This window comes from Phaethon aethereus, assembly GCF_964289735.1.
Source record: "Phaethon aethereus genome assembly, chromosome: 1".
Classification (NCBI taxonomy): Eukaryota; Metazoa; Chordata; class Aves; order Phaethontiformes; family Phaethontidae; genus Phaethon; species Phaethon aethereus.
The window spans coordinates 145973550-146201153 of NC_138575.1; the positions used below are offsets into that span (position 1 = coordinate 145973550).

Here is a 227604-nt window from a genome sequence, read left to right on the forward strand (position 1 = left end):
CAATCACTTTGTTAATCTTGCAACAGCTCAAATCTTAACTACTTCTTCACACAAATTACTACTGCTAGCTCTTCTTTCTAAGTTTGTATGTCCACACAGACATGGCCAGTCCCATTTCTGCTTGGGCTGGGATGCCATACTTCCACGTAAGGTTGATAGAGATGTCTACATTTGCTGACCAGTTCTGCAGCACAGTCACGGTGAATCTAACTTCCCTCCGAAGAGATTTGGTTCACTCTGCATACAGCGCAGATGTGATTTGCATGTGTAGAGCTGACAAGTATAGCTGCAAAGTCAAAGCAACAGCAAGCCCAGGAAGTTTTACACCTCAGGAAATCAGTACTTTAATTCTAACCCTAAGACTTAGTAGAAGAGGAGGAATTAATGCGTCCTTATAAATATCAGAAACAAATTATTGTCTTCGCAAGCAAGAACAGAAAGGGCCATGAAATGTGCAGTTTCTGGAATAAATATTCCTCTCACATTTCAGCGTTGGGACATGCCAGAGCTGCCCCACTCCAGCAGCCAGGGCCACTACTAAGTTATAAGCAGGAGAGAGGCAGAAAATGTAGGAGTTAAACAAAGCCAGCAGTGGTTTTAGTTGTGTTTGGTGTAGTTCTGCAAAGGTTTTTTAATCAAGTCCACAGCTGATTCTAACGCAGAGAATATTTCATCCATCATGGAGGACTACTAGTTTGCTGCTCTGATTTCAGAGATGTAGTGAGGGGATGAGACTCTCCTATCCACAGAAGCTATAACATTTACAGTACATCGAAGAACCACTCATTTATGAACTGCCTGTGGATCATCTAGCAACTCTCAGTGCACAACAGTACAATGACAGACAACACAGGGAACACATACTGAATTTGAAGGTTATCAGACAGGGAGAGATGGAGAAAGAACCTTCTGAAAAAAACTGCGGGACATAAGCAAGTCCTGATTAGCCACAAAGTTTGCTTATTTTTAAGATGTAACTGAGAAGTATCACAAATGCTGACAAGATACAGGCTCTCTGGTCTCAAACACAAGGAAACGCATCTTTGTCTCTTTGCTCAAAAGTCCTTTTCTCCCAAAAGCAGCACATACAGCACGTTCAGAAGATGTTACAGCTTCATTGTAACAGGTAAGCTCTCTAAATATTCAGAAACACTAAAAGTTAATTATAGCTGTTAAAAGTAAACATGGCGGATTGTTCCAACTTTGCCTACTGGGCCACCAGCCGTCAAGAGTTCAGTAAACAGTCTTTTCTCCTAGAAGTAATCTAAATATATGCCAAAATATTTAAATGCTAGAATTCACAATTTTCCTGTCTAAAAACCGATCATCTTAACTGTGAACAGGATGATGTCACTAAGCTAAAAAGGACCTCAACAGGTCACTTACTTCAACCCTTTGCATGAACGGTATCGTTCACTGCTGCTCCTCACTAGACGTAACTCAGCCAAGCTTGTCCCAGGAATAGTTATGAAGTAAACTTCACAGACACCGCAGCCATGCTCTGATGCTGTTAGGAACTCTCATCATCCATCTAGACCTTCACTTTGACCACCAAAGCCTGTTATGTTTGTCCACTCTGGATTGGAAAAGATACACCTCCCTTCATCTTTACACCCACATCTTAACACTACTCTGCCAGTTAGGTGCTTGGCACTTCCTGCTATGCCACCCTCTGGGTCCTTTCCCAATAGACCCTTTTTTTTTTTAATGAAATGCAACTCCCAAAGCTGCATGCAGTATTTAGCTGAGTTATTACTACTCCCACAATACAGTGGGCAACTATATTTCTTTTCATACAATCCAAAATGGGTCGTTTCCTTAGCCCTTCCCGAGCAGTCACCTACTGTTGACTCTTCAACTTCTCTATTAGTGTAACATCTAAATTATTTTCTACAGAACTATTGTTCTCTAAACTGTACTTGTATAGCAAATTATTCCTGCAGGGGTGTAATAACTTTCATTTACTTTTATAAAAAGCATGTCTTTTTTTCAGAAACATTTTCTAAAAATATTCATCTGAGTTTACACACTGGTGACCCTTCCTTCCTCAGTGGCATTGATTATTTCTTTGCCCTTTCAGCCAGATCACGGATATTAAACAGCATAACATTCAGACATGACTCACACGGAAGGATTTTTAAACAAAGATCTGTTTTGACAAGACATTACTAACAGTTACTCTAGGTACTTTCAGCATCTTTTGAGCTGTTCTATGGTATTTTATTTTCAATTCTGCTTATTCACAAGAGTTCCCTAAGAAGTTTTATGTTTCTAACATTGAAAAAGAGCACCTACTTAATACCCTCCTAGCCATAAAGCTTTTCATGGCAGAAAAAGGGGTTGAATCAACAAGTTGCTTTTAACAAATACACATTGACTATTATGTGTTCCCTCCTTCCATTCCATAGGCATAGAACTGTAGGAAAAAGAAACACTCCCTAGCAACAAAAATGCAAGTGTTCAGTAACAAGCCTTTTGAAGGCTCATTACACATACCAATTTTGTTCAAAGATCCAGAGGCATTCACTTCTTAAATATTTCTGTGTTAGGTTTCTAAAACATAAGTTAAAAATAATATTAATAGAATCATAGAATAGTTTGGGTTGGAAGGGTCCTTTAAAGATCATCTAGCCTACCCTACCTGCAATAAGCAGGGACATCTTTAACTAGATCAGGTTGCTCAGAGCCAGTATTAATTGGCATTTTAAGAATTCAGCTAAAAAAATTATGTCCATCGTTTCAAGTTAATCTCATTTTCATCCATAGCACACAAGCCTGTATATTGCCTTACCCATGCTTTAAAAAGGGAGAAGATTTTTGTTTTAAAAACAGTTGAATAACAAAGTAGCGTGTTTTAAAATTCGATCTTCCTTTGGTAGTCTCACCTGAAATGTTGCAGTTAATTTCATCCCTTTGTGTTTCACTTCACTTATCAAAGAAACTAACCTGTGATCTAAGCTATTCTTTAGAAGGTAGCATGCTAAAGTTGAACTGGAATGCTAACCTAGTCCTTTCAGTTTTGTGCTGTAACTTAAATGCTAAGGCACTTTTATTAGAAAAAGTAATATAAAGTTTTAATTATTGGATTTGCTATGGTGCGTGTTTAGAGGATGGTTATAAACAGAACTCAGGTGGTGGGGAGAATGAACACAGAAACGTTCTCAGTAAGATTACTAAAAATCCCTAAGATATAGCTAACTCTCTAATCCAAGTCTTTTTTCCTCAGTTATGTTCTGTCCACTCATGAACATATCTATTAAACACAGGGAGAGAGAGAACACTGAAAGGAGAGATATAACACACCATCAAGACAAAAGAGCTGCTGGTTCAAACTTAGACACATGCACCTTTAAAAGGCCAAGATGCACACATATGGTACCCAAAGATTGTGTATACATTATTTAGGAAAGAGTACCTCCAATTTTGCACTGTAAGTCTGCCCCAATACACATATAGTTTTCCAGCTTTGTCAAAGTTAAATGAGTATGCAAACTTATGCACACAATTATTTACACATTATATAGGCAAGGTAAAAAAAATTGTTTATGAAGATGTCATATATATGCACATACATAATATAGAGGTACAAATACTCAGAAAGCAAAACATACGTTAACAGTTCTAAAGTTGCCTGTTTTCAAAGTTTTAGTTAAACTGTGGGGAAACTTATCCTTTATATCAGATTTCCATTAATAAAGCAAAACCAACAAGCATTGCATTTTAAGAAACTGGGAGAAAACAAGAAAAATGCCACACTAAAAATGTTCGTACATCATATTCTTTGTATTTGCTATTTCTAGTTATTCTCTTCTATAAAAAGAATGACCCTCTATTAAAGCATTTTCACATAAAACTAAGAAGTACCTTCACTAAAACAGAGTGCTATTCATTAACTAAACACAAACTACACACGGTGCTTTATAGCTGATACCATCAACTATATTTCCTAGAAGTCTATCAAAACAGACTCAAGATAAGAGTAGATGACTTCATCTTTGCTGTACCTAGTACACTGGCTCCATTCTCAGTAGGATGAGTCACCAGCACAGGCTCACTTAAGTTCTACCTTTAGTATTTAAGATGGGCAGTTTCAAATCTAAGATAACCCAGCAAGTTAAAGTCGACTCTAGGTATTAGTCACTGTTTTTCCTTTGACATGACTGAAAATCTGTTATAACCTGCTTTCTATTTGCCGGGATTTTATCCTGAGAATTAATAACTTTAACAAAAGCAGAACTGGTCTGACACTGAACTCTAAACACAATAATATGGATGAAAACTTAGGCAATTAATTTCCTGCCAATTAACTTGTTACCTTTCAGGGGAAAAAAACCCAACTATATACAATGAGGCACATCAAAAGAATTCAGAAAGAGGCATAATGATTTACATTGATTATGTATTAGTTAGATACAAAATAAAGTTATTGCTGGAAAATTGAGAAAATTGACTGGTAGAAAAAGATCAGAAAAAAGTATCAGGGACTAAACAGTCAGACTCAGTCTATACCTTCACAGTATGAGAATGAACACAAAGCATCATTCTGAACTACAACGCAAAGTTAATTTTTTTTTTTTTTTTCCCACCTCAACCTAAAGCACTGCCAGTGCTCTAAAGTTCTGCCGACGCTGATCTGGAACCAAGCTGCGCAACCCTCAAGCTCAGCTAAACTCGATCCTGAACCAAACCGAAGACAAACTGGTTTAGCTCCCTGATTAACAACACACACACACACTCCACGAAGTACAACAGCTCCGGAGCTCTGACAGAACTAGCATACTGTAACTCGCCCATTCTGCCCAACTAGGGAGCCTAAAAAAACACCCAGATTTATGTTTATCATCTTGGTCCCCCGAGCCCAAACCACGGCAAGCTTCCCTCTAAGGAGAAACCAACACGGCGAAGGTCTCTCTGGGCTCCCGCGGCGGGGTTCACCGTCCGGAGCCCCAACAGCCGCGCAACCACCGCCACCCGTCCCGAGGCGACGCGGTCCGCCCGGCCTGCTCGTTCCTCACCCGCGGCGCCGAAGGCGCAGGACCTTGCGGGGCTCAGGGGCAGGGAGCGCGGCGGGGAGGCAGGCCCCCCAGGCGGCAACAGAAAGGCAGGCAGGCGGCGGCCGGAACGGCCGCTGTCGGGCGGCGGCGGGGCCCTCGCTCCGGCCGGGCGGGCCGCGGCCACACGTGGGGGAGGGGACGCGCCTAGCGCCCGCAGGCCCCGCCCTGCCCCCTCGCGCAACGTCCCGAGCACCCCCAACCGCCGCTTCCCCTCTTCACCCCGCCCTCCGAGGGGCCGGCCGGGTCCGCCCCCGCCCCTCAGCCTGCCCGCGACCGACCGGGCCCCCTTCTTCCGGCGGCCCCTGCCCTCCTCCTCCCGCTTACCTGCGGTCCCCGCCCCTCACATCCCCCACAAGAGCGGCCCCGCAGCCGCCGCCGCGCGCGGACAAAGAGGAGAGAGGGGAGGGGGAGGCCGAAGCGGGCGGTGGGAGGAGCGGGTGCCCGCGCGCTCCACCGCCATGAGGGGAGAGCAGAGAGGAAGAAACCGACGGCGGGCAACGACGGCGGGAGGCGAGAGCAGGCGGAGTCCCAGGCCCAGCCCCCCTCCCCGCTGATTCCGGCAGCGCCCGCCGGAAGGGGCGCGGCCCGCCTCGCATCACGTGCCATTCCCATAGCCCCTCCTTCTCCCCAGGGGCGCGCGAGCGCCACCGCTGCCGTTATGGACGGCGCCCCCCAGCGGCCCGCCCGGGGCCTCGCCGCCCCTCCGGTCACAGGTGAGCGTCCGGACGGCGGCAGCCCTGGGCAAGGCGGCCCGGGACGGCGGGAAGAGTCGTCGTGGGAACGACTCTGCCTTACCCAGCGTCAGCTTCGGCTTTTAAAATACCCTGTAACGGCTGGCGGAGGGTGTCTGCAGCGACCCGTTTCCCTGCAGCCCTGATTTGTTCATTCCTGCCTCTTAACACCCGCCACTCCCGACAAAATCCCTGTTGCCCAGTTTTTGCGTTCCTCACAGGACAGACATACTTAAACTTACAAACCACATGCACCGAGGGAAAGAGACATCTCGCAGGATTGGGTCTGGATAACCAACACCGCCAAAATACACGTGGTAGCTCCACATGGAAGATGCGGCTCTGCCTTTGTGAACAGGACAGGACTGTTGTGTCACAGCCCTTGGTGACAACGGTTTCTTCTTCCTTCTCCTTCCTTCCATGGGATTCGTGTTGACATGACCGTTGTCGGCACAAGCAGCTGCTTCTTTTTCACTAGACTTGGGAACAAAACTGGAGAAGCCAAGAGAACCCCTCACAGGACACCCGTAACACAGCCGCTCCTCATCACGTTACCTGCTGTGTGCTTTCTCATTAAAAACGGTCCCTCGCTCCATCACAAAACCAACATTTCTAGGCCACTCAAAGCAAATAGATAAATTTTAGACCAATTTTATTACCTGAGGGAACATTCCATTCCCCAATTTAAAACTAGTCTAGTATTCACGACATGAACTTTGCACTTGTGAAGTAGTTTTTTATACATATACACATATAACAATATATATTTTTAATATGTAAAAACCACTAAGCAATATGCAGTTATTACCTGTGTGATTACACAGTAGGAGGCTGGCATGTCTGTGCTTTACAAGATACCAAAAGTGTGAAGTCTTTGAAAAAGTTCAACAGCTGGTAAAAAGGGTTCCTCAAATAGATTATAAAAAAATTAACAACTGTACCACCTAAAACAGTACAGTATAAACAGGAGCATCTAAGCATCGATATCTAAGACGGATCAAAGTTTAAAGGAGTTAAAGAAATTAATGTGCCTGTGATCATGCCAAATACTGGAAACACACGCATACGTATTCCTGAGTTGAACGGTAACGACGTCTGAAGAAAGTGAGTTTAGTCTTCTCCTTCCACTCTCCTCTCTTCAAAACCACCTGTCAACCAACCTAAAACAAAAATGAGGGGAATAAACACCTGAAAATATTAACTGGACTCCTTTACAGACTCCTTGTGGGACTTCAGCCATTATCTATTAATCCTCCTCTTCGTGTTTCTTCAGCTGCTAGTTCCTCTGAACATGGTAGCATCTCTTCACACAAAATAGGAATAGTTTTTAAGTGCTCTCAATTCGGCACAAATCATTAAATCTTCACTTCCCAGCCAGGGGTGGTGCTCAGTAACAAAAAATACTCAAATCATCTCTAAATCATTTACAACAGCAAAGGATCTTTCAGGCATGTTTGATGAGTCTTTAAATTTCACGAGAGAGGTCAACCAGTGTAGCTACTTTTGTAAGGCTATGGACAAGATTTTTTCAGGGCGCAGTACCTACTACGTGTATAAACATCCCGTAAGGCATAAAAAGGACAAAAGAGCAATAATGCCACCCATACAACCTTGGGAAACACTACCGACTTAGCAGGTAGTCGAGCTTTGTGTGGCACGCCGACTGGCTCTTGCGCAGGAATTTCCAGCTGCGTACACGCAGCAAACGGACGGCGAGAACAGCCACCATGCGCCGGCCGCCCAGAGCGGCTCTCTGGTGCATTCCCCGTGCAGAATGGCGCCAGTGGGCAGAGACCTAAAGCATCCATCCCACCAGCGTGGTGAATCCAGGGAGGTCTGTACGTGGCAGCAAATTGATTAGGGAATTGGGCAGCTGTAACAGGTCTCTGATGGCCATGTCCCTGCTGCATTTAACGAAGACAGCTGAGCAGAACAAAGAAGCCACATCTGCGAGTCTACTCGTACAGCAGTTGCACTGTCCCATACAGGGACTTCAAGGACTCTGCTTAAGACTTAAGCTCTTGAAACAAACCTCAGAAAAATCAGTGGGATTTTTTTTTTTTTTTTCCTTTTGGCACTGTCAGATTTTGGTCTTTTTAACACTCTTCCCATATGAACTGTGTGGGTGAGATAAATACGCTCAGGATTGGTTATGTCCCAGACTTTCAGTGATAATGGTGGCATAAATGGCATGCTTGCTTTTACCACAATGCCGCCTTAGAGGCCTAACTCCAGAGATACACAAGAAACGGGTAGAGTTGAATTTTCCTGATGAAAATGTGTTTGCAAAACACATACTCCTTATCCTATTTACTTAAAAATCAGAGATGCTGCATGTAGAAAGGAAAGCCTCTCTAGTTTTCTGGTCTATCTTTGTACGTTGCATTAATATCATCAACACCTTTAAAAATAAAATTGCAATGACATACCCAGTAAAGAATCCATGCCAATCTTTTCCACTGCATACAACATTTTATATTGGAGAGGAGCTAATTTCCTTGTTTAAAAATAACTTTTAATTTTGACCAGCAATAATACTCATGCTTAGCCTAAAACACAGGCACAAAGATGGAAACAGTTCTTCATTGTAAATCCCACCATTTAAAAACAAAACAAAACAAAACAACTCCATGCCTGAAAGTCATGTATTTGCCAGTACCTGACATGAGGAGCTAGGAATTTCAGATGAAGGATTACATGGGCAGCCACTGTGATTTTCCAAGTGATTCCTTCTGCAGGAAGCTCTTATGATGGCAAGTTAGACTGATGACACAGACTTCCTTACAGCTGTTGCCACTCGATGCACACCCAACTGTGGAGTAGTAGATCTTGAAATAAAAGCTCTAGCAAGTAGCCAATGTACAGGAATGCACGAACAGAGCATGTGATAGCTCTTAAGACACAGTTTGAAGTGACTCAGGCCCCAGCAAACATTTCTGCCAGAGAAGCATTCATTTTACCTGTGAGCAAATGTCAGTGCAATGAAGACATTAAGACTACAGCTTGCTGGTAGACACCGCTATACAACAACTGCACCCTTCGTGTGGCAACTCATCTGTACACATGAAAGAATCTACCACCCTCAGTAAAAGCATGGCTGCTGTTTTATTAAAGGGTAATGGAAATAGTTTGAGCTTAGGAAGTGAGATTAGGCTGTACAGCAGCTAGATGTGTCAGAAACTGATTTTTTCCCCCGCTGTGTGATAGAGGAGTCACAAAACAAGCATTGAGCTAGAAATAAATCATTTATTTTAAAACAATACAGGTTAATAAATAGATTAGTTATCAGAAAACTTCATAAATAGCCTTTTTTAATTTACACAAGGCAAATACAACATGCCTATAACTATTTCTTAAAAAGCAAAGAATAAGCTTGACTTGTAAGCCATTAACAAATCTATATATACATCATTTGGAAGCTAATAAAATAAACCATTTTTATGTAATCTGTAGTAACTATATTGCAATAGCATTGAAGCAACCAAACCTGACACTGTATGTTTGTTGCCATCCACCTTTTCCCCATATGCCATTAGAACGATTTTTTACATTCCAGTGGGAAAAAAAAAAAGTAAGAAAAAAAAGAGAGAATGTTCCACAGTTGAAAAAGGATTTAACTTTAAAAAAATCCCTTTTGTGTAATATTTTCCACTCTGTAGAGCAACTGTCAGGGGATGGGGGGCACAACAACAACAAAAAAACATTAAAAACCCCCTTATTTGCAGCTTTTAAAAAAGATTTCTTAATCCATAACATTTCAACACTGCTGTCTGAAACACTTGGGCACTAGCAATAATAACAATGGACATCATTGGTGCCTAACATGGTACACACTAAAATTCTGCATCACTTAAGCCCATATTCAGTAGCACCAAAGAATTATTACAAAGACTAATCTCTGTAAAGAAAAGATAACAGATAATAGATAAACATTTGATAACATTTAACAGCAAAATGTCAGCAGTTACACCATCTCAAGACAACTGATCTTGTAGAATCCTTGATGTTTTATATTCATGAAGCAGGAAGGCGAGAGGAGTATAACGTGCAAACAACAGCCCATTTTAAGCACCCCATATTAAATAACCTCAAATCTTTCTTCAAATACAAACTTTCTATTTTTAAATAAAAAGGAAAGCTAAACCTCAAGATTCTAGTATTTCAACAAATAAAATCCAGCGTTTTCATTTTTCAGCGCTAGTTACTTCAGAAAAATACATATGTTCAATACAAACCGAGATTATTAATAGGAAGCTTCACTTGTCAAACTGTGATACGACAGGTTCTTATTAATGGTAGTTGCAGCTCACTAATAAATAAACTCTATTTACACATACAGAGTCCTGGAAAGTCAATACAGCAGATAACTTGTTTAAATACTTTTCTTTTTTACATAAGCGTTTAAGGTGTAACAAACTTTTTTTTGGTTTTATCAAAAGGGTTTCTATTCTACTGAACATTTGAGGGATTTTTGTGTTTGACACCTAATAAAGATCGTGACTGACACATGTAAATCCTCCATACACTGAAGGGATAATGATCATAGAGCTATCTTCAAGTGAGTACCAAGTAAATACGTTTGACAAGTACAATAGAAGCCAGAGAGAGTGAAACGCCTTTCATATGGATTTGAATTTTATTCAAATACATCCCAACACTGTAATGAGTCCACTTTTTGTATGCATAGCCTCTCCTACTTCTACTTTGGAATCAGAACTGAAGCCAGCTGGCTCATAGCTATCGACAGACGTAATGCAAAGAGAACATGAAAAGGGCAGACCCGTGAGGGACACCAAAGCTCAGGAGACAACTATGCACATTTGCTCCCTGAGATGATGGAACTCAGATATCTGTCTTATTCCAAGTGCTTACTTGTCGGAAGGGGTGAAAAACAAAAAGAGGGAATGACTAAAATTCAACTTCAACAGTGACTCCTTTTAAATCCAAAAAGCAACGTGACTAAAAAAGGTAGGACACCTAGAATGAGGAGGGCTCGTTGGGATGGAGGGGGAAGAATCATATCAACAGTGACAACAGAAAATGCTAATGCATTTCTAAAGTTCGAACTGAACCAGATCCAGGTACAGCAAAACTCAAAAGAACACTGCTATATACCGAACAAAGTAGCAGAAACAAAGGTTTCCATCATTTAGCATTCATAGTGTAAAAGGCTGCAGATATAAATGATGTGCAAGGCCACGAGAATTTCTTTCACCTTATGTGCTGGCTTTTAACATCTCTGTTTTAAACAGCAAGGTTAACTAGACATCTCTAGAGAGCTCATCACAGATGAGGAGTAGCTGGGGAGAAGAGAAGAAACCTATGCAGACGTTGACCAGCTGTAAGGACAGTCGGAGGACCACAGAACACGGCTGCTACTTTATTCTTACTCTGCATAGTGAGTCCTTATCAAGTAAATTTGTGTGTGTGGTACAGAAAATGGGAAGGTTTAGACAGGGCAGTCAAGTTATTTTGGATCTACTATTTACTAATAATTTGCGTACACACCTAACATACTAGGATAGGCACTTTCTAAATAAACAGGAATGAATTTTAAAACAAAACAAGACGAATAATACAGCCAAAGGAAGACTAAGGTGAGACCACAGTCATTTCCATCCTAACCTAAAGACTTTCACTGAAGTCTTCAGAGATTAAAGGGTAGTACAAAACCAACATGCAACTCATGAACTCTGCACCCAAATTTTGAAAAGACAACTTGACCGCTTCAGAAAACAGCTAACATTGTTTTTAAAAGTAGGTCACTACAGCTGTCACAACCTATGTACAATTCAGGTTTTGATCAGAAAACATAACTGTCTGCTGACAACCAAGACCCTATCTTCCAATCAATAATGGACAGACATTAGTTTTAACCAGCTTGCATAGTCCAATTCCCCTTGTCTACAATTTTCAAACTTTCTAGAAACCATACACAATATTTGAAAATCCATGAAGATGGCCTTTTCTCTGCTAGCACTATTTTATTTCTTCAAGATACCCAGTTTCCATGCTGGCTTATAACAACATGCATTTTTGCCAACTCAAGTCTCACCACCCCCCCAGTCTGGAGTTATAAAACAATCTTCCAAGTAACATAGTGGGGCTCTTACTCCCTCAGAATAGTCTCTTCAGAATACTAAATCTTTAGGATTCACTGTTCACAATTATTGCTGCCATCAGAAGGGCTTATAACATTCCTTTTAAATGAAAATGGAGACTGATTTTTAAGGTAATATTAATTCAGGTCAACAAAAAATGTCACAGAAGTGGACAGTATTACTCCCCATTAATCAATGTCCACATTCCTGTCAGCCAGCCACAAATCAAGATTTCTTGATAAAGTGTCATGAGCTTTTTCAAATGCTGTCTCGTAATGATGATGGGGTTTTTTGTTTGTTTCAAGACACCTTCTGAACTAGAGGTGTTGAGTTGCACTGTACCCTTCCATTTTTGTACTTAAATGGAAACCAACATTCATTACTTCTCAGGCTTTCCTTACATGTCTTTTGACTCATGATGTTTTAACTACAAAATATAAGTACAACATGAAAACTAACTATTCCTGTCTTTGACATATCAATATTCTCTAAATGGTTTAAACTGAACAGTTCAGAATCATTCCAATCATAGCTTAAGCTATTTGTACTACTTGTCAAAGTATTATTGCTGAACTGTTCACACAGATCCGTAAATTACTGAATCTGAACGTATATCCCTGTTGGTTAACTGAAAATCTGAATAGCTATGCTTTTTCAGTCTTTAACTTCCTTTCCCCATGTTACAAGAGGATCAGACCATCTTTTTTTGAGCTACGAGAAATGTCATGCTCTTCTCTCTCAAATTTCTTTTTTTTGTGGTCCCTGCTTATTAGCTACTTCACAAAATGGTTTCCTAATAAAGGAATGAAGTCACTCAACTAAAATAAAGGTATGCTGGACTGCTTTAAACACTCCTCCCATAGATTACCTCTTCCCATTAGGACTGTGTTTTTTTCAGAAGCTGTGAAGGCATCTAAGAGTTTCAGTTCAGGTTTGCAAATTCTTCCAAAAATGTGTGGCTCCTTCTGGATGTTTACGTGTTTAGAATTTTAATAAAGTCCAATATTGTAGACAGTGAAATTGAATTATTAAACTGATACAGGCCATCTGAAACAAATACATTCACATTTATGCAGTATTTTTGGATTACAAAGGCACTGAAATAGTTCTGAGCTGCTTACAAATAAGCCACCATATAGGCAATGAGTTTGTGCATCATTTCTACATCCTTCACAGTCTTTCCGTCTGCTCCCAATTAAAAACTCTCAGATGAATGCGGTATGTCTTAATGCACGTAAGTTACAAAGAAAAATGCATACCTGGACACTACCATCAGCTGATAAGTAATTAGTGAAAGAGTTTTAAAGGTCCACTGCTCTGTATAAAGAATTCAATTTAAAACTCCCCAGTGTCTTCACCGCATGGCAGACCAAGTTGCCAAGACAGTCACTAAAAAAGACAAATCTGCAGTCCATGGTTCAGCCAACATTCATCTCAGAATTCACAGCCTTGACGGTGAGCACATTGCTATATTGAGATTAACAAATTGTTCCACCCACTTCCCACCCTCCCCATATTTTAAGGTATACATCACTCATGAAAGGTGTCAGATTGAGTGCATTAGAAACTGATGTTCACTGCCCATAGAAATGGTACCTCACTCAGAAGCCACAACACAAGATTTCACACACCGGTCTGTCAGAATATCCCCAGATCTTTTCTGATGGATTACCTTTCACAGTAAGAAAATACATCGGTCTCTATGCTGACTCAATCAGTAGTTGCAATTAAGATCATTTATTGTGTTGACTGGGGTACATGGACAACTGTTCCTTCGAAACTGGATGGAGGCCTCCAACTTATTCACACAGGCCACCACATCAATAGAAGGTAACTACCAACCTGAATCATATTTGAATCAGTGACCTAGAAATGAAAGGCTCTGCATCCTTCCCTGAGCCATCCAGTTTCCCCTCAAAAAATACTTTAATCTGTCTTCATGTTAGGTTTATTTAAATCCCCGATATTGAAGTTGAATTCCTTGAAGACTTGTATAAGAACAATTCCAATAGATACCGTGGTAAATCCACAAGCCATTCCCAAGAAATCTACCACTCCTACATTACTCCATTCCCTGAAAAGGATGGCTGAAGCCAGCAGGACTAGGGTGGTAAACACAACGTAGTAGATGGCACCAAACACAGAGGAGTCAAAACATTCCAGTGCCTTATTGATGTATCTGAACTGAATGATAATGCTACATCCTAATACTGCCAGAAGTACCAGACAGAGGTACAAAGCCCTTTGACTCGAGGGGTTATTGTGAAAGATATCTTGAGCCGCCAGCCCAATGCCTTTTGTGCTGGGAACAGTGAAACTGCCCAACAGAGAGCAAATACTGATGTAAACCATAATATTAGTAGGTCCATGAGCTGGAGCTATCCAGAAGATAAGCAGGAGAAGCATTAGCAGCACTATGCAGAGATAACCCACGAAAACTGGAAAACAAAAAGAAAACAAGATTATAGCGAGGTGAGAACTCTTGGTCTTCTAAAGATTTTAGCAGGCAAATCATGTCATACCAGCGAACTTCAGATATACACCAGGATTAAGATTTGCTATTGAATACAGACCCAAATCACTGAGCTTTTAGAAATGTTGTGGGCATCTGCAACTGATGATGCTGTCATGTTCTTTGGGTAAAACAAATGATTATGTAGTAAAATACACACTGTTGCCCATTTGCCAGTCCATGAACTGCATTTAAGATGTCTTTTTTTTTTTTTTCATTCTCTCTTCTATCAGGATTATACTCCTTAGAGCCCCCTATGACAGACAGCAGTGATAACACCTCATTCACAACCAGTTAAAAAAGCATGGTGCGTGGATCCAGCAAAAAGTTAGATCCCATTAAGGTGAGCAGGGAGAGTTGGAGGAAGTGGGAGGCCTTATCATTTACATTATAGCATCAGCGCACGCAGATTAGACTAAAATTGTAAAGCATGAAATGTTTTTCGCCAAAGAAATATATTTCCAATTCATCTTGGTCAGATTGAAATGGTAAATTTAGACGAGGGTATTTGTTTTCTTTTCTTTGTTTGCAAATTTTTGGATAGCTGATGTTATTAGGTTTGAGTTCCTCTCACCTAAAGCAATTAAAGGAAATAACAATAGTTGGCAGTTTAGCTCTTATGCAAGAAAAATAAAAGCAGGTCTGGCACATATTAGCACTAGTATGTGTCCTCCAGGAGGACAAAAGCTAGTGGGGCTTTACATTCTCTGTGAGAAAAAAACAGGCATTTCAGCATATGTCTCAACAGCATATTTCTACACACCTTTCTTGTACAAAGAAATCTGCTTCGTAGATAAATGGTATCTAGTATAAACTTTTAATAAAAAAGCAAATGCAGAAATGCAGAATTACAGAAAAAAAGACAATCAATATTTTTTGTTTTGTATAAAACAACTTAAATTGACATCCTAGAATTATACCTTTCATCTCTAAGTAGCAAGATACACTTTATCATAATTTTAGAAAATTACAAGTTCAGATGGACATTGTTCTGAGCTTGCTGTGCAGAATAATGTTTTCAAAAGTATCCACATTTTCCTTTCTGCACACATGCATCAATAAATCTGAGGCGTTCCAAGTACAGCAAGGCATAGTCTTCCTGCACAAAAGCTGTACTGGTTTGCCTGTCAAACCATGGTTTCTTCAGAAGTCAATTCTCCTACCTGGTGGAAGTGGTAAGCCTCTTCCTCCTGCATGCTCTTGATCAATCTCACAAAATCATTACGAGTTAATAAAAGAAGTACCTGGATTTGTAAGCTTCTCTTCAAGCTCAGCCTGAGTCGTTACACTCTCGGACTTTGGGGAATGGATGATGAGAACGACAGACCCAGCGCAGCTCAGCAAACATCCCAGCTTGCCAAGAATGTTCAGTTTTTCTTTCAGCAAGTAAGAAGCTAAAATGGACCTTTCACAAAGAGGAGGAAAATTAAAAGTTTGAATACATCCTGTTAATAATGCTCTAACAGTGATATGCTACATGAATTCCCATCTTAAAGAAATAGTATCAAATGTTGGTGGATTCTCAAAATGCGTTTCTGATTTATCTCAGGAAATACTCATTCAGTCTCAGTCTTACTCTATCCTTGGTATCTCATCTTAGGAAAAAACAACAACAAACACTTACCCCAAAAGGCAGCACTATATCACCGCCTCCTAAAAAAACCAAAACGCAGACCCCCAAACCAGGCACCTGGCACCCCTGAGGCAGATATCTACCTGTTAACAATTTGGTGAGCTGTCACTAAGCCCCATTTTATAGGTGCTACGCAGTCGTGAGATAAAAGTGACCTTTGCTTACGAAGATCACAGGGCTCAGCTCAGACATATAGCTGACCAAAATACGCAATACTGTATGGCGTAGATAAAATAATACGTGGTAAGCAAAGCACCAGGAGTGTGCCTCAGAGAGTATAAAACTAAGGACAGCCATGAAGCCTGTACAAAGCAATCTACACTCTGAAGTAGATGACCAGTGCAGCCAGATACACAATTCAGCAGCTAACAGTAGGCAACGGAAAAATCTCGAGGCAATGTACAGCTTTGTTTTTAAATAATTGTACTTTTTCACTGCAGTAGTTTCACAACTGTAGCCTAGCTATTCACAGAACATTCAGTTGCATATTAAACTCCTTTTAGGAGCACTCACTGCCGCCTTTGTTCCTGCCCCTCACATGAACATAACATTCAAGAAGGTGGGGGCATGCATATGCAAGTGACTCCCTCGCTTCAGGAAACGGGGCCAAATCCAATTAAATTAAAATCATCACCAGTAAACACATGTGGGCTGCGGATAGCAGGGGGGAGAAAGAATGTGAGACAAAAAGAAAGAAAGATCTACATAGTAAGGGAACTGTGAACAACAGAATAGAGAGAAGAGTCCAGAATAACCACAGTGAAGGCAAAAAAAGAAAAAAAAATGTTTATCTCTTCCAGATCATAATGACAGTTAAAGCAGAAGATACACAGGAACCCGTTCTTTACCATTGCCTTCCCCCACCCCGCCACTTTGCTAGGAAAAAGAGAAATTCGTGACATTATAACACATCATTAACAGTCACAAGTCTCACGTCTTCTCAGTGGACCTCCAGTGATCACTGAGTCTATCTGACATTTTATTAAGTAGTAACAATACTCAGATAAGAACAAGAAAAGCAAACTCTTACCCAAATGGAACGCCAAGAGCTCCCAAGGGTGTCACTAGCACAGTTGGGACTGCAGTGTAGGCCAAAAAATTCCCTATTTGACCCAGAGCCACTGTCAAGAGAAGCAGAAATAAGTCTTTAAAGCCCTTTGTAAAAAGAAAGAATTAAAACTTACCCAATACTGTTTGGGAAAGACTGACCTAACTGGAAAACAGATGTTACAGATTTGCTTAGCTCTGTTAATTTTGCACTTAAGCAAAATGGCTGGAATTTTTCTATATTGTTAAATTATTTTTTAATATAGGATTTACATTTGCCACACAAGAAGATCCAAGAGGGCACAGTAAATAATCTCACTTACAACTTCTCTTAGTTGCATATAAATTCTAATTCAATAAGTTGAATTAGAAACACTCACGGATTACACTCAAATATCTCAATATTACACTCAAATATTTATATGTGGAGGGCTAAAAGTATATAAACCCCATGACTTCAGCTTTAGAATGTGCATACATATAACACGAATGCACTTGGTTATAGTTCCTAACAGCAGTGTTACTTTGGGGGAGGGAAAATAAGGACAGTACTGAAGAAGGGAATCTAATAATGAAATACTAAGCACACACATAAAGGCTCTTCAATATACAGTAGATCACATCAAATTTCACAACATGGTATAACATCAAAAGTAATTCCTGACCACTGTAAAAAGAACAGATCCCTGACAAGTCACAATAACAGCCTCACAATCTTTTTTCTTTCCCCCAATAAAAAAAAATTCCAAGATGTACCACACTATTGCACATCACAGCTGTGATAAACAGTTCATGTGTTCCAAGTTTTCAGTTGAAAAAGAAAAGCTGGATGGTTTTGCAAGTGCTGGCAAGTTTATAATAGGTCAACATGATGCTTGCATAGTTACAGGGTCTGTGGTAACTGGCAAGAACCTTGAGATTGAACACAAATTACAAATAGCTCAAATTTCCAGCTGATTTTAAGAGCCATTATCAGCATATAAAAACATTTCAAGATGCCAAGCGGTCTTTATGCTCAGGCTGGCATTGCCCTCCACTATCAAATATCATTACCATCATCCCATTCTTTACACATGCAAAGCACTGTGCAAACATTAATCAATTTACCAAATTAGTTCACATTATCAGTAAAGCTGAAGACCTGCGTAACCTACAGGAAACACGAAGGAGACAAACAAACTTAAAAAACCGCAGAGTGTGGCAAAATTATACTAATTCAATTCACTGAGGCTTTCTCTACGTGCAGGAGTGAGCCAGAGAACTTAACGAGCAGCATTTCTAGAGCACAAGAATCAGTGATGGTCTCCCTGCCCCTGGGAACAGCATAACTCAGCTATGAGCCTCAGCCTTGTTTTTCAGCAGACATATGTGGCAACTTTTGCATTATCTTCAAGGCATCCGAAGGCACTGGGGCAGATCTTGCTTGGAGGACAGGACACAGCTAGCATGCTCTGTTTCTGCAGATTACATAAACTTCCAAGTGACTCTGACAAAAGTTTGCTTTTTTTTTTGGAGGTCAGGTGCCTTAACTTTCTGTTGGAAGAACCCTAACAGATGGCACCAACACCGATCCATAAATTAGGTCCCTGAAGCTTCAGTCAAACTGCACATATTGGGCAACTGAACTTAGAAGTTTTCAGTATCACCATGGAGTAATAATAACAGTCTCTTACCACCACGAATGACAGACTGGGACTAATTAAAGACCAATTAAAAAAGGAATCTCAGTCATTATCACCATCTACCTGATGTTGAAGACCTTTGCTGCCAACCTATCCAGTCCCCTCTGGATAGAAATTCCTCTCCAGATAGATCAATGCTCTAAGTCGAGATGTGGCTTCAGTTTTTGAAGGCACACCAAGCTTTAAACTTGCTAAAGGAGTACCAATATCCCCAAAATTATTGCAACACAAAACTTGATGATCCATTAGCAAGAAGACCAGGAATAGATGTGTACAGAAAAAGATGCCTGCTCTATGTATGTCAGGGATTTTGTTTCAGACTAACTTCAGCCTGATCCCATGGACTGAAAGTATGTTTGCAGCTAGTGTGTGTTAGGCATGTTCCTAGAGTGCATCTTGCAGGCTAGTTTCATCTTCAAGTCCAGTTCAGGAGCTCCAGCACTGATCCATAATGTGAAAGCAAGCCCAATCCGTGGAGACAAACAGGAGATTCACTTCACAAGTCAATTCCCCATCTGCAATAAAACACTAACACAGATGTATCCACTATAAAAACCAGCCACATCTATGCAGCTATCAAAACCTGTACTGAAACTAATTAATTAGCCAATTAATTAGTTTAATGCTCATTGAAATACCTGTACACATGCTGCAATCACTTTCGACTTTAAAAAAAAAATCCCTTAGCAGAATCTGTAGCCCTTCCTTTGAAGTCTTCAGTAATCCAGTGGATCCCAAGGCCCCCAAATGGTTAGGCAGTGTTATGCTGAGTCAGCATGCCAACACAGAAATGCTTTTTCACCATCTGAACAAATATTGTGAAAACAAGTTGATAGAGTTTATGTGGGTTTTGTTAGTCATCCAAACTCCAAGTTCCCTGCTTGAGAAAGTGATGTCAGCTGTTATAATTTTGCCCAGATAACTGGGGATATTGCTAATTCCCCAAATATCACCTTCCTCTGCATCCCACGGGTGCCCACCTGGCCCTTGCTATTGCTGTTTGTGACTCTGTTGTAATTCTGAATCTATAATATCCTTAAGCAATTATTCCCTTGGTTCCCTTCTAAACTTACTAAGGCTTTGTTTTGAAATACCTGCACCTAACTGCTGGACAAGAGCCAACTGATACCATTCCCTTCAGCTATTTTGCCTTCATTCAACTCAGTCAGCTCTTTTAAGCATGAAATCGTTTTCTCTGATTCACCAAGATAAAATAAGAGAGGTTTTATTACAGGAGATTAACTCCTTCTGCTCGGACATTCAAGACGGGAGCCTCATGAGCGATAAACAACAGTATTTAATGTACAGATTTATTGCTACTTAGGCAGTAGTGATCCTGGCAGAGGAAGAAGCTGGCAAAGAACTACTTAAACTCAGGTTAAATTAGCTGAGGACCTTCCTCTGAAGCTCTGTTGGCTTCACTCCTTGCTGTGAACTTTGTCCTTCAAGGGATCTCTCAGTTTCCATTCCTTCTGCATAGCTTGAAGACAACAAAACCAGAGACCTACCTTGTTGCCATGAAACAAGGGGCACAACTGGACTTAGATACTTCTCAGAAACAGCATGACAACATTTCCAAATAATTCACAAAAGGCTCGGTTAGAGTCTAAAAGTGGGGTTTGATTTTAAGCTCATGGGTAGAACTAGGGCTGAACTGCAAGAGGAGAAAGCTGGCTGCTCCCCATGCTCTGGATTCACATCAGAGAGTGAACTTAGCATGAGCAGAATTTATAAAGATACTAAGAGTAAAATTACATTGATCTCGTATCAGCAACACACAAAGCTTCACATCAAAACTGAAACTGTATCTGTCAAACTAGAAATCAAAAAAGGATTATTTTCTTTTTAATTGAGCCTGGCTAAGTGCTTTCTGATCAAAAAAATAACACATGCTCAATGGGCCCTTTTGTGCAGAGCGACAATTTCTTATTCAGCTTTGACTTTTATTAGAAACTGTGCAGACCAGTGCAATTCAGAGACACAAAACAGGCAGGAATCCAGAGTCAGAGCAGTGCGTGGCTAACAACGGCTGGAAGTACCAAACAGTTCAGAAATCTGGAAACATGTCTGACTTGGGATTGTCCCAGCTCTTTGCCTTCTCAAACATGGTCAGACACAGTAGCCAGAGTTTACTGGCCAGAGAGTTTAAAAGAGAGAGAAAAACAGAGAGTTTACTAAGGGTGGGATATTTCTGAGGGGTGGGAATTTTGTGACAAGTGAGCGTGAGATTCAAGATGAGAACACAGATTTCCTGACATCTCGTTTCACCATCTAACCACAACTTCTCCCTCCAAAAAACCCCAAACCTTTTAAGATACTTACTTGCAATAGTGCCAGACCACCATACTATATCTGTTAAGTACGAAGTACCTGGAAGAGGAAGTATAGGAAGATGTGTTAGAAAAATATGAAATTGCAATATTGGAACTATGAAAGAGAGTATTTTCAACAGTCTCAGCTATTAAGGACCTTCATCTTAACCCTGTTCTTCAAGGCAACTGAGTGAGAGGAAAAAAAAAAAAGAGGGTGCTCAGATTTGGCCCAAGTGTCCAAGTCAGACCTTCTTGAGGCAACGTATTAGTCAGAAGTTCTGATTTCCAGTTTGAAGTACCGATGTGACGCTAACACAATATTACGTAGAAGAGCGTCCAAAATGTCACCAAATGCTTCCAAGGGTGACATTTAAACGTACAGATCAGAACCACTACCAGGAGAATGGGAAACCTATGGAAACAAAACATAATTTGGATCAATTAGTTTGCTAAAACAACCTCAACAAAATTGAATCAGAGAAATTGTAGCAGAGAAATTGTTTTGGTACGCAGTTTTGGCAGTACCACAGCGTGGACCGATCCTCCTGCCTTTAAGCATCGGAAAATGCTGCGACTGAAGCCTCTGAATTCCTGACATACTGCCATGTTTCAAAGAGAGGAGTAAAAACTCTGGATTGTCCCTTAGTGCCTCCCAAGCTCAAGGATGATTATTTTCACTGTCAGATTACAGACTCTTGCCTCGAGATGCACCAGGGGAGCCTGTGCACCACACCTTGTAAGTTCTGCTTCTGTAGAACATCAAGGCTAATGACCGCTTACTAAACTAAAGCCTGGCTTCCACTGAGCATGACCTTGGCATCACGTTATGTTCTTACATTCTGCTCCTCTTTCTAGCAATTCAGCTCTGCATTTATTTAGGAAGATGCTCTCGCAAGAGCTGCTGGAGCAATAGGCGATATTGTATCTACTCTGAAATCCCAAGTGAAAGAAAAACACAGTAATCTATAACTCTGGAGATGTATAAAATATTAAGCGCTTGGAAATCACACTATATAGTTGAAATGAGATGGAAAATGACTAATGAAGATGGCCAGCTTTAGAGTGGGTGTAACAATTTTTTAGACTTTTGTTATTGCATATAAAATAAAAAGACTGTTGGGGGCACAAATTATAGAAAATATTGACTCACGTAAGATAACTTTGCAAAATATTTGTCACCCGCTGCTGTTTCCAACTAAGTAAGGACTACTAATTGCATTGATACGATACTACTGATTCAATAGAGAAGATAAGAAAGACTTGAAGTGCCTCCTTGTTAATTATACAACACCTACTGAAGCCAGTGGAAAAAAGACGTCATCTGACACGGACAATGTTGGGCTCACAGCTCCGACTGCTAGATGCAAGGCAGAACCGCACTGCTTCACAACATTAAATAGAGAGAAACTCAGGGTATTGGCCTGGATGTCTCCACACTGTGCATGACAATAGGAAATACAACGAATCACTCCACAAGATACACAAATAAACATCAGTAACATCTTCAAAACGGGATGTTTTACAGCTGCCAGGGCTGAGAAGGCAGGTAGATAACCATCACCCACTTAACCCAGCGCTCCACTGAAAGCTCTTCAGGAGTAATTAGACCCAAGTACGCTGCAAAATGGAAACTTCTCCAACTGCCTTGGGATGGAAAGTCATTCCTTTCTCTCATGTTTTCTCATTGTTTCCCTTACAAAGAGATATTTGTATTTATGATGCAAACGTAATCTCTCTGTAGACAATAAAAATGGATTACAGCCATCTTGGAGGGAAAGTTGAGACCATGCTCACAAAACAGTGGTTTGTCTGATGCCCTTAACTGTAAGGTTGTTGCAGAAAAGGCAAAATAAACTTGTTCCATCAGGCTGACAGCTGGTAGTGACATAGTTGCAAGTGTGCTCTGCTCCACTGCATTCACCCGGAACTCGCCAGATGCAGCAGGCACTGGAAATGCACCACTGCTCTAACACTAACCATCTCAGATACACGTATGTGTATATACACACACACAAATGCAGAGAAAATACCTAGCGTGTCCTGGTTACTAAAAAGGATTTTTCATAAGAAAGAGTACCCAGAACCTCTGGACACATGCTCATAGACACACAGACACCACCACCTACAAAACAAATGGCTATTGGCCACAGAAATACAATTAAAAGTCCTCACGCAACCTGTTTTACAACTTTCCCCTCACATAAAAGCATGATATTGGGAACAAATAAATATATTACATTTTCCTCTATTTAAAGCATCAAAGCTGCAACTGGCAAATGCTATTCAGAGGCTGCATGCTTTGGGGAGCTCCAATTTCAGAAAAAAACGCAGGCGGCCTTCACGCTCTGTGAATTCACAGCTTTGTTTTGGCTAAACTGTCAGGATCGCACCGCCAGTGCCGGAACACGTTCCTCTCGGAAAACAATAACGAGGTACAGGATTTTGGGGGGGGGGGGGATGGAGAAGAAGACATGATTTCGCGTTGCCTCTCCTCTCCACCGAAGGAAATCGCCACGTGACTGGTGGAACTTGCGGCGCGCGCCCCTGGCCGAGCGAGAACAGACAAGCGACATGACGTGCTGGTGCTGTTCGCGGCAGGGAAACCCTCCGGGACACAGAAATGGGCAGCGGAGGTGGCAGCACGGCAAGAGGCAGCCACGCCAGCCGGCGCGGGCGCGCCCCCAGAGCTGCGCTGCAGCGCGGCCGCGGGCGGGCGCGCAGGCCGCCAGCGGGACGCCGTTGCCGATGACTACGCTGATTACAGCCCCCGCCGCGTTGCTCTCCACCTGCCGCCTACGTCGCTAACGCGTTACACCCCTTTCGCCGCGCTCCCCTCATCAGCCTCTGATGTCCAACGCTCGGAAGGTGACCAACTAAGGCCGGCGACCCCGCTCCAGGGGACCCCGCCGCCCTCCCCGGGCAGAGGGTCTGGCCGAGACCCGGGGGTGCCTGTCCGCCGCGCCCCCACGGGACGGGCCGAGCCCCGCGGCAGCCCTCCCCCGCCCCCCCACGCAGCGCGGTGCGGCCGCGGCCTTTCCGCGGGGAAGGGAGGGGAAGGGAGCGGGCCCAGGGACGGCCGGGCTGCTCGCGGGTCAGGGGCGATGCTCCGGAGAGCTGGGAGGTTACGGGGGGGGACGCGGTGGCGCGGAAGGGAGAGGGAGGCTGCGAAGCCCCAGGGGGGCCGCTCCCGCCCGCCGCCAGCGCAGCGCCGGGGCCCCTACCTCGCCCGCGGGCCCGCACGATCCCCTTCTTCTGCAGGACGAAGGTGGAGCCGTTCACCAGGCTGGAGACCACGGCCACGCTCAAGCCCAGCGACACGGCGGCGGGGCCGGGGCTCTGCGCTGCCCCTTCGCCCGCTGCCGCACCCACCGCCATCCGCATCGCCCCGCCGACAGCTGCTGGCACGGCGGCTGCCCGGGCCCAGCGCACCCGGCCGCGGCTCTGCGCCGGGACCCACCCTGCGCCGCGCTGCGCCCTGCGCTGCGCGACCCGCCCCACCAGGGGCGGCTCCGGGCGGGCACCGGCGGCAGCCGCGGCCTCTGGCGCCTGTCCCGCGCGGGGATGGCAGCAGGATGACGTCATAACCATGGCATCTCCCCCCCTTCCGCTCTGACGTCAGAGCTTTGGGCCGCCTTTCTCCGCGCTGGCATCACGGGGGGCGAGGCGGCACCGAGTCGGGGGTTGTCGTGCCGGCCCCAGTGGCGCTGCTGGCGGCTTGCAGCATTTTGGGGAGCGGGTGTGTGTGAGGGTCCCCGGCGTGGGAAATAGGGAGCAGAAGCTGCGGTCCCCGCCGGAGGGAGCTGTGAGCGGCCGCGGGCAGCAGGGCGCAGGAGAACGTGCACGGGTTGCGGGAGGGGAGGGGGATGCGGGAGGGTGTGCAGGGGGATGCGGGAGGAAAGGGGCTGCGGCAGGACAGGGGCAGGCGAGAAGGTGTGCAGGAGGACAGACGGAGCCCCGCAGGGGCAGGTTTTCTGGTCTGGGAGCAGCGCAGCTTTCCGGCGCTCTCGCTTTCCCTTGAGGTTTTAAGGATTTATCTGGGCTCCCCGGTCCGGCCGAGGGCACGCTGCCTTGCGGCGGCGGGGCAGGAACGAGACAAAGGCCAGGCGGGGGCTCGAGGCCGCCGTTGCAGCCCGTACCCGTGACCCGGAGCTGCGGCTCGATCCACCCCGCCACCGACTGGGTCAATGTGCCGGGCGGAGCCGGAGAACCGGCAAGCGAGCGTGTGGCTACAGGCTGGGAAAGCTCGGCCACTGCCACGGGTCGTGCAGATGGCCTGAAAACTGTGGGATCCGTAATCACTCCGGTTTCGTCCAGCAGTAAATCCCAGAATCTGCATTTATTTCCAGGAAAAAGTTCACTCTCTTCCAACGGCACGGGGCAGGGCCAGCTGCTCAAAATCACGAGCCTCCCAGCCTCTCTCACCTCTCTGTCGGCAACTTCCAGGTTCTGGGAGGGCAGAACCTAAGTCATCCCGCCGGCATGCAGAAGTGCTGGGGGTCCCAGCTCTGGTAGCAATACCCCTGGGCCGCTGGGGACATTGAAAATGGTGAAGTTTGAACTTAGTTTCTCAAAGCGTGAAGTGCTGAGCTGAAAGCAATCATGTTCCTAGCTGGGCAGAAATATTTTGTAGCATGTATTTAATTGCAGTTCTTACTGCAGGTATGTGTTGAAATAAATCAGTCCATAAACAGATTACTGTGGCAATAGCCGTGGAAGGAAATGGGATACGGTGTCTTGGCTTGGTGCAAATGAAAGTGGACATTTTCGTCATTCATAACTATTTGGCATACTTCTTAGCATAAATTTTAGCATTCCCAGGAAATAGGAGTTTAGAGAAGAAGCAAACTCCTGAAAATGTTTCTCTTGTGAGCCTATTTCTCAGTTTGCCTACATTGCTTGAGGCAGCTGTCCTAGGAAGGCACAGGAAGGCTGCAATATGGTTTTGTTTAGGTTTAACGGCAAGAAGATGGAATACTTATTGCAGTGTTGCTCATATTTTCACCTAGGTTGCTTCATCAGCTCATTGTATAGACATTTAATGCCATGGAAGAGAGGATTCATCCTTGTGAGACTCACAAGGACCTGCAAAATGAGAACACAGGAGGTAGAAGAACAGTTAACCACAACAACCCTTGGAAACAAAGATAGAGGTGAAGACAAATACAGGCTAGTTATAAATATCCGTTTCTGAGCTATATACAGCCTAGTAACATGTACAGTGAAATTTATTACAGGATATAATTTATGCTTGCACAGTGGAAAAGTGATATATATTTAACAGTCTTTCCATCTAATTATCGGGCAAGTTTCTAAGCAAAGCTCAAACCTGACCAATTTTTATACTCAAAATCTCTCTCTGGTGTGGTTGGACCAAGACAGAAACAGGTACCAGAGATGTCAAGAAAACAGTTTATTTCTCTCTAGCCATGTCATTTTAATCTCCTAATTTGTACAATTTACCTATGCCTTTCTAAAGTACATCTCTGGGTAGGTAATTCTAAATACACTTAATCTGCCTTATTCAGTTAGTTACTATTACACTTGCCATATAGTAGTTGTAGGGCTTATGTCTATGATTAGTCACAGACTAAAATAATAAACACAGTGCTGATAAATACTAACTTTGCAAATACCTTGAAAAACAGAGCTAGACTTCACTAATGCCTGACAAGATCACTTGATGCAAAAAAATCTGCATTATCTAGTTTACAGACATTTTGGACCAAAACATAAAGGTACCTCAAAGATAACAGCCGTTACCATTACTTGAACGGAAATTAGATGAACTTCTTTAAACCGTTACATATAACCAGTACGTAAACTCCTGAGGTCCATCTAGTCTTCTGAGACTGAGTTTCGTTGTGATAGCATCATTCCTCCAGCCAAGGTTGTGTCATCATGTTTGTGGTACTGCAAAACAACACGCTTTGGGTTAGTTTGGTTTGTACATTGCAACATGGCAGTAATTGCTGATGTCACAGTGGTCTGATGTCTCATGAACACACAACCTGCATAGGGGGAACCTCAGATTTATGTGTCATTTCCTCCAACAAACTCTGCTCCTCTCCATCAGTCTTATCCAACTCCAATCTAAGCACTCGTAGTACTTCTAGTTCCACACTTGTTGGAACTTGTTGCTTAATTTAAGCAATATGTGAGAGCTGGTATAAAAACTGTACAGGTTGCTTTATAGAAGTCACTAACTATTCTAGTAGAGTATGGGTGTTCAGGATCAGTCAAAAGGTATGAGCAATATTTAACAGGCTTGTGTAGGGCTCCTACCCAGAGGAAGGGATGAGTGATTGAGCTAAGTCTCTTGGAAGTGAGTGAGCAAAGTTAGTTGGCAGAGGTTCCACCTTTTTTTTTACAGGGATGAGGGACCTTTTCTGGTTAGGATGTGTTTTTCCCTTATCTGAAGGGGAAGAAAAATGCTTGTGCCTGATCTAAAGGAGTGTATTGTTTCCTCTGTAATGGCTTGGATTCCTATGTTTGTTTTATGTATGTAAAATAAAAATTATTTTTTCTTTTAAATTAAAGCAGTTGTTGGAATGTTTTATCTAGGCTAGCGGAAAACCAGATCATTATCTGACACAGAATGACAACACAGTAGCTGTGCCCAGAAGATAATCTGAAGCTCCTTATAAAGTAGCTGGGAGAGCAGGGTGGAAGTTTACCAACAGCTGTATCAGACCCTGAGGCAAGAGCAGTAATTCTGCTTGGCAGAAGCACTATAGAGATCCATTTTGCCAGCAATTGAAGCAGTAGGAACTGAGACTGCAAAGAAAGCAGCACAAAGACAGTGGCAATCCTTGCTATTTTTTCCAGCTCTTGAGAACCAAAGACGACAGTAAGGGCAGTTATGTAGAATCATCATAGAATCATAGAACAGTTCGGGTTGGAAGGTACCATTTAAGGTTGTCTAGTCCAACCCCCCTGCAATGACCAGGCACATCTTCAACTAGATCAGGTTGCTCAGAGCCCCATCCAACCTGAGCTTATGAAGACTTGTGTGATGGTCCACTGAACTTGGGCCTGAAGATGACCTAAAAATTCTTTCTAAAGAGTCTTGAGCAGTTGCCTGGAGTATAAACTCTGGTGTAAGTGGTATGAGTGGGTCCTGCTTTGGAAAGGAAGTGACTTGAATCTTGGTTGTCCAGCTGGATTATATGGGAGGTCACACAAGGTTCTGTGGTCTCTCTGTCCTATGGGTTACAAGAAGGCGGCGAGCCTTTGGGGTATAGCAGCTCTCTTCCAGGGCAGAACAACACGCTGCAAATCAGCACAATCCAGTGCAGTCTGAAATGGAAATGTGGGGGCAGGCTAGGTTTCCTTTGTTAAAGTGTCCAAGGTTCATGCACTGGAGCTTGTTATCGATGTGCAATTTTAAAGTCTGGACTGAATGAGCATTAGAGGCTTCCTGTCACTTTTGCCCATGGAAGACAAATTCTCTGCTAAATGACAGTGGCCACATGTAATTCTGCAGTTTGGGAGAACTTCAGCATCCCTCCTGAAGAGATGGTGCAAGACTGAGGTTAGGTTATTGACACGTGGCAGGTGTACTGCAGGCAGATCATACCATTTCAGCTCTCCTGCGAGGAAACAGATCTCTTCAGAGAGAATCCGTCCTTTGTGCAGCAGGCAGAAGCTAGACAGCTAGTTCTGATGCATGTTCATGATCATGATCATGCTGTGGAGAACTCACGTTAATTAATACGGTGTCTACTCACATGTGCTGTGCAGAAATCCCTTCTAGATCCCCAGTGACGAGGGGACACAAGAAAAGGCACAGATTTTCCAGTCAATCTTGTAACAGGTGATATAGTCCACCCACATTAGTTGCAAACTGAGCAGGGCATACTCTTCTATGCTCATTTCCAGGACCTGAATACACCATCGTCCTGGTTTTGCTGGGATAGAATCATAAAATCAGTTTTCTGTTCAGGAAAGCTGCATTTCTAAGAAGAGTGCAGCACCTGTCACTGTGAGAACAAAGTTGATAAGACACTGTTTTAGATCATGGCCAGCCACGGTATGTGGGTTTCGTAGTGATCAAGGCCTCCAGCAGCCCTGAGACAGCCAGGTGCTGAAGCTGGGAGGAATGGAGGCCAAGGCAGCTGACCCAGGCTGGCCAGCAGAAGTATTCCGTACCATAAAACGTCACGCTCAGCATAAACTGGGGAGCCTGCTGGGACCGCCTCGCTCTGTCTCAATGGCTGTCATCCCCGGAGGGTCTCGCCCATCGCTCTGCTCTCCTTGCGCTGGAGCTGTGCTGCTCGCAGGGTTCGCCGACCAGCGTTCGCTGCTGGGAGCGCAGAGCTCGTGACCACTATCTGGGCTGAGTATAGCTCTGTGTGCTTTATATTGCCTTAGTACTAATATTAGTTTTATGATTTTATTAAATCTGTTTCTATTTCAACCCACGAATTTCCTTGCTTTCCCCGATCACTCTTTCTTTGCTGGGAGGGGGTTTTTGGGTGATAGAGCAATTTCTAGCATTTAGCCCAGAGGCGGGTAAACCAAGATGACCATCTTAATGTGATGAATAGATGTTATATGTATACTCAGTTCTTTGTCTTCATATGTTAGAAGGGTGGTGAAAGCTTAGCACACGCTAGTATTTTAGCATGAGCCTTTACAACAAGTCCTCCAATGAAGATCTGGTCATCACAATCATCTTTAAAAAAAGCAGGCTCCATCTCAAACCTATGCACAAAGAATTTTCCTGTCTTTCCCATACCTTGGCTGTTAATTAGCCACATTAATCTTCTGCTTGAGCTACAGGGAGTTTTGGACCATGTTTCAGACTTATAGATGTTGTTGGCATGTTATTGTAAGCTTTGACACGGTGACCTACATCACTTCATAAACTGCATACCAAACTGGCATGTAGTAATCACTGAAGCAGCTATGGTGGTAGTCTCTTCTCATTAATCTGGTCAGCTGCTGAATTCAGTGAGTGGAGACCAAGTTTTAGGGCACACCTTGGAAACTTGGACAATTCAAATTCTCTCAAATGAAGAACATTGGAGGTGCTCTTCTTACTCATCAAATAAACTCTCTCATTAGATTTGCTGGGTAGTTCCAACTGTATATATGGATTTTCTACTACATTGTTCCTCAGAAAGTCATTGTTTCTAGCAGACGCCTCAGGGAATATAGCAGTCAGCTGCCTGCTCAGAGATCAATCTTTGTAAGGTTGAGTGCATCCTGCACAACTCAGTGCAAACCTGAGTTTCATTGTAAAGTTTATTTTTATATGGGTGCTTTTGAATTGGGTTTCAAGACAATATTGTCAGAAGACTGTAAATGCATTGCAATGTATCTGAACTGGAATTTTTTGTCATCAAACTAAACAATAGGGTACCGATTTCATCATGAGAATGGCCCATATTTAACTACTTTCCTCTTGAAGCTTCACTTTCAACAGACCATGCATTTGCAAACTGTAAGCCATTGAGCTCCTGGGACCCAGTTATTCAATTCCAGGTGTTTACAATATGCCACCATCCTAGTGATAGGTTTTATCTACTAAATCTGTGCCTTCTCAGCATCTCCAGTTTCACTCACCATTGCCCCGGATGGCCCAAAGCAGCAGCCTATCTGCACTGGGATAAGAGTACTGAGAAGCTGGAGTTCCCAGCTAATCGGCTTAGGTTCCTAGCAGGAGAAATGGCAATGGGCTGATGCAAGGGTGATGGGCTGATGTAAACTGTTTCTAGGGAAAGTCTACCAGACAGTCCATGGAGAAGGAGGCTTTCCATGAAGTTCCTCTGCTCCAAATCAGAGCAGCTGCAGAGCCAGCTACTTTAGTATTTAATATTTAAAACAGAGCTGGTTTGATAGTTATAATGAATGGCAGCTGTGGTAGTTACTTATCTAAGCCAGAAGAAAACCAGCTAGCATGAGGTTAGTCTCACCGTGTTCAGCAGATGTCCAGTGTTATCACACGATCATCACACATTGCTGATCTGAACCTTTTAATAAGACAAGGCTACATTTATATTAAGCGTAACCTTAAGATCTTAGGCAATGTCAGAAAGGCATTGTCACCTTGTAGGGAAATTCATTCATCTTCTATAAATCCTGGCAATGTCTAGACTGAAAAGTAATTTTTCACAGCAGTCAAGGTGCCTATTATATGATAGGTCAACACTATTGCCCTGTTGCATGTCATGGGTCCTAACATAAAGTGGGTTTTAGTGATGACTAAAATGCTCGGGTTGAATTTGGTCTGAGTTCACGCAAAGCAGCTGACAGGTATGCTAACTAACTTAGGTGAAATTGAAAGTCATGTTTCTGGTCCTTAGCAGATGAGGTACCAGGGATGTGGGAGAATTATTAGACTGAATTACTGAGTTTCTTCCTATTTCAGCTATTTCACTTGTGCACTTGGGGTCTTTCTGACAAACATCTGTTTTAAAGATTTCTTTGATAGTGTTTGCTCCTCAAATAATTACTCCAAAGAGGTCAGTCTCTTACAGTTCTACTTCTTATCCCGGATATATGAAGACTGTGATTACTGGTACCCTGACAATAACAGACTTGTGCACAAAAGGTATTAGGGGTTGCTAAACCATCAGAGAGAGATCCGAGAACAGGAATCCCTGTGCTTAGCTGTCACTAACTTTGAAGTGCCTAAAAACATTTACTGGCTATATGAGACGTCGAGCACATACTGTAGGTAGTGTCAACCTTCAGGGCAAGTCTTCCTGTGTACAGACTGCAGAGGGATAAAGTGGTCTTTAATGTACATCGTACTATCTCTAGCTTTAATGATAAAAAGTATTTTAATGCTGATTTTAATGATAACCACTGTTGAAATGAGATCTTATTGTTGAGAGTCATGGACGACTAACAAATAATAGCATAGTGTCTCAGGTCTAATGTTCTAATCTTAAACTCAATGAAACAATGAGGTTCCTTTGTAAAATAAATATGACTTAAAAAAAAGAAACGGAACAAAACCACACTTTTTAAGAGGAACCAGTGAACAAGAGAGTATTTTTAAATCTTTTGTCTCAGGCCATCTTTCCTTCAAATGAGGCTGACTGCATAATAGCACTGTGAAAGGCAGATAAGATAATTGCTACTTCAGCAGTAAAACTGCAGAACGTCTGAAGCTCCTTCCTCTCTGTGATTTAGCCAGTAGCTAGAACAGAATAATTCTTTAGCTTAATGTTTCTTTTGGACTCTGTTTGGCTGACATCAGTTTTGCCAACCCCCAAAATTAATATTTGGGAGACTTCCCTCTTTTGGCCCTTAAATAAATAATTGTTTTGTCTGTTTGTTTGTTCTGGTTTGGTTTTTTTCTCCCCTCTTTTTTAACAACTTTTACCCCACTCTGAGCTCAGGGACAATGATAGGTGCAGCAACACCTGCCAGGTTACAGCAGGGAAGGCTTTCAACCACTGTTGTCAGAGTTCCCTCTCCTCAAAAAGCAAAATGCCAGCTGGATTTTGAGATGGGCATTACTCAGGATGCACAGGGAGAAGGAAATATGCCAGCTGCAGTATCACGTAGGAAAACAGAGGTCATAGCTCAGGAACCAGAAGTATACTTCACTAATACTGCACTGCACCCAGGACTACTGCCTGGCTTTAGGAGGAAGACACGTTTTGGGTAGAGGCTGGTTCTTTCTGCAGGTTTCAATACCCATGCCAATTCTTCCTGCTCTGGGAATGGCTGAAGAGCACCGTGCGTATAAGCTAACCTGCACAAGACATGGGGGGCCACCAAGCATTAGCCCATTCTTCTTTCTGCCTTTGTGATGAGAGTGTGGCCAAGCAGTTGCTGATAATCACAGAATCACTAGGTTGGAAAGGACCTTTAAGATCATCAAGTCCAACCATTAATCCAGAACCACCATGTCCCCTAAACCATGTCCTGAAGCGCCACATCCACATGTTTTTTGAACACTTCCAGGGATGGCGACTCCACCACCTCCCTGGGCAGCCTGTGCCAATGCCTGACCACCCTCTCAGTGAAGAAATTTTTCCTAATATCCAATCTAAACCTCCCCTGGCGCAACTTGAGGCCATTTCCTCTTGTCCTATCACTAGTTACTTGGGAGAAGAGACCAACACCCTCGTCGCCACAACCCCCTTTCAGGTAGTTGTAGAGAGCGATAAGGTCTCCTCTCAGCCTCCTCTTCTCCAGACTAAACAACCCCAGTTCCCTCAGCCGCTCCTCATAAGACTTGTGCTCCAGACCCCTCACCAGCTTCGTTGCCCTTCTCTGGACACGCTCCAGCACCTCAACATCCTTCTTGTAGTGAGGGGCCCAAAACTGAACACAGGATTCGAGGTGCGGCCTCACCAGTGCTGAGTACAGGGGCACAATCACTTCCCTACTCCTGCTGGCCACACTATTCCTGATACAGGCCAGGACGCTGTTGGCCTTCTTGGCCACCTGGGCACACTGCTGGCTCATATTCAGCTGGCTGTCAACCAGCACCCCCAGGTCCCTTTCCACCGGGCTGCTCTCCAGCCACTCCTCCCCAAGCCTGTAGCATTGCATGGGGTTGTTGTGGCCAAAGTGCAGGACCCTGCACTTGGCCTTATTAAACCTCATACAGTTGGCCTCTGCCCATTGATCCAGCCTGTCCAGATCCCTCTGCAGAGCCCTCCTACCCTCCAGCAGATCAACACTCCCACTCAGCTTGGTGTCATCTGCAAACTTCCTGAGGGAGCACTCAATTCCCTCATCCAGATCATCAATAAAGATATTGAACAAGACCGGCCCCAGAACCGAGCCCTGGGGAACACCACTCGTGACCGGCGGCCAGCTGGATTTAACGCCGTTCACCACAACTCTCTGGGCTCGACCATCCAGCCAGTTCCTCACCCAGCGAAGAGAAAACCCGTCTAAGCCACGAGCCGCCAGTTTCTCCAGGAGAATGCTGTGGGAGACGCTGTCAAAGGCTTTACTAAAGTCCAGGTAGACAACGTCCACAGCCTTTCCCTCATCCACTAGGCGGGTCACCTGGTCATAGAAGGAGATCAGGTTGGTCAAGCAGGACCTGCCTTTCATGAACCCATGCTGGCTGGGCCTGATCCTTTGGCTGTCCTGCAGATGCCCTGTGAGCACTCTCAAGACCAACCGCTCCATAATCTTCCCTGGAACAGAGGTCAGGCTGACAGGCCTGTAGTTCCCAGGATCCTCCTTCCGGCCTTTCTTGTAGACGGGCGTCACATTGGCAAGCCTCCAGTCTTCTGGGACCTCCCCTATATAGTGGGATGCAAAAGTGCTCTTCCCTGTAGAGCCTGGGCACCTGTACTGTAAAACACAAACTCCTGTCAGATGATCTAAATAATGAGAAAAACAGCAGTAGCAGCATCAGAGCCATGGCTTGCCTTGCTGCTAGAAGATAGGCTAAAGCCATGCATTAGCTTGAGGAAATGACCACCATACCGAGATGCTGAGACAAAGTGGATGGAAATTTTTTTCTTATCGAATAAGAAAACAGCCTGCTATTTGCAAAATTGCAAATAAATGCAAACACTTCCTTATCTGAACTGTAAAATGAATGTATTACAATTAGCCTCTGAGACTCAGTACTGAGCTCTTCTCAATATTTGAAATTAAGCACATGGATCCACTAACACCAGTGTGCTGAGTAGGAAGTGTCACGCCTAAGTGCCACCCAAGTGTTTGGTCTGTGACCCTTCTTTTCCACCGGTTCACTAGTGTTTGGGCATCTTTACCCATGCACAGAGGATTGCAAGCAGGAATATATAGGTTTTTGAATACACAGTGATTATTCATTGGTGAAAGCACACAGAAGATAGCTAGGTCTAACATGTCTAGCATGCAAGACTCAGCACCCCAGTGCAGAGCAACATGTTCTTGTTGGCCACACAGTTGTCAGTCACACGGAAAAACACCAGTCTTTGCTGCTCCTTGGAGCAGGCTAATCCTCTGTCTTGCTGACTTGCTGTCTTCTAACTGCCTTCTGTTTTTTTTCCTGTTTCCTAACTTTCACATTAGTGGTTTTCTCGAGGCTTGAGTTAATAACTAGTATGAGTCAACAATTTCTTCTTTCTTGTGTGTGTATGTGCTTTTCTTATCTTGCCTGGCTGTCTTACTGCCTGACAACAATTTTCTTCAGTAAAGCCATACGTCTTAATTAATTAATGGAACCCTGGGCTATGTGCTACTGTTTATGAACTTTGGAGAGGACATGGTATTTCAGCCATATTCTCAAACTGGTAATGGCTGGTGCACTAGGGACCTGGGGAATACATCTCCTAGGGAGGGAAGGTGGCTTGTCCCTGGTGAGCTGCTGAGAGATGAGTAGGGGAGGGAGGAAAGCAAGACAATGGCCTGGGAACAGAGCCAGGAGGTGAAGAAGTGCTTAAAATGTTCCTTCTGGGTGAGGAGACAGGCAGCACCAAGAAGCATAGCTGAGGCAATCTGTGGATTTGAGAGCTGTTGGGAGAAGCCTTCTTCCCCTATTGCCTCTGTTCCTGGTGTCCCTGCTGAGGGGCACTGGTTCGGCTCTGTGACTTGCAGCAGTCACAGACTTCTCCTGCTTCCTTTCTCAGCCTGGCCATCAGGAGCTCCTTCTCGGCCCCCTCCTCCTTCTGCTCTCTCCTTGCCATGTTCCCTACTGCACTCCAGCCAGCACTCCCCCTGCACCCATCCAAAAGCAACCCTTACGTGGGAAGAGCACCCAAAATCCAGAATGCAGTTCTGGTGAGGGGGATATAGAAAAGCAATCTGAGAACCGCTGGCTCGTTGCATCTTCTCCCACGCTGTTGAGGAGGAAGTGGCACTTCTCTTATCCCAAAATGGCATGACAGCATTTGAATGCCCAAATGACACTGCGTGCATGTATGACAAGGGTTTCTCCTTTGTCATAGGAAATATCTCTGTAGGGGCTGAGTCGTGCTAGTACCCGGCTGGCTCCTGCGGGAAGAGCTAGGGAACCTGTGGGGACAGATGCTCATCCTGAAGAAATTGCAGGTAGCATTCATTTCTCTTCTCTGGCCCTTCTAGGCAGTTGTCCAGCCTCTCAGCCCTGCCTAGCAGTCACGGAGGTGTAAATATTTCAGTGCATTGCTGTTGGTAAGTTCCCAATGTCCCTTGGGGTGGTGCTCAGAGGTGCTTCCTCAGTCAGAGGGAGCCTTAGGTCTATCTCCTGTCATCACACGACGAGCACTACCGTCTGTATCATTCATACAAAACCTACCAGCTGGGAAAACTGTTGTTTTGGCTGCTGATTTTTGCTTGTTATTTGAGTGTTGACAGAGTCCCTCTCCTTCTCTGGAGTTCCCTCTCTGCTCGTTTTTCAGTGGTGGTTTTTTTTCCCTTGGATTTTTTTTTTTTTTTCAGACTTTAAACTCTTCTCCTGTTCTACTCTGCTAAGTATTTTCTGGTTGCTTACCTATGTTCCAATGACTAATGTTTTTAAAGGGGTGAAACTTTGTGCTTTCTATCTCCTTTCTAGTCAGACACTTATATATTACTGCAATAGGTCTCCTACACTGAAATGAAGTGCAGGAGAAACAGGAAATTAAGATAGTTTCTTGAACTTTTATGCAACAGTAATCATTAACTTTGACCCCTACCTATATGCTAGAATTAAATGAACAAAGTCCTTGCTGTGAAGCTATTTTTCTTCAGTGTAAGAAATACTTGCAAACTGAACTTAACTGTAGCACATGTATTTTTATAGCTGGTTAGTTTGACAGTCTAGCCAGTTTAAATAACCCATGTAGATTAAACACAAAGTATGTTTAAAATGTTTAAAATGTTCAGACAAGAAATGCCCAAATTCACCTTTCCCATGCAATTTTAATATGGCTCTCTAGTGAAAGTATATGCTGATACAACAATATTGTATCATAAAGCTGCAAATCACTGTACCTGTACAAGATGAGTAGAAGTCAGGAAGGAGGCTACTATGAGGCAGAGGTCCTCCTCTTCTTGGAGAAGTTGAAAGATGTCACATGACTTAGAGGTTCAGGTGGAAGGGACTGACATTTTCTTCAACAACTGAATATCATGTGGGACAGCTGGATTCTATTGCTGTCAGGGCCACGAGGGCCCCTGTAAGTATGACTTGCCCTGACCAGCCTCAGCTGGGACCCTCACCCACATTCTGTTCATGGATGCAGGAGCTCCGCTGAAGCTTGGGCCCAGCTGTAAGCTATGTCGTAGCAGTGTGTGCTCCCGGCCAGGCTGCTGACACACCTGAGCTGTTGTTTGCAGCTCCAAGGCTCACCTCAGGCCTGACTTGTCACCTTGCCTTTGCCTGTCACCACCCTGCCCTACTTGGCCAGCTCAGAAATTGTGCCCTGTTGTTGAAGGCACTGCCTGCACTGTGGTCACCCTCAGCTCCTGACTTGCCTTCCCTTCTAGAGTAGCTCTGCTCTTGCTGCTCCCTGGCTCAGGTCTTCCAGGTCCTGGAGCTGAGTACCATGGAGCCTGTCCGCCAGGCTGTGCCAGGGTCTGTCCCCAAAAGCTTACCCACTGGCTCCCATGCCGCACACAGGGGCTTGCCCCCAAGGTTCTCCCTGCTGTTCCCGGCTGACCACCAAAGCCTGCAGGAAGCTGCGGTCAGCGTGCGGAGGCAGACAGCAGCCCATCAGGCTTCTTTCACATTGCCTGCTCCCAGAGCAACCTCTGTCCCCCAGCTCCTTGAACTGCTCCACTGGAATTGGGCAAGGTGTAGTGGTCCTGACCAGCAGACCATTGTACACTGAGGAGTTAATGATCCACATAACAGTCAACCTGAACAGGCCCAGGTCTGTGATTTGCTGCACATACAGGTTGGCCTTCAGGCTTGTGCCATGCTGCACGTACCCCTTGGCTGCAGGACGACCTTGGCCAGCTCGCTGCAACAGCTCCCACTCGCTACCGGTAATTACACCACCTCTGTGTCCTCACCCTTATCTAACAGTGCAGGAAGAACTTGTCATGGGAGCATCCTTTCTGTTTGATGGGAGAAACGATGAATAGAGTTGTTTTCTTGCAAGAAAATCCCATAACAACTTGAATGATCAACATGGTGTAACCTTTTCCACGGACAAGGTCTGCACAGTGTGCATGGATCAGAGGCCTGTTTGATGCTGCGTGACTTGGGCTTCCCAGCATCTGAAGGGACATAAGATTATCTATACTATGCTTTCTTTCTCTATAGTGTTAGATTTAATGAATAGGATTTTATATGACAGTTTACAGAGTCTGAGTGACTTTCTTATTGGTATCATCATGGACTGGCATCTCCTGGTGAAAAATGTAAGAGTACAGGAATTTATTAGTCAGATGCAGGTTATCTTCAACCCCTCCTCAGGGAGCACTCAACAGATAGCAGCTGCTCAGCAGTGGCAATTGGTGTGCCAGAGAGGAGCCCACCTGGACCCTTGGAGGAGCCCTGCCATGTCCTCCCTTACTACCCCCAGAGGAGGAGCCCCCAGAGGTAGGTGTCATCCAACCTCACTCCCCATCCCAGAGCCCGGATGCAGATAGAAAGAAGGGGTGAGAAGGGCCACTCTGCTGGTAGAAACACTACCACCCCATTGCCGATACAACTGCCCCATTGACACGACGACAGGAAAGGAGGTGCCCTTTGGGAACATCTATGCCTTGTCACTCTCTGACTTAGTGGAGTAGCCCAAAGACAATGGCATATGCGTTCACCCATCCTTCTGCCTCCATTGCTGAGGCCCCTGTGCTTTTCTTGTCAAGAAGAAGGATGGGGTCTCCATCCCTGTGTAGATTGCTAGTCTACAGTATTAGGCTAATTAAATAGCTGTGAAAGTCAACTGATTTGTGAATAGTTTTAAGGGTATCAGCCTTTAAGGGTTTGAGGAGAAAACATAATATTTTATTTAATTTCTGGTTTGAGCTGACTAAAGAGGCAAATCCCCTCATACAAGCATTTTCTTTCATTAAAGGTTCATCTTATTTGCAAGATGCTGCCTCAGTATGTGTTTTTCAGCTTCTGAGCACACTATGAAGTGACAAGGAGATGGGCATAAGCTGCAGTGTCAGAGCGGGAAGGAAGGAGAGGCTTATGGCTCGCTAAGATTTGATGGAGCATAAACATGGAAGATTAAAGGGCAGTGAAAAAGATGATGGCTAGCTTGTCAACGGTAAGGAAAGGAAAGTACTGTGAGCAGGAAAAAGGCGATTAGACTGGCAACTGCAAAAGAAGTGAGACTCAAAACCAGAGAGAAAATATGTAAGTCAGCATATGGTGATGAGAGGGGGTGAGTCTCAGATTAAAAATTGTGCGCCACACAGGTAGTGGCATTTGGCCTCAAGAGAAAACGTGTCACAGGGAACAGGCTTACCTCTGTCACAGGGTGGAAGAAATTAGGTTTGGGGTTTTTTATTTAAGTTTTTGCCAGGTAAAAAGTTATCACAACAAAATGTCACCCAATCACCACACACAAACAGAACTTCATGGTACTGAGCAACTTCATTTTTAAAGGTCATGACAGTGATTCTCATATCCTGCATTTCAGTTAACTAATAGACAGTGTCTCCTTTATTACCTTTTCTTAAAAATAAGGGAGGCAAGCATGTGCTTTAGAATATGCCCGTTTAGATTTATATGTCTAAAATGGATTGAGGAGCTAAACAGATATGAAATGACAGCATAGAAAATTCTAGTACATGCACTTTCAAAGTAAATCATCGCTTCAGCAAGATGAAAACATTTACTAGCTTGAGATTTAGTTGTTTCTGGATGCTGATCTGTGCCTATGATTTCAAGACATCTAAACTTACCTTCAGCTTAGGTGGGTGCTACTACTAACAGCTCTTTAAGTATTATATACTATTTAAGTAGCTGTTTGAACTGGGATGACTCTCCCTTTCCCCATTTCTCTGCTATATGCTTCTCTAACAGGGTTGATGTGTTTGGGAAGAGTAGAGTAAAACAATGTTGTTATCATAAATCTATCCCCTTTGAAAGAGAGAGATTAGAGTTTTTATCTGACATTTCCACCATGAAAAACTGATTAGTGAAATAGCAGAGTAAATTTTGTGTAATGCTTTTTTATCTTTTCAGCATCCCTTATTTTTGTTGCTCACTGTGCACGTTCCTCCCACAATGTGGAGCTCTCTCGCCAGGGAAATGGGGGGATGGACTGGTAAATCCTAAACTTGCACTGAAAAGCAGCACTTTGCTAAATTCTTGGGCAGTAGGCCATCATTTTGAAGGGAAGGATAGTTATTACGGAGGATAGCATCAGTGCTGTATTTAACACCTTGTTGTAATGCTTTAAATGATTTTCTCTTCACTTAGTGAAGGGAATCTCATGTTTAAGATAAGCAATCAGCTGAAAAACATCAGGTGAATACTTCCAGCTCTCTAGTTGCAGCCCTTTGTTCCCAGGGACCCCTTCCCTCCCTTGCCCAGTGCTGAACTGAATTTTTATAAACTATGGCTCACTCAAGCAGCTCAAAGACATAGGCAGCTATTGCGAAATATGCAGAAAATAGGTTCTTAAATGCGTATCTGAAAGCAACACTTTATGTTTCTTTCCTAGAGATAACTCATTTAAAATCCTTCGGCGCTAAGGCAAGAGCTGACCACAAGCCCTGACAAATCTCACTTGTAAGCCATTTCAGAATAGCTTGCTTAGGCCAGCGGCCATCTCTGCACTACATGGTTTACTGTACCTGCATAGACTGATTACACCAGCGTGTACGTTTCCTCCCCTCCTTTATGGCAAAGGAGGGTAAAGGTGTCTGAACGATTTTGGCCTTCAGACAAGTCTTGATATATTTTAATCTTGTGCTACGTGACTACGAAAATGGAGAATGCCGGTTATGAGTATGAAGTAGTATCCCTGTGACAGGATTATTTTTAACTCAGCTATGCTTCAACGTGGGAATATTGCACATTGTCTACCTATGAAAAAGTTGTGTCCGTGGGCAGCAGGTAGAAAAGCTGCCTATTTACCTCCTCCCCAGACTCTGAGCTTCAGTCATGCTGGACCTTGCTTCAGGGAGGCAGGAGGGGCCATGGCTCCTGAGGAAGGACCAGCAGAACGGGCTGGCTGGCAAAGTGGGGAGGAAAGGAGTCAGCAAGAGGGGAGCAAGTATGAGGAAGGGAGACAAACTCTGGCTGAAACAGGGAGCCTCTCTCTGCAGAAGGCAGGCCCACAACCATGCTTCAGAGATCATGTAAAAGAGAGTTTTCATATACTATTCTATGGGTATCCCTGAGGTTGGTTAGCACAAAAAATGACTGTGAAGAGCTCTTAGACTTCAGAGAAATGGGAGAGGAGGGCACTGTTCAAAGGCCATGTTTTCAAGCCTTTTTAATACGGCCCACCCAGCAGATCTGAGGCTCCTTATTCACCGTTGTCTTGCTCCACTACAACACACAAGATTCACACAGAAGCCCTTTGGCATATTTATTTCAGGAGAAAGGGAGGAAGGAGGGAAATCCAGTGTTGCCGTTGCCTGACTCATGGTCCTCTGAGCCATGGAGAAGAGTTTGGCCTCCAGATGGAGTGTGCATGGTCCTACAGCCATGACACTCAGCATTCCTAACCCCAATATATATATGCAACCTGCCATTCATATAATTTAAACTCTCCATACCGAAACACAACACTACTTGTACCTGCCTTTTTATTTCAAGGGGTGCCAGTTATATGAAGATCGTGGTGCCTACAGCTCATTATTTACATTGCATGCACACTAAGGCTAGCATAAGTTAGTTATTTTATGTTCAACTACCTTATTAGTGCTTACATCAATAAGGTTTATTCAAAGGATTTCTCATTCACTGGAATTTGTAATTGGTGAAATTATACTATTGCAAACATTGTTGAAGTTCAGATAGGACATAAACCCTTAGATGTATCTGTGAGAAGGGAAAGGTCTGGAGGAGAACAAAGAACCTACTTGTTCCTCTACTAAAAGCTTCAGGGCTTTGCAGTGGCTGCTGCCTCCTGGGGCTTCTGCTGTGTTTCAAGGAGTGGCTGGGTAAGCTGTCACTCTTAACTAGTACTTCTGTGAGTAATCTTAATGAAAACAGAGAGGAGTGTTCCTAAATCTACCACTCACCGTGTGTAAGTGCTCACTAATGTGCAAGATGCTTATGGTCTAGTCTGTGCTAAAAAAATAATCAGCTATGCAATCTTATCCTAAAACCTAAGGGGGAAAGGATCTGGACAGGCTGGACCAATGGGCCAAGGTCAATTGTATGAGGTTTAACAAGGCCAAGTGTCAGGTCCTGCACTTGGATCACAACAACCCCACGCAACACTACAGGCTTGGGGAGGAGTGGCTGGAGAGCTGTCTGGCAGAAAAGGACCTGGGGGTGCTGGTTGACAGCCGGCTGAACATGAGCCGGCAGTGTGCCCAGGTGGCCAAGAAGGCCAAGAGCATCCTGGCCTGTATCAGAAATAGTGCGGCCAGCAGGAGTAGGGAAGTGATTGTGCTCGGCACTGGTGAGGCCGCACCTTGAATCCTGTGTTCAATTTTGGGCCCCTCACTACAAGAAGGATGCTGAGGTGCTGGAGCATGTCCAGAGAAGGGCAACGAAGCTGGTGAGGGGTCTGGAGCACAAGTCTTATGAGGAACTGCTGAGGGAACTGGGGTTGTTCAGTCTGGAGAAGAGGAGGCTGAGGGGAGACCTTATCGCTCTCTACAGTTACCTGAAAGGGGGTTGTGGTGAGGTGGGTGTTGGTCTCTTCTCCCAAGTAACTAGAGACAGAACGAGAGGAAATGGCCTCAAGTTGTGACAGGGGAGGTTTAGACTGAATATTAGGAAAAATTTCTTTACTGAGAGGGTGGTCAAGCATTGGAACAGGTTGCCCAGGGAGGTGGTGGAATCACCATCACTGGAGGTGTTCAAAAAACATGTATACGTGGCACTTCACGACATGGTTTAGTGGGCATGGTGGTGTTGGGGTGACAGTTGGACTTGATGATCTTAGAGGTCCTTTCCAACCTTAATGATTCTATGATTCTAAAAGATTTAAGGAAAGGAAGCATCAAATAGGAATTTCTACTTGTCAGATTCCCTTCAGGCCCTTCCCTGGAGCCCAGAGCACAGGCAGCAGGAAGGAGACTGGAGACTAAAGGCAGGTGGGCTTAGATGACAATTAATCATCTCCTTGCTGCTCAAGAATTCTTTGCTGCCAGTAAATGTGGAAGCTGAATTCTTTTCTGGACCACTTGCCTAACTGAGGAGCAGGATTTGCAGGAGACTTGCTTTTAGTAAACAAGCGGATGCTGCTGAGGAAAACTGACAGGCATTTGAGTCGCTGAGTCTATCTATAGGAAGTTAAAGACAGCACAGCACGGGGGATAGCACTACGTGGGGGAGCTGCGCTGCCTAGAAGGGCAGCCGCTTACGGCCCTTGCTTCTTCTTACTGGAAGGTAGTAGTCAGCACACATCTCTAATATCCCTGGTTTCCTCAGGATCCCCAGGAACAATAAAGCTTGAGGATAATCTCTGTTAACACAGGCTGGAGTCCTTCCCCTGTTCCTCAGAAATAGTCTTTTCCCCCCAAAATCCAGTTCCTGTGAAATTATTATATGAGTAGGTGACTTGGAAATGAGACCTAGATGGCCCTGAGGCATGAAGTGAAAAAGCAGAAATGCTTGTTCCACTTGTATAATTCCTTTTTTCTTCTATTTTTTTTCCCTTGAATTCCAAGTACAAACAGAAGTTGGGTTTTTTTTCCCCCCGCTAGAATAGTTATCTTGTTTTTTGGACCGGAAAAGGAGCTGGTTGTCTCTGAGAGCATGGAGATAAAAATTAACTCATACAACAATTTTAGTAAGAGTAATGCTGACAAGAGGCACTGAATCATTTGTTTTCCTGCTCACAGTGGTATCCTACATATAAATCGATAATTGTATTTCTTGGCTCAATCTCTAGTGTGATGAAGTAGGAGCAGTATCTGCTGCTGCTGAAAATGGGCTGCATTACAGCAACAACTGTAAAGTCAAGGAATGTGAACTGTGAACGAGAGGTGCCCGGAGCAGCAGCCGGGCTGGGATTAATGCCGGCCACGCGCTGCACTCGGCTCTGCCCCTTCAGACAAGGCTAGGCTAAAGACTGGTAGCCTCCTCAAGTCAGAGAACGAGGTGCCTTCCATTTCTGAGACCCCTTCTGGGAAAAAAGGTTGGCCAGTCACCTCCAGAGTGGTTTTGGGGCAGTCGTTTGCCACTGTTAAAGACATGTTATATTGCCAGTCAGCCAGAGCAGCAGCAGGCAAGGTCTCGAGCTTTTTTGGCTTTCATACCAAAAGTGGATCCAGCCATCTCCCAATTCAAAGGCTCACGATAATTTTGACAGCAATTAAGAATACTTGATCCACTATAAAATATGATTTTAGGCTGAGGCTAATAAACATTAGGACAATGTTCAATGTGAATTTTGCAATTATAAACAGCTGTTCTTTTTTTTTATTAACTCTTAAATGCTGTTGCAGGAATAGCTGCAGTTACAAGACCAGGAAAACATGAACAATAGCTAGATTTAAACCCAGAGCACTAAGCTCTTGAAACAGTCCCAAACGAATACATATTTCTAAAAAGTATGATAGAGGAATAAAAGCAGGAGGACAAGATGGGATATGACTTGAATTAATTTCCTTAGAGAGACAGCTGATACTGGCATTGGTCCAGAAACGTAGTCTAAAGAGGCTAAAGGAAATATTAAGAAATAAATCAGTCTGAAGTGTAAACATGTGGGAGTTTTGATAAAGTGGAAGGGATTCTGGAAGGATAATGAGAAGGGGGAATAGGCTGAGATTCTGACATTATGAAGAAAAATTTAAACCTATTTCTCATTGTGATTAAGAGTACAAATCTAAGTCATATTGGGCAACAGGTATGGACAACCATATTAGCCCTCTCTCTGTCCAGCAAGTAAGGTACTTGCCTGCTATGCCATGGATGAGGGGCTAGTGCAGCATCAATTCCATCTTCTCTGGCATGAAGAAGAAAGAACTCTTATGAGTTACCCCCAGATCTTCTCACCATACTACACAAGCCTTTTATCCTTGTGTAGTAAGATCATAATGTACGTAAGAAAGGGGGCACATTCTTTGGCAGTCTTCTACCCATAGCTTTTGAAGACTCTGTGCCCAAGCCCTGTAGTGTCAGCCTGTCGGTGGTGCAGACACAAGGCGCGTAACGATTATCTGAAGTCATTGTCTTGCAGACTTCGTACGTTCGGCACTTTGTGTCTGAAGACTTAAACTCCAGTCCTTCAACTATGTAGGACCTATCTGAGCAGTTCCAGCCAATGGCAGTGTGTGTTCCATCATGCTGTATGCCCTCTCCAGTGCTCCTCTGGCCTCATGGTATCACTAAAATCCCTGTTCTTCTCTTTCAGGAGCCAAAGGATGTGGAATTAAGCTGTCTCCATGATCACCTTTCCATGGACACTTTGTAATCAGCAGGTCTAAGTAACTTCCCACAGAGATATCTGAGATGATTTCTGCATTGCTTATGCTAATACATCTGGGAATACTGTGGAAATGAAAGAAAAATGGTGTGTTAATGGCGGTCCAGCCTTAGGACATCTCACCTACCCTTTTTGGATAATTAGGTTTGTTGGATTGACATTGATCCTAGGCAAAATAACAGAATAAAAACTGATATAGCATTACACTATAAAAGAGTAGGAATGGATCAATGTAAGGAGATTTGGAAAGCTTCCTTGTTAAGAAAAACAGATCTTCATCTTTGCTGAGATGACAAATTTGATAAAAGTAATTGTCTATGTTTAATAGATGTAGCTTTCTTAAGACATTAGGCTTTGTTTTGACAGGAAATTAGTTTTGTACAGCATTAGGCAAGTACATATCAGATGAAATAGTTGGGGGGTAACAGCAATACCAAGATCACAAAGAGACATTAATATAGCTGTCACTGTGGAATCACTGCATAGACATGCTCCGGTGAGGCTCTGCACTATTCCCAGTGTGCAGAAAATTAAACTCACAGATGACACAGGGACAGGAAGAATTCCCCACTCTCATCATTCAGAGAAACCTGCACTGTCACGTAATCTGAGTTTTGTCAAATTCAGCCAAAAAACAAGGAAGACAAATTATCACTTGCAGAAGTGGGGTGGGAGCTGAGGAAGAAGGAGAAGGGGAAGTGTATCCTCAAAAGCAGTTTGCTGTGAATAGGACTAGACACATTAGTGAGCAAGGACCTGAACGTGCAATCTTGATATGCCAGAGCAAAGAGGACTTATAGAAGTAGGTAACGTGACACAGAATAGGATCCCTGTATGATGTACTGTATATAGCATACTGAAGTAGGATGTGTAGCTCTGCTCATAATGTTTTAAAAGCATGTTGAAAAACTAGTGATGCAGAAAAAGCTTGTAAATTATTTGAGAGATAAAAGAAAATGTCTGAGAGTGAACAACTTCAAGGACTTGGTTTAGATCTCAACAGGCAATCAAAGAGTGATTTGATCAAAACATATAAACCCTTTCTTCAGGGTGAGGGGGTGTTGATCTTCAGAGGGAAAAGTAGCAAGACTGAGTAATTACTAGTTAGAAAAGGGTGTATTTCTCTGATTTCGTTTTGCAGTGGTGATGACCTGCTAGAGCAAACTCCCAAGGGAAGCAACAGAAGATCTGATCAGGGAGCACCAACCATAAGCTGCCCAGTAAAGGAGAGGGAGCCAGGTATGACAGAAGGGCAGGCAGGACCAGTGACTTCACTGACAAGAGGTGCAGTCCCATAGTAGGCTGTGTGTAACCAGGTTCATTGAACAGTCCAGATCACTGGACAAGTCCATAGTGGTCAGTCAAGACAGCAAATCAGGGTCTGGATCATTGGGGTACATGCCAGACATGGTGGAGCTGCTGTGTAGTTTAGGCGGAGACCAAGAGCAAGAGTATCACCTTAAAAGCACCTCTTGAGAGAAGAGGAGTGACCTACCACCAAGGCTGGATATTCTGATTCAAGGCCGGACAGCTGCACTACAGATCAGCCTGGACCCCAAGCAGCCAAACCCCCAGAAGCTGGAGGAGGATATACTTGATCCGCTGATAGACTTTTTCCTCTTGATGGCTTCATATTGAGGCTGGGTATGTATTTTTATGCATCCATAAGTATCCAAAAGCATAACAATTTTACAGCCTATGCTGTACTGAAAAATGGACTGTACGATGTAAGGATTCTGAAATTAAGGTCTACAACTGTATGCATGAGCAAATTGTAGCAGTTATGCTCATTTAAGATCTGGAAGGTAATAATGCAACACTATGGGAGTTGATCAGAAAACATTTAATGAAGAAGAACCCTTGTTCACCTGCAAGTGGGCAGTACAGTAATTACAGCCACAGTTTCCTTTTCTTGGTCCTTAACTGCATCAAAGTGTTTTAATTCCCATCCTGCTAGAATCTGCACTGTTAGGCTTTTCTTCTTCTAAGGCCAGTAGTTCATTGCCATCTCTTGGTTTGTGTTATTCCTTCCTGCTCCACCATTTTCAGTTGCTTTGTTCTCATGGACTATAGCACCCGAGTCGTTCGATCCCACCTCCCAGTGTTCTGGCTGCCTCATGGCTGCCCTGAAATGCTGGCAAGTGTGTCCCCTCTGCCTCTGCTGCAGAGAAGCCCAGAGGCCCCCAGAGCCTCTCCCACTGTGCGAATGAAGGCTCATCCCCCCAGAGCGTGTGTCTTCCATGCTGCTCTCAGGCAGCTTTTGTTCAGCCCGCTGGCCGTCCTCCAGGCTGTTGGGTCTTTGCTCTTGACAGGCTCAGCTGCATCATGCGACACACTCTCTGAGCCAGGGCTTGGGCGTCTCTTTAAATTATATAAACAGGCCTTGGACAGAGAGGCAAAAGTGGCTGTATTTGAGTTCCAGGAAACTTATGGCTGTGAAACTTATGGTTGTGACCCTTTCTAACAAAAATACAGTAAGGTGAGCATTTCAGCTGCTCTTTCTGCATGGAGAGGCAGATGACCTCTTGTACGAGACAGACATTGAATCAACCACTTAAATGGGGTGCTAGTCACCTACCTCTTACCTTACCTGAAGCTAAGGAATGCCTTTGTGATTATAGTGGAAAAATCCTATTTCAGCGTGGTGGGAGGTCTCTCAGGTATCATAGAAAAGAACAGGTCTTTTGCAATGTATATTTTAGTGCATTTTTTTTTAACTGTTATGGTGTAATTCCACCTCTAAATATAAGGGTAGAGTACTGGAAATAAGAATCTAATTATCTGTAAGGCACACAGCCAGTGCTGCAGCTCTTAAAATCTTTCTTCTGTCCAATAATGGTACGGTGGGTAAAAAGCACCCTCTCCTGTCCTTGATCTCCACAATGTCCTGAGTATGGTGAAGTAGGTGAGTTCCAAAATATGCAAAGCTGTTAACCCTAATTGTTGCACAGTTTCAAATGCAACGGTTGCACAAATCTCTGGCTCTTCTCCCAGGCATCGATCCTTTACTCCAACAAGCCTATTCTAGAACAGGAGAGGGGTTTTTCAAGTTCATTGAGATCATCTGAGATTTTTCTTGTAACATTTTTACACACTAGGATAAGAGGGTTTGCGTAAAACTTTTAGCAGTCCAGATGTGATCTCAGCTTCAGCCATCTGGTTGCTGCAACTCAGAAATTTTTAATTGATTTTTGTCAAAGTACTCTGGAGGTCACTCATCTGCTTATGCAGTATACTGTAAATCCTGGTGAATATTTTTAGCAATCTAAGTAATTTATGAGTGGTTCTGTTCAAAATGTACAACAATAAAATTGTTCCAGACTTAACCGTGACACAGCAGTACCTGCAGGACAGAAAATATTTGCAAAGTTTGAATGATATGACTTGTGAAGGCAATGTCTACAACATTTCATCCAAGCGGACAGTCATCAAACAGATGGCTAGTAACCTGCTTTTCCTTCAGAAGTTTTGGCCTGTGCTGCTTAGTTCCAATATTTAATTTTCCTTTAGTGCCCTTCTAATGATCACTGTACTGAGGCTGCTCTTCTGTTCTTTTCTTAACCTTGTTGATGCTCTTTGGTAATTCTTTGTTTTTTTAATGTATTTCAAAATAGACGTTTACATTAATGTTCATAACACAAATAGGAGAAGTCGTGAATATACATTTAGTTCAAAATTGCACCAAATTAAAAAAAAAAATAAGGCTGATATATTCTTATTGAAGTCCACAACAAATTGCTATATGTTATAGTGATGAAAATAGTAAAGCTTGTGTGGTCTGTATGTCTTGAGTGAATAACAGAAAATCAGGACTGCTCAAGAGTAGTAATCTTTAACTTAGAGGATGAATTCTCTTAAGTACTTAAGATGGCTCTGCAAGATGCTTTTATTATAAATGGCACTGGTCAGTGAAAAAATGGATCGTTTGTTACTTTATTTACCAGTTGGGTTGTTAATGGAGATTAACTGTACACCACTTGTCATTTCTTTTCATGTCCAGGATGGGCATTTCAAGGAAATACATGGGATGCTGCTGAGAGCTAAATTTGAATGTAATATTTGCATAACAGGCAAAACTGTCTTACAGTACAAAATCATATTTACTCTGTATCACCAGCACAGTTCTGGAACAAGACTCTGAAAAGCTAAACCGTGGAGCTGGATTAATTCATGCAAAGTAATTTTCACTGGCAGAGTTACTTGTTTTGTACTTTTCCCGTTATTATTATTCTTTATTTTGTTGTAGTAATATTTTAGACATACTAAAATTAGTGAGGCGTTAATTCTTATTGCAGTTACATGATGGACATTTAATGCTTTAAGGGTCAAACTCTAACTTAATTTAGCCCAGTAGCAGCCCTTTCCAGCTAAAGTAATCTAACAAGACTGTCATGTAGATTTAATATCAGGCACTATATGCCAGTGAAGTAAGGCAAAGCATCACTTAGAGTCTATCCAAATTGTCTGTCTTTGTGATCACTGTAATCTAAAATACAATCAATGTTGTATTTGTATTACTAGACTTATTACTAGACTAAATTCTGTATTACTAGACCAAAATGTAGTCTAGTAATACAGAAGCAGCTGTAGAAGAACTGGGACTGAAATTATTTCCTTTTTGTATTAGAGCAGTGAAATATTAAAGCTGTAACGATGCCCTCATTGCTACTAAAATGCCACTTCACCAGAGTCAGCAAGTCAGCAAGCCTTTGTTATATGCAGAGGAATCAGTGATGTGTTAGCTACTGAAATGATAGCTGTTTGTCTAAACGCAAGTCTGCAGAACTTTTACCCATATGTAGTGATGATCACTCAAAGTATCATCTGTGAAAGCCACTTATGACACTTAGGTTAGTTAGTTGGAGGTCTGTCTGTCGCTGGTCTTATAAAAAGCTAAGGTGTTTCCTAATTTTGGCTCCACTGGCCTCTGTCAGGGAAGCCAACTTACAGCTAAGACAGTGTGCGACTCTTCCACAGACCAGCAAGAAGATGCTAAAATCAGACATAAAATATGTTTCTACAAAATGTTGACGATAATTAAAACTTACACTGATTTCTGACCATGTGAAAAATCTGCCAGAATACCTACAGCCACATATGTGCAGCATCTCCTACCTTACTATACTTACAGGTAGGGGATTGACATAGCGGAGAGGGTATTACCTTGGCATTGTCTTTCATGCTCCGGACAATCTGTACAGAGACGGCCTGAAAAATTAAGGCATGAGTTTGTTGATGTGCAGCAACATTTGCATAGGCAGGCCTTTCTAGCTCTTCCCTTTTGTTTCCGATTCAATTTGCCTTCACCCTATGATAGTCAAGCTTTATCTCATCTTCTCTGCTCTGTGGAGTGTTGCTTCTTAGTGACATCACTACATTAAATAGCGGAGGATCTCCTTGAACTCTGTAAAAGGACCTAAAAGAGCTTTTTTGACTGTTGTCTGAGTAAGTCCCGTATCTGGTACCCAGAAATAAAGATAGAAGTGAATTACTATTAATTAACCAGTTAGTGAATAATGAAAATGGACATCAGACACTTCCGTTTGCAGCCTCCTTTTGCATCCAAAGAGCGAATGAAGCAAGAAAGCAGGAAGCCTCCAGAGAGCACTCTGCTCTAATGCCCCAATCCAGCACGGTTTCACACCAGGGTTAAAGGTCAGAATGTGCTAACGTAACTTGTAAAACTGAGGTTTCTGGAGCTTCTCCTCAGTGCTGGAGAATCACCATTAGAGAAGAATCTCATAGTAGAACAGTCTTCATTAAAAAGTACCACTTAGTGAAACTCATCCTGGCTGAAGATCTGAAAAAGCAGATGATCTGTGGCTATAGGCTTAAAGGATGGGCTTTTCCCCCAGCAGGTTCCCAAGTGGATTGAGTAACTGTTTTGTCATCTTATATTTGGAATTACTTTTTTCTAACTTGGTTTTTACGTACATGTGAAATACTTTATCCTAGCTTGCTATTTTATTATTAAACAATGAAAACTTAATATGACAAGAAGCATGGCTTTTGTATTGCTATTTTTACTGGGCTGGCTTAGGTTAATAAAATTTGTTTAAAATTCGGTAGTATAATTCTCTCTGCTGGAAAACTATTCTGATACTTCAGGGAAGTTGTAGTGATAATTTTGAACTAGCGTTTTCTGAACAGAGAATTCTACTGTCAAAACAACACATAAAATGCGAACCAAATCCAGTTTGTACTTTAGTGGGGGTAAGCCAGCTTTGACATAACATAACAAGACTAACATAACTGGAGTTAGTGGAGTTAACTTATGAGAATTTATTTTAGAAATGAGGTTGGAGTCCTGTGGCCTTCGTTCTTTTTTATATATATAAAAGTATTGCATATTTTTCTTAAAGATCACTGGAAGACCAAGACAAGATTTTACTCTCAGCACCATCAGTGTAAGTCCATTCTTTCAGCCTTACTGTCTTGCTGCAGAATTCACTTCACTTTCTTTACTGTGTAGGGAGTGGAGAGGTGCCTGTATTTACAAGTGCAATGCCTCCATCCTGCTTTAGGGTTCAATGAGTTGCATTTGAGGTGCCTGTCCCTTCTCACCTCACTGGCACTAGAAGTAATCCAAAGGACTAGCTTAGAATAGATAATACTAGCGAAAATGAATCCTACCTATATTTTACAGCAGTGTAAGTGGGAAGATAATTGAGGGTCACTGATTATAACAAAACCAGTATGTTTCTAGAGGATTTTTTCTGATATTTTTCTATTTATATGTATAATCCTGGTGACACCCCTCCAATTACATTTGCTTTAAACCACTGTAAATCAGTTACATCTGATTTACTCTACATCAAACTTTGTGTCTGCAGTTGTATTTCCTGTGTAAGAAGTAAATACAACTTCAGATTTCAAATGGGATTGAAGATGTACCCTCAGCACAGGAAAGACATGGACCTGTTGGATCGGGTCCAGAGGAGGGCCACAAAAATGATCAGAGGGATGGAACATCTCTCCTGTGAGGACAGGCTGAGAGAGCTGGGGTTGTTCAGCCTGGAGACGAGAAGGCTCTGTGGAGACCTTCTTGCAGCCTTCCAGTACTTAAAGGGGGCTTCTAAGAAAGATGGGGACAGACTTTTTAGCAGGGACTGTTGCAACAGGGCAAGGGGTAATGGTTTTAAATTAAAAGAGAGTAGATTTAGACTAGGAAGAATTTTTTTGCAATGAGGGTGGTGAAGCACTGGTACAGGTTGCCCAGAGAGGTGGTAGATGCCCCATCCCTGGCAACATTCAAGGTCAGGCGAGACCGGGCTCTGAGTCACCTGATCTAGTTGAAGATATCCCTGTTCATTGCAGGGGGGTTGGACTAGATGACCTTTAAAGGTCCTTCCAACCCAAAGATTCTATGTTTTTATGATTCTATGTCTGTCCTCAACAGGAGGGAAGCTTTTATGATTTGAGTAACTCATAAAAATAATGGGATCTTTTTACCTATGAAATATTGTTCATTAATAACATATTGATAAACAACTTCATTAATGTCAGCCTCAGAACTAGTTCATTATAAATGTGACAGGCTGTGAAACTAGATTTACCTTTTGGTTCTGCTTTCAAATGTAGTATATTACCTTCAAACCAGCTCAGATTTTCTCAGGTTCTCTTGAGGCTATGTTAATATATAATAGTATCAAAGAGAAAAGAGAATAAACAAGCAACTGAAAGGAATTTCAAATGCCATCAGTTATTGAGAGGGTTGATGGTGAGAGCAACAAAGGCTAAAAACTTTTAAAAACATTGCTGTCTCAAATGTATTATGTTGAAAGTTAGAGTCCATTTGGGACAGAAGTAGGATGCGGAATCAGACTCTCCAGGTGGTGGTGGAGGAAGACATGCATTTAACATTTTGAAATGCGTGTGTATACAGAGCCAAAAGTGCACGCAATTACTAGAGGCCATTGTGTGTGTGGTGGGGATCCTGTAGAAGAAGGATCCTGAACTTCTTTGTGATAAAGCTGGAGCCTTACCACCACAGCATAGACATTTCGGCTTTCTATCATAGTGGAGCAGTCAGTCAACCTTATAGCAAAGGTTTCATACATGTTTGTTAAACTCTTATATACTGTCTGTAGATGAAGCACTAATTTTAAATCGGTATGCAAGAAAAGATTCATGGCAGCTTATTTCCCAATGTTGCCATTTTCCAGGGTCTAATTTTCTTCAAAGGATTACGAGTGAAGCAAGATGAAAAAGACATTCAAGGCCTAATTTTTCAAAAATACTGACAATTGATATGTTGAAATGACATGGCATAGAGACAAATCTCTGGTCTGGTTGAAAGGTAACACAAAACTAAGGCTCTGAAGCAAGCATTAAAAGATGGGTCCAACTGCTATACAGTATTTAGTAGCGTTAATATGCTTGTACTGGAAGCAGAAAAGATAACAGGTGCAAATGCTGTTGGTTGCAAGAGTTTATTGTGCTTGCAGTGAACATACTGCAAAATCAACACAAGACTAGCGTCGGAACAAGCTGAAGCACACATTGTCTTGGTAGAATGTTTTCCTTTCTGTTTGAATTAATTACTTCATCTTAGATCACTAACACTGTTGGCATCCCCTCCCCAAACTTTAAGTGTGCAATATACATTAGCATGTCTGAAATACCACGAGATTCACCCTTGATAGTAAGTGTGGTGGGGACTGGCAAAACAGAAGGGACGCAAAAAACTCCCTTTGTAAATGGGCATGCTAGAGAAACACAGCAGAGATTCTCCACAACTGTTTTTACACACCTGTGGAAAGGGAGCTATTGACAGTTGCCCGATTCATAAGCCGAGTAGACTGACGATGTTTTGATCTGGTATTCATTTTACATATTAAGGACAGACCTAACAATTGGTCTTGATGCCCTTCCCTCCTCCCCCACCCTGGGCAATATCCCGGGGCTTGTGCTTTGACCAACCTGTCCTTGACCTTTCTATTCTGCTGCTAATGCCTCTCCCAACATCCCGCAGCAAGGACAAAACATGGCATAAGCCCAACTTGTTCTAACCTTTTTTTTTAGACCAAGCTTTTTTTCCTTATGAAGGATTTTTATATGAAAGGATACCATATGGCTCCAGGTTAACAAATCCTTTATAGAAATACTGCTTCCTTTCCTGCTTAAATGAGTAAAGATCCTTATCAGCATTCATAAAGTGTTTCCCTATATATTGAGCAATGTATAAAAGCTAAAGTGTTTTTGGCCGCCTTCCAGACATTAGGAGAAACTCAATACTTGGTAGCTTCTAAATGGGAAGAATTAAAATTAGCATCATGCTTCCTTCTTATATATTAGGAGATTTTTCTCATGCTCTGATTATTGGCTAAAGGGTACTGTTCCCATCTCTGTCTAGCAAAGTTTCCTCCTACTGCATCCACCTACCCTAACCAAAAGGCATAACAGTTTTTTTATTTCAGAGTTCTAATGGATTTAATGCTTTTCTCATTTTGCCAAATAATTTCCGTTTTGTTTCTAAGTCGTCTGCAAAGAGCTATGCTTTGCATAATAATTTAGGGAAAAAATGCAACATTCTTGTTTATGTGCTTAAACTCAAAATCTGAAATGTTCTTGCTGCTCAAAGTGCCTACTGAATACCCCTCCATCATGTTAAGTGAAGCATGTTGCAGCACGCACTGATGGGTTAATTTGTAAATGCTAACTAGGCAACAAGCCTCCTGTCAGACAGAATATATTTGAATACTGATAATCTATTTGCACGGTATTATGATAATACAGAATCATTCTACCCTCAATATATAGGTTAGTATAATAGTGAGGATATATTTCAATTTCCAGTGTAATACCATGCTGATTTTTACTACCCTTCGCCTTGCCTTGACGTTTGGGAGGATTTTTAAATTATATCTTGATCATTTCACAAATCTAATATTTGTAGGTGAACAGTTTTATGAATGTAGCTTAGTACTGTAATATATCTTTAGATGGCATTATTAGCAAATCTTATACAGAATATTCCTGTAATTGAAAAGGCCTTTTAAATGCAAACATTTCCTGCTTGGCTTTAAGTTAATAATTGTATTTAATTTGAAAATGATAAAGAGCTTTGGAGATTGCTATTTTGTAGTATATGGAATATATATATTTTCCATCTGAATTTCTGATATATCCCTTACTGTATACCAAATACTTTTCGTTTCAACAAGTTTGTAATGGATATGTGCATATTTATGTAGTGTTTATTTCCAAAGTCTCCCAAGGATTTGTCTAGTGAGCATACTCAAGCTGGCATTTTCAAAGCTATTTTGCAAGTCAGAGAACAACATCCATCTCAAGTATTTTATGAAGCTATTATTTTGAATTGATAATGTAAAGAAATAACAGAAACAGATAATAAAAAATGCTTCTACAAATATATTAACAACAAAAGGAGAGGCAAGGAGAATCTCCATCCCTTACTGGATATGGCGGAGAACATTGTCTCCAAGGATGAGGACAAAGTTGAGGTACTTAATGCCTTCTTTGCCTCAGTCTTTAATAGCCAGCCCAGGTATCCACAGGGTATTCAGCCCCCTGAGATGGAAGATGGGGATGGAGAGCACAATAACCCGCCCATAATCCAGGAGGGAGCAGTTAAGGACCTGTTAAGCCACCTGGACACCCACAAGTCTATGGGGCCTGATGGGATCCACCCGAGAGTACTGAGAGAGCTGGTGGAGGAGCTTTCCAAGCCACTCTCCATCATTTATCAGCAGTCCTGGTTAACAGGGGAGGTCCCAGAAGCCTGGAGGCTTACCAATGTGACGCCCATCTACAAGAAAGGCCGGAAGGAGGATCCTGGGAACTACAGGCCTGTCAGCCTGACTTCCGTACCAGGGAAGATCATGGAGTGGTTCGTCTTGAGAGTGCTCACAGGGCATGTGCAGGACAACCAAGGGATCAGGCCCAGCCAGCACGGGTTCATGAAAGGCAGGTCCTGCTTGACCAACCTGATTTCCTTCTAGGACCAGGTGACCCGCCTAGTGGATGAGGGAAAGACTCTGGACATTGTCTACCTGGACTTTAGTAAAGCCTTTGACAGCGTCTCCCACAGCATTCTCCTGGAGAAACTGGTGGCTCGTGGCTTGGACGGGTTTACTCTTCGCTGGGTGAGGAACTGGCTGGATGGCTGAGCCTAGAGAGTTGTGGTGAATGGTGTTAAATCCGGCTGGCGGCCGGTCATAAGCGGTGTTCCCCAGGGCTCGGTTCTGGGGCCGGTCTTGTTCAGTATCTTTATTGATGATCTGGATGAGGGAATTGAGTGCTCCCTCAGGAAGTTTGCAGATGACACCAAGCTGAGTGGGAGTGTTGATCTGCTGGAGGGTAGGAGGGCTCTGCAGAGGGATCTGGACAGGCTGGATCGATGGGCAGAGGTCAACTGTATGAGGTTTAATAAGGCCAAGTGCAGGGTCCTGCACTTTGGCCACAACAACCCCATGCAATGCTACAGGCTTGGGGAGGAGTGGCTGGAGAGCTGCCCGGTAGAAAAGGACCTGGGGGTGCTGGTTGACAGCCGGCTGAACATGAGCCGGCAGTGTGCCCAGGTGGCCAAGAAGGCCAACAGCGTCCTGGCCTGTATCAGAAATAGTGTGGCCAGCAGGAGTAGGGAAGTGATTGTGCCCCTGTACTCCGCACTGGTGAGGCCGCACCTCGAATCCTGTGTTCAGTTTTGGGCTCCTCACTACAAGAAGGATGTTGAGGTGCTGGAGCGTGTCCAAAGAAAGGCAACAAAGCTGGTGAGGAGTCTGGAGCATAAGTCTTATGGGGAGCGGCTGAAGGAACTCGGTTGTTTAGTCTGGAGAAGAGGAGGCTGAGGGGAGACCTTATTGCTCTCTACAACTACCTGAAAGGGGGTTGTGGCGACGAGAGTGTTAGTCTCTTCTCCCAAGTAACCAGCAATAGGATGAGAGGAAATGGCCTCAAGTTACGCCGGGGAGGTTTAGATTGGATATTAGGAAAAATTTCTTCACTGAGAGGGTGGTCAAGCATTGGAACAGGCTGCCCAGGGAGGTGGTGGAGTCGCCATCTCTGGAAGTGTTCAAAAAATGTGTGGATGTGGCGCTTCAGGACATGGTTTAGGGGGCATGGTGGTGCTGGATTAATGGTTGGACTTGATGATCTTGAAGGTCCTTTCCAACCTAGTGATTCTGTGATTCTCTATGAAACAGCCACAGAGAATTCATTATTGTTCTTGAGTTCAGAGATGTAGGATGAAATCAGATCAGACTGGTTTGGGCTGTAAAGCAAGAGACTCCCTGGATAGAAACACGGGGGCTGGCCTGAGGGAAGCAAAACAGCCTTTCTTCTCTATAGTAGAAGACATAACCTGGAAAGCAAGCTCTTGGGATTGTGTTTTTCTGGGAGACTACAAACTAGTGTGGCTGGCATTGGACGAGTAAAATAAAGGATATACAAGGCTGCATTATGAGCTTAATGAAGTTGATGAAAACTTTACTGCTTGCTTTAACAAGGACAGGATTCACCCTAATTTTAAAAATAATTAACTATGCAAAATGTAATTAACAATGGATTCTAATTAGCTTCCTGTGGAAATTGTGCCTTTATTGTGACAGTTTTTAGTTGCTCCATCTTTCGTTCTTTTTTCAGTTCTCTGTACTCTGAATTGCTTTTCCAACACCACCTCTGCAATTGAGCTGTGTCAGCTGTACAATATACTGTGATTCACACAAGAGTGTTTTCGCAAAGAAAAGTTGTCACAGGAGAAGAACTTGTTGAAAATCTGGGTGTAAGCAATATTCGTCATTTAAAATCAGAGTGAAAAAAGGCAGGGAGGGGGTAACCTAATTCTTTTTAATGGAGGAGCAATGGAATTTCCAAACTAAAACAGGTATGTATCACTGCCCAGTAAAGATGGGAGTGAAATCATCTTGGAAGTGTGGAAGAATGTGAAGGATATGGGTTGGAACAGAGATATATTAGAGAGAAAGATGAGAAGTAGCAGGGCTGTTACCACTGAAGGCGAGGAAGGAGCAGAAAGCTATGCATGGAGACAGAAAATCTTGTTTCATTGTCCTGAGGAGGCATGAGGAAAGAGTTAGAATATTGATTGCAAGAGTCTTGTGTTTTTGAACATGGAAGCTGCTTCCTTTGTTTGGTTGTTCTTCCCCTTAAGTAAATAATATTTATTCAGTAATAAAAATGGCTCATAGAAAGTGGCATTGTGACTATTTAGAAATACTAGTGTCTGGGGGAAGGAGGAGAACCTTCTTATGTCCTTACTCTGTCTTGTTTTCCCACTGTAGAAGGCACTGGTGTGGCATAGTAATATGTATCAACCAATTTGAACTGACAGCACTCTTTGCAAATAATATAATAAAGCAATAATGGGCCTCATCATGAACTTTTAATTGTATAAAACTGAAATTTTGGCCAACAGTTCAGTTCAGAGAGTATTAAAATAAGAAAGGTGAACTGTAGAAGTTTTTCACTTTCTTTAGGAAAGCCTTCATCCCTGAGAAGCAAGCCAGGAAATTCTTTGAGACTTGTTTTAAGCCCAGAGTGGGCTAGATTTTGCATTTTGTGGATAATAATACACAGAGACTTCCAAACTCAGTGGGAGAGCTCAACACAAGTGGCTCTTGAAAAAAATTGCAAACAAAAAAGACATTGTCATGCAGTGAACTGTTAAGCACTGCTCTTACAGAGATGGTTTTGTGTCTCATTCACATGCATAACAATTATTGATATTCACTAATGAGAGAAAAAAAATGACATGCATTCCACAGCTGTTATAACTAGAATGGATCCCCTAGAGCTCACACATTTAAAATAATTATTAACTAGTAAAGATTTGATGCTTATACTTAGAAAGCCTGCAGGTAGGACTAGATGAAATTTTTATATAAGCATATATTTCCTCATTTGTGGTCCTTTTTGATTAAAAAACCCATCATTCTCCTCATTTGTTCATTGGCTCTCAGAATTTCGGATTTAGTTACTTGAGAATGCAATTGCCTGAATTTTTGAGATTGATCTTGTCAATACTTACAATCTCATTCTCACAAGTGAAATAAAAAGAAATACGGTGGTGCCCAGATTGTCCAAAGATACTTCTCTTTTTTCAGCCCATTCTGCTTTGGACAGTGTAATTTTATTCCATTAGTTTCTGTTCTTCCCTGTCGCCTTTGGCCTGCCTGACAGTGCTAAAAATTAGCACTGCATGGAGGTGAGGGGAGGGCACCATTCATGCTATCAACCCTATGTTCTTCAGCCTGTCATGGTTTACTTGTATGCCATGCGCACCACCATCCTTCTTTCCTCTACATCCTGCACCTCTACAGCCCCTCTTCTCTTGTAGAAGCTGGTATGGCTCCTTTGCCACATTTACAACAAAAAAGAGGTTTCCTGGCCAGAGCTAGACATTTTTAGGCCACTCTGTATTGTTTGCAGGTGCTCCGTGAAGGGGACCAGGGAACGCGACCCCTTGGTTTTAGTATGCCTTTCATTCTGATATATTTAATTTCTGCTTTAATCTAGAGTAATAGTGATTTGACCATATGCCTACAAGTGGATACACGTAAATGATTGACTGTGTCTGCAGAAACTAGATTTTTCCATGTCCAGTCATTTCTCTGGAGGAAGCAAGAAAGATGTGTGAGGGTTTTGGCAGACTTGCAGTGAAAGCAGAGAGCTGAAGTTACTTCCACCTCAGTAGCGGTCTGCCCTGCAGCTCTTGAGGATGTCAAAGTGTCTATGGCAAGACCATCAGATCCACTTAATGATCTTCTTGGGTGTAAAGTAGGTTAATTTAGCAAGCTGGAGCACAAAGAATGATGGCTGGAGAACTGAATGCAAGATCATATAACCCTGCTTTAAGATGGGAATATGCATCAGAAGAGCATACAGCTTGGATCATTATCATGTCAACTGTTTGGCTTTAACTTGCCTTCTGAAGACTGTCAGACCCATACATCACCTTTATTACCTTGGTCAGTCTGAAGTGAAACAACATAACATTGTTATTTAAATAACATCAGGGTAACAGTTATTGATGGACTTAATACTGCAAATACTGCGTATAGAGACAAACTCCAGGTTCCAGAGTATTTGAATTTTCTGATTATTTGTAAAAATAAAATTTTTTAAATAACATTATCAAAGTACTTATTCATGTTGTTCTACCAGACATACTTTTCTCTCTGGAAAATGTGGTGGGTACATATTTTTATAAATGAGAGTGCCATTTGATATTGCACCATGCTATTATAGCACATTTCAAATGCAAACAAACAATATTCATCAGAAGTGAAATCTAAATCTGGAAATACAAAATAGTCCATAAATTCTTCAGAAGTATCTCTAGCTTTGAATTTTCATGGTTACTGCACCCAAATATGTTTTGATTTTTGTTGACGTGAGTGCAAATCTGCTAATTGGGCCAGTGATTCAAGTCTAACAAGTTAGCTAGTTATGCACTCTTCAAATCATTCACGTCAAGAGTTGCCAGCAAAAGGCTATTGCCATTTGTTATTTAATAGAAGTAAGAAAACTCCCTGAAATAAATACAGATTGTCTAAAGGTACAATCAGGCACAATCAGAGGGCACTGCGGTTTCAACCAAGTTTTAATAATTCCTTCTGGTTTGGGCTCCATACATTGCAAAGTGTTTTTTATTCCTACTCAGAATACGACAATATGACTATTTTCATGGAAGCATGGAATCATGGAATGGTTTGGGCTGGAAGCGACTTTTAAAGATCATCTAGTTCAACCCCCTTACCATGGGCAGGGACATCTTTCACTAGATGAGGTTGCTCAAAGCCCTGTCCAACCTGACCTTGCACACTTTCAGGCATGGAGCATCCACAACTTCTCTAGGAAACCTGTTCAAGTGTTATTTTCTTGTATTTACAGTCTACTAGGTAAGAAGAGACTAAAATATTTCCCATCCTGGTGTGCTAGCTCTTGCTCAGCCATGGACTAGTCAGAATAGACACAACATCATATGCATGACAAAACTTCCATTCCCGTCCCTTTACACTATAAGCTTTTGACATGTAGGCATTTGGGCAGATTTTTCAAGAGAAGTTACTTTTGTTTTTGAAGGTTTGTGTTTTAAAGTTTCAGGGAGTAACTTGAGGAAATTGGGTATTTCTACCTTTTTATATAAATTTACAGGCACTTCCAAAGCTTTTTACAGTATTTTATTTGTATCTTGATCCAAGAGAGGTCTGTGGTAAGTGGTTAGGTCATGGTTGCACTTGTTACTTTTAAAGTGAATCCTGGAGAATCAAATTCACTGTGTTTTATTACAATATTTCTTAAATAATAACAACTAAATGTTGTGTACCTTTGCCTAAATGCCAGCAAATGATCTCAGTTTCATAAGAATTTCATTGACTTTGAGTCTGTGGCTTCTTGTTCGCCAAAGCCAATCATGGTCCCATCCTGCGAGCCTTGCTCCTACCTTCCTGCTCTTTAGCTGCTGGGGACCTGTAGTCTATTGTGAGAAACTCGAGTTTTGGTTAATTTAAATTTCATACAACTGATATATTTCATCATCCTCAACAAACTTATGCCGAAGCATGATTATTTGCTTCAGCGCAGTTTCACACTTGGGCAAATGGCTGGCTACATTGGCCTCCAGACTGCCCTCATTGCCTGCCATTAGCAAGTTCCTGATTTCATCCCCAGCATCCTTCATAGAATCATCACAGAATCATAGAATCTTTGGGTTGGAAGCGACCTTTAAAGGTCATCTAGTCCAACCCCCTTGAAAGGAGCAGAGCGCCATCCAGCCTGACCTTGAATGTTGCCAGGGATGGGGGATCTACCAGCTCTCTAGGAAACCTGTGCCAGTGTTTCACCACCCTTGCTGTGTGAAAAATTGCTTCTTTGTATCTAGTCTAAATCTACCCTCTTTTAGTTTAAAACCATTACCCCTTGGCCTATCACTACAGGCCCTGCTAAAAATCCATACCCATCTCTCTTAGAAGCCCCCCTTGAAGTACTGGAATGCTGCAATAAAGTTTCCCCCTTTCCCCCTTCAGCCTTCTCTTCTCCAGGCTGAACAACCCCAACTCTCTCAGCCTGTCCTCATAAGAGACGTGTTCCATCCCTCTGATCATTTTGGTTGCCCTCCTCTGGACCTGCTCTAACAGGTCCATGCCTTTCCTGTTGCTGAGGGCTCCAGAGCTGGATGCAGGACTCCAGGTGGATCTCACCAGAGCGGAGTAGGGGGGCAGAATGTCCTCCCTTGACCTGCTGGCCATGCTTCTTTTGATAAATCCCAGGATACAGTTGGCCTTCTAGGCTGTGAGCGCACATTGCCGGCTCATGTCCAGTGTTTCTTCCACCAGTACTACCAAATCGATCTTGTCAGGGCTGCTCTTGATCCCTTCATCTCCCAGCCTGTACTGATACCGGGGGTTGCCCTGATCCAGGTGCAGGACCCTGCACTTGACCTTGTTGAACCTCATGACATCCACATGGGCCCATTCCTCGAGCTTATCCAGGTCCCTCTGGATGGCATCCTGTCCCTCTGGCATTGTCAACCACACCACTCATCTTGGTGTCATCTGCAAACTTGCTGAGGGTGCACTCGATCCCACTGCCCATATCACTGATGAAGATATTAAGCAGTACTGGTCCTAATACGGACCCCTGAAGGACACCAGTCATCACCGACCTCCACCTGGACGTTGAGCTGTTGACCACTACCCTCTGGAAACTCCTTGTCTACCCAACAGTCCACCCATCAAATACATATCTCTCCAATTTAGAGATAATGATGTTGTGGGGGACTGTGTCACAGGCCTTACAGAAGCCCAAAGAGATGACATCAGTAGCTCTTCCCATGTCCACTGATGTGGTCACCCAATCATAAAGGCCACTAGGTTGGTCAGGTGAGCTCATCCTTCTTCCCTTGTGCCTAGTGGCATTATTTTCCCGTTGCTAACGTTGACTCCTTCAGGCTGTTTCTGCCATTTCATTTGCCTCTGAACTACTCATTATTGACCTTTCTGCTCTGAAATAATTTTAAAAACTTCTTTTAGAAATGAACTTAACAGTGTTTGCTGATAATCCCTAAAGTGACTTTAAAAAAAACCCAAACCCTCTTTTTTTAAAACTCTACATCCTACCTAAAAAGATACTTTTCTTTTTGCTATTCCCGTCTTGACGCCAGGCGCCCCTCCCTGCCCGCGCCCCTCCTCTCCCCTCCCCTCCCCTCCGCGCCCCGTTCAGGGACAGGATGTCCCGCCTCCCTCTCCTCTCCTGATTGGCCGAGACCTTTGCTGGCGTACTGGGGAGGCTGAGCCGCGAATTGGCCGAGTTTCCCTTGCCTCCAGTACCGAGGGAGGGAGGGACCGGCGAGCGGCACTGCCGGCGGGGGGGGGGGGTGGGGCGGGCAGGCGAGGGAAGGAGGGGCGAGGATTACCCGGGGCCGAGCGGGCGGCGGTAGAGCGAGGCGAGGCAGGGGGCGAGGAGCCGCCGCCGTCGTCGTCGCGGCCGGCCGGTGAGTGCGAGGGAGCCTGGCGCGCCCCCCGACGCCTCCATCTGGCTCGGCTGGGTGGGGGAGGGACGACAGAGGGCGGGAGTACCCTCCCGCCCCCTCCCCGTGGTGCTGGCCGCTGGAGGTGGGATGGGGGGGCGCGAGCGCGCTCGGCCTTGGCCTGGCGGTAGGGGGAAAAGGGCCTCCCCTCCTCAGCCGCGCGGGAAGGGCGGGGCGGTGCAGCGCAGCCCCCCGTGCCGTGTGCAGCGACCCCTGCCCGGGCGGGGCCTGCGCGCGCCTCTCCCGCCCGGGCCTCGGCAGCCGCCTGAGGCGCTGGCCGCCTCCGGCCCACCGCCCTCTTCCCCGGGCTCGCCGCGGTGGGTTAAAGCCGCGGCTGGTGACCCTAACGGGCAGTGACGGCGGGCCGTGAGGGCGGGGGGCATGCTCCTGTGAGAGGGGGTCGTGCGGCGGGGGCGTGCCCCCAGGCTTCGACCGCCGCCGGAGGCGGCGGGGAGGAGGGGGTGCGGGTGACCCTGATAATCGCTTTATGTTGGCTTGCGGCTTGCGTAATCTGCGATCAATTATTTATTTCATGCACCATTTATGGGTCTGAGGGGCAGCGTTAGGCCTCTGATGTAGCTCAGTGCAGCAGAAGGAAGGCTTCCTTCCACGAACGTTACAGGGAAGTGGGATGTTTTGGGGGTTCAGATAGCGTTCTTAACGTGTGTTTCTCTCCCTGTGCAATTTCAGGGGATGTGAACGACTGAGGTCCTCGTTCATGATAAATTTTTAAAGATCAAGTGGAAGTCATCCGAGGCTGAACAAAAATAACCTTGTGTGGTTTACTTCGTGTGCTAGATTTTTATTTTTCTCATTCTGTGGCAGGTTGGGCTGCTCAGCCAGCCCGGAGAGAAGGCTGGAGAAGAAAACATGTCTTCTGAATCTTTTTGTCTGGCTGCTCAAGCTAGGTTTGACTCCAAATGGTTGAAGACAGATTTACAGGTAAGGAGTTAGATAGTTGTATTGCATCGTGACCTTTCAGGTGTGGATCAAGGATGCTTTTAGACTAAATAGCTCACAAATGGAAGACTGCAGCATTTCTCTTGAGATAGGTGTATAGGTTTTTTGAGTATGCTGATTTAAAACTGATCTTCAAGAAACACTTTGTTAGATCTGTATTGTCAGTCCAGTCCTTTCTTTGCTTAGAAACAAGCTGGACTACATATGTATGTTATCTTTGCAGAGTGTCAAAGCACATAGCTGAATCTGTGGTATTACTGCTAGAACTATAAATTCCTCATTTATGCTGCTGTTAAACTTTTTGCCCGCAGATGAACTAGCAGGTCTAATGCATGAGAGAACTGAAGCGAAAGGTGATAGTGATCTAATTTATATTTTGAAGAATTCAGAGTAGCTTTTACTGTAGTTGTTTGTATAACTGGTGTAGACTTCCTTTAAATTTTGCCCTTTTTGAAGGGAGCTGATTTTTTTGTCAAAGACATGTTGTTGAAATAGAGCTGGTCTTTGTTGAAATGTGCTGGTGTTTGGTGAAAGTTTTCTTTTGTCTTAGAAGATGATCTGTTTATTTATCAAAGTTGCATGATACAGGGATGAGGATTCTATCAGGTTTGAAAATTAAGTGGAAAATATAAAGAAATAGAGTGGTTTGGGTCAGTTGAGAAGGGTAACTAGAGTAACTCCTTGTCTTGTCAGTCTTCTTCCTTCCCTCAAACATTGCATATACATACCTTCCTTTGAATAACCTTTCCAAGTTCATGCTCAAAACTCTGAAATTCTTGTTGGGATGGGCCAGCCAGTGTTACTCCTTTGTTACAGAATAATAATAATAATAATAATTGCATCCTGAGTGACTTTACCCAAAATTGCATGCTGATGGTCTGGATGGTTGAGTTCATCTGTTCTTGTGGAGGTTAGACAAGGGTTTTTCCCCAAGCAGTTGTGATTCAGAAGTAGCCTTTCTCCGACATTTTACATCAAACAAACTAAATCATAATCAGAAGTGACAGATATAGCCTTAGAGGTTACTTTATTTAGTAGGTCTTGTATGTAAATGCTATAAAATGTCAGGGCTTGCTGTTGATTTGGCTAGATTAGTTCTGTTTTCATTTTTTATTCTTACCGAAGTAAAAGATTTCAAAGTTAGATGTTTTGGCTCATGTGGAAACAAACATAGTAGAAAACAATTTGAAGATAAGCATTTTAAGAAATACAGAAATATTTTTGTGTTCCCTGGAAGCTGGCTTCTAGATTACAAAATATGTTTCTTCAATGATTGTAGAATAGAGGAAAATTTTAGCTGAAAAAGTGTCAATCTTTGTTCGTAACAGCTGCTAACTATGCCTTGCCTATTTTTCTTCTGTATTATATGGGGTGAAAAATGTGACTGTTCGTGTGATTTGTCAGATTTTTCCTCTTATTTATAGTGCCTTTTTTCTACATCCCTTTTTTTGTTCATGTAAACTTCTGACAGAAGTGTTTTAGTTGCCATCTGAACTTCAAGCATTCTTTTCAGTTGAGTGTGTATAAATGCAATGAAATATTGAGACTGTTAATGTGTTGTAATAATTCCTTTTAATAATAAAAATCTTAATTTGTAACAAATTTCTATGAATAAGCTCTCTTATAAATAAGAGTTCTTTATGAGTAATGACAAGTTAGACTCTAATTGCTAGGGTACTCCCTTTGTTTTCTTCCAGTCATGCTGTAGTCAAAATAATGAGATTAATGAAATAAGAGAACAGTAATCATTTGTGATCTGCTGGACACAAACATCACTTCTCTGGAATCTGACGACTAGCCAGGCCTCCTGGATATGATATGATTTTCTTATTAGGTTAACTGTTCTTGGTATTACACAGGTCCTCATTACACAACTCTATCTGGATGTAGTTTAAAAAATGTGCATTTGAATCTTGAATTGCTCCTTTTTAATGCATTAAATGGCAGATGTCTTCTGTCAATTAAAGGGGGTTTGGACTCTGGGGAATTTTTATGTTGCGTGATTGACTATTTTAGCTACTGATTGACTAGCATGACCTAGCTGTGTGTGAAATTTCTTATAGGTATAAGTCCTCTCACTTTTGAGTTCTATGTGTACCGAATACATTGATTCCCTGTTGTGTATGTTTTTACCTGCTAACTATAGAAGGGCCTTACTGGTGTTCAAGAGACTTGTCAACAGGAATTGAAAAGATGGGTGTAGTACCTAGGAGAAGTTTGAAGAAAGACACACTAATGTATGTGAATTAATCAAGCTGACTACAAATTACTGTTTGGAATTAGACCCTGAAGCTCTTAACTTTGCAGCTAGATGTACAGCAGTCCAAGAGTGGCTAGGTGAAAGACCTTGGAGAAACAGAATTATACCAGGGAATTCTTGCCTTAGGAGACATACAGAGACTGATTAGTCTTTAAAACTAACTGTTTCTGTTTTTTAAATGAAGTTCTTTGCTGCTGCAAAATTTGGGGAGTACAGGTAGAATTCAAGTGAAGTGTTTTAATTTGGTGGGCTATTAGTCTCCAAAGTTTGACTTGTGATGGTTTTGTGCCCCCCCTTTTTTTTTTTCTTCCAACTGTTGCCAGAGAGTTTGCTGTTTAGACTTGATGGCTGTGGCAGTTATTGTGGATTAAGCCAGTGGAATATCTCTGACAGTTGTCGGATTCTTTTTTGCTTTAGCTCAAGATGGTGTTGCATTAATAATATAATACACAATATTATACTACTGTGTGCATTAATAAGTCTGTAATATAGTGTTATTAATATAATAGGAAAAGAATGACATGTGGATTTTAGCATGGATTGTGTTTAATCACCTGCATGTGTCACTGTACCAGCTGGCATCCAGGCCAAACTTACATGTTCTTACTCAGTTTTGGGATGTTACTGTTAAGAGACAAAGCCAGGGTGATGTTGTATATTATTACTGCTCTTTTAAGGGTATCAAAGACACAAGCCCTTTTGTAATAGCAGTGAGCCTCTACCCTGCAGGATTAACTGAAGTGGTGTGAAATGTTAATGAGATTATATCTTAAGAATATATTTTTTTTTCTTATGTTAATTTATCTGAAACTAAGTAATGTTATTATAGGAAGCCAGAATGCTCCACAAGACCCAAGTGCACCCCATAACTATTCCATGTCTTTTTACTAACTTTGTAATTAATTGACCTATTATTGTATGATTTCCAGCTTTTCCAGCTGCTAGTATAATTTTGAACTGATTAGAAACATTAGTTTTATCAAAAATCTAAATTTCCTGGTGAAGCAAAATGAGGTATTCTATGTTATCTGAAAAAACACAAACTGTTATAGCAGCTGAAAAATTAGGATAGTTCAGCTCAACATGAGGTAAACCCAGTTTAGTTCTGTTTTCATTTTTTAGTCTTACTGAAATAAAAGATTCAAAGTTTCAGTATCAGTAGTAAAATACGTAATAGGTTCTCATATTACCTAGATCAATAATATGTGTATAACGTAATTGTTAATAAAATAATCCTATGAAGTTATAAAGCGGGTGGATTTTAGTACAGGCCACGTTTTCATGTGTTGTGTTTAATGCAGTTGCTAGAAAGGTTAGTGTATCACTTAAATTTCCAATTTATTTTTGTAGATTTGAATTAATACATTTAAAAGCACCTACCTATTTATGCCTATTAATAGTAGAAACCATCACACTTACAGAAAAATCTGTGTGTAATGGGAGATTGTGTTTTAATGGCCGTTTCTAAGGAAGACTTTTTTTAAAAAAAGGAAAGCATAAAAAATAGAAACATGGAAGGGAAGATTAAAATTGTTTACTTAAACCTAGATACCCAGTTTGCTGAATCAAGCTGTGCTTAAAATAATTCCAATTAAATAGATGTACTGTACTACTAATTTAGAACCTTATGCAGAGAACTTTAGTGATGGCTGAATAATGAGAAACTAGAATTGCTGTCAGCTAATGGGATGCATATGTCTGTTCGAATGGTGTTTATTAGTCTGCTTATTCTGGATCCTGCGGAGAACTATTGTGCTTAATAGCAAGGGTTAGAGGTGAAAAACTTTCATTTTCCTGCAGTGTGGAAAGAAACTTTAGGCAACAGTCAAGGTACAAGAGCTGTCTACAAGAGGAATAGGATGCATTTTCATCAGTTTTCATTGAGTTCATGATTGGCAGGCTATTCCTGTATTCTTCTTTTGCCACAGAGACAAGAGTGAGCTTTTAAAAATGAAACAGCTGTCTGTAAAAGTAGCATTTATCTGAAATCATTTTACCTTCCTTTCAAAGTTAAATTTGGCATTTTGTTTTTTATGAAAATCCCACTCTTTGAGCATGTAGATCAATGTCTTTGCTTATAAGAAGATGACGTAAATAAATAATGTCTTGACTATTCAAAGCAAGAAGTTCGTGAAAGTTGATTTCCTCTTAATTTTCTTCTTAGTTTTGGTCTTCTGATCAAAAAATGAAGGGCTTCTGTGGAAGTTCTTATAGCAAACTGCAAATGAGAGCTGCTGTATTTTTAAAGGAAGTGACGTTTGCAATAGGGATTTTCTTAGCTAAAAAATGAAGTAATACTGTTCCTCCAAAACAAGTGATTTCCAGAGGGAGGGGTGAGAACCGTATGTGAAGTGGACGGTTAGAGAAATTAAATTTAATGTTTATGCAAATATTTGGGCTCAAACAGATCTACTGTTCTGCACGTGGAGAAAGTATAGAGAATTTATCTTCTAAGCTTGAGAACTGCATCGTTTTTCTTTGCATATGACCATTAACTGTTAATAAACTTTTGCCACTAATAGTAGACTTATTATGGGGACATTTCTAGTTTAACCCTAAATCTGTTGAAGTAATGTGGGGCTGCTGAACTTTCTGTCTTTGCTATCAGAGCTTTAGAGCAGTGTGTTTAGACCTAATGATGTTTCACTGTGTTTTGCAAAGGTGTGATAAGCAGCTGTGGTTTCAGGGCAGACTTCAGCAGGGAAGGAAGGAAGGAAGCTAGGACAAATACTGAAGGAAGATGACAATGAAAAAGGAAACACAAATAGAATGGGTTCAAAAAGTGAAAACAATGGAGAGACTTGGGAAAGGACTTACTGTTCTGTGATTTTCTTCACCATTACTGGGATGATTTTTTTTTTTTTAATCTGTTTCTAAAGAGAAATGTTTTTTGATGTAGTCTTTAAAATACAGACAATGGCTAATGCAAAAGTAAATGCATGGAAGAACAGATTCTTTCCCCTCCCTCCCTGCTGGCAATTCTGAGGTGAAGATTATTTAAGTAGCTTGTATTTTAAATCCATATTCACATTTGTGATTGTGAAGTCACTTCCTTGACTTTCCAGTGCATATATATAATCACAAATCCTAGCTGAATCAATCCTTGTCCTTTTGTGTAATTTTCTTTTCCTTGCTTCAGTTTTTTTGAGTTATGGAGGTTTCTATGCTTTCTGCAGGAAAGTTTATGAAACCACATGATGAACATGATCTGCTGTACCACATGGAGTACCACTTTGTCTGACTTAAACAGTTGACTTGAATAATCAGCAGCTGATCTTGTTCTAAAAATAACTTAACTAAAAGCTAAATTTTAGTGATGCTTTGAGAATTCTCAGAAGCTTATCCATTTATGGTTGCAAGATTTAATTTTCTTGAAATCTAAGTGAATGTTAATGCCAATGCCTTATTCTCTAGAGTTGATGGGGATCGATGAGAGTTTCTCTGTCAGACCTGTTTGAAGATGGCAGCAGCATATGCCAACAACCAAACTAGATACTGCTTTGACTTATTTAAATGTGGTACCAGACAGAGTAAATTACAGTTTAACTGCAGAAATAAGGTAGCAAAAGATTAGAGTGGGGGCTGCCCAGTTTACTGTACAGTAGAAGTTCACTTTGAAGACTGTTCAGGCCCTTCTTTTTTGGCTTGGGATAAGTGAGCAGAACTGAGTCTTGGGTATATGTGGGAAGTATGAATTTGGCGAGATACGTGCCTTACAAGTGCAGAGATCAAGACATGGTCTGGGGATGAGAATGTGTGGCTTGGGGTTTGTGAAGGTGAGGTGCATAGGAGATGAGGATATGCGGCTGTGGTCTTATCCGAGAGAGGTCAGGAGATGTCATGGGAATAACAGTGAAGATTTTGGGCGTGGGGAATGGCACTTGATTTCGTGGAATGAGTAGGAGGATTAAGAACGTGGGCCAAGGTTGTAAGGCAGTGGATAGTGGTGATGGAGCATGGAGCTGCTGTTGTCTCAGTCTTGGGAAGGGAGTTTGTAGGTGATGGGGCAAGCAGGGACTTGGGGTCCTTGTGGGGTTTCTACAGAGTGTACATCTGTGGAGCTGTTGCCAATTGCAAAAGTTCAGTAAAAACTTAATTACTGTTAATTTCTTAATTTACTGAGTTTATCAAGTTCATCCCTTTAAACATTTACAAATGAAGTTACTATATTATCAGAGGGAAAGATACCCATATAAATCAAGTAATCTAGTGAGAAAGTGTTAGAGTTAACAAAACACAAGTAGGTGCTCTCGTACTTGCAACCCCACTATGTCAGAAACAATGAAGGCACCAGATGGGTTTTTCTTCTCTTGCACTGCACCACTGCTTGCCTTGTGAACTTTCTTTAAATAATGGAGTGGAAGAAGAGACATATTTTTGAAGAAGAGTAAAGTTTCTCTGAAAATAGAAGCCAAAGTGAGATGTTTTCCAAATTTGTGCTGAATAAAGTTCTAGTTCTGTTTCAGTACTTGGATGTGTTAATAGACTCCTTGCGAATGACTGAATGCAAGAAGTATTGGTGGGAACAAAAGAAGAAAGGAATATGTACTTGCGCTGGCTAAGATAGTCTTAAAACACTGTAGAAAGAAAGAAAAGCAGGATTGTGTAGTCAAAGCAGATATTTGACTTTTCTACCATACAGTTGACTTACTGTTATTTTCAGCTGCTAGTTTCACAGAATCACAAATGGTTGGGGTTGGAAGGGACCTCTGGAGGTCATCTGGTATAACGCCTCTGCTCAAGCAGGGCCACTTAGAGCCAGTTGCCCAGGACGATATCTGAATGGCTTTTGAGTATCTCCAAGGATGGAGATTCCACAACCTTCCTGGGCAGCCTGTGCTAGTGCTCGGTCACCCTCACAGTGAAAAATTGTTTCCTGATGGTCAGAGGGAGCCATTGCCTCTGGTCCTAACACTGAGAGCAGAGTGGTCCATCTTCTTTATACCTTCCCTTCAGATGTTTGTAAACATTGATGAGTTCCACGCCAAGCCTTCTCTTCTCCAGGCTAAACAGTCCCAGCTCTCTCAGCCTTTCCTCATAGGAGAGGTGTTCCCATCCCTTAATCATCAACTTGGCCCTCTGTTGGACTCTCTCCAGCATGTCCATGTCTCTCTTGTACTGGGGAGCTCAGCACTGGACCGAGTACTCCAGCTGTGGCCTCACCAGTGCTGAGTACAGGGGAAGGATCATCTCCCTTGACCTGCTGGCAAGACTCCTCATGCAGCCCAGGATACCATTCGCTTTCTTTGTGACAAGGGCTCATTGGTGGCCCATGCTCAACTTGGTGCCCATTGGGACCCCCATGTTCTTTTCTACAAAGCTGCTTTCCAGCTGGATGGCCCCGAGCATGTGCTGCTGCCTGGGGTTGTTCCTCCCCAGGTTCAGGACTTCTTACTTCTCTTTGTTGAACTTTATGAGGTTCCTGTTGGCCCATTTCTCCATCCTGTTGAGGTCCCTCTGCATGGCAGCATGACCCCCTGGCATATTAGCTACTCCTCCCTGTTTCTGTTGGTTAAGTGAAATACTTCTCTTAAGGGAGTTGTGAAGCTTCTCTTACGGTTATAGAATTTTGGGATCATGAAAACAAAATTGCTTGAATAATTTATCACTTAAACTCAGACTTTTCTTTAATTTTTGGCTATCATAGTGGCAATTCACTGTTTATACGTCTGCTGACCGTCGAGTTGATTAATAGTGAACTTGTTACAGTTGGAAGTGAGTTGCCTGCCATTATGACAGATGAATTGGTTGTAAATACTGTTTCTTAATTGTCCTTTCAGTTGGTCGCTTTGATTATTGATACAAAAAAGTCCACTGTTCATTTACTTTCAAACATGTCTCATTTCCCCCCTGCCCTAACACATGCAACACTGGCAAAATGTTAACTTCAGCCTGAATAAAAGCAAAATTGTTTATCTGAAGGCTGCTTACGGTGTAAGCTTCCACATGAGATACTTGGAGAAGGAGGGGGAACTCTCTCTGACCTGTAATCTTGGTGACTGCTGTATCTTTATGCAACATACCAAGAAAATTACTTTGATAAGAGTTTGAACACCAAACCCAAGGTTGAAGAAATTTTGTTTACCTTTTCAGTTTTTAGTTGCTTGAAAGACTTAAGTGAATTCTGTGCTGTGTGAAAGGATTAGAGGTTAAAATGGAGAAAACAGTTCTTGACTCTACTTTACAGCAATGCTTACAAAAATAGTAAGTTTTCTGAAATAAAACAATGCTGCATTACAAAGAACCTTGAACTCAAAGCCTGTAGGCCTTTAGATTGTAAGCTTAAGGGCTGTGAGAATCATTTTCCATACCAAGGTGATCTGAGAATGTAAAATAAAATGTATGAAAAGAGAGTTTGTCAGACAAAAATCATAAATTTGTGAAAACCATCTGGAGGGTTGCCTTACTATTTTTCAAGCTTGTATTTTAGGATACATTATCATTCAACATGTGAATGTTAAAAAAAAAAATGTTCTATCATGTACGAGCCCAAAATAGTGAAACAGTTGTGTTTTCACTATTTTTTTTCTTGCAAAAATAGCTAAAATTCCTTAAGTGCTCCATTAAAGTATATGACCACATCTGTTGAAGGAGAAATTACTTATTTTTGAAACATTTATAGACTGAGAACCATGGAAGAAATTCAGTTAATGGTGAATAGTTGATTTTTTTTTTCCTCTGTTGTTGAAATGCAACTTTACTTCAGATTATTCCGATTTTTAAAAAATTAAGCCAAATGTAAAGCTTTTAGCAAAACACAGAATCTTTGCAAAAGCTCTACGTGCTGTCTAGCTCTGAAGAACAAGGACTGTACCTTTCAGTAAAATGTGGTCATAGTGTAATTGTGGTGCTGCACAACTGATAAATCACAGGTAAGTTTAATAATGTCTAGCTCACACTGAGTGATTCTTTTCTCTCTTATCCCCCTGAGATCAGGAAATAGCAAACACGTACAATGTGTTGGCCTATATTTTATACTGAAAGAAAAATGATTGAAATCATTAATATGGTTTGGAGTGGATTTCTGATGCAATATGAAATCAAGAAACTACTATGGTAATTTAGTGTGTTACAGTGGTATCAAAACATGCAGCTTAACTTTAATTCTTCAGGTTAACTGAGATTAGCTAGATCAGAAAATTACTTCCTTGCTGGTGCCTGTGACTTTTAAAAACTGTAATCTTTAATCATTAAAATATCTTTAGGAAATAGGTCAAAATAAAGTATAAGCAGACTTCTGTGTATAACAGGAAATATTTTACAGCAGTTGTGTAAGTAACATCTTTGTATTACTCAGTTAAAACGCTTTGGATTTGAATACTAGTTACACAACACAAAGATGCTTCTAAATAAGCCTTCAGTGGGTTTTTTTTAGAAATCTCCACTGCACCACTTCAGTATGCTAAAGGTACTCTGTTTTTCGATTTCATTTACTCCCCTCCTCCCTTATGCTATATGGTTGCAAATTATAGCCTGATTATTATGGAATTTGCTTGGATGTTGACACCTGTTTTGCAGCATTTTATAAAGCAGAGAACAACATCAGTAGAAGACAAGTTATGGTCATGAGGATTCTTCAAGGGAGATGCAAAGTGATAAATCATTAGGAGACTGGTGTTATAGCTGGTGTTTTCATGAGCACTTTTAGCTAGCACAGCTCTGCTGTTTGTTCCATCATGAGTATTTGTCCTGTTGCGCACATAGTGTATTGGGAAATGACCTGGGCTGTGGCTTTTCCCCCAGGCGCAGCTGGTTTTAGTCCCGATCGGTTCCATAATCTGGTTCAGCAGATGATCGCGCACGTACATTATCCTGCACACGAGAGGAGGCATTGCAGCAGCTGGGAGGAAGAGGGAGAGTGGATTTGCTGCTTTGCGCAGCAGGACCAGTTTGAACTGGATAAATACATTTATGAATCTGTGCCTTGATGTCATGTGTTCTGACTGAATGCCCAGCACTTCAGTTGTTGGTTTGGAGAGGGGACTGTAGTGGCTTCCTTCATGCTTCCCTGTTTCGTGACTTTATGCAGCTTGATTTTGTTTGGATAGCTTTTCCTGAAGGGAGGAAGGATACCCCACCCCATGACCTGCTGATTATTGCATGATGTTATCTTGAATGTGTGGATAGTTCCGAGGTGACAAAATTCATGCTTTTGATCAGAATTTTTCACTGGAAGAAAATTAATCTTGCTGTATTTGAGCCTATTTAAAAGTTACTGTCTTGAGCGTTTAGTCTGAATAATAGCATCGCAAAAGAATCAGAGATCCTGAAGATATTTACGTACCCGGCTCCCCCCCCACCCCGTTTTCTTTCTTCTGGGACAAAATATAAAACCTGATGTATTTTAAATATTAGCTTGAGTTGGCTTGAGAGAAAATTGTTGTGTGTAACTGTATATAATGTATTTGTTTTAACAGCTTGCTTTTACACGAGATGGACTGTGTGGCTTGTGGAATGAAATGGTAAAAGATGGGGAGATTGTATATCCTGGAACAGAGTTAATACAAAGTGGTGAACTACCTCCAAGAAAAGGTATGGATTTTTAAATTATTTTTTTTCTTCATTAGGGTTTTTTTTTTTTTCACCTTGATGATGAAAATGGAATTCAGATTTCATGCTGTCAGAAAACTTTGGTTTATCATCACCTGTCTATACAATATTCAGGTGTTCAAGTTTTGAATTAAATATAGTTGAAACTGATTTCTTTAGAGTGTACAGAAAGGTAGCATCTTAAACATTCAAATGAAGGCTTAAACCTGTTCCAGGCTTTTGAAATTAAACTTCATAACTAGGCAAGTTATTATGAGAAAGACTTGGTAGTGTCTTTTTGTTTGGTATGCTTGGTGTGTTTACAGCTGAAGCCTTTGTTTAAAGGAAGTGAACTGAGGAATGAGGTAAAGCTGATACTGCTATTTCTAATTTTGTTTACAGTCTTCATAAAGTGACTAAAAGGTCAGCTAAAAAACTGCAAACTGCCCGCAACCTGACTGAGAATGTAGCTTTTTTTTTTTTTTTTTTTTTGGTCTTCTAGTGTACTTGAGAGCAGTTCAAACGCTGCTAATTGTACAAATGGCAGAGTAATGCATCTATTTAAAGGCATTTTGGTGGAGGTGGATTTTGTTTTGTAATGGGTTGTGCCAAAATGGAGTGATTCTGTGCTTGCCTTTTTTTCTTCTGCTGATTGTGGTGTTCTTTTGACTCCTTATTGAACAGAAAACTACCCTGGTCAAAAAAGGAAAAGATTTATTTTCCTAATCTGTCTGAAATGGGCTCACCCGAGTAGTCAGATAAGTTTTGTTAGTAATTTTTGTGACCCCACAAATAGATGAGGCTCTGTCTAAGAGAAAGGTGGGAATACTGCCTTTGGTAGCAGTGAGCTATTATTTCAGCTTATGTTATTTCCTGAACTGTGCTGTTGGATAAACATGAAGAACTGTTGGATAGACAGTAATGCTTAATTCCTTGTGGACAGATTTTTTTGGTACCTATGGTTTGTCTTCTAAAAAAGGAGGGGGGCAGGGAAGGAAAAAAAGTCTTTTTGACTAGAGGAAAGTATTTCTACAGGAAAGAAGCTAAAATAATTTGTTTGAGAGGAGAGTGAATTGTATAGTATTTTTATCAAGAGTATAAGTTTCCTAGGTTGTGGGTGGCTGTGTGTTGTAGTAAGGAGTAGAATTATGTTCTGAACTGTTTCAGGGCTAGAAACATTTTTGTCTTTATTCTGATGCTAGCCCTGTTGAATATTATTGTTGACATTGGACGAAAATGCAGCTGATCTTATCAGAAGGGCTACTACAGTAGCCACTCATGAAATGAGCGGAGGTAGTGTAATATCTTTTTTTCTGGTGGTGTAACCCCAGCTGGCAACTAAGCATCACACAACCGCTCGCTCGCTCCCTCCCAGTGGGATGGGGGAGAGAATCAGAAGTGTAAAAAGTGAGAAAACTCATGGGTTGAGATAAAGACAGTTTAATAAGTAAAGAAAAAGCCACGCACACCAGCAGAGCAAAACATGGAATTCATTCACCACTTCCCATTGTCAGGCAGGTGTTCAGCCATCTCCAGGGAAGCAGGGCTCCATCATGCGTAATGGTTACTCGGGGAGACAGACTCCATCACTCCAAATGTACCCCTCTTCATTCTTCCCCAAGCTTTATATGCTGAGCATGATGTCATATGGTATGGAATATTCCTTCGGTCAGTTGAGGTCAGCTGTCCCGGCTGTGTCCCCTCCCAACTAAGAAGTGCATCCCCAGCCTCCTTGCTGGTGGAGTGGTGTGAGAAGCAGCAAAGGCCTTGACTTCGTGTAAGCACTGCTCAGCAAGAATGAAAACTTCTCTATATTATCAGCACTGTTTTTAGCACAAATCCAAAACATAACGTCACAATAGCTACTTGGAGGAAAATTAACTCTATTCCACCCAAAACCAGCACATTCTCCAGCCCTTATTCCATACCATTTATGTCATGCTTAGGTACTACACTATCCAATACATCCTCATTAACCACCACCCCCTTCCCTTTGATATAATACACAGGTATCATGCCTTTAGTCTGTGGACCACACCTGTAAAATGTCTTTAAACTGTCCACAAATGTCAACTGAGTTCATTTAGTCCATGACTTTGGGCTCCATCTGTTATAGTGGTCACTCAGGACAGGAGAGGTGGTGTGTTGCGTCGAGTTACTGAGCACCAAAGCCAGCTCACGTCACGTCACTGCTGCACTTGCACTGCTTCTTGTAAGGCTTGTTCTCCGTTGGTTCAGGTGGTTCCTGCTATAGTAATTCCTATATCATGCAAACCAAATCATGAGTTACAGCAATTTAAAGGTATTTCCATTACAGTCTCCACCCGTGGTCCCTTTGGGCCAGGTTATAGTGTTTAACATTGCAATGAACTCCTCCCCTTGCCCCTGCTCCAGCTTGGACTTACCCACAGACTGCAGTCCCTTAAGGCTGTACCTGGTCCAAGTGGAGCCTTATCTATGAACCACAGTCTCTTCAGGGGCATACCTGCTGTGCCTGGCATGGACTTATCCACAACCATAGTTGCTTTGAGGTGCACCTGTTCCAGTGTGGCCTTCTCCATGGGCCACAGTGCCTTCAGAGATATACCTGCCCCATTGTGGCCTTACCCACAGCCCCAGTCCCTCAGACATAAACCTGCTCCAACATGGCCTTTGCCATGGCTGCAGTCCCTTCAGGGGTGTACCTGTTCTGTTGTGGACTTATCTATGGCCACATGTTTTGAGGTGCTGCAGCATGACCTTGTGCACAGCCGCTGCTGCTTCAGAGTGTACCTGCTGCAGCATGGACTTATGCACAGCCACAGATGCTTTGAATAATACCTTCTCCAGCATGGACTCATACTTTGTGCCATGATCCCTTCAAAGGTATACCTGCTGTGGCATGGATATAACCATGGCCACAAATGCTTTGAGATGTGCCTGTGCTGGCGTGGACTTATTCACAGCCACAGACGCTTTGGGATGTCCTGCTCCTGCATGGACTCATCCACAGATCACAGTCCCTTCGACTCGAGTTCACACTGGAGTTCCAGCCTGTCCAGTACAGCAGCACAGAAACAGCAGCAATGCCCTGGCCATCTGCCAGCCCAGGCGCGTGGCCATTGCTCTTATCAAATTGTTCCCAGGCACAGCAGAGTAAGAAGATAAGCAGTACAGCTGCATGGCAGCAGTGAAAGCAAAAAGCAGCCACTGATGAGCACTGCACTCTAATATACAGTAAGGAAAGCAAGCCCCATGCATGCAAGCACAGGAGCCAGCCAATTAATAGCTAAACAGCAAGAACAGCTATAAACTCAATCTAGCACATACCAATCAAACTTGTTGTTATTGTGAACCTTTGGAGCCCCACGTTGGGTGCCAAAAAAGACTGTCGTGGTTTAACCCCAGCCGGCAACTGAGCACCACACAGCCGCTTTCTCCCTCCCTCCCAGTGGGATGGGGGAGAGAACCAGAAGTGTAAAAAGTGAGAAAACTCATGGGTTGAGATAAAGACAGTTTAATAAGTAAAGAAAAAGCCACGCATGCCAGCAGAGCAAAACATGGAATTCATTCACCTCTTCCCATTGTCAGGCAGGTGTTCAGCCATCTCCAGGGAAGCAGGGCTCCATCATTCCTAATGGTTACTCGGGAAGACAGACTCCATCACTCCAAACGTACTCCCCTTCATTCTTCCCCAAGCTTTATATGCTGAGCATGACATATGGTATGGAGTATCCCTTTGGCCAGTTGTGGGTCAGCTGCCTCAGCTGTGTCCCTTCTCAACTAAGTGCATCCCCAGCCTCCTTGCTGGTGGGGTGGTGTGAGAAGCAGAAAAGGCCTTGACTCTGCGTAAGTGCTGCTCAACAATAAGGAAGACATGTTTGTATTATCAGCACTGTTTTCAGCACAAATCCAAAACATAGCCCCATACTAGCTATTATGAGGAAGATTAACTCTATTGCAGCCAAAACCAGCACAGGTTGGCTAGTTTCATGCATATTGTTAAAAGACATCATAAACTTGATGCAGTGGAGGGTTATCCCCTAAATGAGTCGTATGAAATGCTTTGCCACTCACTAACAGCTCATGATAGAGATGTTGTGACAATCATAGTGTTAACATTTCAACATACTGTCATGTAACAAAAAGGTAACAAGCAGCTATAATAATAAAGACCATATATTCAAGTAAATACCTGCTTTATAAATGAAACTGATGCAGTTCCCTCTTTTTGTGCCTGATACTTAAACAGCGTTTTTAGAATTTTACCTGTGCTGGTCTTTGACAGAAAACTATTATTCTAATGTCTTTATACCTAAGTAGCCACAGAGGATTGGGTTTTTTGTTGGTTTAGGGTGCAGTAGTGCTTTCAGTTATTCTGAGGAAAATTATAGAAAGATGTCATCATATAATTGGTTTTTGTTTTCAGGGGAATCATTGAAATATCAACTAGGAAAATGCAAGCTGTCAGTTCTGATCCAAAATGTAGACAGCAGTATAAAGTAAAAAAACCCATAAGTGCTAAGCAAATCAATCATCCATGACTTAACACATTCATCCACACTTGGGACACCTATTCTGAATAATGGTGTAAGGTGGCTTTTATTTCTTTTTTAGATGTTGGGTGTATGTATGTGCACCTGACTTGGAAGGATCAAAAAGGTATAAAATGCTAAAGGCTGTAGCATACTATTACTCAAAAATAAAGAAATAGTGACAGTTTACTGTAGAAATAAGGCATTTATTTAACCATAAAATGTCAGTTGTCCAACCTGTGATGAGGCTGTGATGAGGCTTTTGAAAGCTTTCTTATCTATATGTGGTGGGTTTTTTTGTGTTTGTTTGTTTGGTTTTTTTTTTTTTTTTTAAAAACAAGACTGCCACTTCTTGTTTCCGGTACTGTGTTGTGATGGGTTGACCTTAGCCAGCTGCCCACCCAGCTGTTTGCTCACTCCCCCTCCTCAATGAGACAGAGAGAGAAAATAAAATGGAAAAGCTCGTGGGTTGAGCTAGGGAGATCACTTGCCAATTACTGTCATGGGCAAAACAGATGTGACTTGGGGAAAATTAGTTTAATTTATTGCCAATTAAGATAGAGTTGGATCATGAATAACAAAGATAAAAACATCTTCCCCTCTCCCTTCCTTCACAGGCTGAACTTTACTCCTTTTTTCCCCGATTTCTTTAGCTGCCTCCCCAGCAGCACAGGGGGATGGAGAATGGGGGTTGTGGTCAGTCCATAACAGTTCGTCTCTGCCGTTCCTTCCTCCTTACACCCCTGCTCCAGCATGGGATCCCTCCCATGGGCTGCAGTCCTTCATGAACTGCTCCAGCATGGTCCTCTCCATGGGCTGCAGAATACCTGCCCCACTGCGGTCCTATCTTCCCACTTCAGGGAAATATCTGCTTCACCATGGTCTATTCTGTGGGCTGCAGGGAAGGATCTGCTCTGGCACAGGGAGCATCTCCTCCCCTTCATTCTATGACCTTGGTGTTAATACGATGTTCCTCACTTCCCCCCTGCTCACCCGTCTGTCTGTCATCTTTGCCCTTTCTTACACATGCTCCCTGAGGTGCTACCATCTCAGCTGAGGGGCTCAGCTGTGCCCTGTGGTGGGTTTGTTGGGACTTCTGTGTCTGACATGGTGCAGCCGTGGCCTCTCTTCACAGAGGCCACGTGATAGGTGCACTCCCCAGCCCTTACCAAAACCTGGCCATCTACACCCAGTACGGGCATATGGTAGGGTAGGTATAAATAATGAACAGATGTACAGATCCATTCTGAAGTAAGTCTCTCAGTGTTTTACCTCCTTTTGCCAAATTCTTTGAGTAGAGGCTTGTTCAACATATGACAGAAAGAATAGAGTTCTTATAATATTTTGCATTGGATGTCCCATGATTTTGAGACTTCCGAAATACCTTGATTTGGCATGGTCTTTAGTTTTGCTTTTATCAATAACGGGATCAAAATAGTGGCAAGGTGTTTTTGACTAAAAGTTGAAATAGTCTTCACAGTTTCCACAGAATGTGCTCCTTCATCTGTACTCTCTGCTCTGCAGTTTGTTCTGAACCGCAGGCCTGTGAAAAGATCATGTATGAGATGACTCGGAATCCCTTATATCTCTGATTTTGTTTTTGCATCCTTAAAAGTAGCACTGTCTCTACATACACCAGTTTGCTGACACATTGTGATTTTCTTAAAAATTTAAATAATTAGTTAGACTTAAATAGCACAAGTATTCTGCCATTTTGTTGCACTGCAGGGGCGAAGTGTAGGTATTATACAGCACAGGTTGTATCTGCTACTTTTCACAACTGGAGTGTCTATCTTCTACATAGGTACTGCTAACACACCTATTTCTTGAAAAGCTACAGTACTTCAGAAATTTGAATATAGCTGTTTCAGGCTCTTAACTCTTAGAATTAATGTATGAATTCTTTCAGTGAAGTTAGCCTTCATAAATGTCATTGTGCTGGCCTGCAGGATTGATAAAATATAATGATATTGCTTACTAAACTTGAGCTTTGAGAAGAAAAAGTTTATCACGGCTTTTTTTGGTCAGTGTTGATTAGATTGTCTATTTGATTCCATTAGGCAGTAGTGAGTCTTGGAACCAGAAAAATTGATGGTCAGTTTGCACATCTGAACTTGCAGCTCAAATTGAATTTCATGAAATTAAAAGCTAGAGTATTTCAGTCTGTTTTCGTTGGTAGTTACATTTTTTTGCATAAATGATCTACAAATGTAGTCAAAGAGGTGAGGTAAAAGTACATTACCAGGAGTGAGATTTATATAAGACCCCATGCTTTTACATTAAAAGCAATATATTTCACAGAATCACAGAATCAGGATATTAGGAAAAATTTCTTCACTGAGAGGGTGGTCAAGCATTGGAACAGGCTGCCCAGGGAGGTGGTGGAGTCGTCATCTCTGGAAGTGTTCAAAAAACGTGTGGATGTGGCACTTCAGGACATGGTTTGGGGGGCATGGTGGCGCTGGATTAATGGTTGGACTTGATGATCTTGAAGGTCCTTTCCAACCTAAACAATTCAATGACTCTGTTGTAACTCTTTTTTTCTTCACTAGTGCTGTAGCTCTCTGTTGATGTTGACTGGCCTGCTCAGCAGAGGTGCTTCATTCTTTCATGGGGTATCAGCAGTGGCAATAGACTGGAAGAACATGCTTTTCATAGCGAAAAGCATTCTTGTTCTCTCTAGGAAGAATATGCAAATAGTGTATTTTTTTCCCCTCTTAGCAAGAATACTTGGTTAGGAATAACCTCTTTGTTTTTTCATCATGGCACTTTCAGAAAGATGTGTTTGATAAATGCATTCAGTAGAATGTATTTGCATGTTTCCAAGTATCACCTGAGGACAGAGCGGTGACAGTAGTGATGTCTAAATACAGGTGCACTTGCAGCGTGGTATGTACTTAAAAGATAATCAGGCTGCCTTCATGAAATTTGCATGAGATTAATATTTTATATACTGGAGGCTATGTATTGAAAATTAAAAAAAAAGTATTAAATAACATTATTCTTACTAAAATTTTAAGTTAGAGAACCATTACTGTAAATTTTTAAGACCTATCGGTCAACTATGCAGGTCTCTTGTGGGTTGTTTTTTTAAATTTTTGATTCCTCAAACTTCTGTATAGGTGGGAATTTCTGTTTCAATGAGCTGTTTTAAGTTCCAGGGCAAAAATATTAAATTGTCAGCTTCATGTCTCTGCGCTGCCTTTGGTAAACACTGTGGGCATCCTCGTCTGTTCAGCATGTGGGCATTGGTTATGGTGGCTACCATTTAGACCACGTATGTATCAAACTGTAGTAGCGAGCAGGTATATTGGTTGGCTTCTGCTTTGAGCCTTCTTTCTTGTGTACGAAAGAACTTGTGCAAAGTGCCTCTCCACTCTCTCTTTTCTGCCTCCCCCTGCCCCATCTGTATTGGCAGTACCCAACAACTGAAGTGTTCAGTACTCAGCTGTGGATTATTGTACTCTCTTTTCAGGATGGAAGGAAGTTTGTAGTCACCCCATTGGACAATTTGACTTCATAAGTGTAAAATGCTTTATTGCACGTTCAACAGATAATTTAAAGAATGAATTTTAAAGAATAGTGTACGAGGGAAGAAAAGAAGCTTTGTGTCTTATTAGGGTTAGGAGATGGGAATCTTCTGTCATCTAGACTTCTACACCTGGAAGGCTGTGTAAGCAAGGTTTGGAAGTGGTTAGGCATGCATCCTTCCTTCACAAATAACTATCAATTGAAGTTTATATATATGTGTGTATATATACACACACACACATACATACATACGTGTGTGTGTATATATATATATATAAAAAAGAAAAGCTCTTTGACAGAAAAACAAATTATTATTTTGTGTTGCAGTTGAAGTACTTCCTAGATCTGGGACTACCAAATACTATTTCAGAGTGCGTGTTGTAAAATACAGCCCTTGCCTAAAGCACAGTGCGTAACTTTTTGCATTGCGAATGGCAGTATCTGTTGGGAAACTGTTGCAGGCATTTTCTTTCTACTGAGGGATTCCTGATTATGTAAGTTCAGCGGTAATTAGGAGCAGCACAAGATCGTACTTTAACTGGTGCCAGAGGCAACTATGCAGTGTCAGTTATTTTCTTCATTGAGTATGAAATGTAGGTTCCACCTTTCGAGGCTTCCTTTTTATCCTCTGTTTATACTGGATTAGACTATTGCTGTGTAAGATAGCGTGCACATGGTGAGCTACTGTGCTTTGGTTTGGGAGCTAACTTGTAATGGAGGATGGTTACTGTAGTTGCTCAGTTTTGACTGGCAAAGCATACCTACCTCAGCTTGGAGGCTTAGGGTTGTAAACTGAAACATAGTTAAGAGAAAGTTCTTTCAAGGAGATGTTATGCACTGGTTTTCCTTGACCACAGTATTTGCTTCAGTTTGAGAAAAATAAAGTTAAAACAGGTTGTTGCACTGCAGCATGTTTTTTGCATGCATTGTTTTGGACTTATGACTCAGTATTTTGGTCTGTGCTGGCTTTGCTCAAGATTTCTTCCATCCTGCCCTGCTTTCTGAAAAATCTTTGGGGTTCCCTCTTTAAAAAATCCCTTTCTTTAAGCATAACTGACCTTCCACAGTTATGATGTCTGTGTTGCTGCTTTCAGTTTAGATTGATACCAAATTTGTCGCTTATGGAACAAGTGGTTTTTTGCAAGTATGGTGAAGAGTCTTTTGTGGACCAATTTGACATGGGCTTTTAATATGGTTTTTAGCTCAGCTCCTTCCCACTTCTCTCATTGCTCCTCTTTTCTGTTTATAGAGGCAATGGTAAAAAAATCCTCCTTCTGGATTTGCATGTCAAGGTTGTTTTTATACAGTACAAAGCTTAAGCTCCAGCCTGGATTGGGACCTTCTCTGTTTGCAGTGAGGAGCTGGGCAAAATGGCTAAGATAGTAGCCCTTTGTTGTCATCCTTTGCCAGGGATCTGTTCAAAAGCATAACAAGTTCTCTTATAGCTGCCTGCGAAATGTAGTGTCTTGGCACAACACCCTTCTACCCACTAATTGAAATCCCAGACCCTGTGGAGTGTGTCTGTAGGTGTGTGGGTGAGCAGAGAAATAGTAGGACTATGGTGTTACTTTGGGAATATTCTGAACTACAGGGGCTAAACAGGGTCCTTAGTTACTGGTTTAACTGTATAATGGAATCTGTGCCTTTAATATTTTTTCCTTGTGCCTTGGAATAAAAACAGCTAGGTTCAGGTACATTTTGGATGTGTGTTACCATGTTGATGATAGCTGGACTGTTGGCTGTTCCTTGGTGTTTGAGAGAAACAGTTATACTTTAAATGGTTTCCACTTGCAAGTGGCATATCCAAATGTCTTTTTTCTGTTCTCAGGCGACCTTTGCTATCCCTTCCTTAGCCTACAATCTCAGCTGCAGCATGCATGCTGAGTTATGTCTCCTTTTTTTCCTGTTCTCCTTCAGTCTTCATCTGCCACCTCCTGAGCACTAGTGTGTGTTACAGGTTGGTTTTAATTTAAAACTTGTGTAATTAATGCACCTTAAAAAGGCTTATTTTGGGAGGTCTACAGCCTAACAGATTTTTAAGAGGCTATCACAGATCCAGTTACAAGCAGATTAGACATTCACTTTTTTTAAGGCTACGTGGAAAGAATAGTTGAATGTGTTTTTTTGTACATTGTGATAGGTGTATTTTGGATGTTCTGAGGTAATGAAAGCCTTTGATCTCCAAGTGGTGTCATGGTGAGTCTGAGGCAGGCTGCAGTCAGATGTGCTGTGTCTGGCTGCAACTGTAAACCTCTTGTTTATTATCGTCTTCTGAAATATATACTGGTACAAATGTATGTGTTTTGGATGTGGGTGTGAGATAGGAAAAAAGACAAAATTCTCATGCTTGTCTGGCTGCTTGTGGATGGGACGTTTTGGGGGAAGTCTCTCAGACTAGAGGCAGATAGGAATGGAGGAGCAGTCATTTTAAAGAGCCTGGTGAAAATGGCTGGAACTAAAACTCTTCATAGGTAAGTTGCAAATGCTGGACTTGAGAAATTTTGGGGGATATTTTTAGAAAAGAAGGTCAAGTTGAGGAAAGCAGTTGCCTACTGCTTGCCGACTACTCGACAAGTTGCAAGGCAATCTTGTGCATTGAACTGAGTGGAGGTATGGATATGGAAATCCATATCCCCAATAGGAATAAGGAGAGACTTCCAGATGTCCAGTTCTACTGTGTTTAGAAAATTGTGACTTTCATGCAGCCTTTGATTAGGGAGATAAATGACTATATGTCTGTGTTCTGTCTTTATGAAAGTAATCTCAAAAGGATTGCAAATGCTGTTTTGTTGCTTGGGCAGAAAGTAGTGGTATTATTGTCATTACTTGCTGGTAATTACTAAGATGCTAGATACATTACCGATGTTGAAATACTGCTGCATAGAATTAGTGTAAATGCCAATATATAGCTCTCCTTGATTTTGAAATTAAGGCAATTGCTATCTTTCTTTTTCTGTGTTGGTAATGGAATATGAAAACAAGTAAATACTACACAAATCCAGATAGTTGGGAGCCAAATCTGAATTAAAGTGCATCTTTTGTGATACTGTGTGTTGCAAATCCTTTGCAAGTCTTACATGATGGCATTGATATTAAATGTTCATCCTACTTAGGAGGTTACAGCAGTGATTTCTGGATTCTAAGGTCACTCTCTTATGAAATGTAACATGAGACCTAACACCTGTGACAGTTAATATGGAGCAATACTATATCCCCCCACCCTGTAATCTTAATGATAAACAATATTGCTGCAAACTTGTGGGCTAGGCATTTCACCTTTACATTTCTAATCTAGAACTGAATTCAAGGGGGAAGTAGCTTAACTGGTCTTTTTTTTTTTCCCCCCCTTTTTTTCTTTAGATGATAGCACTGAATGCCAAACTGCATCGAAGAAAGAAGAGCAAAATGACAAAGAAAAGAAAGATGAAGAAGAGACTCCACTGCCCATTTACAGGGCCAAATCGATTGTTGAGAGTTGGGTGTGGGGCAAACAACCAGGTATTACAGCTGTTTTGGTCATTCTCACTGAAGCATTACGTATTCTATATTGATCACTACTTTTGTAGCATCGGGAACTAATTGGATCCAGTGTACTTGCTGACAGATGGATCTGTTAGGTTAGTGCAATAAATTGGATAAGTGCTTAACTGTGATTTTTAAACATTTACTATAATTACTTTCAGATTTAATTAGATTCATGACTTGAAGAGTCAATTTGCACCTTTCATGCTGCTTGAAGGAATGATAAACTGACTTGGAACAAATGCGGTTATACAGTGAAATGTTACGCTGTCTTCAGAATATTTCTTTTCAGTTGCAGACACTAAAAAGAAATTGCTTAGTTTCTGAAGCCTGAATTTTTCTGCAGGCAATAAAGGCTTAATAGGTGATTTTTCATTGTGATTTCATGGTCTGGTAGATAAGTTTAGTGAATCATGGGAGGAAGGTTGAAATGGTTAGTTCAATTAACTGTCTGTCCTGACCTTTGCTGATGGTAATCTCATCTATGATGGCAATGGAAAAATGGCTTGTGTGTTCACATCTTCATGGATGGCTCTATAAAATACTCATTTTAATATTGAAGCCAGTTGAAGTTCATGGCTGTTTATTACTGCAGAGCAGCAATTCATTGTCTAAAATTGTCCATGTTTAAAAATAGATCAGAAGAAGCTTCACTTCAGTGGTTTGTTTTACATTTCTGGTGCATGACATTGCCTGATTCAGATGTTGGCATATACAAACTTTGGAGACATCTGTTGTGCCCCTCTTCTTTCTCCTCACCCAGAAGCACTTGAAGATCCCTGGGAAAAGTATTGTTTCTTTAGTGCCAGAATCTGCATCTGTGTAGCCCCGTTTGCTGGGGAAGCTATTTGTTTCTGTTGATCTGCAGGTCAGCTGCCAGTCTGCTGTCCTCTGCTCTGTGTCAGTCAGCTTGTTCCCTTTTCTTAAGGTCAGGAGGACAGATGGAGTTGCTGTCACTCTAGTAGTGGGACAGAATTTTGCAGTGTAGGAGGAATGAAAAGAATTGCCACTACAGTGCAAGGGGGAGTGAGAATTGCATGTGTTGAAGAGATGTAAGCTGAAGGTCACATTAATTTTGTTTTATATTTTTATTTAGTGCTTGTTGCTGAAGAGTGAAATAAAAGTATTTTACAAAATGGTGATCTAAATGCCAAATATCTTCCCAAATTTCTGACCAAGGTGTTTGGGACAAGACTTGGCCTTTAAGCTTACTCTCCAATTATTTCTTAAAAACTGAAAAAACAGTTCAGAAAAAAAGGGTTGTATATGTGTTTGGAATTTTCAGAAAGAAATAACTTACTCCCTTTTATTTACTTTTAGTGCTTATATAGAGTATGGTTTGTTCGTGCACATAAAGATACTTATTGTAGACGTAACTTATGAGGAATTTATCTAATACATTTGTATTCCTTGGTGTCTGTTACCACTTGTGCTTGAAATTTTTATCACGTAGCTGTGGCATACAAATCCTTGAACAATACTACAGACACACTTGCAGTTTATTTATAGAACTGTTACAGGTGGCTTTTGTTCATGATTGTAGGTAACTTTTTGTTTTGTATTTATCAGAAATATAGCTAACAGCTGCCTTTTGAGTCATCCTAGTTTTTGTGGCTTGGTAATTAGTTTTGAAAAAATACAGAGAATTAAGTCAATTTTGATACTTAAGTATCTGTACTATAAGTGATACTATGTGTTTCATAAAATGAGGAAAACTTTTAAGCTTTTCTTCTGTCATCCTTCATAAAAAGAAAATGAACCCTAGAGCATTTGCCTGTCAAATGCATGAAGGAATTACTTCTTAAGTATATTGTTGCTGATCGAGTAAGGGTTAAAGATTTACTATGTTTTCATTTATGTTTTATATTCCCTTACAAGTAAGGTATAATTTGGAGATGTGAGCTTAGTGTTCTTTTTGTAAATGAACTGAAGAGGAATTTAAAATTTGTGTTTCAGGTCAATACCCTGAACTATTTCTACTGAGTTTTGATGATTTATAGCCTTACATTATGAAAATAGTATATAGATATTAGACAGTGTATATTTTTGTTTTAGAAGTTCAGTAATACAATCTTATTATGCCAAGAAGTGTGGAGGATCATGCTGTTGAACCTCAACAGGCTAATCCAGGTTAGTGGGCCTCGTGACATCCTTCCCTCATGAGGGCTGAGAGATTCAAAAAAACCTGTTCATAAATCATGTTGAAAAGTAGTACTTCTTGTCCCCCCCTGCTCCCTCCTTTTTTTGTCATCCTGGCACAAGTTCAGAGAAACAAAATGCTTTCCCTAATTCTTGTTTATGCTGAGATCATAACTCTGCCAGAACAGGGCAAAGAGGTCATAGCTTTTTTTTTTTTTTTTTTTGAGTGGTGTTATTATGCCAAGTACTGTAGCAATGCATAAGATAGTAATGAATACATGGGTAAGTCATTATTTGACTTTATGGTTTTTTTCTTCTCTCTTGTATCTTAGTGTTCATCCATTTCATATTCAGCTCTTAACTGATGTCAGTGTTGAACTATTCAGGCCTAATTTTTGACAAGCGCTCCTTTAAAACATCTCCCCCTATACTATTCCTACCAGGTTGTGAGTTCCTTAACTAGTTCTTCTGATTTTTCCTTAAAATCTTGTTTTACTACTTTCATCAGTTTTCTTTTCTGAAAATATTTGTTTTATAGTGTTTTATATGATTGGAAGAGAAGTCCAGGTCTGGATATGGGACGAAAAAGAGGAAACCCTTTGAAGTGTTTTTTCAAAACCTACAGGAAACGGAGCAGCACTTCATTTTCTTGGGCTTCTTTTTCTTAGTCACGATATGCTTAAGCTTGGCTATATTGAGTGAAACTAAAGGACAGTCTAGTCCGATGTCCTCCTGACTGCAACAGTGTAAATAGCAGTAGCCAAGTGAATAATTAGGTCTGATGTTTATGATACATTATTTTTAGTCTATAGACTTTGAGCCGGAGGTGGTGGTATAGGAGAATATGAATGTGTTTGGATTACCCCCCTGCCTTTTATTTTCCTGGAGCATGTGTGTGCATGGCATAACTTAACAGGCCTTAATATTTTTTTTCATTGATTTGTCTAGTCCCTTTTGAATATTCTGAACTTTTATCATCCACAGCTATATGTAGCAAGCAGCTTTGTAATTCAACTGTTTATCACATGAATATTATCTTTTCCTAGTCCTTGACTTGATTTTGGCATTTGGTGACTTTACCTAATGCCCTGTTGCTCTTATACTGGAAGAGGCAGTGAGTGGTTGTTCCTTACTTGTCTTCCCCAGTACTGGTGGGGTGGGTTTTTGTGTTTTAAGAAGCCTGTCATAATCACCCCCAGTTGTATCTTTCCCTCATTGGAGATCTTAATTCTTGCAACTTCTTTGCATACAGAAGCTATTCCAAACACTTAGTTCTACCTGCTGTTGTTTTTTTTTATCCTGTATTTTTATGCCAGGGCAGGTTGGAACTGCATATACTACTTCAGCTATGAGTATCTCATGGGTTTCACGAAGTGGCATAATGATGTCTGGTTTTTGTTCTATCTGTCTTGATACCCTGTTTTTCCAGCTGCTGTTGTACAGTGGGCCAGTTTCTTCTTGGATGTATCCTGCTGTAGTGCCAAGATGTCATTCCTGAGTGGAAGGTTGTTTGGAGCCCCTTTAAGAGGGAAAACTGGGATTTTGTTTCCCTTCCTCATCAATGTACATCTACTGTTTTATTGCTCACTTAATTGCCTGCATATTTTTGCAGTTGGCTGTCATCTTTACTAATGTAGTACCAACAGACTTAATGACCTAAATATTTGTCTCCATTTCCACACAATTTATGCATGTATGGAACAGCAGAGGAATTTACACAGGTTTCTGCAGGACTTGCAGTTGTTGTCGTTCCTGAGCGTATAGTGGCTATTTATTCATATTCCTTGATGCATATGTGTATCAGTGTTAAGGGTTCTAACCCTTAACATTAAATGTATATCACTCTTGGTTGTTTAGAAATGTCTTCAATACACTATGTCTTTGTAGGTATAAAATCTTGAGAGACTTAAGTATTTTTGACTTGTATCCAGAAGTGCAGTTTTCCCTTAAGATGAATCCCGTTTTTGGGTGGTTTTTTTTGGTTTTGTGATTGGGTTTTTTTTTTTTTTTTTTTTTTTTAGTTGTGGGGTTTTTTTGGAGTGTGTTTTGTTTTGGGGAAAAAGCACTGGCTAAATCTTTCTCAAAGCTTAAAATTGTACAGCCATCTCACTTTGACTGTGGGTATAGTTGAGTATTTATTTAATTCCCCTTGAGGTCAGGTAATTTTTATTTCTTGAAAAACATAGAAACAGCTCAACTGGTGCAACAACTATGTGCATAAAAACTTAACTTTAAAGACTGTTAAATAGATTATGATTCAAATTCACTGTAATCTGGTCTCATTTCATGTGTTTAAGGTACCAAATATTGCATATTTGCAGATAAAGTTACTTTAAATTCACCTTCATTGCTGTCTGACTAGAAAATGCTACTTGGAATTTTCAGTAGGAATGCTACTGTACTGTTTCCCTCATAGGACAAAAAAGTAAATGAGAAATGAGGAAATAATCTTAATCCAAACATCCTTAAATGAATAAGCAATGTACAGTTGAAGTGGGAATATGGTTTTCTTGTGTAGTCAGGTCGGGTTTATATTAGCAGTGAATTAAGCTATTATGCTGGTAAATCAGTGTCATGACATAGTACTTCCGGAGTTTCCTCATGTATGAGTGAGAGCTTGTTTACAGACAGTGCTGCATCTTGTTTTTCCAATATTGTTAGTATAGCAATTAGATTGCAATAAGTGCTTTAGAGGCAATACCTAAGGGGGCAGGTTAAAATTACCCATGTGAATTCATTAAGATACTGTCACTACCAACAGCAGTCAAATCCTCTCTCACAAAGCAAACAGAAAGAAACATACAGAACTTTAATCCTGTGAGGGCTATTAGTAACATGATTAAATCTAAATTTGTACTGTGTACAAAACCAATTAAAAGCAGTTATGGCATTGAAAAATATTTTTAACCTCCTTTATAGTAACATTTTCTACTTTATAAAATGTCCTGATCAATACTTCTAAGTTTAGATTAAGAAATGCTGATAAAAGTATGGTTCAGTCAAAGGATGAAATTTGACCTCCTCTGTTTTACACTTCTGAGAACTCCTTTATCCCTGTTTTTTCTTTTACTTTCTTACCACTTCAAACAGATTTTAAATTGACTCCTACCCTGCCCCCCCCTTCACTTGAAAGCTGTTGTCCAGCTCCAGGTATCTGTTTGGTTGCTGTTTATGCTCTTAAGGGAGGTGTATGTATATTTTTACACACACATGGCTCAGTTCTTGCTGTTTTGTTCTGTGCATGAATATTTGAGCATCATTTTAAACAAGTTGTGCTCACAGTGTAAAACTTTGAAAATTAAGCACCCAGACACATAATGAGATGCATTTGCAATGTGCATGCAACTATTCATTATTTTTCCTGCTGAATACTAATAAGGTGAGGTCTGCTGATTGTCATCTTTTGAATAGGGGAGCGGACAGAAGGAAGCTGAATGCCCTTTAGGAATTAAATTCTTTGTTGGTATAAAATAATTTTGAGAGCATATTTAGCTTTGTTTCTGAAGGAAATTATGTGTATGTGATTGCATTTTTGCTTTTCCCTCTACCTTTTGAATCTACTCATTCTGTGGTGATGGCTTGCAGGGCCATTAGATCTCTATTAAGCCAAGTCAACTGCATCCTCTATCTGTTCTTTGTCTAGTGGAAATACGATGTAGTGGAATGGGAAAGAGGAGACAAAATATAAAAATCTCTAGGAAATTAGAGCACATTAGTTCTGCTGCTGATAGGAATGTGTGCTCATTATAACAGTGGATTCTTGCCAAATTCTGTTTGAAACGTGTTTTGAGTTTTCAAGTCTGAAATCTCTACACACCGAAACATCTATGTTTGCCTTTACTAAAGCTTGCGACTCAACCAGAGTCCTTGAAACTTTTCAGTTTGATACCGGCATTTTTTAGGTCCTTAATTTACTGGTTAGAAGCCTGTGGTGTTCCCTACAAGAGCTAATGGAATAAATGTTAAAGAACCATTTAGTATGTTAATTTTTTTCTTGAGGTGCTAAAACAGGAGCAAACATGCCTTTGGACAGGCTACCTGTCTTAGGCTCATGCCGGGTTAGTGTTCTGGCTGTGGCTAAGATGGTCTAAGAAGGTACTGTCTTCAGCTGCTTCTTTTGCTCCCCAGTTTTGCTGGCATACCTAAATAACATGTCACTTCTTAACCCTGTTCTGTCAAATGATCTGGGTTAAACATTACAGGTATTTTTCCTTCTAATGCAGAGAACTTCTGGCAGGAGGAATTAAGAAGTGAAGACACGCAGTTATGTTAGTTGCTGAGGGGAGGGATGTGATAATTTTTAACAGGATGGTAAAACCCTTACCTGTCTCTACGGCAGCCAGAAACATATCTGACTGTACTTGTCAATTAACAAGTATTCTGATAATGTAACCTTCTCAGATGAAATTTGAATCATTACTATTAATAAGCTATTCTCTCATTAGTCTATTTAGTTCATTGGTAATGTGTTGTTCAGACTTGAGGGTTTATTGAAATCAGTTTCACTGGGTTGATTCCCAGATATATTTAAATCTTTCTAAAGATGAACTGAATCTCTGTAAAGATAAATTTATTTATGGAATAAGAGGAGATTTAAAGTGAGGAAGTGTATAGATATCTCCCTTAAAAATAATGTTACTTTTAATAAAACAAGACAGTCCTTGGATCAATTTTGAGATGTCTGAGTTATATTACTACTATAACCTGTTCCGGCCTTTACTACACTTTGCATATAAACTTTCTTTTGCATTCTTGAAATACTACAGAAGTATGTATAAAACATTTAAATGTGGAATTATCTAATTTTGGTAGAAAGCCTTCCTAAAATTGTAGCCATTTGACATTATGAAGGCAAGGTGAGAAAGGGGAAAGAAAAGAATTCTATTACAACTAAATTCAGTAAACACAGGTTTATACCTCGTGCAGGTTATTCTTATGTGGTTTGAATTTTGGTGAAGCTAAATCATATTTTCCATTAGAAAAAAATACTTTTGCATGCAATGTTTGAGTATTTTAAAATAGTGTATTGTAACTGGACAGTTATTCATATTACTACTTTCTCAATATAAAGTCTTTGTGATTTTTAGGGCTAATCACTTGAAAATTGAATTCTTTTAGGGCCTTTTTCTTTATAAAAAGTGAAGACAGAATTTCAGTTGATTCCTTTTCTAGCCTTTGTATTGTCTTAATTTGACTTTGTTTTGTTGACTTCATTGACAGGAAAGTAAAATAACTTGCTTTTAAAATCCCTTACTTTAGAAAGTGCTGTTGTAAGGTTTCGTTTCGTGAAATACTGCATAGTCCATGGAACTACTGACTGGTTTTGTAGTAAAACAGAATTGAACCTTTGAGGTATTTAAAACCTACAGTAATGTTACTTTTTTTTTGTCAAATGAGCCAGTGATCCTGTCAGATCACTGAGTAGGATATTGAGTATCTTACAGGTTATCCTCAGTATGTATTGCTGAACTATTGGAGATATGCAAGAAATGAAACAAAGGAGAACCATTAGGAATTAATTTTGTAGGTGCTGCTATGAAACTTTCTTTTTCTGCAGACAGAATATCGTGTGTGTATACAATGGCCAGCTTTAAAACTGGTACCACTTGGCGTGCATACATTGTATATGCTTCCGTAGGATTCTATTTTCTATGCATTCGGAGTGGTTCGTGTCACCCGTTGAATCAAAACATCTGGGATGCTGATAACAGCCTCTCTCCTCCTCAAACATAAATGTTAATTAGAAGTGCCTTATTTTTTCTTCATTGACTATTTCTTTAGTTTTCTAGAGATACATGAGACTATAATGTGGGGAATGAATCTGCAGAATGAAATCAGTTGTCAAAAAGAACAACGTTAAGAAAAGCCTCTTTGTGAAGCAGAGAATATGGTCATTTCTTACTTCATCGTTGTATCCTGGTGGTATTTAGAGGTTTATAGGGCTTTAACGTTCAGGAAGGGAAGAAAAAAAACAACCTGATTTTTATCTCTTCTGATGATTTGTTTAGAGGGATCATGAAACTGGCATGTCAGTATTGACCGTGTTCTGTTATGATACTCTGAAATGCAGAAGCCATGTGCTACAATATGTGTTTTTGTATTTTTTCTTACAAAATAAAGGTTAAGGCACACTAAGATAACAGCCTCAGAACATGCAGATTATATTTTGTAGAAGTTTTAGCTTTGGTGTTCTGAGTAATGCTAACACTTCACAACTGAGATTTTTCCCTGCAACATTGTGGTATGTAATGAAACAAACTTTTAGTTGGCTCAGTCTGGAGGTATACTGGAGCTTCAGACTGGGTACTGATATGGTCATCTATTAAACCTTCAGAGTAAACTTCTATATGGCCATAATGTTAAAGGACATCATAAAAGCCAAACCAAACAAATCAAACATGCCTTTGGCAGGCATCTTTTATTTATGTGTTACTTTACATTGTGATCGCAAGTACCTGTGTATATGTAACTTGTTGATATTTGGCTGTGCTATAGAGTTCTTTGGAGAATTTTGTAGGGCTGATATTAAGGACTGTGGCTTTTTTATCATATTTCTTGTTGTTTGTGTCAGAGTATGAATGTATATAATAGCTGCTGTTGCTTTTGTCCTGATTTTTTTTTTTAAGGTCTGGACTGCAATAAACACTTTTTAGTCTATTCTTACTTGTTGAAAAAATAAGTTGTTCCTCATAGTCAGGTGGAAAGATGTTAAATTGCCTCAGGGAGAGGAATCTAACACATTATGAAATGGTGAAATGTGGGTAGCAATGTTGAAAACAGGCTGGGTTGGTGGCTGACAACAAGCTGTGACGGTGCAGTGGGATCTGGTGGCAGAGAGGGCAACTTGAATTCTCTGCAGAGTGGGGACAAAATTTTGAAAATACTTCATGTAGTTACAGTTGCAAAAAAATGTTATGGCTCATCAGATACAATTTTAAACTCTAGAGACTACCTGTCTAAATTTCTATAGGTTGGAGGCAGCTGTTGCAAAAATGTGTTGGGGTTTGTGTGCTGCTTTTTTTTTTTTAAGGTTGTGTCCATCTTCTCACAGACACTGTTACACATATGCAGACATTTTTTTTTTTTTTTTTTTTTTTTTTTTTACCCCTTAGTCAGGTGTCAGTTAAAACAAAAGTACTTCTGTGTAGCAGCCAGGCAACAAATGTGGTTGGCTTAGGGACAAGTACAGTAATTCAGTGCAAAGCAGAGTGGGGTGGCCCAGTGATCAGACTGTTAATAAAGGGACAAAAAAGAACCCTTCTAATGAACGTCCTTTGTTGATGTTTGTGCTAGGAATTAAAGATACAGAGAATGTAAAAATACACAATTTCCAAATTTTTATTTTAAAGCATTGTGGTGTTTTGGTGGTGTGTGGGGTTTTTTTTTTTGTTGTTGTTTTTTTGTTGATGCTGTACTTGTTACCATCTGTTATTAGATTACTAGGACTTTGGGCTGTTGACTGCTTTTTCTGCTTAGTGAGGAATTAATTCTCTATTGTTGGTACATAAGTCAGATCTTTTATTTGCTAACAGTACTTCCAAGCATCTTAAATTTCTGACTTTTTTTTGTTGTTTCAGAGCTTAGTAGCTCTTGGCGGTGATCCTAGAGTTTCTGAGAGTAGTTTTACAACTTCTGAGAATCTTAAGATAATATATATCAGTGCAAAATGAAAGCATATCCTTGTGGGGAGTTAGAAGGTTGTTCCGTGCACTTACAAGAAGTCTGACTCTGAGGTCTGATGATAAGAATTTGCTGTCTTAACTTTTTTTTTTGAAATGCATTAATATTTCCTATGATGTTTTAATTTCAGACAAGAAATACGAAGGTACAAATGTATTCACACAAAACCAGTTTTGATGGTAACCTTTGTCTAAACACTTGTTAAGTATGACTGTGATAATGTAATATCGTGGATTAGAAATGTGCATGTTAAATACGGAAACATGGAGTTTCACTGGGTTTTGAGGTTCGGACTTCTGGTCAGTTCGTAGTTTTCAATTTGTCTTGTTTTTTCTCGATACTGCATGTAACAAATATGAACACCCATAAAATGATACCTTTCTCTGATTCTTAGACGTGAATGAATTGAAGGAGTGCCTTCATGTACTAGTGAAGGAGCAGCAAACTCTGGCCACACAAACTGCTACAACAGCTCTTTCAGCTATGAGGCTAAAGCAGAGGCTAGTTATCTTGGAACGGTATTTCATTGCATTGAACAGAACAGTTCTTCAGGAGAATGTCAAAGTTAAGTGGAAAAGCAATAGTAGTCCTCTGCCTGCTGTGGATAAGAAAAGGTAATGACACATGCATGAACAAGTTAATACATTAGGGAAGTCATAGAAAGGTTACTGTGTGTGAGTTACTACTATGTGTGACTGTTAATTAATGTGTTATTAACCTTTCAAGTGTGAGAGCTTAATGTGATTTCTTCCTCTTAGTGAAACATTTAGCAATAAAGAAACTCTTTATTTCTTAAATGGCTTTACGTGGTCTTATCTGTCATGCAGTTTTCCTCCTTGGTTGATGCTTGCTTATAGTGTCTCTGTTCATACTGGTGGGTTTTTATTGTAATATATTGTATAGATATTATTCTTTGAGCTATAAGTATACTCTTATTGAGGTATTCCTTTTGTTCTACTTAGCTAGAAAATATGGAGAAGCCTATTTCAGAAATGATGCTGATGGAGATTACATGGTTCTAATAACATTAATATATTTTTTGTCAATACTTGCTCAGTTAAGGCATATAACAAATATAAAAATACAAAAGCATAAAAGTTGAACATAGTTCTTAGCTTGGTGAGAAATGCTGTAATTGTACATTTTATATGAAACTGTTTCTAGAGAACTAATGGAATAAGAAATAGTCTGATTACTTTCCATGTCTAGATAGTTTATTGACCTAAAAATAGAAAAATCTATCAAATGAGGCATTAAAGAAGCTATTCAGTAGCTGAACAAGGTTGCTGTCTGACAGAACAAGCAATTTAACCAGGGAAATTTTTATGTTATATTGTCTCTAGCTTCAAAAATGAAAGGAGGCAGTAAGTAGATATCATGACTAGTTATTACAGGATTGGAGTTCTGACAATATTTTTCTCTGAATAGACTGTTACCTTGTTTTTTTTTTTTTTTAGTTCTGATTAAAAAGAGCACTGGTATATTTAAGTTATCAGACTGCTAAAAATGCCAGTTTAAATTTTTTCTCTCTTGAAATCAAGTTCTAAGCAGTTTATTTTCTTCTGATGTGAGATTAAAAAGAAAACAGAATTGTTGGTGCTTTCTGAGACAGAGCAGTAGGGAATCTCCTGTCCTTAAGTATGAAGGAAAGCTTACTTAAATTAATGCGATTGTTTGCATAAAAAGGTAAGTTAACACAAATGTGAGTTCAGTGGGTGTTAACAAAAGTTCAGGCTCTCTTCCTTACATACAGCAATACAGAAAATGCAAAAAGAGATTTGTAACATTGACACTTGAATGGAAAAATAAGAAATGACAAAACTGATGGAATTAATTATCAGTAATTGAAAATTCATTAAAAAAATAGCCTATAAACATAGTGTGTGCAGCCCAAATTAACTAAAAGTATAAACTTCCTGAGTAAATAATGAGTGCCTGAAGCTATCTTCCATCTGTGTATTTTGAATAGACCATCATAATTTCACTCTGAGAAACTATAAGGCACCATTCTGATGGCAGTCATTTATGCCAGTCTAGTTTTTTTTTCTCTGTGAAGCTTTTTGATGTTGAAGGTTGAATTGGTTGTTCTTTGAAGCAGCTGAAGTTGAATTTTAGTTGTTTACATTTTGATGTTGATCACCTTCATTCTCAAGAGTCAATTACAATTCTTTACACATAAAAATTGTGTAATTATGTATGCATGCATATAGCTAAATGATAAAATTGTCAAATATACAAATTGTACAAATAATTACTAATATCAATATAGTATTATTATATAAATTATATGAAGACAATGCATATATAATTTTATTTAGCCCAAGACCTGTAGGCAAAGGTGTAGAAGGACTTGCACGAGTTGGATCCCGAGCAGCACTTTCATTTGCATTTGCGTTCCTTCGTAGAGCCTGGAGGTCAGGTAGGTCTACTCTGTATCATAGTGCATATATTTTTCATTAGAAGACAGATGATTCATTAAAGCACGTGTGTGTATTAAATATTTGCATGAACGATAAATTTATATGTTAGATTTGCATAATTATGTTTTATGTGGTATTATGCCCAACAATACTATTGCTGTTTGAAGCCATCCAAGCCAGCACCAATGCTGTGTTGTGCTGGGATGCTTTTGTGCTTAGGAAGGCAAATTGGGATTTCATTAAGAGAATGTGTTTTTTAATGCCAAGTTTCAGAAAAGTTAGATTTTTTCTTCAGGCAGAGTCGATAGACTATATTACTATGTGATAGTAGCAGCTTAGAAAAGGAGTTTGGAGCAGTAGTGCGAAACTTGTGTTTAGTTTGTGTACTTGTCAGCGGTTGTCAAATTGCAGAGGTTGGCAGAATTGTCATCTGTGCCACCTTAACCTACCTGTTTGTCTCAGTCTGTGCTGTTTATTCAGGCGGCGTTTGATTTGCTTTTTCCAGCTAGCCCTAGTTCTTCTTATTTCCTCAGCAGATGCATAGAGGGGATGAGCTGGTTTAAGATTTGTCACCTTTCTGAATGTATTTTTTGTGAAGCAGATAGTTCTTCAGAACTCTTGCAGTCAAAATGTTTGTGTAAAAATTGAGAACTTTGTACATTTTATTAAGTAACAGGTACGCTTGAGGTTAAAAAAAAAAAAACAAAACCAAAAAACAGAATCCACAAAACATTGTATACAAGAATTTGTATAACTTCTGTTAAGATGGGAATGTAACTAGTATTGCTCTGTTCCTTAGGTGAAGATGCAGACCTGTGCAGTGAATTGTTACAGGAATCACTTGATGCACTACGAGCTCTGCCAGAGGCATCACTTTTTGATGAAGGGACTGTATCTTCTGTATGGCTGGAAGTGGTGGAAAGAGCTACTAAATTCCTAAGGTCTGTTGTGACTGGGTAAGTTTCTGGTTTTTGAGCATTGCTGAAGTAGCTGTTAAATGGCAAACCTGAGTCTCTTAGCAGCTGATAGTATAAACAATAGTTTATGGGAAATTAAAAAGATTCCTTTCCTTTTCTAATGTTGTTATACAAGCAAGCAAAAGATACATGAACTGTTGAAATGATGCTTTTAAAATATGATTTAATTCCTTTAACTGTTTAAGAAAAATTGGGATTTGAGTATTCTGAGTCATGGAATGTAGACTTAACTGAAAAATTGTGTTTCACTAATGTAAACTATATCCACATAAAGAGTGCTTTGGTAATACGATATATGTGTACACTTAATTGTGCCTTTCTAGTATAGTAAAATAATGCAGACTTCTGTGCATTAGGAGGGCAAATCGACTCATGTTGGACTTAGAGCACTCCCCTGCTTTTCCATGTTATTTAAGGAGGCTTAAAGTTACTCTTTTACAATAGTTACCAGAAGTTGTCTTTTGAGTACTGGAACTACATCCTTATGGTGAATATCCTACAGAATATTTGAATTTCACCTGTGGAAAATGTTTTTCATGTTCTTAGCCTATTTAATAGAGCTATAGAATAGATAATGAAGGTTGGGGCAATTTGAAAGCCTAGCTGCCACTCTAAAAATTGATCTTGCGTGGAATGTGTCAGCTTTTCTTCTCAGTTGCTTTCATGATTGATTTTATATTTTTCTGTAAGTTTAGTGGTTGGTGTGTTGTATATGTTTTTGGCAAGCCAGTATTGTTTCTAATTACTACTTAGTTAACGTATATATATATATCTTTTAGAGATGTGCATGGAGCTCCCAGTACCAAAGGGCCAGGAAACATTCCATTGCAAGACCAGCACTTGGCACTTGCTATATTGCTAGAACTGGCAGTGCAAAGGGGTACACTAAGGTGAGAAGCATGCGCACTCTTATTTTTTTTTAACCATCGCTGCCTGTTGGAATGGCCTGAGCCATGCCTGTCTTGAGTGTTCATGGGTTTGGGCTTAATATAATAATAGTGGTCCAAAGCATATGAACCTTTTCTGTAATGCAGTGGTGATCAAACTCTTAAGTTAGCTAGATTGCAAAATCCACCTTTGGTATTTTGGTAATCTGTTTAAAATCGAAAGCCCTGACATCTGATATTGCTCAGCTTCAAAATGTAGAGAGTGAATTGTATGGATAATGTAAAATAATGTTTTTAGGAATGCTTATTAATAGAAGATGTCAACTTCCTCTTTTAGCCAAATGTTGTCTGCAGTTATGTTGTTGCTTCAACTTTGGGATAATGGAACAAGGGAAACAGATAATGAGCGATCTGCACAGGGAACAAGCGCACCCCTTCTACCTTTGTTACAAAGGTTTCAGAGTATAATATGTAATAAAGATGTGCCCAATACTGATGAAGAGGTTCAGGTACTTACCCTTTGATTATTTGAAAGGGGCATTATGTTGGTATCAAATTTCATTTGGCTGGCTAAAATAATTATAAAATTATCCAAACAAAATTTAAATTTACTTTGTTAGTAGTGTTTTTCATGTAAGATGTATATATACCACTGTTGTTTGGTTTCATGTGTAACTGCACAGTTAATTCGGTTTCTCTTAAACTTGTACAGATACTCGGCATGTCTAGGATGTATTGTGTATCTGTATGTGTAGTGGCACAGAAATACCTTGACTATTATTCTGAGTGCTCTTTTTTCTTTTCTAGCTCCTGACTTACCCTCTGAGTCCAAATGAAAGTTTTCTAAGGTATCTGACTTTACCACAGGACAATGAGCTAGCAATTGATCTGAGACAAACAGCTGTAGTGATCATGGCCCATTTAGACCGTTTGGCCACTCCATGTATGCCTCCACAGTGTAGCTCTCCTACATCTCATAAGGTATCTATTTGCAATGTCCACGTAAGATGTTTTTCCTAAAAGTGTAACTGATTTTCAATTTGGAAGGAAAACAACTCCTAAGATTCTTCAGATTTCTTTTTTCTTTTTCACAAGGTAGCCTTGAGTTGCCTAGATTTGTCTTACTTTGGTATCTTCTGTTACATCAGTGTTCTTTCCATCAGCCTTGGAGTACAATTGTGTGGTTTGTGAACCATTCTTTCTTATCACAACACTATGGCTAATTCTGCCATATTTTGAGCTGTTCCCTATGTTTATCGGAGTAAATGCTCAAAACCAAACTTTATAACTGGTGGGGGGTGGGGAGTGGGTGTCTGATGTATTAAAAAAACAAAACAAAAAGTTAAATTTCCCAACTTGAAAAATCTCTGAAAATGTACTGTAGATATTTATAGCTTATTTAGTAGTAGACTAAACTGAATGTGATACATGTAAGTTTATTTCTGATAACTTCTAAAAGGTATGCTTTATTGACTACTGGCAGTAATGACTCACAGATTTGAGCATATAAAGGTTTAAGAAATAATCTGCTATCTGCATTTTATTAAGTTTTGTATTTCAAAATTAGTACTTACAGAATTTCTTATTTTCTAGGGCTCTCTGCAAGAGGTCATTGCTTGGGGTTTAATAGGTTGGAAATATTATGCTAATGTGAGTGGTCCAATTCAGTGTGAAGGACTTGCCAGTCTTGGTGTTGTGCAGGTTGCCTGTGCAGAGAAACGTTTTCTAATATTATCTAGGAATGGACGAGTTTATACACAAGCGTACAACAGCGATACTCTGGTGAGAGTTCTTTACATGCTTTAAGTATAGTGATTTTGATATCTTGTATTGATTTGATTAAGTACATCTGGTTTCTGTAATTTCTGTCAGGCTGGAGGTTATGAACACAATGATAATTGCTTTCATTGGTATGCTGGCCTTGTCGAAACTGGCAGATGCAAAATGGATTTTATTTCAGTGGTGTAACACTGTGCCCAAACTGTGTAGTTTCTCAATCAAAACTATACTGTAACAGAAACATCTGTCACTAAGATTGCCTATAAGATTAAGATAAACACCATTTCCATATATACTGAAGCCCTCATAAGGATGGGAACAAAATAACTTTATAGCATTGTTTTTGTCAGACTCGAATAGTAGATTTGACTCTTTTTTTCTTTATACCTTCACTTCATTAATTTGAGTGTACAGTTTTGATAAAGCCTTAGGAAAACTGTACCTAGTTATTCTGTGTATAGGCAAGTGATGGAAAATATAAGCAGTATTTGTAAGTGTATTGCTTTTGTTTGTTTCACAGGGACCACAGCTGGTGCAGAGTCTAGCTTCCAGAAATATTGTGAAGATAGCAGCACATTCAGATGGGCATCACTATCTTGCTTTATCAGCAAATGGTGAAGTTTTCTCTTGGGGTTGTGGAGATGGTGGAAGACTAGGCCATGGTGATACAGTGTATGTAATAAAAATAATCATAACATTGATTTGCTGGTGTTCTGAATTCATAGCAAAAACTTTCTAGGTGTGTATACAGGACATTCAGTGTTAGTCTGTGTTATCAAACAGAAATTGCGTTCTCCCTGAATGTTTTCTCTGCCTGTAATATTCCCAGTTCTGTATTAATGCTACTTTCTGAAATAGTTGTAGATAGAGGGTGTAGTAGTGGTTGTACTGCTACTGGTGCTAGTATTCTACTGTTACTAGGCCTTTTATTCATGGTTTTGTGAATCCACAACACATTTTCTCTAGGAGCATTGACTCAGGTGTCAGAGTGGGGTCATCATTTCCTTTGCAGTCATGTTGCATATATAACTTTTTTCCACTTTGTTAAACAATAGTATTATTGTCCTGCTTTTGTGTAGGAGCAATCTTATGCAGGGATATTCTGTAGGGGGGTGTACATCATTATATTTTAGAGGTTTTAAATATCTTCCCCCAGTGCTGAATTCCCTATAAAGCAAAGGAATTATTACACAAGGGTTAGCAGTGTCATGAAGTTAATTGTTCAGATATAGAAATTAAAGATAAACAGGGCACAGGTCAGCAGGAAAGCACCTGAAGAGCACCACAAAGGAATTCCAGCCACTTCAGACTATAAATCAGCTTCATCAGGGGCTCAACTTAAATGCCTCTGTACAAACGCCTGTAGCATGGGGAATAAACGATGTGTTAGAGACCTGCACATGCTTCCATGATCTTATTGGAGACATGGTGGGATGGCTTCTATGACTACAGCATTGGAATGGAAGGATACAGGCTCTTTAGGAATGACAGGCAGGGAGACAAGGAGGGGGTGTCACCCTCTATGTCAATGACCAGCTGGATTACATGGAGCTCTGCCTGGGGATGGATGAGGAGCTGACTGAGATATTATGGGTCAGGATTAAAGGGAGGGCAGGGACAGGTGACATTATAGTGGGAGTCTGCTACAGACCCCCTGACCAGGAAGACTGAGCAGATGAGGCCCTCTATAGACAGACAGGAGCAGCCTCACACTCACAAGCCCTGGTCCTTATGAGGGACTTCAGCCACCCTGATACCTGCTGGAGGGGCAACACAGCAGGGCATAAGCAATCCAGGAAGTTCCTGGAGTATGTTGATGATAACTTCCTTCTCAAGTGATAGAGGAGCCAACAATGAGAGGTGTGGTGCTGGACCTTGTTCTCACCAGCAAGGAGGGGCTGGTGGGGAATGGGAAGCTCAAGGGCAGCCATGGCTGCAGTGACCATGAAATGGTGACGTTCAAGACCCTTAGGGCAGTGAGAAGGCTGCACAGCAAGCTCACTACCCTGAACTTCAGGAAAGCACACTTTGGCCTCTTCAGGGACCTGCTTCGTAGAGTATCATGGGATAAAGCCCTAGAGGGAAGAAGGGCCCTAGAAAGCTGGTTAATATTCCAGGATCACCTCCTCCAAGCTCAGGAGTGATGCATCCCAACAAAGAGGAAGTCAGGCAAAAACACCAGGAGACCTTCATGGATGGGCAAGGAGCTCCTGGACAAACTCAGACATAAAAAGGAAGCTTACAGAGGGTGGAGGCAAGGGCAGGTAACCTGGGAGGAATACAGAGAAATTGTCCAAGCTGCCAGGGATCAGGTTAGGAAAGCTAAAGCCCTGATAGAATTAAATCTGGCCAGGGACATCAAGGACAACAAGGAAAGCTTGTATTGGTACATCAATGATAAAAGGAAGACTAGGGAAAATGTGGGCCCTCTCCAGAAGGAAATGGGAGACATGGTTACCCGGGATATGTAGAAGGTTGAGGTACTCAACAGCTTTTTTGCGTCAGTCTTCACTGGCAAGTGCTCAAGCCACACTGCCCAAGTTACAGAAGGCAAAGGTATGGACTGGGAGAGTGAAGAACTGTAGGAGAACATCAGGTTCGAGATCATCTAAGTAACCTGAAGGTGCACAAGTAAGTCTGTGGGTCCTGATGAGATGCATCTGTGGGTCCTGAGGGAACTAGTGGAGAAAGTTGCAAACCACTATTCATCATATTTGAGAAGTCGTTGCAGTCTGGTGAAATTGCCATTGACTGGAAAAGGGGAAACATAACCCCTGCTTTTAAAAACGGGAAGGAGGAAGACCTGGGGAACCACAGGCCAGTCACTCTCACCTGTGTGCCTGGCAAGGTCATGGAGAAGATCTTCCTGGAAACTGTGCTAAGGCATATGGAAAATAAGGAGGTGACTGGTGACAAGCCAGCATGACTTCACTAAGGGCAAATTGTGCCTGACAGATTTGGTGGCCACCTACGATGAAGTTACAGCATTGGTGGATAAGGGAAGAGCAACTGACATCATCTGCCTGGACTTGTGCAAAGCATTTGATGCTGTCCCGCACGACAACCTTGTCTCTAAATTGGAGAGACATGGATTTGACAGATGGACCACTTGGTGGGTAATGAATTGGCTGGATGGTCACACTCAAAAGAGTTGTGGTCAGTGGCTCTGTCCAAGTGGAGACTCATGATGAATGGTGTTCCTCAGGAGTTGGTATTGGGACTGGCGCTGTTTAACATCTTTGTCGGCGATGTGGACAGTGGGATTGAGTGCACCTTCAGCAAGTTTGTGGATGACACGAAGCTGTGTTGTGCGGTCAGCGTGCTGGAGAGAAGGGATGCCATCCAGAAGGAACTTGGCAGGCTTGAGAGGTGGGCCCATGTGAACCTCATGAGGTTCAGCAAGGCTCAAGTGCAAGTTCCTGCACATGGGTTGGGGCAATCTCAAGCACAAATATAGGCTGGGTGGAGAATGGATTGAGAGCAGCCCTGAGGAGGTGGACTTGGGGGTGTTGGTTGGTGAGAAGCTCAACATGAGCCAGCAATGTGTGCTTGCAGCCCAGAAAGCCAACCGTATCCTGGGCTGCATCAAATGTGACCAGCAGGTTGAGGGAGGTGATTCTGGCTCTCTGCTCTGATGAGACCCCACCTGGAGTACTGTGCTCAGCTCTGGGGCCCCTAACGTAAGACCTGTTGTAGAGAGTCCAGAGGAGGACCACAAAGATGATTGGGGGCTGAAGCACCTGTCCTTTGAAGACAGGCTGAGAGTGTTGGGGTTGTTCAGCCTAGAGAAGGCTCCAGGGACACCTTAGAGCAGCCTGTCAGTTCCTGAAGGGAGCCTACAAGAAAGCTGAAGAGGGACTTTTTACAAGGACATGTAGTGATAGGACAAAGATTAATGGCTTTAAACTGAAAGATGGTAGATTTAGATGAGATAAAAGGAAGAAATTCTTCCCTATGAGGATGGTGAGGCAGTGGAACAGTTGCCCAGAGAAGTTGTGGATGCCCCATGTCTGGAAGTGTTCAGGCTGGATGGAGCTTTGAGCAACCTGGTCTAGTGGAAGGTGTCCCTGCCCATGGTAAGGTGTTAGAACTAGATGATCTTTAAGGTCCCTTCCAACCCAAACCATTCTATGATTGTATGATTTTTTTTTTTTTTATAGTAGACAAATATTTTTAAAAACACTGCATTAATTTAATTGGAAATAGAAATCAAAGGCATTACTTCAGCGGTTTATATGTTGTTGAACAATCTGAACTTAATTTTTGGCTTGTAGCTCTATTTATGTCTTGATACTTCAGTCTAGTAATAAGGTTTGCAGGTAGAATTGCAGCAGTTGTTTTCCAACAAATACGTCACACCTTTTATTATCTACTCATCAGATCATCTTTTGTGAAATATGCCACCTTCTCTTTAAATAGCCCTCTGGAGGAACCAAAGATGATATCTGCTTTATCTGGAAAGCAAGCTGGGAAGCATGTTGTTCATATTGCCTGTGGAAGCACCTATAGTGCAGCCATTACTGCTGAAGGAGAGCTTTATACATGGGGACGAGGAAACTATGGCAGGCTTGGTCATGGTATGTTACTTGATATCTTAAAGTAAATAGTTTGTGAAAGAATTGTTTAGTGCTTATCTCAGATGATCTTTTGTCCAACTTGCCTAAAGCTGATTTGAGAAACATATATAATTTCACATGAAATAATAATGGGAGGAATTGTCTGAAAACCACTAAATTTCTATGAGTTGTGTGAAAATAAGCAGTTGAATTGAGAAGAAAAATTTGCATTGTTCTCTGTTCCCTTCCTTGTGAAGCAAAGGCTATTTCATGAGTTCAATCCATATTAGATACCTAAGAAACCATATGGGAGCTTAGTCATGATGTTCAAATCTGAAAACAAAACCAAACCAACACCTACCACCCCCGCACAACAAAACACCCAAAAGCAGTCAAAAATAAACCAAACAAAAGAACCTACCGGGCCTTCTTGGTTTTGCTTCTCACAGAGCTACTTTGTTTTTAAGGTTCTAGTGAAGATCAGACCATCCCAATGCTGGTCACAGGGCTGAAAGGACTCAAAGTTATTGATGTGTCCTGTGGGAGTGGAGATGCTCAGACTCTTGCAGTTACTGAAAATGGTTAGTAGCAAAATATAACTTAACACTTTAAAACAGCTTACCTTTTCTTCCTTACATTCTGAAGATATTTATACTGCAGACATTATGCTTTATTCTGGTGAATTCTATAAGAATTTGAAGCTGAAATTCCTTTTGGGGCATATGTGCATTTATACATTTTGCATATAATGTATGCAGATATATTTCCATACATAAATATGTAATATGTTCATTATGAAAATGCAAATATATATTTCAGTTTATGCTATATATACTTTAAATACTCATGTAAATATGTAATATACACACTGAATATTACATATATTTACATATGCATCTAAATTTTGTGCATTATTATATAAGTGCAAGTAACTCATGTTGTCACAACAGCCAAAATTTTGAGTAGGAGAGTTGTCGTCGTTACCTCTGGGAGGTGCCAAAGAGAGGCTGTATCGGAATCCTGCTTCCCAGCATCCCTGAGCAAGGTGCCTAGGCTGAGACAGATTCAAAACCTGAATTTCACTGTGTGAAGTTAAGCCCCAAAGTCATCCCTTAAAAAGCACATAGCTCTTGGAAGCTAGTTGTTCTTTTAAGATACTGCTGGTTATGGTGATGTGCAGTATTGAAAAGCTGAAAGGTTTGCTCATGCAGGAAATGGAAACCCAGCTTTCAATTTTTCTTGTGTTCCTCTTCGTCTTCTTGCATGCTTCCATTACTTATCAGAGTACCTGAGGGACTAGCTTATGCAAGTAGGGAACATAACCACATCAGAGTGTAAAACAAGACTTCCTTTTTGGATGTGCATGGGTTTACCATTCTTGAAACATAATTTTATTTCATGCAGAATGACTTGACTTAGATTCAAGGCTTAGATTTAGTAATATATTTCAAAAGAACATGAAAGGCAATAGGACTTTTAATTTCATTTTGTGGAATGGTTAAATGACAGGAACTGAAAATTAAGAAAACTGATTTTGCAGACAGTTTGGCCATTTGATGTAAAAAAAGATTTTGCAAGTTTTTACAAATAACACCTTACAATAAAATAAGGCAGTTTTTAACTAAAGATCGTACTACAGGCTTGATTTGTAGTAGATCCTATACTTCATAGGTTTTTAAGAAGGACTTTCTGTATACTGATGAATTTTCAGTGCATGTTATCTATTACATTTTTTATATTTAGTTTTATCAATGTGAAAACTTCTCGTAACTTTTTTTTTCTTACTATCATGAACTATTAGAAATTAATTCACAACTGCTGTTCTTAGATTACAATTTGAAAATTGTGCTTATTATAGAATCTCAGATTTTTAAGAACCTGCTTGTCAAAACAGATAACTTCATTACATGAAAAAGCAATACAATATTTTTTGATTTCTTTCCCTTGATTTAAAGGTCAGGTGTGGTCTTGGGGTGACGGAGATTATGGAAAACTGGGAAGGGGAGGCAGTGATGGTTGCAAGACTCCTAAATTGATAGAAAAACTTCAAGATCTGGACATTGTGAAAGTACACTGCGGAAGTCAGTTTTCTATTGCTTTAACCAAAGATGGCCAGGTCTACACCTGGGGAAAAGGTGACAATCAGAGACTTGGGCATGGAACGGAAGAGCATGTTCGATATCCCAAACTGCTGGAAGGCTTGAAAGGTAATTGTCAGAGCTGGAAACACTCTGAAGTTATTTTTGCTATTGTTGGAATGTTTTACCAGACACTAATGATCTCAGCGTTAAGCATGATGGTACCATGTACTCTGTCACGTTTTATGCTGGTTGCATTGAAAAAGGGAATAGTGCAAATTTCCCATCACTTCTGCATTTATACCTTAGAATTCTAGCAGAGTTAGAGCCACTATGACTATTTTAAATGCTGCTTGTCTTGTGTTCTCTTTATTCTTACCGCTTTTCTTTTATTAGGTTCACAGAAATGCTTATTTAAAACATGTATTTTTGCATTTTCGTGCAAGTATATACATATAATATTATAAGCTTAAACTAAGGCATGCGAGTGGAATAAATGAAAATCACAGGCAACAAGTAATGTTGCTAACGTTGTGTTCATGCCAGGACTTTTGACTAGTTGGTAACAGAGTGAAGATTATTTCTTCCATTTGTGAGAAACCTGAGGTTCTGTAGGGGAGGATGAGGAAGAAACCTCTTTTATTACTCTGTCTTTCCTAAAATTGTTGTTCGTATAATGATGAATGATTTAATTGAAAGTAACTTCTGAACTAATGACAACAATATAACTTTACAGTCTGTTCATAGATGGGGAGATCTTTTATAAACCTTTCCTGAAAAAGTATCTAAGTAGAAGGGATATAAAACAGAGAATTTTTTTTAAACTTGCAAACTTTTGTACTTAAGCTGTCTCTTAAGAATCTTTAAATATTTGCTAGGTTTTTCTTTTTCTGTACTCTTCCAATCCACTACTAAGGATTGGAAAGGTGAGACTCTTGACATCCATAATGTGTTCATAGTTAAGTATGGTTGTAACTAGCACAGTTTGCCTTCACTGATACTTTTCTGTTAATGATTGTAATCTTTAAGTTATATTTTCAATATTTGACTTCTCTATCAGGAAAAAAAGTGATCGATGTGGCAGCTGGATCTACCCATTGTTTAGCACTGACTGAAGACAGTGAAGTGCATAGCTGGGGAAGTAATGATCAGTGTCAACATTTTGATACTTTGCGGATCACCAAGCCAGAGCCTGCAGCTCTCCCAGGGTTAGACACAAAGCATATTGTTGGAATTGCTTGTGGACCTGCTCAGGTAAGTTTTATTTTGGAATTGTTAATTGTGGTTTGTCTTTGTCTGTCACTGAGACTAGTTCTGTACACTAATCCCAGTCCCTCTTTCTGTGTTTGCATGACTTTTCTTATTCTTATTTCTTATTCTGAATAAATGAAGGCTTGGAAGAAATAAATCCTGTGCTGTTCCTCTGCCAAAAGGGAGTGGATAACTAGGTTTGCTTCTCTTGGGTAGTCTGAGAAGTAGCTATTTACCTGTTTTGGTTTTTTGTCTGGTAGAGCAATTGAAGAGTTGTCAAGCAGAATGTTTCCTGCAGCAAAGGTAGTGAGGTAACTGGACTGGTATAACAGCACTTTGGAAAATGTGATAAGAGTTCTTTTCTGGGATTAGTAGGGTTTTATGTATGTTTACAAGAGTGTAAGTGGAGGGTTCTCTTCAACAGATGTGCTGATATTATTTCTGCATCTGCTATTACTGTTTGAAGGCAGATGTTAGCTTTACATCTCTAATCAGTGTCATCTTATATTTGGGAAATAACTGTTGAACTTTGTTTCCATTTATAGAGTTTTGCTTGGTCATCATGTTCAGAATGGTCAATAGGCTTGCGGGTGCCTTTTGTGGTGGATGTTTGCCCCATGACGTTTGAGCAGCTAGATCTTTTACTAAGACAAGTGACAGAGGGAATGGATGGCTCCTCTGACTGGCCCCCTCCTCAGGAAAAGGAGTGTATGGCTGTGGCAACATTAAATCTTCTAAGGCTTCAGGTACCTTTAATTTCTCTCACATTGAGCAGTTATTGAACTAAATGTTTCAGTAAATTGCTTGGATGAAAGTAGCAGACTTACTGTGCTTTAAAATGTTTTTATTGATTTAAAAAGTTAAATAAGTACAAAATAACTTCCTACTGTTTCAAATTTGGCAGCTAGTGATTGTTTTTCTTCTCAACGGCTTTTGGACTCATTAAAAATGAACTATAAAAATAAAATGTAAATGGCTTAAGCCTTGTATACTCACTGAATAAGCATATACACTCAGGGATTTTGAGCATTTCTAAGAACTTTAAATATCATTTTTAAGAGTGAATATCCTCTCTAGAAGGTATCTTGACAGTGACTGAGGATGTGCTGCTTTTCCTAGCATACTGTAGCAAAGTAGAAACAGTTTAAGTTATTCTTTAAGTTATTATAGTTCAGAGTATTAGGGGATATAGTTAAATATGGTTCATCATCTTTGAGTATTAGTTTAAATTCAGTATGTTTTTGGGCAAGCCAGTGTTTCCCTTTAACGTTGCAAATTTACAGATGAAAATTTCTATCTTGGTCAGTAAACTTACTCAATTGCTCCAGGATTTACTTTTTTTTTTTCCAAGTTCACATGTCTACTTAATTAAAATTTGCCTCTTTTTTTTTTTTTCTCTCTTTCTTTTTTCCAGCTTCATGCTGCCATTAGTCATCAGGTGGATCCAGAATGCCTTGGCTTAGGTTTAGGCAGTATACTGCTCAACAGCCTGAAACAAACAGTGGTAACATTAGCAAGCAATGCTGGTGTTCTTAATACTGTGCAATCAGCCGCTCAAGCAGTGCTGCAGAGTGGATGGTCTGTGCTACTGCCAACAGCAGAAGAGCGGGCTAGGGCTCTCTCGGCACTCTTACCCAGTGCAGGTTGGTCCTGAGATTTAAACCTATTTGGTTTGTGCTTGCATTTCTAGTCCATTAATAGCTGCTTCCATTCTTAGTTTCAGGAAATGAAATGAATGTAAGTCCAGGCCGTAGATTTATGATTGACCTCTTGGTGGGCAGCTTGATGGCTGATGGAGGCTTAGAGTCTGCACTAAATGCTGCTATTACTGCAGAAATTCAGGTATGTTTCAGCAGCTTTGCAGTTCTGTATAAGCAGAATAAGATGATGTATCAAGTATTTTCTGAAGTTTGTGGTTTGATGTTATCCTCCTTTGACCTGAAATTTGAGCCAGTGTTTGTATGGAAGCATGAAGCATATTCTCCTTTTTAGTAGTGTTTCTTTTTGTTGCCTAGAGTGATGATTTCAACATTGGTAACAAACCTTTTCATAAAGCTCTGTAATAGGAGCATAATTTTACAAAGTGCTTTGTACCTTTCTGTGGGATTCTTGAGTTCTTCACTTCCTTGATTTCACCCATATTTCTCCAGCTGAAATTTCAGCCTTCTTACTTATGAATTCAGAATGAATGAATTCTTTGCAGCATCCCAAATTTCCATAGGTTCCATTTCAGACTGGTTCTAATGTTTAACAGATGCTGACTATTTATATAAAAAGATGAACAAAACATTCTGTATATACTGCCATCTCTATTAACCTCTCAGAGCTGGGACATCCTCTGCACAGAGTGCTTTAAATTGCCATATCTATGTATGGCTGTGAAAACAAAAATGTGCTTTTCCCTTGCTTCTTTATCTGTTTAATTCTTTCTAGTATACTTTTGTGGTTTCTCTGCACTGTTGGTAAATGGGGAGGTTTATGATGCAGAGGAAATGCATGTATTAAGTTTTGCTTTAATGCAAAGTCTAGCATTAGGATTTTCTGTTGTATTTAAAGACATGCAGGACTTCTTGATTCTTAACCAAGTCTCCTAGGGCACATTTACATTATAGCATAGGTTGGAGAAGTCTGAGTCAACTTCAGATATATGCTGAAAGTGATCTAGGTGGTAGCATGCAGCACTGCGCAGGTTAATTTACATTGTCTAAAGCCTGGATGAATTTGTCTCCAAAGACTTCTGTATGACTATAGCTCAGTAGCAAATCTAACCTAGGTTCTTCTGCAGTGGACTGGCTTTGTTACTTTTATAAATGCAGAGTAAACATGCCTTCAGTTGTGAATTGTGCAGCAGCTACTGGCATGTTTAAATGTATAAAGAACAGAAATCAATGAACTTGGTTTGGTGGAAATTGAATTTGGAGTTTGTCTACTCCTGTTTGCTTTCACACACCCCCCCGACCCCCCTTTTTTTTTTTTCTTGTAGTTCTTTACAAAAAAGTGTGCCCATGTGGTTGTTACAGAATATATGATACACATTTGTCTGGTAGGAATTGTTTCATTTCTGGCATAGGTAAAAGTAACTTGATCTTGTCATCATGAATACTTGTTAGTAAAATGTTTCATAATCACAGTGGCAGTTTATGAGTTTTCTTTAACTTGACTTACTTTTTTAGGATATTGAAGCAAAAAAAGAAGCACAGAAAGAAAAAGAAATTGATGAACAAGAAGCAAATGCATCAACACTTCATAGGAGTAGGACTCCATTGGACAAAGACCTTATTAATACTGGAATCTATGAATCTGCAGGAAAACAAAGTTTACCATTAGTTCAGTTAATTCAGCAGTTATTAAGGTAATTGCTTGGAACTTGTCCTTTATTTTGTACAGAAGATCTGTTTAGATGTTTTATGAACTGCTTAACTAAAAAATGACTAATTTTGGTTAGCAAATACGTAGTGTCCTGCTAGCATTTTAGCTCCTCAGAATTTAAAATAATGAACATTCTCCTAGCTTGTCTGTGGTTTTGCTATTTTATGTTTGCTAAGGAGCAGAGTTCTACACTTAATTACCTGATTTAGAAAGACTTACTGCCTTGCTATTATGGATTTTGATACTTCTTCCTGTACTCTGAAAGTCTGTGCAAGAAATATAGGACAAACATTCAAAAGCCTGTCCTTACGAAGTATGAGAATCAGCACAAATTTATTTAGAACTGAGTGTTTTGCCCTGTTTAGTTAGAACTCAATATTTTGCCTTAAGGAGGCTGTAGCTGGGGCTATAAGAGGGGCAGAAACATGAATTTTAAATTCTTGACACTCAGAAAGAATTGTGAATGCATGACCAGTAGGGTGCTGAGAACAAAGCTTCTTTCTGTCAGCTACAAAGTACTTAATATGTAGCAGGAAGTAATTATGAGATTACTAAGAAATTTATTATGCTTTTTCACTTAAGTGTGATGGTAACCATGTAATTTAATCGGTACTGAGACTCTTTTGAACCACACAGTATCATGACTTTTATTGCAACCTTTCAGTGAAAATTGTCAGATTATGTTTTCTGTAGCAAGTGATGACAAGAAATACAAAATTGATGTATTTTATGAATCCTGTTAAACAAAATGCCTCCACAAAAACTGTTGACTTTTTGGGTACAATGGTGCAAAGAAGGGAACATCCTACAAAGAAACCTTGCACAGGTTTCGTATATATTTGTGTGATATTCTAGCAAAATCTTAATCTTTGTTTCTGTGGACTGTCCTCACTATGAGGTCCCTTTAAGTACAATACTTTTATACCAATTAGGAACATCGCTTCACAGACGATAGCCAAACTAAAAGATGTTGCTCGTCGCATTTCTTCCTGCATGGACCATGAACATTATAGCAAAGAAAGATCTGCTTCTCTGGATCTGTTGCTCCGTTTTCAGCGTCTACTTGTTAGTAAACTTTACCCAGGAGATTGTGTTGGGCAGATTCCTAATACATACAGTAAGTTATTGTAAAAAAAAAAAAAAAAAAAAAAAAAAGCCCCACCCTCCCCAAGCATTTCTGTAATAGCTCTTTTACAAGATAGCAGTTTCTTATTTTAATTTATCTTCTTGTCTTATTCACCAGCCTAGCTGCTGAGTCTGTCTGAAGAGTGTTTAAAAGTAGTTTCTTTAAACTGTTTTCTGTAAAGGAAAGAAAGTTTTAAAAAGATGTGGTTTCTTAATTCAGTACTAATACTGAGTAGCTACATTTCAGAAGAGTCTGAGAGTTTTTGAAATCTGTTTCTTAAATATGACTGTGTGATGGTTTTCTGTGTTCTTCCTCCTTATTATACAGGTCCTGACCTCTTAGGCGTTGGCTCTTTACTGAAGAAATACACTGCTCTTCTGTGCACGCACATTGGTGATATACTTCCTGTGGCAACCAGCATTGCTTCTACTGGTCATAGGCATTTTGCAGAAGTATCTCATGTCGTAGATGGAGATTTAACAGGTAGGTTTTTCTTTGCAGTCCTCCTTTCCTTCTCTTCCACGAAATTACAAAGTTATATTGTAGATGTTCTTGAAAGTTCTAAATGAGTAAAAAAGAGTCAATTTAACCTTTTGATTGGTGGGAGCGAAAGAGGGCAAATTTGATGGGGAGGGCAAGAGCTTTGTACTAAAGCAGTAATAGAAGGCAGAATGTATTGCTTGGTGATTTGCTTCTGTGATGCTATAAATGTAGGCCTTGAATTCAATCTGAATATCTTTTATGTTTTCTGTGTTTTAGGCATTCTTCTTCCAGAACTGGTGGTTTCTGTAGTGCTACTGCTCAGTAAAAATGCTGGATTAATGCAGGAAGCTGGTGCTATCCCTCTGTTGGCTGGCTTGCTTGAACATCTAGACAGATTTAACCATTTAGCCCCTGGAAAGGAAAGGGATGACAATGAAGATTTAGCATGGCCAGGAATAATGGGTATGTACTACTAGCATCTGGACTACTTATTTATGTTTTCAAAAAGTAGTTATATAAAAATGGTGACTGTTGATGAACCACTCTCAGGAGGGGAATTCCACTTTACAGTACAAATTTTTATTAACCAATTCATATGGCAGTCATATGGCAGTATTTATTTCTGTCAATAAATTCTTAAGTTCTGTTAGGATTAAGCAGAGAACAAATGCAGCTGTTTAAAGAAGTAGTTCACATCATTCTGCATCTTGAGTGTGCAAAGTTGCAGTAAAAACATGAGTAGTACATCTACACATTTTGTTACTACATTCTATCTGTAATGTGAAGGGAGACTCATATGAAAGCTTTGAAATAAGAAAGTTTTCTTTTCCCAGGGCACTTTATAATATGAGCTGTGTCTGGGATGAAAAGAGAAGCAGAAAATGTGCATTTCTAACTACGAGCATTTTACTGGTGGAGGGAGGAATGAAACATGGTTGGCATAACCCAAGAGAGCTAAAGGTCACGCTGCTAGACAGTAGTGTGTTGGGGAGAGCAAAAACTACGTGAAAATTCAGTTACTGGTCTAATAGAGCTAACTGAGATGGAGGCACATGTGTGTGAACATTACTCTGATGTTTCTTGCCTGGATGAAATGACCTTTGGTTTGAAATGGTTTACTGATATGTAGATTGGAAGAGCTGTAACATGTATGTAACCTTCCTTCTTTTATTTAAAAAAAAGTCAAGATTTAGACTGAAGTTAAGTATACAGCCAATGCCTTGTAGGCAAGCATGTGACAAACTGAAGTAATTTGGAGGGAGAACTGACTAGAGCAGAACTGACTAGAGCAGTGGTTTGCCAGAACATCGATTGTTCTGCTCCATCTCCAAACAAAAGAGCCATATAGATGGGCAATGCTAGGTCTTTGACAGTGTGACATTGGAGATTAGTGCATAAAAGGATACAGCATACAGACAATTTAATTGCATAATACGGAACATCTTGATAGCTGTTTTGACTTTTGAGCATGTAACAAGACAAGCAGCCTTTGAATAGAAGTGAGGAATTTGGTTAGGCACCTATTAAAAGAATGTTCAGAAATTACTTTCTGTTTTTATGTTGGTAAGTTCTCTGTTCTGTTTTATACCTGTAGGTTCATTTTTTACTGGCCAGAGTTGCAGAAATAATGAGGAGGTGACACTTATACGTAAAGCTGATCTAGAGAACCACAACAAAGATGGAGGATTTTGGACAGTTATTGATGGGAAAGTGTATGATATAAAGGACTTCCAAACCCAGTCTTTAACTGGCAATAGCATACTTGGTGAGAATCAACATCTGAACTAAAGACACAGATTACTTCTGTTTCAAAACTAGATGGCATAAACATGTTTTTAGATATTCTGCTGACTACCTCATTCTTTCATTAGCTCAGTTTGCAGGTGAGGACCCAGTTGTTGCTTTGGAAGCTGCTTTGCAATTTGAGGACACGCGGGAATCAATGCATGCCTTCTGTGTTGGCCAGTATATGGAGGTAAAATGTTACATATTAACGTATGCGCACTTTCTAAAGTAAAGTATTGCTTTGCTTTCAAAATTCTTGTTGAAGCTCAGTTCTAGCTTTCAACTCCTATTTCTTTTGATTAGCCTGACCAGGAAGTGATTACAACACCAGATCTCAGTACTTTGTCATCACCTCTAATAGACACAGAAAGGAACTTGGGTCTTCTCCTTGGACTGCATGCTTCCTACCTGGCAATGAGCACACCACTTTCTCCTCTGGAAGTTGAATGTGCCAGTAAGCAGAACTTCATTTTGAGCCTAAATAAGTGATAAATACAAGAAAAAGATACAGGCCAAATAAATTAACTGGAAATCTAGCACGTCTTTAGTTTTGCTGTCTTCTTCAGAAGGTCTTTATTCTTAACATTAATTATCACACTCATCAAGGTCCAATAATTTATCAAGATTTAAATGGGGATTAGATAATTTTGAACAGTTAAATATCTAGAATTTTATAATATGCAAGATAAAAAGAATATTGGAAGAGAAAGGAGACTCTGTGTAGCACAGTTGTCTCACTAATTTGTGCTCAACTAAGAGTGCCTGAAACATCTGTTGTTGGATTCTGTCTTGTTGGGTATCTTAATTTGGTGAATAGAGGCTATAATTCAATATTAATCACAGCAAAATAGCTAACGCCCTATTATCTCTAGACAACTGATAGCTGCCCTGTTACTTAATTTTTTCTTATTTTGTTTTCTTATTCTTTTTTTTTCCTGTGAAAAACTTTCAACAAATGGAGGACCTGCTAAGCCTTGTTTGAAACTGTGTATAAATCTTATTTGAGGGAATTGTTGAGGCTTGATAGCTTAATCTTTCATCAGAATATACATTTGTGTGTTTTTTCTTTTAGAATGGTTGAAGTCATCTATCTTTTCTGGAGGCTTGCAAACTAGTCAGATTCATTATAGTTATAATGAGGAAAAAGATGAAGACCATTGCAGTTCACCTGGTAACACTACGCCAAATAAATCAAAGCTATATACACATCGATTAACTCTGAGTGACCATTCACAACCTTTTCTCCAAGCTATTGCAGATAATAATATTCAGGATCACACTGTGAAGGTAAGCCCTCAGTAGTTCTGTTCACAAAAAAATGTTGCTGAAGGGTGACAGTGGTGGCCGAAACAGTTTTATTGGTGAAAATTCTCCGAAAGTTATAACAAAACAATTGAAAACACTACTTCAGAATGACTTTTTCTGAAAGGAGTGGTAATGGATAAAATTTGTGTATTTCACTTGTTATCATAACTACAGTTTTTTCTTTTGAATTTTTGAGTGTGAGAACTAAAAAGTTTAAATGTTTCTTACAAAAAAAATCAGTAATGCATTACTTTCCATGTCAACTTTTAATAGTATTGGCAGACGCTGCTCACCTCCAGTTGAACTAAGATGGAGTTTTCTTTGTCAAAGTGCAAATGTATTTTGTGTGTTAGGTGCATGTATGCTTTTGCCTTAAAGTCTCTTTGTGCCTTGGGGTTCAGGTTTCACCTAGTTGGAATTGTGGGTATTACGAAAACCCCTAAGATTTACATTGATCACTGTCTTCTGTAATACCTTTAGTTTTTCTAACCCTTTGAGTTCAGGTCCTTTATGAAAAAACCCCAAATTAAGTCCTTGCGAGGATAGGGTAGCAATAATGAGTCGGGAGAAGACAATTGAAAATACTGTTAGGTGACCTAGCTATCTCAGGATAGATAAAAACAGTAGTAGCTTTGATCCTTGAGCCATGTTGCTCTTCATACAAGAAGAGTGATACAGGGTATTCTTTGTAGTACTGGGTTGCAATTGCTATGTATTAAATAGTGCATACTGCATGGTATATCTCGCTCCTGAATGTTAGTTCAGATTGTGGAGGTTATTCAGTGCTACTTAAATGCTAGCTGCAGTATTTTAGGTCCTTTCATTGTATTTGAAACCAAAGTTAAATAGAGGCTGTTGTGTGTTTTTATAGGACTTCTTGTGTCAAATAGAGAGATACTGTAAACAGTGTCACTTAACAACACCAATCACATTCCCTCCTGAGCATCCTGTGGAAGAAGTAGGACGTTTGTTATTATGTTGTCTTCTGAAGCATGAAGATTTGGGTAGGTAGGCTTGTGGTATAGCTGTCCCAGAATACATTTGGGACTAGTTTAAAATCTGCTGTGGATGATTTTGGAAATGCATATTCAGAGATTGTCTTTTCCCATTAAGGTCATGTAGCACTGTCTCTTGTTCATCCCGGTACCCTTGGGGTTGACCAGGTAAAGCACAAAACCTTACCAAAATCAGTAGTGGATGTGTGTCGTGTTGTCTACCAAGCAAAATGCTCACTGATTAAGGTAAGCCTTTTACCTGCTGAAGTTTAGATTATTTTTCATTTGAAGTGTTTTATTAAAAGGTTATAGATTGTTCATTTTATTGTATATTAAACAGTAACCTGTCTTTCAATGCCTTTTCTAGACCCATCAAGAACAAGGACGTTCTTACAAGGAAGTTTGTGCTCCTGTCATTGAACGTTTGAGATTTTTATTCAATGAGCTACGTCCTGCAGTTTGCAATGATCTCTCTATAATGTCTAAATTTAAACTTCTCAGCTCCTTGCCCCGATGGCGGAGGGTAGCTCAGAAAATAATTAGAGAAAAAAGGAAAAAAAGAGGTAAGACAACTTTAACGTGTTTTCTTTGAAACAATGAAAATCATCTCATTCCAAATTTTGTTGCTCTGTATTTGAGACTCTTGTGAGCTAAAGCATCAAAGCCATTTGCTCTCTGTGGCATTTGCACGACTTTCTCTAAATCTGTGGTTACATGTCAATTCCTACAGCAAAAACAGGCAGGCAAGAGAGTCAAGTTTAGATAAGGCATGCTTCTTGTGTTCCAGCATATTAAAAATGATCCATCAATATCAGTCCATTTGAATTGGTTTTAGTAAAGGTTAACTAGAAGTTGCACTTACTAAAAATCATGTATTATTAAAGCAGTGCAGTCAAAGAACTGTTTAACTGGAAATAAATTAATGTGGTGAACAAACACCGAAGTGCTTTTGAAGTTGGTCTCTAAAGATAAAAGCATATTGCAGATATTACCAGAGCTAATTTGATAATAGTTGGACATACTGTTCACCAAGAGTACATTTCAATTTTGTTACAGGCAGAACTTAAGCATTCTGTATGCTTAGGTTATCATGCAAACCTGAAAATGTGACACTGTAAAATGTTATCAGATTACCTGAAAGAATAATTTTTTTTTTTCTAGTGCCAAAAAAATCTGAATCTGCTGATGTGGAAGAATCCAAAATTGGAAACGAAGAGAGTGATTTAGAAGAATCCTGTGTGGTACCTCACAGTCCTGTACCTATAGATAAAAGGCCCATACCAATCAAATCACCTAAGGTGGGATACTAGATTTTGAATCAACCTTGTGAATAAAAACAACAGGAAGAAATACTGGCTAAAGCATGATTGCTATAACTTGACATTTAATATTCCAGTAACAGTGTTTGGGATATGTAATTAAGGATGGCACATCATTTTAGTGAAACCTGGAAAAATAAGCTTGTGTAGTGCATATGTAGAATATGTAAAGATACATACTTCAATTTTTAGATTATTGATAATCTTAGAAGTGTTCAGATAAAGCTTCATTTCAATATAAAAGGTTGTGATGGCTTACTCCCTCCTGTTTTTGAATATTAATGCATTTGAAATTTCATGTAGCAAGATAATGAGTTACAAATAATACTAAGCTTTTTCCTGGCTTTGAAGAAGTTTCCTTTTTGTGTTTTTTTTCCCTCCTGGTATTTTAATTTTGGACCTGGTTTTACATGAAATAACTTATATTTTCAGTAATTTAAAATTTGTTTTAACATGCTACTTTCCTGTTTTGCAGGATAAGTGGCAGCCACTTTTGAGTACAGTTACAGGTGTCCACAAATACAAATGGCTGAAGCAAAATGTCCAAGGCTTGTATCCACAGTCTGCCCTCCTTAACACCATTGTTGAATTTGCACTTAAAGAAGAGCCAGTGGATGTAGAAAAAATGAGAAAGTGTTTATTAAAACAGGTAAAAGGGATAAAAATGAAAATGAGCTTGCATGTATTAGCAGTTTACATAAGTATGACTTTTTTTTTGTTTCCCCTTCCCTCTTTTGCAGTTGGAAAGAGCAGAAGTTCGTCTGGAAGGAATAGATACTATTCTGAAATTGTCAGCAAAAAATTTTTTGCTCCCATCTGTGCAGTATGCTATGTTTTGTGGATGGCAGAGGCTTATTCCAGAAGGAGCCAATATAGGGTAAAACTTTTTGTTGTTGTTGCTTTCACAATTCCTCAGTAAGAAAAAAATACTTATTTTTGTTGTTGTTTTTCTATGAAGGGAACCTCTTACTGACTGCTTGAAGGATGTTGATCTGATCCCACCGTTTAACAGAATGCTGCTAGAAGTAACTTTTGGAAAGTTGTATGCATGGGCTATTCAGAATGTCCGGAACATCCTGCTGGATGCTAATGCAAAATTTAAAGAACTAGGTGAATCTCATTTTGTTGCTGTTGGTTTAGGCGCAAACTGTTTTAAATGAATATTATTGTATTTTTTTAAAGTTCCTAGTAAGTGGGATCCTAAAACTACTTCCCTTGGTTTGTGCTGAGAAATACCTTGACTTTCTGTCCATCCATGTGTTGTTCTACTCCCTGCTGTTTCCTCTTAGCTCACTTTTCAGTGTTTAAGAGAATGTTGCTGGTATCCTAGCAAAGGTCATTGATTACTCATTGGTAACATTTTACCATTAAAATGTAAATTATAAAAAGTTTCTTTGAACTTCAGCTTGTAAGTTCTTAAAGCCAAGCAGGGAATAAAAAAAAAATTTTAAACCATCAATCAAATTTGTAACCTACTTTATTGTAGCTCCCAAATGTCAACTGACTTTGTTATTTATATTACTTTTGACTTAGGTGTGCAGCCTGTTCCTCTACAAACAATTACTAATGAGAATCCAGCAGGACCAAGTCTTGGGACTATTCCACAAGCACGTTTTCTGTTGGTCATGCTCAACATGTTGACGCTGCAACATGGTGCTAATACCTTGAGCCTCCTCCTTAATTCTGGCATGCTAGCATTGACACAAACAATGCTGCGGCTGATAGGTATCAGATCTTTTGGTTTCTTGTTTGGCAGAAAGCACGTTTTAGAAAACTCCTGTATGTTTTACCTGTTGGTGTACCCAAACTACAGAATGACTTTGCTGCTTGAAGATAGTACTTAATGCTATTCACCTTTACTCCTGATAGAAAAACCACATCTGCAAGCACAACTGAGAAGGAAGTTAGTTTGACTGTAGCCTTCATTCAGTCATGATTTTTCTCCTAAGCCTTTGCTGGAATTTAGGGGTGATAGTGTAGTTTTGGTGGAAACATTACAAATAAAAAAAAAGTTTAAAATTTAAAATGGAAACATTAAAAACTGCATACTCCCTGCACATTCAGTTTCATTTGTTCTACCTATTAAAACTGTTCCCAGTCTGCATATTTAAGCTGGAAGCTTCCTTCGTTCTGTTACAAGAGGTTGTGTCATCTTTTTTGCCATGATTCAAGTTATCCTGCTTTTTCTTTCCTGGTTTTCTTAGATAATAGCAAATATTTGGGCTTATAACTTGTACTTAACTGGAGTGCTCATAAGAAGTTTTTCAGAGAAGTTTCTGTTAGAACCAATTAGTCACTGGACTTGTCATTATGAAGTCCCTATTATTTGCCACTTACTTTTGTTCCAAATTAAGTATTTAAAGCCTTGTGCATTTTAAACCATTATATCCTAGTTTCCTAAAAGCTCATCTGACTTCATCACCTGTTAAGTCAGCTTTTCTATTTATTGTTGCTTTTACATTACAAAACTTAAGTGCCTTAAACTTTAGGTGTGACAAAAGTATGTATAAAAACTTTTAGCTGGTTTTAATTTTTTTAATGTTTTTTCCTCTTTAGGACCTAGTTCTGACAATACTGAGGAAGATATGATTGCCTCTTCTCGAGGAGCTTCTGCCACAGTCCTAGAAGAGTCAAGAAAGGAAACTACACCTGTTCAGCTCCCTGTTTCGGGACCAGAGCTGGCAGCCATGATGAAAATTGGTACCAGAGTGGTGAGAGGGGTAGACTGGAAATGGGGTGATCAGGTACAACTTCTTTCATACAGATTTGTGTGTGTTAAAATCTAAAGTCTCTATTCAGTGGACTGTGTGTGAATTTTATGTTCAAACTTTAAAGGTCATCATACATTTCAAAGACCTGGAGAATTAACATAAAATATATTAATTATTTGTTTAACTTCATTTTTGGAGATGAAAAATCTTCTTTAGTGAGTGTCGTGATTCATGATTTAACAGGAAATTGGCTCATTTGTTTGCTACAACATTATGAACTTCCAATTAGGTGTGTATGGCACATAGTAAAATAGATGTAAACATGAGTGTTGCTGTAGTTTACTGGGGTAGTTTCTTTTGAAGATTGTGAAATGCTTTCCCACTCTGTGCTGGATTTTGAAACATTATTAAAGGTTAGCAGCAAATAAGAGCAATAGCATTATTATTTTATGAAATTTGGGTATGAATTAGTGTTGTTGATTGTGTAACTTGAGCCTCTCTCTCCTGTCAGGATGGACCTCCTCCAGGTTTGGGTCGTGTGATTGGAGAGTTGGGAGAAGATGGCTGGATTAGAGTGCAATGGGACACTGGAAGTACAAATTCTTACAGAATGGGGAAGGAGGGAAAATATGATCTCAAACTAGCTGAGCCACCACCAGCAACTCAGCCAACAACAGAGGATTCAGACACTGAGGATGATTCTGGTAAAAAAGCAATTTTCATATAAAAGTGGAGTCATGGTTTTAGTGAATTCTGAAATTGATACCCTAAATAGAAAAAAAAATTATTTCACAGGAGAAAATGCTTCATCAAAGAAGATTAATAGGTGCACATTTCTGACCAGAATCTTTCTTAAGATAGCTGTACTATGAGAAAGGAGGATAGGAAGGATGGTATCACATTTGTTGCATACTCATGGGCCAAAGAAAACAGTATTAACCAACCAAAATAGTTTCAGTTACAGATACCAGGAGGTATACATTTTGATGTATCTTAATGCCTTTCTAAAGTGTGTTTTTTACATGGCTTAATTATACATCTAGTCATGCTGCTTCCCTATTGGCACTGCATTTGGAATTTCTTTTTAAGTGGCGTACTGCTAGAGAATAACTTGAAAATATCTACACAAAATATCTGGTTTATATGTTACTCATGCAGTTGGAAATAAGAAGTCCTCTTCATGTCAAATCATCATAGAGAAAATATTTACAACAAATTTCTCGTATCTTGTTCGTTTCAGAACTCTCTGTGAAACAGATTAACTAAATATTAGTGTATTCCTTTGCCTTTTGTGTCTCCCTTCAGAAGGAGAACAAGTTGAAAGGAATCTCCACCCTACTTCCATGATGCTGACAAGTACTGTGAACCTGTTGCAGACACTGTGTCTCTCTGCTGGTGTCCATGCTGAAGTCATGCAAAGCGATGCTACTAGGACTTTGTGTGGTCTACTCCGTATGCTTGTGGAGAGTGGAACAATAGATAAATCAGGTATATTATATAGAAACAGTCTGATTCATCTATGTGGTTCTGTTTTGTGCTTTGTTGTCTTATAACTTTGAAAATCTTTTGTTACTAGTTTTTAATCCTTTAAGGCCAAAGGCTAGAAAATGCATTTTTAGAGCTTTTAAAATCTTAATTCTTAGCAAAAGAAGTGATCTTGAGCATTCTTAGAACATAAGCAGTAAAAGTAGGAGAAATGCATGAGATGTGGAGCATCAGGATGTGTGTGATTAGCTTAGACAATTAATTTCTTAGCAGTCTCTTTCTGTTTGGGGAGAACAGTATGACTGGGTATGGCATATTCATTTTCATGGCGGCTTTGTAATTTCAGAAGTAGTGCTATTAACTACTTTGAAATGAGGAAACAATATAAGGATGAGAATTGTTTTAAAGGCATATTTAATAAAATTAGTTACAGGCTCTAAAATTGAAGTTGATAGTTCATATAAAGACAATGGAGTAGCTCAATGTTATGATTTGTCCAAAAAAACCTTATGTGGTATATAGAGAATTACATAGCTGGCAGAAAAGTCAACTGTTATATGTATATATCTTTTTGTTTTTAGCTTCCTTGCCAAATAAATTAGTTTATAAAGAACAGCATAGGAGTTGGTGCACGTTGGGATTCATTCGAAGTATAGCACTCATGCCTCAGATGTGCAGCACCCTTAGTACATCTCAGTGGATAACTTTGCTAATGAAAATTGTTGAGGGGCATGAATCTTTCACTGCTGCTTCACTACAGAGACAGGTAATGTGTGTATTTCCAAATTATTTTGATAGGCAATGAATTTAGTAGCCTTCAGTTGTCTTTAAAAAAAAAAAAAAAAGGAAAAAGTGTATTAAAAAAAAGAAGAAAAAGTGTATTTTAAAAAACAGATGGGAAATGTCCTTAAATAAATTTTTAATTAATTGGAAAAAAGATACCGTGTTTTGTTGTATTTAGGATTCGTTGTTTTAAAATATACATCTGTAAGGTTTTAATCCTTCAGGGCACTACAGACTTCCATGTTCTCCTGAAAGCCTGAAGGTTTTCTACAGATGAGAGGTCAAAACGGTGTTCCAAAAATGTATTCCAGAAACTCCCATATAATGTTTCTTAGAAGTGGAATAAAGAAAAGAATAACAGAAAGATGGTTAGGAAAAATCAGCAATTTCATTTTAAAGTCACCAAATTGTGTATTACCTACTGTCCCTCTTTCCATAGTAAACTGTTATTATTGTTTTAATTACAGTTTCTCTTAAGAACCTGCATCTTATTTTGGTATTGTATTTCCCTTGTCCCCTTTCCCCTTTTCTTTTTTTCTTTTAATCTTCTTTTTCTTTTCTTTTTTCTTTTTTCTTTTTTTTTTTCCCCTATTTCTTTTTCTTAGCATCTTGTAGTGTCTTTTTCATGAGATTGAAAAGCAACCTTCTTATGGAATAACTCTTCCAACTTTTAAGGCACGGGGATCAAAAGATCTTCTTAATCTTTCCCTTGATAAGGCATCAGCATTTTTAACTAAAGCCTTTTATCATAAAGGCTTGTGAATGTTTGTGTGATCTTCCAGCAAATTCTTGCCAGTATTTTTAATATGATGAGACTTCTGTCATCATCCAGGACTTAGTGCATTAGAGTCATCTGTGCCGTTCAGGGAATACTGAAAGAAATGAGCATTCCTCATGTACCAGTGTCTAACTTAGTAACAAGAAAAAGATGAGATCTTTAAGTTTTAGAGAGACGTGTATTGATAGAGGTTTACAAGAAGAAAGATCTCTTCTCTGTTACTGGTCACTTGTGTTGTATTTGTCTTCTGGGTAGAAGATGAGGTAACTCAAAACCTGAAATACTTCTCTTGAGAATGTGCAACCCTATCTGCTCTTTGATACTGCAGCGCAGTGCCTTCGCGTGTTCCTTGTCAGTCCTGCACTGTCTAGGTTTAGAGATGCCAGCCTGTTCCTTTTGTACTGTTTTGGAGGCCCTAGTTTCACAGTAACTACTTTTGGGTGTCACTGTGGTTGCTTTTTGCTTTCTTGTATCATTCAGCTTTATATCTCATGATTTTTAGTTATTACAGCTTCATTGTGGAACTCTTGGAAAGTTTCATTCTGAAATATATCTTTAAGTTCCGAATCTGGAATCTGAACAAACCTCCTCATTCTGTATGCCTGTTTTTCCTGTGTGTTTTAGTCATTTACATTGTTTCCCTGTGTGTGTTTGTCTCATGTCCCAAGTATTAAAGAGGTTGGATTCACTATTATAATGTGCCAATAAAATTGTTACTGACTCTGAACTGCCACAACTTCTAAAATATTCCTTAGCAAACTTAACAGAAGATCAGTAGCTCTATAATTTCCACAGCTGGAAAGAAATCAGAAATCAGCATTATCGAAAGAACTGCAAAGGAAGACTAACTTTTAAAATGTCTGTCTTCTGTACGTAGTATGTTTGAGCACTTCTGTAATATTTTGTGACTTAGCATGGAATAACACCAATTTTGTTCTCTTTTTAGATCCTTGCTGTACATTTATTGAAAGCAGTACTTCCATCCTGGGATAAAAATGAAAGGTCAAGAGACATGAAATTTCTTGTGGAAAAACTGTTTGGATTTTTAGGCAGCCTGCTTAGTACTTGTTCTTCAGATATCCCGCTACTCAGAGGTAGAGGAATTTTCCCGCAGTGGCTTATTTTTAAGTATGGAAAATGTGTGTGTTAAATTGATAGCTGTTGTGCAATTGCTTTGTCTTTCTAGAATCTACTCTGAGGAGGAGAAAGGCCAGGCCCCAAGCATCTCTAACTGCCACTCACAGTAGTACTTTAGCAGAAGAGATAGTGGCACTGCTGAGGACGCTCCATTCGCTCAGCCAGTGGAATGGACTCATAAACAAGTACATCAACTCTCAGCTAACCTCCATCACCCACATCTTTGCAGGAAAACAGTCAGAAGGGGTAGTTTCCACGTTTTAAAATAAGCTCATTTTTATAGCAATATTTATTTTGAAATTATAAATACAAAATGCTTGAAACAATATTAAGCTTAATTTTGAAACCATTTTTATATTTATATATGTATTTATGTGTTATAATTTTTAATTTGAAATACGTGTGATTAACTCTGTATTTTAAAGCAGATAGAAGTATATGTTTTCTCCCTACAGTTACTTTTATTGTTCTTTGTTAGGCTCTGTTGGATGACTACTTTCCTGACACTGAGAATCCAGAGGTGGGAGGCCTAATGGCAGTGTTAGCGGTGATTGGTGGCATCGACAGTCGCTTAAGACTGGGTGGACAAGTACTTCATGATGAGTTTGGAGAGGGCACAGTGACACGCATCACCCCAAAAGGGAAAATCACTGTACAGTTCTATGACATGCGAACATGTAGAGTGTGCCCTCTGAATCAACTAAAACCAGTAAGTTCATTTTCATTGAGGCTTTAATACAGGGAAGGCTATGATTAAAAACTGATGTGGTGCAAAGAAAATGTTGGTTCTTCATTGTGTAAATACACTGACATTCAACACATACAGTTGCTTTGAATGCAAATCTAAGGTGGTACTCATGTGAAGATCCATAGGGCATTTAATGCCTGTCTTCATTTGTTGAGGAGGTGAAGGAGAAGGGTTTTGAACAGAAGTCCTTTGACTTGAGGCAAAATCCGAAGTCATGACAATGTGATTTACAGCTCTTACATGAGGGAAGCTTATTTATTTGTATTTAACTTGATTTGCTAACTAATGTAGAAACTCTTGGTGTTTTAGTTTGAATCTTAATCTCAAGTTGGTTAACACAGCTTTAGTGAAAACAAAGTGGTTGGTCTGCTTCAGGGACTGCAGTTCTTATTTGCTGTGACTCTGTTTTGCTTTTTCACCAAGTAGGCTTGCAGTTGTGTGGTACAAATATAGGCTTAGGAGCTATGTAGGGAATAGAAATCCTTTCCAGTTGTTCCTGGTCCATAGCAATAAGATGAATGCTACTTTTTCTCTTCTTCAGTTAATAACCATTGAAACTTTTGAATTATTTTGTAAAATCTTGGAAAATGCTTATCTGTGTTTTTTGTTTTGCCTGGTTCTTCCCCCACTGTCTAGCTTCCGGTTGTGGCTTTTAATGTGAACAACTTGCCTTTCACTGAACCTATGCTATCCATTTGGGCTCAACTAGTAAACTTGGCTGGAAGTAAAATAGAAAAACAAAGAATGAAGTCTCCCAGTCAGGGTATTTCAGGTACAGTTTTTTTGTTGCTGTGTTTTGTTTTTTTAAATAGCTGGATGTACTCTGAGAAAAATACTGGTAACAGCAAATGTACCTAAAAAAAATGGTTTTCTGGAACCTTACTTTTTAGTCAACGTTGAATAGTATGTACTTATGAGACAAGTTTAGCTAGGAAGTTAATTGCTCTGCACTGTGAGTGGAATACTGTTTTTACTTTGGTGGGAAAATGTAAATAAGGTTTGGGTCTGGACTTTTTGTATTGAGTTGTTTGACATTGGATGTGTATAACAGCTGCACTTACTGTGCTATGTATCAGCTGTATGATTGTCCAGGGTATGAAAAGTAGGAAGCCAGTGTTTTTAATACCATCGGTCATAGAATGTGTGCAGATGTTTTATCCAGGTGCTGTTCAAACTATCTCATATCATCAGTTTTTCACAAGCTTTCACACAGTGAGTTAAGATGTAAACTGGTTTTTGGACTGAGGTTGTATGCATGATAGCCTTTGTTCTCTTAATACAAGAGATTCCTAGTGCTAACGGCTTCTTAATATTTCTGATAGGTCAAGTGGATTTGGATCTACTGCGATGCCAGCAGTTAAAGCTGTACATACTGAAAGCAGGCCGAGCTCTGCTTTCTCACCAGGATACACTAAGGCAGATCTTATCTCAGCCAGCTGTTCAGGAGTGTGCATTAAATCCTGCAGGTATTCTGAAATGCAACCCGAGTGTGCTGCTGTTTGTTTAGATGGTAGAACATGTGACTATAACTCTTGCCAGTGGCAGTTGGAGGCTAGAAATTAGGTTTGCCCTCTAAAGACTAAAAATTAAAAATTAAAATTCAGGACTGTTTTAACCTTATATATTAAAAGCATTTTGACTTTTTAACTTAGGTTTTGAAGACTAAGTGGATCAAGTGTTTGAAGCTTGAAATATTGGAGTTAGCTAAATTTGTAAGTCTTCTATAGTTAGTAAGCTTTGTAAGTAATTTTAAAAAACTTGTGGGTTTTTTGCAGTGGTGTCTTTTTCTGCTTCAGAGCTTAAAGTATGAGTTCTGAACTGGCTGTTCCTTTTATTTCAAATGTTACACAGTTTCCAGTGAAACAAGTTCCAGGATGCAGTGTCTTAAGCATAATCTTAAAATTTAAGGAACTGTAGTTTTAATAATTGGAATTCGTTCTTTGTATACATTCATTCTATGTATAAAAATAAGGAAGATGGCTCTGTCAGCTTTCAAGATAGCTATTGATGCCCTTATAGTTTCTATTAATTCTTTGTGCATTTGTATGTCTTTAAATGTACTTATATGTTTGGGTTATTTGTGTATTTCTGGGGGTTTTTGTCAGTTGCCAAATTTTAAGTCAACAGAATCATCAGGAATGGAACATAGTTTTACTTCTATCATCAGTTTTTAAAGGGGAAAAAACCCCACCCAACTTTTTTTTTTTATTTAAATCAGAACAGCATAAGTACATGAGGACTACTAATTGTTTTGTTATTGTTTCAAATACAAGAATTTCGTTTTGTTGGAGTTAAATGAAGACTGAGAACACTTTCCTGAGATAGCCACAGTAAAGATCTAGGAAACATGAATGTTTATGTCAACAAGAATACAAAATCAAATATAAAAGTTGCAGAATCAAGAGGCAGTTGATTCAAAAAAGGTATACTCTTTTGAAGGGATAATGAATACCTATAGGGAGCTCTTCCCAAGAGGTCTATGACAGGGGGTAACTCAATCCAGAAAGTATGCACCATAGTTCTGGGGATCAGTGAGATTGTTGGTTGTCTATATAAAGTGGTTTATCCTGGAAGGACCTCTGTTTAAAAATCTTACTGTAGCAAGGTGAACTCAAGATACTTGTGCAAATTCACTTTCCACTGAGCAGTTTGTAGTAAAACTATTTTAGTAAAATAGTAAATTTTAGTAAAACTATTGCTTTTTTTGTATGGAGGTTGTAGCACACATGATTAGTCTTAAACACATGATTCCATTAGAGAAGAAATACGGGAGAAACAACTATGTTTTATGAACCAGTAGGCCTCAGAATAAGTCTCCTGATTGAATTATATTACATGGTTTTGGTTAAAATAATGTTTTTGTTTCAAGAGGATGGAGCAGTTGCCTCTCCCGACATAGGAGATATGTCTCCTGAAGGACCTCAGCCTCCCATGATTCTTTTACAGCAACTTTTGACAGCTGCTACGCAACCATCACCTGTGAAAGCAATATTTGACAAACAAGAGCTTGAGGTAGAGTGTGTGTTTTCTGTTAATAAGTAACCTAAGAAATAAGTCTGTCTAATTCACATTCCAGCTGAAACTTGTTAAGCTGTAGGTTTGAAAAAAAAAAAAGTGACACTTAACCCTTTTTGGCAGATAACCTTTAATTTCAGGCACACGCACAACAAAATTGTACTAAATATGCTTGTTTTACTCGGACTGATGCATATGTTCTCTTTTAGGCTGCTGCTTTGGCAGTATGCCAGTATCTGGCTGTAGAGTCTACACATCCTTCAACTCCAGTGTTTGAAGACTGCAGCTCTAGTGAAGCTACAACGCCCATCACAGTGCAACATATCCGACCCACAAAAGCAAAGAAACGCAAGCAATCTCCAATTCCACCCCTCCCCATTGTAGTTCAGCTTATGGAAATGGGATTTCCTAGGAAAAACATAGAATTTGCACTAAAATCTCTGTCTGGAACCTCTGGCAGTGCTTCTGGATTACCAGGTATTTCATTTAGTTAAATTAATGATGTGAGAAAGAAAAGGAAAGTTGCAAGCAGATTAAAATGCTACTTAACAAGGGAGCAATTGTTACTTCTCTGTTTGGATGCTGTCTTAAGAACGTCAGAGAATCCCTTGGAGACAGACTGAGTTTGTTTTCTGTATTAGGAGTGGAAGCTTTGGTTGGCTGGTTATTGGATCACCCAGATGTTCAAATTACGGATCTCTCTGATGCTGACACTATCTCTGATGAATATTCAGATGAGGAGATAGCAGAGGAGGTGGAAGAAGCTGAAGCTGCTTGCCCTGTGGTAAAGTATCAACTTACTAAAACCTCAGTCATGCTTAGCTGGCTCCAAATTTTGTAATTCTTTCCTTTTAGGAACTTGGTTAGAGTACAAGGACATTCTGCTGTCCCAAGCTTTCAAGACTGTAACAAGGACCACGTTTGCCATAGTTGGTCTCAGTTTCATCTAAAATAGTCAGTGCTATAGTGGACTCCTTTTTTTTTTTTTTTTTTTTTTAATTTTTTTTTTCCTCTCCCTCCCTTCTTTGGGTCTGAAAAACAGAAGTATGTTAGCAACAAGCAATGACTGAGGAATTAGTGTATAAATGGCAAAAAAATGTTAGTGAAATAACTTGTCTTTTTCTTTATAAAAACTATTTTAACTTACTGGTGATAAAATGACCTTTACAATGCTTATTGAGTGTGATGGCTTTATTGTGAATTTATATTAGGCTTCTGTTGACTTTCAGGAACTGTTTCAGTAAAGGTTTGACAATAAAATGAAATGGGTTCCATATTTCTATTTATTTTTTAAGGAGTTATGTTGAGTTTTCTGGCAAATGTGGGATTTTGTAATTGAAAGAAATGCGTTATATTTTGAAGGCAATTAGCTTGACATTGAATTCTGATAGCTTTATCAGTATTGCAGTGAGAAACTGTGCTATATATTGCCTTGAATGAGAAAAAAAAAATTTAATGCTCAAAACAGAAGGAAGTTTTCTAGAAATTCTCGTTACAGCTGGAATGCAATAGTTCTCTTAAAGTTAATCAAATCTTGAAAGGAATAATTTCTGATAACTACAATCTTACCTTTTTAGTCAGCTTGTTTTTCTAAGGGAATACTTTAAATCCCACTGTATTTAAAAAAATTAGTAGTGTACTTCAGGTAGAAGATTACCATTCACCACTCTCTTGTTTTTTTCCTCTCCAAACAAATAGCCTAAAAAGTGGAATGTGAATGTGTATCTGCAAGGCTAAGTAGATTACTCACAAATACTCTTTGTTCTAATTTTCTTTGGCAAGCAGATTTCATAAAAGCAACTTGCAGCTTGCTTCACACATTTTGAAAATTTGCAGCTACAGTCCTTGGCAAGTCATTTTGGAAACTAAACTTTAAAGTAAAGTAGATCATAAATATTAGCCCTACAGCACCTTGAAGATTTTTCCCATTTTGGCATGCAACTTGGATATTATATGTGTTTGTTTTTGTTGGGTTACCTTCAGTCTCTGCTAACAATTGTATTTATCTGAATAGAAAACAAATTTTGTAACTGTTACATGTTTATTTTGGATTTTCTTTTCCAGTCAAGTGGTGCTGTTGTAACAGAGAGCCAGACCTATAAGAAACGAGCTGATTTCTTAAGTAATGACGACTATGCTGTATATGTGAGGGAGAATATTCAGGTAAGCATGATGATGAAAAGCTATATTGAAACTACTTTCCTTCTGGCACAAAAGTCTGTGCATAGCCATGGCATTTTATTGTCCTTTTTCCCTAGGTGGGGATGATGGTTAGGTGCTGCAGAACCTATGAGGAGGTTTGTGAAGGAGACGTAGGCAAAGTTATTAAACTGGATCGAGATGGATTGCATGACCTGAACGTACAGTGTGATTGGCAGCAGAAGGGTGGTACTTACTGGGTGAGATATATCCATGTTGAGCTTTTAGGTAAGTTCACTGCTAAGTGCTTTTTAATAAAAAACTGAATGATACACTAAGGGAGATCTATTTTTAGGGGGGAGAAACCCACTCACCATGCATTTATTCTTGCAACTCCTAGGTTTCCCACCCCAGAGTTCTGCCTCTCATATCAAGATAGGTGACAAAGTGCGTGTGAAAAGCTCTGTTACCACACCCAAATACAAATGGGGATCTGTTACGCACCGAAGTGTGGGAGTTGTCAAAGGTAATGTACATTCAAAATGGGGCATAGGGAGATAATAAAACTGGAAACCACACAGGCTTTCTACAGTCTTTAAGGAAAGAATCTTCTAGAGACACTTGCAAATCACCCTGTTTTATGGAATATTGCATGATGATAAGAGAGTATAGAATACTGGATGACTGTGACAAATTAATTTATAGACACGTACTCTGTGGCAGCCCAATTTAAGTGTGTTCATCTGCTTTTTCAGCAACTCCACTCACATATAGCGAGGGTCTTTTAAGAATATGTGCAGCTTCCTGTTGTAGTTCTGATTTATACTTTGCATGAACTGCAAATGTTTTTCCTTTAAGAAGTCAATATAACTTGAAGACTTCATATAGAAGGGAGGAGAAAGTGGGATGCATTAGTGTGAAGCTGTAAGGGATGTTATAGCAGTAATCTGTGGGGCATGGATTCTTTGAAGAGGTACAGATTTTGGTCATACTATATTTGTGCTTAGAAGTGCTCTCTTCCTTTGGGAATTGTTCTAAAAAAAATAATTCAGGAATTTAAGTAGAATAATACATAACTTTTAAAAATCTTTAGAACTTCCTTTTCCTCTACACCAGGTCAATACATAGTTCCATTAAAATAAAAGATCACTTCTAAAAGTTAACTTTTATTACATGTTTTGGCTTTGATGTTGCACTGGACATGTTCTGCTCCATTTTATAGAGATTTGCAACACCTGTTTCTGCATGTTTTTGTCACAGCTTTTAGTGCCAATGGAAAAGATGTCATTGTAGACTTTCCTCAGCAGTCTCATTGGACTGGCTTATTGTCAGAAATGGAACTGGTCCCCAGCATTCATCCTGGAGTCACGTAAGTGATGATTTACTTTTTTCTTAATGTGTATGGGTTATCCTTTAGCTTTACTGTCTTGATTCCGCTATGTTGACTTGTGTTACAATTAACTTGTACCATGAAAACTGCTAGAAAGATATTTACTCGTCCTTCTTTTGTGAAATCAGGTGTGATGGCTGTCAGATGTTTCCTATCAATGGGCCAAGATTCAAATGCAGAAACTGTGATGATTTTGACTTCTGTGAAACCTGTTTTAAAACTAGGAAGCATAACACCCGACATACTTTTGGCAGAATAAATGAACCAGGTAAGTTTCAGAATCTAAGTGTTTCTTAGATAAATTTAAAGTGCCGTGAATCTGTTTTTAAAAAACAGGTCTTAAATTTCAGCTCCTTAACATAATGAAATTAGTGTTTGGATTCACCCTCTAGACAACAAAATGTTTTTAGCAGATCATAGCACTGCTACAACTGCATGTGGTGGACTACACAAAAACATCAACCCTTAAGCTTTTTTCGTAGTGTTAAAAAAGTTTAAAAAATATGTCTGTTTTATAGTAACTCTCTATGTCAGACCTGAGTTTTTCAGCTACACCGAGAGTGAAACTTACAATTCTTTAATCCTCCTGCCTTTTGCTGTCAGCCAAAACATAGGTGAATGGAATCCTCATGACAGCAGGTGCAGCTTGAAATACCTAAGATACCTTCTTAGAGCTCAGTTGCTTTTCATCAATTATGCCTATTAATGTGTGATGGCTGTTGCCTCCATGATGTGGAGACTCCAGGGAGGTGTAGTAGGAAAGGGAAGCCTTTTGAAAGACTCAGATTTTTTTGTTTCTAGGGCAAGAACAGATGCAAAACTTCTGGGTTTTGCATTATTATGCAAAACTTACCTGACACTAGCTTTTATTTCTTTTCTCTCCACCTGTCTAAAAATCAATCTGATACCTAGTATTTGCAAGGTGATGCTGGCTTCTGGACTAAACCTCTTCATATTTACATGTAACCAGTCTAATTGATTTGGGAAATGAATAAAACGAATTCCCTGCTAGAAATCATGAACATGCATTGTGTGTGTATGATGGTTTGTCTAAAGGGCAAGAAAGACTTTCCATTAAGAAATTAGTTAATATGGTTGTACAGCTGGTATGGTATGAATCTGTAATCCTTCCTGTTGCCCTGGGTGGCGTAGAGGAGTTACAATATTCTTTTAGTCAGGTTTTCCAGAAGCTACAAACCTCAGTGAAGGGAAGTAGAAGTGAGTTTCTGCAGAGAGGGAAAACAGCAACTAGCTAACCCACCTCATTCTTGAACAAGATTTGGAACTTTTGAGTGTTGTAACTTAGCTATGTCTATTCTCTTGCAAGTGATTTCTGTTGAGGGTTGGTTGCATATTTTTCATATGCTGTGGTGGTGTACAAAATTCATGTGGTGTGGGCCTGTATTTTGAAGTATATATCGTCATAAATTCTGATTTGTATTTCAAAAGGAAGGACCCTTTCAAGTGGCTATTTAGATAAGAATGTTAGTGTTTTAAGGATTTTGTCAGTTTAAATAATGCATGCCCCTGTAACGTTTCATCATTTGATTTTTAGGAATTACTCTTAGTGTCTTACGTTACTGAAGAGAGTAATTTTTTCTTAATTTTTTTTTATGCTATTTTTTACTAAATTATGCTTGATTTCTTAGTACAAATCAGTCATTAGTGTAAGAATAGAAAGTGTGACTATCCCAAATGACAGGTATGAAAACTTGTAGTCAGGTAAAGTGCTTGAAACTCCTTTGAAAAAAAAAAAAAAATGATCTTGAGCTATGCCCTTTAAGTGTGAGTAGTATTACCATACCTATGGGACATACTTCTGTATTCTACTTTTAGACTACATACCTGAAATCTTTGACTTGTTATATTTCCTTTCACCTTGCTTATGGGTTTAATAAAAGCAATTTTCTTTGAGAAGTACATGCTTAACATTTCATTTAACCGTGCAGGTCAGTCTCCGGTGTTTTGTGGGCGTTCTGGAAAGCAGCTAAAGAGACGGCATAGTAGCCAGCGGGGAATGTTACTGGATGATTGGTCAAGAATAGTTAAGAATTTGAATGTCTCATCCTCTGTGAATCAGGCTTCACGTCTTATTGATGGTAGTGAGCAGTGCTGGCAGTCTTCTGGCTCACAAGGAAAGGTAACTTCAAGCCGTAACTGGTTTGTTCTGGCATGCTTTCTCCTTAAGAGGATAAGTATTTACCTTAGAGAAATATATTTGTTTGTTATCTTCATGTAAGATAGAACAGTAGTAAAAACAGACTTCTGAAGTACAAAACTATGTTTCCTCATAGTAAATGTGCCTATTTTTTTAAAGCTTTGCTTTCTAATTATTTCATGTGAATTATAAGGAACTTATGGGATTTTTGAAATACAGGGTAATTATTATATTCTGTAGTTGGTTATATGGTTATAATTGCCTTTTTAGTATAATAACTGATGACAAGTGTTCCTAACAGTCACATTGATTATATTTTAAGTGAGTTTGTTGCAATATGGAAAGCACTTATGTTCTTACTAGCTAAAACTGCCTCTATGCGCTCCCTCACTTGCATACAATCATAGAATATCTCAAGTTGGAAGGGACCCATAAGAATCATCAAGTCCAACTCCCTGCTTTTTTCAAGACTACCTAAAACTAAACCATGTGACTAAGAGCATTGTCCAGATGCTCCTTGAACTCTGACAGGCTTGATGCTGTGACCACTTCCCTGTGGAGCCTGTTCCAGTGACTGACTACCCTTTCAGTGGATAACCTTTTCCTAATGTCCAATCTGAACTTCTCCTGATGAGGCTTCATTCCATTTCCTTGTGTCCTGTCACCAAAGAGAGGAGGTCATCACCTCCCCCTCTGCTGCCTCCCTTGAGGTACACAGTGATGAGGTCACCCCTCAGCCATCTCTTCTCTAAGCTAAGCAAACCAAGTGACCTCATAAGTCTTGCACTTGAGACCTTTCACCATCTTGGTTGCCCTCCTCTGGACACACTACTAGTTTGTTGTCCTTCTTCTATTGAGGCACCCAAAACTGTGCATGCTACTCAAGGCTGCACCAGTGTGGTGTAGAGTGGGATGATCACATCCCTTGACCAGCTAGCTAGGCTATGCTTGATGCACCCCAGGGCATGGTTGGCCCTTTTGGCTGCCAGGGCACACTGTTGACTCATATTCAACTTGCTATCAACCCACACCCCCAGATCTCTTTCCATGAGGCTGCTCTCCAGACTCTCATGCTCCAATTTGTATGTATAAGCGGGATTACCCTGTCCCAGGTGGAGAATTTGTCACTTGGCTCTCTAGCCTATCCAGATCTCGCTGTAAGGCCTCTCTACCCTCGAGGGAGTTCACAGTTCCTGCTAGTTTAGTGTCATTGGCAAACTTGCTTAACGTATACTGGACTCCTGCGTCCAGATCATTTATAAAAAGCATTATTCCTTAGTTTATGGTTTACCACTTTTATTGGCCTGCAGCACTGCTCTGTGTCCAGCCTAGGCACCAGGATTTGTGTCTAGGCTTCTGTCCAGTGTGTTTTGATGCTCTGTTCATGGCCCTGCTCAGAATATACCCAAATACACTTCCTTTGGGTTGTCTACAGACTGTAACCAGAGTTTTACATTATGTCCTATTTCTTGACCTCCAATGGTATTGTGCTTTCTCAGTCTTCTCAATGGCGTTGCTCTTAGGTGAAAGAAATCATTTGCTGCAACTGTTTCTCTTGTATTTGGATGTTGGACAGGCGAGAAGTTCACAAGGTCGTTTCCTTTGGCCAGTTCCCATGCATTGTAGCTGTTGTGTACCATTCGTTTTTCATGCTTTACGAACTTACCATTCGTTTTTCATGCTTTCTTCAAAAACAGCACACGTTTATTCTTCTTAACCATACGGTGGTCTGAACAATACTATCTGAAAATGAAATTCTGTGTGTTTTCCCCTAGCACTGGATTCGCTTGGAGATTTTTCCAGATGTTCTTGTTCATAGACTAAAGATGATAGTGGACCCTGCAGACAGCAGCTACATGCCTTCTTTAGTTGTAGTTTCAGGTATGTGTTCTCATCTCTGAGATGTCTTGAAAAATATTTTTTTTGGTACGTTCACCAGTAGGTATTTATGTGGTTTCAGTTAACATAGTCATCTATTTCGCATGCATAGTGCCTGTTTTTAAGATAAGGTGTTTGTTTCACAATGTTTTTCTTTCCATGTTTTGTTTTCTAGGGGGGAATTCCTTAAATAACCTTATAGAGCTAAAGACAATCAATATAAATCCTACAGATACCACAGTGCCTCTTCTCAGTGATTGTACAGAAGTAAGTGAAGTTTGTGAGCAACTACTCTTGTATGCAACAGAAAAATATTTTGCTGTAAGAGATGGATGAAAAGCACTGTTGTGATTATTAAAGCCTGATTTTTTACTTTTTCTTTAAATTAGCACTATTTCTGGGAGTTTTGTAAAGTTAATTATCCTGATAAGTTTTACCATAATCACAGTGTAGCTCTGTAATAGCCTTAGTAGTAAAGATATTTTAGCTTTCTGGATGTGAATCAATATAACTATGAACCAAGAAGACACCCCAATAAAATTAAATCTGGGGATAATTTTGGTGGGTGATAAAGCTTATTTTGGATAGTAATTTTGATCTTTTTCAGGAACAGCAAGGAGGCATGCATAATGACTTTTTAGAAGATTGGAAGTGAAATAATTATCAAATTAGTGAGGCCATATATTTATCTTAAAGTATGAATTATGTAGGGCTGAAAAGCCAAATATTTAAAATTACAGATTCATTTTGTTAAGGTGACAAAGTCAAGCAAAAGTTCTAATTCTTTCCTATGTTTTATGAAGTTATATATGACCCAAAAGATGGCAATTTAGTTTTTTCTTCTTAGTACCACAGATATATTGAGATTGCAATCAAGCAGTGCAGAAGCTCTGGGATTGATTGCAAAATACATGGCCTCAGCATACTGGGACGTATACGTGCAGAGGATGAAGATTTGGCTGCAGTCCCTTTCCTTGCTTCTGATAATGAGGAAGAGGATGATGATAAAGCTAACACCGGCAGGTAGGTAACTGCAGGGGTGGGGGGGAAATGATAAAGAACGTTAGTGTCTGTATATTCCAGATGGGAGATTATTGTAAGAAGAGCAGCTTAATTAGCTTGAATGGTAGTAAAGAGAAATCAGTATCCTAGTTTGTCAGAATTGTAAGCAGGTCATTTATTGATAAATAACATCTATAATATTATCACATGGGTAAGATGGTAGCATTTTGTACAACTCTTCTGCTTCTGCAATGTACTTGGAGTTGAAAACCTAGCTAAAAAAACTATGTGTTTATATCTGGTATGTGTGGCATGTGTATATTTACTACTGCTCAGCAAAACATTCTGGATTTTTGTTTTTGTTTTATTATAGCCACCACTTAACTGTGGTGGTGTAGTTTGAGTACTGAAACTACTCCAAACTCTAAAATCAGTAAGCACAATAAAAATGTGCCTATGCTATAGCATGCAGGTTGCTAAACTGACTTTTCATTGTTTTTTCCTCAATATGTTCAGTCTTGTTAGAAAGAAGGCAGCTGGGCTCGAATCGGCAGCTACAATAAGAACCAAAGTTTTTGTTTGGGGACTGAATGACAAAGACCAATTGGGAGGGCTAAAAGGCTCCAAGGTATGTTTGTTGTTTTCATACTTTAGTACAAAACAGACGCAACTAAAAATAAAATGTATGCGTCTTCACACAACTCAAAATTAATTCAGATTTAATCAGGATATTAAAGTTTATTATCCAAAGCTACAAAGAGTAGGTTTTAATGGCTTTTTACTGTTAAGACATATAGATGTCTGCTGGGTGGAAATTTGGAGAAAACTTGCATTTTGGTTGTTAATCATTTGGTCACTTAATCATTTGTTTTAGATGATAGTGAACTAATTGTTCTAAAAATCTATAGCACATTATGCATTCAAACTCAAAAGGAACAGAATATGTATGAACTGAAGATATTTCTGTGTATTACTTGTACCTGGATCTGGTGCAGTAATCAGAAAAAAAAGTTGAATTCTAATCTTTTGATTGGTGTAACTTGATTACAATTCAGTGTAATTCAAGAGGAATTTCGGCCCTGGGTGCAACCATTTATACATAATTTTTAATGCAATGCAAGATGGGAGATACATGGCGAATGCTGAATCAATTTAAAATAACATTAATCTGAAAAGTATTTAAGAATAGTTAAGAGAGCATTTCTTTAATTTAGGTTGTAAATAAAACATATGCTATTGTATCAGTAGAGTGCCTTTCAAGAAACAAAAAGTTAACCGTTACTGTATTTTCCATCCTGTATTTTATTGATGCATAAAACCCTCAAGGCTTCAGTGCAGAAGTGTGGATTTCAGTTCATTCTTGCTCCAAAACTGTTGAAGGCAGAATTATGGCTCTGACTGAAGTGATTCCCTCCCACCTAGAAAAGGGGAGAACAGTTAAATGGAAGAACAAAGGGGATAAAAAAAATAAAATCAGATACCTCTATAAATATGAACTAATTCTGTAAAGATAAACTTTTTTGAGTGGAAAAAACACGCTAACGTGAACTTACACGCTTTATCTTTGAGGTCTTAACAGGTATTAATATTATTAAATGCATAAATTGATTAATTAGGATAATAATTTAAAAACTAAGGCTTTTCACATGTCCTTCAAATTTTTTCCCATACACTGTAACAAAGACATCTGCTAGAAACTTTATCTCTGTAGCTGCATAAAAATAAATAACTAATTACTCAACTTTTATTATATAAGGGATATATCCAGATTTGAATGTATGTTGATTTAAAACACTTGAAAAGGGATTGCTGATGTCTATTTTTCTTTTTTTTTTTTTTAACATATATATATACAGCTTGAACAAAAGACTTCTTTATAGTTATGGAGAAAATAGGTTTCCAGGTTGCTTCCCCGCACCGAGTTGATCTCTGATCTAGATTGCTAAAGCATTGTTCTGCTGAAAAACTCAGTTGTGGTTTTGTATTCCTATATGCTGATTTAAAGTGTGTTGGTTAACACTTTAGCTAGATTTATTTTGCTGTTGTGCCTTTCTTCAAAACTGAGTTCAGTTTTCTCGAGAAAACTTCACTGAAATTAAAATCCTTGTTTATATCACATTTCATTTTTTCTCAGGTTTTGTATTTATCATGGTTTCAGTATTAAATGCTTTTTCTTGGTTTGTCTTTGGCCTGGTGTATATTAACTGGTATGTGTGAAGTGTCTGAATAATACAAGGACTTTCATATATTATAAAAAAAAAAAAAAGTACCTGTTAGATTAACTGGTTTATCACTTAAGAATAGCTCTTCTTTTTAAAGTATAAAACTTTTAAGTGTATTGTAATGGTCTTTATTTCCTGTCTGTTCTAGATAAAGGTCCCTTCTTTTTCTGAAACCCTATCTGCCTTGAATGTTGTACAAGTAGCTGGAGGATCCAAAAGCCTTTTTGCAGGTAGTATAAGTTTAAAATAAATAATTTATTTAAGGGCAGAAACAGATTTCCAGTTGTGAAACATTAATGGTGTTTCAAACTTTCTTCTTCATTTTAGTGACTGTAGAGGGTAAAGTATATGCCTGTGGAGAAGCCACAAATGGAAGGCTGGGTTTAGGAATATCTAGTGGAACTGTGCCTATTCCTCGCCAGATTACAGCTCTCAGTAACTATGTGGTAAAGAAGGTGGCTGTTCACTCAGGTACTGACTATTGCTATTCTTATATACGTAAAAGTAACATATTAAGCCTGAAAATAGTTGCTTTGCAATTTTCCTGGGTGCTATGATGCCTCAGCATACCTGATATTTTTAAAAATAAATACAGGTAGTTAAATTCTGTCTGTTGCATAAAGTATTAGATTAAATCTAATGGTTCTGTTCTTAACATCTGTGAATTTAAACCATACGCAGTTTCTTACTTGCTGAAAGTTAAATTTGGTAACTTCTGAATAGTTTTTCAGTCTAATCCAAAGAAAGTGTTTTCATTTTTGAATATTGCTAAAGGTTAGGCATGGTTTTTCTTTTTTTCTTGCAGCATTGAAAATAGCAAATTGAGTGACTACTACTTTTTTTTTTAATGTGCCATGAAACATATTCTCATAAAAGTTTTTTGTTTTAAATCATATAAGAGAAGAAAATTAGTAATGTGTATTGTGTTGAAAGGCTTGCACAATTACATTGTAGAAGTACAACAGTGTCAAATTTCTGAGATTTTTGCTGGACCTGCTGCCTGCTTGAGAGCTTGAAAATTTAAATTTATGTTTACACTTTCAGGTGGCCGGCATGCTATGGCCTTAACTGTCGACGGAAAGGTATTTTCTTGGGGTGAAGGAGATGATGGAAAACTTGGTCACTTCAGTCGAATGTAAGGATATCAAATTTGTCTGTATTTTAGTAAGGGAACGCTTGTATTGCATGTTATAAGACAGCTGACCACCACTATCGACAGTGACAGGATTTTTAATACAATGGGAGTAAAAAATTGTGTTGTGAAAGGATTTTTTTTTTTTTTTTTTGTATCACTGTATTTCAGTTTATGGTGCAGCATTTGTAGCAGTCTTCAGTCATTTAAAAAGGAGCCATTCAACTAGTGCAATACTTCAAAATGTAGTTAGTGGATAAAGTCTTTATTAGTATTTTTGAATGTCACTGATGAAATGGTACACTTTTGGACATAGAATTTTTCGTTACTTTTTCTAAAGTAAGGTTTACAGAGGTGCCTTGAGGTATAAAACAATAGCAGTTTTACATACCTGAGCTGTAACAGTTCATAATGTAAGCCTGACAGAATATTTTGTAGTCCTTTTCTTTAGACTTCTGTTTACAAACTTGTTAGCCAGAAATAAATTTCTTACACTTTTCAGTAACACATAGTTTAATCCTCCACAGGACAACTTTGAAGAAAATTTGAATTGTCTCAGGATTTTTCTTTGTACGCACCACAGAACAATGTTTTGAAAGGAAAAAAAAAACCCCACACATAACCCATGGGGAAATCTTTGTCATTCTGGTATATTTTGAAGACTTGCTCAGAATACATAAAAAAATTAGTGCCCAACACAGATGGTTATTATATGACAACAAATAAATGTGTCAGATCAATGAAAAGGGAAGTCCAGATTAGAGCAGTACTCTTGTTTATTGTTCAACTGCCTCATGTTTTTTGTTATTTTATTAAAAGTGATATTGGAACTCTTGGACATTTAATGGGAGAAAATTTTCCGGAGGCCATGCATAACTTTATAAAACCTTGACTGTGCATCAGAGCCACTCTTAATATTAGAAAACCTCAAGCTGAAACTCTTCCCTGAATTTAGAGAATATTGTAATCATATGAGTAGTGAAAGTTTCCACTGCTCTCACAGAAGCGTACCAGTAAATTCCAGTTCTAATTTCTCTCTTGTAAAAAGCAGAGTTGGAAGGGGAGTGTCATCTCTTAATCTTACTGTTTGGCTCTGTGTCCACAGAGTGGAGAAATAATTACTTCCAACAAAACATTCAACTTTGGGCAATGACAGGATATCAGTTTTTACTTTGTATTATACACTTTTTAATTGATTCATCACTTTGGTATTTTGGCTTTGTCACCTAAGTTTTGCAGCATATACATAAAATATTTCTTTAAACAAAGTTTGAAGTACATTAAAATAGTGTAACCTTTAGATTTATGGTGCTACTAAAGAGTACATCTTGGAATCATAATGTTGCATCTTATTTTATCTTTAGGCTACAGTTAGTTATTACACAAAATTTTTTGGATTATGAAGGTTGGTGTATATTGTGAAACCCTTTCATAATTAATGCAATGAATTCTTTACTCATTTTCTCTAGGAACTGTGATAAACCCAGGTTGATAGAAGCGTTGAAAACTAAACGCATCCGTGATATTGCTTGTGGTAGTTCCCACAGTGCTGCCATTACCTCTAGTGGTGAACTGTATACATGGGGTCTTGGAGAATATGGAAGGCTAGGACATGGAGATAATACCACACAGCTGAAGCCTAAGATGGTAAAATAAACATTTCTTGTCTCTGCTGAAATACGAAAGTGTTTGTTAAATAATGATAAAATAAAGCTAAAGTAAAGCTAAAAACCATGAAAGCAGTATGAAGACATGATTTTGGAGTAATCTAAATTAGGTTTTGGTATACATACCTCTAATAACAGGCAAGGTATTTCAGAAAGACTGGAAAGATCCAGTCTCTCTTTTTCTTGTGAAGTGATATGGAATGCCTAGTGCTGTTTTGAACGTTGATGTCTTGCATTTCCTTTGATACATAGCTGGAAGGTACTATTGTCATGTAGGAAGGTTGGATCCTGAGTGAGCAAGGCTTGGTAATCCTGTGCCTAAATGGCATGCTCAGACTGGGCACAATGAACACAATCAGTCACAAGAGCTTGAAAATGCCTGTAAGTTTTTAAACATTATTTCTTTGAAATGTCTTGTTTAACTTTTTTTGTTTTGTAGGTTAAAGTGCTCCTTGGCCACAGAGTCATTCAGGTTGCTTGTGGAAGCAGAGATGCTCAGACTCTTGCTTTGACAGACGAAGGTAGGAATGTCTTGCTCCAGAAGCTTTCTAGTGTCTGGGAATACTGTGATCATTGTTTGACCTGCAGTTTGGTGTTTGTTAGGTTTGGTGTTTTCGTGGGGCGATGGTGATTTTGGAAAACTGGGACGAGGAGGAAGTGAAGGATGCAACATTCCTCAGAACATTGAAAGACTGAATGGCCAAGGCGTTTGTCAGATTGAGTGTGGTGCACAGTTCTCATTGGCACTGACCAAGTCAGGAGTGGTATGGACATGGTATGTTACATTTGCCAGAAAGTATTAACAAAGCAATTGCTATTTGACTTTCTTAACTCCATCTGTGCCTTTATCTGTGTGCTTTGTCTTTAAATTGGCAGCTTTTTGAGACAAGCTGTGATCTCTTCAATTACTTTAATGCTGTGTCTTGTAGCATGTACTCTGTTAGGATGCCTGGGTCTTACTGAATTAGTGAAAGAAGGGGAAGTTCATTCCCTGTCTTGGGGGCAATGGAGCGTATAAAGAAATGACCTTGGAGTGGAGTGGGGAAAAAGAGAGCTTGAGAATCGTAGTTTGGAGTATGTAGGCTACAGTTAAAGCAGAGACTGAGAGAGTAAGGATGTAGTAGAGTAAGGATGTAACCTAAAGTTCAGAGGAGATGGGAAGCACTTCCTTGGAAATACAGAGTGTCTGCAGAGCTCGTTGCTACTCAGAAGGCCACTGAGTTGTCAGTAATGATGCCTGGAAGCAAGAACTGATAGGAGATGATCACTGAGAGTCATTCAGAAACCTTTTTTATTTTTCTTCTATTTGTCTGCTTGCTTCTGCTTTGTTTTGAACACAAACCTGGCTTTTTGAGTTCATAATCCTTCCTCTAAAATTTGAGAGCTTACTGCATGGCAGACCAGCTTCAGAGCTCTAACCAGATCAAGGTCTTACCCCATCCTTTTGTAATGAAACTATGACCTGATACTTCGATGTGTATCAAAACTAAGACTTAAAATGGTCATTTTTTGTTGTATTACTTGTCAGCAATTGAGGAATAATACGAAGAGAAATCCACGAAACTTCCATTTTTGTAAGTTACTTCTATTCTTAAAAGGGAGAAAAACGTTTAGCAGACATGTCATTTCTCAGAATGGCCACTGGACACTATTTCTCTCGCTTTCCCCCCTCTTTTAAATTCTTTTTTTGTAGTGACAAAAGGAGTAAGAGAAAAAGGGAATCTGGCAGTCTTTAAGAACTCTTTGCAAAGTCCTTGTTCATTCCTTCCTTCCCCCAGTTTATCTTAATACTGTTACATCTAGTCATAAAATGTACAGCTATTTCATGACATTACAGGTCTACAAGGAGATTTTTTGGGTCTGTTTCTTCTGTGCATGTCTGCATTTTGGGATGTCTGAGTTGCTTCTGAACATATATTCTTATCATCTTGAGTTTGTACTGGTTTGAGGGAAAAATCACAACTATCGTGTTATAACTTAAGGTAGGCAACAGCAGTATATATCTTATTAACCTCCAGCGTAACATAACCTTTCCTGAGAAAAATTGGTGTTGGTGGTGGTGAGCAGCAGAACTGAGTGAATGGTTACTAAAAACACAGTGGAAGAAATCTCAGGTCGTTTTTCTTCTTTACTGACATTCTTAGAGGCATTTTAAGGTGTTTACCTTACACAAAAGTAATGTATATTTTTAGTGCAGTTTGTGTATAACAATTTTAGAAGAATTTAAATTATGGAGGCTTGAGAACTTATACTGAGGCTTGCAACAGTGTGAAAAAACTCAATTCTGAAAACATGTTAGTTCCTGTATATTTTTTCATGTGAGTAGACTTGTTAAAGGGTCTGTTATTGTTAGGTTTATCCTCAGTAGTATAAAACTGTCCAAGTCTATCAAAACACATCAATTTTCTAAGTATTTATAATTGCAATGTTTCTGCAACAGAGGAAATTCAATGTAATCACAGTTGTACTACATAAAAAAAAAAGTCATAACGATGCCTGTTCTATACTGAGGTGAAAAATTATGGAGTCATAGAACTGCATGTCGTGGTTTAGCCTCAGCCGGCAGCTAAGCACCACAGAGCTGCTCACTCACTCCCCCTCCCGCAGTGGGACGGGGGAGAGAATTAGAAAAAAAACCTCGTGGGTTGAGATAAACACAGTTTAATAGGACAGAAAGAGAGAAGGAAACAACAATGATAATACCAACAAAGGAATGTACAAGAACAAGTGATGCCCAATACAGCAATTGCTCACCACACAGTGATCGACAGCCCGTCCTCGAGCAGCGATTTCCACCCCCCGGCCAACTCCAGTTTATGTACTGGGCATGATGTCATATGGTAGGGAATATCCCTTTGGCCAGCCTGGGTCAGCCGTCCCGGCTATGTCCCCTCCCAGCTCCCCATGCACCCCCAGCCTTCTTGCTAGCAGGCCAGCTACAGCAACAACCCAAAACATCAGCACATTATCAACAATTTCTCATCGCAAATCCAAAACACAGTCTCACACTAGCTTCTGTGAAGAAAACCAGCTCTATCCTGGCTGAAACCAGGACACTGCAGTAATCCTCATTTTTAGGACTTTGTAATTCAGATTTGAAGATTTTGGTAGTTGCTGCTTGTGTTTAATCCCAATGATAAATGAAATATTTTGATTTGGGAAGTTGCATTGAGAGGGGAATGTGTAAACGATACAATTGTTTTGAATTCTACGCTTGCTATCTGTTGCAGGGGTAAGGGTGACTACTTCAGGCTTGGCCATGGCACAGATGTACATGTCCGAAAGCCACAAGTTGTGGAAGGGCTGAGAGGTAAAAAGATCGTGCACGTGGCTGTAGGTGCACTCCATTGCCTAGCTGTTACTGACACTGGACAGGTACGTTGTGCATCACCCTCCTTTCAGCTTTTTCCTTGATCCAGAAAGGAATCTATACTGTCAAGGAAGAATAGTGTAATAGCATCTGTGTGGATTAAATGGAATAAAAATTTCTAATGATATTTATTTGCTTATTTAAGTCCTGAATAAATATAAGCATGATGGTAATTTAAAGTATATTAGCTTTCATATTATTATTGGAGGTTAAATGTTGTTGTCACTGTAGCTTTTATAATATTCTCCTAGTTTATATATTATCTCATGATCAGTTTCCTGCTTCTCACTCTTGAAATGCAGAAGTAGTCATAGTATTCTGGACAGATTTTTCTGCTGTGATCCAGCATTATCATTATCATAGTGTTGATGCAGATCCACAGTGTAATTACTGTGTGTAACTAATTCTTCTAACTTGCTGTTCACATTGAATAATTTATGAATCAGTTGATGATTTATGAGTTGACAATAATTTATGAATCATCTGATAAAGTGCTGCTTTGATTTTTTTTTTTTTCCCCTTTTGATGTATGATAGTGCCTGCATTATTTAACGGGGAAAAAAAAAAGTCACGGCAATAGGTTCTCTAAAGTGTCCTAGATTAATAATACAAATTACTAAGATTCCTTTGTAGGATTTTTTAAGAAAATAATTAAATGGGGCAACCAGTGAAGCAAAGTAATATGTGGAAACGTTTACTGGCAGGTTTACGCTTGGGGTGACAATGACCATGGGCAACAAGGCAATGGAACTACTACAGTCAATAGAAAGCCGACTCTCGTCCAGGGCTTGGAAGGCCAGAAAATCACTCGGGTTGCTTGTGGGTCTTCCCACAGTGTAGCGTGGACAACAGTGGATGTAGCTACACCATCTGTTCATGAACCAGTACTTTTCCAGACAGCGAGGGACCCTTTAGGTGCTTCTTATCTTGGTTGGTATTTATTACCTTACATTGTTGTTTTGATGTTTTTTTAATGCCTTTGGAGAGCTAGTTGTGTGTGTGGTTTAATAGGTGATAGAAGAGTGCAAAAAGAAAACTGTCTTTTAAAAAAACACCACAAAACAGCAAAAAAACTACACACCTCTAAAAAAAATCCCCAATGCAACTTCTTCCTGACAGTGGAAGTTGTAAAGGACCTGTTTAGAAGTAGCATTAGTTTGAACTTTCGTTGTTCTTCAGGAAATTAAAATGCAACATGCTTCATCAACTGCCCCACAGACTTTGTCTTTAATATGGATAGAGCTTTATGGAGGTAATGGTAGATGGATGCTACTGTAATATTGGTCGTCTTACATGTTACCTCTTGCTATAATTCTTGATGCTACTGTTACCTTTTGTTTCTAAGGTAGGTGACTTAAGAATTAGGGAGGCAAAACAGCAATGTCTTGTGCTGAATATAAAAGCAACAAACATTTTGCTGATTAAACTTTTTCATGAACAAGGCAGTGTATTAAAAAAAGAGCAAGAACTACATATATATAATATTTGATTACTATTTTTAATGATACCTAATAAATATTCTTGGTATTTGAGAAATTTTTGTGTTAAGTAAAACTTGTTTTAGTTACTGGTCACTGAAATATTTATATCTGTATTACCTTAATCTTCATGAGTAAGTAACAAGGTGGAACACTACTTTATGAAAGCCCTTGCTGCAAAGCCTCAGTATTGACTTTGATGTTGCAACCATAGGCACTGCAGCTTAACAATCTACTGCAGAATTAGTTTTACAGTCATCTTTCTGACTTAACAAGAAAATAAATTAGATAAATCAGTTCCAGTTACGTATTACACCATTAAAAAATGCTTGCTCTTTTTTTCCCCCCCCCCCCTCACTACAGGTGTTCCTTCAGATGCAGATTCTTCTGCTGCCAGTAACAAAATTAGTGGTGCAAACAGTTCCAAGCCGAATCGCCCTTCCCTTGCTAAGATTCTCCTGTCGCTTGATGGGAACGTTGCCAAACAGCAGGCGCTATCTCATATACTGATGTCATTACAGATCATGTATGCCAGGTAGGCATGCAAACATTCTTGTCTTTTGCAGAGCAAAAGGTGACCTTGATCACTATCTGTTAGGGTCTCTTGAGTCAGGTATAAAGTTTGGACTCCTCAGGATAGGCCTAAACCTCATTTAAATTTTCTTTTGATGTTGATGTTAGCTTTGTGCTGTTATGTTTTCTTGACAGAAGCTCCCAGTGCCTGGGAAAAAAATGTTTATTTAGGAATGCTCAAGTAAATAATGTAAAAAGAGTGTAAGTAAATCTTGATATATGATACGGAGGAAGTAGCAGGAGGCAAGGTGGAAAGAACAATAAAACTTTACAGTGCTGCTCTTGTTGTTGGTAGAGAACAGAGTATTTGTGCTAAAATTTATTAAGAGGAACTCACGTAAAATAGTGGCTTTAAAGGAGAATGGAGATAAACTACTCTCTAAATTCCAGAGCTTGGAAACTTTTCCTTATTTTATTAAGACAAGGTAATACAATTTTTTCCAAGTTCAACAAGGGGCTATAATTAGGTTTATGTTAATCTATCGTAAATGATTTCAGGGATGCAGTTGTTGGAGCATTGATGCCTGCAAGTATGATTGCACCAGTAGAATGTCCTTCTTCATCGCCAGCCCCACCATCAGATGCTACTTCTACAGGAAGCCCTGCAAGTGGAGATGAATGCATGCTTGTAGGAGATCCAGAAGAGAGGCTGAGCCCAAACCCATGGCAGGACAGGAGAGGGGAGGTAAAGTGTCAAGAAAATTTCTTCCATCAGTGTTTAACAATAAAGCTGAAAAATATTGTCCTGTTTTGTTTGATAACAACAGAGATTAAACAGTACTTTCATGCTCTAATCTAAGTGGGTACTCTGCGTATGTGAGATTTGGAAAAACTAAAATTTTAGTGTGAAGTCAGTTTTGAACTTTCAGAATGCAGTGTATCATTTAAATGCAATTGTATAATTTCTACCAGTATTTTAGAGTTAAGATGAAAATATTAACTGTTTGACCAGATAATAAATTCATTTTACAGGAGTGATCTTTAAAAAAAGATAAAAAAGAAGTCAAGACTAAGGGAGTATTGGACAATTATTTAATGAAATGTAATTGTAAAGTTATATCAACTAATGTAGACGGGGGGCCTGAATGCGGTTCTACTGTTGACTCCCAGCTGCTAACAGAAGCAGAAAAAAGAAGAGGCTTGCTACTGAAGAGAACTTTTCCTTTTACAAACAATTATTATTGAGGCTTGTCTTCTATATTGTAGACTTTCCTGCACGCACTGATGTTTTACTGTATGTTTTTGTAGCAGCTGGCATTGACGGGGGTGTTGGCTGGTTTGCCATGTTAGGGACATAAAATAGAAGCTAGAAGTACAGGGAATGAATCTGTTGGTTTGAATTTATGGCTGTTTTTAAATTGCTGCTGTCTTTGAACATAAGCCCTTCTAATAAATAAGTAGACTTTTAAAGGTTGTACAGTATCTTTTTGCAGCTTTTGTTAACTATTATTTGTTTTGGTTAGGTTGTTTCTTCAGAAGATGCTGTGACACCATCTGCTGTAACTCCCTCAGCTGCTGCTGCCTCTTCCCGTCCTTTCATTCCAGTTACAGATGACCCTGGAGCTGCCAGTATCATTGCAGAAACCATGACAAAAACTAAAGAAGTAATGTTGTCAATACCTTCCTTAAAACTTAAGTCCTTATTATGCTTTTATCAAGCTGTTTTGCTTTTTTTGTGCTTTTAAAGTTATTCTATAAATGTCTGCATGTCTTAAATCTATCCAAAGACAGAGTGTGTCCGTCCGTCCCATTCCCCACTGCCCCCCAAGTTAAAGGACGTTAGGTTTAGGAAAGCTTTTTCAGTTGAGAAATGGGTTTAACAGTAGGTTAATTTTGGGGCTTTATAATCCCAGATTTACGAATTGTATTCTAAACTATCTTTAAACTCTTTCAGACAAGTTAACTTGTTCAGATTCAGTGAGATACTTCTTTCATCTTCACTGTCTAAATATTTCTGCAATTTGTTTTGTAGGATGTAGAAAGTCAAAGTAAAGTATCTGGCCCAGAACCACAGTACTTGGATGAGTTTACTAGTCTCTTGGTACCAGATGACACGCGTGTCATGGTTGACCTGCTGAAGCTTGCTGTGTCCAACCGAGCAGGTGAAAAGGGAAGAGATGTTCTTTCAGCTGTGCTCTCTGGTATGGGCACAGCTTACCCACAGGTCAGGTTTTGTTTCTGTTGCATTTTAACTATGTCCTTTTTATTAGTAGCTTACTAAAATATTTCTTTTATTTGAAGTGCAGTTCAACATACTGAAAAACTTGGAAAAAAACATGAAAAATTCGAGTTGAACTTAAATGCATATGAACTGTAATGATTTTTAATAGAAATATTACATGAATATGTGCATGTGCTACAAATGTCAGTAATAGACTCTTTCCTCGATTTGTCATGCTGCAATTAGACACTAAAATAGAAGCTTAATGAACTGTATTTATGTATTGGACAAGTGGCTGTGGTTATTGGAAGGAAGCTGAATTAATCAAGCCCTATTTCCTGGATCTATGGAATGCTAGTTTAAAAAATTCCATGTTGGTTTTGTTTTGCATCTGAGTTCCCAAATTGATGCAGTCATTATTGCTATCTAAAAATGCTGTTAATATATTAACAATATAGTAATTTCTTTTAATTTTTAAGATTTACATTTGGTGCCTTGAAGTTTCTAACTAATCACAAAGTATCCCTGGGTGTGGGGTTTTTTGGGACAACCAACCAACAGAATTAATAGGTGCTGTAATATTGGATACCAACAGCTATATGAAAGAATGCTACAAGTCATAAATTATAGAATATCTGTTTACAGTAATAAACTGAAACTTGTTTGATGTTTCTTGTAGCTTTAGCCTTCAAATATTTTTTTTCCTAATGAGTTATAATGCATTTCTTTTATGCATTTATAACAATGCATAAGATGCTTATATGATATAGTTAATTTATGGCTTTGCACTGCTTAAAGACTGATTTGAAACATCAGAAGTAATTATACAAAGCTGATTTTTGTATTCTTTTATTCAACTTGGCTTCACTAACGAAAAAGGTGAATAATGACTTTCCTAAGGAGCATCCATTGAATTGAGAGAAATTTTATTTATTTATTAAAGGTGTAAATGACAAGAGAGCTTCAATTTTAAACAACAAAAATGTATGGTCTCTCTGTCCAAGTAAAGTAGGGTTGTGGGAGAGCCTGACAGACACTATTCATCTAGAGGCAATTGAGTGGTGTTTCTCAAACTGTTACTTATTTTTGCTTGTAGCATTAATAGTGAGTAGCTTTTTGTATGTGTTTATGGGTGTTTTTTGTGCTTTGGTGTTTTTTGTTTGTTGTTTTGTTTTTTTAACCTTGAGAGTCAATTTTTATTTGAAACTGCTCTTTAAAAATGAGTACTATTGGAATTTTCTCTCCAAACAGTGTTTTGCAATATTACATTCTGGTTAAATATTTAAAATAGAATAGAATGGACTATTTCAGTTGGAAGGGACCTACGATGATCATCTAGTCCAACTGCCTGACCAATTCAGGGCTGAGCAAGTTAAAGCATATTACTGAGGGCATGGTCCAAATGCCTCTTAAACACTGACAGGCTTGGGGCATTGACCACCTCTCAGGGAAGCCTGTTGCAGGGTTTGACCACCTTCCTGGTAAAGAAATGCTTCCTAATGTCAAGTGTAAACTTCCCCCAATGCAGCTTTGAGCCATTCCCATGCATCCAGTCACTGGATAGCAGGGAGAAGAGATCGGCACCTCCCTCTCCACTCCCTCTCCTCAGGAAACTGTGGAGAGCAATGAGGTTGCCCCTCAGCCTCCTTTTCTCCAAACTAGCCAAGCCCGAAGTCCTTAGCCACTCCTCATAGGACATTCCTTCCAGCCCTTTCACCAGCTTTGTTGTCTTTTTCTGGATGCACTCAAGGACCTTCACATCCTTCTTAAACTGTGGGGCCCAGAACTGTGCACAGTTCTCAAGGTGAGGCCACACCGACACTGGCTACAGGGGGAGATTTACACCTTTCATTAATCTCTTGGCCTGTGCTTTACAGTTTAGATTTTACAGTTGTTTTTTTCTGTAAGGGAAAACATTTGTGTTGTCATTTACTTACGGGAAACTTGTGTTTGACTTTTATTTTTAGTTTTTCTAGCTTTAACAAACCAAATTATTTATTTGTTTTAAATTTGGGAAAAATGGTGGTTGGCTTAGATTTCTTGGACTAATCAAACTTTTCATAAAGTGTTTATTTTTTCTTTTCTTAGGTTGCTGATATGTTGTTGGAGCTGTGTGTTACTGAACTAGAAGATGTGGCAACTGATTCACAAAGTGGTCGCCTCTCTTCACAGCCAGTTGTGGTAGAAAGCAGTCATCCATATACTGATGATACATCTTCTAGCGGCACAGTGAAAATACCAGGTATAGAATTTTCAGAGTTATGATACTAAAATTCAGTTAAGTTCAAGCCTGCATGCATGAAATTTTTCCGTAGCTTGCAAAAATGTGTATTGAACTTCTAAAGCCATGTTATGTGTCCTGTTGCTATAATAAAGTATTTCCTAAAGCACTTACATACTGCATGAACGTCTCGATCCTGTGAAATGCGCATTTTGGGTTCACTGGCTGTGATTACAGCTGTGTATCATTGCTGTTCTCTGTTCAGTTATGAAGCTGAGAAGGACTGAATCTTTTTCAGGGTCAGTAATTGAACACCTGTCTTCTAGTCTTGAGCATTAGGGAAATACTTTTTTGTTTTAATGCTGTCTTTTCATTTAGTGCTTCCTTCACTCTGTTATCGAGTACATATCAAAAGGTACAGGCAACAAAGAGCTATTTGCCTTAACTGTAAATAGACATTTTTTGTCTGTTGCAGCTTTACTTTGGAATGTTCTGAATATAGTCCTCTGTCTGCTAGCCTCAACTCACATGAGCTTGCAATGATGTAAGCCATTCAAAAAGAAGAAATTACAGACAAATAATATCATTAAACCAAAGAAAGTTATTTTTATTAATGAACACTGTGGCTTCCAAACAGCTGTGTTTGACTTTGTGTGGATTTCTAAAATACTGCATTTGTTCATGGTATTGATTGCTCCGTAGAAATGTGTGAACTCTGTGTTGCTGTTTAGGTGCTGAGGGACTGAGGGTAGAATTTGATCGCCAGTGTTCTACAGAGCGGCGTCATGATCCACTCACCATAATGGATGGTGTCAACAGAATTGTTTCCGTCCGATCAGGTTATGAGAACTAGTGCTTTTCAAAAATGTCTTGTGTGGTTTACTATTAAAAGTTTAATGAAATGTACCACTGTCTGTGACTGACTTACTGTGAGGGATGTGCCAGTAAAAAAAGAGGAAAAACTATGTCAATTTATACTCTGTTTTAAACTGAAAAAAGATACAGGATCTAAACAGACTCATAAGAGTGATCTTGCATCTTTGAATATAGAGAATCTCTCAGAAGGTCATGTTGTCATAGAGTGTAAAAAAATCAGTGTTTATCACCCCAGCCAACATGTCTGAATTTCTGTATAATCAAAGTATGTTTTAACAAATTGGAACACAATTGGAAAAGGATACTTTTTTCTTAACTTTTTTTCCTTTTTCAAGTAATATTTACAGAAGTTTGAACTTTCATACAGTCAAGACAAATGCTCTTCTGTTGTCTAATGCCCACAATAATACCTAGGCTCTCTTTCTGTTTTGTGTGCTGGCCTATGTACATGACACTAAATTAAATCTTCACATCTTATATCCTATTATCTCTGATTTAATTTTTAAGCACTACTAATTTGCAGTAGACTCCAAAGGAATAATTTTAATCTCATCAAATTTTGCATTTAACCTACCCATACATTACATCATGTGCAAGAGTCTCTGTAGTTACTGCCTGTTCTTAACGTTTTTGAGCAGTCTGATGTGGGCTTTTATTGCTGACCCATTTTTCCCCAAACTGTTTCAGATGTGCATGTGTTTCATTATTGCGAAGTTTCTGATTGAATTCCTGGTTGGAAAAAGCCATAAAGCTTAATTTAATATATATGTTGTTACATGTTTTGTAATATGAAAATATAATTTGAAAATAGGACAATGGATTTTAGTAAGACCTCATAATTGTCTTTTGAATGTGGTATTAAAAGTACTGAGGGTATCTGTGAGCAGTGCTAACTGAACTGTTTAAGACTTAAGTTTCATTAATGTAACATCTTCATAGTTATGTTCATGTGCTTCACATAGCTTTTTTTCATTTTCTTGAATGTGTTTATATTATGTTTATAATGTATAACTGTGGAGGGAGGTTGCAAGATGAGTGGCTTGCATTTTGTTTCAGACCATATAGATGAGTATGTTCATGTTGCCTACTGTAACAGGTCGTGAGTGGTCAGATTGGTCTAGTGAATTGCGCATTCCAGGGGATGAACTAAAGTGGAAATTCATCAGTGATGGCTCTGTGAATGGGTGGGGATGGCGATTCACTGTTTACCCTATCATGCCAGCTGCAGGTAAGGTATCATATATGATGTTTACAGAAGGGCAAGAGAGTAGATCTACTTGTCTTTTTTTTACAGTTGCATTTACTGCATGATACTTACATGCCAAAGTTCAATAGTTCATTTACATTCACACTAAGACAACATTTTTATTCGTACTTAGGAAGCATTTTCAACAAAGTCCTCTGAGATGCGCTTGTACATAGGGAAGAAGTAAAAATATTTTGTAATCACTCTAGTTTGCCTCTTCATTAATGAAGAGAGGATACTTTTGAGGCACAGTTCAGCTGAAATTTTTTTTAATGCATCTGTTTTGGAATTAGGTGAATTACGTCATGCAGGTGCCTTTCTTCCAATCCCTTCAAAAGGAAGTGGAATGGACCAACTCAGATGTAGATGGGTGCTCTAGTCTGCTGTGTTTGGTCAGCTAAATCCTGCTCTTATTTCAATCTGAGGACAAATCTTCCCCACCTTTTTTTGCTTTTTGTTTCTTGCAGGCCCTAAAGACCTTCTGTCAGATCGCTGTATTCTTTCATGCCCCTCAATGGATTTGGTTACATGTTTGTTGGATTTTCGCTTAAATTTTGCTTCGAACAGGAGTATAGTTCCTCGCTTGGCAGCTTCACTTGCAGCTTGTGCTCAGCTGAGTGCCTTAGGTAGGTGTAGTCTTAAAATTAAGTCTATTTGTTTGAAGTTAAAATGATCGTTTTAAGCGATTATGTTCTTTGTGTGCTTGTGTTTCCTTAGCTGCTGGCCACAGAATGTGGGCCTTGCAGAGACTACGGAAACTGCTTACAACAGAGTTTGGCCAGTCTATTAACATCAACCGGATTCTAGGGGATAATGATGGAGAAACACGGGCTTTGGTAAGAAGGCAGTGATGCTCTCCTCTTCACATTTTTCACATTAAGATGTATATGAAGCATTAAAATGCTAGCCCTGGTGTACAACATTTTTGTTGTTAATGGCAAAATAGGAAGTGTGCAAATGACTAGCCTTGCACAGGTCTGCAAGTCTGTAAAGGTACTCCATTTTAGAAAAAAATGGCTAATTCCAATACTCTATAGATACGGGTTTGGAATTGCCAAAAAGAGATAGAAATATTTTGTATTAGGAAATGGATGGAAATCATACTTCAACATAGCTACCTGTAGTTTGGGAAGTTATTAATATTTTGTCATGGTCATCTAAATAATGTATTTTTTGTAATACATAAAGTATACATACAGACTAACTTTCTAGTTCTGTGGTTTCTCTAGAGTTTCACAGGGAGTGCTTTAGCTGCTTTGGTTAAAGGTCTTCCAGAAGCTTTGCAGCGACAGTTTGACTATGAAGACCCCATTGTGAGAGGTGGCAAACAATTGCTCCACAGCCCTTTCTTTAAGGTAATGGGGTACAATCAGTAAAGAATTCATTAGTATAGTTCTGGATTTTTTTGTGAGATGTGGTAAGCTCAGCTAGTCCTATATCAGAAACATTTTCTGACAAAATCGTAGTGCTACTTCTAAAAGGAGAATCAAATATGCAAATAAAGAATGAGGAGTACATAGCTAGGCAGAGGTACGTAGGTCAGAAAAACATCTTGGAAGTACAGTAGACTACACTTTTTGCTAAGTGATTTCTGGGTTGTCCTAATTGGAGTGTTGTATGTTTTTATTTATTTATTTAAATACTCCAAAAGTTTTGTTTACATCTAGTTGGAACAAATAAGAATGTCTTAAAAGGAAGGCTATTCAGTTTTGGAGCCTGTACGCTATTCAGTTTTGGAGCCTGTACTTCAAAGTGAAAAAAGCCTCAAACTGCAGAAGTCTAGAGAAGAGCAACAAGAATAAAAGGCTGAAAAAACCTCCCATGTAGTAAAAGTTAAAATAAGAGGACTTACTTAATCTTAAGGAAAAGAAATTCTTGAAATACGGAAAAGTTTATACAGGGAAGAAGTGATCCATTGTTCACAGTCTTCATCAGTAACATTCATTTGAAATTGAATCCGATTGAAATTGAATTTGAATTTAATTGAAATTCAATTTAATTGAATCAAATTGAAAATTGATTTAATTGTAGGAGGGTGGCTTAGTTTAGAAATTGAAGGTAAAAAGTTTAGCACATAGTATTTGATATAGGAAAGTTAGTTAATCTAGGAGTGTTTTTCACGGGGAGGTTGTGAAAATCTCTGGTTTGGAATAGGGAATTAGATACATAACCATGTGAGAGAGTGTGGGTACAGTTGATGCTGCCCCATCAGTGAGGGTAATGAAGATGGCTCTTAATGTCCCTTGCACTTTATATGTCTTTGAGACTGTGTTGAGGCCCTACTGGTCTATGAGCTGTTCAGCTACATCAAATGCATAAAACTTTTTATTACACATTTTTGATACATCTCTAAAATGTTTTTTGATTGTCTGCAGGTGCTTGTGGCTCTTGCTTGTGATCTGGAGTTGGACACTCTCCCTTGCTGTGCAGAGACACACAAATGGGCCTGGTTCCGGAGATACTGTATGGCATCCAGAGTTGCTGTGGCTCTTGATAAAAGGACACCATTACCTCGTCTTTTCCTTGATGAGGTAATGCAGGAATATTTTAAATGGTTCATGGAACATTTGAAAGTGTTTCAATTGAAAAGATCTACTGAGTTTGACATATTTTATGCCAGCTGTGGTAGGAGTAACTGATAGTTTGAATAATATTGTTTAATCCAAAATATTTTACAGGTGGCAAAGAAAATCCGAGAATTAATGGCAGACAATGAAAATATGGATGTTCTTCATGAATGCCATGATGTCTTTAAGAGAGAACAGGATGAGCAGCTTGTCCAGTGGATGAATAGGTTATTTCTTTCAACTGTCATTGGTTTGGTCTTGTGATGCTTCATTCTTGCATAATGATAAACTGCATTTTTTTTGTGACTTTTTAAAAGCTCTTTTAAAATTTTTTTTTCATTTTCTGCAGACGACCTGATGATTGGACACTTTCAGCTGGAGGCAGTGGAACTATTTATGGTTGGGGTCATAATCACAGAGGACAACTTGGTGGGATTGAAGGGGCAAAAGTCAAAGTCCCAACTCCATGTGAAGCTCTTGCTACCCTTAGACCAGTGCAGTTAATTGGTGGTGAACAGACTCTGTTTGCAGTGACTGCTGATGGGAAAGTAAGGACACAACAAATGTTTGTTTGTTAAGCTTCCTTGAAATGTTTCATCCTCATTCAGAATGGGTTTGGTTGAAGAAAGAATAGTGTGCACAGCACAGATTTATTATTGTTGTTGTTATTATTATTAGTTTTATTTTATTTTTTTAAAGAAACTGAACTATACCAACTCTACCAGTGCAGTCTAGGAATTCAGTTTATTATAACATTAAATGCACAAAATGAGACATGTATTTTAGTTCTCAATTCAAAACTGTTATCACAGTTTGGAAGACAAAGCTGAATACAAGTAACATGCTCAGAGAGTCCCATAAAACAGGACAGACAGTAAAATGTGATGGTGGTTATGTCTCTCTGACAGGGGAGAGGTGTAATTGGAATCTGAGATTGTTCACAGTTGGCTAAATGCCTGTAAGTTAGGCATTGCAGGATCTAATTGCAGATGCTTAAATCCTGAGTGAAAAGGAGCATCATGCAGAGGTTTAGTGTAAGGTGTAGGAGAAAAAAATACGTTAATGAATTTGAAAAAGTCTTTATTTTGATACAGATGGCAGCTTTGTGTTAAGGATGTGATGGAGAATTTTAGCTAGAGCTTTTTGTAACAGTTACATCCATCTAGTGAGATACTGATTCTTCAGCAGTCAGTATCATCCTTGTTAATAATTCACAGAAGGATAAAGAACAGATTAATGACATTGCTTGACATCATTCTGTTCAGGCAAGTTACATTCAGATAGACAAAAAGAGAGTGAAAAGCAGTATTTAAAACTATGTATGGGACAGAAAGGGAGGAAGCAACTGTGTTTAGGTGTGTATATTCCACAGAAGAAAGAAAACTGGAATAGTGCTGCTTGAAAGAGACTTACAGGTGATAGATGATTTTGTAATGTCATCACACAAACCTATGGTTTCTTGATACTTTTACAAAATCAGACTTAGTATTTAAAATTAAATCCGTGAGGTTGGTGACAGTTCATATTGACTTGAAAGTAGCTGTGTTTTCACAATTTTTTTCTGAAATATTTCAAAATGCTTCTTATTTTCTAGAAGAGGTTATAGAGGCATATAAGAAGCTGGTTTTTTGGGCTTTCCTTTAACTGCATTCCAGTACACATTCATTAACAATTCTTTTCTACGACTCGAATGTTTTTGAAGAGGCAAACAAAAGTAAATTTTATTCTTCACTTTAAAGCTGTATGCCACTGGATATGGAGCAGGTGGTAGGCTTGGAATTGGAGGAACAGAGTCGGTTTCTACTCCAACTTTACTGGAATCCATTCAACATGTTTTTATAAAAAAAGTTGCAGTGAACTCGGGAGGAAAGCACTGTTTGGCATTGTCTTCTGAGGGAGAAGTTTATTCTTGGGGTGAAGCAGAAGATGGTAAACTTGGTCATGGAAACCGAAGGTAAGTAACACTTTGAAATATTTTTAAAAACTATTAATGGATACTTAGTATAGTTGCTATGATTTGAACTATTGTGTATGAGTACTGACTATATGTAGAAGTCAGTGTTAAGTAGTGATGTGGAAATGTACATTTTTAAATTGGAGAAACAAAATAATTTTCAGATAAACAGTTACTTTGATTTCTGTAATCAAATACTGTGTTCTAACACATCTGTGGATGCTGAAGTCCAGTGGCTTTTCTCTGGGATCTGTCTTGCAGGTATATGGAACTTCAAGGAACTTTAGGGAGCAAAACTGTCATTCTGCTTCTGATCTCCACATGCGTTGTTGCGTACATTAAAGAAGGAGTTCTGTTGTGTTTACCCTGATTTTCCAGGGTAAATGCTTAGCTTTGACTAGATTTTAATGAAAGTGGTTTTGTAGTTTCAGCTTACCTGCAATGCTCTAGTATAACATGAAGTAAAATACTTCTAGCATTTATAGGCCTCTGAAAATATTTATAAATTACTAATTAAACATAAATCTTTAGGATATAGAACTGGAGAAAAAGCAAATAGTTATTTTAGGTGTCCTCATGCTCATGTTAAAAACCTCTCTCCATACATTGGTGAACGTGAATGGTCAATTCTAAAAGTTTTGTCAAGACAAATATTTTAATTCCAGCCCTTGTGATCGTCCTCGTGTAATTGAATCTCTGAGAGGTATAGAAGTGGTTGACATTGCTGCTGGGGGAGCACACAGCGCATGTATTACAGCTGCAGGAGACCTTTTTACATGGGGAAAGGGAAGATACGGACGCCTTGGGCATGGAGATAGCGAAGACCAACTAAAACCGAAGCTGGTAAGAAACCTTTGGAGTTTACAGTCTTAGTCCAGTTCTTACCTTCTGCTTTGTAACTTTTTGCATTTCTGCATATAAAGAATAAAAGGGCAAAGTGGTGGCATTTATTTGTAAGAATTGAACAGTTGCTTTAGTAAACAGGAATTGCTCAGAAGAATAAAGTGAAGTAAAGCTGCAGAACTTTGCTAAAGGTCACTAAACAGCTTATAAGGAATTTGTTTTAGAGAAGACTTAAAGAAAACCCCAGATCAAACACCCCACCCCCCAGTAAGTAAATTCCACCCCTTCACAGGAGTAGTTCGCACTGAAAGTAACAAGTGAGCTCCTTGTCTACTGGGTCCCCTCATTGTTTACTTCCTGGAAAATATACCAGTGATTACAGTGATAGCCACTTAGTCACTTGCTAACTGCTTTTTTTTCCCTGACTTTAATTATTAGATTCTTAATTCTCATGATTGAATACTGAGATGTTACTGAAGTATATACTAAGTTAATAAGAATTTAACCTAAGTAATTATGAAGTATATAATTGCTATTTGGTGAAGAAATTTGAGTAAAGCAATGAATGAAATGGCATCAATAATGAAGATGGCGGCTGCTTCTCTTTGATTCTTAAGTGGTAAATCTGAGAACTTGTACAGTATTGAATGTGGAAAGAATGAGTATACTGCTTATCTGACGAGTTGTAATTCAGACTGTTGTACTCTTGTGAACTAGACTTTAAGAGCTTTAAGTTGGAATAGTTGTAGTAAGATGACTGCCCTGCCTTTGAAATGAGAGTTAATTTTGCTACCTGTGTCCTCTTGCTGAAAATACAGCAAAGAATAAGATTACATTATTTGAATCAAACTAAATGTTAGTGTGTCATTTTTATTCATAGCTCTGTGCATATATTTCTTTTCATGCAAGCATTAACTTTTTTCAGTGCTTTAATTTGTGGGACAAGGTATCATACATTCTTAGTCCACTTTGGAACCTTACCAGATGTTCTCATTCCCCTGCTCCCCAAAAAGCAAGGTCTACCCACTCTTTCCTATACATCTTTATACACCTTTCCCCCATCCATGTTCTTGGTTAGTATAAAAAGAAATAATCTGTAGATGACTTGAACTATGTGAGGTTCCGTGCTGCTTTGGATGATAGATTCTGCTACCTATAATCTATTTCAAGTAGGGATGAGGATGGGGAGGATGTGATACATGTGGTTCACAATCCTTGTACTTTGTGAGTCCAAATCCCATACTTCATCACTAGATGGCAGCATTTCAAAAGATGTTGATTAAATTCAGACATGATGCAAGTGCTAGAAAATGGTAAACTAGTAAAAGAGTATTTGAAAATAAGACTTTTTTTTTTTTCTTACTGTATACAATACTCACTCAGAGAGCGTGCAATTGTTTAAAGAGAATGTAGTCTTTGATAACTTCGCATGTTTTGTATTAATTGTTTTCCCTGACTGTTCAGGTCAAAAAAATTTTAACTAGTTCATGAATTAAAAAAAAAAAACCAAAAACAAAACAGTATTTAAAATACACAGTTTTCATTTTGCTGGTTTGAAAAGAGAAAAGCCCTTTGACTTGCCTTTATTTGCTTGTTCCTGTGGTGTTTCAGACTTGTAGTTCCAGTGAAGCACCTCTCCAAGTTGTGTTTGTCATCTTTTCTGCAAATAAATGAAAACGATTGAGTCTTTTATTGTGAACAAAAACGAGCGATTTCTTTACAGGTGGAAGCTCTCCAGGGCTACCGTGTGATTGACATAGCCTGTGGCAGCGGAGATGCACAGACATTGTGCCTGACTGATGATGATACAGTCTGGTCCTGGGGTGATGGAGATTATGGAAAACTTGGGAGAGGAGGCAGTGATGGCTGTAAAGTACCAATGAAGGTATTTGAATACAATTTTTTCATTGTTTTAGAAACCATAAGGTTGACAGAGAATGCTGAAGACAGATTTGTCAATATGTGCAAACTTCTACTTAATATTTTGATTGTTGTAAGAACAAACTTTGTGGGCTACAATGACAAGTCTAAATTTTGTGCTGATTGTTAAAGTTGCACTTGGAAGTTTTTTCCGTGGAGAACATTGCTGGGTCCAGCAATATTTCTCGTTTTAATTTTGATTCCTGTCAAAACATTAGATTTTGCCAATAAATCTTCATATTTCCTTGTGTTAATAAATTTCCATAATACTGCTGAAGTCATAACTTTATTCCAGAAAGGGCTATCAATTGATTAAAAAGTAATCTTACTTTATATTAAACCTTTCATGTGAATGCATGGTTGACTTGGAATCTCTTCATCTGTTACAAATGAAATCCATGTAGCCATCTAATTTGAATTACAGCACTTGTCATGAAGATGAACATTGTTTGTGTTTGAGAAATGTGAGTGTCACTATGTATACCTGTGCACAGTGGATTTTAGGAATCACACTTTATCCCCTGGATACAGCTGTCCCAATTCTTTTTCCAAATGGACAAAGTCTACCAGCCTATCCCAAATAACATTTTTTATTGCATGATGTAACGCAATATGAAAACAGCTAGTTTATGTTTCATCTATCATCACTCCCATAGAATTGATGGTAAAGTGGCATAAAGACCTACACAGAATAAATATGAAGAGTGTACTGGAGGTTTAAATATTTTTTTCCTGTATTGGCAGAATCACATCTGTGTTGTACGAGAACTAGGTATGATTAATGTTGAGTATTTGGAGGCAAAGCCTTACCATTTCTACTAAGGAGCAATTGCTGAGTAACTATTGGCAAAACACTAGAGATGGTCTTCAACAGTTTGCCAAATCTGAGCTTTTTAATGTTTAAGTAGTAAATGGTAGAAAGATGAAAGGAGTAGAATTCTGTTAAATTATCTACATACACATTTTGCTTGTAAATGTAGACACTTATACACTTGCACATTATATATTGCTTAAGACAGTGCAGTTTGTGAAACTATAGCCTCCTTAATTAACTTCCATTTCATTTTATATTATTTTGCTAGATTGATTCCCTCACAGGCCTTGGAGTGGTTAAAGTAGAATGTGGATCACAATTTTCTGTGGCTCTTACGAAATCTGGAGCAGTATATACGTGGTAAGTATTTTGTATTAGTTGTTTTGACATTGTTAGATGTAACCTTGTATGCAACAGGTATTAGTGTTATACTGCCTTCACTGTTTTGATTTTCTTCCTCATCAAAAACTTTTTTGAGGTGCTCTGTCTTGATTAGTAATAAAGTCTGCCACTTTGAGGAACATTTCATAGTGCTATTTCAATGAAAATTCAAAGTATGTTGTCTTGGAGACCTAAGCACAGAGTTGTCATTCCAGGCATTGACAACTGCAAGATGCAGAAGTTCCAGGGGGGTCAGTAGAAGTATGAGCCTGAAGTGTCCTGCAGGGTGGAAGATGACAGCATAAATAACATTCTCATATCTTATCAAAATTGTGTATAGCTTGTGGTGGCTGTAGAAGTCTGAGAATTTGATTTTAGTTCATTGTTTGAATCTTTCTATGCTATTCTAAATTTTGTAGTTTAAACTACTAGACTAAAGTGTTTAAAAAGACTAAACAAAATACATTCCCAACATTCTTCTGCCCTCTTGGTTGCATGGCATGAGAGGTATCCTTAAACGGTACAAAGTTCCAGTCTTTGAGGTCAGTAAACGTACTGGTTTTGCAGAGAATGCTTCTAATATTTGATCCATTTAAGAGGAGAAAAAAAACAAACAACCCCCTGCAAAAGTGGTAAAAGGTCTTACACAAAACAGGAACAGCATAATGGAGGTTTAAGAATTTTTACTGTATCAGCAGAATGACATCCATGTCATACAAGCTAGGGATGATTAATATTGAATATTTGGACAATATTTTGGTATTGAACCATTCATAAATATGTGTACAGGCCAAATATCAGATACCGTCTGTTGTTCTGTTTACCCCACAATTAAAACACTATTTTGAAATGTTACCTTCTCTGTGTAGGGGCAAAGGAGATTATCATCGGTTAGGCCATGGATCTGATGACCATGTTAGAAGACCACGACAAGTGCAGGGACTGCAAGGAAAGAAAGTCATTGCAATTGCTACTGGGTCTTTGCACTGTGTTTGCTGCACTGAAGATGGTATAAAAATCAAATAATTTACTTAGTACTGAATTTGAAAAAATGAAACTTTATTTTTTTAGTCAGCTTTTGGAGGCTTGCTAAAAATTGTGGTCCTCTGTGTGCATGGACATATTTTGTGTTTGCAGATGTTGCATATTTCTTGAGCACAAAGCATGTCATTGATTTAAAATGATCATATAAAACCAACTGAAGGTTTTAAATTAATAAAAAATACAGAGTTTAAGTTTCATAAATGCTGATGGTCAAAGCAAAATCTAGAGCTCTAAAAGTAATTAGATTGGTCAAGCAGTAGAATGAATGGATTTGGCTTGTTTTTTTCTACAGGGTCTTCTGAGACTGCTGAGGTGTTTAACTTGCTAAAGGAAGCACTGCACAAACAATACTGCTTCTTACAGAACAGGTTGAAATACTGAATATTATTTGTAGCAGACTCATTCCCACATTTAATTAACAAGTCTGCACAATAACTGAATGTTATTGTTATAGTCTATTCTAATGTCCTATGTAGTAATACAGCCTATTATATGATGTTTTCTTCTCATACAAAACGTTAAGCCTTTTCTAATTTTTTTAATAACAGCTTTTTTTGCTATGAAACTATCAAATGCAGGCTGTTCCTGGTGTATCTTTTATTCTTCTGCTCCACCATTTCCTCCTGTTCTGGAACATAACTTATAACTTATACAAACTGTGAGGAAATAAATGCATCTTATACTAGCTGCTCTACATAGACTATGGGCCTAACTGTGTCATTCAGGGTTTATCTACTATAGACAGTGGATTTCAGGATGGCCATCAGTCTTAGAAATCTTGATTACAGTCCAAGAACTCATTCAGTTAAATGACTTATAAATGCTAATTAAAAAAAAAGGCAAAAAGCTTCTATCTTAGCTTTAGAACAATTAATTCTTTTTATCGGTTTAGGGGAAGTGTATACGTGGGGAGATAATGATGAAGGGCAGCTTGGAGATGGAACAACTAATGCCATCCAAAGACCACGCTTGGTTGCAGCACTTCAGGGTAAAAAGATCAACAGAGTAGCCTGTGGCTCAGCACATACTTTAGCTTGGTCAACCAGTAAGCCTGCTAATGCTGGCAAGCTCCCTACACAGGTAATATTTTTGGCTTTCTGCATTCAGATTTTAAACATACTTGGTATCCTTGTTGCTGGTCTTTCAGTAGACATATTTCCTTTCTAAATCCCTGCATAACCTCAGTGTGCTTTGATTTGGCTTTGAGTTTGAGCCAGTTACTTTGTTTTAGTTCCGTATTTCTAAAAAAGGATTCCAGTTTCCCAAGGTGAGAAAGACTCTTCATCCACTTGTTAATCCAATGCAGAATACTAACCGAGTTTGCAAATTGGCAGGAATTTTAATTCTGTATTCCAGCTATGAATATCTTCCAAGGGTTTTCTTCATTGCTTGCTTCATGTTGAGAAGATTGTTTTTTGAATATTTAATCTTTAAGCTCTAATGTCTGGGTGTAGTGATGACAGGATGTAAAATGTATCTCTTTATGGATAAAGAGAACTGTAAAATATGGAATAGTAAGAGTAACCAAACTGTCATGTTTCTAATACTTGTTTCAGTTTAGATGGATGCTATTAGTATGTTTTATAAACAACTGAAGTCTGTGTATTAAGTTTTGACAGTGTGAATAAGCAAATATCTGAATTTCTAATACAAATATATCTACAAATCTTATGAACTGTTGTTCTGTAATAATTCTAAATTACATTCAGATATTATTGTCTTACCATAGGTTCCTATGGAGTACAATCACCTGCAGGAAATTCCCATCATTTCATTGAGAAACAGGCTTCTGCTGTTGCATCACATTTCTGAACTCTTCTGTCCTTGCATTCCAATGTTTGATCTTGAAGGAAGGCTTGATGAAACTGGCCAAGGACCCTCAGTTGGGTTTGACACATTACGGGGAATACTGATATCACAGGGAAAGGTATTTATCAGAATGGTTTTAAGGGAGTTATTTGTAACTTTAAGTGAAATGTACTGTTTAAACTCTTTCTGAAGAAACTATAGCTATATATCTCAATTTGTTCTGTAACTTGTGCATCAAATATTTGCATTCTGATTATGCAGCGTTCTTTGTGAATGTGTTCTTATTTTTTTTCAGTTCATCATAGTGCTGTTGTGTGTTGATCTTAAAAATAACTTTACACTGTAAATCTTCAGTTTGTGGTATAGTCAAGTTCTTCTAGAGTATTCAGTAGATGCTATCCTTGAAAAAAATGTAAGATAGGTATGAAATGGTCATTGTCTGCTTTTTGTATTACAGTTGTCATGATCAGGTGATATACTAGTTGATCCAAAGCTCTATGCTGGTACAAACTTCTTTTAGACTGGGCTAAAAGTGAGGACAATATCTAGGAGTTCAATCTCAAATTGGTAAAGAAAGTGTATTTTTATAGCTGTAAGTGAAGTCAGTCATGAGAAAATCTAGATAATTATAATGCTTGAGGGCTACAACAGTTACTCAAAACTGCAGATACGGAAAACCTTTAAAAAAATGAGTTGCCATCAGTATGATCATCAATTTTGGATCTAAATTTTCCAACAAAAAATTATAACCTTATATAAACAGCCAAAATCTGCTGGGAGAGATATATTAGAAGAGAGAAGCAATTAAGTTTTCCTCTGTAATGCTGTTCTATGTCCTTAAATAAGATGCGTAGACTGTAACTAGACTCCTTAGCATGTATTGTCTCAAGGTCTCTTTCTCTAGACTCCAATAAAATTGTGTAGTAGACCAATCCAGCAGAATACATGCTTCACAGACAAAGAGAAGACCACACATGTTTCGTCAAAACCTAAACTGGAAAAAAGGAAAAGGAAATCCTAGCTATTCTGTTCATGACACTTTTATATGCCAGTGCTCTTAATAGGGAGTCTTCAGGCTTATGATGTTAAGTATAGGAATGGGTTTGCAGGAGGCACGTTCAACATAATTTACTTTAAGAGTCTGCATAAAAGTTACAGAAAGGCTTCAGATATAAGATAAAACATGATATCAGGCATATTTTATGTTAAAAGCATTGAACAGTGACACCAGAAGCTGCAATTCCATATTCATATTTAGGTATTCAAGTCAGGCATACCTTCAGAGATTCTAAAGTCTTAATAATCTTCTTAAAGCTTGCTTGAAGCTGACAGTGTAACATTTGATCCAAATATTTAGTGAGAGGACCTCACATACTTGAATTCACATGAAAAGTATATTTTTTAATTTTTATTTGTTGTTTATTCCCATCCCTGGAAACATTCTTTTCTATTCTATTTATTACCTTCCATAGCAAGGTGATGTCATCTTTGGCTTTTTTGGATTGTTTTTCTCTGACACTAATTATTCTCTATATATGTATATTAATCTGGTATAAACTGTTTTATACCTGCACTCAGCAGCATGTTGGTTGCTCAGTAATAACTGAATCTGGGTGAAGTACAACCTTTCAAGCCATGGTTTTGAGTGATAAGGGAGAGACTTTATTCTTTACTTTTTCAGTATCCTAGCTGTTCCGGGCTTGAATTGTGTTGCACAAATAACATGATCCTTAACTAGCATCTCACAGCTTTATCTTCCGTTGCTTTTACTTAATTTTAGTATTTCAAAAGTATTTCATGCTTTTTTCCATTTCTTCTTAAGAAACACTCAAAGGTATTATGCCTTTTCTGGTGTTTTGTAATGTAGTCAGTATTGCTGAAGGATAGTATTGCAGGATCAGTTTCTCTCTTCTGCTGAAGAGTCTTTTATTTCCTCAGTAAAACTAAGTATGTGTTCATCTAAGTATGTGTGAAATATGTGCAGCTTTCTTATTTGATTGCAGTTTTGCCACTATTTTAATTTTTTATATTTTCCTTTTTTAGGAGGCAGCTTTCAGAAAAGTTGTGCAAGCAACTATGGTGAGAGATCGTCAGCATGGGCCAGTTGTAGAGCTCAACAGAATACAGGTAACTTAAGCTGAAGTTTTGATTTTAGTATCTGTATGTTTAGCCCACAGTGCTATACGTTTGTCAAGTCCCTTTATGTTTCAGCTGTTTGGTATATGAGTACTGAAGAATTGAATTTTTATCAGAGAATCAAACAATGAAGAAGTGAATGTAGCAAGGGCTGTTCATTTTCCTTTCAGTATGTTTTCATCCACACTGTAGTTGTTTGGGGGGAGGGGGACACTTGTTGCAATATTAAGCGAATGATTTATACTCTAATGAGCAAAGTATGTCCTGCTTGACAAAGAACCATTTTTTCAAAACTCGCTATGTTAGATAATTTAAGAGAATAGTGATTCTGATGCCTGTCTTACCTTTGCAAATGATCTAATGAATTATTCAGCTGTTGCTATTGTAACAGAGAACAGGAAGGGGAAAAAAAAAGCACCCTTGAATATAATTAAAAATCAGCCTGATAAACTCTTGTACTTTGCTGGTCATCACATGTGGTCATATTGATTGCAGAACTGTTTGATACAAAAGGGCTTTATGCCCTATCATTGACGTTAGAAAATGTAATGTAGTGCCTTAGGCCAGATATGTCTCTCTTTCCATAGATATTTCTGTAACATAGAATAGTAAAACACTGTTTTCATTTAAATGGACTGAAGCCTGGTCTTACAGAATCCTCATGCATTTCTTTCCTTTAGTGGTGGTTTTCTTTTTTTTGTATATTGTCAGAAGTAAGAAAACCTACTCTTTGTAAGGCTAGAATGGAGAAATTGTGAAAGTTTTGACTGACTAATTTTCTCTTAGTGAACAGAAGTACATCCTGTTGTGGCTGGACCCTGTTTCTGCTTCTTTGCCGTTTTCTATGGGCACTTAAACTAAAACACCACCTTTTAATCACATAATTTTATTATTTGGGAAGTTGAAGCTGAAGAGAGTGTCACAGATTGTCTCATGATTTTTTGTGTGTGTGTTTGAATTCAGAAAGTCCAATAAAGCAGTGCAAGTATTTAACTTTAAGCAGGAAACTAGTGAGTAGGTGTTAGGCTCATTTCCTAGTGTCTTCTTTCTACTGTTGAGTTCATTAAGACAGGCTTTCTCTTGTGTTCCAGTTCGTTACTTGAATCTGTGTCTCAGTTTTATGCTAAAGAAATACCAGGCTGGCACTTAAGTGAGTTTTATGCTTTGAGGTGTAGCATGAGGGCAAGTTTGAATGCACAGAGACAGTTTGGGACACTGTTGGAGGACTCTGAAGGGCAGAAGAAACCAAACTTGATGCAGTTTTACCCATACTATTTTTGGGGAATGGCTATTAAGTAAAATGTTCCAAAACAGCACCTGGGCCTTGGTCTGGAAAGGTGCAATAGAAGTAGTTGAAGATTGAGCCAGAAAGTGAACTAACAGTTACATGTCTAGATGGGGCTTCAGTGCTCAGGATTACTTACTGACCTTCTTACTAGCAGATCAGATTTTTCTAGTATTTAAGTACTGGTGTAGCTTATCTGGTGTCAAAAGGACAGTGTGTTATGACCTACAGGCAGTCACATTCATAATGCTGTTAAATCATATCTTGCCTTTGGATGAAAGAGATTATCACAGCAGTTGAAAGCAATTTCCCCGTTTTAAAAGGGAAACAAATTTCAGTTACTAAGGAGAAGTGTCTACTTTCAGGAATATAATATTGCAAAGGATCTCCTGGTTCAATGTTTTCTACTGTCATGGGAGGAATGTCACACAGATATATTAAATCCCACCTCAAGAATAGTTTCTTCCTCCTCACTAGCGCTCTTTATTAAATGCTGGTTATAGAAATCTCACTAGCATGATGATTAAAAATGCTCTGATCTTAAAGTAGGCACAGCATATCAATGAATGAATTCTTTGTTGTTTTGTGAGTGTTACACTTCAGTTTAAAAACATTCCTCCTTCCTGGTTATTGTCTTCTCCCTTATCAAATGTGCTCTTAAAGAACACTCATTTCATGACAGCCTTCATTTTCCTACACTGATCAGGCTAAGCTCTTTTTTGTCTGCTTGTGTAGAATAGTCTTTCTCTACTACTCATCTTTTTATACTGTATTTTTTCTGTAGCATTTCAGTTTAAGCATAGATAACTGAAACCTCGGGGTACAGGTGAGACTGTGTCTGTGCTCTTGTAATTATCACACTGATACTTCTCTACCTCTTCTGGAGATTGATTACATGACATGCTTGAATTGTGTTTGTTTTATTCATAGATCTGTCTTCTATGTAAACAGAACATATTTCTGCTTCTTAGCTGATTCCAACTAATAAGCTGTCATCTTTTTGTAAACTTTATTAGTCTCTGAGTGTATGGCTTTATGTGCTACATTTCTGCCAAGTTCTGGTGGGTTGGAAAGAGTCCTACAGGATGGCCAGTATTTCAGTGGGTGCTGAGGCTGCTTGAGACAAATAGAAAGTTTTCTTCTTCAGATTCAGAGATAGAATTTAAATTTTGGTCTTCATCACTTCAAAATGCTTTAACCAGATTACAGATTGACTTGAGTGCCTCTCACCCTTTGTTGCAACAGTTCTGTCACAATAAGCAATGATTCACTGAGGCATGCTCTTGAACTTGATTCTTCCACACTTCACTGTATGCTGCATTTCTCTTTGGTCCAAGAAAAGTTGGTTTTCCAAAAGCTGGTATCTTCTGATGGCAGACTGTTTTATGAAAATCCTTCTTGGTCTCTAATCAACAATAGTATTTTTTTTTTTTTTTTTTTTGCTAAAAAGTTATCTCATCAGCCAGAAGGCTAGAACTGCATTTTAAAAACTTGAGATGCATCATGTGTGTTCAATAAGTCATGTATTCAGTGAGGGTTATATCTGACCCTATTCAACCTATTCAATAACATAGATTTCACAGGATACTTATGTATCTAAAGGGTATGATTTGGAAACATGAGCAAGATGCTGTGCTCCAGACCTCTACAATAAAAACTTAAACACCTGTAGTGGATTGTGGCCTAAACATATTTGTATGAATTTTTCTCATTTTTCAGTGAAGTGTTTTACTCTTTGCTAATAATCTAATAAATTTTAATGTGAGCATCTGTCTTTGTCAGCAAGCAATATATTATGGTGCTGGCAGCATTATCAATAATCCTTCATGGCATTCTTACATTGCTTTGTTAAAAGTCAAATTGTAACTATTCCTGCATCTGAATGATCAGATTAAATGAAAATTTTGTGTTGCTATTAAACAAATACTAAACTAAACATATAATAGCAAATATGCATGCCACCCTATTCAATTCAGGCAGGATTGCTGCCTTTTTATTGTCACTTGAGTAATTTGTATTTTAGGTCTGAGGTTTGAAAAAACAGTGAATTAACTACTGGTTTCATAGACCTTCTGCTTATACTTTCCTCTTTTTAAGAGAAGACCTGGTGTTTTCTCAACTTAAAACTTTGTGGGCATCCATATTTTTAAATTAAAACCAGCTTGTATTGATACAGAACATCTTATACATGAGGAGGACTTGGGTGTGTCAGCCTTTCAATAAAACCTAACAGAAATCTGGTGGATGTTTTATCCAGGGCATCAGAAATATGCAGCATCAGAACTGGATTTTGAGATGCACTGTAGCTTGGAGTGGGACCAAATACAGATTAGTGGGGGTGAATCTGGGTTATTTTTGAATGAACAATCTCATGGATATTAGTGAACTATGTGCACTGTAGGAGTCCCTTTGCTGTCAGGGCAGGTTGAGAATATAAATTGCAGAACACCAAGGGGGAAAAAAACATCTTGGGTTTCTCCAGCCTTCTGTTTACTTTCCATTTCTTTCCTCTCTATACTGGTGAAATGCTTTTTGTATTCTTATCCACTTCGTGTGCATCTCTTGCAGCAATATACACGGGATTTTCCTTGCATGTCATTATTATGGATCTTCATCAAACCTTAAAATACACTTTTTCTGTAGGTGCCTAAGAAACACATTACTCTGTGTGCCTGTATATACACATACATATTTTGGTAGTGCTTACTCAATTTTTAGAGGATCCTAGTAAGTATCATAGATGCATATTTAAATATTATCATTAATGAATATAAGAAGAACGTATTCTGTTTTCTGACCAACAACACAGCCTCTGATCTGTCTTACATATGAAAAACTTACTCAAATTTGAAAATTGAATATATGAGTAGAGATAGGATGCATTAACTAAGTGGATTGCAACCCAGAAAAACTGAATTTACCACGGCATTGGCTGCTTCTTTGGAAATAGAGGAAGAAAACTTTATCAACAAATTTTATCATTGATAGCCCTCTGTCTTTCCCTTTTCCTTTAAAGACGAACAGATACAATGCTGAGTAAAGACAGATGAACAATGAATTGTTTGAAATTAAAGATAAGTAAGGTGTTGGTGTTTGGGGGAACATAAAATTCCTCATCTAGGGACAAAAGCCCACAGAGTTGTCAACTGAACTGGTAAGAATCATTCTGTCTAGGTGCAATGAGCACACCTACTGTTTTTGCAGGTTTCCAGCTCTAACAGTAAAATTACTAAGGGCTAATCAACCTCCAAATTTTTAGTTTTAATTAAAAAATAATCATCATTATTGTGGTCAGCTGTGTTCGAACTGAGACTGTCTCAAGTAGTTATAACTATGTCAGGTCATAGAAATTACCTAGAACAATCATTCAGCGTTGTGAGGTCAGTTCAGGACATGTAGGGGAAGCATCTAGATGGGAAGCATCTAGATGGGAAGCATCTAGATAACCAGAAACATGTTTTTCATGTGTGTGTAAATCAGCATTAGCTGAAAAATTTAACAGAGGCACTGGAATTTGCAGTGCTTGTAAATGGTGATAATTGTAGCAATCACTGACAGTTAAACTGCTATGTCACAGAGATAGGACCTATTGCAGAAGGTGCAGTGCAGCCTATCATGGAACCAGTAACTCTTTCTTCTTAATGTTTAGGTATGTCCTATTTTTATATTAGAAACTAGCTGACCAAGTATGGGCTGGATGAACAGACAGTGAGGTGGGTTGAAAACTGGCTGAATGGCTGGGTCCAGAGGGTGGTGATCAGTGGCATGAAGGCTAGTTGAAAGCTGTTAAATAGCGGTGTACCCTAGGGATCAACATCTTCATTAGTGATCTAGATGATGGGGCAGAGTGTACCCATGCAAGTTTGCTGATGATACAAAACTGAGAGGAGTGGCTGATACACCAGAGAGTCATGCTGCCATCCAGAGGGACCTCAACAGGATGGAGAAATGGGCTGACAGGAACCTCATAAAGTTCAACAAGGAGAAGTGCAAAATCTTCCACCTGGGGAGGAACAACCTCAAGCAGCAGTACATGCTCGGGGCCATCCAGCTGGAAAGCAGCTTTGTAGAAAAGAACATGGGGGTCCCAGTGGGCACCAAGTTGAGCATGGGCCACCAATGAGCCCTTGTCACAAAGAAAGCGAATGGTATCCTGGGCTGCATGAGGAGTGTTGCCAGCAGGTCGAGGGAGGTGATCCTACCCCTCTACTCAGCCCTGGTGAGGCCATACCTGGAACACTGGATCCAGTGCTGGGCTCCCCAGTACAAGAGACATGGACATGCTGGAGAGAGTCCAACAGAGGGCCAAGTTGATGATTAAGGGATGGGAACATCTCTCCTATGAGGAAAGGCTGAGAGAGCTGGGACTGTTCAGCCTGGAGAAGAGAAGGCTCTGGGGGTATCTCATATAGTGTATATTTTTGCATACCTGAAGGGAGGGTGCAAAGAAGAGGGAGCCAGGCTCTTTTCAGTGGTGCTCAGTGACAGGACCAGAAGCAATGGGCACAAACTGAAACACAGGACGTTCCCTCTGACCATCAGGAAACAATTTTTCACTGTGAGGGTGACCAAGCACTAGCGCAGGTTGCCCAGGCAGGCTGTGGAGTCTCCATTCTTAGAGATATTTGAAAGCTGTCTGGACAATTTCCTGGGCAGCTGGCTCTAGGTGGCCCTGCTTGATCAGGGGAGTTGGACCAGATAAGCTCCAGAGATCCCTTCTGACCTGAACCGTCATGCGATTCTGAAGTAGTTCTAGGCTCCTAATAGCCTGAGATTTTAAGTGCTTTCATCCTCCTGGAGAGGATTGGGATATGTAATAGGAGTCTGTGATACCTATATCTAGGGATGGATATTAGATGGTACTGAAAAATATTGTAATGCTGTAATTTGAAATTTGGTTGTTCTTCTGTATATGTCACAGACACAGAAGATACACTGTGGACCTCTGCAAATGTTTCGCTGAGCACATTAGTATTGTATAAACATTAATCTTACGGTCTGATCTGTGCAGCGACTCCAGCTGAAATGTGTTCTTACAGTGACTTCTATAATGTGCTTACTCAATAGGTAAAACGTTCTAGGAGTAAAGGAGGACTGGCTGGGCCTGATGGTACAAAGTCAGTGTTTGGACAGATGTGTGCTAAAATGAGTTCCTTCAGCCCTGATAGCCTTCTGCTTCCTCATCGTGTTTGGAAAGTCAAGTTTGTTGGTAAGAGGATTCTCAATGCCCCCACCTATTTTGCACTTAACTTTACAGTTTTCTTCAGATTTAATTTTTTGGAGGACCTGAAGGATGGAAGGGATGTAGGAAAACGTGTGTAGGCAGAGGAAGGTGCTTAAAATGTTAGGAAGTAAAAAAGCCTTTTAAAGTGATTTCATAAAAAATCTCAAGATTAGTGGAAATATGTCTGTAATTCTCCTCAAATTCCGAGGGCAAGTCTTCTGCTTACAACAAACATTTGCAAAACCTAAACCTGTTCTTCAGTTGTCTGAATTGGTAATAGTCTTGGCTAGCTGGTTTTACTGGTAGAGTTGTCTTTACAATTCACATATCACTTTGAGCTTTTTGAGGAAAAATATTTTAGATTGAAGAGCCATTCTGTCTACTTGGTATAAGAGAGATAAAATATATCTACTTTAAAATGTTACTTAGGAATCATGTTGCTTTGCTTTCTTTTTCTACCTCTATTCTACTTTATAACACAAAAATGTTAGTTACACTCTGGCAAAATAGTATTTTTGACACTGCCATATGTTGTATAATGTTCTAAATAATAGAATTTACAATGAACTGGAAATACCCCAATATAAAGCAAAACAGAAAAGGTTTTCATATGAACAGATATGACAATGTAGCTTTTAGTAAACTTTTGTTTACTCAGTCATCCCTGTGGAAGGAAACACAGTTTATTTCAATACTTCATTTATTTTTGAAGGAACATTTAATTTTGAGACTTTTTTTCTTCTCCAAGGTGAATCTGTGGATGATTGCGGTGGAGGTTATAGTGAATCAATAGCAGAAATGTGCGAGGAGCTTCAGAATGGGCTGACCCCGCTGTTAATTGTGACACCAAATGGAAGAGATGAATCTGGAGCAAACAGAGATTGTTTCCTATTAAATCCTGCTGCCAAGTCACTTTTGCATATGAACATGTTTCGTTTTCTTGGTAATTTCTTAGCAACATTGTGATGTTGTACTTGCATTACATGATCAGAATATTGGGAATCTAAAAAAAAAAAAAAAAAATTAAAAAGACTGTGTTTCAACTTACAGGTGTACTTCTGGGCATTGCTATCCGGACTGGCAGCCCTCTGAGCCTCAACCTAGCTGAGCCAGTGTGGAAACAGCTTGCAGGAATGAACCTAACAATTGCTGATCTCAGTGAGGTAAGTATGAAGTTCTTAAGTCAGATATAATGTACAGAAGACAAGCAGACTCTAGCATAAATTTTTCTTCAGTGATTGGCTTCCTGGATTTCTATATACTTGTATTTGACTGGCCTTTCACATTTCGAGTCAGTATATAAGGATGACTTGTACTTACTGTTAAAACTGTAAATTTAAGTAATTCAGAAGTAGTTAAATAAGCTATTAGAATTCTAGAGCATTCTGAAATCTTCTCATGGGTTTGACTAGACAAATGTTTGTGGTTGAACTCCTACTTTCCAGTAGACCTTTCTGTAGCTGTTACTGTCTGTTGTGCCAAGATGCAATAACGGATTGGGTGCACATGCCTACACTGTTTTGAAGTAAAAGAAAATGAGTTCAAACTACTACTAAAAATAGTTTGTGCCCACATGCTGAACATCACAAACTTTCAATTTCTGTTTACTGAGCTCAGTAAATGTGAAGTAAGAGTTAGGTCTTCATTGTGAAGAAGAGTTCCTTCTCAAATACTGTCATGTAGAAATGTACTTACTGTAACAGCATTGAGTCATTTACTTGTCAGTAAGGGGATTCCTTTTGTACCAAAACCAGCATTGGACTTTGTAGAAATTATTACGGTTTTAAGCTTTAAATCCATTTTGTTGTATAATAGAGTTTCTTGGCAAATGTTCCCCGAAAGGATTGAAACCTAGAACACATGCACCCTCCCACATCCCAGCATAATGAAATTTTATGTAAAATACTAAGCCATTTTATGCCTTCGAAATTAAGTTGGGTGGGTTGTGGTCAGACATTTGACAATGCTTTTGGTAGATGACACATGATGCACTGCTTTTGGTATGCAAGAGATGCTGTTGTATAGTGCTAGTAAACTGACTTTAACTTGGGCTTGTTATTTTCAAAAGGTTGATAAAGATTTTATTCCTGGGCTTATGTACATTCGAGACAACGAAGCTACTTCAGAAGAGTTTGAAGCTATGAGCCTTCCATTCACTGTGCCTAATGCAAGTGGTCAAGATATTCAGCTGAGTTCCAAGTACACCCATATTACACTGGATAATAGAGCTGAATATGTGAGGCTGGCAATAAACTACAGGTTTGTTGAATAAGTCATTCAAATTATTGACATGAATAAGCATTTTTTTAAATATGTAAAAGCTTTTAAACAGTATACTACTTTAACCTCTTGTGTACAAGTATTTTAATTTTTTCATGTGATTACAGTGTTGATTTTCTGATTTATTTTAATCTATCCAAGGAGAAAAGGCTAAACTTAATTTTTAGGAAACAAAATAAACTAGCAGGTATGGCTTTAGATTTGAATAGCTTTCCCGATAGAGCAGTTTTGGCAGCCAGTTTTACAGGTAGAGAAATGCCCCATCCATCTAGTTCTTCCTGTGCAATGAAGTAATAGGCTTGATAATTAAGTTCTTGTAAAGAGAACTTAGATTTAGTACTACTGCTCCTGCAGTTTTTCATATCAGAGCAGTCCCACCTGAATTCTTACTCTGTTCTTATCTAAGTTGGAATACACAAACCAAAATGTTCATTACTTGGACACCATAAAATAAGTCTGACACCTATGTGCAGACAAGTAAATGCACTCACAGGTGCCAAAAGCTGAACATTGCCCTGAAAACAGTAGAAAATAATTGCTCAGTATTTGAGAAGATAGGCCTTTGGTTACTTAAATACCTGGATAGCTAATCTAGACAAGTAAATCTAGGAAGCAACCATAGGCATCTTGTTACATGAGGCAGTGGGCCTCGTGCCTATTGAAATATGGAAATTTAGATAATTTGGATGAGAAACTGATTCATAGTTGTTTTAGTCTGTCCATCATAGTTAACTGTTTTAGAGAGTGCTTGAGCAAGACTGTATCATCACTACATACTTGCTTAATAGTTTGTAGTTATAGTGTCTTCCAACAACTACTGAATTATAGTCTTTGTTTCTCTTTTCTTTTTCCTATAAATGGTTATGAACCAATAATTATAGGTTCATAACTTATTTTTGACGGTAGAGAGAAATTCCATTTGGAATGGATAAATGATATGTCTATATAAAATGTTATATTCCTTTGAAGAAATAGTTTTGTTCTCTTGCCGATTCTGGCTATCCTCGAAGGACGCGAGCAGTTCTAAAGCATTTTACGGTTAAATGGCCTTTGGAAGAAACATTTAAATGTTTAGATTAAGTATCAAGTTTTTTAATTATATGAAGCCTTTGAGAGAAAAACTAGCACCTGAATAGAATCCATGTGAAAAAGTGGATGCAGAAGACCAAGTTTGTCTTGACATCTTTATTTATTTTGGTGATGTCAAGCCTGAGGACAGGACTTGTCTATGAAGTGAATTTCTGCTCTGGATAGTTCTGTAAAACATCTCAGAAATTACTTGACAGAGGAGAAGAAAAGAGCAAAACACAACTCATGGGTGGCAGCAGAAGCAGCAAAATGTTAGACTTACCTGTGTCTGTCTTGAAATACAACTCCTGTCCCCTCAGACATCATGTTTTAGTTCAGACCCATTTTTCTCTTACCATAATGTCTGTCTACTGTTGGGAATGTTTGAGGGCAGGGTTTCAAAGCACAGTGCTCTTTTCCCAAGAGTATGTTGTTTCCAAATGGCGTATTGGTTTGTTCTTGCCAGGCACAGCATATGAATAATCCTGGAAATAAAAAGATCCTAAATGTTGGGAGATAGCTCTCCATACTGAGCTTGCTGTGCAATATGAATTGGTGTAGAAACTGTTATAAGTCAAGTATCTTGTGTGATAAATATTTATTAATGTGCCTTGGTACCTACCTGGAGACTTGAGGAGAATGGTTAAAGTTTCCTTGATATTACAGTAATTGCTAGAAATAATTGCTAGAAATGGCATTCACAGAAACTGTGAAAATGTGTCTCTGCAGACTTCATGAGTTTGATGAACAAGTTGCAGCAGTTCGTGAGGGGATGGCTCGTGTTGTTCCAGTTCCTCTGCTTTCACTCTTTACAGGATATGAACTGGAAACTATGGTATCAATTTTTGCTTTGCTACCTCTGTCATACTAACTTGGAGTGAGATTCTTCACTTACTTTTTACTAATCCAAAATGCACATTAAATACTATTTACAGTGATTGCTCTGTAATTGCAAACATTTTGTCCAAGGAAAGACTAGAAAGTGTTTAATTGCCCTCTTGGTGTTAGTAAGGTTATTTTGATACAGCTGAGCAGTGTTGTTAATGAATCATTTCTGGAAAAAACAAACAAACAAAAAAACCCCCCACAAAACAGGGACCTAGGATGTCACTTGGAGATATTAATCCCAAGAAAAATGTTTAATTCTTTATGTGATTCAGGAATATGAAAGAAGGTTCATTGTTGTCCCCTGATGGGAAGATGCATATTTAGCATTATTGTAATGGACTATGCACATAGCACTTCAAATATTTGAGTGTTCATTTTTGTCAGTGTAAAAGCTGATTAAATATTTTAAAGAATGGAGGGAACATATCACCTGTAATTTATTTGATCAGACTTTTGTAGCCTATCACTGTATTTTATTTTTCAGGTATGTGGGAGCCCAGATATTCCACTTCACCTTCTGAAATCTGTAGCAACTTACAAAGGCATTGAACCAACTGCTTCCTTGATACAGTGGTTCTGGGAAGTGATGGAGTCCTTCTCCAATACAGAGCGATCTCTCTTCCTGCGTTTTGTGTGGGGCAGAACAAGGCTGCCCAGGACTATTGCAGACTTTAGAGGGAGGGACTTTGTTATTCAGGTAAAGTGTATGGGATAGGGTGTGGGGTTTTTATTTTAAAAAGGTGGTAGTGGAGAAGTAGTAGCATGACATAACAAGAGAACAGGCTGATTTAATTAAATTGTTTATGCAACATTACCTTGTAGGTGCAACAAGAGACCTCTAATGTACAGAAATACTTTTCTCTCTTGACTTGGGCAAGTGGATATTAGTTTCATTTCCCAGCCATTTGCTTCTCTGGATTTTGATAGTTCTGCACTGTCAGTCATCAACTGTTTTTGCTGGCATTTATTTAGAATTTCATTCAGCTTACTTAATCATTTCATCTAAATTAAAAACCGTCAATCTTCAAATCATATTTTGTTTTTTGCTGAAGTATTATAATCTTTTTTAGATTGTTCCCAACCACATATTCATAATCAAAGCAGCTCATATATGCCTGGTTTTATTTATTTACTTAATGTAGGGAAAATGGATTTGGTCTTTTCATTGTTCTTTCAAGAAACTTCGGCATCGGCATCACAAATCTAACATGCTGTTTAAAAAAACTCTCAAGTATTATTTTGGTATTTATTTGTGATTCAGACAGTGAGTCAGAAATGTTATGGTTTTTGTTTTCAACAGGTATTGGATAAATACAATCCTCCAGACCACTTCCTTCCTGAGTCCTACACTTGCTTCTTTCTCCTGAAGCTGCCCAGGTATTCCTGTAAGCAAGTACTAGAGGAAAAACTGAAGTACGCCATTCACTTCTGCAAGTCTATAGACACGGATGATTATGCCCGGATAGCGCTGACAGGAGAGCCAGCAGCTGATGACAGTAGTGATGATTCTGATAATGAAGATGCAGATTCCTTTGCTTCAGATTCTACGCAGGACTACTTAACAGGACATTAAAAAAAATAATAGAAGGGATAGTTGTCACAAGCACTGAGGCAAAATGCCACAATGACAATGAAGCCAAGGACAGTTCTAGGTCTCAGAATATAGTGTGTAGTCAGAGGGATGGTTATCTTCTGAACATGGGGAAAGCATGTTTGCTACTCACAGTAGGAATTAAGGGTTACAGCTTAAACCATCAGCTTAGAATAAATGGCACAGTATATGGGCATTTAACATTTATTTTAAGAGCTGAAAGTGGCCCCCCATAATGCTGCACTACATTTAGAACCTTTGTGTTTACTGAAGTGTTGTAAATGTTTATATAAATATGGTAGTGCAGCATCCAAAAGGCAGTGAAACCTTTAAATTGTGGGTGCAATAGTTTTTTTCATATTAAGTGTGGTGTTCTGTGCATCTTCTTGATTGTATATTGGAAATACTGTGCAACAACTGAATAGTATTATAAATATTTCAATTAACTTTACTAGAAGTTTGTTAAAACTTTTTGAACATTGAATTAACATTATTCCTTGAAATTATTCTATAGAAAATAAAAATGGCCAATAGTTTCACCTCCACCCCTGGTTTGTATATTTTAGCTTATGCATTATTTATCTCAAATTTGATACCTTTCTGTGAACAGCATCATAATTCTTATCATGGAAAGTGTACTGTATATAATTTGTGCCATGTAAATGCAAAAGTTATAATTTCCCTCCAAATAAAAGTTCTGCCAACAGAAAAAAATAGTGTGTGTTTTTAATGGTAACACAGCTGCTACATGGGATGAATGTTGCAATGGCTCTACTAAGAGATGTTTCTGCAATTTACAGCTGTTGACCAAATGTTGCTGGTGCTGCTCCACCAGTAGTAGGTGCATTGCCATAGACAGAACATGAGCTATAGTAAACTCGGAGCAAGTCTACCCAACACGCTAGTGGTAGCGATTAGGTACACTTTGTTTATGCAGTTGTTCCTAATGCTACTGTTGTCAGTAATGGTAAATTTGTTCTTGGACACCTAGGGAAAAAAATTACTTTTGAGGAAGCGTTAAGGGACAGATGTCTTCAAGTACCTGAATGTGAGTGAGAAGAATATGATGACAGTTGTATAACAGTGAGAAAATTAAATTATTTTACAAGGCTTGATCATGAAACATTGTGCATCCAGTGTAGCCTGTTGGAATAACTCATTGAAGTAAAGTGGCATCGGGGCAGGCATTATGTGTTTACTACACAGTGTATGCACTAGTTTTTCAAAGTAGGAAAATATGATTTTGCTGTGCCAAAGCACTAATATTTTACTTTAAAACGCACCAGAAGGTGATGTGATACCATTTCTTCACTAGTTATTAGAATAGGTATATGCAATATTTAACATTTTACAATTCAGAGGTGATTAATTTGTTTTAGTGTGTACATTTGGCTTCTATTCCAACTTCTGTAAATTTAAATACTGTGGTCGTGAAGTAAGTTTTCCCGAGACACACTTGATATCTCAAAGTGATGAAACTGTATTTTTGTTGTTAAGATATCAGAGTTTTGTAATTCATTGGCTTTAGAGGCCTCTATTTAGTGCTGAGGATCTCTTGCAAGAAATGCTTCTGTCCTGATCCTCAGTCTTGCTGGAGATTCCAAAAGTCAGGCCTGTGCCCTGTCCTCCAGATTTTCTGTCTGCTGATGAGAAATGCGGAGTCTTTTCTGAGTCTTAAAAAAAGATGCAAAACCCAGGAACCTTAAGCAACCTCTTTTGTATTTGTTGACAAATTGAATTTCTCCTGAGGTAAACGGTGGAGAATCTAGTATAGAAGTGCTCATGTGGTCGTCTGCTGCCTTTCGCCATGGTAACACCGGAGCCATGTAGGCATCCAACTTGATCAAAGAGATTCTGTAGTTGGCTTTTCAGGAGATAGGATAGATGAGTCATGCCCAAATGCCACAAGTCCAAGGACTGAGACTGAGTTCTGTTGCTATTCTTAAATTTCAAATCCCGTTTCAGGAGCGTATGAACTACTATAACATGAAGCAGTTTTATAATTGGCTTAAGAAAGAAAAAGAATGTCAGAGATTTTCTACCAAGAAAAGCAAAAAGGAGGTATCCTTTACGTAAGGAAGCAGCTTACGTTGTTAATTAGTGAACTGCATAAAAGAAGTGTTTTAAGCCTTCCTTCTTTGCTTTCCCATCCTAATGGAAGCGTCTCAGATGCCCTTTTACAGTATGAAATGCTTGTCACCTATGGCCTGACTTACAGTGTTTCTGAGTAGCCAGTTGTCGTTCTTGGAAAACCATTGTTTCAAGTGGTCCAAAAATGGGGTTTGCTCTTAATTGGCTTTTAGATGCAAATTCCTGGTCTGAGAAGTAAAAGGACCCAGCCTTGCAAATGAGGAATTGCTAGTGCTAGTGCTCCTTTCCCTTCATATGTTACTTCCCTGTAAAACCTAAGGTAATTTTTTTTTTTATTATAAAGCTTTGCTATTAGGAAATTGCAGAAGACTGCAAAAAAAAAAAAAAAAAAAAAATCCCTTCCTGTGTTCAAAATTGTTCTCTGTTGCCTGGGTAAATTCCTGATACTTCTAAAACCACCTAACGGCTGCTAAACAGCCTGTGAATGAGGAGAGAAGGTCACTGAGGGTCATCAGGGAGTTTAGGGAATATGTACCATTTATAATCATGTTTTTTGTTCCTTAACATTATGTTAGCCAAAAAAGTCTTCAGACCAGCATATATAGGTACTTGTCTCCCCTGCAAGCATCATACACTGTCAGCAGTGTATGTGCAAAACTAAGCCATGTAGCACTCTTCTAGAAAAAAGGGAAGCAGTGGCTTCCAAAGATCTCATTGATTAAAATATTTTCACTTTTTTAGTTTAAAGATGTCCAGATGTGTATTTTCCTGTAGATGTTGCCTTTGAAGGTTAATCTCCCAATGAATCTTACAGTTAAATAATACAGTGTTAACTAAAACATGCCAGCATTGTTCTTTTACTCAGCTGGGATCCAAGGGTGTGAGATTGGTGGAAAAGTTATTCTGTTGTGGAGTCATGTCCTCAGTGAAAACTGCAGCAGAGCAACGCAACTGTGAATGTGACACACAAGCTATTTGCGAATCGATGCTCCTAATACTTGGGAAAGGTTCTGCTGATTCACACGTTCGTCTCAAATGTGAATGTTGATGCTCTATCTGCAAGGCACCGTTCTTCAGCTATGCATTTAGTCATCTGATGGCCAACGAGTAACATTGTGCAAAGGTCTCACAGAAACACAGAGTAGAATTGTCTCAGCTGTTTCCTGACTGTGGTCATCCTTGATCAGCTCTCACCAGTGAGTTTGGGTGTGGTGCACTAGCATCATGACCTGAAAAAGGCTTCGGCAGAAGCGTTTTGAGAAGTTTGTTTGGAGGATGTGGAGTCATGCACATGATACAATACAAAACCCTCTAGTATCCTCTAGTGTGATCTGAAGATCTCTTTTTCGTAAATGAGTCAGCACTAAGTGAAAAGAAATTACATTCTCATTGGGCACTTGCATAGGCTCACTGCTGATGATAAGCCTTAATATGGATGGGGTACAGCACTTGTAGAAAATACAAGTCCAAGATGGGACTACACCTTATTTCACTGTGACAACTTTATCAGCGTGTGTGGGCAAATAGTGCCAATGTGGTTCTGTTTCGGGGGTCAGCTGAGCTTTGTTACCCTGTTTGAAAGCAACTCACAGGAAAAGAAAATAAAGTGCAAAATCAAAATGCACAAAAATAGGACACTTGTAGCCATAGGAGGCTGCTCTTCCTTCTCGCTTATTAGGAAAAGTTTGACCTGTGGCCAAGATGTGACAGTCATGTTTCTTCCCAAACCAGCGTGCCCTTTTAAATGTCCAAAATGGGAGAAATTAAAGGAATGTCCAAGTAGATGAAGCTGTGATCTGTTTTCCTAGAAAACAGACTTTTGAATTAATCCTTTTGCGTAAAGTATTTCACCACTATTTTGAAGAAAATATGCTCTTTAGCTTCAGAAATTGATCTGTTTTGAGCAAGTTCTTTCCATAATTTCAAAGTGCAATTTTCCCAATGTTTGTTCTGATATACTTTGACATTTGTGGAACGGACATGAGATTTGTCATCCACAAATTGTGAAACCATTCTAATGGATCTGCTTTATTATGGCTTTTGATACTCTCTCTTCCTTTGTTACATTCTTTTATAAGTAAACTAAGAAGACTTCTTAAATGAGGTGGAAGTAAAGTTGCATGTAAAGTTTTAAGGTCCCTCCTAAACCAGAAAAAAATTTTTGACTGACACTCCTGCATGTGTCCTTCCTGGTCCTGCTGCTTCTTGTTTTTCATCAGTTCCATCACATCGACTTAGAAGCACCCCTAAAAATAAACTAGAGAACAGGGTCCATGTTCAAAGTGAAGCTGGTAGGAGGAGGCTGTCTGCCCTGAGCAATGCAAAGGTCCATGGATTATGAAATGCTGTGTGTAGGAGGAAGAAATCAAGTGCAGGAAATACTTGTGTATGGGGGCCAGGTGGGATTTGGGCTGGCCTGAGTGAGTTGCTTTTCCTCCATGCTCCTGCAGAGAATGGGGGATTCCTGGAGGAGAACTGGCTGGGCAAAACTGGGAAGGAAACTGGGAGGAGTGGCTGGAGAGCTGCCTGGCAGAAATGGCCCCAGGGGTGCTGGCTGATACTGAAGTGCTGGAGTGTGTCCAGAGAAGGGCAGTGAAGCTGGTGAAGGGTCTAGAGACCAAGTCTTCTGAGGAACAGCTGAGGGAACTGGGGTTGTTCCGCCTGAGAAAAGGAGGCTGAGGGGAGATCTTGCTGCTCTCTACAACTACCGGAAAGGGGGTTGTAGCAAGACGGGTGTCAGTCTCTTCTCCCAAGTAACAAGTCATAGGACAAGGGGAAACAGCCTCAATTTGAGCCAGGGGAGGTTTAAATTGGTTATTAGGAAAAATGTCTTCACCAAAAGCATCATTAAGCATTGGAAAAGGCTGCCCAGGGAAGTGGTTGAGTCACCATCCCTGGAGGTATTTAAAAGACGTGTAGATGTGGTTCTTAGGGACATGGTTTAGTGGTGGACTTGACAGTGCTAGGTTAATGGTTGGTCTTGATGATCTTAAAGGTCTTTTCCAACCTAAATGATTCTATGATTCTATAATTTCTTGAGTAGGCACTGCTAGCAGAGAAAGGGAGTGAGGACTGCAGACCAAACAATTTAGCAATGACGAGCAGTTACAAAAGAAGCAAGTATCCTTCCAGGGGAGTTGCACTGGCATTCAGAGGCAGAAAGTCCATTTTAACTTGATAATGAATAAAACCTTGGCTGGAGTAGTCCTGAGTATTCCCTAAGACACAAGCATCCTCCCTGGAGAAATTACAAAGGGAACCACATCTCTGGCAGTGTTAGAAAACAGAGATGAAGGAGAGGTTGAAAAGAGTGAGAATGTCTGATGCAGAAAAGCTGGATAAAAACACAACGGTAAATCTTTCAGTATGTAAAACACTGGGATAAAAAATGAAATGACCAGTTGTCCACAGTTATCCAAAGCAGATTGGGAAAAATAGAATCCTTACAGTAGAGATACTTGACACCCCACCTCTCCTACTTCCTAACTTTAGACACAGTTAACCACCAGAATGGCTGGTCTAGGCAGATCATGAATTTTGTCAATAAGAGTTTTTAAAACCTTGTTAGACATCTTTTGGTGATGATCTGACAATACTTATCTACCCTCAGCCATGCAGCTGCCCAAACCTATTTCTCGAGTTCTCTCAGCTTATTTTTTATTCCTGCAATGCTCTACTCATTATTAGTGTCTCTAAAGATGAATTTCTAGTAGGTAGAATAGACTCCACAATGTTACCCCGTCCATCATGTTCTAACCAAGGTGCCTTGAGACATCCAAACTTACTGTAGACAAGACCCTTGAAATATTTTATCAGCTACTAAGAGTGAAGACACTGAAGATTTTCAGCTGCCTGTTTTTCTAGTGTGGATCTGCACTGCCTCAACAGGATCTTTTCTTTTTTAATAACGGCCTCCTCAACCCGATGCCAACTCCTCTGCTCTCCCTGACCCCAAGCAGGGCTTGCTGATCAGTTAGGATGAAGACAGGCTGCCATTCTGAGCTGCAAGAGTCCTCTAGCACCTTCCTGCAGCTCCAGCCAGAGCCATGCGTCTGCTGGCGAATGCCACCGCTCTGGCTGAGCATGCTGTCGTGGGACGAGCGGTCTCCTCCGCCCCAGGTGAGCCTAGCTCGCACAGCACCCCACGCAGGGCTGCTTCTGGTTCGTGGCCTTACGGCGTGGCTGCTCACAGCTACGTTAAACTGAGCACGGGCAACAGAGGGTCAGCACCCGCCTCAGTCTAATACAGCTGTGTGGACGTGCCTGTCAGCCTGGGGGGAGAAACCAAATGGCGGAGCCATGAAGCAGCACGTGACAGCCCTCCAGGCAGTTCTGGAACCAACGGTTGAGTCAAGCCGTTGCGCCGGCATTTTGTTTTTTCAAGGACCACATCTGCACTAAAAGGCGAGTGAAAGCCACAGAGGGGTGTCCCCTCGGCCTGCCCCCGGCCCTGGCTGGGCTGTGGTGCCGCTCTCTCGGCGCGGGCGAGACCCCTACGCTGGACTGATAAAGCGGCTCCTTCCTCAGCCCTGCCCGAAAGCTGCGGGCGGCTGTTTTTCAATGGGATTGTTTCTTTTCTCTGGTTTATTAGGTGGCTCCACAACTCGTTGCCCTGGCCCAGTAAGGTGGGGATGGGAGAGCAAGCACTGCTAAGCCAGCCCTGCTCTTGAGTCCTTGTCATGCATCTTCAGCAGTCCCCTGAGACTGCAGGTGCCTGCCAAAATGCCTGGTCTCCTCCCGAGTGCAAAGGCTGTGTGCCGGCCATGGCCGTTTCTTTTACAGGAGCCCCGCTGAGCTGTGAGCACGCTGCTTGTCGGCGAAGCGCACCCTCACCGACAGCCGCCGCTTCGGTCACTGGAGAATGGGATGCATCGAGGCTGGAGGCCGGCTGGCCGGGGGGAAGCGGCGGGAGCACGCGGCTGCGTGCAGGGCATGGTGAGGGGGCAAGGCTGCCTCCGTCCTCCCCAGCAGACAGATCCTCCCGGTGCCCCCGGAGAGGCAGGGAGGCCATGGACAAGGGAGGCCATCAGGTAAAGAGGGTGGTGCTGGGGGAGCCCCTGCAACACAGGGGTGCTTGGGTGCCTCCAGCATTTTGGAACTGCCTCGTTTTGCTGTTTCCGATATTTTTTTTTTTTTTTCCTCCTTAGTACTTCTGGCTTGTGGAAGCCTTTCATCTTGATCCCGTTTGCAGACTCAGTGTTTGCATCCTAGCTGGCTCCTTTGCTGGGATAATCCAGCACTGTTGGGTCAGGGGGCTGGAAGTCCATCTTCAAGGCTTTTACTGTCAGATCAAAAATGCCACAGCTCCATGGCATGGATAACTAAAAGTTGTGTAGACTCATTTTACCAATTCAAACTTGCTGAAATGATTACAGTGGTGGGTAAAGTAAATGTTATCAAGTTCAGTGTAAGGTTAGTTATCATCTGTCCTGGAGCCAGTATGAAGCTGACCCAAATTTTGTATTGTGGGCCTTGTCTTCTTCAGTGGGAATGCCATCCTGTGGCCAGGTAATTTGTCTTTCTAGTTCGTTATCCACAAATCCAAATAGTTTGTTGTGAAAATGGCAACTGTTTTCAATGGTAGTAGTCTATTTAACCTTTTCTGGGCACTATCAGAAGACAAATATTGTGCATTATATGTGTCAGGGGAGGAGAGCCCCTGGGATTAAGAAACGTGTTTGCTATAAAGTTCTTCATAAAAACAGGCAAGTATGACTCCAGGTGACAATTGTCTTGGCTCCAGGTGAAATCACTTTTGGCTTAAGCCCTGGGTTTGCCCCTCAGTTTTGGTTCAACAAATAAAACTGCCTGCATGCTGCAGGATGTCAATACCATTTTGATGTTTGCTTCCAAGATGGTCTTGCTAGGTCCTAGGCATTTTGCAGTGGTATAAGATACCCATGTGTAGGCATGACCAGGGGAGGAGAAGCCTGTGGGAGATTTTCAAGCTTCCTCTGTGGTTAAGGCACAGGACCAGGAGTCAGGAGATTGAAGTTCCTGCGTTGTACAGAAAAGCTATTTCAACACATAGACTGCATTGATAAAAGTGATCTTGTAGGAGTGCTACACACATTTCTTTGATGGGGCCAAGGCCGTGCACTGCAGAGAATTGGCTCCTTCCACCCAGAAAAGGCTGCTGTCCTGAAAAGGAAGCAAGGACAAACGGTACCGATGCACACCGGTCCGGTAACATGTACATCGCTACCCCCATGAAAGCAGCCTCAAAGTGTTGAGCGCTGAGTGGGAAGAGGAAAGAGAAGGCAAAAGGTGACCGTGCTTACTTGTGTGTCACAAGAGTTGGGAAGGATGTGGTCAGCATAAACACAGTCAAGAAATGCAAGTAGGATTGCCCTTAAATATTTATAAACAAATTAATGTTGATCTGGATATTGTTTTCCAAAGATGTGGGAGTTAGAGAATGTGGAGATGATTAATGGAAAACAGTTTGAGCAAATATTTGTTTATGGTAGCTGGCCACAGAAACGGCTCATGTGCTCAGAGTATGCTTTTGGGATATTCATTTATGCAAGGCTTTGAGGGGAGAGGTGGGGAGACAAAATCCCTAGGCAGAACTTCCTTACAGGCTGTTTAATTTGAAAGATAGCTGTACAAGCTGTTTTCCTCCATTTGAGAATGATACAAACTGTCTCATCACCTTCTCATCTCTTACAGAGTGGTGACAATTGCTGCTGAGGCCTAACGGGACATGGTAAAACAACTGCTCTGTGGCACCTCTGGCAGATTCAGGTTATTTTGTAGTCTCAAAACTACTCTGAGACAGCAGTGTTTGCAGGAGTAGTCAGTGCCCCCTCTACCCTTCAGAGCCTAGATCCAGCTTTCCTGCTGCTTTTAGGGAAGTGCTGAATTGCAGCTACTGAGCACTCCTTTACTGATGCAGCTGGTCTTGGAGTCATTTCATGAGTTTTCAGTAACTTGTCTGTTGCCTGAAGAAGACAGTAGCTCCTAATAATATCATAACCATGCTACTCCTGTGGTGGGAGAGGTTGCAAGGTATCTGCTCTTGTTTAAATATCAACTAGGCTGAAAAGCCACCTTGGGGATGACAGACTGCTCTAAGTGGCTATACTATGTGAGGGTGGGTTTTTGGCATGACAGAGGTCTTTCGTCTGTTGAGTTATGAATTGTCCCCTGAGACAACTCCCTCGGGTTGCCCAAGTTGAGCAGTACTCAGCACCCTGTATGATGAGATCCACCCTTCAAAGATGAGCATTTATATGTAACTCAGAAATGCAAGGTCGGCCGTGGTCCCTGGAGGATGCCACTGGTGATGGTCCGGAGCTAGTTTCCTTTCAGTATGGCTTTTGGTCTGATGAAGTTACATTGTGGAATAGAGTTTTTACTAAATCCTTAATCACTCATCATAAACGTGCAGTTTTCACTTATAGGATACAGGAAGAAAAACTGTCAGGAAGAAAAACTGTGAAGTGAGATGAAAGTGTCTTGTGAAATACACGTCTCTTCCATTCAAATCTGATGTGGAGATGAGGGCTTATGGTAAAATGAACTTATAGGCGAGCTTACAGGAGTCAGCTATGCTTTAAAGAGTCTGGAAAGAAAATTCTTTTCACCAGTTTGGCAAACATTGAGTTAAACCCTGCAGAGGTGGAGATGTTTCTGCTCAACCAGACGAACACCATGGATTCTGTGAAGTGGGGCTGGGACATAGTAGGTAATGTGTTATGGTGTTGTAATTTTCCTAGCAGAATTGTATAAAAAGTATGTGTGTATTATTAATTCTCATTATTAGCTATTATTAGCTATACACATTTATGGTAACAAAATAGGAGAGGAATATGTAACTCTGATGGGAAGAAAAAACCTTGTGAACTGCTGTTAAGCTTTACTGAGAAATCATAGCAGTCAAATACCTGCTTTTATGAAAATTCAGAAAACTTCCCAGTTTAAGCAAACTAGTTTCACATCTGCTAGAGATATATTCTCCACTCTGCCTGACACACAGAAATAATGGCTCCATAACCCTATCTAAGCCTGCAATTTCCTTCTGCATGGACACCAGCATAACTATCCTGGAGTAATTATTTTTCTCACTCCACTCCAGACCAGTGCAGGGTGGGGAAGTGGAGAGTGGGCATATGTGGTTACTCTGGAATAGATGGGGAGGCTAGCATAGGTGCAGAGAGATGCAGAATTTGGAGCCACTCAGTATTTGTTTCTTTATGTAGATGAGAGATTCGCACAGATAAAGATTTATCTTTGTATTGCCTCAGCTGAGTTATGATTAACCCTAAGGATATGGGATGACTTTTGAACATGAAGCTGCTCTTGTGCAATGAATACTGTCTCATGCTTGTTTTGACGTAGGTGCTCATGCATAAAAGGGTGTTTGCTCTTGTAATTGCATCTTCTTATACAGAGGGTCATGCAATGGTCCTAGTAGCCCTCTGTGTGTCACCTGGATGCTGCTCTCCTGTCCTTGGGCCCCTGAAGATGTCCAGCAGCTCCCTGGCCTGCAAAGATGGGCAACGTTTGGCGTGCGGGGCGGCTGTGATGGCCAGGGGCTAGAGCCAGGAGCAGGAGCAGTGTTGGGCAGGCAGTGAATGCCACCTTTCAGGGCCCAGAGCTGAAAGGGTACCATTGTTATCTGCATCCCTCCCTGACTGCATCCCATGACCTGCTGTGTGGAGCCTTTCACAGTGGACCCAGGCACAGACAACAGGGCTGGGATGCGCACCCGTCTCCTTGCCAGCAGTATGCTGTGAGCAAGGATCAAAAGTTCATGGGTGCTCTCCTCTTCCTTACGCCCCCGCCCCCCCCCCCCCCGCCCCGCTGGTGAGGCACGCTGGGTGCTGGGCTGACCAGTGTGACGAAAACCGTAGCTTGATATGAAACGCTCAGAGACCTCCAATAGTAGAGTCCATACAGAGTGTGGGGTAGGTTTGTTTAATGTCGCTGGGGTCTGAATGACAGGACCACCATGTCTTAGCCTCACCCTGAAAGAAAAAGATCACGGGGTTGGCTGCTAGAGATGCATTCCCTCTGGTTTTCCTTGCTGCAGCCCTGGCTGGAGTGACTGCTTGTTCCTGCGTGCTCCAGAAGGTGAATCCTTCACTTAAGTTTGCTGGTTAATTGAGTTTGTTTTCTTCAGCTCTGGCATATATCACAACAGGCTTCTTGGATGGTGTCGCGGTATAACCCCAGCCGGCAACTAAGCACCACACAGCCACTCGCTCACTCCCTCACGGTGCGATGGGGGGAAGAGAATTGGAAGGGTAAAGGGAGAAAACTCGTGGTTTGAGATAAAGACAGTTTAACAGGAAAAGCAAAAGACGCACACACAAGCAAAGCAAAACAAGGAATTCCTTCACCACTCCCCATGGGCAGGCAGGTGTTCAGCCATCTCCAGGGAAACAGGGCTCCATCACACGTAACGGTTACTTGGGAAGACAGACGGCATCATTCTGAATGTCCCCCCCCTTCCTTCTTCTTCCCCAAGCTTTATATGCTGAGCATGATGTCATATGGTGTGGAGTATCCCTTTGGTCAGTTGGGGTCAGCTGTCCCAGCTGTGTCCCCTCCCAACTTCTTGTGCACCCCCAGCCTCCTCGCTGGTGGGGTTGGTGTGAGAAGCAGCAAAGGCCTTGACTTCGTGTAAGCACTGCTCAGCAATAATGAAAACATCTCTATATTATCAGCACTGTTTTCAGCACAAGTACAAAACATAATGTCATACTAGCTACTCAGAGGAAAATTAACTCTATTCCAGCCAAAATCAGGACAGATGGTCAATTCAAGGTGGTAAATCAACATCCAACTATTAACTTGCCACTGAGCGGGCGGCGTTGCTGGAAAACTGTACTGTTCCTGTTCAGTAGCAGCAGAGGAAGCCAGCCAGTTGTCACACTCACTACCACTGGATGGTTTGCAGGTATAAACCGTAGACTAGATTTCCTCCTCTCACCGCCATGTCTTTCACCTTTCTACTTTCCCTTCTGAAAAAAGTTACGCTGTTCAGGTTGGTGTTGAGCAAATGGACTTTGCTGCCCCTGTGTTTTCACCAGTTCTCGCTTCCATTCTCACCATCCTTCTCCCTTCCAGATTTCATCTATATTGCAGACAGGCCCTCACAGGGGTAGGAAACAAGAGTAAGAGCCAGGAGCATACAAGAAAAATGATAACTAGAGGAGAAAGGAACAGATGAGGCAGATGAGGAAGGAGCCCAGGCACAGCTGGACTCGGGCTTGTCTGATCCTGGCATGCATTTGCTCAGGGCAGCTCCAGGGAACACGGGGAAACAGCAGTGCAGCTACAGCGGGGTGCATGTGAACACCTCCCTTAGGGGGACCAAATCGTTCCTGGTTACAAAGATCCCTTGCAAAGGCATTTCCCTCTTCCTGCTCATTATGCAGGACATGTAGGAATCCCCCTCCAGGGAACCACTAAACTGTGTCACCTTCATCCCTTCTAAATCTAGGTGTCTAAGGCAGAAGTGTCCACATGTGAACTTGGTGTCTGTTCTCCCCATTTTGGGCACAGAGACTTCATCCATACAGTCGATACAGCCTGGAGAGCTTTTAATCTCATCCTGCAGTAGACACTTAGCTGTGGTTGGGGGTCCCTTTCTTAGACTGCTGACTGCCTTGGCCCTGCATCTCCAGGAAATACAAGTGGGAGTACAGACCTCTGTTTTTTGTGTAGACACCAAAATTTTGCCATCATGAACCCCTCCCTGCTTTAGGCTGGGATGATTTGTCCGTTAGAGGTGTCTGTATCTTTATTTATTTAGGCTAGACACCTAGGTCTCACACAGGACGGCAACGCAGCAGGAGGGTATGAGACGGTGGGTGGAGGAGTCGCCCCTTCCATGGGTGGAGGCCACCACCAGTGGGATTCCCCACTGTCCCCCTACGCCCTCAGCCCCCAGGGTCAATCAGGCAGCACTCTCCCGCCTGGAAAATCAATCAGGAATGCAAAAGCCCCTCCCTGTTGGTCTGAGCTACGCAAGTGTCACACAACGGCCAGCCTGTTTGCAGGCATGTTATTCCCTACTGAAACAAGTGTTTATCCACTGCTACAGCAGGGACTTGTTTAGCGTACATGGGCTAAATTAATTTTTAATAAAATTTGCTAATTTATTAAATAAATAAATAAATAATATCTATTTATTTATTTACCTATCTTAACGTGAAAAACAGAAGCACATGGTGATTCGCCTCATGAAAACATTTATAGGAGGTGCTGGAAACCAAGATTTTGCTCTGAAAAAAACAGATAATGAAACTAAAACCAAACCTGGTCTGCCACCTAGCCCTGGTCAGTATTAGTTTGTGGAAGCTGAGAAGTTTCAAAACTCAGTATTAGAAAAAAGATCAGTTTGAGTCCAGACCCCAGTTAGCTTCACTGTACAGACTGAGGGACGTGAAATCCTAAGTCAAACTGAGCAACATCACAGCTTTCTCTCTGTAGTTTTTTCTAGATGTGATTTCATGATTTAATTGCTTATGTTTTTACCCCCATTGCAGATTCTTCTGCAAGCACAAGGTGTGCTCTTCCATGTAGTTCATCAGCAGCACGACGAATGCATTGTTTTCAGAGACTTGAGGTATATGCTAAGCATCACTTTCTCTAGTACAATTATATAAATTATCTTGCTGCTTTTTCCTTAATTTACTAATACAATTAAGGAAGCAAAATAATCGTGTGACCTTCAGTGTCCTGTGCACTTCTGATCGCCTGAGCCTCCTCCAGCCTTTCAGTCTTCATTTGGATCTCTTTGTGGACACCTCCTCGGTCTCTGCTTTCCAACATTAATTTGTAAGCCTGTCTGACCCAGCTGTCCACTGGTTGCATTCTCCCCTTAACCTCTTCCCCTCAGCCACCCTTTGATTGTCTTGCTAGGAGTAGACTTTTTATACAACTGACTGGACTTGACTTATTGATTCATCCCTTTTAGACTTCTGCCTGCTTTATACTCCAGCCTCTGCATTGACACCTGCATCTCTATAACCCATAAAGCCATTCACATACTTGGTGTTTCTGTTGTGCCACAGCTTTGGTCAAGACCTGTCTGGATGCTGGCCCTACATCTCATGGTCTGCACAGCTCTGGGAGGTGGTTTTGCCTGGTTTTGCATGCTTTTGCTAAGTTCCTATTGCCCTTGATTTACAGATCTAGGAAAATAATAATAAGCCCTAGATGTATTTCCTTCTTGTTTCTCATCATGCTCAGACATCAGCCTTAGTTTCTCAGGACCCAACTCAGCCTACTGAAGTGTATCTGATGTCTTCTGAACTATGGAGTCCTTCAGGCCTGCTCAGCTGCTCTTTGCAGAGTATCTGCAGCTGACCTACTTCTAAAACCTCTTTCTACCATAAGGTGCACTTAAGGTGCTCCCCATTTTTTTTTTGTCCCATGTATCCTGAGTGCCTTGAGTTCATCTTTATCTGTTTTCCCTAAGGATGCCTTAGCTCCTATTTTTGATGCTGGGCAACTTTCTGCTGCTGCTGCAGAATGGTGAGAATCACTTCAGTTAATCTCTTCAGTACACTTGTCTGGGTAGTCTTGACTCTTCCAGGCTTTTTAATAACCTGGGAGGGAAATGCTGCAGCTCCTTCCAACCTGGTGGTGTACACAGTTTCAGAAAGTCTGAAAGAGCACAGAGAGTCCATGGCATCAGCAGGAACTTGTAGTTTCTGTGTGCACAGTGGCCTCCAAATTGTCATGCATTTATATGCAGATTTTAGGTTAGTTGTATATTTACCAGGCAATGCCCTCACTTCTATGGCTAGGTCTCCAGTTAAAGGTTTATAGGAAACAGATTAAAAAGCATGACTTTATTTCCCATTTCACTAGAGTGCGTGAAGTTGCTTATTTAACAAATAAACTTCACAGGAAACATTTCTTCTGACTTCTTGGGTTTTCTGCTTGGCCTTCCACTGTTAATATGGCTCAGTGATGTACCACAAATCTTAATGGAAATATAGGTTAAATGAGGTGATGGGTGTTTGGTGAACTCTTATGGCAAACACGATCGTCTGCATCCCTTTGATGTATCCCTCTTGAAATACTACAATTACTATGCAGATCAGCGATGTCTTACTCGCTCCTTGATATCAACTTGATACCAACTGTATCATCTTTTTCTCTGTTTTTACAGCATCTCCTGGTTTGGGGTCCTCAGCCATGGCTGAAGCATCTAAGCAATAGAAACACAAATAAATTATTATAAAGTCAGAGGTGAATAATTTATCTTAATAAAGGGATTCCTTTTTGTATCAGAATAATCTTGGAAAGGAGAACTGGATTCACTTTTCTGCATAAAATCAGATGGGAAGACATCTGTATGTTTATAATGTATCTGTAAATTAATATTTTCATTGAAATTACATTTTCTGTGATTAAAAAGGCCTGTCTCATGCTGGCAGGTCTGTTGCCACACTAGAGCAGTCAGGGTAGCTGTCCTGTGATACCGGGATAGGTATAAATAGGTTTGCATTCACAAAACGTGACCAGGCACTTCCTGAGTTACGGGGGTGTAAATAACTTCCTAGAGCCTAAACTATTGTCACCTTGGTGTTTGTAGACAATCAGATTAAACTAGAACCCATTTTACAATAGAAGAGCAGCCATTACATGTGCTCTACAGCCTAGGAGTGAAAAAAAAAGCTTTGAAGAACACACTACACACTTTTGGACAATTAAGTGCCTCCAGCAGCAGCACAAATGGAACACTTTAATAGCAGCTGCACAATGGTCCACTTTATTGCATTCCCTCACCGGACTCGTGTAGTGAGTGCCTCTCCCCAGCAGTGAGAGACGAGACAGTCCGTGAATGCACATCCGTGATGCACATCAAATGAGAACATTGGAGTTAGATAACTATTGATGACCTTATGGATAATTCTGCGGGAGCTGGAAGTGTGCGTCTCTGCCTTGAGCCTCAGAAGGTCAAAAATTGTTACTCATCTTTCAAGAGCAATTGCTTCTTTAGGAAGGCTCAGCTAGCAGAAACTATCATTACTACTTAATAACATGCAGTTCTTCCAGGCAAAATGTCAATAGCATCATTCTCTTTGTGAAGAATGAGTTTTGTATTATTTTCCTTTGTGTTATTCTGCTTGTAGCTATGATATTAAAGTAGCATCTGTTTCTCCAGTTGGCATATACTGGATGGGGAATGTAGATTATATTATCTTTTATCAGTTTTTGTCTGACACAGGCAAAAAGAGTTTGGCTGGTGTGATGCTTAATTATCATTACATTGAGTACTGCAGTGTAATTCATAAATCTTTGAAATTCCAGTACAAAGAAAGAGAACGAGTGTTTGTCAGGATAATCTTTTTAGTACTTGCTGATGGCAGAAAAAGTGAATTTTTCCGGCCAGTTTTTCATAGCGAGAGCTGTTAAATCAGCTCTTTTATAACTTCTGTGGCAGTTTAACAATGGTACTTTTACTCTGTTCTCCTCCAGCTTCCTGCCCAAACTCAGGGCAACGCGTGAAGTCTCTGCTCAGTGAAGCTAGCCATGGTCTGTGTAGTCTTTCTCTCTTTGCCACTTGTTACAACCATCTCAGGCTTCTGAAGGGCTGTGTTTGGGCAGGGAGTAACGGGTGCTGGGAGTAAGTCAAGTGCTAGTTCCTCACTGAGATCACATGATGGCAAATCTGGGAATTCCTGCTTCATTTATGAGTGTGCACAGGATGCAATGTCACTCTCTCCTCATCCAGAGATGCTTACTACAAAGAACTGAGCTGAATTCCACAGCGACAAAGTCATTTACCCAAATAAACTCTCTATTCAGAAAACACCAGGCATCTTGCAGCTCCCTCAGCTGAACCAAGTCTTTAACATCTGTGCACCTTCTTTTTTTTTTTTTTTTTTTCATTTTGGAGGTTTTTATTTTCGAACAAAAGAACCGCTTCAAGAATTCTTCAAAAAAGCAGGTAAAATGCAATCTTTCTACCAGAAACGTTTTCTAGAATAGTTTAATGTAGTTCTGTTATTTTGAGAGGATTTTTTATATGTGCAATCAAATACTACATGTGAAAAATTAGTCAAATTTTGCAAGTAGTGCAGTGTGTCTAGACAGCATTTATATGTACTTGAGCATTCAGCATTTTAAAACATCAGTGAGACACATCAGGTATATGCTATAATATTGAATGGTTCTTTTAGTTACATTTTCTTTTATCTTTACATTGTCTCAAACATTAACTTTCCCCAGAATATTAAATAGTTATAGGATTGTTTTAACTTACTTTAGACTGTAGATTCTTTAGGGACTCAAACTTATTGTCATTTTTTTATGTATATTTTTTGCCCCTCCTGTTCTATTTATGTGTAAGGGAAGTAGTTCAGGCTTACTTTTTTGGGCTACATGGTCTGCAAAACATGAATCTTCATGCTTAAAAAGTATATTTCGGTCTACGTGTTGAGATAACATATTGATGCTGCAGAGCGAATACATCTCTCAAGTAAAATGGTTTAATAAAAAATGAGTGAAGCAGGTATATACTCCCCCTACTTTTCTGAAGCATTCCTTTCCTTGGATTTTACTCATGTTGGCTGTGTTTGTAACAAACTGTTGTGATTTTTCCAGTCATCTTGCTGGAGCAGTCTGCCAGCAAGAGCGCGGTCTGCAGACCAACAATGGGCTGGTCTGTTCTGCTCAGCACTGCTTTTGCTGCAGGAGGAAGAGGGTGAAACTGTCCCACTTCCCGAGAGCCTGAGATTTTACAAACTAGCTGTGAATGTTTGGTTTTCAATGAAACTTAAAGCAAGAGGTCAGGGGATTAGCTACTTAAATTTAGCTCCATGATTTTTATGGGGAATATTAGTAAGCTTTTTTCTTTTGAGAATAAAATCTATGACTCATATAAACAGATGTTGAAGAGCTGCAGCTTTCAAGAGATATGGTTCAGCTGGTGTGTAAGAACCTTTCTGTATTTCTTAATGCAGTCATAGATGGAAAACAGGCACTTATTTGCTACCTGAACTCTCACAAAAGAAGTTGGTCTCCTCACATGCTACCATCAGAGTTCCTGGTAGCTTCATGAGGGCAGCTCCTGAATTGTTGCCGAAATCTTAGCTTTCGATGCAGGCTTTGGTCTACCGGTGGGAGACTAATTTGGACCTCATCAGTTGTCTCTTGAAGCACCCATATGCTTTCTTCTGAGTTAAGCAGGTCACCACGAGTTAGTCTTAAACATCACTGGAACAAAGAAGGGAAACCATGTGTGACAGAATTGTGGAAATTTAGGGCTGGTGAGTTAATGAGAAGAATTGTCTGGGTTATGGGCTTTTCCTACAGCTAAATCTAGGAGGAGAAGTTGTTCCTCATTGCAGGCCTTTGGGGATGCTGTTTGAGTAGGAAGAGAAGAAAAAATTTAGTCTTGTGGCCATGTGAAACTGCTGTCGAGGGACAAAAGGGGATGAGAATAGTGTAAGTCTAAGGGATTTGCCTATGATTTTCTTTTCAGAAGGTGTGTTAAATAAAGCTATAGCCTACTAGGAGAACTGAGAAATTTAAACTTTTGCCCTCTTTTTCATTGGTAGAGAAGTAAAGTACAAAAGTGATAAAAGGTATCATGTAAGAAGAGCCTTGTTGGTCCAAGATAATGCAACACATTTCTATAATGTTTCCCAATAACAATAGCTGCAGAAATACTGAGAAAAAAACCCACAATCTAATGATTTTTTTTTTTCTTTCTGTGACTGAATGCTTTTGCCAGATCACATTTTCCCCTGAGGATTAACTTTGAACTGCCAATTAAAAGTTATTGCTAAATCCTGTTACAGCAGAAAGCCTTCAGGTTCTTACTGTTAAGCTTTGGCCATTGTCTCTCTCAGAATAAACTGCGGGGCTTTTGGTAAATTACTTTTGTAGAACAGCCACATAGCCAATATATTTTTTAGGGGAAGAGTAACGACTGTATTCAGTTCATGTTATTTCATTCAATTAAAAAACAAAGGGAAAAAATCAGAAATAGAGACAAGAGCAAATATTAGCACATTGTGTTAATAGTGGAATAAAGTTTGCCTATCCATACAGTAATGACTCAGTTTCTTCTTCAAGAGCTTTACAAAACCCCGTCAGCCTGTCCTACTTACAAAAGAAAGTAACTGGAATCTGGATGACCTTTCCTACCATTTTGGGGGAAAGGAGCTAGAACACTGCAATAATGCTACCATTTTCCGACAGGCAGATGCTGTGTGTGACACTGCTCTGAGCAGGGACAAATGGAGCATTATCTCAGAAACCGCTGGGTGCTAATGGTTGGCAGATGTTTGCTTTTTTAACGTGGTCACTGTAGGATCATCATCCACTCTAAAATCTGTGCGTCCAGCTAGGAACAGATCAAACAGGAGAGAGCAATGAACCCACTGATGTTTTAATTTCCCTGAGAGAAGAAAGAAAACATTCCGCGTTCATTAGAAGAGCTACATAGTGCTGCCAAAACCATCCATTCACTCTAAGATGTGTGGAACATAAACACTGTATTCAGCCATAAATCAACATTCAGGCTTTCATGTTCCTCGCATTTCAGTGCTTTAGCCCTGATCCTAGACCTGTGATCTTCTTGAAAATATTGAAATTCTTGATCTCTGCAGGAATGTAACTGCACCCAACATTCTGCTATCAAAAAGAGCAGAAAAAGGGGTGTCTTTTTAGAGGAAAAATGGTAGCCTAGAATTAAAGAAAAGTTGCATTTCTGTTCAGCAAATGAATGGGTGAACCTGCTCCTATGCAGCATACAGCATCTTCTGGTTGATTGATGACTTTTTCTTGCGTGCATTACCTTGGTTTGAAGCCATCTTCATGACACCTGTTGAGAGAAGACTTAGGCTGGCAGAAATCCTTCTGCAGCATTCAATGGGTTTAGGTACCGGGTCTGCGGTATTTCAGGTTCCTATAAAAAAAGAGTGAAACAAGTACCGAAGAGGGGACTTTGATAATTGGTAGCATCAGCCACAGTGGGGATTTCTGGGGCTCTGGACTTCTCTCCCAGTGTTGCAGAGCCTGAGTAAGTGCAACACATAGAGCTTCAGTAAGTGCAAAAGGTACCTGCCGCAGGGGCTGTTGAAGTCTCATAAAAGACTCTCATGAGCTCTGTGGCACAGGACCAGGGTACGGAGGCATCTGTCCTCCACAGGTTTTTTAGTCTGCTTGCAATTCACCAGCCTCCCCCCGCCATCAACAGCAGATACCTGTATCTTCTTCCATGGTCGTATGTCACTTCGGAGACTTGCAGTGTCAGCTGGCTCAACACTGTAGAGATCTCATTTGACGCTCATTGCCTTTTACTGATTTGCATAAACACATGACTTCTTTTACTCTCTTGGGAGGGCTAATTATTGTTGCATTTATTTGATCTATGAAACTACCAGCACACCCTGCGGATGCTATGCTTGAGGTCTCCTCTAACCATTTCTCTTCTCTAACATAAGCTGCTTGTAGCAGAGAACTTCACCTCTTTTACATGTGTCATTACAATTATTAGTTTAATTTAACGTGGAAAATCAATCTGCTACATTTCTGTTCTAATTAAATAAAGCATCTTGGCATGATGAGCCTTATAGCTTGTAATTTCAAAACCGACAACAGCATTGATTATTCTTTTTCAATAGACAGGGCTATGATCTCTCTGATTGTTCCACACAAAGGGACAGCAGGGCTTTTTTGTTTGTTTCGCTGGGTATTTCTTCTTGCACTAGTTCCCAGCTATTGAATTCTGGTCAGCCCCAGCAAAACTTCTTTCTGCTAATATTGCTGTAGTATCGCGGCTTGCAGCTCAGCCACCAGCGGTTTGGATGTGGGGAACGAGGTAGTGCCCCCCCCTGCAGCTACTGCCACAGCTTGGCTGCAGTTCTCAGCCGCCTCCCAGAGATTGCCTGCACGGAGCTCTTCTCCAGCAGGATTGGAGTTGGTGCCATCACTTTTCCCTGGCTGAAGAAATGACCCCTGAGAAATGTTTAGTCAAACATAATGGAGAGAGACTTGGTCGTGCTGGGGTGCCCTGGGGCTGCCCCAAAGCCAGAGGCTTGCTCTGGTCTCAGGCCTTGCATTGGACTGTGTAGCATTTTCCTTCCCGTTCTTCACGGGACCATTTGTTAAAACCTCATTTTTTTACCTGTCATCAGAGCAGGAGGACTTGAAGCATACGTCTTCACACCCAGTCCAGCAGCAGAAAGCCGATGTGGTTACATGGCTTCGTTTGGATTTGTGGATTCGTGGGCAGCGGCTGCCCAGGAGGCTCAGGGCGCAGCCGGGGCGCGGCCCGTGCTCTGCCAGCGAGCGTCAGCGCGGGCAGGCGCCTCTCCCGGCACTTGCCGGGGTGGGAGCCGCTTCAGCGGGGATGCCAGGAAGTTTGCTGGAAGGGAATCTGTTTGAAACTAAATCAAAGCAGAAATGCAAGTGTGACATTTGGCACCGGTCCCCGTTCCTTGAACACCCACAAAGGGCATTTATGGGTGATTTTCCCTCTGGAAGAGGTTCTCTCTCAGAGAAGTAACGAAACACAGCACTTACTTTGTAATCGCTTGTCCTAGAAATAAATTTTTGTTATGGTTTTTTAGATTTATAAGTTTGTAATTTGTTTTTTGAGCAGAACAGCTGGATTGATTAAAATGCTTTGTGAAAACTCTACTTAAGTCATAACACAAGAGCCACAAATATTTAAGATTTTTTCAGTTTTCTTGGGAACTGGGCAGTGTTCAAGGTGAAAAATGCCAAAAGATACATTAAGTACAAATTGGAGAGATGTTGCAACTGTTCAGGATCTAGCACTACAAGCTACTCTCAAACTACTACTGCTCTTAAACTACAGCCTCTCCTATGTCAGATATTAATCATAACCTATAGGTGTACGCACAGTTGAGACAATATGTCTTCATCTGTAGAGACATCATCCAATAACTGTATGATTATGAAGGAGGCATTTCAGTGTTTGCACATCTATCCCTAGTGATTGATCTTTACAAACAGTGTCTTTTAATTTTGGTCATTGTGGCTCTTTGCAAGGACACTTAATTTCAGCTCCTAGTAGAATTCATGCTATAGAAGATGCTGCAAATTTCACAACACTGTGGAGATCTCATGATAGATGGGCAATTTAGAAGTTTGCTTTAATCAAGGTAACCAGAGTTCTGTAGGCAGAAATATTTGTCAAAGCGGTATCATTTATCATCAGTAATGTTCATACCATAAAGCACTTTTGAATATTTGCCATTTGTATTTAGGAATGCAAGAAGATTTATGGTTAAGGGGTCTGTTTAAAGCAAGAATAGTTTCTGTTTGGTAGCTCTGGCAATATGTTTTCTTTTATCTTTTCAAGGACACAATGCACCTTCATAAATCTCTGTTAATTATCTTCTAATTTCCTGATTAGGTAATTAAACTTTCTTGTTCTGTCTCATCAGTAGCAGGGAGAATTTTACCTGGCAATTGTGAAGGCCAGTGGGCTAATTACAAGGTCTTGAATACAAATATCACTGAAAAAATTGGGAAAAACCCACAAAGTAAGGCTTGGGATATATGTGGATGAGTCAGCTGTGAGCCTCAGAGCTAAAGCTCCTGAAAATTGGTGAGGGAGGGAGGGGCAGAGGCACTTCAGCAGCACTTCTGTAGAAAATGAGGCAGCTGAACACACTCACTCACTAATAGGCACAAGAAAACTTACCAGGGAGCCTTAAATACCCTCAAACATGGCTCAAGCTTCAGTTAAAGACCTGACTTTTTCAACAACAAACTCAATCTCTTACAATCCATTGAAAGCAAGGGCGCCTTAGTGTTTTGCGCTGGTGTTTTATACTTGCTTTTGTAACTGTTAATACATTTTTTCAAAACGGACAGTCTTGTGCTTGTGTGCCCTTGCTTGATTTACTTTAAAATTCCATAGTGCACTGAATGGGACTAATTTAATTTATAAACTGGTGTTTCACCCTGCAGATACAATTTCCCGTAGAAATTATTTTTCCTGGTGCATTACACTAAGAAGCTCAGAAGCACAGGAGAAAGAGTGCTTAGCTATACCAGTAGTGGACAATTATCTTTCATCTGCGCTGGAGCTCAATGAACGTGCTACTCATGGGTGACCCTTCAGCTCAAGGCTCCAGTAGAGCAGGGAATCAGGGCGGGTTGGTGTAGGGGTACAGGGAAATGTAGGGTCTATTCACAAATCCCTGCCTCCTCCCACAGCGGATTTTGCATCCAACTGCTCCTCAGACCATCTGTGTCTAACCAGGAATGCCTCATCACCGTCTGAGGAATTTTACATAATGGTCAGGCCGGTCAGCTGAGGGACGAGCATCAGCCAAAAGCTCTCGCTGCTGTCATGTGCGCCAGGGTCTGGCCCTCGCCTGGTACGGTTTGTTACAGGCATCACCAATTTGTTTTAAGTAAACATCCTTCTAGGCAGACTGAGGCCCAGCCGATGGTGTAGTTTCAGGTGGTGGCTTGTGGGGATGGAGTGGAGGATAAACTTTCAGAAGTGCCTTGGTGAAATAAGTTCCTAGATTAGCTTTGAAAACTGACCTTATGGATTGATAGGAGACACCCAATTCTGCCTATACTCTTCCAGACAGGTAATTAGGCTTCTGTTCCTCAGACACTATGACACTTCAAAACATTTACCATTGGTGTTTAGGTGAAACAAAGAATTTGGGAATAAAAGGCAGATGAAGACCTCCCGAAGGAAGCTTAGTGGATGCGCTGATGAGCTTGGCCACAGGAGACACAAACTCCATGCCTGTGTCTCCCAGGAGCCATAACCTACCAGCAACTGGGAGCCCATTCCCTTCTTACATTGGGTTCACCTACTCAGGGGGTGCCTGGCCCAAATGCTGGGCTGCTTTGGGTACCCCAACTGATATTGGGGTCTATTATCTGCCTGATCTAGCTTTGAAGCCAGGCCTGATTTGAGCAAGAGCTGGACTAGGTGATCTTCAGAGATCCCTCCCAACCTGGACTGTTCTTGATTCTGTATCCTCCTTTCCAATGGGTCTTCAGGTTGCTTCAAATCTTCCAGGAAAGAAAGAAACTTCAAGCTACATCTTACCCACAGGAAATCAATGCCCTGACTACAAGCTGCCAAGTCTCCTTTTCCCCAACCCAAGAGATATGCAGAAACTGGTATAGTTGACCAGTTTGAGAAACTGATACAGCTCCAACAGCTTGTACTAGTAGATACCAGCAGCAGAATACCCAAAGTCAGGTCAAATGCTGGGCTGGTGGGACATTCAGATGCAAATCTAGTTTTGGACCAGAGATGTCAACCCAGCTCCTCTGTATTCCCAATGAGCCCTTGGTCTTTTTGATGCCTTAGGGTCCCTCTTTCAGTCTGGTTTTGACCAGAATGTCTGCAATTGTCCAGGAAAAACCTTCTTCTAATAAAATATCACTTACAATGTCGTGTCTCGGACCAGGAGATCTTTGCAACAGGAATTTGTGAATACTTGACATTTTCATGGGTTCAAAAGGTGGCTGGACATGTTCATGCCATGGAAGTCCAAGAAGGGCTGTGGAGAACAAAGCTACCTGCTCAGGAGCTGCATATCACTGGAGACTGGGGAAGGCAGGACATGGGACTCAGGGTGAGGGAAGGTACCTTTGAGCTACACTGGGATGGCCAGCCTGTAACCAACGGCCCTGGGTGTCTATGAACAGATTTGCTGAGCTGTGCCTTAACCTTAACCTTAACCTTGCTGCATTTCAGCAGCAGCACTGTGGTTCTTCCTCCACAGATTGCATCCTAACACGATCACGTATCCTAATGACAGTCTTACAACCTAATGTACATGTTTTGCAGAAGAAATGTTTTTGCAAACACTTCTTCTATATCCCTGACTTCAACTGAGGACAGGAATGAAAGGGAAGTTGCTTGTGTCATTGTCTATTTACTGCTTTGTTAGGTTGCAGACTCTTCATTGCATACGTAAGTTTAGGCAGCAGCTAGTGCATCGTGCTTGTGCCTGACTCTGAGCAATTTTCCTAGCTGAGTAAAACTGAAGAACAGGAAACGAAAGGAGTTTAAATCAAGTAAATGTGAATTTAGACAGAAAGAAGCATCTTCATTGAAAAGCAGATACAACAGTCACACACACATAACGACTTACAATTAGAACCTTTATTTGCTTTAAGAATTTAAGGGCTGTTTCTTCATGTTTGTATCCCCAGTGACCTCTGATGAGCTTTTCATAGAGAGAGACTGTCAGGCTGTGAGGGAACACTCCTTCCCTCCTGAGCATTGTACAATGCTGTAACATTTTTCTCCTGAAGGGGGAAGTTGAGTAATTTCCATGAACACTATAGTCTTTGATATCAATGAATAATCTAATCGAGTTCTTTTAGGCACCGTGTGGTAAGGAATTTTTCTTCTTCATGACAATTTTATCTGGATCTGCCCAAGTGGAGAGGATGCCTTTCCTCAGTCCATCCTTGAAGACAATTGTTCAGGTGTTCTTAACAAATGGTGGTTATAGCTGTAAGTTTGTCTTTGTAGTCTTTCTCTTCGGGATGTGGGTGCTAGTTTTTGCGCACATTTTTCTTTCCTCCATTTTATGAGACAACCCATAGGTGCTGGTTCCAGTCTTACTGGGAGCATTTTAAAGTGGATCAGAAATGCATGCCTGAACTCAATCTCCCCTCCTGTGCTTTGGTTCGTGTGGTGGAGCAGTCTCAGAGTGCACAAACTGGATTTCTTTTGGCTGAAATTAAACAAAGAGATGTGCTCTCACCGCTGATGGGGATTCAGTCCACAGGACCAAACTAAGGCTAGTCCAAACTAAAACTTTCTGAGATGTGTATCTTGTGGACTTTAGGTCCTTAGCATCAATCCTTCACCCTACGGATGTATTCCTGTTACTAACTACTTACTAACACACATGTAGCCACAGACAGCTCAGGGAGTATTTTTGTCCTCTTTTATTACTATTTGGTGCAATAGAGTCAGTGCAGGGTAATATATGAGATATTGTAATGTGCTTCTGTTCTTCTCCTGGTGTTTTTCCAGCCCTGGTGTTTTCCAGACCAGGACAAACGTGCTTCTCTCTTTATTAGGTCAGTTCTCTAATATTTCTCTTTGGCCATGTTGACAGCGACTTTTGCTTCCCTTTTATATTGTGATGCACTCAAATGCAGTTGATGTTTGAATGCCTGATAGAAAAGCAAAGTCTCTGAACCTCCTCACCAGGCAAACTATGCTTTGCAGGAGCACTGGATGCTTTAGCTATAGGCCAGAAAATCTCTTTCTCAATAATCTAAGTGGTAACTGGTCTTCAAAAAAAATGGAGTAACTTTACATACAGTCACACCTAACTTGGTCTGGGGTTGAGCAGGGACCTGATGTATCAGGAGACAATCCTCATACAATCCTTTTTTCTGTTTTCAAGGAATTTCTCAGCAGGTAAGTGCTAATTTATGCAGTGCATCACTTGATCACTTGTCTTTGGCTGGCATGGGACATCTTTGGTGTTGTATACACAGACTCTAGCACCCATACATGACAAATATATGAAAGTTATAACTTCAGAGTGTGTATCTTTACAAAGACTGCATGGTCATAATGTCCCCAGAATACCACTTTCTGCTAATGTTTTCTGTGCATCAAGTTTTCATTACACAGCCCTTTTCTTGTCTTGGACCATACAGGTTGTTCAAGCGCTAAAGCCCAATGTGTTTGGGTAAAAGTCTGTAAGGAAATCATCTTAGGAGGCATGTCCAAGATCCTGATGAAACTCCTTGCAGGTATGGAAGATTTTATGACTGAGGATGTCAGCAGTGACTCTGTTTTGTACATTCCCTCTCACTCCCCTCATAGCACTTTTTTGCATCTCTTTGTTATCTTACTGTTTATGGCAGTTTATGGCATTACTGTGGCAAATTTCAGCAGTGAGCTTAAGTCCCAACTTTGTCACAACATACATGCTTCAGCTTCACTAACTTAAATGCTCCAAATTAAATAACAGTAAACCAGTTCATTTGCATGCAGGTAAGGAACCGCAATGAAACTAAGTCATTACAGCCTGGCTGAAACTATGAAGCTGCAGACAGCTTCATTTTGGTTTCAGAAGGGTGTATTTTTATGTTTTGCCAGAGATATAAAGAAGGAAATATTTGCCACTGACTTTAATAAGGACAAATTTCTTCTAATGTCATGGGAACCAAGGTTTCATCCAAAGCGTTTTCCTGAAGCAGCTTTATGAATGATAAATTCACATTATGAATACCCAAGGATACGAATACCCAAGAAGTTATTGGAGGAAGAGCTACCGTGAGACACTGAACGTGTCCAGTGTTTTGCAGTAGGCGCCTCTGCGGTCGCCCATCCCCAGGTCTGACATGGGGGTCCCAGTGGGGATGGTCAGAGGGGCAACGCTGGTGCACCGTGACTGCTCTCCCAGGTTTGCAGTGACAGCGTGCTTGTATGTTCCCATCTGAAGACTGTCATCCCACAGCTTGTGATTTCCCCCTTGCTAGCTTCAGGTGCTAGCTGGCAAATGAATTATTTTATGGTGTGTATCACATAGTAAAGTGAGAAAGCAGCCTGCTCTGAATCAGCCTGCTTGTATTCTGAGCGTGAAAGGGAAGCAAAGCCACTCTATGTTCATTTTCCAGAATCCCTTCTTGTGCCATGCAGGGAATTAAAACACCAACGCGGGTCAGTGACATGCTCTGCCAGGCTGCTGGACAGACCCTGCTCGCGCGCGCGGGCACCCAGGGGCGGGAGCGCGCCCGGACGAGGGAGGCTGCCTTCCCGGCACTGCAGCTGCCCAAGGCCAGTGCCTGTGGGTCCCGCTGGCCCCACTGAGCTCCCCTGGGGTGCAAGGACCAGTTTTAGCAGCTTCCCAAGGAGGAGAAGCAGGGGCGGAGGTATTTCAGGTTTGAGCAAGAGCTGGGTTGGCGAGAGGAGCACATAACAAAGCCTCTTTCAAGTACAGCCTATTGGAAGGAATTTTGGCAGGTTCAGCAGCTTGGGAATGGGAAGGCACCAGCACTCTCCTCTGCAGGGTGGATGAGGAGTCATGAGGAGCGAAGATCTGGAGATATCCCATTGGCTACAGGGGCTCCAAGGGAAAGAGCAAAGTCACTCCTTCTCCTCCCTCAGATGGTTGGTTTAAGAGTCTTCTGCTCTTACTGCTGGAAAATCCAATTAAAATGGACACCAAAAAAGTGTCTGGCTAAACTTGGTATCTTCATTGCAAAAGCATAATGAGCTCTTTGCATTTTGTGTGTCTCTCAGCTAATGAGTTCTCCCCTTTTATACAGAAGCTCTGAAGTCAGATTTTTATTATCTTTTTTAGTATTGTTAAGAAAGGAAAAAAAGATAGTCTGAATACAGTACTTCTCAGACATCCTGCCCATGTCAAGGGCTGCCAAAACATGAGGAGTGTGATTACAGCTTCCTATTTCATTGCTGAAGTGGCTCTATAAATAACAGTGTTCAATGAAAATTGCTGGCAGAAGCATTGCTTTTTAAGCATGAAAATGTACAAAATAATCTCCATAACTAGATGCTATTTTTCGCCTAAGACTCCTAAAGGTTTTATGGATCCAAAAGGAACAGATTACTGTAAAGATTTTGGACACAATTTTTTCTACTGTGATAACCATTTCTGTTGTCCTTCGTTGTTATCAAAGATCTGCAAAGCCAAGGTCTAAAAACCAAATTCCAGTTGATAATGACACAGATTTATTTCCTGAGCTGGAAAATTAACCCCAAATGATTTTGAGATCATGGACTGAAAGGAAATGTGTACAGCCAGACTTTCATAGCACTTGGGGCTCAATGAGGACTCTTGACTCCAACTCTCACATTTTTATCACACATTTGCACATTTCAGACAGTTTTCCAAGTGCTGGACTGAGTGCTGTGCCTTGTCTAAGCAGATATCCTAATGATAACTCTAGTCGAGAAGACATTGCCAGGCTGCTGTCCTCCGTAGTTTGTTTCAGTAGTTAATCAATGTGACGACTTAAAAAAAAAGTCATAAAAATTGTGCTGTATTTTCTGTTTGAATTTATCCAGCTTCAGCTTCCAGCCATCAGTTTCTGTCATGCCTTGTTCACTGCTCAAGAGCCTTTTAGTACCAGATATTTTCTCTCTGTGAAGGTGGCCAAGTAACTGTGCTCCATCTTTTTTTTTTTTTTTTAAATGGGACACACTGAATACCTTTGGTCTTTCTTGCAGTAAGGCATTTCTCCAGCCCTTGAATTATTTTCATTGTTGCTTTTTTTTCTGCACTGCCTCCCTTCTTCCAAATTCCTTTCCAAAACGGGAGCCCCAGCACTGTATCCAGCACTTGGTGGGTAACACCTCAATTCCTGCACACTATTTGGACTTACGCCTTCAAGGATTAAATTTGTCCTTTTTTTGCTACATGGTGCAGGAGATTGTAGGCTTTCTTTGTCTATTAAGTGCTAGAGCATTTTTCAGGGCCGTTGCTCCTTGCTATGTAGCTTCATTTTCTGTAAATAGACTGCATTCCTTGTTCCTAGACCTATTATTTGCATAGGTCTGTATGCAGACATGCTTGCTTTGAATGGGTCCAGATGACTTTTAAAAAGAGTTTATAATCATAAAAAGTTCAAAAGGCAATGCTGTCCATTAAGCAAAGGGTACCTCATTAATTCTGAGGACATATAACCCCAAGGTGAAGGTGTCTGTGTTTTCAAAGGGACACTTCTCACACCAGTTCCAGGCAATGCAATACTTGGGCTAAGCAGCTCTTACTGTTTTTCCTTACATGTTGAAAGGAACAAACTAACTTATGCATTCTTTTACAAATGCTTTAGATATGTTTATTCACAGATTATAGACACCTTTTCTCCTCTTCATGTGAATTTGGTTTCTTTAGCAACTTATTCTCTGCTCTAGAAATCAACCCAGAGGTCCAACTTTTTGGCTTTAACGAAACAGAGGAGAAACAGTATTTTTTTTGGCAAACAGATTATTCTGCATCTACCCACAGACTGCTTTAAAGTCCCATAAATCAGAAAAAATGCTTGACATACTGAATGTAACACATTTCATGAACACTTTCAAAAAAGTTGAATGGAATAAACGTAACTCTTTTTGGACTTCACTAAGCGATAAATTAGTTGAGCTACAACTCTGAGCACCAGAGAGACTTGATTTACTTTCAAATAACTGACATTTAGCTTTAAAATGCAGACTACGTGGATGTCAGAGAGAGTTAATAATTCAGAATTTTTTGTTGCTCTGTTACTATTTCTGCTCTGAGGTAACTTTTGTGAACTTTGATAAATGAAAAGATGACTATTTTATCTAACAATTATCTATAATCTAGCAATTATCTTGTATGAAGCAAAAGCAACAAATGTCTGCAGTTTGATGTGAAATTCATATATATCTTTGAATAATATGTCTCCTGAAGTATGATCCATGATTAAATTAAAGACTAGTCATTGTCTTCCACTTGCTTATGACTGCTAGGGTGAGATTTCCAAATTGTATCGGGGTAAAGAAAATTCTGTTCCAGTGAAATTGCTGAGAAGTTTAGATAGATCAAATTATATCTTTGAAGATAATAGTCCTTATTCCCACCAACCCTGGCATTCATTTACACTGCTTTGGCTGTGAAAAGAGGATCTAGAGTAAGTGCAAATGCATCTTGCTCTGGCTTTACGGTAGGGAGAAGAGTCCTTACTGTGAGTGTCAGGCCCAACAGTTTTATCTCTTTTTCTCCTTCTTATTTGTACCTGTGTCCCACAGTGGGAATGGGGTGTCATCTTCCGAATATAAGGATAAGGACCAAGAGCAGAGTGGAGCCAATTGTCACACAACAAGGTGATAGTTTCTTCCAGCCCTCTATTGAGCTCTGTGACCTGTAAATCATATTTTTCAGGGGCTATTTTTCAATAGGGATTTTTAAAGGGATAGTATGATGATGGAGGGCTAGAGTTAGAGATGAAACAAACTCATCTGAACTTTTCTAAAGCTCAGAGCTGGCTGTGCCCGTGGGTCTGCCCTGACACGAGGTCATCGTGATGCACACGCGTGCTCAGGGCAATGCCCTTGCTCTCCATGCGGGCTGCCGCATGAGGCCGGGGAAGGCAGCCCGTTGTTGCCCGGCCAGTGTGCTGCCCTGCACGACAGCCAGAGTTGCTGTGGGACATCTCCACTTCCACCTGAGCTGTTAAAGGCTAAAATACTTTGAATGAGAATAAAGAAAGAAAGGGAAAAGTGGGTGCACATCTACCTCCCCTCCTCTGTTTAACTCTCAAAACGTTGCATTGCTCTGTTGGTCAACGGTGAGTTTTTGATTGTATAAGGCTGTCATGTCACGTTGGACTTAGCATTTGAAAAGCCAAAAATACTCGAGGGACTGGAGGATCATGTGGCTATTCTTCCAGCCAAGTTTCCCTCAGATCTTTAAGCAGCTGCTTCAGAAATGCATTCTTGCCGCAGACCTTCTGGAGACTTAGAGGGATTCACAGAAGGGCTCGCTAATGATTCTTCTGTGCAGTGAACTTTCTGCCCAGGAACGCACTGTCTTCCGCGCATGCCAGCGAACGTAATCACTCATCAGGGGCGGTTTGTTTAAGATAATCTCAACAGAGAGGTCACCCTTGGTCCTACTTTCAGGGAAACATACTCAGGTGTACTCTCAGGCATAGTCCAAACATTTTGATGAGCAATGGCAGTTACTTTTACTATTATAAGACGCTTACTCAAAATCTGAAAATAATGTACAACTTTGCTGAATGAAACCTACTGGACAAATGTTATTTAGCAGACAACACACACCTTAGCCCTGAGACAAGCCTAAACACATAGTAAAGAAGGGAACAGAAAATCCTGTCTCTTGTCTCCAGTCTTATGGCAGCTGCTAGGCTGGGCTTCACCCTCTCCTCTTAAATGCTTAAAGCAACCCCTGGTTGCTGGAACATTTAAATTGCTCGATCACTTTGAAGATTTTCTTGCTCTTCCTTTTTATTGTGCTAGGAAAGCTCTGTTTCTGTGCTATATTTAAAATATCTTCTTCCTGGGGACACTTAAATAAAATCATCATGACATTCCCACCAGCATGAAAAGAATGTCTGCCATGGGTGAGGGAGGAGGAAACACTGTGGTCTCCAGGCAGAAAAATTTCCAGAAAAATGGAAGTGCATCAGTTGCAACAGTCCTATTCATAGACCTCCTCTTCCGATATGGATCAGGGTTGGTCTGGTGTCCTTCCCTTCCTGGTTTTCCTCTGCCCGTGTCCATGGGGCCGACTTGCCAGTACGATGGTTGCAGTCTCTTTGTGTGATTTTGTCCTTCTGGCCCTGAGGTTGTGTAGTTCAGCCTTCCCCTTGGAGTCACGGATTTGGGCAACTTATATTTGTAACCAAATATATCTCACAAGCTAAGCATTTCAAGCCTGTTTTACATCTTTGAAGGGCTTGGTCCAAAGCCGAGTGAAGTCAGTGGAAGGGCTCTTGCTAGCCTCGGTGCATTTTGGATAAAGCCCTGAGACGAGGCTCACATTCCATACATTTTAGCTTGGATTTGGATTTTCATAAGCTTTAACACTCCAGAAAGCTGCCAGCTTCACAAATCTACATCCCATAGTGTGTGCTTTCAGCCTCTTAGTTTTTTAAGAATGCTTTAAAGCTGCAAGAGAAGTTAATGAATTTGTCAGGACTATAACATGAACCAGTAGCATCAACAGCACAGAAACACCAGTTTTCATTGAAGATGCTGTGTTTCCTTCTAGTGCATGATTGTTTGCATCTAAGAAATGTGAATATATGTAAAAGCAGGTTCATTTGCAACATGAGACAGGTAAAAAGCTGTGTGTAGCAGTAAGGCACTAATGGAGTGCTCAAATCCAGAAAACAAAGTTCTAAGTATGTCTGTTTTCATTTTCAGCCCTGCTTACTCAGTATAGGCTCCGTCAATTTTTGATTCATAGCAGAGCAGGTCATTAGAATAGCACTGAAATTTCTAATCCAAACTGAGACTTATTAGCTCAATCAGGTCTGACCCTGTCCTAGCTAAAATCAAAGCAAAACTTTGATAGGAACAGAACCAAATCCCTTCAGCTGGCTGGAAAGAAGAATAAGTACTAACAATGCCTGAAAACAGTACAGCTACGCCCATTTACAGGGTCATTGTCTGGCTCCTGGAATGCTCTGCTCTTTGCCATGGCTGTCTCAGAAAAGTACTATTTTTGCATTCATTGCTTTGTAAAACAGGAAATAGTTTTGTCCTGTGGTGATGATTAATTTCCGAATATAGCCATGCAACTATTTAATACAGGAAGGAAACATTTTTTAAATAAAATAAAATAATTTTTTAAAAGTAAACAAATCTCCACCTCTTTTGAGCATCGAATATGGAAATGGATCTACACAAAATACTTAACTAGCTCCCTTAATGTCCCCTCTTTGGTTTAATTATCTTGGAAGTATTATGGCCAATGTCAACAAATCATACGGCAGTTATTTTTACCTACAGTGAAGTAAAAATCCCAGCCATACTAGCAGGCTATGAAAAATTTACGTTCATTTTGAAAAGTATAATCATATGTAGTATACTGCTTTGTCAGTTGGAATATTTGCTGCACCAAAGGGCACTTCAGAAACCAAACTCCAGTCCGATAATACTAAAAAAGACCAGCTAAAAACTGCTAATTCTGTCTCACTGCTACCTCCATTTGCACTTGGGTCCTGTAGGAAAAAGACCTTATTCTGCTTTGCTGCATGTTTGGAATAAAGGAGAAACCAGCAATACTGTGAACTCTGCTCTTCTGCACCTGTTGGCATTATCTTTTTTCATGGTACAGCTGCCAAGGCATATGGAGGTTCTAATTCCTTTGTGCAAAGAGCCTCCTTATCATCATCTTTTCTGTGAAGTAAATTTAGGCTAACAACAGACAGGAGAAATGCGACTTGAACGCTTATTGTGTATCAGTATTCTAGCTGCTGCAGCAATTTCAAGCACCTGCAGTTTATCAAGTTAGACATAAGAACGACTGACACTGTGGAAATAACAATCATCTAGACATGTCATTCGGGGGGCAATAACACATTTTTTCCTGCACTTTGTTTTAGGGAGCCTGGTGTTCAGCTTGAAAGTCTGTAGAATAATGTGTTAAGAACTTGTAACATTTATTAGTAGAGTATGGCCATGAAAATAGACACCCCCCACCCCCAATATTGGTGTTCCTTTTCCACTTGGCAACCTGCATTTTCTTTTTTTCTGAAGCAGAGCTGAAACTAGCCAGGCTTACTTTAATGCTTTCAAAATATATTGTCAATTAATCAACCTTTTCCTACTGTCTTGCTCATTACTGAAAAGAGATATAAAGACCTTTATTTGCACCGAATAACAGAATAGAGCACTGCTATATACTTAGCCTGACATGTCTGAAGGATAAAGAACCCAAAGTAAAAATAACAATACCACCAGTCTGTAAAAATCAATAAAAAGCCATCAGAAGACATTTAAGATTTCAGAATACTCTTTCCTAACAGCCATTCCTGCCTGGGTTGCTGTCACCCTGTGCTGCCTTTGCTTGCAGCAGCTGGGGAGACCCAAGGCAGGGCTGGGCGTTTCTTGCCTGTCTCTACCTTGAGACCTTAGCAGTTACCCACAGGAGCTCTTCAACGTGATCTGAGAAGACGAAATCTCAGTGCTCTCCCATAACCGTGGAATGATGGGTTACGAAAGTACAATAGAGAAGTACCAAGCTCTCAACGGTCCTCTAGCAAGACTGTAGTGCTGGAGTTTCACCCATCAGTGTGAATGATTTAATGTCCTTGCACAGAGGTGCAGTGAAAGGCCTTGGGTGTTTTGGCAAGCTATTTACCTTTCTTGAGACATGGTATTTGCTGTTGATCTCAGTTTTAAAAGAATGCAGAAACATGAACTTTATGGCATAAAAAGCAACTCTTATAGCCTAAGGAGAGGAGAAAACCCTCTCTGGGTTGACACTTGGGTCATGACAGGACGGAGGCTGTTTTTTCTTTCAAAGCTGCCTGGTTTCTCAGCGTCTCTGAATCAGAGCAAGCTGCATGTGCCAAATGGTTTCCAGCTACATTTTGCAAGTCTTTCCTAGGGTCTCTGTTTTTTTCCCCAAAGTAAGACCTAAATCCAAAAAAGTCTATTTCAAAGTTGCACCATTTTCCTTCTGATACAGCCTGCTTCTAACACAGCCTCCTGTATCTCTGGGCTCATTAACACAGATTGTATTTAGCTGCTTAGTATTTCGCTGCTATGCTCTCCCATTCGTCTAAGATGTGGGCACCATTTTGGTTCCAGTGAGGGTGCCTCACTGGCCCTGTGCACAGATGACGCAATTATCATGCTTGAGTGCTGTTGGCCGAGGAAGTGGCTTGTTGTGTTAATACTGACGTTCACCCTCCTTCCCCCTCTACTTGCTCAGCTTACCAGCAAGAAATCTACCTCAGCGTATGCACTGGTTCAGTGGTGTAACAGCATTAAGTGCGTCTTCAATTGGCCAAGCCCCAGAGCTGGTTCTAGTAACTGTACGGCATTACTTGGTGCTAGAGGTTCCATGTTCCCAGTGATTCCAGTCTTGGGCACAAAGCTACTGACATTTGCTGGAAATTAGCTCACCGAAGCTGAGATGTCTTTACAGCCCACCTCTCCCTCAGCGCCGGGTCCCTTTGTAGTTGCGGGGGGGGGTGCTACCGGCACTTCCAGAGCATGGTGCATCGATCATGTCTCAGGGGTCCACTGTAGCATGAGTTGGGTGGGGGCCTGGAGTCAGTGCCTGTCTCCCTCCACAGGCTCTATGGGGACCTAGGATGTAAAGGTGGCGGTGGGGGTGAGGTCTAACCTTACAGTATGTCACAGCTTAGTTATCTGTCTCTAGACACTTTAAGAGTCTGTCTATTGACTTGAATGGGCTTTGAATTGACCCCTTTGACAACTGCAATAAGAAAGGAAATGGGAAATTACTGTTTTATCAGGATTTTTTTCTTTTTTTTTTTCTGGTAGCTGGTCTGCTTGATTATCATTGTGCCTGCAGTGCTCCCTGCTCCTAATGACCAAGCTGATAGCTCTTCACTGACGTTCTTCCTTCAGCAAAGGCTGCTTCTAGAATGCTCCCCAAACCAACTCTTCAGACTAAACACCGAGCAAGAGCAGTGTGTTGGCACATAGACATTCAGGGCCAGAGTGTTTTCTTTAAAAAAATCACAGAATCACAGAATCACTAAGGTTGGAAAGGACCTTCAAGATCATCAAGTCCAACCATTAATCCAGCGCCACCATGTCCCTTAAACCATGTTCTGAAGCACCACATCCACATGTTTTTTGAACACTTCCAGAGATGGTGACTCCACCACCTCCCTGGGCAGCCTGTTCCAATACTTGACCACCCTCTCGGTGAAGAAGTTTTTCCTAATATCTAGTCTAAACCTTCCCTGGTGCAACTTGAGGTCATTTCCTCTCGCCCTATCACTAGTTACTTGGGAGAAGAGGCCAACACCCTCGTCACTACAACTCCCTTTCAGGTAGTTGTAGAGAGCAATAAGGTCTCCCCTCAGCCTCCTCTTCTCCAGACTGAACAACCCCAGTTCCCTCAGCCGCTCCTCATAAGACTTGTGCTCCAGACCCCTCACCAGCTTCGTTGCCCTTCTCTGGACACGCTCCAGCACCTCAGCATCCTTCTTGTAGTGAGGGACCCAAAACTGAACACAGGATTCAAGGTGCGGCCTCACCAGTGCCGAGTACAGGGGCACAATCACTTCCCTACTCCTGCTGGCCACACTATTTCTGATACAGGCAAGGACGCTGTTGGCCTTCTTGGCTACCTGGGCACACAATCCTAATTTTTGGGGATGTTTTGCATAGGGTAATGCTTACAGGGGCAACTGAATCTCTGGAACAGGATGATCGCTTACTGCCTGGTTGATGATGGGAGTCTGTGTCAGTGCCATCTTCAGGTGAACCAGATGAGACTCCCTAAACTGTTTTTTTCCTAAATTCTTAAAACCCAGGGGGCCCGACTGCTGTAGCACGTGCATGACCCACTGCTACCGATTACCTTAAGATACGTACAAACCACTTCCTACGCACCCACGAAGGACTGCCCTACCAGACCATTCCCTCCCACGCAAGAAACCGTTTCTGCCGACTGACGACAGGTGTTTCATCCGGTTCCAGTGGGGTGAACGCTGTAGCGGGGGCTGCCGCGAGGGACCCAATCTCCTCCTCCCAGCCGCTGAGCGGCTCGCCTCGACCGCGCAGCCTGCGCGCTTAGCCCCGCGCCGCACCCCCCGGCACACCCGGCTTAAAAACGGGCTCTCCTCTAACTGGCTTTTTTTTTTTGTTTTGTTTCCCCGGGGAAAACCCGTTTCTGGCCGGCGGTTAGACTGCCAGCAGGGGTCAGGCTGTGCCCGCCTATGCGCCTCCCGGGGCCGGGGCCGGGGCCGGGGCCGGGGCCGGGGCCGGGGCCGGGGCCGGGGCCGGGGCCGGGGCCGGGGCCGGGGCCGGGGCCGGGGCCGGGGCCGGGGCCGGGGCCGGGGAGCACAAGGCTGCGGCCGTTTTGAGTGAATACCCGAGGCTGTCGGCGGCACGGAAACTCTTTTGCCGATGTTTAGTGCTGCCCCGCAGAACTACCCCGAAAGCATCCGGAAAGCACTACCCACGCCACGCGTGAAGGCTCTCCTGCCGGACGCAGGCGCTGAGATGCCACTCAGGAAAGACACGGTCTTCAATTCGATGTTTTGCTGGCAGGACGTCTTTTAAAAGCGTTACCAAATTGTGTCAACGCTGTTTTCTCTCCGTGTTCCATCTCCTCTGGCGCGTTGACTTGCCGCAACCCGCTTCTCACCTACCGCGCTTAGTGCGGCAGCCGGATGGCTTTGTGCTTCCTTGGGGTGCAGATAGACAATGCTTATTCTTTCTGCAGGGGGTCCCACCTGGGCTGCTTGCTCTTGCTCCTGCGCCCGGAGGTTTGCTGTCCAGACAGTTGCATCGATGCAACTGACTGTGGGGCTGCGTTATAAAAAACCCACAAAGTTGTTATCTTTTGTCTGCTGGCCTGCAAGTGGTTTCTCCAAAATGTTACTTTTCTTTTGTCTTGTGGCCTGCAAATGGTCTCCCCTCTTAAGCTGTTTGAATTGTATTTGTACAATAAGCTTGTCCCCAGGGCAGCCCCCTCTATCATGACCATCGTCATCATGACCGATCCTGAACTTCCTCCATGCACCGAGTCACCAGCCATGCCCAAACCCCTCCCAGCTTCCCTTGCCACTCATCCCAGCACAGACCTCCCACTGACGCACTCTGGCTCTCCAGCCCAATTTGCCCGTTCCCTTCCCCACTGAGGGCTTCTGAGCGCAGCCACCACCTCACTGCAGTGAGGCACCTCCATCCTGCGAGGCCTCTGCTCCCACATTTCCCCTGAGCTCTGGGGGTGTCTAGTGAATGCTAGTCCCCAGGAGGCAAGACCATGTCTCCAGGCATAGTAGCTGCTGGACTGGAGCCTGGGGACTTCACCATGTGCGCAGGCCAGGTTCTGACTAAGCACAGCAGGGTTTTTCCTGTGTGCTGTTAAGATTGGAGTCCTCGGGTGAAGCTGTGGTGCTGGATCCCCATCAGCCTTGTTGAGCTCCGTGAGCAGTGAGGGAGACAAGCAGCCCAGGCACTAACAAAGTCAAGGTCTTGTGCGTGCACCAGGGGCTGCTGCCCTAACACAGCTGTAAGGTCTGAGCTGCTGAGCAGCAGGATTGGGGCAGCAAGGTCCAAGCAGCAGGGTCGAAGCAGCAAGGTCTGAACAGCAAAGTGTCAGAGGTCTTGCTGAACTAGGAAGTCCAGAAGAGCTGTGATCCAACGCAGGCTGCCTCCCGGCTGCAGGAAGCCATCAAAGGGGCAGCAGGGACTGTCTTGCCCCAAGGTTTAGGGACTTCCACTAAATTCCTACAAGGTGCTGCAGCTGGAGCCTTTCCTCACTTTCCTGGACACATGAGTGCCCATCCCAGCTTGACAATGTAAAACAAGAGGCCATGGCAAACAGTTCCATGCTGCCAAACCTCCAGCAGATCTGGCCATGTAGTACCTGGATTAGGAAAGCACATTACTCTCAGCCAGACACCTTCCTCATGACTAAGGAAATACAGCAACTTTTTGGAAACTGTGAAATTCTGCCAGTTCATAACTGTGGTATTTAAACACTTTCCAACCTGATGAGAGAAAATAGAAGGTATCTGGTCTTTAATGTTTGTTGTGTTTGAGAACCACCACCTGGGAACAGCTCTCATGGGAACAATTTGAAGAAAATTCTTCTTGGGCAGGCCAATGGAGACAAAGCTTCTTATAGCCCGTCACCCTGCTTCTACCTGCCAAATAGCCCTCTCTGCAGCCCTGGGCCAAGAATTCGTGGGGAACATAAATAAGGAGTCTTATTCATCTTAGACAGGAGCCTCAGGCAGTCTTATTTGTACGGTTGGTGCATAATGATAAAGGTTTATCCATGTCATTCCTCTTGCCACTGATGGGCAGCAAGACACAAGTACGGAAGAGTCAGCGGTGACAATCTGCCATGGCCTGCCCTGCAGCCCCACTCTGCACACCATGCTCCCTTGTCTTCCCACTCGGTCATGCTGGGGAGGGCTGCTCTGCACAGCATTATTCTGTGCGATCCCTAACACCGCCCTGTGGGGTAATGGGGATCCTATATGTAGGGTAGGCAGGGTTTTTGTGGGAAAAAGCTGCACTGGAACTGTGAAATCCTGGATGTCAAAGTAATTTGTTATCCCCAGTATGCCCAAACCGGTCTTACCTCATTCCTACAGTTAGAAACACTTTCTATTTATAAGAGAAAACACACCAGTTAGGAAATACTGAGAGTTCTTGCTTGCACATCACAGCATTAGACACCGCAGTACCCTTCCTTTACTCTGCATAAATAAATACAAATAAGTGTGTTTTGGCAGTGGTAGTGTAGGAGCATGTGTGTGCGTGTGGTGTCTCGTTTTTAGATTGTGGCTCCACAGATAGGTTTTCAGCTGAGTTTTCATCTAGTAGTCCTGAGAATGGTTCTTCCCTGTCCCCAGGATGGCAGGGTCAGGGATACGTGTGACAACCGCCTTGCAAGGACAAGCCTGCGATGAGAGGATTTTGGAGATGTAGTGCTGAAGCCCTGCTCTGTCTCTCCGGACCACAGGCTAAGAATAACGACCCTTCTCCCTGCTTCTGAGACCGTTTTAAGGTGCCTTTGCCACAGGAGGCCAGTACGACATCACCTGTCTGACTCGTGGGGAAGCTGTGGGGAGATGCGTGTCTGGAGGGAGACGCGGGTATAGAAAGGTGCCTCGGTGGCACGCCTGCCTCGGCACGCTCTGCCAGCGCGAGGCTGCGCGAGCTTCCTCGCAGCAGCTCATACCCGTGGCCTCCTCAGTGCTCCTGGCACAGGGGCACGAGGAGTCGGAGCAGGCGACAAGTTTATTTAGTCTCAGATGCTACAGAGAGACAGGCGAGATTTGGCTTGACGTTTCCTTCAGAGAGAGAGGCTCCCTGGCAGATGCAAGCTCTGGGGGCTGAGCGTGAGTGCTGCTTCAAGAGCCATGTTCTCCTTCCCCCAGCACCCTCCCTCTTCAGCTAGTTATTTTTTAGAATTCAGTATATTTTTCTGCCTGATAATAGGAAGGTGACTTAGTGCAGAGATACTTTTTCCACTCTTGGTGGGAGAAAGGCTTTGATGGATAATAAGATGCACAAGACAGGAAACGTGCTATTTATGAGTACTACCTGGAGCAGATGTGATATTTTGTAGCCTCACGGCTACTTAATTTTTGATTGCAAAAATGCTATGCTGTGCTTATTGATACTCAGGAAAATAATATTTTAAATGATGATGTATTACCAGCTACTTTATTTGCCGCCAGCACTTTGTTTTGCAACCAAAAAGCAGGCTACACAAGCTTCTTAAATAACTTAGCCTGTTGATCTTACTAGCACTGAAAAGTTGAAGAAAAGATGAATTCTGTACTAGTACTTTAAAAGTGGATGTTCAGCTGCTTGGACTGGGATGAAAGGGATGAAAAGGGATAACAAACATGGCTTAAATACTGTCAAACTCTGGATGGGTGGTTGCTGGGTCAATTTCTATCTGTGGCTAAAAAACCCTTGCTGGTGCATGGTGCCAGAGAGATGAACCCGAAATGAGTTTTCCTTGGCTAAAATCTCTCCTCAGCTTCACGTGATAACATCTCACCTATGTCTCATTGCTGGTGGAGGCATTGCAAGATAAGAAAAAGGAAGAAGAATTAAAAGTGAAGAAAAGTTCTGTAACTACAAAGAAATGTGATCATTTGAGAATTTCTTGAACAGTAAATGCACTGATCCCTTAGAAGCTTAGATACCATGGTGACAGTTGCCTTAGCAATGTTTTAGCTACGTAGGTAATCACAATCAAACCTGTCTCATGGCAAAATGATGCTGTATTTTTTTTTTAAAGCTTTTGTGAATGTGCAATAATGTGGTTTATGGTTTTGTATCTAGGTGTCATGTTTTCTCTCAAGCTTCTTGTCCTTGGGATTCTTTTATTTTTTCACTGATATTAATTATGAAAATAAGTGTCTTTCATGCTAAGGCTTGGTACATATGAAAGCCTGACTAATTTAGTCCTTAGTTACCTCAAGATAAAAAATTCCCACTTTTGGGGTGAAACAGGATCATTTTTAGAGGTCATGTTCAGGTTCTCATCTTTTAAAAACTAGTACAGCCTGACAACAACTAGTACTAGTTGCTGCAGGCTTACTGCTCACGTTTCCACAGCCTGACATCATTTAAAAATCTGTGTGTTTTCACAGCAGGTGCTCAGACAAAGCAACTGTTACGAAAAACGGAATAAGTGGGCAGATATCTCAATTATGATTTACAGAGTGTCTTAAAACATATGAAGTGAGATTGAAGACAAGAGCAATTATCTTTTCCATTTGGAGTTGAAGGTATTTGCATTTCAAAGTTACCTATTAGAAGGGAAGGCAGTTTGGGATTTTAGCATAGGCAAAACTCGCTGCCTGGTGGGGCAGCAGGCTGTGAGAGGTGAGAAGAAGGGCTTGGTGGGGCAGTGGTGGCCCCCGCGTGGTGTGCGTTGACCCTCCAGCCTCAGATCCCACGGTGCAGGAGTGGAAAACCTGGCTTTCCAGAACTCTCACTCAGGATTTTGTCTTGGATCACCAAAATTCAGGGCTTTCCGGGCTATGGAGAAGCCCCGAACCAGCTCAGTGACAGTGTGTTTGGTATTACATCAGCCATGCTTGTGCTCCTTACACTGTGTGACGATGGGGCTTGTCCCTTTAAGAAAATATCTGGGGGAGAGGTATTATCCATTGAAAATCGAAGTACCTTTAGTGTTTCTTGATGTATGCCAGCCACATAAAAAAATGTGAGCCCTGTGAAGCCAATAGCTGCCACCTTCTTCTTTCAGTAATTCACCACACACTCTCTACCTTCCTTTTCTTTTTTCTCCCTTTCAAGAAAACCGAGAAAGAACAGGTAAGCAAAGGCTTATTTATGCTGTTGTTTTCCAGGCTGCTAATCATAGACTCAAAGAGCAGCTCAGGTTGGAGGGGACCTCAAAAGACCCTCTGGTCCAACCTTTCATGGGAAAGGAAGCCTAGATGAGATTATCTATCAAGCTGTTCAGTCACATCTTCAAAACCTCCAGTGATGGGGACTCTACCATGTTCCTGGGGAGGTTGTTCTACTGGTAATTGCTCTCACTGTAAAAAATTTCCTTCTTATATTGAGGTGAAACCTCTCCCAGTGCAACTTGTACCCATTGCCCCTTGTCTTCTCCATGTGGCTCCTTGTAAAGAGAGAGTCTCTGTCCTCTTTGTAGACCTCCTTTAAGTACTGGGATACTGTGATAGGATCATCCCTGAGCCTTCTCTTCTCCTGGGAGAAGAGACCTAACTCCATCAGTCTTTCCTCACAGGGTGGGTTCTCCAGCCCTTTTATCATCTTTGTGGCCCTCCTTTGGATTCCCTCCATTCTGTCTGCATCTTTTTTGAATTGTGCAGACCAGGATCAGACACAGTGCTCCAGCTACTGTGTAATGATGGGAAGAGTCAAGTTAGTCAATTTACTTGTAAGGACAGGTGAAGAAGATTAGTATATGAGGACTAAGGGCATTGAAATAAAAAATGGGCAGAAAAATAAATGCAGGACTGGAGAAGGAAATGCCATCTGCGGAAATTCTGGTTTAGATTTGGTTAGCAAGCCTGCCTTTGCTTGGAGCCAAGATCTGCATTTGTGGTGACTTCTATGTTCAGCCTTTTCTTTCAGGAGCCTCTGTTCCCCTCTAGCCTGCAAAGCCATGAGAGCTCAAAGCTGCACAAAATCATCACTAGCTTTTTATTATTTCTGTTTCTAGTGATTTCTCCTGCTGGGACCAAAGCAGAACCTATTTCCTATTACTGTGCTATTTTTGCCCCACAGCCCTGCAGACCTACTGGCATGTCCTGTGCTGAGGTCTCTGCAGGGAGGAGCAGGTGTGTGCTCCGAAAAGGCTGCTCTTCCCGCTGCGGGGACATCGGAGGCTGACGGGCCCTTTTCCTGTCCTGTCCTCTGTGGTGGCTTCGACACTTTATGCTGAAATATTCCCGTGATTAGACTCCACAGTGAGCATTTAAGACAGGCTGGTCTTTAACTCAGCCTTCGTGTCCGATTTGTGCACTTTGTGGCATTCTGAATTGTTTTTTATAACTTTTCACACTGAATTTTAAGGATGAGACTATAAAAGCTTTTTGACTGTTATGCACTAAGTTTTATTATAATCGCCACTAAGTTTTATTATAATCACCATTTATAATCATATAATAGAACCTAATTTTTGTCAAGGTTTGATTCACATTTCATAAATGCTGCTGGCAACTGCTGAAATGGCACATTGTCTCCATAAAACTCGATTACCTGTTCTGCCTAACGAGGGGCCGTCAGCTGTGGCAGAGCTCCAGGGCGACTGCAGTTTTCGGGGGGGGGGGGGGCGCGGGCTGGGAGGAGAACGGTGGCGTTGGCAGGGCTGCTGCCACCACAGCTCCTGGAGAAAAACCATGTCATGGTGGTGAAACAGTGCTGTTATAAGCCAGGAAGATGTTCTGCACCAGTGGCTCTTGCGCCTCCGATCTGGAGAT

General features: G+C 40.3%; 2 protein-coding genes across 2 annotated transcripts; one reads left to right on the forward strand and one right to left on the reverse strand.

The window, feature by feature from the left end:
• Nucleotides 1-13812: 13812 nt before the first annotated feature.
• NIPA1 (NIPA magnesium transporter 1) lies at nt 13813-24668 on the reverse strand (the record flags this gene model as incomplete). The annotated part of the gene is made up of 5 exons (XM_082014353.1): nt 24294-24668; nt 21083-21130; nt 17062-17152; nt 15643-15803; nt 13813-14324 (listed from the first exon to the last, which is right to left on the reverse strand). Exons 1-5 carry the CDS (start codon nt 24658-24660, stop codon nt 13813-13815), a joined length of 1179 nt encoding a protein of 392 aa, XP_081870479.1. The 5' UTR covers nt 24661-24668.
• Nucleotides 24669-64845: 40177 nt separating this feature from the next.
• HERC2 (HECT and RLD domain containing E3 ubiquitin protein ligase 2) lies at nt 64846-183399 on the forward strand (the record flags this gene model as incomplete). The annotated part of the gene is made up of 92 exons (XM_082014277.1): nt 64846-64920; nt 75616-75730; nt 87133-87270; nt 97508-97727; nt 99432-99532; nt 100333-100489; nt 101290-101400; nt 101735-101906; nt 102205-102378; nt 102991-103179; nt 103697-103848; nt 107596-107753; nt 108200-108313; nt 109688-109939; nt 110871-111064; nt 111607-111807; nt 112476-112704; nt 112779-112903; nt 114235-114413; nt 115363-115547; nt 115884-116039; nt 116316-116501; nt 117634-117804; nt 117911-118014; nt 118128-118278; nt 118897-119111; nt 120001-120133; nt 120243-120370; nt 120492-120687; nt 121286-121422; nt 121919-122092; nt 122184-122320; nt 122402-122553; nt 122977-123168; nt 124000-124187; nt 124666-124858; nt 125460-125642; nt 126221-126405; nt 128147-128294; nt 128387-128583; nt 128816-129046; nt 129722-129857; nt 130408-130551; nt 131955-132097; nt 132310-132577; nt 132742-132884; nt 134165-134263; nt 134359-134527; nt 134640-134765; nt 135500-135608; nt 135758-135897; nt 137579-137769; nt 139563-139668; nt 139841-139932; nt 140513-140688; nt 141184-141295; nt 143038-143119; nt 143217-143360; nt 143934-144024; nt 145491-145668; nt 146128-146209; nt 146292-146463; nt 148919-149063; nt 149763-149988; nt 150900-151071; nt 151608-151794; nt 152573-152713; nt 153082-153273; nt 155359-155512; nt 156223-156330; nt 157464-157595; nt 158081-158239; nt 158331-158449; nt 158843-158968; nt 159989-160144; nt 160292-160407; nt 160530-160728; nt 161920-162134; nt 162800-162977; nt 164701-164862; nt 165980-166071; nt 166962-167101; nt 168029-168216; nt 168866-169063; nt 170989-171072; nt 177434-177575; nt 178339-178533; nt 178641-178753; nt 179659-179849; nt 181668-181773; nt 182311-182523; nt 183127-183399. Exons 1-92 carry the CDS (start codon nt 64849-64851, stop codon nt 183397-183399), a joined length of 14520 nt encoding a protein of 4839 aa, XP_081870403.1. The 5' UTR covers nt 64846-64848.
• Between the last annotated feature and the right edge of the window lie 44205 nt (nt 183400-227604).